This window comes from Diadema setosum, chromosome 4 (genome assembly GCF_964275005.1).
Source record: "Diadema setosum chromosome 4, eeDiaSeto1, whole genome shotgun sequence".
Classification (NCBI taxonomy): Eukaryota; Metazoa; Echinodermata; class Echinoidea; order Diadematoida; family Diadematidae; genus Diadema; species Diadema setosum.
Genome location: NC_092688.1, coordinates 5,876,404 through 6,126,543, shown reverse-complemented (window position 1 = coordinate 6,126,543; position 250,140 = coordinate 5,876,404). Strand labels below are relative to the sequence as shown.

The window sequence follows — 250,140 nt, the reverse complement described above, 5'->3', positions numbered from 1 at the left end:
AAAATTTGAGGATCATAATAATCAGCACAACTCTAGTATCGAGAGGCATAGCAACCGCAGACCTTGCCTAATGGCAAGGGGTTCTCTACCATTACCGTCCCTTTTTGCTCTAGAATAAGCTGGAGAAAAGTGTTCGAATATCGAGATCACAAATGACAATCATTCTGCCAAAATGTTAGCTTTCTTTTAAAAACTGCCTGCTTCTCCCAAGCGAAATTGTTTGAAGTATGATTTCCTAACATATACACCACAACTGCACATTCACTTTACTTGATTTTTGTGAGTTATTTTCTTCTGCGCATAGAGATTTTCGAATCTCCGTCTTGTTCTTCTCCCGGCTTGCTGGCGGTGACGATCATGGGATCAAAGCAGTGGAGCATGCTAAAAATGTCTTTGTGGCGCTTTTGAGATGTACGGGTGCATGAATTAATCAACGATACGATGAATGTCCATGTGTATTAACTATTAGGTCCATGGTCCTAGTTACAATATTTAAATCGTATAAATGATAACTATTGTTTCTGTATGTTTCATTTCGCAGACATTACATGATACTTGAATTATCCTGATACAGCTGCTGGCATTAACAATCATAAACAATATCAATTAAGAAGTTTTTTTTTTTTTTTTTTTTTTTTGGGGGGGGGGGCAATATTGGGCCTATATATAAATTTGTGATAATTAGGTAGCCTATGTCACTGTTGTGGTATAAGCCTGTGTACAGCACCTCACATGACATTGCTGTATTATCGATAATAATGAAAAATAAACCTGTGGCACACATTTTAAGCCTATATATCCCGATGACCAAACACGCAAGTCGGGAAAAGCATCAACATTCAAAAACTAAAACCATGAAATGATATCAACATAAGTTGCCATTTCCACTGCCAGGCCTCAGGATCCACACTGCTTTACGTATAAAATGCACATTGCAAATGCCCTGTGACAAAGCCTGCAAAGTTCATTGACCCAACTTTCCAGGAACTCTGCGCGTCACACGTCTAGACAGCTGATCCTGCGCCGTGCTGCGTACGCCGCACTTTTCCGAATTTCACCAAATTGAAAATTGAAAATTTCGCCATCGGTTTGGTACGTTTGATAAATTTCTATCAGACAAACACTGTCCGATTTCACTCGAAATTGTCCATAAATTTGCTCATGCTGTAGAAAGGTCTACTGAAAATTATAATGTTTTTAGTGCAGACGGATAGGTAATTGTAATGATGAAAAGTCAATCAAGATCAAATGGGAGGATAAGAAAAGAAAATGTTCGTTCAAAATTTTTATGATGCAGAAATACTTGCATCAATAGATTACATAGAGACACTTGCTAAAGTAAACATCTCTCAAAGTGAAATTGATAAGATCGCTGGTAATCTATACGTAATATCTATTTAGATGCTGCAGTTGCGTGTAATATGGTTATTGAGCTAGTCTAAAGCAAAGAATTTCAAGGCACGCCGAAACAAATTTCACGCAAATCCTTGGTTTGATAAGGAATGTTCTGATGAAAGAAAAGATTTTATACAAGCAAGAAATGTCTTCCGTCGAACTAAAAACTGATCATAGTGAGAGTGAAATGAAACGTAAAAGTAAACTGTACAAAAATGTTATCCATTTAAAGAAGCAAAATCATACCTGGCAATTAAATTCAGCGTTAAGGAATTTAAAAGTTCAAATCCGAAAGATTATTGGAAACTGATTAATAGGAAGAATAGATACTGTGAAACATCTCAAGAACTATCATCGCATGATTTTTATGATCATTTTAAAAGTTTGGGTAGTGGTAACGTACGATCTTATGATGCTGGTATTGAAGCACTGCTTAATGGTATGTCAAATGAAGAATTAGACAGAGAGATTGAAATATCGGAAGTTGTCAATCAAATGAAACGACTTAAGAATAACAAGGCACCAGGCCTTGATTTGATTTTGAATGAACTTCTGAAGAATAGTTCAAAAAAATTGGTCAAGTTGATAACCAAATTATTTAATCTTGTATTCAACAGTGGCATTGTCCCAACAGATTGGGTAAACGGTTTAATAAAACCATTGTATAAAGGGAAGGGCTCACGAGATTGTGTTGACAACTACAGAGGTATTACATTATTGAGCTGTGTTGGGAAGCTATTCACGGCATACTTTGTTTGTAGAATCACAATGCCTGTTAGGAGAGGAACAAGCTGGTTTTAGATGCGGATATTCAACTATGGATCATGTATTTTCATTACATGCTATTCTTGATTTTTATTTACAGAGAAGGAAAAGGGTGTATACAGCTTTTGTTGATTACAAAAAGGCATTCGATTTGGTTGATAGATCTTCACTGTGGTTAACGTGAAATAATTGTTTGACCATGGGATTAATGGTAAATTACTCCGGGTCGTTAAGGATATCTATAGAAAGTCAAAATCCTGCGTTTTTTTATAGCAATTCTAAATCAGATTTTTTAAAGAGTAACATAGGTGGAAAAAAGGCGAAAATTTATCACCGATATTATTTTCGTTGTATTTAAACGATTTTTCGTCATTTCTGTCTCAGAGATACCCTGGCCTGGATTCTCTTTCGCCAGGTATCAATGAAACGTGTTCTACCGAAGAAGTGAATATGTTTGTTGATTTATTCACATTACTATATGCAGATGATACGATTGTGTTGGCTGAAAATGCTGAGGAACTCCAGTTAGCTCTTGATGTGTTATTTGATTATTGCCATTTGTGGCATCTGACCGTTAATACTGCTAAGACTAAGATAGTTATTTTTCCCCTGGAAAAGTTAGAACAGCTCCTACCTTTCTTTTCGGAGATGACAAAATTTGTGTCTGCGATGATTATGTTTACTTAGGAACGACGTTCAATTATAATAATAATCTTAAGAAAGCTATAAACAAACAAGTAACCCAAGCCAAAAGAGCGTTGTATTCCATGAAAAGTAAAATTTTACCTCTCCTCCTTCCAATCGACGTAAAACTAGAGCAATTTGAACATTTGATCATGCCTATTTTGCTTTACGGCAGTGAAATTTGGGGTTTTGAAGACCTCGCCCAAATTGAAACTTTCTTTTGTAGATATTGCAAGGAACTTCTTGGATTACATAAGCGAACTCCGAATTGATATGGTTTACGGAGAAATAGGTAAAGATAGATTACAAAAAACAGTGACCCTTCGGATGTTAATGTTTTGGTTTAAACTTGTTAACAGTTTTTTATGTCAAAGATAGCGCACGTTTTGTATAATTTTCAATATGTTTTATCGGCGAGGCAAGAAAATTCGATGACATGGGTAATTAGGATAAAAGAAATATCTAACAACTTAGGTCTAACTGCAATTTGGAACAGCCAAGCATCACATCTCACTTTAGCTGGCTTCAAAAGTTTAGTTAGTACCAGATTAAATTATATAAACAAGAGTGACATAGCAATCTAGACAAAAATTCTCAATGTTTAAATTATCGAATTTTTAAGCAGGATCTTCATTTTGAAAAGTATTTTCGACACCTTAATGATTCACAGGCAAAAAATCTATGTAAATTCCGTTGCGCTAATCATAAACAGCAAACTGTCAATTGTTTCTGGCAGATACAATCAGATTCCAAGAAACGAAAAATTTTGTACCCATTGTAATGAAAAGAAAATTGGTGATGAATTTCACTACCTTTTTCAGTGTAGACTCTTTAATGAACAACGAAAGAAATACTTTAAAAAATATTACTGCGTTTCCTAATTCATTCTTGTTCACTTAGCGTATGAATTCATTTCCATTATGTCTTTACGTTTTTCTTTTTTCTGTTTCTATTTTTTTTCCTGAACCAAAAGTCACTCTTATATCTTTTGTTAATTCACCAGTCTTGTGTCCTTCTCACTCTCCCTCTTCACCTCCATATCCCTTCTCTCTCTCTCCTCTCTCTCTCTCGTCATATTTCCCTTTCTTTGTTTTGTTTTGGGGTTTTTTTTTTCACCATCGTGTATATGAAGGGTTTGTTTGCAAAAACAGATAAGTCCATTTTTGAAGATTTTGAAGTACGAGCTCTGTCATAAAGTACAAAATAATACCTTTTAAATGATATATTGGTCACTACATATAAAGGTATATTTTTGAAGTTATGGTCAAAAGAAGCAAAAAATGTCTTATTATTCTCTTTATTTTTCTTGACCTTTAATCGCAAATATCTCCATTTGGCAAATATGGACTTATCGGTTTTTGCAAACAAACTCTTCATATATTGTATATTTCTGTACATTTTCTTTTCTTTTCATCAATCGCATTTCATTCTTATATTTTTTTATAGTTGTTTTGTACACTTTTCAGAGTTATTTGCAATTATTATTTATTGATATTATAATGTGCTATATGTTTTTCATTGGACTCCGATACCCAGAGTTTGGGTTGTGAGTAAATAAACTTTCAAACTTTCAAACTTTAACCGCGCGCACAAAGGAATTTTCGCGCTGACATTTTCATCTTATTCAGCACGTAAAAAAAAAAAAAAAAAACAACAACAACAACAACAACAACAACAACAAAACCGCATGCACAAAGGGATTATGGACTAGAGCACTCACATTACAAAAATGTCAACAGAAGACCAAGCATATTGAATTTTAAATCAGTTTATCTATGGTTTCATTTTGTAAAAGGAGAAAAATACTTTTTTAAACAGAAAATGGACACGACTCTAAGTACTAGTAATCTGACAGCAAAATAAACTGACCCTCGCAAAGTCGAGAGAGAGAGAGCAGAGAGGGGTTAAGTTCTGAACACAATCTAATCAACAAAACTTTTTGATACGAGTAGATAAATCCCCACATAAAAGGGGTGACGTGGTAATATTCTTTTGATGTCAAATGCATTATTTTTTATATAAATTTTTATCATACATTCCTTCAATATTAATGTTTCGAATTAAAATTTGTTTCTTCCATCATAAGGCCATACTGCCGAGTCTCTCGTGATCATGATTAGAAATGCAACATAAAGGTTCAGTTTAGGGAACCGTGATTTAAAATATGTTCAAGATATCACTTTCGATGCATAATAATATTATGTGTAGGTTTGTTGTATTTTCGCAATAAAGCCAAAGGGGATATCAATATTTTTTCTCAATAAACCATAACTGTATACCGTCTAGGCTATTCTATCCCTAACTCATGTGAGCGCGATAAAGTCTTAGGCTTGTCAGCTGAAGAAACCCGGAAATGGCAGCATAAGTTGCGGGTCTTCCCCCTTTTAAGCTGATGAAACCCGGAGTGCCCCCCCCCCCCCCCCCCACACACACACACTTTTGAAAACGTGGCGCCGGCGGTGCAAGATGATACAAGATACAAGAAAACAGACGCTGAAGTTCCTGGCTGGATCTGGATCTGGATCACTGGATCTGGCAGTGATGAATATGTAGGCCTATGATGACAAAACTCTGAATAGAGATCACTTACTAGTAGCATTGTCACTGTTGACTGTGATGTGATGTGATTATTTGTCATTACATCAAAGAAAGACTGCCGTGAATAGTCCATGTTATATTAGGTCCATGCTAGGACCTTCCAGTGTTGAAGCAGGGAGGTGGGACCACCTCCCTGATTGAAGTGCCTGTTTGTTTGGTGTTTGTTTTTTTCAATCGCAATCTTCGTTTTCTGTTTCTTTCCCCAAAGTATACCAAGAAATGTTTCATCGTCGTCGTTATCATGACCACCACCATCATCATTATCGATTATTACCATCTCAATCACTGCCTGCCAATCTCCCGTCCCGGTCACTGACTTCAACCACCCCCACCACCACCGCGAATACCACCACCACCACCATCACCACATAATCCGTCCAACGTCACTGGTCTTATCCGCCATGTGATCATCGCAGAAAACCAACAACAGGGGGGCAATTATGAAGCATTTTGGTCGGATATTTTTTTTCTGACAAACTGTTTTAAGCTACTGAAGTCCTTGCATCTGATTGGCTGAGGGCAAATTTGTCCGACATAATACTTGTCGGACAAAATGCTTCATGAAATGCCCCCAGGACTGTGTCGAGTAGTATAGTATACACAAGATCCTGTCCTGTGATAAGATGTAGCAACAAACAACGTAGAGGGAGCAATGCCGCTTTACTTTTGGGATGACAGTAATTATAGTGTTTGGCAAAGTGTAATACTCATATATACACTAAGTAATATCTGAGTGTATTATCTCTTTGGGTCCGTATTGCCAAGAGGAGGTATTAATATCTTCTTGGTATAGCAGTGATATTGCCACCATTATAGGAACGCGGTTTGTGACATACATCGCATAGTATTAATAACGCCAGTGTAATAAATTGTGAAATCCCAGTGATTTTTGTCTATGAAGACATCGATATCAAAATGAGGTATACACATCCTGCACTGCGATATCATCTGACGCAATGATAATGTTCAGTGCGTCAGTTTGTAATCAGTGTAACCATTATCATCTCGCTGACGTGTTGTCGGGCTTGCAGGAACAGTTACGACATAATCAATCTGTTACATAATAACTGTGTATTGCGAATCATCATCCCCTAAAAAAGAAGTAAAATAACCGTATATCCCTGTTCTATTCACAATGAGTAATGGAAACTAGGGTATACTGGAAACTAAAAGAAAAGCAGTGGGGGTTTATTTCTGTGTCTCTTGATCTATGATACAATATTACCATATTGGCTTTGTTATACATCAGTCAATGTTCAGTGTTCACTTTAGTAATTTTTCTCATTTATTTATTTATCTTTTATTGTCATTATTTTTTTTTTTTGGGGGGGGGGAGGGGGAAGCATAATCACAAGTTCTGCTTTTAGCTTCCCCTCCATTTCCAACATTGCGCAGTAAATAGCATGTTTATAGGCCTTAACGTTTTTCTATTTCTTCCTCAATTCATGGTGTTTTTTTAAATAATATTTAGACGTATTGACAATATGTATTTTATTTTTAGATTATTGTTTTTCCCCCGTGATAAGTTTGAACACTGTCATACTCTCTTGAAAATTAAATTAACGAAATGAAAAGAATTTCATTTTCAGGCAACTTAAGAGGAGATATCTAATCTTTGTAAAGGAACAGTTGGATCGAATTATATACAATATCATACTCTGGATCCTTTTTTTCTAAGCCCATTGTCAGTGATTGGACGGGTGAATCAGGCATCATTATCAATGGTACGCATCAGGTACAATACCACAATGAGTATCACCGATAAGCTTCTGAGAACAAGGAGGCCACAAACTTGCGTCAAATTCATTTATATCACTCATTGCTCAACTATGGTAGAAGAATTAATAGTGATTTTACTCAGAGGATGTCCCATTGCATTCATTCCCTGCATCACTCACCGTCATTTTTTTCCCAAGATTAAATTGTTTTAAAGTTGTAAATAGGCCATTAAATCTTCGTTTTTTGTTTTGTTTTGTTTTGGTTTTTTTTTTTTTTTTTGGGGGGGGGGGGTTATTCATACTATAGTCCTTCAAAATAAAGGACAAATTTTGTTTAGTTTTGTTTTGCTTGTAACCAGCACTCCAATGATGCAAAAAACTTGGCTTGATGAAAAGCTTCTCAGTCATTCATTTTGATTAAAAACAAGATGTACTGCGAGAGAGTTGTTGTCTCTCATGTGCAAATATCAGAGATCTTTATATACTTTTCACACTTTTTTACTTCACAAGTTCTTTACCTTACTTTCCTTTACTCTGTTTTTGTTGAGAATATTCTTAATAAGCAACTCTTGCCAACAATGGACATTTAGTTGTTTACTACTAAACGATAATTCGACGAAATTATTATTGTTACTTTAAAATCGACTGATTTTTTTGAACTATTTGATGAGCTTTATATGAATTAATTATAATCCCCAACGACAAAGGAGAAGAACAAAGGCAGAATTAAGTAGAAGAAGACGAAGAATTAAGAAGAAAAAGAAGGAGGAAGTGCTGAAGATGAAGAAATGAAAAAGAGGAAGAAGATTTGTGAAGAAGCAGAAGGAGAAGAAGAAGATGAGGAGGAGGAAGAAGAAGGAGAAGGACAAGGATCGAGAAGGGGAAGAGGTCGAAGGAAGAGGAAAAGGATGGGCTCAGATGCACTTTTTGGGTCCTTTGGGATACTGTAGCTCAAGAAAACGAAGCCCTGCTTTTCATCAGTACGTTCGCACGCACATACGCACACCATAGAAATGACGAACGAAGATCGCAGTTCGTAATATTTCAGTACATATAAATTGCGCCGCAGTAACGCAGCACGCGCGCACTTAATCGTATGTATTAACCGCCGCCATATTCAAGGAGGAGGAAGAAGTAGGATTCGAAAATTCTCCAAAGTTAAATCCAGCTCATCCAAGACCATCGTAACATCTTATGCCAGAAATCCAACATCAATACTTATTGGATAGACATATCTAATGGCTGAGGCGGAGAAAGTAAACGTAGACAATATAATAACACGGCTATTGGAAGGTATGTATCGCTAGTCGTTCCCGATTATTTTCGATTTTGTTGCTGGGGAGCCGGTGCTGAGACCGGCCGAATATCCAATCGCATTCAATGGTTGACGAGTTTGTGTTGATTGTTAGAATACTCTACCCATTAAAGTGACAAGTTAGACCGACAAGATTTTAATGTTCATTGCAATTTTCCGTGCCCATATGTGGCAACAAGACTGAGAGGGACACATAAACTGTTTAACTGGTTTGACGTCTGGCATTTAGATTGTTCCCGACGTCATATTCTTTTCGACATTCATTACCCAACAACCGAAGAGGACGTAGAAACTAGAGGCAGAGCCCCATTCATTTTCATTCATTGAGGGAAGTAAGGTTCGGCATAGGCCTACGCACGGCGTTAGATTAATTTGAATAGGGTTGGGTTGTAGGAGAGTGGATCGTATCACCAGACGCTTTTTTTTTTTTTTTTCATGGCTCTGAATTTCGTACTGAGAGGATGAAATTTGGGCCAAAAATTGCCCCAGTTATTCACGAAGTCCTGAAAATTATGAATTCAGCAAAATCACGAAAATTATTCTGATTTTTTTTTTTTTTAAAAATAGAACGTAACATTCATCTTGTTCATAGGGCGCCTACCGATAGCGCGATGCGCTTTGTCATCCCCTTCAAAATTCACGCACAAGTCGCGAATTCACAAGTCATCTTTGTTGACCAAGGTCTCTAGGTTTTCTATGCATTTGCAGAGCATCAAACTAGATCCTACTGCAAATTAAAACATTTTTTTTTTCCCCTAGAGAAATCTAGGCCTACCATATTATTTTCGATACATAGATCTATATCACGAAAGTCACATTTTGGTTGCAAAAGCGCTAGCATTTTCAAATAAACATACGACTACCAGATGCGTTCAGTGCGTGTTGGGCAGTGGGCGTGGGCAAACGTAGGGCGCGTGTTTGGTCGAAAAGTGGACCCACAATTTTGTTTGGCTTAGAATCACCTTTCTGGCATTTTCGCGGGTTCATCCCGGGAACAAATCCCCATAAATTTGGTATCATGTGAAAGCTTGTGGTGGTCTGACTCTCAATTGAGTCTCATTCTTCTCATCCTAGGCCGAGTTCAGATATCAAGACATATTGCTACGTAAATTCAGATTTAAGCCTAAACATTGCTATAACTCAGCTGTTCTGTCCGACTATGAAACTGGCCAGGCTGGTGTAACTGTTAGGAGGATTCAACGGTGCTGAATCCAAAAATAGCATTGGTTTTTCGCTTAGTCAGTAGGAATTATAGGATGAACCTGCGAAATAGCGATTAAGATACCCTGTCAGCGTAGTAACAGCATCAGCGAACTAAGCGAGGCGGGGCCTACAACTTAAAAAATTTTGTACAAGTCTTAGACACGTAGTTACACGCCATGACTTGTGGTTACGGCGCGCACTTACGCGGAGCTCCAGAACAGTCAAGTCGGTTTTGCATGCATGGGTACAATATTTTCCCAGCTAACCGTAAGTGCAGTACGGTAGTTAGCGCGATAGTGCAGTACCATGCAAATATGTATTGCTGGCATGCATGTATTACTGTATGACATCACAGAGAAAACCAGTGCGTGCGAGTGCAAGTACAAGTGCGTGCCGCGGGATTGAAGCAGGCCTCGCACAGCTAGCTGGGTAGGTGTGTGCTAGCTGACAAGGATGCGCGCTTAGCCTTAGAAACACGCGCGCTTTGAATGTGATAAACGCAGTGAATAGCTCCGCCCACTGGAGTGCGCTTGACAGTGAATTTTCATTACGCTCGCGACCCACTTTTTCGCCAAGGTTTTAACAGCATGAGGATGAAAAATACCCTGTTTTTATTTGCTCATAACTTCACCATTATTTATGATTATGGTGAGAAATTTTGCACATGTATTATGTTAACTATGGACATTATGGATATGTATGTTTTTGTGTGAAATGACGTGTATTTCTCCAATTACAAAAAATCTACCAGACGCCCTACTAGGAAGGATTGTAGACCCTATAGATTAGATCTAGCGGACCCAGTTTGCAGCAGGTTAAGGCCTTTTCTTCAAGGGTATGTTCTAGTAGTATTCTGGTAAAACGGGCAACAGAAATTAATTTTTTTTTTTTTTTTTTTTTATTGGAAGAGGTAGGCCTACCGAAAAGGCCTCTTGACACTGCATCACAATTTTGTGTGGTGGACAATTACCCTACTCCCTATCTAGCCATAATAATCAATTTTCTGCAGAAAATTTGCAACCACCAAGAGGACCCAGTTTGCAGCAGGGGGTTCCAGTTTGCAGCACCCCACACAAAAATGTCCCCTGATTTCTTCAAACATTAAAATTTTGCAGAAACCAAATATTTTTTGATGGTCCAACTAGTTTTCAGCTTGTTAGAACACTTTATTTGGATTCATTATCTCGATCCTTCACGATTTCATAGTTTTTCAAGATCGCATGTATTTCATCAATTTCCACCCATTTTGACATGTAAAATAGCACTATGTGTGTAAATCCCAGAGGGGTGCCGCAAACCGAACCCATCCCCGACATTTTGGTCACTGTTGCAATCCTCGAAACTGACAAAGGAAATGAATTTTAGAATATTTAACACAGTTACACACAGAATCCTTATCATGCCAGGCCTCTTTTCGTAGTAAGATTTTGTATAAAGATACAAACAAGGGATGGTTGCCTAGCAACAGAACAAAATCTTAACGTTTTGTTAAGTCATACTATGTCATGCTGTTTTTAAAAACAGCATGACACAGACAGTTTGAATTAGAATTATGAAGGCCATCATCCAAGTTATTTCATGATTCTGGTATCAAAAGAAAGCTCTCCAGTTGCTCTTCAAATAAAACAATTTAAAAGAAAAAATACCCTTATACTTTTGAAGATATGGTTAGATATTCCTAGGGGTGCCGCAAACTGGACCACTGCAGCAAACTGGTGCCCCGACTCTAGACTTCGACGGGTCTCCAAAAACTTGTCTTTTAGTGCGGTGAAATATCGCATTATAATTCCGGACACGATTTTCGTAGTAGAATAATCGATGTCTTAAGCATTGATTCTCGCATTAGAATCACAATTCACACCCACGATTAATCGTACAGCAAAAATGCCATGGTTCGCCCTCCCTCGCCGTGCCAAAATTCAACTGCACACAAACGCATGTAGGTTTTACATGTAGCAGGTGGTCGAATTTTGGACGGCGTCATGGTCGAATCTTGGGCAGCTTGCCGTACACAGTCCACATTTTTACCGAGCGGACAGCACAGAAAATATCAGAAAAGGAGGCTTAAATTTCATATTTTACGGTAAAATGTCTAACATGAATATTCCAAACAGTTCACACATTAAAATCTTATAGATTGACATCTTTTTTTAAATTTGAGGTGAAATGTGAATTTCTTACTAAGAATCTTTGGGTTTTTTCATTTTTGTGTTGCTTTTTTTGTGATTTTGGTCCATACAAAGCTTTGTGAGGATGAGGCTAGTCTACAAAGTCCTGGGCGCATTGAATGTCATTGGTACGCAGAAATGTGCGCATCTGGAATTACCATGCTGTCTGGTAATATAAACTAATACCATACATAACTAGATACATACTGGTGAAGTCTGCATACTGGCAAGTATACCCCAGCGGCTCGGGTAGAAAAGACTTTAGCGACCATGGCGACATAGTCCACTACATACCGGTAGTCATAGTACATCATACGCCCTTCCAACCTTGGCTTTTCCTTGTCACTAAAACTAAAAGGACTTCACATATCTCAAATTGAGGTTCAAAGATTACAAAATTTAGTAATAATCTAGTAAGACCCCTTCATTAAATGTGAAAATCAGTGTACAACTGTACGTTTGCAACTGAAAATCAATGTACGTTGCTAGTGTACATTCGCACCTGTTTGTCAAATGATCTCCAAGCATGCACAAACTCACCCTTGTTATTCAGTAACCGAAAATACTTGCATCAGTCTCCAAGTTGAATAGACGTTGAGTTTTAACACTTACAAGTGTCAGAAAATCATTGGAAAATCTTGATCTCTTGAAATGCTGCTCTGTACACAATCACAGTACGAATACGTTCAGCGCATGCTAAGGGTCGATCATTTGGTCTGAATGTAGCTACACAGCGGCTTTTTAGCTCACTTCGGCTCAGGGGGGCCCAGAGGGGCCCAACCCCCCCCCCCCCCCCAAATTAAGGAATCTTCAAAAATCTTCTTCTCTAGAACCAGAAATGATAGAGCTAAGTTAATACTATGAATTAGTACATTGATGACTGTAGTTTCAAGTTTGTTCATGGCGGAATCAGGGGTGCCCACTTGCGACCCAGGGGAGGGGTCCTAATGGGGCCCAAATTGTCATCTTTTTCTTGAAAATGCCATTATGAATTTCCACCAAAGTTGGCAGGTAGCATCCCTAGGGGGAAAGAATCTCATTCCCATCAAATGGGCACCATGCCCTACCTGGGGGCCCCAGGGGGCCTAAATTTGGACCGAAATTGTAAATTTTCATCTTTTTCTTGAAAACTCTATCACTAATTTTCACCAAACTTGGCAGGTACATTGTAGCATCCCTATAGGGGGATAGAATCTCAATTCCATCAATTGGGCACCGTGCCCCACCTGGGGGCCCCAGGGGCCCAACCTGGGAGGCCCCAGGGCCCCTCCCTCCTGTAAGGAATCTTTACAGATTTTCTCTAGAACTGGAAGTGATTGAGCTAAGTTAATACAATGAGTCAGTATATTGATTACTGTTGTTTCAAGTCTGTTAATGGGAGAATCAGGGGTGCCCTCCCTACCCCCACCCCCTTGGGACCCAAGGAAGCGGGATGGGATGGGGGGGGGGGGGGTCCAAATGCCGGCCTAAATTTTCATCTTTTTGCTGAAAACAACATAATGGATTTTCACCAAACTTGTCAAGTACTGTAGCATTCCCATAGGCATAAGATCTCAAAGTGTTTGAATGGGCACCATACTTTCCTTGGGGGCCCCAGGGGGTCCAAACCTCCTAAATTAATGAATATTAAATAATATTTTTCTCTAGTTCTAATCAAAAGTGATAGGGCTTTAAGTCTTTTTTCCCAAGCTGCATAATCCAACATTCTATAAAGTACAGTGTACTTGGCAGGTATTTTTACCAGTGTGATGGAATATGTAAATGGACACTTATGCCCCCATTCTCAAAGTTACCCCACCATAAGTTTCCAATGTTCTCAGGTAAGAGTCAGCAAGAATGCATGAAAGGTGAACTTGCGATAATCAGGTGAGCGCGTGATCCACGGGTCTCTTGTTTCTATAGTGGTGTTGAAAAGCTAAAATTGTTTTTCTCTTTTCCTCGGCCGTGTCTTGCGTTAGCGGTTGTAGCTTCAAAGCGGTGAGGGCGTGCATGAGTGTGTGCTGCCACTTACAATGTGTATATCTTTCTCTTTCTTTTCTATCTTTTCTTCTTTCATTTTCAGGTAGAATCTACACCTAAATTTCCCTTTCCTCCCTATCAATCATTTCTTTGTGGTTTTCCTCTTGTCTACCTTTCTCAATTTCCTATTTAACTGTACTTTCTACCTAATTGTTCTGTGTTTCCTTCATGGGTTATTTTCTCCCTCCAACTACAAGGGTCTTTCCTTTCTGTCCTCTCCAATATCATTTTGTGTGTATGTGTCGTTCTAATGAATCCTTGTCTTCATTTCCTTTCAACCCGTACAATTCTTTCTTTCCTTCCTGATCATCTTTGCTTTCATCCTGTTTTGGTTCATTTCTAATTCTATTATTCTACCAAGTGCTTTTCTGTTTTCAGTCTGTACTTTTCTCTTCAATGCTTTCCTCTTTTCTTTTCAAGCTTTTCCATCTCTCCCTTGTTCTCCTCTGTAATGCAAGTTTCTCTTCTTTCTTTCCTTCCATTATCTTTAAGTTAACTCTCTATTTTGTAAACCTCTTGTTTCATTTTTCCAGGGTTTTTTTTGTTTTAATATCTTTTCTTTCATTTCCTTTTCCCTCTTTTCCCAGCCATTTTAAAGGCTTTATATTCTTTCACCCTTTTCTTATAACCACATTTTTCATAATCTTCTTTCATGCACACACACACACACACCCTCACTTTTTTGTTCTTAAGAAAAAAGAAATAAATCATTTATTGATGAATTTGTGTTTAAAGGGATCATATAGTTTTGGTTGAGACCTAATTTCAGGTTCTAACTTTTTTCGGTGAGATAATGAGAAACCTCAATGAAACATGAAAGAGCATATGTAATTCTATGAGGAATTCAACGTTTATTTGATGAAGATTGGTTGTGAAATGGATGAGATACCCAAAAAAGAGCGATTCTAATAAAGTGTGGGACCCACACTTCATTACGATCGCTTTGTTTTACTTTGTTTTTGGATGTTTCAGTAATTGTAAACCTGATTTTCATCAAATAAACTTTGAATTCCTCTTAAAATGGTATGCTCTGTACTATATCATAAGTGTTTTCTTGGTATCTCGCAAAAAGTTAAAAGCCCAATTCTCATCTCCACCAATACTGTACCATCCCTTTAAAAAAGAAAGAAATATACAACTGTATATATTGAATAGTTAACTGTTTCACACTTTCATTTAGCCTGTCAATAGTTCATTTACACATTTACCTCCTAACCAATGTGAATTTGGAGGAAAAACTCTAAATTTTGACCATTCCCAGGTCTTGTTTCAGTCCTAGTTTCTTATTTTTCTTGATGATATTGCAATGCACTCCTTTGGGAACTGCCCTTTCCTACAGTACTTTAGAGCCAAATCATCCCTTTTATCTCACCTGAGCCAAAGGCTCAAGTGAGCTATTGTGCTTGCTCGTTGACCCCTGTTACATCGGTACGAAAAAGCAGAGCTGGGGCCGGCTTCAGCTTGGCTTTTTCCTATGTGTAAATGGTCACACAAAAGTGGGGCCCGGCTTCAGCTTGGCTTTTTCTTATGTGTATATGGTCACACAAAAGTGACTAAAGTAAAGTATCAAAGCCAAATTCACAGAGCGAAATATTTGTTTACTTAAAGGGCGCTCGTACGGCAGAGTAGGGGAAGGTGACGTGAGGCCGGCCCATGTGTAAACAGGATCCATGAGGAGGGCCGTCGCTTGAGCCGCCCCCAAAGCCGATGTGTAAATGGTCCACAAAGTGGCCTTGGGCTGGCCTTGGGCTGGCCTTGGGCCGGCCATGAAAAGCAGCCCTCGGGCCGCCTTTCATGTTTAACAAGGGTCCTAGTCCGACGTCTAGCTGGCATCTTCCCTCATGCGTCGTCTGTCGTTCGATGTGCGTCATGCATAAACTTATTACATTTTCATCTTCTTCTTAAAAACTTATGACAGATTTTCACCAAACTTGGCAGGTAGCATCCCTAGGGGGATAGGATATCAATTTGTTCAAATGGGCAGCATGCTTCTGAAAGGGGGGGGGGGGTGGGGCATGGCAGATCCAGGGGTGCTCCCCTTGGGGGTGGGGGTGTCCAAATGGGGGCCTACGTTATAATTTGCACATTTCCATTTTCTTCTTGAAAACCTAATGATCAGTAAGGGGATAGGATCACAATTTGTTCAAATGAGCACCATGTTCTTGATTTCTCCCACGGGTCCCACCCATCCCCCCCCCCCCCCCAAAAAAAAAAGAAGGAGTCTTTTATAATCTTCTCAAGAACCAAAAGTGGTGTAGAGCTACATACAAGTTAATACTATGAGTAAGTACATTGATGACTGTAGTTTGTTCATGGGAGATCCAGAGGTCCCCAGGTGTAATGGACATGCAATGGATGAATGCCATTCCTTTAAAGGGAAGGTAAACCCAAAGAGCAATGTGGATTGAGTGAAAGCAGCAACATTAGTAGAACACATCAGTGAAAGTTTGAAGAAAATCGGACAATCGATGCAAAAGTTATGAATTTTTAAAGTTTTGGTGTTGGAACCGCTGGATGAGGAGACTACTAGAGGATATGACGTATGAGTGGACAACAATACAAAGAAAATATAAAGGATATTCAACAAAAATTCACTTTTCTAGAATTATGAAAGAGCAGTGGACCAACCGCTTTCAGAAAGCAGGGGGAATAATTGCTACCCTTAACATATGTCAATATCAAGTTGATGGAATTTGTAATTTTCATGAAAAATTGATTTTTGTAGTATTTTCTTTATATTTGCTTGATATTGTAGTCCACTCATACGTCATAACCTCTAGTAGTCTCCTCATCCAGCGGTTCCAACACCAAAACTTTAAAAATTCATAACTTTTGCATCGATTGTCCGATTTTCTTCAAACTTTCACTGATGTGTTCTACTAATGTTGCTGCTTTCACTCAATCCACATTGTTCTTGGGGTTTATCTTCCCTTTAAGTTTTACTTGCAGCCTAAAAGTGGCTTTACAGCTCCCAACAGTGTTTTTAAGTATAGGGCAGTTGCAAGGAACAAAAATTGCAGTTAACAGGGTTCGAAATTGGCGGTGGTCCGCTGGCCATTGGCCACCCAAAATCATGTCGGACTAGCTAAAAATCATAAAATTCTGAAGTTACTAGTCCGTCTGGCTAGCCAAAATATTGCTTCAGTATCAAAATTGATTCTAAGTAGTCCGCCTGGCTAGTTAAAAAAAAAGTTAACTGCAACCCCTGCAGTACATGGAGTCAACATGAAGGAGCCACTTCAGTAAATGCGTGTTCATCCAAAATCTGGTCCCCTCTTTTGAGTGACTTTTATAGCAGCAACTCAATTTCCCGCTTCCATCCTGAAAATATTGCAAGGAAGTCTCAACTTCTCTGATTGGCAGTTCTATTTTGAGGGGCAAAATGGGTTGGGCATGCAAGACACATGATGGCAGTGAGGATGACAGTCAAGCTCTTTTCTTGGCCGTAGTCCTGGCTGGTTCATGGCCATGATATGTTGCAAGCAAGTCCCAGTTTATATATGTGACCAATGTTTACACTGTATTACCGTGTGTGACATTTAAGAAATATATAAAAAAAAAATAAAAAAAATAATATTTTGTATGTACACTTGGGGTGGGGGATAGCCAACTGTACAAAATTACAACCTTTAAAGATTTTTTTTTTTTTTTTTTTTGCCATTATCCACCTACAAGTAGGTACCCTAAAGTTCTGTGTATAAGACGCACTATTTTTTCGTCGGAAAACATTGAAAATCGGGGGTGCATCGTATACACGGGTACAGTCGAATCACGGAAAAAAATCTGTCATGTACACCCAATTTTATAAGGCCAACTTGGGGCCATGTATGCCCATCGACGTTTGGAAGGTAAGCAATCACTAAAACTTACGGATAAATGAGCGATCTTTCAATCTGAACTCACACAAAAGCTGCAAATACGAGATAAACTTACATCGGCCTTGTGCAGTAACGATGTATCAATCTGGCCATAGACAACAGCTGTAACAGCAATGCTGTATGCTACCGATGTCAGTCTACCAAGCTACCAACAGCCAACCTACATATTGTAGTACAGTAGCTGGAATACGCGATGTACAGGTATCATTACTAAATTACCGATACCGTAAAACTTATCAATGTACTAGCATCAATATGGCCATATAGACAAAAGCTGTAAAATACGGAGTAGGATGGACACTATGTCACCGTAAATACGAACTATGTGTGAAGCATGCATGCATATCCATGTCGTTCTTTTGCTCTTCATTTCACGAGGCCAGCTAGGATAGCATCTACACTGTATAGCAAGCCTTTTGCAAAGGCAGCAGCTGCAGAGAGGCTCTTGCAATGGACTCGCGTGCACACAGCGATCGGATCGGAGCGTGCTTGCCCATTGCGCGCTGTGTGTGCAAGTCCATTGCTCTCTGTGTGCGTGTGCTAAAATTATAGCGAGCTGCCTTTTGCAAAAGGCTAGCACTGTGCATACAAGCATGTTACAAGAGACACACGTTACTGGTAATCCCTCCGGGCGAAACAACAGTGAGTGTAATTACTGTACGCACCGTACGTCTCGCCGTATGATCCCTCTGCTACACTTGTTGATGTTTTTCTTATTTTTCGTAATGAACCTTCCAGTCTGACATGCATCAATATGCGAGACACCCTCTGCTATGTATGACAGCAAAGATTGTACTGTACACTCATGAGTACGATATGCATGACACATGTACCACGATTGAAAGGCGAAACAATAGCAAGTGAGTACCGAGACAAGTCTCGCATTTTGCGTCTTCCGTATTTTGCCGATGTCCGATGAATACCGTTAAAAGAAAGTATAAAAGGAAACGAAAAATAGAGCAAATACATGCTGCATTCTAGGGAAATTTTGAGCTGAAATAATATGTATGACACACGCAATATTTGCGTGGAAATTTTCACTTTTTTTTTTTTTGAAATTTTACAGTAGGTCCGAAAGTAGTGGTGCGTCTTACATGTATACACGAGTGCGTTTCATACACGGAACTTTACGGTAATAATTGGTTAAGGAAAGAGAATATTCAGTGTACAACCTGTAAACCTCACAGTTACTCAGTGTTTACCAGTGATAAAAGTGTCATGCTGCCTAGCAAAAGTCTACAGACCTTGAGCTACGCTCCTCAAACTTTTAAATTTGGTTATCATCAGTGTCATGAAAGTAGCTTTCTTCTAAACAGAAACTCATATGTTGCATCTAATCCCATGAGTCACTGTACAACACATGTTGGGAAGCAAATAGTGGAAAGCAAAAATACACTGTATTGTCTTATGGCATTGATAGCATTTCCTCTGAGCTGCAGAATGCTTAAAAATGCTGGGTTTTTTTCATCAGCGGGTTTTGGTTGCAATGATATGTTATCTTTACACATCAAGGTTGTACAGTATTGTGTTCAGTGATGATCAAAAGGGCTGAAAACACATCACTGTATGTCACAATTTTACTGTGGGACAGTTTTTTTTCTACTGGATTGTACCACGATACTTATTACACATAGACTAATGTGGATCCTCACCTAGCCCATCCTTTGCAAATGACCGGTATTTCAAGCATAACAATTCAATAATAGACATTTCTTTCTTCATTAATTTTGTAGTTATTGATGTAGAAGGAGGGGACTCCTAAGTAAAGAAGAGCTAAACAGCCATTATAAGCAAACACAAGAATGGTGACTTTCATGTTTGTGCTTGCAAATATTTGTGGACACTTTTTCCGTCTTCTTTTAAGAGTTCTAGCTTACATTTGGTGGCCGTAAAATTATATTGATGCTGTATTTAAAGCCCTGTGTCGTGCTTTGAATGACATAGTTGGCTGAGGGGGTGGTTGTTATCTCAGTGAGTCAGTGTTTGATACAGGAAAAAATGCTGCCTGAGAAGGAGAGCATTGTCAACTGGTTTCCTGGTTACAACTTTATGGCAGAGTTACATGACCAGTGTCCCTGGCTGTGCCATGTAGTGTACATGTAATGTACATCAGTGCTGCCACAAGCTATTGGAGTTAAGTGTGACAAGCAGGCAGAAAGTGAAAGTATACATGGTATATCACAGACCATAAGGAAAAACATTTGACCCCTTGTTCTCTTTTTTTTTTTGGGGGGGGGGGGAGGGGTTGGGAGGGAGGGGGGAGTGGGAACGAGTGCATTATATGTAGAAACAAGGTGATTTTGGTGCCAAATTTACTCCTACTGGGAGTTTTCATCTGTCAAAGTACATTTTACATAACTTACATGTAGGTCTAAACTACATTGTACCCTGTAACTTCAGTTTGTGTCAAATTACTTCTTTGAATAAACACTGACTATATCTGCATGGATTGAGCCACTTGAGTGGGAGTACTGTACTTTACAGTGTACAACACTGTATGTATGTACAGTATTTATCTCAGTTGACTCATCTTGAGCAGTGAGTGTGCACTACTACGTACTGTACACGAGGGTGATATCCTGTGTAAATATGAGTATGTTGTATGCACAAACTATTTCCCACTGTAACTTGTCATGTAAATGTCATGCAAACAAATCTGAAAATGATTAAAGGCGAAATAAACTGTATTTTGCAACACCTAAGAAGAATGTACTTGTATGGATCTGATTGATCAATTGCCCGGCGAGTGACATGCAATTAAAAGTGCCATTGTACTTTGTTGCTGTCTGCCATGCAATTTTGTTTGAGCAAAATGAGATATGCACAGCTGACATCACCAATATCCATTGACTCTGATGTTAAACTTTCGATTGACTCAAAGTTTTTGTTTCATTGCACTGCTCTGATGTCACAGTATTCCGCATTTGCCACGCACACTGAACGATTGCAAGCGCTCTTACAAATGTATGAGCATGTATATTGTGACTCATTTTTGTAAAGAACTTAACTGGTTGGTCTTGCATAATGTAGTACATACACACAGTCTATGGTCTTTACTCTTGCAATGGAACAAGATTTTGCATTTGCTGAAAGATGAGACGCACTATCCAACTCGACTTCGCCTGGTTGAATAGAGCACCTTCATCTTTCACCTTTTGCAAAATCTTGTTCCATCGCTCTCGTGACCATTCACCTCACTATTTGTATCAGTCCCAGTACATGTAGAGTGCTGTATAGTAATCTAAAAAGGGAATTGTCTACCACAGGAGGTGTGAGTTTTGATGTAGTTTTACTCCACACATTTGCATGTTCATGTGGGGTTCTTGAGAATGTCTCTTATGTTGTTTCGTTGTAGCAAGGGGAATGTACCCCAGGGCGTATCTGTATGAAGTGCTATGAATGGCTTTCTTTTCATACTTTGTTGGGAATAGTGCAAGAGCCTCAGGGTATTTGATGTTGATTCTACAAGTTGTATTTTAGATTCCACAGGTGATCAATTGCAGAGCTGCCAAGTCTCCCTTATTCTGCAGGAGTCTCCCTGAAAATGTCAAAATCTATTCATGTCTGAATCTCCCTGATTTGGGAATATTTTTTGCCCATTGAAATGCATGTAACACACAGATACAATGTATCTGCCTGATTGCTGTGTGGAATCTTCCTGATTTGGATGTGTGAATGTTGGCAGAACTGCAATTGGGATTATAATTACTCACCATAATTGTTGTCATTAGTCATTACAGAAGTATTGATTGTGCATGGACTTCATTTGTATCTGCTACACTATTACCTGACTCCCCAACCACGACGGTGATGTGCAGATATTTTCGCGAATGAAGAGGTCACGGACATATTCATGAGATGTTCTTTTCGCAAATACATTATAGACACCAAGTGCACCATTACCCTGGTGCATGGAGACATTTTTGCATGTTTTTAAATTTGCAGTCTGACCATTAATTTGCAAAATTTGTGATCGTTAAACCCTCACAAAAATAACAGTTTATACAGTAACACTTCTGACTCAAGGTACATGTATTTCACTAATTATCTGTGCTCCTTGTTCATTCACTCCTACAGAATGTACTGAGTACATCTTATTTTGAAAGAAAGATTGCTTGAGATCATGTCTTTCTGTAGTGTAAAAAATGTAGTTTTGGCCAGCAAGACTCACAGGAGTCTACCAGTACAGTTTTTCTGTTCTTTGTGGTGCAAATGATGCAGTATGGAACATGATTGGAACTTACAGTACATTAGCTGTCTCACCTTTGAACTGCAAAATAGGAAAATAGAGTGACATGAAAATGAATGTTGCTTCCACAAGAAATGCATAGCAATAAAAATGTAGGTGTTACATCCATACATGCCCTTGTACAGTCTACCGCTGTATATAGACAGCAATGTAGTGATTTTTAGTGTGTTTGAAGTGATCAGCAAATTAAATTGTCCTCACTGTCATGTAAATTACATACATTTGGTATATTTCTAATTGTCAATACTCAAAGAGAGCAAGAAAGCAACACTTTATCAAGCATGTCAGTATGACATTCTATGTTGACAACATAGCATCTGTTTACAACCAGACTATCTAGAGCCTGTATGCAATGTAGTATGTTCACTTATACACTCATTATTCAGTGGTTTTCGTAACTGTCATTATACCAAGATTAAAATTAAAAATATATATATATATATATATTTTAAATTTCTATTTGATAGAGATAACATGTGCACTGATCTCTATGATGAGTTGAATAACATGCATCCAGTGGAATCTGAAAACAGTGGTATTCCTGGCAGTACTACAAATCTATGAAATATTTCATTTACATGTGCCATCAAACTGGGAAGTTATCGTAGTGAAATGTGGAGGAATAAAAAAAAAAAAAAATTGAATCCATGAAGGGATAGCAATATCTGATCATGAGTAGATTTAGAACATATAAAATGTACATGTACCATACACATACAATATACATGTACGGTACTGTACTGCCAAACCAGTTGGAGCAGCTGCTCAGAATAAACACAATCTCTCCCAATAGTCCACTGCATGCACCCAATGCACGAATGTGAATGCTCATCTCTTTATGCGGTGCCCTTGTTACCTTTGGTATTTAAGCGCCTGTTTTGGAGCACCCCTAGCACACGTGCCTCCCCAGAATCAATATGCTTGGCGAGGGTTGTCGAGAGACGGATGGGAGCAGGAGAGAAAGTGGGAGAGGAGAGTAGATTGATACCATCTTCCCCATGCATCCCCTTGACATGGCCGTGGGCAGAGACGCATCAGCGGAAAGCTGAGATGTGATTGCGCACCACTCTTTCTGGAGGCTTTCAGGGGGATGATCAGTGACCATCTCTCCTCATGGATAGATTCATAATGAATTAAGTCTGTCGCCGTCAATCTGGCACATCGAGAGAATGAGCCCCAATAGACTAGTGATCATTCGCTACTGTTCTCATTGTGAAAACATTTGATAAAAATGAAATAGATACATGTAAATTAGCGCACACTTCATCTATGTCATTGCTGAGTGGAGTTGCCCTTTTTAGCAACTGTGATGGAAATATAAATCTTTTAATGATACACCACAATGGTCTACTAGTGCTCTATTGAGCTTGATTGGGACTGATAAATTTATGCCACCAATATGAGTGCCACTGAAGTGGTTACGTACAGTACCATTAGGAGTCTAGCTGATATGTGATCAATCAATTCCTGTATTATAGATAAAGGCAATAAACTATCAGTAATCAAAGCCAGTTTGTACAATTAGCCAATTTGATAAACCAGTGGAAGGAATCATTAGAGGACAAAAGAGATTGTGATTGCAGTCATTTTTAGTATTGTTTGAAGGACATTCCATTCAATTAGTTGACAAAATTTGTGGCAGAAAAGACCAATCGCTGAATTATGCCCTATTATAACGCACAACAAAGACTCACTATATTGATTTTACTATATGTTTCTTTTAAAGAAACATTGTAAAATCAACAATAACTTCACATCTTACGACCTTTCCCAGATATACAGTCAAACCTGCCTTAGCGGCCACCTGTCTATAGCGGGCACTGAAAAATCCCCCCGAGAGAAAAGCCCTGTTAAAGACCCTGTGTATAGCGGCTACCTGTCTAACGCAGCCAGTGGCCTCAAATTTTGTTTTCCACGGAAGATTTTAACCTGTCTGTGGCGGCCACAGACCCACATGGAGCCTTAGCCGAGCCAATAATTCAGCGTGCTTTTCTGCTTTGTAGCCGTGCCAGTCATTCATGGGCAACGTTCCGTGATCGCCCTCGCTACATTCATCACTCATTCAGTCATAATTAATAATGCACTAGTGTAAAGCTTTCTTCGCGTTTTATACACATGCTACTGTGCAACAACTTGTTGATAACACTGACATTGTTCAATGCATGAAGTTCAGTCACTTTCAATTTGTTTGATACAAATTGATTGAAAGTTGTAGAAGGAAAAGAGCTCCATCTACATGTAGGGTAGGGTAGCTTTGTACATGTCCGCTGCCTCTGTCAACTGACCTTACTTGCCTTTCTTTCTCTTTCTTTCTGAATCCAGAATAATCCTAAGTCTTTGTCAGAGCTGTAGTATTCTCCTAATGTCCAGTGTCAGTGTCTTGTCTGCCATGCTCTGATTTGACATTGGGAGTGAAAACAGCCATTACTATGGCTATGCTGGCTTGAAATAATCCAGGATAACATGCTAGAATACAATTTAAGGCCCTCATGATGATATTGATAAGGTTCAAAGGGTAATTGTGTTGTATGGTTCTCATTGTTGGCTTTGTACCATGACTACACAAGCACATTTTGCAGTGACTAACACCATTAATGACAAGTGCTACATACATGTAGTACATGTACAGTAGCACCAGAATAAACATGTCACAATCTCATGCCATGCTCAATGTGGCATTAGCAGTTGTATGTGGTTTATTGTTTGCTTTCTTTATTTACAACCTATATTCTTGAAGATGTTCTTTTTTCCTGTGGTAGAAATTACCCCATTGATAGAATACAAGTAGTAATTCCAATTTGTCTCATTCCTGTCATGGGTAACAAACAGTTATCGTACTGCATGGTCGCCAATTATAGCAAGTTCAGGTTATACCAAGGTTTTCAATCCCTTCCCCCCCCCCCAAAAAAAAAAAGAAAAAGAAAAAAAAAAGAAAACGGATACTGTAAAATGCAGAATGTTCGCGTGCATTTTAATTTCGCAAATTTTGCAAGAGCCAAGATTTGCAAAATTATATAAAATGCACATGAAAGTTCTTTTCTACACTTACGTATTGAATGATAGAGGCAACTCACGAAAATTTCATGCCGTGAAAATATTGTGTTTTACAGTAATTTGTTTTCTCTATCATAGTTGTTTCATTGTTGTATAAAGGTTTTTATGTACTTGTTTTTGTTTTTGAGAAAGCAAGTTGGAAAGGTACCAGAAGATAGAGGTTAAACAAATGTTTGGATATTAGGATTAACCTCCTGTGAAGGATACAATATTTACATGAACAGGTTAAGCCTACATGTACACTGTGCATTTGACGGTAGAGCACCACAGCTGATGCTGTCAGTGTGATGACAATGAACTGATACCCAAGGGAGGGCAAGGCAAAACGGTATTCACAAAGGATGCTTGCATAAATGAGTAATGATGCATATAGAGTGACATTTCAGTACAGGGTTCAGGGCCTTCTTTCGCAGTTCCCTTGTTACACATTTTGCTTGTGTTGAATAAAAACCATATGTGCAAGTGTGCTGAGAAGTCTCCTTGCATTGATATATACTTGTGAAGAAATGATGTACAGACAATAAATCAAATCAGATCAAATCAAATCCGCACAAGATATGTCACTTTCCCAAGTGCAATACATTATCGTACATGTAGGATCAAAATGTGCCATTCTGTCAAGGCCTTGCTTTTTATAGACTCAGATATTGCATAATTCATCTTTCTACTGTATTTTGAATATCTCTTGGAAAGGAATCTTGATCTTGCATGCATTAAAATGCACTGTACATACATGTACAGTACATGTACAGTATGTCTTCCCATTGTGAATTCAATTTGTACATTCTGTGCTTGTGTCACTTCATCTTGTACCCAGGCAGTTGTACAGGTACATTTCTTTAGTGCTTGTATGAATTTCTCAATGAGATGCTGCAACCTGCTGCTCTATAAAACCAGTAGGCCACCATATTTGGGATTATGCTATCTGACAGTAGACATTTACAGTGCTTATGACATTTTTGGAAGTTGCACATGTACATGTAGATCTTTGGAAGTTTATAAGCACCAATTCTTACATGCTAATTGCATAGCAGAATCTGAAGAGTGATGTTGGAATTTGCATACAATGGACAGGTATGCTGTACACTTGTACATGTATGGTTTTATTCGTGTGTGCTGTCTTGCCTGTTTGACACATACAGCTGTACACATTAGGCGTTTTCACATCAGCCTGATGTTTCAAAATAACGCGCTATTTTCTGACTTGGGAAATTAACCCGATCACAAAATAGCGCGCTATTTGATAATGTGAATAGAAATTAGCACGCTAACTGATCGAGAAAATTTCTCAAGTCCAACTCGGGAAATTTCCCAAATAGCAGGACAATCAATGCGAACTAGCGCGCTATTTGATAATGTTCGGGCTGATGTGAATAGGAAATGAAATAGCGTGCTAATTTGCGATCGTGAAAAATATCTCGAGCTTGGATTTTTATCGGGCTGATGTGAAAACGCCTATAGTAGTACTCTACTGTCATACAAATGCGTGTATTTGGTCACTGTACCTTGGGTTTCTAATAAACAAAATAAGGATAAGGACATACAACAAAGAATAACACTGATGGAAAGCAATTTGCACCTGTACTCAATTTTCTTTCAGTTTTGATCATAGTTTAGATGAGCTTTGATAAACATTGTGAGTGAAACTTGTAAAGACTGCTTTGTGACACCTTGACATGATTCTAAAAGAAAATAAACACACACACACACACACACACACACACACATTATGGGAGTAGAATGTACTGTGGTACTTTTCTTGTGTATCAAATATAGTGTACAGTACATGTAGATTGTACATGCAGTTATTGAGTTTATACACTGTCAGTTGAGTTTACATTTATTACATCTTTAAAAATGCAGTTCTAATGATTGTGGAGAGAAAGTTTGTGTTGCAAGGAAGGGGATAGAATACATACATACATACATCATGTATGTGTAGAAATGGAGTCCTGTACCAAGATTGAAAGATTTTAGAAGAGGCTTGGTAATTTGGTAAAAAATTGCCTGACATGGACTAAATGCTTGTGCTTTTCTGCTAGTTTTGTAGATTATGTTGAATAAATTGTTTTCATAATGAACATTGTACATGCAGACTAACACAAATTATACAACCATGTACTTCATGCGTGTGTAAAGTGTCTGCAAAGAGCACTATGGACTTTTTTAGGGTGATGGACATCTTCATAAGGGCATTGCTGCTACAGATTAGTTGTCTACAGCATACAGTAGGGAGTATAATCTCTTGTAAATCAGGACTTCCCGACAATTTTGTGAATGGTTTAATGTGCACTCATAAAGCACTGTAATGAACAGAGAAATGTACACATGCACGTCACATTCTAGTTGAGATCAGAGTTACATGATTTCATACGTTAAATTCGCAAATAGCACCCGACTTGTAAAAATTGCAGTGTATGAAAACCTCACAAAATATATGGCATCCAGGAGGAGAAACCCTAATAAATATTTGATACATCCCACTGTGCCTGCTTGGCTTTTCTCCAGAATAACGGCAGATTGATCGACCGCTGGAATGGAACTCCCATACAAACACAGGCTGCTATATAAAGCAGTGTACATTTCATGGATGACAAACCTAGCAGGAAATGAGAACCACTCTTGGCCACCACAGTGATGACCAAGATAGCAGTCTGGGGATTAGTTCCTCTTCAGCTATTCTGTCTTGTTGCCTCCTCCTCCTCCCCCCTCCCCCCTCCAATCTCTTACTTGTTCCAAGTTGGCTCAAATTTCCATGTATCTTATGTGGACATTGTTTAAAGGCATAATTTACCATTTGCATATGAAACAAAAACCCAGCATTAGTGCTTCAAAATAGTTCTAAAATGTGAGTTAGGAATAGAAACAACCAATGTAAAAATTTGAACCAGTATAATCAATGTTAAAGATAATAAAAAGTTTTGGTACCTCAAAAATTTCCTTGTCTTAGTTTGTGTTTCAGGTTAAAGTACCTTTCATATCACTAACACTGTGAGACTTACTCGCCCCAAAGTGCTCTCATGTCTTAGTAATCATGCAATTAACTGCGACCAGCTCCATACGCGTAGCGACCAGCAGTCCCATACGCGTAGCGACCAGCAGTCCCATACGCATAGCGTAATCGGGCTTCGCATCGTAGTATTCAGGATCATGACAGATTTAGTATCGCTGGATAAATGTTAACTTAAAATCCCAAAAATTCTTCAATTTGAAGACTTACCAATTAAGGTGAATTATTGAAAACAGGCTTTGGGCAACGTTTGGTTCTGCCTACAGTCCCTTTCTGTTCGAATTGATGACTGAATGTGACTCGGCGGAGAGGACCTTGGGAGAGCTACATACACCATGTACACTGAATACTACAGCCAGTGCATGCGAACACATCACATGCGCACAAATTTCAAATCCCATATCAACGGATAAGATGTTTGTGTGCGCATGCGCTGGCCGTAGTAGTCAGTTTAAGCATCGGTCCATGGTGTATGTAGCTCTCCCAGGGTCCTCTCGACTGAGTCACATTCAGTCATCAATTCGAAAAGAAAGGGACTATTGGCAGAACCAAAAGTTAATCGAAGCCTGTTTTCAATACTTCAACTTAATTGGTAAGTCTTCAAATCGAAGAAATTTTGGGATTTTAAATTGACATTTACCCGCGATACTAATTCTGTCATGATCCTGAATTACAATGCGAAGCCCCATTACGCTATGCGTATGGGGCTGCTGGTCGCAGTTAGCTATGCGTACAGTGGGCTGCACGCTGCTGGTCGCAGTCAGTGGTTTCGTACAATATTTATCGACGCTGTACGGCGACGGCTCTGGTACGAAACCATTATTGCATGATTACTAAGACATGAGAGCACTTTGGGCCGAGTAATTCTCACAGACAACGTACTTTAACGTGAAACACAAACCAAGACAAGGAAATTCAGGGAAACTTTTGAGGTACCAAAACTTTTTATTATCTTTTAAGTATTGTTAGATATACAAAATGTGAACAGTAGTTATAATACAAATGTTTCCAGACTAAACTGTCTACACTTATGGTTTAATGAGAAAAACGGTGATATCTCCTTATATTTTAGACTTTATTGCAAAAAATTCATACGATTGGATGTTTTGTGATACAACTGGCCTACACATGCATCAAATGCCATATCTTGAACATTTATTAAATTACTGCTCCCAAAGGTAAACAGGACCACCTGTAATTCGGCATTCACACACAATACCCAGTACAACGCACAATGTATTTTATGTAACTCCTAGCACATTCTCCTGTACAAGCATTGGAAGTCTGATATACATCTGGTGCAACCTCTTGTCAAAGAGTTGAGGCCTTCATTAGATAGAATGACAGGATATGTACATGTATGGATATAATTACAGGATGTAGCTGAAATCATCAGGTAACAGACTGTACCAAATGGTAATACAAGTGAAACCTGCAAGCAAAGTGCATGTATTCATACAAGTGGCACTCCTTGAGTACTGTTTGTGGCTTGGTTTCAAGATGAGTTGATGGGCTTCATACACTGTAGAAGCATTGTAGATATCTTGCATCTATTGTTGACGACCCAACCTTTGTGATGTCAATAGCCATCTTGAGAAGCATGACCTTAAATTCAAGGAACTTTAGGAAGGAACTCAAGTTAGACCTCTTATACATTGTATCATAGGCCTTTATTATTATTTTATCAAGCTGTGTTTCGCTACAAGTTAAACGTAACCTTCATTGCTAGCGTCACAGGGAGGAACAATGCCATGGAGTATGTGCGTCACAAGGATCCATACAAATAATACATTTGTTTGTGTGTGTGTGATAACTCTTTCCTGCACAGACATAGAGTAGAGAAGGGAAGAGAAGGGAAAAAGGCAGACATCACTCACTGTTCCTTTGAGAATAGATTGACATTTTACCAACACTGATGACATCTTAGTACTATTATACCACATTATACATTACTATTATACCACAAATATACCAACTGTAACTTCTTTTTTTTTCCGGATTTTGAATTGTTTTTGTTTTGTTTTCTGTTTGTCTTTGTTTTTGTTTTGCAAAATATCCTGCAGTTTTCATGGCAAATACTGTTTTTTCCCCCTAGATTGTAACCACAAGTGTATATTGCAAGAAAGGTTAAAATACAGACAAAAACTTTGTACATTTTCTCCACCAAAATGCACATTTTCTAGCCCTGAGAATATTGCAGTGACTTTTACAGTACACTCTGCAAGGTGGGGTGTATATCCCTGCATTAACCCAGCCATATGAGGCAGTGATGAGATTTGGGGGATTTTTGTGTTTAAATTCCTTTTTCCAATTATTTCTTTGAAGTCTGATCAGTCCCCTGGGTACCAATTTTTAGATCGACTCTCAAGTTTATTAGGAGATAATGAGAGGGGATGTTTGAATGATTGATAGCATGGACTTGATTTGTAGGAAGCTCTAAACACCTGCATCTTTTGAATAATCATCTGTCACGATGACTGGATTTCTACAGAGGAACTATAATAGGTCTTGGTCATGGTAAACACTGTATGTAGATTGTTCACAGCATTGTCATTCCATTGAAAGCAAAGCCTTATCTTGCTTTACATTATTTGGCCTATAAGATGTAGTTTTATTTCAAGTACATGTATGTACATGGTCATAGGTATACAATCTGTGATATTGTGAGTCATTTTGAAATACCCTGCTCTCCATATATTTTTTGAAGTACATATTACAAAGTTATTTTGTTTTTATTGTGTGTGTGAGTGTGTGTGTGTGTGTGTGTGTGTGTTAGGTTAAACTTATATCCTTAAAAACTAACATGTAGTTATATCTTACAGTGTACCAGATGCTCTTGTCTACTCATCAAGATTTGGCTATGTTGTGAATACATAGGAAGTGTAGCATACACATTGTATGGATAATCATGCATTCATTAGCTATTTTATTAATTAGATAGGAGGCAACATACACTACATGTAGTGTTGGTCCCTTTCTTCAGATGGTGCAAGGTTGGAAGCACTGTACAGTTTGTACATGAAGTGTAGTGTGTACTGTATGAGGCTTGCAACCATTGGCTCTTGTCATGTTTGCATGCATGCAAACCTCTCTCCATAAGAAGAGCATCAGCATAGCAACCAGGGTCTCTCTAACCGGCTCCCATCTGAAATGCATGCATGTGAGGAGGACAGAGTAATGATATGCGTGCATACACTCCTCACACTCACGCACACAACATCGGGAATTGTCGCCACACGGGATCGCTGCTTGTCTTGGACTAGGGAATCGAGACTAGTGTACATGTACATATGTAGCTCGCTCATGTCAGGATGTGCTAGAAGGGGCGTGCTGAAAACACACACCCACTCATGATTACGAGTAGAAAATGCTTGATTTTAGATGTTTTACCATGTATTAAAGCTTACAGGCTTGCACCAAACTTGGTGCCATGTTAATACAGAGTAAAAATGTCATGTGCACACCTCTGATGCCTTTGTGGGTCAGTGTATTACATGTAAATGACTGTCTTTGAGCTAGACTATCTGTGGGTACATGTACTGTACTTCACCATCTCACTTTGCCTGATTAAGTGTGTCAGCTTGGTATATTTATATCCACATCTGTACATGTTCATTCCTTTTTTATTCATCTGTAGTGAAATGCACTCATCTGCCCAAGAGTTTCATTCCAGATGTCATTCAGTTGTTACTTGACATGACTTGGATGGATTTGGAATGTTAACTGATAGCATCCTAACCTCATGATTTTATTGACGTGAAGTCTATTCTGTAGAAATGCTTCATTATGTTCCGTTGAGTACAACGTAGTGATGCATACAATTGTACATGCACTGTGCTCTTCAATAAAAATGTTGAATACAATGGTAGAATGTACATTCATTCATTGTCAGTTTCATACTTCTTGAACACTATAGAAGTACTATTGGTACAGTGTTTACTTCAACATTGCTTGCTTTTTAGCACTTTTGATTAAAGTACATTTTATGTGTACACTGTATAATGTTTTCGTTGAGTAACCCATTTCATCCTTCAATTTATGCATTTTTTTGCCAAGGTAATTTATAAATGTTGCCTTTGCTTTATCTGTGTACAGCTCGCGGCACCAGACCCGGAAAGAATGTTCAATTGACGGAGGCAGATATCCGTGGTCTCTGTCTGAAGTCGAGAGAAATCTTCCTCAGTCAACCCAATCTGCTGGAATTGGAGGCACCTTTGAAGATCTGTGGTAAGTGGGCAAGGTGCAAGATTTCTAGCAGTTCTGTGGGTGGGTTTTTGTTAGGGAGTGTGTTATACAATGCACAGCTACTGTGTAATTTGCTATTTTTGGGTATGAGTCAAGTGTTATTTGTGTTTTAGACTATGCATGTGTAGACTAGCCTTTGATGACCTCTGGATTTTCACAGTGAAGGTATTACAAAATGAAATCAACAGGAAACAAAATCAAATTAAACTAAAAACTAAATGGTAAACAAGTTTTTGTTGGTGTGTGTGGGTGAATAAGGTCTCGGATACTGTTAAAAGTGTCCTTACGCTGGAAAAACAGGATGCTTTGCCTGACTGCTAAATGTGCGCCAGACCAGAAAGAGAAGCGGTCATGTTTTCTTTTTCAAGTTTGCCCTTAAAAGTGGGGGAAAAGGATGTGTACTTGGATCAAAGTTTAGATATCCAAGCAGACTTCCTGTATATTTTGTGGAGCCCTCTTGCATTGCCTGCAGACTGCCTGTCTAAATGTCTATGCTGGCCTGTCTGGTTTCTCCTGTGTGAGTGGTGGTAGAATGGTACAGAGGAAAAAAGCAAATTTTATGAAACTCTTTTGAGATGATGTTTTGGAATGCTCTTGATACTAATGATAGTAGCACATCTTTCCCTGTAACGAAAAAAGAAAAAGAAAAAGAAAAGAAAAAGCAAAACAAATACAAGAACCACCCCAAAAAAAACAAAACACATAAATCCCCTCTTCAACACAAGAAGGCAATGTTCGTGTGGCACTTATTGCCATCGCTGTTAAAACTGATTATCCAGTGTTCATAGATATTATATTCTGTTTACATTAATTACAAGTTATATTAACTTGAAATCCCCCACTTTCCTTGCATATATATCACCTTTTGTGTGCATACTGTAAAGCAAGATGTTTTCACAGCATGAAATTTTCGCAAATTCCACTGGCATTCAATGCATAAAGTGTAGACAAGAACTTTGAGGTGCATTTTAATTTTGCAAATCTGGGCTCATGAAATTTGTGAAATCAAAATGCAAGCGAACATTTCTTGCTTTACAGTAGTTGATGGCAGCCGGCTCCGCACAAAGCTTTCAAAACATGTCGAATAAGGCTACACTTGTTTAGTGAAGAACTCTTTGTTCTGTTCTTGCTCTTTTTTTTTCCTTGTAAAATCCTTGATTCTTCATTATCCATCCAGACATCTTGTAGCTTCCAATCACCACAATGAACCATTCAGTTGCTGGATGTACAAAATGTACGTTAAGGTACATTGAAGTATTAAATTCTATGGACATGGCTTCATCCAAGATGCTAGTGCAATAGACAATTTCCAGAGTTGTGCATGATATCAGTGGGTGTGATGATACAGGTATTTCTTCTTGACATTGTGTTCTGATCAATGATAATTGTAGGGGGGGGGGGGGGGGTTGGGAGGACTGACATGCAGTGAGCCAACATTCATGTTGTTCTTTGTCACCAGGAGCAGCATGTTTATTATCCTCACAAGTTTGAAGTCTGTCAAGGATCACAGCTTTTATGAGAGGTTTTTTTACACTGTCAACATCTACAAGTTTATACATTTTTATTCACATGGAGGCAATAAATTTTATTGCATGGGTTTAGATAAGACAGGTGGATTGTGTATCGGTGAAGATTAGACAGTACGGAGATACATTAGTCCCATTCAGGTTCATACAATGAAAATTAGCCATTTTGAAAATCTGTTTTTGCAATGTGATGTGAAAACAGTTAATTCTTGTGTGATGGCAAAAAGTCAATCGTCTGCTGTGGTGACACACATCACAATGTTCTGTACGGCAAGTGTGGATAGCATGTCACATAATACTGTACACACCCCAAAAATTGTTTCATTAATCTTGTAATGCAGCTTGTCACACAAGGTCTGCACATTCGAGGGCTTTTTACACTTGCAAATTTTTGCGTAGTCCCGTACCAACGGTGGGGCTAAGCCCCCCCCCCCCCCTTAGCCCCACCGTTGGTACCGGACTTTCCTTAGCCCACTTTCTGTTTACACTTGTTTTTGCCAAAGTGGGCTAGCCCCACCGATAATCCCGTACTATCTGGCCCTGCAAAATAGCAGGGTTAGCACCGCAATTGCGGTGCCAAGCAAGCGAGTGTAAACAGAAGACAAAGTCCGACCCCCACTGACCAATCAGAAACGAGGTAATCAAGTGCTGCTGGTGCGTGCGTGTACTTGTACAACGCACAGCGTAATCATGAATATTCATGTGGTTTGGAAAGTACGGGGCTAAGAAATATGAGTGTAAAAAGGTCAGTTTTCTCCTTAGCCCAGGACAAGAGCTTAGTACGGGATTTATTGGCGAGTGTAAAAAGCTGGAAAAATTGGTACGGGACTAACGATAGTCCTGGGTCAGAGAAAGTACAGGGTTAAGAAACACAAGTGTAAAAAGGGCTTCAGTTGCCCAGGGTCACACTCTGGGCATTGTTAAGGCATGCAGTTTGGAGGTTCAATGCACTCCATGTGCAGCTGACTGTTTGTATACATGTACTGTTTGGTTGGTTTTTTGCCAAATGTGAGTGGAAGCAAATCAAATCAATTTTTGAATTGTGATGCAAAAAACAACAACAAAACAACAACACAACAGAAATTCATGTGTGTGAACACAGCAAGGGATTACTTGTATGAACAAAGCAAAGAAAGAAACGCCCAAACACATCAATTTACTGGGTACACATTAGTATCAATGTAATCTGTGTAAGGCCATGTGCACACATACAATATACACAGACAAACACACACTCACACATCTATAGGCTGTGTTTATCTAACTTGAGAGAGAGAATCACGTTTCAAAACACGTTTGGAACGGTGTTTGCAAACATCGTTTGAACGCAATTCTCGGCGTGTTGCGTTTATCTAACCATCATACAATGTACAATCGTGATTAGAGTGGTGTCACTGCGCAGCTGCTTTGCGCAGTTTGACCTTGGAAGTAAAGGTCAACTACATACCACCAAACATGCCTCATCAGTCATACACAAATAATGGGTAGAGAGCACAACCGGAAACAGCTTGGTTTGACCTTTTCAAAATGGCATTGTGTTTATCTACTCAAAGAACAGCGATCGTGGTCTCAAACGTGTTTCAAAACGCCCTTTGAAAGGCGTTTCAAAACAGCGTTTCTAAAAGCGTGTGAAAACGTGGTTGCATTAATTACCTCACTAGATGCCTGGTTGATAAAAGTTGGTGTGTCAGTCACTTGTTAAGACATGCAGTATGAAATACATAGTATTATACACTGTACTGCAAAACCAGAAATTTTCATAAATTTTGCCAGGGGCAAAAGATCCCAGGAATTATATGCAAAACTATACTTAGGCATTTGATGCCAGTGGCCAGTGAAAATTTCATGCCCTCAAAAAGGCTGTCAACTCCCATTTGCGAAAATGTCATTGCCCAAATATTTCTGATTTTACAGTAGACACTGGATGAAGGCTTTGATTCTTTTTCTTCCCTTTAAAATTTACACTTGTTTTTGTAAGTGCATACTACGTATATCTCCAAGGCTAAATGAGTGTGCTTTACTTCCTACTACAGGGGGTACCTGTAGATCCTGCATTTCCTTCCTTCTTTGTAGTTTGTTGTCTTGAGACCCCTCGTTCACACACACATTTTTTTTTTCAAAACCAGATACGATTATGGCTGCGTTCATGCGAAACTAGAATTGCGTTTCTAAATGCGTTTAGTCCCTAAACATGTTTAGTTGCGTTGCGTTCATGCGATTTTTCCACTTAAACACGTTTCAAAACGCCGATCTGAAACGCGGAAAAAAGGGCGTTTTGAATCATGATTCTGCCAGAATCACAATCGCAGAAACCGCATGAACGCAACTGTGATTTCAATCATGATTCTATGACGTCATTGGTTTTCAAAACCAGATACGATTATGGCTGCGTTCATGCGAAACTAGAATTGCGTTTCTAAATGCGTTTAGTCCCTAAACATGTTTAGTTGCGTTGCGTTCATGCGATTTTTCCACTTAAACACGTTTCAAAACGCTGATCTGAAACGCGGAAAAAAGGGCGTTTTGAATCATGATTCTGCCAGAATCACAATCGCAGAATCCGCATGAACGCAACTGTGATTTCAATCATGATTCTATGACGTCATTGTGTGCTGTGCGCATGCATATCTCACGGGGTATCCCACAGCTTCTGGTTCTGTTCGCGCGCTTGTGTATGTCTTTATTGTGCGTTTCGGTACCATATTATACTTGCACAAGTTTGTTTACATCAACGCCATACACCTATTCTATGATAGTATTTGGCTGTTTATTATGATAATACATGTAATTACTGTCCGATCGAGTTGAGTGGCTGCAGCTGTTCTACCAAAGGAACTAATTGGACAGACGAAAGAATTAAGATTATTCCTCGTTCTGTGGGCAGAGCCTGAATGCCACACCAAATTGGACGGTGTTCACCGAAAAAAAAAAAACGTGTACAATAAACTCGCAGATCACTTGGCCAAAGAAGGCTTCAACAGGAGGTCAGGCTCGAGTTGCAGAGACAAGGTCAAACTGCGCAGTGCGCTGCGCAGTGGCAAAGGATGAGCTGAGCCAGAATCAGTGTTGGGCAAGCCTGCATGAACACTCTTCCGCGGAGACCGTGATTTGAACCGCCGTTTTGAATCATGATTCATGTTTGGCTACGAAATTCACGTGAATGCACCCTAAGACCAAAGACCCCTTAAGTCTGAATAACAAGTTATCATCATTGTGATTTTCAGTTTCTCAACTGATTAAATATGCAAATGAGGGATGGGCCAAAATTAGCATATCCCACGTGTTACTTTTTTAGGTCATTATTTCTCATTTGCATAAAAGTTAATGATTTAATTGAGTTGAAACTCTCAAAAGACCAGATTCACAATGGACCTAATCATAAAAAAATCATAAAAAGAGATAAAAAGTTAGTCTGATAAATCTCATACTTGCAATTTTTAATTAAATTTAGTAACGCGTGGGACATTTCAGTAACATGTGGGATGATTTGTGTACAAGTCAGTGGAAGTGTACTAAATCTTAGTCTTCTATGGGAAATGTGTGCATTATTGAGGGATTTTTTTTAATTTTCTGAATTCTGACTTGAAATTTGGTGAAAAGTTCCACTTTGGATAAATAATTCACAAAAGATCATTACACGCTATTTTCAAGGTCACATTCAAAGTCAGATGTCAAAAAATAAAGGATAACACAGGCATTTCATATTTTTTTTATTATATCTATTGTTCTGGTGGATCTAAATCATTGAAATTTGCAAGAATTTATTAGAAATACATCTATTTAGATAATTAGTACCGCATATTTAAGTTTCTTTGAGTAAATGTGCAATTCACATCACAATATTCATAGTGACAAAAATGTCCCACGCATTACTTGTTCCATGCGTTACTATACCTATCTTTCTATAATTGACCTTGAGAGAAAACAGTTTCATGATTTTTTCTGAAATTTCTTTGTTTCAGGTACAGTTATTGTTGTAGAAAAAGATGTTTGTAATGATTTTATAGTATACCAAGTATTTTCACAATAATTGAGATAAAAAGTAAAAGAAGAAAAAAAGGACAATCTTTCTGGTCCCACGCGTTACTGGAGAATAAATTTGCATGAATTAAATACTGAACGCGTGATTCTCATTATTTCTATTGTTTTCAACGAAGATACCTACCGTAAAGTTCCGTGTATAAGACGCACTATTTTTTCGTCAGAAAACATTGAAAATCGGGGGTGCGTCGTATACACGGGTACAGTCGAATCACGGGAAAAAATCCGTCATGTACACCCAATTTTATAAGGCCAACTTGGGGCCATGTATGCCCATCGACGTTTGGAAGGTAAGCAATCACTAAAACTTACGGATAAATGAGCGATCTTTCAATCTGGACACACACAAAAGCTGCAAATACGACATAAACTTACATCGGCCTTGTGCAGTAACGATGTATCAATCTGCCCATAGACAACAGCTGTAACAGGACTGCTGTATGCTACCGTACCGATGTCAGTCTACCAAGCTACTAACAGCCAACCTAGTAGCTGGAATACGCGATGTACAGGTATCATTACTAAATTACCGATACCGTAAAACTTATCGATGTACTAGTATCAATATGGCCATAGACAAAAGCTGTAAAATACGGAGTAGGATCGACACTATGTCACCGTGAATATGAATGATGTGTGAAGCATGCATGCATATCCGTGTCCATTTGCTCACGAGGCCAGCTAGCCTACACTGTAGCCAGCTAGCTAGCTAGCTAGCAAGCCTTTGGCAAGGGCAGCAGCTGCAGCTGCAGAGAGGCTTTTGCAATGGACTCGCGTGCACACAGCGATCGGATCGGAGCGCGCCTGCCCGTTGCGCGCTGTGTGTGCAAGTCCATTGCAGCTCTCTGTGTGCGTGTGCTGAAATTTAGCGAGCTGCCTTCTGCAAAAAGGCTAGCACTGTGCATACAAGCATACAAGAGACACACATGTTACTGGTAATCCCTCCGGGCGAAACAACAGTGAGTGTAATACCGTACGCACCGTACGTCTTGCCGTATGATCCCTCTGCTACACTTGTTGATGTTTTTCTTATTTTTCGTAATGAACCTTCCAGTGTGACATGCGTCAATATGCGAGACACCCTCTGCTATGTATGACAGCAAAGATCGTACTGTACACTCATGAGTACGATATGCATGACACAATCACAGTACTACGATTGAAAGGCGAAACAATAGCAAGTGAATACTGAGACAAGTCTCGCATTTTGCGTCTTCCATATTTTGCTGATGTCCGATGAATACCGTTAAAGGAAAGTATAAAATGAAACGAAAAATAGAGCAAATACATGCTGCATTCTAGGGAAATTTTGAGCTTAAATAATATGTATGACACACGCAATGCGTGGAAATTTTCGTGTTTTTTTTTTTTTTTTTAATTTTAGGTCCAAAAGTAGGGGTGCGTCTTATACACGGGTGCGTCTTATACACGGAACTTTACGGTACTAGCTATCAAAAGCAGCCCAACATATCAAGTTTCGGTCTTAACAGTGCAATATAGGGCTAATTCATCTTCTTGTGATGTCCCACGTGTTACTGGTGCAAAATAGCTTGGACTTGCCCATGACTGCTTTACAAAATATCTTGCGTGTAGCAGTTTTTTTTGTTTTGTTTCTGTTTTACATAGGAATGTGCAGAACTTAGTTAAAAATGAGACATTCACGCATCAAAACATGCAACACCAAGAAGGTAAATAAAATGCATGCATACGATTTGAGCAGGCGAGATGCATCTTTTGCTGGCTATTAAAGCAGTGCAGCACAGTTTTATACTGCCCACTGACCGGAATGAATCGGTGCGTATGGTACGATCAGAGGAAATCTGGGCAGCTTTCTGACTTATTTTCATGGTTTGCTGTCAGGGAAAGGCGGAAATGTCATTTGGCAGGTTCCTGTCCGGAGCAGGATGCTCTCTAATGGAGCGATTTGATGTGCTCTTCAAATAGCCTTACATGTATATCCTGAAGGCAAGTCTCAATGGGATCCCCCTGAGCGCTGTCAAGGGACATGCAGATCTATTCAAATTTCATATTCTTTGGACCACTTCACTGAAAACATTGGGGACTGTACATTTAGGTCTTATTCTCAGTGCATGAAATAATTTCCCTTCTCAACATTCTTGTTTTAAATGTAGTGTCAGTCAGTGAACAAATTATGTTTTTTACAAAATGGTATTCAATTCCACATGTGTACAGTTGTAAGTGACGGATTGTCATACAAATGACATTTTCTATTGCAGTCGTACCAGAAATGCAAATTGCTACTACTGTATGACATACCAGGAAAATTATTATGTGTAATGGGAATACTATAATTGTATTAACACCTGGATGTTCCTTCAGGATGGCACACCTCAAACATTTGGGTCAAGTATTGGAAGTCTTTTAGTTAAGGTGGTAACACTGTACAGCACATTTCTATTCTATTAGTAGACTCCTTGAAAGTCCTTTTTTTTTTTTTTTTGGTCTACTTGCAACAACATGAAATGTGATTCAACGTACCTGCAAACCCGCTCTGAAATGCAAGGCAGCAAATGTCCCATGTACACAAAGACATGGCAAGCACCAAAAAGAATTTTGTGCATTGTGTTTCTAGTGAGTCACATGAAGGGAAATACCCAAAATCCTGATTAGTTTAGGAGAAATGCAATTGTGTCAATGCGTCATCGGGATTAATCTTTCACCAAATTGCTTGCCATTCTCCCACACCACCTTCCCCTAGAAAAAACAGCAACAACAAAACAGCATTGTTGCTGTGCACATGACTGGCTTTGAGAGGCCACCAGTCTTCTGCAGACCTCATTTCATGAATAAACTGCTGGGAGTTTGGCAGTGTAAACAGGAAATGCATTATATTCAGCACTTCTTGAGGAATGTTGATTTTTAGTCAGGCATTGTTTTAAAAACCAGGAAAATCAGATACAGCTGTAGATGCCACCTAATCCTTGCTGTGAGTAATTGATACTTTATTAAAACAAAAAGAAAAATCAATAATATTCTTTTGAAGAGTTTTTTATTGTGTTGTACTCATTGCACGGAACATAGAAATGTACAGAAATGCCTGAATTGTCTTTCCTGTTGCAGTACTTCATGGGAGTATTTGCAAGTAAATAAAAGCTGTAAGTTCAAGTATTTTCTCATTAATTTGAATATTAAACATCATGTCGTACTGTATGAAAGCTTACACAAGCTTCATTTTCCAATTCTCAGATAGATTGTTCAGTCTGCATCGGGCACATGTTGGTGCAAAATGCAGTCCAGTTTCACAGGTGCAAAAATGTGCAGTCAACAAAGCAGCAAGTACAGTAGCATCAAATTTTGACAGAAATGCCATCAGTTCTTATTGATTATGCCTTAATCGTTCATGATACAGCATTTACAATCTCTGGGGTTTTTTATATCATATGCCAGTTTCATCACATTAGATGTTAAAAGCTCATTAGTTCTAATTATTTTTGACAGAAAATTATTGAGAACAAAATTGTGCAATTTATTTTCTTCCCTCATGCTCCATCACATAAATACCAATATGACTGCTTTGTGCAGAGTTACGACTGACGTACACATGGAAAATCACAACTGCTACTCGTGAAGTCTGTTATCACTGCTGGGCCCCGTTGCATAAAAGTTACGATAAAACGCATGTCAGGAAGATCAAACATAAATCCCAAACGCTCCATTCTGATTGGTTGAAAATCAAGTTGCTTATGATTTTATTTGACTTGCGTTTAATCATAACTTTTATGTAACAGTGCCCGGATCATATGTGACCCGCTACATCAAAAGGATCCGAAAGTCGGGGAAGGACAATTTTCTGAAAATGGCATGACATTATTCCCTTACTCTTCTCCTGTAATTTCATATATATAGCACAACTCATGAAAATACTCCGTTGCGGAGATATCGATGATTTTACAATGTATTAGCGCATGTCAAGTGGTTGTGGAAATCAGAGTTTCGAGAAAAACGTCTTCAAAGTTTTCCTTCCGACGCTATCATGGTCAAGGGGAGCGAGACAGTTTTCACTGCTTAACAATAGAAGGTATGCTCCTAGCGACCTCTGCGATGTTCATTCAAGCTTAGCGCCAGCGGTCTACGCACGACTAATCAGTAATCAGGATGCCACGCAATGACCAATAAGATTACCTCCTCGTTGCTAGGGGCGGAGTCTAGCTGCGGCGCTAAATTCAAATTTTCGGACACGCTTCTGTTACACTGAAAGTCAGAAAATCATGGCCGAGAAAAATTCTGATTTCATGCCTTTCCTTTGATCATTTAGCTTCGAAATTTCGGCAGATGATAGACAAAACATTATACTACAAAATTATGCCCAAAACAGAAATTTGATTGCTTTGACCAATTTTGATGATGTGACTTCAAACTCGATTTTCTCAGCTCAGACGTCAGCGACTTTAATAGGATCCTTTCGTTGTAGCGGGTCACATATTGTCAGATGTTGTAAAAAAAGCGTCAACTTAGTCCTTTCAGTGACTCTGTGTAGCTCATTCTGATTGGAATAGGTTGTGTGAGATGTGGTTGACATGGGAAGAGAAGCCCTGCCTGCCATAAAGGGTTATTTGTGTGGTCTGTCCAAAGAGATTATACCTATAGAGTAAGTAGTCGCCATACGCGTGCGTACAAATAGCGCGTCCAAAATTGAACAGGGAGCGCACACTCAGCTCCTGGCACTGGATCTAAGTCTACGTTCAAGTCATATCTTCTCATATCATATCTGGAATGATATGTTATTCTTCATTACACATTTTCATTTTCAGAATCACAATGTGGTTAATTGTTTAAATATTAGTTTCTACGATGAAATCATATCATTTGAACCATCTGGTAGAGTCCAGACCTTTTTGTTGTTCGCAAAATAAACAGTGGGAACTTGGGTGTAGACTAGACAGTACTTGAGCATTATGACGTCTGTTTCGCGTACATTCCCACTCACGCCATAAAATCAAACAACATCAGCACCATTATGACGCTTAAACATGACCATTGTGACGTCACAATAAAACAACGCAAGGTCACTGCGCCGAATATTCAAGTCGAGCGCATTAAACAGTGCGCTGCCATCTACTGATTAATAACTGTACAGGATCCGTGCAATGGCGGCTCCCTCGCGCGGCTGCCTCCCCACTGGACTACGCCCTCTTGTGGTATAATCTCTTTGGGTCTGTCACATTGTCACACAGACTAAAAATACTTTGGATGTCATACGTCGTAGAGCAGTTTGTGGGTTAACCTGAGAGTAGAGACGTCAACGGAAGAGCAGATGCAAGGCTTATTCATGCGTAGAGTCATCAATATGCAGAGAAATGGGAGGCCACCCTGGTCACAAGTGGGCTGACTGAAAGATATGAGAAATAAAAATAAAAGTCTTCAGACTGTAGTCTTGGGTTAGAGATACACAATGTACAATGTACATAAAAAAAAAAAAAATAATAACTCCAAATGCTACCAAGCAAAGATGAGAAAATTTACTGTTTCAGTGGATGTACATGTAAGTCATGTCACTTTGCTCCAAAACACAACTGATATAAGAACTGCACTTTTAGTGTGGAATATTATTATGTACATGTACAGTAGGTGTACAGTAGTCCTCGTAATTGTACTTCTAGTAATTATGTGAAGCATTAAAACATCAAAACAATAAAACATTAATACATTGATCAATATTCAAATAAGAGGAGTCATTAATCATAGGTAGCATGTCCTTCTTACAAGCTGTCACCTTTGTTGCTTGTTTTTAACATGCATGTAGTATTGTACATGCGTGCACGTAGTCCTAGAATATGGTACATAAATGAGTCACACAGGGAGATATTAGCATGAAGCACTATCAGCCAGTTCACTGCAAATGAGGACAGAAATGTAAAAAAAAAAAAATGTTGTACAATAAATGTACAATAAATATAGATTCAAAAGTTATGGTATCGCGAACTTGAATTTGTATGACCTCGTGCCTGTCCCATAATCTGTCGTTATCAGTCTGCACACATAATCAACATCGAGTCTTATCTTTGTGTCACTCCATTGCAGGTGACATCCACGGGCAGTACTACGACCTGCTGAGACTCTTTGAATATGGTGGCTTCCCGCCCGAGGCCAACTACCTGTTCCTGGGCGACTACGTAGACAGGGGCAAGCAGTCCCTGGAGACTATCTGCCTGCTGCTAGCCTACAAGATCAAGTTCCCGGAGAACTTCTTCCTCCTGCGGGGCAACCACGAGTGCGCCAGCATCAACAGAATTTACGGATTTTACGATGAATGTAAGCAGCCTTTGTGGTTGATTCCTGTGTGTGTGTATGTGTGTGTGTGTAGATGTATCTTCGATTCATATTTTGGGGTAGTCTGTAATACTATTTTCCTCGCATTTCCAAGTTTAAGGGCAGATATTTAAGTTAACTTATTGTGATGTTTGTAAATTAACCTCCCCAGAACAAAAACGAAAATAAAACAACACATATATCTAGCATGACAACAACAAAAAGAAAACCCAGCAACAACAAAAATTGCACCTCAGAATATTGTGGTATCTAGGGAAAGTATTAAAAGACCTACATAAAGTCCTCTTTCTCATCATGCATTTTGTCACAGGGTGTTGTGGGTGTTCTGTATGAGTAATTAACTTGAAGCTCTTACTGGCTGGTAGGATGTGCCCTGGGATTTGCATCATTTGGTCTGCGGTATTCACAAGGAGCTGTCAGGGTGACCTCATAGCATACTTTATGGTTCATGCAATAGCACAGAGAGTATTCACTTTGGAATGACTCCTTCTCAGTAACAGCCCCTTTGCATACATGTACCTTGTCTGGGAGAATACAACCAAGGAGATGTTCTACTATTCTGTGAACATAATTGTGTCTTGTGGGGTTCAAGTACCCCCCCCCCCCCCCAAAAAAAAAAAAAAAAAAAAAAATATAGAACTCTGTGAACATTGGACTGGACAATATCATATCAGCCAATAATATTGTAACCAGTTCTTGTTGCATTTGATATTAAGAAAGCTAATTAGGCTTCCTATGTTGTAGGCACAGAAAATAAAGCGAGATGCTGCTGTTTCAGTTACAATTTAGAGACCTCCATTCATGTAGTGGCATTCCAGCTCATGGCTTCTTCAGCCTGTTCCTTACAGTCAGTACAGCTTTGAGTGGAGTGTGCAAGGAAAAGGATAAGGCCTACGCCTATTGAGCGATTCTGTGAGGCGCTATGTGTATTTTTGGCATGGGCAGCGCCATTACGCGGTGTCTCAGCCGACCCCCCCTTCCCACTCCCCACCCCTCTCCCTACATTAGCACGCGCGCAGAATGAAAAACTGATGCATGGTTGCTTTAGCCAATGGGCGTCTCGTACTGAGTGCGCGAATGCTTGCTTAGTGCGCCAACCTTTGTTACAAGTGCGCGATAAACACGTTGCCTGGGGGGTGGGGGAGAGCAGGGGGGGTCGGCTGAGACACCGCAATTTGAGCTCATGGCTGCGCCCAGTGCCATAAAATGTCTGCTGCCCTCAACGGACCCGAATCGGTCAATACCTAGAGTAATGTACATCTTTTGTCATTGCAATTCTGGAATTTTCTGATGCCCCTGGGTCAAAATACTTCCGTACATGTCAACAAGAAAAAAAAAATCTTTCACTTTTACATTCGGGAATGTAACTACTTTTGAGTCAGACTAGGGAGTCCATACTCTGCACTCAATCATTTGAAGTGCTTGATATGTAATCGGTTCACATTGTAATGGTTTGTATAGCTGACTTGTACATCATTCCATTAAAAATGATAAGGTAGACTCTGGCTTCATTCACATTGGAATGAGAGGAATGTTACGTTATTAAAACTTAATGTTTAGAAAGAGACAAAGAGAGAGGATGATACAGAGTGTCCCTGCAGTTAACTTGTCTGTTTTTCCACCAAGCATTTTGGATTCAGTCAAATACAATGTGTACACAAAGAATGCTATTTAAGGTAACACAATCTTTGTCAGTGACAGTGTCCATACATGGATAGACAGGATGTTAGTGATCAGGTGAGATTAAGTGGAATGCAGTCAGTTTTGGTTTATTTTGTTTACTCTTTTGCTTGATTTTATGTAGCAACAGCATACTGTGTGGGGTGGGGGAATAAGGTGTATATTTAACCCGTTGAGGATGAGTCCCGAGTATACTCGGGCAGGGGTCTATGGGAAATGCGTGTTGTAGCAAAATCAAACCGTCCTCAACGGGTTAATCGCCCTTCAAAGCATGTGGCATTTTATCTTATTGAAGTAATGTGCAGGAATTCATTTTCACTGGAAGCTGTAATCACTGCTGAAGAGACTTTGCATAGTTTTTTTTGTTGTTGTTGTTGTTTGGTTTCACCTGTACTGAAAAGTTCTAGCTTTTCTGTATTTGTAGAAACTACAGCAAGCATAAAAAAAAAAAAAAAAATCATTGTGAGAGTAGTGATTGTAATCCAAATTGTTTCATAATGCCCATTACAGACTCCACAGTTTGTTTGACATAAAATCAATGAATTTACATTTTGCGGAAGGCATGTGACAGAACTATTTCTTTACGGAGATTGATTACCCTGTGCAATGTGTATTTACATGTATGTATGTGTGAGTGTGTTTCCATTTGTGTGTGCTTGTTCAGTATGAATAAACTGATGCTTTAGGATGTTTTCAAGTACAAAGTGTACCAGTGTGTTCTGAAAAAAGTGTCAATGTTGCATTTTGGCTAGGTCTAATTACTGTTTTGGCTCGTTGAAGTTTACTGTGTGAGAACGTTGATTGTATGTGAGAACATTGATTGTATGCAAAAGGAAGTAATACTAATGTCCTTTTCCATGGTCAGCTGTCTTTTGGCATCCAGTAGTATAACAGGGAGGAACTTGATGCACAAAAAAAAAATAATAATAAATAAAAAAATAAATAAATAAATATCATACAGCCAAGACATGCTCTGGCTGTTAGTAGAGTTTTCCCCATTGCCATCTACCAAGTACAGTGTACAATGTATGTCACATGAATTGAGAATTTGAGACTAATGTGTTTGTGAAGCAGTTGTGTTTTTATAAGGCTGTAAAAGCTTTAATTCCCCCCCCCCCCCTTGCCTTGCAGGTAAAAGGAGATACAACATCAAACTGTGGAAAACCTTCACAGACTGCTTCAACTGCTTACCCATCACAGCAATCATTGATGAGAAGATCTTCTGCTGTCACGGAGGTTAGTTTCTTCCCTGTGCCTATTTCAGTTGGTACGTTTGTTTCCCCATCTTTCCCACCCACCCCCATGGAGTTGTGTTCCAAAAGGGCAACCAACCGCATCATATTTCATGGATGTAGTCTCACATTGCCATGGCATGCAGTGTCCGCAACAGCCAACAAACTGGCGTGGTGTCAGTGAGTCTGTCTGATGCCAACTGAAGCGAGTTTAGAAATGAAGACTGGTGCCAGTTTGTGGATTTCCCAGTTGATGGTCACATTGTAAGTAGGAAGGGAAATCAAGTGGAAACAAATCCTTGTCAAAAGTGCAAAGCGGGTTGTTATTCACATTGTGGTTGTTGTGGTTGAACGTTTGTGAGATTTCAAGCCATGTAGGAGGTACTGTGCATTTTGCATGCAAGAGCATCAAGAGAGTCTTTAAAGATTTTACTGATGGTGAATTATACTTACTTCCATCTCTACATTACAAGACATCTAGATACATCTTTTGTATGATGATACCTGCTGTGAATGTGTGCTGTTTGTAGAACTGTTAAGTTAACCTGAGCACATGTTAATGGTGTGTCATCAGACTCAAATTCGAATTGGAACTGTATTTCTTTCTTTTTTTTCACAGAATATACATATTTATGTTTAGAGAGAGGGAAATAGGAAAAAAAGTAGAAGAGATCAAAATTATCCTGATTAGAGCATGGCAGGTGTTTTTAATATCAAAAGAAGGTACTGACCACTTTATAGTGACATGTATGTGTTTGCAGTGCATTCAGTACCTTGGCAATGTTTATTATGCACTAACCTGACCCATCCTGTCCTGTTAAAAAGATCATAAGCATATTTTCTGCTGCCATTTCTCCTGTACGCATTAGGTCTGTCTCCCGACCTCCAGTCCATGGAACAAATCCGACGCATCATGCGGCCCACGGATGTTCCCGACCAGGGCCTGCTCTGCGACCTCCTCTGGTCAGATCCAGACAAGGACACGATGGGCTGGGGCGAGAATGACCGCGGTGTGTCCTTCACGTTCGGCAGCGAAATTGTATCCAAATTCCTTCTCAAACACGACTTGGACCTCATATGCAGAGCACATCAGGTAAGCTGCATTTTGTCTTGATGGAACTCGGCCCATCTCCAGCACTTACAACAATGCATGCAGCAAGACGGCTTGCACAATGAAACATGTTGTAATAATCACCCCTGCCCTATTCTTTCTCTCTGGATTTTACTTACTCTCATAATCTCTTCAGGCAAATGTGATTTCGGCATCTGATCTGCATCATTTATACTCTCCTGAATATTGATTTTGTTTTCTTCTGTGACTTCTTGAACAGGAGCTATTATATTTGCATATGATTTTTTCATAGTTGTCCAGATCAACCTTCTCATGTGGGTGTCAGTTTTCAGTCCAGAATTTCAATTATGATTCAATTCTAAAATTTCATATTTGTCAAGCATCAGTGAAGTTTTCATTGATCACTCTTGATTTTTGTTTGTTTTGTTTTGTTTATCCCACTGCTGGAAGAATAAATACTCCATAGAATACTCTCGAAAATCTCAGCTTCTACATTTCACCAAATGATGGAAGCATATTATAGACTCATTGATAATGCCCTTTACATCTTCTTGATGTCACATCCTTGGCAATCACTCTCCCTCGTTTACTTCCCGCCCCACAGGTAGTAGAGGATGGGTATGAATTCTTTGCAAAACGACAGCTAGTAACACTCTTCTCTGCACCAAACTACTGTGGAGAGTTTGACAACGCCGGCGCAATGATGAGTGTGGATGAAACTCTCATGTGTTCCTTCCAGGTAACATACTAAGCCCTAGGAAGATGATGCGGTCTTCCTCATTATTCATCTCTCTGTTAAGATTTGATGATGTTTGGTGATGGTAGAGTTGAGTTTCATCTGTTTTGATATCCTCATGTTCTGTTTTAGTTTGTCACAATATAAAAGTAGTAGCAGTCACTGTACGTTCAGCACTTTCTGACGGGATGCAGGAACAATATTCAATTAAGAGCAGTATAAATAATGGCTATCTGTGTGTGTATCATTTTTCTGTTACGTACAACGAGGTGCCAGTTAACTCTAAAATGTGATACTAGTACCCTCTTGCACTGAAAATCACTGAATACCTATTCTTACATCACCATGTGGGCATCTTAACCTAAACAACAACATGATGTGATGCAAGACGAGAGAAATCTGGATCATCACAGCCATTTGTAACTATGAGGACATGGGACATTTGTGTGTTATGGAAGAATTGCATTCGTTCGTTCGTTCATTCATTCGAGTTTGGGCATTTTCAGTCCAGTTTTGTCATCACTATTGTTGAGATCTAGAGATTGACATGCCAACCTGTTGTGTAAGTCTTTAAAATTAAAGCAGTCCTTTTATTTGCTCAGAGTGTAAAAAAATGAAGAAGGTATTTTCTGCTGTTTTCCAGTCTTGGTACATGATACTTACTCCTCGGTGGTAACTTTTGAAACAAACAAGATGTGTGTACATTACTTACATCTTATTGCAGACTCAATTTACTGGTATTTCCATCATAAAATCCATTGTTTGTTTACAATGGACTAGTGGATCAGTGAAAACCTCTAACTGCACTGTAGCAACAGTTCTGTGTTGATGCTGTCAGAGTGATTGGAACTTTGTATGATCATACCCTTTGTTTTATCCAAATTAATGAGGCACAATTTGCTCACCCGTACCTCATTTGTATGCATTTATCAAGGTGATTGTATTTTCCGTTCTTCCCTGTAATCATAAATCATTTTTCTTTTATCATTGAATTGTTAATCATTATTTATTTCTGTCTCTCATCCATGTTTCAGATCCTCAAACCCACTGACAAGAAGAAGTTCCCCTACAGTGGAATGTCTGGTGGACGTCCAGTTACCCCACCGCGCAGTTCCAACAACAAGGGAGGCAAAAAGAAGTAGAGGATCTCCTGAGCCAGCAACAAAGCATACTTCCTTTACTTCTTTCTTTTTTCTCTCTATCTCTCTTTCTCTCTCTCTCTCTCACACAATCTATCTTTCTCTCTCTCTGTCTTTTTCTTCTCCCCTTAACTTCCGCACCCTCACGACCTCTGTGACCAGTAGCCCAAGTTCCTCTGGCATTTTCTGATATAGTTTAGAGTGCTGCGGACAGTGTGAATGCGTGGCCCCACGCCCTGATGGATTTAGTGTCTGCGACTTACGTGTGTCTGTGGGCCGTGGCCTGGTGCTTGGAACTTGGTTTGATTTTCAGAGTACTGATAATGAAGATAAAGAAAAAAAGATAGTAATAATAAATGATTAAAGATAATTATGATGAATGATTGGATTGGGCTTTAATTAGTAATTACTATCTGCCATCAGTTTGTGTCCTGTTTGTGTTGTGATATTTGGTTCCTTCTGAATATTTATGTTCTCGTGTTTCACCCCTTGTTAGGTGTCGTTCAGAGCAATGTGATTGATTTTTTTTTTTTGAATGTGTGTATTTTTTTGAAAGTGTTAGAATGTTTTTCAAGGTTTGCCCGCCCTCATTCAGTCATTGCTAGGTGTAATCTGTGTCACTTCAAATCACCTGTATTCAACCAATGAGGGTGCTTGTGATTAAGCCCTACCCTGCTGTCGAAGGATTTGATGTAGCAGTGCACCCCTACTTAGTTAGTTTATCCAATAAGCAAATAGACAAGACAGATGCACACAAAAAAAGTGGAACTCTGCTACTGTGAAATAGGGAGAGAGAGAGACCAAAAAGAAAGGAAGAAAGAAAAACGAAAAAAAAAAACCAAGAATTTTTTGAATTCACACCATTTGTGTGTAATCAGTATAGTACATTCAATGGAGCAGTTTCCCCCGACTTGTTCACCCATGTAAGATCCACAGCCAACTATATATATTAAGAGATATATGTTCAATATGTTCATTTTATGTGTTTGTTGATTTTGTTTTCTTTTAATTATGAAGAATATATTTCTGTGTAGCGTTTGTCTGTTGATAGAACAGTACTGTTTATTCAATAAACATAATGGGGAAAAATCCAGCTGTATTCTCAAAATTTCAGTATTTTTTGTTGTTGTTGCTGTTATGCCAAATTTAGAAGTCAACATTGGCTCCCAAAACTGCTGTATGAGGAATGTGTTTGCGCTATCAGGCATATTATATCTTACATAGCTGGACAAATGCAATCACACTATTGATCTCAGTATGTAGCAATTCCATTCTGTCTCACTTGTCCTCTTTCTTTCCTATTTTCCCCTTGTTTTGTTTTTGTTTTTTGTTGTTGTTTTTTTTTTTGGGGGGGGGGGTGGATGTACAATAAGGGAATGTAGCAGAATTATGTGAAAAACTCCCTGGCATGTTTGTCTTGAACAAAAGTGTAAAGACATTTCTGGCTGTTGAGCCCCACATCAGCAAATAGGCAATGTCACATCAGCTGACGTGTGTCACTCGCGAGAAGCAAGAAAAGAAAACAGAACGCTAAAGTGGAAGTCTGAGTGATGTGTTAGTTATACCTTTGCTTCGTATATTCGTATTTGTTGTCAGCAATAATAAAATTTCATTGATGGTGGAGATTGTACCCCCCCCCCCCCCAAGAAAAAGGAGGTACAAAACAAAGAGATAAAGAGATATGTAATCTATTTAGAATCCATAAACTGGGGGAGTGAAAGGTGCCATTCACTTCCTCACACAGGGGTTTCTTCTAAGGTTGAAGAGGTGACAGTCTCAAAGGAGTTTAATGACTTCACAATGCAGTGCAGTGGTAGTTGATCTTGTAGCACCTTGCTGAATATCTTGAAGATGATGCGAGCACTCTTCAAATGTAATTGCAAATTTCAAATGTGCTGGGAGTCTCGTACAGCAGTTGAGAATCAGAAGGGAGTTGATACTGTACAAAAATCTATAGAGCTAATCCCTTCTGCTTCTCAAGGTATGAAACATGAAATGTTGACAGCTTGTGAGGAAGTGGATGGGCCAAATGAATTCTCATTTTTTGTTTTTTAATTTAAGTATTTTTTTTTTTAATTCTTATGTGGGGTGGGGGTGGGTAGAGGGTATGGGAGAGGGACGGGTTGTTACGATAGCAATTCTGTACACAAACCATCCACCACTGCCGGATAGTGTGGGGTGGGACCAAAGCATGACATTATTTATTCATTATCTACAATTGCTCATCATGAATGATTTTTATGTTACTTATTTGTTTTTGTTTTTTCTTTTCTTTTCTGCACTGTTTGTCACCAAATAGAATGTGTGCCATGCTGCACATGGTAATTCTTTTTTTGTTTTGTTTCGTGTTTCACAAGCTTTGTCATTGCTTTATTGCACCCACTTCACATATTAATTAACAGATTAATTGGCATATGTACCAAGCAGTAATGTTTAATCAGTGGAGACATTGATTAGAGTAGAAATCTGACTAAACTAAGCAGTGCTGCTAGGTGCTATCAACAGCGAAGAGTGTTGTGCAAGCGGGATTACAAATGTTCGCAAACCAACCAAAGAGGTGGTTTTAGCAAGCGACATACATGTATTTTCTTTTGTTTCTTTTTAAAAATAAAATATGCCAGCCTGTACATAGGTGAGCTTGGATTACATGTTTCATAAATAGTTTTGTAATTGTTTTCATGAAAGCTCTTGGAACAAGGGCTTTTTAGTGACTGGTGTTATACAAAAGAAGTAAAAAAGAAAAAAAGAAGAAAAAAAAAGCAACAACCACTTGTCTACATTTCTGCTTCTTTTCGTGCTGGATGTGTGAGAAAATTTTATCGGTGAGAATTAATGTGATATCATGTGTATATTGTAAACTCCTTTTTGTTTCCATGCAACCACGTAAGTTTAACTTATTGACACTTTCTTTTTGTTTTTAGTTTTTTTTTTCCTCAAATCACGAATTGAGCTGTTTTGCATAAATATTAATTACATGTGTAGGGAGCTCCTCAGATACGTGCCACATTTGCTGCTGTGTCAAGGGACTTTCTCTTTTCACTGGAGCAAGCATATGATCTATCCCATCAATTTATGAGCATGAAGAGATTATTGTGCCACGAGCATGAAACTCTCTACTGTAGTGTGAATATTTTCTTCCACTGCCATGTCTTACAAAGATTCCAAGCAACGGCAGGTGACAAGTGACTTAACATTTTGTGTGTACTTGCCAGTCCACAACACTTTAAAACGTCCTTTTTATCACCACATATCATGGGGGGGGGGGGGGGGGGGCTGTTGCAGTGTTCCTTTGTAAATTGTGATTTCTCATTGTCACTTCAGATGGGGATGTTGTATTACATTCCAGCGTCACTTTTTTTTTTTCCAATTTCCCTTTCTGTATTATAATCATGAACCTTGCATGCGATTCTTGTAGAGATGTCCATACATGTGTGGGGAAACTGAATCTCCTATCTCGGCATCTTCCATGAGTAGGTACAATACTGACTATTTCAGTCAACCTGTGTCAAATGTATATATACAGGCACAGATATACACCAAACACTCAGGCACACATGCAGGCACAGCTTTTACAAATGTATTTTGCACCATCATGTATTGTTGGGTTTTTTGCTTTGATAAGTTTTTCAAGTAAGAATAAAAAGTTCCAATTATGTTGTGATTCCTGGTGTCACTCTTTGCCTCCAAACACTGCGTTCAGTATGTTTATGCAAAACAGCTCACGTTGCCATGGAAGTCTCACTCTTGTACAAATTTTTCTCGTTAAGTCATGTAGAATTGATGAAATAAACTCCTCACGTTCTGTTTTGTAAATATCTGATAACGGGCTGTTCTCTTTGTGCCTTTCCTTGCATTCCATTGTAGTGTGGCAGTCGCTGGGTCTCCTGGCAAGGTCATGTGGACCCTTTGTTCCTAGGATGACATGAAGGCCTGAATTCACAAAGGTGGTACAAATGAAACCGTGGTTTAAACCATGGACAAAAACCATGGAGTGCCAAGTGTCACACAGAATATTTCGTTACGAAAGTATCATTTCGTGGACGAAATGTTCATTTAGTTGCAAAGTGTTGTCATTTCGTTACAAAATAAACATTTCACCGACAACACTTGGCGCTCCATGGTTTAAACCATGGTTTCATTTGTACCACCTTCATGAATTTAGGCCGAAATGTTTGGTTGTGTGTTGTTCTGGACTTGTTGGCATGATGGACTGTGAACTTAGCTCTATTCAGACAATACTCTTGGCTTTACCTCCAAATTACCGGAGTATAAAGTGATTCGGCGTGTGCATGTGTGTGGAGGTATATGAGTGTAGACAAGTGTTCATTATAGAGTTGACAGTTAACCTTGTTTTGCTCACCAGGGAGTGAATTTCTGAGAAATATTTGGTTAATTTTTAGAAACACTGAAAGGGTGTACAATTGTAGTGAGAAAGTCAAGTTGCCATCAGCTGCAATTCATGGCAGTGAATGTGCCTTATGATTCTTTGTACTGTATCAATCTCAAGTTTTATAAACATAATCGATTATAATTTGTGATTGACTCTTATACATGTATTGCAACTGATTGCAACTTTGTTGCAATGGCCCCTAAACGTGAAATAAGATTTCGTATTACAAATATTCCATCTTTTTAAACATCTGAAATAAGAGTTTCACATGCTATCAAAGAGCAAGATCCAACCACTATAAGACACATCTGGTGGGACATATTCCATTATTTTCGTGTGTGTCTGTGTGTGTGTGTGTAAAACAGTAAATTTTGTATATTTAAAGAAGGAAACACAAATGTATGGATTGAGGGAATGAAGCAATATTTGCGGAACACACCAGGGACAATCTGTTGAAAAGTTATGAATACATGTACTCGATAAAGTTTGGGTGCTGCCATCATTGGATGAGAAGACTACAACATTTTGTGGCACCACATATGGACAACATTATAAGAGAATGAAATGTGACATCATAGCCATTCATTGCCATGGAAACGTTCTTGTTTACAATATGTGCATTTAATGCCAGTGGCAATTCATGAAAATTTAGTGTCGCATAAAAAGCTCTTTGCTCCGATTTGTAAAATGCAAAAATTTCATGCTGCAAATATTTATGGTTTTTATTATGCATGTTTGTTTCTGGGGTTTGATTTGATTTGATTTGATTTTTTTTTTTTTTTTTTTTTTTTTTTTTTGGGGGGGGGGGTCATTTGAGTTCCTTGTCAGGGTCGAAAATGTAAAATACACTTTTGGGGAGTCTCCTGGAAAAGCTAGCTACTAAAACACACCTTTTAAAGGACATACGACTGATGTTGGCCAGGATTTAAAGTGAAGGATTACAGACGTTTCCTAGAAGACCTTATACAGAACATTAAAAGTATCATGGAATCCTTTTCACAGGTGATCAAAACACAGTGATTAAACCTTTTAAATGAATGCTCTAAAGAGTACCACTGATACCCTCACATGCGACCAAAATACTTACCATTTTAATGAACACTAAAAATACCAGTAAAACCATCCTAGGTAACCAAACAATAGTCATTAACTCTACTAATGACCACTGCTTCAAAATGTCACTGTATCTTACAGTGTTATTGCTAGTGGTCAAAACACAGATGATGCCAGTGGATCAATGTTCAAGAACGAATATGTTTTCTCTTTTCTTCCAATATGATGATTGTTATGTGTGACTCGTCTGAAGGCAGCTGTGATAAAACTGAAAACATTAGATGCAAAACTTTACATGTTTATAAAATATGTAAATAAGTTGTTCAGAAATGGAAAGTTATAAGAAACACATACTGGATTTCCCGACTAAATCACTGAAGTTTCAATAATATGCTGCAATGATGACAATTTTCAGCTTTTATGAATATCTTACATCTGAGCTGTGTCTCAAATTTACCTACAGGTTTCATGTGAGTGTCACATCTCCTGCACACTTGAGTGCATCCAACTTCAAATCTTTTTTATGCCTTCGCCACGAAGTGGTGCCGGAGGCATTATGTTTTCGGGTTGTCCGTCCGTCCGTCCGTCCTTCCGTCCGTCCGTAATGAATTTTGTGGACAAGGTAACTATCAAAACCTGTTGAGGTATCCTAATGAAACTTGGCATGTATGTATATTAGGGGGTGAAGTTGTGCCTATCAACTTTTGGGTGCACATGCTCAAGGTCAAAGGTCAAGAGGTCAAGGTCAAATACATAAAATTTCACTATTTCCACCATATCTATTGAATGCCTGAAGATATTTTCTTGCAACTTAGTGTATACATGTATTACCCAATTAAGATTCTCTGGTGAAAGTTTGGTTCATGAGGTCAAAGGTCAAAGGTCAAAAGGTCAGGGTCAAACACATAAAATTTCACTATTTCCACCATATCTATTGAATGCCTGAAGATATTTTCTTGAAACTTAGTGTATACATGTATTACCCAATTAAGATTCTCTGGTGAAAGTTTGGGTCATGAGGTCAAAGGTCAAAGGTCAAAAGGTCACAGTCAAATACATAAAATTTCACTATTTCCACCATATCTATTGAATGCCTGAAGATATTTTCTTGAAACTTAGTATATACATGTATTACCCAATTAAGATTCTCTGGTGAAAGTTTGGGTCATGAGGTCAAAGGTCAAAAGGTCAAGTAAAAATATTGAAACTTCTTTTTTTTTCTCCATACCTTGGAAAATTGTTCAAGGTATCTTCATGGAACATAGTATATACATATACTGACTGGAAGTGATTATCTAGAGATTGTAGGGTTCATGGGGTCAAAGGTCAGGGGTCAAAGGTCAAGTGCAACACTTCAAAATTTTACTATCTCCCTCCTATCATGCAATGCCAGCAGGGTTATTTTTTTTTTTTTTAACACTTGGTGTATGCATACATGTGTAACCTAAAAAAAATTCTCTGGAAAGTTTTTTTTTTTCTTCTTTTTTTTGCCTCAAAGGTCAAAAGGTCAAAGATCAAGTGGAAGTGCTGACCTAACTTTTTCCTCCATATCTCGGAAGTGGCTCAAGTTATCTTGAAACTTAGTACATATTATGCATGTTCTACCTGAAAGTGACTATCTTGTGAATTTTAGGGTCAAGGGCCAGATGAAAATGGTAACAATTTAACTATTCAATTCAGAAATTGCACTTTTTCTCCACACCTGTACCTTGAAAATTACTCAGTGCCTAAATGTATGAACGGGTCAAAGTCAAGTTAAAGTCCTTAAATCCCTAGATACATGCTCTCCTATTCATCCAATTAAACCTAGGTCAAGGAAGGTGAACATTCAACACATTTGTGACAAACTTGTCATTTCAATATTTTGCCAATTTTGTGAAAATGTAATCACACATTGTCCACATGTACTATCTAGACCTATTGGGAAAATCATGCATTATGGCGGAGGCATACCAGTCGCCAAAGCGACATTTCTAGTTCTTTAATATGTATCTAAAACTGTTATCTTGCTGCCAGCTCTATTGCTTTACTTGAAACATTCGAAGTGAAGTGGGACAAATTATAAACTTGTATCATTGGAAAGCGTACAGTCTGGGGAATTTGATACCAATCCACCAAAGTAAGAAAGATGATGGTTGGCGATTTGATCATGCTCTCTATTAGAAAGCACATCATGCTTACAAGCACTTGGTGTGAACTGCTTAGATACATGGAGAGTTACAGCCGATTGGTTTCTGCAAAAGGTGTAAAAAGCAACATAGACACATGAAAACTCAGTGGGAGTCAAGCAGAAAATTTTTCTAGAATATGATTGTTTACAGTTTGTCTGTTTTCATTTTCCACCCGACAAGATGGCTGGACAGCCCATATTCAGCTGCACTAGCTGTCTTCCATTGGGCCCAGTTGTATGTACCTGGGGCAAACCGCTTCACCAGGTTATGCACCCCTATTTGTGATGAATGAATGAAGCAGGACCTTTACAAGCATGGGCTATAACTCTTTCACACATGGGACCTCCATTCTATGTCTCATCTGTGGGACAGTATGGTGTAGCGGCCAAAATGAGTTGGTGTTGGAGTGCAAAAACTGAATAAAGAGTGCCTCAATTACCTTCTGATATTCATTACTGTAAAAGTGGATATTTTTACTCAAGAAATTTTTTCGCGCCTGGCCAGGTAAGATGAATTGCGTGTTTTTAATTCCGCGGAATGAGGACATTAACCAGATACACAGTATTGGACCATATGCGATGCAAAAAAACTCACTTGCTTTTATTTTCATGCTAGATTCTGGTTGCACAAAATGCGCAAAAATTTCCACACCACAAAAAATTTCCACTTTTACAGTATTTCACTGTTTAGATGTCTTTCTCTCAACCTAGAAGCAGTTGCCATGGTGATTGAACAAATGAATGAAACAGTACACCCAATCACTATTCAACAACACCAAAGAGCCTGCCCATTTGTATGTTTTAAGAAAATGTCCTGTTGAGAACTGCTACGTAAATTATCACATACAGGTGTAGGAGAGAAAAGGGAACAAAGCGTAAAACATTCCTCTTCAACCACACCATGAGATATAACACACACTACACACATGCACCACATACGCGCGCGTGCGCACACACACACACACACTACTGTCGAAAGCAGGAGTCATACGAGGAGAGGACTATAAATGTGAAAACATGAAACAATTGCACTGCACTTAACCCGTTCCTTCCGCAATTCTCTAACTACCTTCAATGTCCCCAAAACGAGATTCTTTTTGCCCGTCAACAGAGAACAGACAGGTTGGTAATCCACCTGTGCGAAAGCAGTCAAGCGGTGCATGCAACCCCTCCCCCACGGTCAACTACATGTGCCCTTGAACAATAGAAATATCGATCGGGTGCAATGTATGAATAGAGCATGCGCTGAGGGGCTCACAGACTCTTTTGTTCTGCACAAATCAGGCACCAGAATGCGATGACTGGGGTCAGCGAACTCGGATATCTACTGCGATCAGCTTTAATCGCTAATGTACATGTTCATACGAGTTTTGTAGCAGTGCAAGGGCAAACGAAATCAGAACAAAGGTAAAAATTCTGTGATATATGAATTCTTCCAACAGAAAGAGAACAAGTGCCGATAGAAAAAACTCTGACCTTTTTATCAAACCCATTTTTGGGGACTTTATAACACAAAGAAACATGAATTTAGGTCACGAAAGCAGGCACTCTTGTCTTCATCTTGGGAACCTGGTATACCAGGTTTCCGTATATCAGTTGCTCCCACGGGAACCTGGTATACCAGGTTCCCGTAAGGAACGGGTTAACATATCTCTTTATCCCTTCACACTCTGTATTGCCATATGGTTTCATGACAAAATCTCTTTTTCCTTCTATTTATCTCTGGTTTTCCAGAGAGAGGGTGTGGATAAGCATGAAAAAAAGTAATGTTGCAGGTTGACGCTCCAAAGAATGGTGCTTACACTTTACGAGTGGGCAGTATAGTGACTTCTAGAATCTTAGCAATACATGTATTCCCATCTGGCTAGTACAGCTATACATCAGTGCAGGGGCGCCCGCCTTTATAATAGCACTGCAGTATTCCAAGAGCAACAAAGACATTGTATTTTTGGTTAAAAGAAAACCAAACAAACAAAAACAACAGTATGTTTTCTTTCCTGCAATAGACATGTGTCATTATACAATTTGGGGAAAACAGTATTTTCTATGAAATGTACAATTGTATTTATTTCTCACATGATGTTTCACACTTTTTACAACTTATAAGCTCTTAAAGCAAATATTTGTTGAACACACAACTTTCATGCTTTGGGAAAAGATGAAGGCCTACAATGTGACTTGCTGTAGATGTTCTTTATAAGTCATGGAGATATATTAATTGGTTTAAATTCATACCAACTGCAGTGTCATAAGTTATCATACATGAAAACAAGATTCTGAAGTCACCTGAACAAAACATATTATTATTATTTTTTTTTTTTTGCCAAAAATATCATATCAGCATAACCCCATAGTCTTAGCTTCAGACTGATATCAAGTGAACCTGCTGCCTTTTGCCACCCTTTAAAACCCTTCATTTTTGACACACACGTTGGTGTGCTCTCTCTGCCAACAACTGGCAAATTTGTCTAGAAAGCAATTGTCAAAGAAAAGAAATTACCTTTTTCTCCTAATCTCTATCATGTCACCAAGGCCTTCTTGTCAGACTGAGGCACAATGCTACATCTGAGTGGGCTTGCTAACTTGACAGCTAGGTCAAGTTTATTCAAATTGTCCATCAGTTGCAATAGGTCAAGTTTGGATGGATTACTGATGTGGATGAAAAGGCCTGCCATGTTAACCTGTTAAGGATGAGTCCCGAGTACATACTCGGGCAAGTGTCTATGGGATGCGTGTTGTACAAAATCAGCCCGTCCTCAATGGGTTAAGCTAAGTGCTTGGGCATACAACAGGTAAAAAGATTAAGTTAGGACCGATATCTGGGGCCCATGCTTAGCCTTATGATACAATTTCAGAGCTGTATGAAACCTAAAACCTAAACACTGTGCTGTAGAGGGCAGTCTCTGCATTGACACACTGAGGACTCACTACAACTCACTGTGCAGTGGTGTGATGGGAGTGTCTCATGGTGCTTGTTTCACACCTCTCAATGTTCACAGTCTACACTCCATCACATTTTGCACATTAACGCTGTCGAATCCAGAGTGGAGGACTCTTTCACTCTTCAGTCGTGATGAGGTCTTGCATCTCACTTTTTGATCACCATTATCTCCACCACCATCATCATCAGCATCATCTTCAATCCATGATGATACCAGCCACGCTGTACTACATCATGAGACTAACTTTCCTGTCATCAATCTCCGTGTAACAGGAAGAGGAAGAATTCCAGTGGAAAACAAAATTAAAAATCTGCCTTTCAACTCATTCATGCTGAACCTTCCATCAAACATCATCTGCACCTGAGCCTAGTAGGTATCTCTTATCAAGTGTCTTGGCACAATATATTGTTGTTAAGATACCCAAGTATCTACAGCTGTTGTCAAAGACAAGACACCAAGTCCCCTGGGCATCCATCACCTTCCTCCAATCACAAAGCAGTTCTCTTCGGCATCATCTCCCTGGTCGTCATCCTTCTCGTCCTCGTCCTCGTCACTGTCGCTGCTGGCATCTTCTCCTGCTTCTGCCTTCTTTTTAGCTGTCAGTAGAAGCAAACAAGATATCACCCAGTTCAACAAACAAACATTATGAGGATAATAGAACAGGGCAATAAAATGAGAACAAATTCCAAATATCTTTTTTTTTTTAAATCATGTTTTGTATAATAAATATTAATTTACATTGATTTTACATAGTTGATCGCATTGAGGCCCTTATGTCTTTTTTTCTTTATTAGCTTTTGCTTTTATCGGTTTTTCTATCGATTTCAGAAAGCCACTTGCTCTACTGCACTCTGTTTAAAGCAAGTAATGCCACCATGTGTTATCTCATCGACTCATCAAGCTGATGCAAATTAGGAACAAAGAGAACTTTGTGTTCATTCAGATTTTTCCACTGAGTTTTCTTTTTTTTTTTTTTGAATTGTAACTGATTGACAAATTGTTTGTTTGTTTGTTTGTTTGTTCATTTCCATCTGAGGAGATGGCTGGATAGCCTATATTCAGCTACGTTAAGCTGGTCTTCCATGGGGTCCAGTTGGATGTGAGGTGGGACCACTTCACTGGGTTAAACACCCTGCTCTTTGCGATGAATGAATGAAATGGGATCTTTTACGTGCATGAGTTACTCTCTCATACACGGGACCTCCATTTTATGTCCTATCCGAGGGATAGAGTGTTTTTGCCTCTTGCTAGAGGGGGCGGTATGCTTACAAACAACATTGCTCAGTCCAGACTCGGGTTCGAACCCGGGACCTTAGGATCGTGAGGCAGACGCGTTACCAACTGAGCCAACTCACCGCCCTAATTAAATTACCCTTCATCAATGTAAATAAACACCAATTATTCAGCTTTTCATATGTAGCCATTATCAAAATTGTGGGCATACACCATACTCTGGTTGGACTCAAACCAACAATCTCCTTATTGATAAACAGGCGATATCCACTATTGCTATCAGGTGGAAACTCTATAGTCTAGTAGATATGATGCCCACCTAGAAATCAGGAGAATGTTGGTTTGAGTTCAACCCAAGAACGTATGCCCATGATTTTTCATCATGGCTACTACTAAAACACTGGATAATTGGCATTAATTTACATAGATGAAGGGCAATTTGTCAATCAGTTGCAACTTTTGAGTTTCATATGCCGATTAAAATGTTGCAATATTTATGTTAATTCCAAATCAACATGATAACAGCTATCAGAAATCTACCTCTTGCAATTAATAGCATAGACTGGTAAAGACTCACATAGTTTTACCTCAGTGCACTGATGTGTATATACAACTTGTATACTGGATAATGTCATATTTCTACCAACTTCTTCAAATAAATCATGCAGGGGAGAAGTTTTCTGGCTTATTTTCAATCTCACCCTTTGCTTCTTCCTCCATCTTTTTCTTCTTTGCTTGCATCTTCTGCTTCTGCTTTAATCTGCAAAAGATAAAATATGGTACATAAATGAAATCAGATTGTTCAATGTTGCTCTTCCATTATACAAAGTCACACAGCAAGACATCTTGCACGGCTGTCCAATGGTCTGAGCTTGCATGCAGTTCATGACAGATTTCATGTCATTTTAAAGGCAGTTTGGATTCCGTTTGACCGCAAAACTAACTATGACATTTATGCACAAATGTTCCACTTACCATCTGTGGGAATGAGACAAACATTTGCATATCGTATCTACAAGACAGGTCATGGGGTTCACACAGTCACATTTACTCTCCCTCTCAAAAATGGAACAAATCAAATGTCTAAAAAACATGAAATTAAAATATGTTTTGACCAGAGAAAAATTCACATATCACTTTCCTGACTTTAGAATTCATTTTGTATGTGCAAGTGACTCAATTCACATCACTTATCGAATACATCACTGTAAATTTGGGGCGTCATTTATGTGACTGGTCACCCTGTGAAATGGACTTCAAAGACTTCACAATGCAATGAAGATTTCAACAGTGCATTGTGTTCTCTGTGATGGTAAACATTGATGATGATTTCATTGTAATGTTTAAAAAACGGAAAAACAATCTTATCTTGATGGACACTCATATCAAATTGGTCAATTCACCTTTTTGCTCTCTTCTTTGCTGTTCTTTCTTCTGCTGCTTTTTCATTCTGTTCCAGTTTCTCGTGGTAGGCCACGTCTTTGTCTTCCTGGAATGGAGAGAGGAAAAAGGTCACAAGTCCAGTCTCATTTAAGTCAGTATAGAAAATGTAACCTCTGTTGTCATCAAAGATGACAAATATATCAGTGAAAAATTACATCACAATAATTGCCAGAGTGAATACATGTGGATGAATGAAAAACTTCACAGTCTACTACTCACTGAAATGATGATAAATCAATATTTGGGGTAGCACTTCTTGACTAGACACAAGATATTTCAATCGAGCAGGATACAGCTGAATATGAGTCTATGATTGTTTTTCTCTATGTGGAATCAATCGCTCCCTTTCTCAGATGTCATTTGGAGAAGCACAGCACTCATGTTGTCTACAAGGACAACACCACCATCAGAAACCAGTTGGTTAGTGTCAAAGACCCCAGGCCAACCCTCAGGAGGGATGGAGTGGTCTACCAGATCCCATGCAGAGATTGTGACAAGAGTTACATAGGTGAGACCGGCAGGCCTGTTGCAGAAAGGATATCAGAACACAAATGGGACATTACAAACCATGGAACAGAGCTATCTGCAGTAGCCAAGCATGCATGGGATGCGCAGCACCACCCAGACTGGTGGGAGTGAAGTGCATTGGCACAGCACAGCACTGCTACACCAGGAACTCATTTCATAAAAAGATGATACGATAGCAACTCTTGCTGGAATGGCAATCGCCATGGTAATGCCAAGAATCCAGCTTCCTGATTGGTTGTTGTATTGGAATTTTTCCATTCCAGCAAGAGTTGCCATCCTAACATCTTTTATGAAATGGGGCCACGAAGAGTGAAGGAAGCCATCCAGATATGGCTCAACAAAGGCAACGTCAAAGGGTTGTAGGTTCCCTGAATCCTGGATGTGATGTATTTGCCTTCACCAACAGAAGGGACACCCATCCACCATCACCAACAAAGGGGGAGACATCTCCAATGAGATCCCGCCTCCGACGTCTGCAAAAGAGTTGCTAAACTGGATTGTCAACCATTGGACACATGATGGCGCACTGCCCGACTTGTGCAAGGGGGCAGCATGCTGCCAACTCGGTCCACAAACACGTTATAACTTACGTGTACGCACCACCGTGTTTCATTGTACCTGCCGACACTCAGCAGCAGCAAGCGAAACATTGTACATCTTACCTATGATTTTCTTCGTGAGACAAACAATTACCTTTACCCCAGCATCAATGATATTTCTTGTTTCTTAGGATTAATGTCTAAGGGGTAGTTAACTTGTGTACCAATAGCTATTCAAACAGCTATTCTCCAATTACAAAAAGCATCCTTGTATACAGGTTAGGTCTTGGCTGGTCTGCACACATAAAAACTGGAAGACTGTTATCCATGTTCACTTTGACTTAATGATAACAGCAAAGTCAACAAACAGTAAAAGTATGTGTCACTGAAAATGGATGAGCAAGTTCTACTTGGGAACTTACGGAATTTCAAGTTAAACATGTTTTTATTTAGATATTGACATCATACATACAAATCATGTATGCAAATTAGATGAGATGATTCATTAGCTCACAGCTTCTTCATTAGTTTGCACACAAATTCCCCCAAACCTATACATCTTTCACATCTTTTTCATGAGTTTCAAATCTCCCAAAATTATCAATTACCCCCTACAAAAAGGCGTTCTTGCTTGGTCAATAACTTCCACGATTCTTTGGAAGTTTTATCGTTTCAGTGTAAACCTGTAATAATGATAGTAACAAACACAGCATTTGTAATGCACTATTCATCTAGTGACCTATTCTGAGGTAGGCTCTACTGAGGATCACAATTAGAGCGAGTTATATACGTATCAAGGTATAAAATTAATGAGGCGTGTATAGATAGTTCCGCTGGAAGACACAAGAATAATTTCCACACTTTTGTGAATGGGTACCATGTCTCGATGGATAAAAGGTAACAAGAAGACATGATCAGTAGTCCCACCACTCTCTCACCTTCTCTGCTCGGTTCTGAATGTACGTCACTCTGGCCAGCTCTCGCCGTCTGTAGCCACGATAGACATGGAACTCCCCACTGCCTGCTCCAGCACTAGATCCTGGAGATCATACAGGAAGATAAAAGGCAAAACTCATTGCTTGGCAAGTAAAAGAGAAACCACTGATGCATGGACAGAAGATATCATGAACTCATTGTTATTTCCCAAAGCATGGCTACTCCACATACAACATACCACAGATAACAGAAACTAAGTGGAAATTTGGTGAAGTTGAAATTTTTGCACATTTCGCACAACCAGAAACCAGCATGAAAATAAAAGCATGTGAATATTTTTGCTTGCTTTTAATATATATGCCAGTAGTTCATGTCTGATGTGAAACTCACTTTATGTACCCACCGAGGGGGGAAAAAAATCATGTATGCAAAAATATCCACTTTTACAGTATAAACATAGATTATACAAGGTAGGATTGTTGGGAACATTTCAACATGTATGTATATGATAAACACTTCGCAAAGGATGTAAACAAGGGTTTACAATAAAAGGGTTTAGCCAACCAAAATGTGATGCACATTATACATGTATATATTAATCAAATAACAGATAATGAAATAAAGTTTTACTTTGCAAATTTAATGCACTCAAAAGAACAACAACCATGCTAGCAAGTCTTGTGTTGGTAATTACAGAATCTAGAAATTAAATCATGCCAGTAATAATTATGGCCTCTATAGTAAATTCACATTCAAAAGTCAAAAGTCTAGTTTGCTGTTTATGTGGTGTAGACAATCTCAGAGTCACCTGATTCTAGCATTTCAGTTTATACTGTATCTTTACAGACTTTAGAACCCAGGCATACTCTTGTTACTAAAGTAAAATTTTAAATTTTTACATTATTCATCAAATCATAGTTTGAACTACACATGTATTCATAAATTCTAAGGACTGATGCAAAACTTTTTTCAAACAGTCCATAAATATAGGGTCAAGAATTATGTATAACTAGAACAATGTTTGCTTGGTGAGAGGTCTGAGGTTACATACCCATAACATCTCGCACAAATTCAGCTGGTGCTCTTGGGCTCCACTCTTTCTTTTTCTCTGGTACGTAGACAGGTTTATCCTTGATCAAAAAAACAAAAACAAACAACAACAACAAAATGAAGAAAAACTCCATTTCAATTTCAATAAAATGTACAGACATGAAGCACCTTGAAGTGCCACATCTCCATCTTCATGTTGATAGATTGCAAAGAGTGGCAGGGTTTAGGGGCTTTGTAGCCCATTTAGTATAATGAAACCCAAATTGGATGTCCCACTTTCTGTTTTTTAATGTGAGGAGTGTTGGTAATTGGATGACATCTTCTGGGAGTTTGTTCTACTGTCTACCACTCTCTGCAGGGCTGAAGAAGTGTCTTCTTATGTCCAGTCTAGGGCATGCTTCTGGGAATGTCCTTGAGGACCATGGTATACATGTTGCTTTCTGGAGGATGGCGTTTGGTCTATATTGTCTGGGTTCTCATTGTGCCATGATGCAATAATATGTTTGAATAAAAATCACCCCTCTCCCTTCTGTCTTCCACAGAAGTAGGATTGTGTCTCTCAAGTCCGATTTCTTAGGGTAGGTTTTTCAGGTTGGGGATCACTTTGGTGGCCCCAGCCTGCACTTTCTCAAGGACTTTCTTGTCTATCTTGGACACCAAGCCTGCACACAGTACGTAATCCATGTGTGGTCTGATAAGTGACTTCTTTATACAGAGTTTTAGGATTACATCACTACATCTGTAAAAGTTCTTCTTGATCATTCCCAAGACTCAATTGGCTCTTCTTCAGTTCATGAGAAAAAACAAAAACAAAACTTGTTTCATCATGTTTATAAAATCACCAGATCAATAATGAAAAGAAGGAAAATCGAAGGAAATCTAGCATCAACATGTTAATAATTAATCACATGAATGTACAAAACGAGCAAACCATTCAAGCGAGCGAAACAGTGCGTACGTTGATTGGCTGGCAAAAGGAGTTTGTACGCACATTGGCGCTCTTTTGATTTAGATTCTGACTCATGTTGACGTCAGCCAATCAACGTACGCACTGTTTCGCTCGCTTGAATGGTTTGCTCGTTTTGTATATATATTGTTATGTTTGCGTTTCTTGTTTTATACGTGCGGTTTTACTCCTACGAGATACACGTCGAAAACGTTCAGTAGTATGTATTTGTTTAACGCAATTTTGAAGTTTTGTACCACCAGGCATCTCTTTGTAAATCACATGTTGTATAGAGTTCCAGTCATACTCGCACAAACACTGTAGGTCTACTAGACTATATCGTTAAACTTTAACTTTGTTGCTTAAACATGCCTTGAGGAGCAGAGGTTTGACTTTGAATTTCTGCCACTTCAATATTTATCCAATAATTTTTTTTTTTTAAATTACTGAAGAAACTTTGATCACATAAACTAAAAGTTAAAACATCATCATCATATTAGATCTACTATTGTATTTAAAAGAAGGTCGAGAGTTAACTGCGACCAGCCCCAACGCGGCGCGGCGAAGTATAATACTGTTATGTGAAATAGGTGTTAAGGAGCGCACCTCGGAAGTCAAGAGTTCAACAGATATTCTTTTATCAACACCTTTCTAGACAGAGGCAGTGTAGCCCAACCAGATGCCATGCAGTGTATAAATTTACAGAGACTGGGCTGTTGCCTGTGTACCAGGTATATAATTTGGTGTAGGGCCTACAGGTAATTACCGTTACTCACGGGGCAGTGGTCCACTCAGTGAGTGGACCATGGCCCGCGCCTGGGCCCTGTCTTATAAAGCCTTCAAATCAATCACAAGTCCCCAAATCAATCGCAACTTGCATTGCAGCACAAACAAAACTTGTGATTGATTTCTATCACAAGTCTTTATAAGACAGGCCCCTGGAGGAGCCTACCTATCAATGCCTATTCATTGTATTGTATCGCAGTAAGTTTAACGTTAGTGTGTAGTCTGTAGAGCTAACCGTTAGATTTAGAGTAGGCCCAGGCCTATGTCAGTATGTAGAGTATGCTGAGCAATAAAAATGTCCTTTATTATATACGATAATATTTGCATTATAGCGTGCTATAGGTTCTAACGGCCCTATCCCCAGATTTAAAATCAAATTACTCTGCAACGAAATACTAGTATCAGTGGGTATCATCCGCACGCAAAGCAAAGCGGCTATCATTCCATTTCAACGTACTGTACGTCATATCTATGAACGGTACGAATCATGCATACAACGTTCAGATTCCCACGAAACGTCGCGCCAGGATCACTTACAGGATTTCTCATCAACTTCTCAATTTGAAGACGCTGTTTATCTGCAGTAGACTTTGGAAGGATCAACGGTGCATCTGTTTTCTTACGGAAATGTTTCTTCTTTTCCTCTCCATCGGCCGGCTTTTCCATGTTTCTCTTTGAGTCTTCACGCGTGTTAGTACATGTAGTCCCAAGTCGGTTTAGTTACGCGAAGTGTAGTGATACAATAATAATCCAGCACTAATGCGTCTATAATGTGGGATGTATGTACAGTGTAGTACGTGTTTGGATGGCACATAGAGCTTATAATAGAGCTCTATGGGATGGCATCAACAAGGAACAATGCATGTATTAAAGCGTTCCATACCTGAATCTAAAAAAAAATGGAAGCACACCATCATGACTGAACTCCCCCTCCACAACATTCAGAAGCACAATATTTTAAAGGAAAAAATCCAAAATATGTATTGATTGTTTGGCGTGCTTGAAAGTCTTGATTTATCTGTCAGATTTGGCAAATACTGGAAGAAATTCGATATTCAAGGCAGCGCAGCAACTACAGTAAGCATTCCATACAGCACGTTGATATACCAGTAATAATAGAAGTGATATACACTGTATATTTTATGTTTATACTAGTATTTGGGATTTGGGAAATGTTCTTCGCGCTTTTGCTATAGGCGCCAGCAGGCGCCATTATAGAAATGAGGATTTCATACATTTACAAACTAGCAAGCCTATAGACCTGTTCTGATTGGGAGCTGGTTTTTTTTTTTCTTTTCTTTTTAGTGTTAATATATTTCAGCCATGGGCTTCAGTACAGCTAGTAAATGTGGTCTAACAATAACTGTACTGTAGTTTACTTCCCGAGCATGACACAGCAATGCATCTGACTCATTGAATAATATTTTCTTCTTCTTTTGGACGCCCCCAGATGAAAATGGCTGATATAAGTTAGTGTTTTAAAATCAAATACCAGTATGATAAGGGTCGACCTTCACTACACTGGTACATGTATATTTAAGAGTATCTGGCAATGCATGGAGAAGATATAGCACGTTTGCCAAAGACTCATTATGCATGATATCATTTACACTAATGGTTGTGTATTTTCTAGATGTTGCTATTCAAAAGGACATACGGTATCTCCACCCAAGAATCATTGTCAGCGAAAGTGCTAATTAGATTTAAATACACAAGGAGTTTAGAGAAACAACCCCTTTAATGTGATCGCATCTACTGCATTTAGATGCTGTGTATCACCAACAACCAAAACTGGGATCCATATTTATACATCGTATTTCACCGATCTGAACTGATATTCTGTGGATTGTCCTGTTATTGTGTTTTTTAGTCTTCTTGTATAAATAGCACCAGTGCACTTAGAAACACCAGTGCAAAGCACCATATAAATGCAATTATGATAATGATGATAATAATAATAATAATAATAATAATAATAATAATAATAATGATAGTAATAATGATAATAATAATTATAATAATTATAATTATTATTATTATTATTATTATTATTATTATTATTATCATCATTATCATCATCATCACCACCATCATCATCATTACCATATGTATAGAATTGAACTGAGAATGAGTAGATAGCAACATTGCTACATAGGTGTGCCAAACAGTTTCAGCCCCCTTTCCCTTTATCTCTCTCTTGTGGTGCACCTCTGTGGTGAAACAACTTCATTCCTTTACATCAGGGAGGTGGGCGAGAATCTATTGAAAATTTTTGTACATGTATTTCCATGTCATATATGTCCATATAATCAGCTGAACTTGTTTTTTCATACATTCTCCATTTTTTTTTTTTTTCAGTCATGGTAATACTACCTCATGCAACTTTGTGTTGTAACATGTTAAGTTTGCATGTTCCTGACACATGTATGTCACATTTGTTTATGAATACAATTGTACATAAATGTGTATTACATGTCTGTGATGTTAGTACATGTAGGTTTATTAGTGAGGAATTCACATAAGACACACATATCAAACAAAAGAAAAGAGAAGACTGGAAAAACACAAAACTCATATCATGTACCGGAAAAGGAGTTCAGAGCCATTATCTGCCCTATATAGAGGCCCCATACACGCACAAACACACGAGGGACAAAATCTGGAAAGACATACACCGAGATTCAGCTGTGAAACACAGGAACACACAGCACAACCTTCAATCAAGGCAGGCTACAACTCTCATCCATAATTTCAACCAAAATGCATTAGCTCTCTTGAACACACCATCACACTTCTTAGCCTTATGAACAGTCCCACACATTCCTATCACTGTTTGGTGATCAACTCACTCAGACAACCAAGATTTACTTTTAGCCTTTTTTTTTATTAGATGCTCAAAATAAATGAACTATTTACAGTGTAGCTTATGGTGACTCAAACAATCAGTACCAGCAATTGTCGCATACAAATCATCACTGCATATTAACAATACTGAAGAAGATGTGATATAGATCTCTCTTTGTGAAACGGTCATCTTTTGGATAAATTTGCCAGTAACTTCAATCTGGCATGTAAAAACAGGTTGCATGAATATTCTGTGGACGCATTGATAATTCTGCATATCATAATAATATTTTGCTATGCCTCTGTACATTTATTTCAATTAATGTACAATGCAGTATCATCAGGATAATACTACAACACTGGCATTATTATAGTTTGCTGCAAATTGCTAATTTTTCTGTAGTTATTAACATTTTTGCTGCACATAAATTGTTACACAACCATTTTGCCCAGAATTAGTAGTGCTAAATCAAGGAGTAACCAGAGTCATAAATATAAAATGTAATTTGTATAAAATCAAGCATCTGGAACAGACTGAGTTGGTTTGATTTTCAGTAAAAGTGAAAAGCTACAGACAATCTTAGGCCATTTCCCTTCGGAGGAAGAGATATTTTGCAAAGGTGGTGTAACAACTAACAACCTCCAAGTATACACAATTCATGTGCGAGGAAAACTAGAATACAATAGCAGAACATGAACAGTAACTGTACAGGAACCTGGAATGTGATGGCACTAGTATTGGTACATGTACAATGGAGTTTTCTACGAATCAAGAGCGGGAAACAAGTCCATGAAGGATTCTTCCCACAATCCTTCACTCAAACCGGGTGATCTCAATCCACCCTCATCACTGAAAGGTGACCGCGGGGCATCACTTATGCCAGAATCGGAGCCACTGCCATCTTCACTTTTCCCGCTCAAGCTTCGAGAGTCCACATCCTTTGAACTGACCGTATCCATCAGTTCCTTCAAGTCACATGTGAAGTTGGCATCGGCATTGAGCATTTTTGTGTTCACTAATTTGTTGTAGGATTCAGAGTCTGTGCCCATTGCCAATAACAGATCCAAATCATCATCTTCTTCAGTCTGGAATGATTGCAGAGTGTCCATAGCGCCAATCTCTGAGATGGCTTCACTCTTCAGTTCTGCAGTAGCTGGTCTGTGGCTGTGCTGACTATTCAACACGTCAGGTAGGACAGCCATGCTAGCAGGTTCCTCTACACTGTTGCTGGTTTCACTACTTTGAGCATCCAATGCAGGCTTCAAGTACTCATGATCAAACTGGATCAGTTCTTTGATGGATTCCAGCTCTGCTGCTGTGGGCCCCACCACTCCTGGTCCCCTGAGCTGGCCCGCTTGGACTTCTTGGTCACCAGACAGAGGGGCTGCTCCTGCTCCCAGCTCCCCTGGGGTGTCCGCGAAGAGGCGAATGGCTCCACTCGCGGCTGCTTCGTTGAGCTGGCCGAGCAGGCCAAGTAGCTCATCGTCAGACTCCACGTGAGCATCATTGACAGCAAAGTGAGGAGACGCCTCGCCAACTCCTGCTGCGGAGGAGAGCTGAGCGCTGCGGGCTCGGACGGCTCGGCATCGGCCTCTTTCTTCACAGACAAATGAATGCTGGATGAGGTTGTGGAGTCTACGCAGTAGCCATGGTCGAGGACAACCTGAAAGATGAGATACAAGCCAGGATTTTCCATCAGGTCTTGTTGCATTGTTCAAATGTCATTTAAGTGGTCTCAAAAGATGCAATGTTAAAACAAAGTTCATCATCATAATGAAGGGCTGCTTTTGACTTAATAATTAACAAAATACCCTAGACAGGTTCTCATGAATTCTTGAGCATGTTTCATATCTTTCAAAATCTGTCAATAGCCCTAAATATATCTAAAATGCAAGTTGTACTGAAATGTAACATTTTTTATGTTCAATCACCAGCAGCAACTATAAATATCTTGCATGTACTGCGCAAACTGAAATGAACTGTTAATTCAATACCATGTCTCTAGTAAATTATATACGACTGTCAACACATATATAGACTGATGGTTGGTTTTCATATTTTTTTTTTGGGGGGGGGGGGCAGAAAGTTTGAAAAAAAAAACAAAACAGAACCGCACAAACCATTATTGTTGCAATACTAACTTTAGTTTCAAAATACTCTCACTAAACTATACAACACAACTTCTGTTCTATAAAATGTTACTAGTTTCAGTGAACAAAGTTGTCATTTTTTCCCCCCAGTCAATAAGACATTATTCAACTTACAACTGATGTTTCTTCAGTCTTCCCCTGCAACCTTCTTTTCAGCTGTGCATTCTCATCTGCTAGAGACTGGTTCTCTTTTCTGAGGAGTGTGTTCTCGATCTGAAGCTGCTTGTTCCTAGCCTCCAGAAGGCTGGCTGTGTTCTCAAGACCATCCATCTGGGCCTTCTTCCTGTCTCGTGCAGTCTGTGCTGCTACTCTGTTTTTTAGCTTCCTGTAGCAACATAATAAAGGTGTAAAATGAATGAAATTAGCACCTATAAAATAAAAACAAAAGCAAACATGTGCTAAGTTAACATAAGTTAGGCCTACTTTAAAGGTTCAAAGAAATGTCATAAAAGTAAAAGACTCCTCCGGACACACGGATCTTTCTGTACTCTGAGTGTCTATTGATTTGATATTGGTCAGCGTTTTGGAACTCCCAATAAAATATAAGTAGAGTCTAACGTTAGGCCTTATCATTCAACCACATGATCACAAGTTCATACTCTCTGGTTATGGAATCTCCTGTACAGCTAGGCAAATAAACTTGCCGGCGATTTATTGATTTGTTCGAGTCGACCAACGAACTAACTTCATTGAGGATGACATGCATGCGGTGCGAAGATGCACTCTTTATTTACTTCCTATTCTCTTCCTGCAGATCTAATACTCAAATGGAAAAAATCAATGATCATTGAAACAAAGACATGGGATTTACGAACCTCCTCATCATCTTTTCTTCTGGAGTAAGATGGGTCAGTCTCTGTCTTTTTCTTGGTGGTGGATTTGAGTCCGTCAGAGATACTTTGGCTTTGCTGGGTTGCAATCCCAGCTTCGCGTCAGCAGCCGCCGCCATTTGCTGCAGTATCTCCGCCTTCCTCGAAGTGGGCAACATATTGAACGATTTTACTTGGTCAGATTTCGGGACAGTCGCGATGATAATTTTGGTGGTAGCCATTTCTGGCATCAGAGAATCTTCTCCTCCTTGGATGACTATGTTGGAGAGAGTCGAAAACTCCACCGTTCGCAACAAATTATGATCTGAAGTCGGTCTTCGCTTTCTTCTACATGACGGTTTTTCTGCTGCTTTTCTCCCTATAATGTTAGTACAAAAGCATTACTGTGGAGTTTTACAGTCAACTAGGATGCGAAGATAGGTACTCGTGGTATTTTCCTATTGGTCGATATCACTGTCCGCTACGTCATCTATCAGTGTTGTGATTGGTCAAAATGCGAATCTGTATACGTTGGTCACATGTAATCAGGAATGACGCAAGGGCGTCCACGTGGAAGTTTGTTTATAAATAGGCAAGCACCCACTGTATTGCATCAGAAAACTCACAAATACTAGTACACCACGAGAACTATTTACTCTGGCAACCCCCGTATTGATGGATAACAGCTGACTGCTAACCATCGTAGGCAAATATCACTGTCATATTTGCCCTTGATTCACAAATAGATAACATGACATTATACAAGCGTTTAGAATTATTCCGATTATCCTCGATCATCCTGATTCCTGGGCAGCGTTTCATATCTCGTGACCAGTCACTGACAACTGTTTTCAGCTATTGAAATCCTTACATCTTATTATCTGAGAGCAAAATGAGATCAAAACACTAGATGAAATGTGTCCTTGACTGGAGGGAATTTCAGGGTAGTCATGCAGTGAATTGATAATGCATGTGGAAATGAATGAACGAACTGAAAAAAAGAAGAAGGAAGATTAAGGAATATATGAATATAAATAAACAGAAAAGTAGATAAGTATGGCCCAGATGCCGGACTTGATGGATGATGATTTAGCTTCTTTTTTTTTTCTTTTTTTTTTGCGAGATACTTATAAACTACTTTATGAAATGTTAAAGAGCATACAATTCTAAAAAGAATTCAAAGTTTCTTCGATGAAATTTGGTTTTGAAATGGCTGAGATATATAAAAAAAAACCAAAGAAAACAAGGCCATCCTAACAAAAGATGCACACGGGTCCCGACTTTCATCAGGATGGCTTTGTTTTGTATATTTCAGCCACTTCAAATCCAACTTTCATTAAATAAACTTGAATTCCTCTTAGAATCATATGCTCTTTCATATCTCACAAGAGGTTTCTCGTTATCTTTTTTTATAAAAAAAAAATCATAAAAAAAGGAAAAAAAAAGTTGGAAACCTGAAGCCCCATCTCAACCGAAACTGTATCATTCCTTTATATCCTAACATCAGACGGACTTTTTAAGGGGAAATTATTGTATATTAGGTTCACAAAAACACATTATAAGGCGTACAAAAAGGTGGGTAGATTTTGTGAGTGCATTTGTTTGTTTGTTTGTTTGTTTGTTTGTTTTCCTATAAAATACTTGGACGAACGAAAAAGGAACAGATGATCAGATGTAAGACAGCGAGGTACTGACAAAAAAAAAGAAGGAAATCCAACCTTCTATCCATCCAAGCCAAAGGTTAGATCGCAGCAACTCGACTGAAGTGTATACCAAATAAATATGGTACATAACAAATCAAAGCGTTCATCGTTTAAAATGCAGTCTTCCTACGCAGAAATTATAGATGTACATGCCCACTTGTTCATATGAGACTGACAGGATAATTAGCATAAGGACGCTAATTCTGAACGAATTTCAGACACGGAACTACTCCTGTGACTGATCCGGTCGTGTATAGGATGACGAATGTACTGGTACATGATATCAGATAACTATATACGATGCAGAGCAGTGGTGCGATTCCAAGTTTCATATTGCATTGCCATTGGTTCTGTTTGACGGCGATCAGTTCCATACGAGTTTTTTTTTTATTCGTGTTCATGTAGCGAATTTCTTCCCTGAGCCTTGCTGGATGAGAGATTTATTTTCTTTGCGGTGTTCAGAGTCCGTTAGAGCACAATTTCTTGAATGAAATTACTCTGTAACGTCAATCTTCTTTTCGGAGAAAAGGCATTTAATATGAATATCTATCTAAAAATGTTATTCAAGGCGAAGTAAAGCTTGTGGTTACCGTTTTCTTTTTTTTTTACGTTGAAAGAAGAGAGCATGCATAGTGTGAATGAACGTGTTATTGTGTGAATGTGTGTGTTTGTAAGCGTTGTGCATGTGATTCAGTCACAAATGAGTTTACGGAAGTCAAAAATCAAAACTGTCGTCCACTTCGTACAGACTAATGACTGTATATATATATATATATATATATATATATATATATATATATATATATATATATATATATACATATATATATATCTATGTTGATTAGGTTGTCCACGTGTTGGCAAGATAAAAAGATAAGTAACAAAACTGGAACAAAGTGTCATCATATACATTTCAGGTTAAGTAATAAAGTCAGTGTTTTTTAGAAATGGTTTATTCGACGGACAGTGAATATCATATCATTTCAAATATTTCTTTAAATGATGTTTTATCACAAGCACGCGTGTCGCTATCAAGAATTATTTTAAGGGTGTCAGACGTTCATTTCCTTTCTACGTTTGCGAATAAACATATCTATCTAAAAATGTTATTCAAGGAGAAGTAAAGCTTGTGGTTACCGTTTTCTTTTTTTTTACGTTGAAAGAAGAGAGCATGCATAGTGTGAATGAACGTGTTATTGTGTGAATGTGTGTGTTTGTAAGCGTTGTGCATGTGATTCAGTCACAAATGAGTTTACGGAAGTCAAAAATCAAAACTGTCGTCCACTTCGTACAGACTAATGACTGTATATATATATATATATATATATATATATATATATATATATATATATATACATATATATATATCTATGTTGATTAGGTTGTCCACGTGTTGGCAAGATAAAAAGATAAGTAACAAAACTGGAACAAAGTGTCATCATATACATTTCAGGTTAAGTAATAAAGTCAGTGTTTTTTAGAAATGGTTTATTCGACGGACAGTGAATATCATATCATTTCAAATATTTCTTTAAATGATGTTTTATCACAAGCACGCGTGTCGCTATCAAGAATTATTTTAAGGGTGTCAGACGTTCATTTCCTTTCTACGTTTGCGAATAAACATGGCTGCAAGATATGCACGTTGAAATCTCCTGCACGCCGCGATCTTCCGAGCAGATCATGGGAAATGGTTTAATAGCGTATTGAATAATCCGTATGAGGCTGAACTAATAATTATGCCATAAAAAGGTTATGCACATGCCATATTACTGAAGGATGAATAATTTTGACTGAGCTACCCGAGCCATACTGGAAGCTCTCTGCATACTTTCATACTTCTTTGATACTTCGGGGATATTCATAATATTGTGGTTTACGTATCAACTATAATTGGCATTTTGAAAATTTCAAAGTGACGGGGTGAGTCGAGCTGTATATCAGGCTATATATAATATGACTACTCCTGACGTGGAGTTTATATCATATCCTTGCTTTGTATAAAGTCCCACGTGATGACGTGGAGGTGCGTCCCTGGTCGGTCCCGCCCTCTGCCTCGCTGACTTGCGTCAGCCGAAACTTTTCCAAGGTGACGTGGCCCTATCAGCATCAGTAGAAAAAAAAAAAAAAAAAAAAAAAAAAAAAGGTACTCAAACGAAGTTTACCCGGGTATGCATGACTTACCCGTGATCAATGGATGGTTGGAACTGACTCGTGTTGAAACTGAGAGGAGTGGCGCCTTCTGAAATGTCATGTCCTTTATAAGTTATGCCATATATATATACAAAAAAACAAAAAAAAAAAAAAAACCGACCGCCAAAAACAACAGCAATTGCAACGACAAAGTGGCCATAATTCTGGTTTGTCTAGAAAGGCGAAGTTTTGATGACTATACACAAGGTCATGTACCAAGAGGTAGGCATAAGAGCGTATAAGCTTCACGTTGTCTCTCCCTGAAAAGTATGCCAGAAAGAGAGAGATAGTACTACAAGAAATCTTACTTTATTGCATCACCCCCAAGGTAAACCTGAAAAAAAAAAACACTTTTCACTCTCGTCTTTTGTCAAATCAATATACCCAGGCATAGGATGTCAGTGATATGAAAGCTAACTCTTGGTTCCCTAATGCTCTGATGGCTTATTATTCCCTTTAAGCTTGAGCTTAAATGAGCTTAATGGGACTAGACAAATATGACATATTTACACATTATGCCATGTATTTACCTTACTCTGTGATGCATAATACTACATGGATTGGTGTCATGTACTAATCAATAAAGCATTCATCACGTTGATCTATAAATAGAGGAGTCAAGTTTCGCGATTACAGCGAACATGGTCTGCAGAATAGGGTGCAGTCTCCAAACGCTTTTGTAAACGCAAACAACCAAACACACAACCATATGTACACACACACACACACACACACACACCACACACACACACACACACACACACACACACACACACACACACACACACACACGCACGCACACACACACACACACACACACAAATACATAGATAAATAAATGAATATATATCCAAATAGACAGATGAACGAATAAATAAATGAATTAATTAATCAATAAATAAATGAGGGGGGGGGGGTAGGAAATGCCCATGAACCTAACCATCGCAGGAGCAGTGACAATGTATTGTTGGTCACCCCCCCCCCCCAACACACACAACACTCACACACACAGGCGCGCGCACAGAGGGCTTACTTCCTTCACTCATGTTGAACATAGGATGAAGATTAGAGGGAAAAAATGTTCGGACATGCATAAAACTGCATGCTTGTCATCTATAATTGTTTCATAAATGATCAAAATGGTGAAAGGGAAGCAACAGTGCTAGTTAACCGTAAAACTAATTCTAAATGAATTAATTACCACTGACAATGAAAGAAACAGAAACAAAACACACACACACACACACACAAATTGACTGCAGTTTCTCTAAAAATTGTGATTTTGGAACCGGAAGCCCCTCTTTATAGCACATTTAATTTCACAATGATGATATGGAGTCATAAATTGAGAGTGCAGTTTTCTCTCAAACTTCTACGTTGACGTTATCGCGTCATAATGTTATGTAACTTTCATGGGGTTCGGCAGGTCAGCAACCGAACGTAGTTGGCGCACATCTCAAAGTGTGAAAATTCAGCATTGAACTGAGATCGCGGTTGATTTAGTAGAGGTAGTATTTCTTGATTTATTTGTCTAAATCACAAATGACTTTTTGCTCATATTTGCCCCAACATCATTGAAAGGTTATAAAGCTTGTCAAAGGGTCACTTTTGAAAATGATGCATTGTGGGTTTTTTTTTCTTTAAATAAATCTTGCAGTGTTGATTAGTTCTACATAATCATTATATAAGATGAATATAGGCCTATAGATACAGGCAGTTATCCTCATCATCACCTTATTGTCTACAAAGTACTGTAAAAGACTTTGATTTATCAAACAGACTAACTTTATGTATTTTGAACTACGAGTTCTTTTCACTCAAACAACAACAACAAAAAAAAAACTATTTTCTGTACATGCACCCAATCAACATAGTCCCTTCAAATTCCATAAAAAAAAGCTTTCATCTTCCAACCAAAATGCAGTTTGTAGAGGAATTCATACTCAATATCTGCATCTATTCAGTTTTGTTTTGTTTTTTCCAAACTGCATTTCTGATTTTTAATCATTTTTTCCGTTTATTTTAGTATCTTTGGTACGATTTTGTGAAGCGGTCAGGGACATTTTATTTCAGGTGTGATCCCTAGACAGTGTATAACCCGTCAAACAGTCTAAGAAGACGCCAATGATTTCCCAGATATCTTATTATTTTCTTCGTAACGAGTTCCGAAACGGAAAATCGTCTTATGTAAAGTGTTCATCTATCTTCTCATCACTGTCTCATTAGTCCCTATGTTTATTAGTTTATCTTTAGGTCTGTCTGAATATTTGTATGTGTTTTCACAATCATCCCGTCAATCACTATGTGTGTGCATGGATGGGTGTAGGCCTATTAAGCTTACATCACATTTATGTGTATCCGCATCAACTTATTCATATAACCACATACACTGGATAGCTACAAAATAATGAATTCATAGTTCCATTTTTCATTCAAAATAAAGAACGCCCATTCCGTATACTGGTAATTTTATTTCTTGAAGTAGGACTGATGTACGTTGCAGTTATATGAGGTGAACATGAAGGTTTACAGGAGCCTCAGTTATGCCAGATACCCCCCCCCCCCACCGAAAAAAAAGAAAGAAAAAAAGAAAAAAAAAGGATATATATCTATACATCATATCGTCTGTAAATGGTGATGTAGGCAACCTACATTATATTCTGAAACCATTATTGTGTCAGATTCAGATCTTCATGACTAAATAGTAATGACATGAATGAGGGCATCGTTCTCAATGCAAGTCGCCTAATTCATTTGAATTATTGTCTATTCAGATAAGTTTATGTAGGTCACTATATAAAACATGAGATGAAAAAAAAATGTCATTGATGACGTAGAAATAGCCTCTCAATGCAAGTCGCCTAATTCATTTGAATTATTGTCTATTCAGATAAGTTTATGTAGGTCACTATATAAAACATGAGATGAAAAAAAAATGTCTTTGATGACGTAGAAAAAGCCTCGCGAATATGGATAGAATGATTATGTTAATATTATAAAAAAAAAAACACATCATGTTAGTTCGTCTGTATCATTATCTCAGTTCTTGACAAGGTGGTCTTCTGCAATAAAGAAGATCACTTTAGGGTGCAGATATCTCTTTTCACACTGCACTCTTGATCCATTTCGGAGGTGATTCACAGCAGTAATTGACATATCAGACCAGAACAGTAAAAAACAAAGAAAATAACCAAGCACACAAATAAATAACCAACAAGAACCAAAACAGCATTATGGAAGACTAATTCGAGAAAATGAATAAAAAAATCAAAACAAAACAAAGACGAGACTGAACGCCAAAACATAACAAAGAGAGAAACAAAAACATACAATCCCCAAAATACATGTATATTTTTTTACAAACAACTATTTTAAAAAAAAGACATATAGAGGATGAATTTTCAAAGTGATTTTTTTTTTTTTTTTTTTTTTTTTTATCTTGAGCAATGAAGCTACGTTACTCGCGTGATAACGAGTCCACAGGTGATACAGGTCCACAAGTTAGTGATACAGGTCCACAAGTGACACGAGTCCACAAGTGATACAGGTCTTATCTAAAAACAAATGTGCATTTTCATGTAAAGCTCTCCTGATTAAACGAAACACTTAACAAACCAAAGCAGAAATCACACGTATCAGTGGTTAATATTGTTTGATGGTTTATTTTGTTCCTAATTCCCGCACACAAACTTGTTAAGAACTGTTTTGAAATATTATAAAGGTATAAGCATATACGAGACACATTGCAGCCCTGACGTAATATAGGCCGCAACAGTTTTATTGCTTTTTTCAATTCAATTCAATTCAATTCAGTTCAATTCAATTCAATTCAATTCAATTCAATTCAATTCAATTCAATTCAATTCAATTCAATTCAATTCAATTCAATTCAATTCAATTCAATTCAATAGCTTGTTTATTTCCATCATCAAAAAAGAAAAAGAAAACATGATTCAAAGCAGTTCAAGTTAGATTTGTCTTTCATTCATCTGATAAGGGCCGGTTTTTTTTCAAATGCAATATTGTGTTATTATGCACGAATGATGTCATAAAAGAAGAAACAAGGAACTTTGTCATGGCAACAAAAAAACCCAACTTTTAACGTTATTTTTGTCACTGTGTTGCAACCATCAAACTGAAAACAAAACCCATGCATAATACAAAACAACAAGATAATTTTTGCTGCTATACATGTATCTCCCCTATATACGTCCCCTCATACAAAAAGGTGATGGACTGAGATTAAAGTGGAAAGCGAGGCGTGAAAGGTTGCACTTATCATGGCATGAGTTTCCAAGGAGAAGCCCGACAAACTAGTCAGCTTCATAACGAACCTTGATTCTCAAGTTGCAAACTTTAAGAAGAGAAAACAAATAGGGAAGAAAAGATCAAAATGGCCGCCAAGAGCTAGTAACCTGACACAGTGATGTCAGAGCACGTCCGAAACCTCAGACGAATTAATTTTTTGTCAGTTCTCCTTTAACGGGTTACTCCCAGTCTCTTTCGTCCCCAGTTATTTCATTGTAGTCGGTGTCCCTGCTTTTGTTCTCCTATGTTATAGGTGTTGATGGTGAAGATGCTTTCCCCGCAGTGAAACTTGAAATCGACGGTTTGCGTTTCGTGCTTACCACTATACGATGTTCATGTCGTAGCATCCCACGAAGATTCTTTTTAGCAAAAGGGAACATTTGCGCGAAAACATGCAATTTCTTTGCGCACTCTATACCGTGGATCACACCAATTATCCACGGCATGCATAGGTATGCTTCAGAATACGATGTATTTTCACACTGACCATAACCGTTGCCAGATCAGTTGCACCAATTCCCCTTCAAGTTCCTGCATTCATGTTTGATTGATTTTTACCAATGTTGCGTGAAACATACCCGAGATTGATTTCTCCTTTCGAGAGATCTTTATTAGTAATGTCGGAATCAATTAACACCATCCTTAATTGCTATACAAAATAATCCTGAATGAGCGCCACGCCTGCCACTCTATATAAAATCGTTGCATGGTTATACACAGTATAAGTAAAGTTAGAGTTCAGTGCAGGTTACAACACAGCAAAAAAGCCACCCCACAAAAACAAAACAAAACAAAACAAAACAAAACAAAACAAAACAAAACCTATATTGGGAAGAGCAAAACAATTCAGAATCATTACATCTACTTATTGCGTGATAAAAGGAAGGGGAAAAAGATAAAGCGTATAAGTGGATAGGACGTGTTTTGTCAACAGAATGATAACTGAAAACTAAGCTCGAAAAGATACATTACATTTTTTTTTTTGTACTTTCGATGGCTGAGGTATATACCGACACATTGGAGCATTTAGCTGGTTCATCTGAAACTGGTGTGCTTTCACAGGGTAATTTTGGATACGCGTGGGAAGAGGGATGTGACTTTGGGAAGATATGAGACATCGGAGGCAGGCAGGTTACTAATTGAGGACATAGCAACATGTCCCTTTTATTCCATATGGTATTACATCCTTACATTCAGGATTTCAATCGAAAAGAGGTTCTACACTATAGCCGACATATTCTGTTCTAGTTCGGATTCAGTCTATTCAGTCGGCAATTTGTGTGCGTGTCGGGGGAGGGGAATGGGTGCTTTCTATATTTTATGGAGACCAAAATAAGGCTCTATTTTTGCTATGATTTCAACGAACACGCAACAAACATTTAGGACTGTCTGATTATTCTAAGAAAAAAAAAAGAAGAAACATGTTATAATTCAGAGCATGGGTAATAGGCCCTATATGCACACATGGGCCTACTTTGATCTGTCACAGATTCCCTCGAAACATTGCAAACCTTTTGACTGAAAAAAAAAATAATGTTGAAATAACCGAAATTTCAAATGAAAAGTCATCTTCTTCACTTTAATTGGCTTAAACTGTGTTCATGGTAATTATCCATTACACCCCTCTTACCAGCAGGCATGCGGCTACATTATTATAATAAATTATTATATTTGTGAAGAGTTTGATCACAAAAGGAGTTAGCTCCGTTCTTGTAAATTTTAGATATTTGCGATTAAAGCTGCTAAAATCCCCATTTTTATTTTATGAGGTATTTTAATTATAACTTCAGGAATGTATAGTTTTATGTAACAAGTGAGGTATATAACAGAAGGTTTTATTTTTTGTTCTATCTGATGATTGGACGTGTCAACATGTTTAATAATGGAACTTAACTGCAGTTATGCCTCTAAACTCTTCACATGTCTAAATATAAAGTATAACTATAATATATACGTTATATCCGTATCAATCATCTAGAGGTATTATGCGTGCCTCCATGTGTGTATCGTTGCAATACAGCTGATAAAACCGTGTATGTGAGTAAAATTAACACTGCAGTCAATTTGAAATGTCATTACACGCTCGACGAAATTTCGCAAAAGGATATCACGTATATTCAGCTTTCTTCCCCCCCCCCCCCCCCCGCCCGCCCCCGGGTGCATATACACTTAAAGGCTGAAAGTCGAAAATTTCCACCTTGTGATTGCAATTCATCTCCTATCCAAAATCAGAAACGTTTGATTGGATTAGGCCCTACTGAAATCTAAGTCGACAAACAGTGCGCGAGAGAAAGGCAGCTAGTGAGTGTGGGGGAGAAATACTTTTAAAGTGAAACTCAACCATAGGATACCTTCAAATTGTACTCTGAGTCTCTGATCATTGTGAATTCGGACAAAGTGGTGTTGAAATTATATACAAACTCGGATTCTTTTTTTAAAATCATATGATAAGAATTGCCCGTATTCATAAAGGTATATATATATAAAAAAAAAAGCGTGCTGATACGCTCATGTGAAAGAAACACCACTTTATTTTGAGCTTGCTTCCGCCTGTAAGACTAAATTTTCACCTTGCTCTGTCAAAATCATGTCTAAATAGACCTGCGAACAAAACAGTTTAGTTTTGTTTTGTTTCGTCATTCCTAGTCATCAGTCATCGTCTGGAACGTCACTAACAGTGACGAACATAAAGTTAAATCACTTGACATTAATATCACTAGAAACCTACCCCCTCCTCCCCCCCCCCAAAAAAAAGGAAAATCCCTGAGCCAAAAATCCTCGACTTTTATACGTTATGATACGTTGACAACAAAGTAGATCGTTAACGATGTACGAGGATTTCTACACTCCCAATCTAAACACTCACGAACTCTTTAATGTCGAAAGCAAACGATAATCCTTAACAAAGTCAATCTAGACTACACACCCGTAAAATATCGGGTGCACGTCACGAGACCGACACCCAGGAGCCATCAGTCCACGAGTCAGTCATAGAGCTCACGAGTCATACAGCCCGTCAATTACAGCTCACGAGTCATACAGCCCGTCAATTACAGCTCACGAGTCATACAGCCCATGAGTTCGACACTAAGCTAACAAGGCCCACGAGACCGACACATTAAGTCCCGTGTTGTATCTGTCGAACTCGTGGGCTGTTTTTACCTATATAGTGTCGAACTCATTATGGGCTTTATTTGCCTAGTGTCGAACTCATGGGCTGTATGACTCGTGAGCTGTATGGCATGACTCCTGGACCTCTTTTCAATGTGGAACTCGTGGGGTGTATGACTCGTGGGTGTCGGTCTTGTGAGATGACCCCTAAATATTGTGTACCAATAAAAGTGGAAGACAGTAAATGAAAAATACATGTAAACAACGTACAGAAATCATATGTAGTGATATCTTCACTCACTAAACAAATGTCTTGTAATTCCTGTTCACATGTCATCACACAATAACCATTCATTGAGAAAAAAAAATATTTGTAGTAAGATATAAAAGATCGATGAACAGCAACAAAACATAATAGTGTCTCCAATTTTGTTTTCTAAATTAATAGATAGCTTGGACTGATTTCGCTTAGAAATTATATTCCTCTCGATCCTTTCGTCTACAATGATTCGAACGATTGTAAATGGCAAAAGAGCAAATAAACATAAATTGATGATTATACCCTGGTATGAGGGATCCTACAAAGACAGAATCCAAGGCGAGAAATTATAATCCCATTTCAGCCCGGGGCACTGTTCCCAAGGAAATTGGCGCGCTGGGAGGGCAACACGCAGAAAGAAAACCCTACGTTCATTCCGCCCATAGACGTGAAGGTGGCGGGGTGAGCCGTGCACGTGACATTTTGATTTCTCATCCCCCGAGGGCGAAGCGCTGCACGAGGTCTGGTGAAATGCATGTTCTAGAGTGTGGCGAGAAGCATCACAATTAGAAGCAGGGGAAAACGAATTCGCGGCACCTATAGTCAATTTTCAGAAAAAGGGGTCAACACCAACAAGGCAATTTTAAAACAGTTTTCCCTCTGGTCCTATTCAACCCTACCCTCTTCTCCCTTCAGCTCAAGCGCTCCATACAATTGGCGGCGAGATTGTTGTGTGTTGAGTGTGGGTGTGCAATACGTGTGGTGCTCGAGTATGATAAACGTCGCCTCTTGCGCTCGCACTTTTTAATCAACATTGCTTTTCCACACCAACGGCAACTCAGGAGAAAACACCACCATATTATGGTATATAATAAATTGTACTGACAGTATATATATTATGTATATGTGTTACTAGTATGTATGTATGTATGTATGTATGTATGTATGTATGTATGTATGTATAGGGCCTATACACACACGCACGCACACACACACACACACATATAGAGATTATATATGCGCGCGTATATATCTACAGTGTAGGCCCTCAATAAATATTATATTAAAAAATCTAGTTTTCATTTCAGTAAGTCAAAGGCCTCTAATTGTCCTGTTCCTAAGACTAAAAATGAATAAGAATGATGTTCATTATTAACAAAATGTTGATACAATGCAATAATAATAGTGATATAGGCCTAGTACTGTAATGGTCATACAGCATGCCCCCATGGATGATATATCACGGAGAAGAAGAAGAAAATAAGATATATCATTATATCTGGAGGCCCTTCCAATTCTTTTTATTTCAGCTGCATACCCACCTTTTGGTGAACAATATACACCGGAGCTGGGCTGAAACGATTTTTCCAATTGCCGTGGGGTGGATTTCATAACGAATCTGAATTCAAACTTGGTCCACTTATACATGGGAGATCTGATTTAGCAGCTCTCGATCGCCACTTGGGAAAAGCCGTACTGTATCAAGGAATTTACAATGACGATCATGAACGTGAGCTCGAAAGTAGATTAAGGTGGCAGGCATGGCAGAGTTAGGTTATAAGATGGATATGTGCCTTATAATTCCAAAGGGATTGCCATGAACCAGGTAGGTCTCACCTCCCTGCATGAACGTAAACCTACACCCTCCAGACCAATGCCTCGAAAAACAGTTTCATACGCATACAGTCTCATGATAAGTCTTTCGCTGTCAGAGTATATTAGTCGGAATCGTAGAGACTTATACGTGTTGCATTTCTACATCGTTACAGTAGGCATACGTTGCTTCAAGCGGTACTTTATGCTTATGTCACTAGAATTGGCAAAGTAAAAAAAACAACAACAAACAACAACAACAACAACAAAACCAATTACAAGTGTATAAACAATCATACAAACCCGTAATACCAAACAAAACAAGGCAAATGCCTAGCAATGTCTCGCCCGCATACAGTTACAGTTTTGTGATTCAGTGTTTCAATAGGTTCATTGACCTTTTAACCTTGATCTTGACTGACTTCACCCATATTCGAACTTGACTGGCATCGACATTGAGGTGATGTATACCAGTGGTGTGAGTTTTGTGGTCATATCGCTCAAAGCTGTGGAAAGTTTTTGAGAGTGCATGATGGCACTTGCAGGGAAAGTTGATTTACACTTTGACCAGTCGAAATTCACAAATATTAGAACGTAAATTGCATCTTTAGATGATGTACCTGTGGTGTAATTAAGTTTGGTGGTCATCGCTCAAAGTTGTGGAAAGTTATTGAGTACACGTGTACAGTGCTTATCAGGTAAATTTCATTGACCGTTTGACCTTTGACCTGGTTGGACTTCACCAATATGCAAAGTTGACTGGTATCTTTACGTGATGTACCTGTGGTGCGAGTTTGATGGTCAATGCTCAAATGTGACGAGAGTACCAAGTACTTGAGAGCGCACCAGAATAACGAGAACCCTAATGCTTATCAGGTAAAGTTCATTGACCACTTGACCTCTTAACTCGTCAGGCTTCACCAATATTCAAACTTCACCGGTATCTTTAGGTAATGTACATAATGTACTATGTGCTGGTGTGAGTTTGGTGGTCGTAGCTCATTATCTGTGGAAAGTTGAGAGTGCGCCATAATACTGTATGTAGGTCCTACACTGCTCACCAGGGAAAAGTTCATTGACATTTTGACCTTTGACCTTGTCGGATTTCATCTGTATTCGAACTTGACCTGCATTTTTTAAGGTTATATATCTGTGGTGTGAGTTTGGTCATAGCTCAAAGTTATATTGACAGTACACCAAAATACTGTGAGTACAGTTATCAGATAATGGCAAGTGCATTGACCTTTTGACATTTGCCCTTGTCAGACTTCACCAATATTCGAACTCGACCAGCATTTTGAGGTTATGTACCTGTGTTGTGAGTTTGGTGTCCATAGCTCATAATCTGTGAAAAGTTAGAGTACAATAAACTGTTGACGTTGCCGCCGGCGGAAAAGTGAAGCCTTTACCTCGCTTAGCTTCCGCTATGCGGGCGAAACAACAAAACAACATGAACAACAACAAACACACGCACACACACACACACACACACATACGCAAACAAACACAAACAAAAACAAGAAATCACAGTATGTCATGACCAAACTTTGAACCATATGGGACTGCCCACAGAACAGCTTGCGACAAAACTGTTACATTTCGAGCCGATTCTTGTTCATTTGCAAGATTCTATCATGACATGCAGTACCTGTGATGTTCTGTAAGGATGTTGGGTAGTATGAATTTTCTAATCCTCTTTTACTATATATGGATGACCCAAGAATCAGATTAAAATGTTTAAAATTTTCTAGCAATTTATTTTCCATTCTAGCATAAAAGTCATGATCAATACTATATTTTTTGTTGTTGTTGTGACTATAAATAAATTGTTTATTGCATGGCTGGCGGAACGGGGGGGGGGGGGGGGGGGGGGGCGGCGGAGTTCGGGGCCCCCCACAGAAACCTTTAAGTGTGAGCATGTTAAGGTTATGTTTTTGCGCTGAAGACCTTTTTGCTTGTCAGCTGAAGAAATCCGGAAGTGGCACCAGAGGTCGCGGTGAAGGCCTTATTTCTTTTTATTTTTTTTTTATTTATTTATTTTTTTTTTTTGCTTGAAGACATCCGGAAGTGGAATGAGAAAGATGAGCTGAAGACCTGTTTTTTTCTTTTTTGCTTGTCAGCTGAAGAAACCCAGAAGTGGCACCAGAAGTCGCGCTGAAGGTCTCTTTTTTATTTTTTTATTTTTTTTTTTGCTTGGAGAAACCCAGAAGTGGAATGAGAAAGATGAGCTGAAGACATGTTTTTTTCATTTTTTCTTCTTCTTTTTTTTTTTTTGCTTGTTAGCTCATGAAACCCGGAAGTGGGCCCCCACTTTTGAAAACGTTCCGCCGGCCGTGTATTGTTTTGTTTTCATTCCTGTTTCCCCCTATCAATAGTTGGATGGAGCAATAATTGGTTCCTACCCACAACTGCACTTTTAGGGTCCAATCAAATTTAAAAGATATGCAAATCTACTCTGAAGTTTGTTGCACTGTTCAAACCTTTAACTGCACGTCTTATAGGTCGTAAGGTAAAAACTTTCTTCAATCTGAAAGAAGCACCACTGTGTAAGCTACACAGAACACAATAACATCATGATAGAAGTGAACATCAACAAGACAAAGCACACCTTTCTACCCCAACCACCCCTTCTTGGCTCCTCACATCCACTTCAGCCAAGAACTTCACTTCATTATTTATAGAGTCAGCTTGGGGGCTGATGTCCACAAGTGTCTGGGAACGAGGCGCTCCGTTGGCTTCTTCCGTAGACCTACTTTCCCCCACTCAAGAATCACTCCAACCACAGACAAGAAACTACTCCACATACATATGCCAAAGAAACAACAGATAAACATCCCACATATGAAAAAAAAAAAAAAAAAGCAAGACACTTCTTGTACTTCATCTTCCAGAGTTTATCCCTTTATTGTAAATGCTTCATGAACGACCACCTTAAAGTAAAAACTGAAATAGATTTGTGAACTCATTGAAAACTGAGAGTGAAAGATACACATGGTTATCACATGCCAAAACTGATTCATGTAAACTCTGGCTGTAGATATGGCACAAGAAAAATCAACATCCTGTGCTGAGTGTGTCAGTGGGTGCTTCACTCCCAGTTTCTGATTTCCATGGGGGGGAAAAACCCCCAAGACAAACTACACCCTGTTCTCATACACAACTTATTTAAGACTCTGTTTCATACACATTGTACTACATCCTTTGAAAGGATCCACCCTGGATACTGGACAAACTCATGTGTGAATCTAAAAGACTTTTAGCTACAAGCTGTGAAACTTATTCATAGCAATGTGAACATGAAAGTGACAAACATGTACAAATCATGAATGCTTGTGGTCTGTCTGGCCCTGTAACTACCACATTGAAAAATGAATAACCTTAAATGCACAATGTTGCTTTGGAAAAAAGAAAATATTCAGAAAAACAAAACAAAGTCAGATACACATTCTCTAAAGTTGTCGTCTCTGAAGTTTATTGATCATAATCATAGTGGTACTAATCAGGGAACAAAATATTCTGTGCAAATATTGGCATTTCCAAACTGATTCATCTGCAAAAAACGACAGGCAAAGGAAGTGAGAAATATACACTTGTAAATACAACAACAAAAAAGGTACATTGCACTACATGTAGGCATTTTTTCCAGGTTAAAAGCACTGGTAATCACAACTGTGTTGAGCTGATGGGTAAAAACACAAATTGCCCACAGCAGATATCCAGTGACAGGTTTCCATGGTAACGAGAGAGTCCCTTTGCATTTCCTGGAGGCAAATGCATGAACAATACAAACAAAGGGAAAGCCGGGGGATCACTCGTAAATTGATTCATACATTAGAAGTCCTAACTGTCATTGCAATTCTATATCAATGTCTCATTGCATTCCCCAAGCACTTACTGATCTTCACTGCATCTGTTGAAGGGGGAAAAAATAAAACAATAGTACAAACATGTTTAACTATCTACAAGAACTGCCATGTAAAACGATACACTTTGCACATTACAAACAATCAAGTACAAATAAAGAAGTCCACTATTTCTGCAGTCATAATAGACCAGGAAATGAAACATACACATTGCTGTTCTGGCCAGTCCTCTAACAAAAGATAATTATCATGGCAAAACAATTCTCAAGAAATAGTGCAACTCTCCTTGTATATACAGACAACATATCATATACGATTTCTTGCACAAAGAAATTGTGTTCCATATTTTTGCAAACATGCAAGGACACATTACTAGTGGGGAACCACAGTTAGTCTTATCAATATTTCTGTGCCTCTGTTTTCAAAACAAACATACATACTTCTACGAAATGTATGTGTATGTACAGCTTATGCACCAGTGTTACGCTAATGTTAAACAATTCATTAAGAATGAATGCTAAGCAGAGTGTGTGGTGGATACCAAATGAAAAGGATGATGTCATGATAAACAAATTACATGTATATATATATGATACTGTACCACCACTACCATACATGTATACTAAAATCACTGAAGGCTTGCTCCATCATATAAGATAAAAAGAAGTAAAATGTGGTAGAACTCTGAATTTCTCACAGCTGGTTAGATACAGTCTAATACAGGAAGACAAATTATCTAAAGCACATTTCATTAAAAAAAAATCCAGCATCTGCTGTATCCCCTTGAAAAATGTCAAGCCTTTGGTGTGTTTAGATTCCTTCCAGAATCTTGTCATCATAATATCTTCTAACACATAAACCATACCACATTTCCAGCACTGTTGTGAAGATATACTCTATCAAGTAAATCACTTACCTTATTCTTTGTTTTCTTTTTCTTTTCTTTTTTTAATTTCACAATCTTGGGCAGAATCTCATTGGAGTTAACATCTAATAAAAAAAAACATTTTTTTCTTTCCAATTTTCTCAACAAAACAGTTGATGAACTCCCAAAAATGTGATGTATATGACATCAATATTTTTGTCATAAAAAGAAAGTTTCTGAAGATAGTCTTTAAGAAATGTAATTGACACCTTTCATGAAGCACATTCTAGAAAAAATATCAATAACTTCAATAACGTGTGACATTTCTGTCTGACACCACAGTGCCTGGATAAATTGCCCGAACAGAAACGGACAACCATGGATTGTCTTAATGTCCAAAACAATAGCAATGACAAGAATAAAATTACTAGGTACTCTCAAGACTGAACTACAGTAAGACCAGAAAGTGCACGAAACTTTCACAAACTTTGTGAGGAACAAAGATTTGCGAAAGCAAATTGCACATGAAGGTTTTTCTTTACTTTTTTTTTTCTACACAATGCTTGAACACCAGTGGCAAATTAGCAAAAGTTTCATGCTGCGAAAAAGTCTTGCTTTAATTTATGAAAGCTGCATGCTGCAAATACATTACAAAAAGTGCGGTGACATCCTCCATAGGAAACGAGCGTTTTTAAATGCACCGCGTAGAGCGCACAATCAGGTATAGGACATTTACACGGACTCTCGACTTCACGAACCCATACCTCCCAGAATATGTCTTTTTGCTTAAATGCACATGGTTTTTATGAAAATCTAGATTTCAAGCTTGCTCTACATACTTCATTTGTAGAGTTTTGTGAAAATTTTACATCGGTAGCTTTCGAGTTGAAAATTAGGTGTCATTTCTCACTCAAACGCAATCAGCTCTACGACAACACGCAATTTTACATTGACGGCGCAGTGTGCCAACTGTGAGCCTGAAGGCCATTTTGGGAGGGTTATTTTACTGCCATACCTGTTGTATTTGTACAATGCACCTGCCTAGTAAGTTGCAGCAAATACTCATGTGTATTCATAGTGAGTTTGGAGGAATTTCGTGAAACTTCGCCATCGGTACCTTTTCAATATCAATAAACCATGTCAGTTTAGCCCGGGGTGAATAACCCACCAATATGTTCATACACTACAGCAATTGCGTGCTTCTCACTTGAATATGCTACGCTGATTGGCTAAATGTCATTAATTGGCCTTACGAGGTCGCATCGGGTCAACGCGTGATTGTGACATAGTGCGTATGCAAATTCGTGACGTGACAATAGGTGCGCGCGTCTTTATTACTATTTAGATTTCATTAATACATTAGCTCAACGTAGCATTTGCGGTGCGTGATTGCATCATGAATATGTATTTTTCTTTAACACTCAACGCACTATGATAGGTGGAGTGCAAATGACGGATCTACGTCATAGCTCATTATCTGTTTGTCACCGTTCGCGTGTAGACTTTTTGTAATGATTATTCAGGTTTTACATTATTATCTCTCCCCGCCTATTTAAAGGTGCATGGTCCCGGTCTTTCAGTCAAATGCATACACGGGTGCACGGCGCAAGTTTCCTATAGAGACCTATGCTATTGACTCCTCTTTGGCGCTTACGCTGTGGCCCACTTCCCCGAGTCCGAAGAAGTCCGATCCACTGTAGTCAGTGGTCCGATCACAGTTCGGCTCATGATTCAGCCGAGGGGGATGACAGCCTTAGCAAACTTCTTTTGTGACATCATAATAAGAAGCACATACAGTATATGCACGCACCCTGGCATTACTACAGACTGCGCGATGCGCAGAGAAGACAACGAAGGCAACGTTACTAAGCAACACCTACGTGCTTTACTCTTGATGACAGCTCAACTTCGGCAATCTTTGTATCAATGCTAACGGTGATCGGCAGTATCATCAACAAAATCCCATTCTACTATAGCCTCCTTCTCAACCAACTCTCCTAAATCCTGTAAGCTGATGCAAGCCCTTTTTGTTTGTGTTTAGAACATGTATATCAGATGTACCTAGTTTGAGCAAGAAAGTCCTTAATAGAGGACAATTCGTCTCAAAATGACTACAGTAGTTTAACTATACACATGTACAGCTTGTAGATAGTGCAAGGCTGTACAGACACCATATGAACAAATAGGCAAAATTCCAGTATATTGTGGGTTCCTTCATGCAAAAAAAATATTTCCTATTGTAGTAAAATGTAAAACTGACCTTCATTCCTTTTTTTTTTTTTTTTTTTTGATTTTCAGATAGGGTGCACTCCTGTTTCACAAACATGGTTTAAAACAAAACTCTTATTACAATGAAGTAAGAATTCAGGTTTCCAATATTGATCTATATCTTCCTTGTTTGGCTTTAACAAAATTTTGAAGAATGGAAACTGGTGGTCCCGAGAACTTTGCTATATCAGGAGTCAACTGTATTGAAATTTGAGCTATACAGGGCATTGCTACGATGTAGTGTAGTTAGTATCAAATCAAATCGAAAGTTCCAGTTCTAAAAGCTCCTTGACATAACCTCAACACAAACACCTTAAAGCTTCAATCAGGGAAAGGGAAAGTCTATTTTTGTAAAAATTGTAGTTCATCCTTCAGTGAACACATGACTCTCAAGTATTTACACCAACCTAACTGGTAACATTTATATCAATCATATTTCAAAAGGCACTATTTTTTTCTTTTTACCAGGCTTGTTATAACCGCTGTCGTACATGGATTTTGTTGAGAGTGTTTCTGAAATATGAATGTGATTAATGAATGCCATGCCCTTCCATGATATTCATCATTTGAGATAAAAAAAACAGCACATGGCACTTAGAAAGATACAATGCTTATTGTAATGCAGTAATCTTGTTTGGCTCTCATGGTTTCTTTGGATTCTGTCAACACATAATATAAACACACACGTAATTTATAAACTTGAATTGGTTTTATCTGCTGTATACGCCATATATTTCGCGAGTCTAAATTTTCGCGAATCGGGACTTCCCGACAATTTCGCGAGTGCTTAAATTCGCGATCGTGGAGTCCTGTACTGAACGAAGAAGTGTATACGCATACGTCACATTCATATTGGTATCAGAGTCAATATTTTCGCGTGTTTTTAATTTCGCAAATAGCAGCTGACTCGTGAGATTCGCAAAAATAAAAATCTCGCGAAATATTTGGCGTATACAGTATATCATAAAGGTCACAAACAAACATCCTCTCAGAGTTGTATGAGCATGACAAATAGGCATAAAAAGAAGAAAATATCCAGCCCACTTGGTTTGAAGAAACATCTAAAACACACTACAATCTACATTTATTATTGTAGATTTCTATACATCATAAAAAAGAAAATCTCACAACTGTTTTATTTTGTGATTGAAAGCCACATTGATGAAACGAGAAAAAAAAAAAGCATCATCACTTTTAAAGAGTAAAAATGATTGACTGGGTACCTCGCATACCATACAATGCATTTGTGTTACATAAGGAAATACTTTGTTAATTTCCTGAATATCATTTGTGTCAACACAGCATCATGAACAATACTTCACATCCTGTAGTTATCAAATAGAGTAGAAATCAGCATCTCACGATACCACAAAGAAAAAATTTCAGAAGTAATGCAAAAATAGCTACATGTATTTCAAATGAAAGCTGCAAAAACAGCAGAAGCTCAGTTTGAGAAAATCTAGAGGAATTATGAACAAGCACCCTTTCAAGTAATTGAACATTTGTAAGTTACATCTTTTGGACACCCAGCAGTGGTATTTTTCAATGTTTGCAAATTTCTATTCAGAATGTGTGTTGCACATCCATCAAACTTTCTCTCTTTTAAATGTAGATTAGAATGATATGACTACTTTCATATGATACAGCTAATCTGTTGGGAAAATTCACTGGTAAAGGATTTTAGATACAACCTCCTGCCCACACTACTAAAAGGAAATACAAATAGTTTCAAATGATAAATAAACACTCGAGGGGGCAGTTTCACAAAGAATTTAAGTCGATCTCAAATTTCAATATCAACTTAAAAGTATGGCAGGCTGTGTGTGACTTCAGTAATATTCTGACTTTCATGTATGAATGAAAATTTCAGAGACTTTTTTTTTATACAGGCATTTATCACTTTTAAAAAGTAAACTAAGAGACAAAAGATTTTTTCTGTAAATTTTAATAACAATTTGAAGTGGATCCTGAAGACATTAGATAAAACTGAAAAGAGAAACCAACGGCATACCATAATTTTAAGTCGATCTTTAAGTTCAACTTAAATCTTTGTGAAACACCCCCATCCCCCCCCCCCCCTCCGGATCTGTAAGATAATGTAGGTATGACACTGAAAGGGGGGGGGGGGGGGGGGACCCAAACCACTAAAAACCAAAAAATCTACATTCCACAGGCTAATATGGTGTCAATTCAACAGCTGACAATTTCTTCCATCCGGTTTCATAAGTGATATGACACAGGATATATCGTTATCGAAAAAAACAAAAACAAAAAAGTCACGGCTTTGCATTAAACTTGGACTTAGGCCAGTTTGTGGGACTGTCTCGACAATACTCATTCCAAATCATCTTAAAGAGGATGATGTGAAAGCAGATAATGAGACTGATGAGCACCACCCAGACCAGCATTGGCACCTGAAACCCATGGTGGTCCTCGCCAGTCTTGGCAGGAATCTCATCCAGCCAGCGCAGCTTCTTGAAGTGGATAATGTGCTGGAGATATTCAAGGTGCTTGCGGTCGTGCGACACATACAGGAACGGAGTCTGGGGCTCTGTCCACTTCAAGTCCAGTTTCTGGTCCTTCTCTGTGAGTTGCAACGCCTGAAGACATCCAGATCCACAGGCAAAAAGAGGGCGCACCCGTTCCTCCTGGTTCTGGGAGTGACTCACACGCAAGGTGACCTTCTGGTTCTCAGCTGGGCCGGAGGGATCAATATTTATTTGCAGGTAGGATGAATTGTACAGGATGTTTTGAAAAAAGAATCGGCCCTTGAGTTGAGCTGGGTCAGCGTGAAATGAAAGCTCTTTGTCAGTGAACTGTGCAGAGAAGATGCTGAGAAGCATGGCCTGTGTCACACCAGTCACCCCAGCTGAGAGCAGGGAGCTGCAGCCGTGCTTGTACAGTGTGTGCATCCAGTGGGAGACAAGATCCCGGAGTTCCTGGGCCTTCTCAACTTGCTTCCACAGCTCAGCGTTGTTGAATGTCGGTTGTCCATTGAAGCAGGACTGTGGTCGCTGCAAGGCACTCACTAAGCCCTTCTTTTCCTGTGCACCAAGACCGGGCACTAGGAGTGGGGCCTTTACAGATGACATCATGTAGAAAAATGTCGCTGTGACAAGTTCTGTTGTCAAATGCGGGACATTGGGAGAATCCTCAGAGCTCAGCAAGGGTTCCACAAGCAGCTTGCTATTCCACATGCTATTTGACCATACACTGAGATGCTCATCCAGAATGTCTCTAAAATCTAGATGTAACAAGGAGAAGAGCTCCTCTTCTGTTTTATCTGTGAGGCTTGCCAACACATCAGTGTCAGCATGTATATCTAATACAGGCTCAGAGAAGCGAGTGACAGTGATGGTCTCCTTAGTGTACCTAGAGTTTGGCTGTATCTCAACCCTCTTATCAAAGTCAGTAGCCACAATGACCAATGCCACATAGTGCTGCCCTTGTGTGTCTCGCACGTAGGGTGCTGGAAACTTTCCAGTTGATATGACATAACTGATGGACTTTCCATTGACTTCAAATATTTCATTACTTGTTCCTGAGCCCTTCCAATGGCTGGGCCCATTCCTGGAAACCAACAGAGTAACAGGCACAGATGCTGTGTTCTCCACTTCCACTTCTTGGTACAAGATGGCCTCCCGAGTTCTATGTGCAAGTGTGGTTACTTTGACTTGGACACAAGAATCTTGTACGTAATAGCACTGTATGTGTTCCACCATGCCCTTCCTGTAATTGACTATTGTTGCCCGCTGGTCAGTGTAGCCATCTATTTTGACACGCAGCAGAGGGCGATAGGGGGCATCAGCCACCCACGAGTCTCCTCGTAAGTGAAGGTTGTACGGTTTGGTGTGGTCAACTATGAACTCAAGGTAGCCATTGCCCACAAGTGGCAGCACCTTGGGCTGATCAGGGTCACGTCCTGCATGGAGTATCGTGGCACCCGATGAACCATACTCTTTCTCCAGCTGGGTCACCATGGTGCCCAGGCACTCCATGGTCACCTGTGTGGTCTTGCCATGGTGGATGACCAGGGGCCCAATGTAGCCGAAGACCACTAAGATGAGGATTGCAGCAAGGCAGACCTTCCTCCACTTGAAGGCTGGGAGGGACCCAGTCAGCTGGCTGAAGCGACCCTGGAGCCACATGGGAACACTTTTGATGGTATGTTACCTAAGCATGGCGCCCCAGTTGAAACAAACTTCCTTCTTGCACTGTGGAGAAGATCTGATGTGGAGTTGTGCCCTTGCTGAAGGTGACTTCAGAATACACAGCTAACGCAGAGCTCTCACAAGATATACCTGAGTAGATTGACAAAGAGAAATACAGAAGAAGATCTTTTAAGAATGACCAACAGTACAGGGATTCTTCAACTCTTTGTTTCATACATATTAGATTACAGATTTCTTTTATCATCTTTTCTCCCTTTTCAACACCATATGTGTACATTAAAAGTGCTGGTGAATTGAAGTACCGCATGGTCCTAAAATATCAATTTCCTATCAAAACAATCAAAATGCACTACAAATATTTTCTTGGGTCTTTTCAGGAGCTCTGTGTGAAAGGAAGAGATGGTCTACAAAGCTTCAAACAATTTCTAAAATAAACATGATTGAATTTTAATTTAATATGCATTCCAGTGGTAATTTATACACATGTCAATAGTGCTTGGTGTCCATAGTATCAAACATTAATTACCAAGGTCTATTTATCTCTCTGTTTTGAAAGCCCAAGGTCTGTTTCTTCTCTTATTGCTGGATTTAGTCAAATCTATTCATTTTCTTTCTTGAAATATCACTTTTGTTTAATCTTAAGGATAATTTCTGATGTTACACATAGCCTTGAGTTTGGACGGAGAGTAATGCATGCATGCTACCCTCATGAGAAACCATGTAATAGAAGAACATCTCACGTGGGATCTTTTCAATATTCACTGCAAAGGAAAATAATTTGTATATAAGTATACTTATATGGGTAATAGAAATTTTAGCAGACCTCTGTGCAAAAACTACATACAAAAGTACATGGGTAATTCCGTGAAGTTTGGGCACAAAGTGTGACATTTTAGCATAACTCAATACTAATTATGCTATACATATATTGTTTATAGGCTTTTGTATTGAGACCATACATTTTCCTGGAAATTTTGTGCCATTCAGACTCAATTTTGATGAAGTTATTAAAATGATATGTAACGGTGTCCTGTAGCATCGTGACGTGTCCATGTAGCATCGTGATAGTTAAAATTTGGTCCTAAAAGACAAATTAATGCAATTAGCTTGACCAAAATTTGATATAATATGCATAATTACTAGATTAGTCAGATAGCTAAATATCTTAACTCTCCTTTCCACAGTTTTACTTTTACAAGAAAATTACACAATGTGTCACTATGGTACGCGGTGTCCACCAAATGTCACAAAAAAGGACATCGCATAGCATCGTGATAAATTTTGTAATTTTCTTTTAAAATTAAAACTGTGTACAGGAAATTTGGGATATGTAGCTATCTCATTCATATCTTGTAAATATGCATATTGCATCAAATTTTGGTCAAGCTAATTGCCATAATTTGTCTCTTAGGACGAAATTTTAAAATATCACGATGCTACATGGACACGTCACGATGCTACAGGACACTGTTACATATTGTTTAATAACTTCATCAAAATTGAGTCTGAATGGCACAAAATTTCCAGGAAAATGTGTGGCCTCAAGGCAAATGTAAAGCCTACAAACAATAAATGTATAGCATAATTAATATTAAGTTATGCTAAAATGTATTTTTTAAATATCATAATGCTTCATGGACACTCCCCCAACTTCATGGAATTACCCACATACATCGCTCCTTCCTGTATGCTGTATTGTGCATGTCATACTTTTAGTGTCCGAAAATACATGAAGGCCAGTTTTACTGTGCAAGAAATGTATCAAAGCAAAAAAGAAAAAAAAAAAAAGAATAACATAATAATAATTTGGGTCAAGTTTGACTCAATTTCATTTCTATCATCTCTTCAACATACAGCTCTATCATGTACAGTATATAATATAAAATTATTTCTAAAAAATACTACACCTGAATTTGTAACAACGTTGGATATATTTCATATAAAATTCAAAATTTGCACTAAAATCTCTCTCGTATGGTAAAAATATACATAAACTCTAAAACAGCCAGGTAAAGTACATGTATATGTACTGATACATAACACCTCACTTAAAAGATAATGAACCACACATATGCAATATGGTAACCCATTTTCTGCTTCATGTGTTTTCCAATCATTACTCAAGATAATCTAATCATGTGGAACAGTGTGCTGTGTTGGAACCATTTGCTGATAATTCAGAAGCTTGGGGGCATACCACAAGATATGGGCATTACTATCTGGAGACTGTGCATGGAACAAACAGTGAAGTGGGACTTTATGTTTAAGACACAAGGTGTTCCGAAATCTTTCATGAAGGATGCGTTTGTGTTAAATTCTACCGTTCATGCTTATAATACGCGTAAAAGTAATCTCATTCATCAACCCTTTGCAAGAACTCAAACTGCCCAAAATTCATTTGTATATGTTTGTATTAGAGAGTGGAATAATTTGCCATTGAGAATTAGGTCAGCCTCATCACTATCCAACTTTAAACGTACATGTCGCATCTATCTTGAGGGAAATTTGTAAAACAAGAATTGATCAGGGAAGCTGAATTTAAAAGTATAGTAAAATAGAAAGTATCTTTCTGCAATTTCATGTGAATTATATGTATGTGCATGAGCATTTTTGTGACACGTGTTTGTGTGATTGAATGTGTGTGTGTGCGCGTGTGTGTGTGTGTGTGCTTGTGTTGCATCTGTCCTATGTAAATATGTTACTATTATACTTCTTGTTAATATGTTTAAAACTTTAGTATGTTTTCCTATGTAAATATGTTACTATTATACTTCTTGTTAATATGTTTAAAACTTTAGTATGTTATGCTTTGTTTTATATGTTGATCCGGGACCCCTTTTTTACAAGCTCTGCTTCTTTTGGGGTCCCAAACCATTCATTATTCTTAATGCTGTATCCTTTTGTAAAATGTCAAATGTTTAATGAATTGGTTAAATAAACTTGAACTTGAACAGTGAAGTGGGACCTTTTCACTTCCATGAACACTGACTCTCTCATCATACATGGGATCTCTATTATATTATGACCATCTTATAACCTATCTAATGGACTGAGTGTTTCTACCATAACCTAGAGGAGATGGCAGGTAAACTTAACTTGTACTGCCATACATATTAAACAATAATTCAGCTGGACTCATTGGGCCTTGAACCTTTAGTGAGTTTGCAGGCACAAACCCTTGTTGGTTGTAAAGAAGTCTGCGTGTGCCAAGACTACTACATGCACCACTGGAACTGCAGCCTCCCCCAGAAACTACAACACAGGGCCCGTGGTGCATGTAGCATGTCTTGCTGCAGACTCCTTTACGACCAACAAGGGTTTGTGCCTGCAAACTACTCGAACATAGCCTCTTAATTTTGATGTAGACATGACATCCATCCAACCACCCTTTTGCCCTTTACGAGAGGTGAAGTGGGATTGTAATCATGCACGTCTTGTGACTCTCCTACTCATGGGACCCTCATTGAATGTCTCACCCAAGGAGCTGAGTAATATATTGTCTCCTTGCAAAGTGGCTGACATGCTCGCTCTGATCATTTACCTGATGGGTTTATAAGGAAAGCAAAGCCAGAACATCTCTAGTCTTCAAATAATGATCAGGTGTGCATTGATCTCCTATGCCAAACTCATCTGCCCTTTGATGTGTTTTGGTAGTAATGGTTAACATACAAAGTCATTGGTCAAACCCAAATTCAACACCCTGCTAACACTGTCAATGAAAATGAAATTTTCTTTACTTTACATGTTGAGCTACTCTGTAAGTAGAATGAAGTAATACTATACATCACTCTCCATGAGTAATATTGCATGTGAATAATTAGCAGTTATCACTATAATCAGCAATACAGATAAACAGAATTCATATTGTAAACCACAATGTATACATGTATTTGCGGCATGAATTTTTTGCAAGTTGCCTCTAACATTCAATGCGTATCAATAGTGTAGACAACAACTTTCACGCGCATTTTAATTACGCCAGTCTTGGCTACTGCGAAATTAAAATGCACGCGAACATTCCTTGTTTTACAGTATTATGTCACTCAACATCATCATGATTATGTGTGAAATTCAACAAAGGCAAGCCATTGACTCTAGCATTGCACTCTCTCTCTCTTCTTTTTTTTTTTGCTTTGTTACCTGAATTAGCTAGCAGCATAGGAATAAAGCTGATAACTTGCCAATTACTTGTAGAGTAAAAGACAAGAATATACTCCATGTGTGTACAAAACATTTGTCACTCGGCCTGCAACTGGAAGTCTAATCACAGTTAATTAGAATACATGGGTGTACTATAAAATGAGGAATGTTCGCTTGCATTTTAATTTCATGAATTTCGCGAAATTAAGGCTGCGTTCATGCGAAACTAGAATTGCATTCCTAAACACGTTTAGTCGCTAAACGTGTTTAGTTGCGTTGCGTTCATGCGATTTTTCCATTTAAACGCGTTTCAAAACGGCGATCTGAAATGCGGAAAAAAGGGCGTTTTGAATCATGATTCTGCCAGAATCACGATCGCAGAAACCGCATGAACGCAACCGTGATTTCAATCATGATTCTATGACATCATTGTGCGCTGTGCGCATGCGTGTCTCATGGGATATCCCACAGCTTCTAGTTCTGTTCGCGCGCTTGTGTACGTCTTATGAATCGTGTGTTTTGGTACCATACTTGCACTTGTTTGTTTACATCAACGCCATACACCGATTCTATGCTCGTATCTAACGTTAACTGTTTAATATAATAATACATGTAATTACTCTCCGATTGAGTTGATAAAAGTAATGGCTGCAGCTAGCTGTGTCTACCAAGGAAAACAATTGGAGCGACGAAGAATTAGGATTATTCATCGATATATTCCTCGATCTGTGGGCAGAGCCTGAATGCCACAGCTTATCGGAAAGTATTCACCGAAGTAAAAACGTAACAGCCTGTACAGTTGGAATAAGGAGGTCTGGCTCGAGTTGCAGAGACAAGGTCAAACTGCGCAGTGCGCTGCGCAATGGCAAAGGATGAGCTGAGCCAGAATCAGCGTTGCGAAAGCCCGCATGAACGCTCTTCCTCTGAGACCGTGATTTGAAACGCCGTTTTGAATCATGATTCATGTTTGTGATTCTGGCTACGAAATTCGCATGAACGCGGTCTAAAATGCACATGAAAGTTCTTGTCTACACTGTGTGCACTGAATGTCAGAGGCAACTTGCGAAAATTACATGCCGCAAAGAAGGCCATCGGCTCCAATTCGCCATAATTTCATGCCATGAAAATATTGTATTTTACAGTATTTTGTTACACTGACAGTCAAACAGCACCATAACTGGCCTGATATAAGCTGTAGCAAAGTCTTGAAGTCTTACACATATCAAGAGTATGACAGGATATTACTAGTTTGATGATGTCACCTAGTGATGACCCTTAGTCAACCTTCAGAGTTTGACTCAAACTTGTCATATCACAACAAGACAGAAAACCACAACCAATGTTAGATTAAACAAATTAATGTCTACGATTACTGCCTGTTACAAGTAGATGGTAGGGGTTTGAGTGGGATTTCATGCAGCATTGAACCCACCCACTGAACCCACCAAGAGTCTTTAGGTTTCCAGGGAAACATGCATGTCAGGGAGACAGCAAGGGGCAGGAGCAAATTAGAGAGCCATTTCCCCTGCCTCCCCCCCCCCCTAAAAAAAAGAAAAAAAAAAGAAAAAAAGAAGAAGTTATCCCTGCAAGCAACTAACTCTGTTGGCTGAAAAGCCTGGAAACAAGCACAACTAGCATACAGTGATTCTTTTTTTTTTTTTCCTCAAAGGACTTTCACTTAAAGGGATCATATAGTTTTGGTTGAGACCTAATTTCAGGTTTCTAACATTTTTTTTTTTTGTGAGATAATGAGAAACCTCTTATGAAATATGAAAGAGCGTGTAATTCCATGAGGAATTCAACGTTTATTTGATGAAATTTGGTTTTAAAATGGCTGAGATATCCAAAACAGAGCGATTCTAATACAAAAGTGTGGGACCCACACTTTATTACCATCGCTTTGTTTTACTTTGTTTTTGGATGTTTCAGTCATTTGAAACCCGATTTTCATCAAATAAACTTCGAATTCCTCTTAAAATGGTATGCTCAGTACTATTTCATAAGTGTTTTCTTGTATCTCGCAAAAAATTAAAAGCCCAATTCTCATCTCCACCAATACTGTATCATCCCTTTAAAGGATAAGTGTACATTGTAAGTATCATGTCTAGAGTGGAACACTAACAGGGTAACTCACATCACAACTCTGTGTATATTACAATGGAACAAAGGACATGAGCTTGTACCATCAGGGGTAAGTCCCCCCCCCCCCTGACAATGGTTGACAATGGTTGACAATTTGCCAAACGCTTTAACCAAATGAAAACAATTTTGTCAGTTCTTAGGCAGCAGTTCACTAGCAAAACTGTCACTTTCTATGGTTATTGCTCTGAAGCTAAAACAGGTGTTGAATCATGAGAGCAAGAATTGTGGCTGATCTCCCCACTACACATACTGTAGAATATACAATGTCTGTTTATAATAATGCACACACACACTCACCCACCCACACACACACAAATAATACCTATAAATAGAGAGAGAAAAATTATTTTGTCTAGTAAGTGTACGAGGAAGCAATTCAAATCTAATATTTCAACCATATGCACAAGATCTATTTTTATTGGTATTTTTGGAGGCAAGTATACATGTAAATGCACTTCAACACAATACAGAGTTTGATGAATAACAGCAAATGTACACGTAAAGCAGATAAAGTCAAGCACCTGCAACACACACATACATGTAGCATCTTGGTGTGAATAAAATTAAAAAATGGCAGATTTTTAAAGGAGATAGTCATGGGGATCACAGATTTTCCACCATTTTATGATAACATTACATGTACTTCCGAGCATTTTTTGTTTTTGTTCTTTGGTGGTGTACATCCCTATCGCGATGCATAAGAAACATGAAAAAAAAAATAACAAGAAACTAGAGAAGCACTCTGAGAGTATAGACCTCCGCCAAGCAGCTTACTTCCACAACTGATCTTGTTCTTCCATGAAGGTCAGTGACTTCCACCCATACATATGCATGCTGAAAATTACCAGATTTCCCAATATACCGTAAGCCTTTTGATACGTCATCAACTCCCAGTTGTGTGGCACCTCACCCTAGCAGAAACCAGAGCACACACTTTAGTGAGCGTATGCAAACCTAAAAAATGTGCAGCTTGAACTCCCAAGTTCATTGACCCTACCTGCCAAAATATCAAAAATCCCTCAAAAATATAATTGAAAAAATTCCCGGATCACTACCAAAATTTAATCATCTGTTCCTCATACAACTCACAAAGTTGTGAACCGATTTTAATGCATGCTGAAAAGGGAACAGATAGTGGCAGTGGTAGTGATCCAGAAATTTTAATGGAATTATGAAGGATTTTTTTAATCTTTTGGCATACAAGGTCAACTAACTTGGGAGATTAAGCTGCACATCCTAGAGGTTTACATGCGGATACGCACACTAAAGTGTACACTCTGCTCAGGCAAAGCACCACGCAGCTGGAAACTGATGAGGTACGTGTAAACAACGAGGCTTTTATATCAGAAAATCGCATGCATACATGTATGAGTGGAAATCACTGGTGGTTATGAGTTGCCTGCTTGGCAAGGGTCTGCGGTCTCTGAGTGCTTTTCTAGTTTAACAAGCTTTCCCTTTGTGGTAAAATTTCATTGTGCTTTTATCATACACTCTCCTTATGAAAAAGTCAACCACTGACATCCAGTCCTGTCATAATATTCATGACTTACAGAAAAACTGATGTATCTTGCCAGGTTACAACTCTTAAACTCTTATTATGCTTGAGAGTTCCAAGTGTTATTACCACATCCTAGGTACAGGGACTAAATATCAGATGGTTAAAAAAATCACACAAGAAAATAAGTCGGCACAAATTGTACAACTGAATGGAGTGAAGTGGAACATACACTGTACTATTTCTATTTGCCATCTTTTACGTAATGTACATGCCATGATACAGCAACCGTCATTATCAAATTATAAATCAACCCTTCATTTATTATCAATAAACTTTAATTTCCCCTTCTCTTTTGCCATTCTATTTTCTGTCTCCTTATCAGTGTACAGATAATTTTTTAGAAAATTAGAAATCTGGGGATTTTTTAAAATTACTTTAATGTGATGGATATGTAGTAACATGCTAAACTTAATAATAATAATAATAATAATACATACAATTTCTATAGCGCCGTTCTCCACTTTGATTAAATGCTCAAGGTGCTTTACAATAGGTACATCAAAGCGAACAGATTGAAAATACAAGTACATCACAGTAATAGAAGAAGATGAAGAAGCAGAAAAAAAAAAAAGACATGAAAGTCTGTCTTCAAAAGACACTGGTCTTCACAACGCACTGCTAAACAGATAGGATTTTAAATTACTCCTGAAAGATGTTATAGAGCTTGAGTCTTTCAGCTCACGAGGAAGTGAATTCCACAGTGTTGGTCCATCGTGAGCGAAAGCACGTTCCCCCCAAGATTTCCTAGAAAACGGAATATGTAAAAGACCTGAAGTTGAGGATCGAAGAGTTCGTGAAGGTTGGTATTGACGAAACAAACAAACATTGTAATCAGGAGCTGTTCCCTCAATAACATGATAAACCAAAAGAAGTATCTTAAACCGAATACGCTCCTGTACAGGCAACCAGTGAACCTATTTCTTCGAAATTTGATGGATTTAACTTGTTTTTTTCATGGTTTTAAGCTGTATCAAAATGATGTCATGGTCAAGGCAGATAGCCATTTCTGTTCACTCATAGGTTTGCATAGGTAAATTATGCATGCAATGCACCTTGGTCTGAGACAAAAATCCCAAATTGGCAAATTTTATACCATGCAGTATACCACCACATCAGAAGATGGCCTCATGCTTTCTGATTCTCTTGCATCACGTTGCTAATCAGCGTGTAACTGTAGACTTTTAAATTTTCCAGAAGCTCTATGGCTGATCCAAATAATCCTGATTGGCTATGAAGTTTCACTGAGGTTGGAGGATTTTGCCTACATGCAGAAGCCATATAATCGAGGATAATTCAGCTCACCATCTGATAAAATATCAGAGCTACCAAGTCTCACACATTCTGCGTGAGACTCAGACATTTAGGGTCGATCTCACGCATGGCACCCATTTTCCTCACGCATCAGGACATACACACAGCTCAACGGATTTAAGTGATAGTTGCAAATGAAGGTTTATTTCTCCTTTGTCTTTCAAAATAAGTAAGAAATGGTCATTAAGTATGCACCAGATCGCACCATTACGAGCTAAAAATTGAAAAAGCCCCCTACCGTGGCAGGGGGGACACCCCCTTCCCACACCCTCCCCCTGCTCAGTCGCTTTGCTCCCTCGCTCGCGCGCCAAGTCATGAAAATCTCACTCATAAAAATTTTTTGAACTTGGCATCCCTGAAAATATGTTCCACTGGCGAGTCTCAGTCATGTTTTCTACCAGACTAATGCACTTGTCAATTGTTGTCCCGATCCCTGTTTACCTGGGTATGGCTGAGACTTGCATTGAGCTACGGTTTGCATTCATGCATTTTTAGAATGTTACACTATCTAGCCAAGTCCCTGTCAATTCCCAAACAGAACATCAGTACCTTTGCACAGACTTCCCCAGCCGAGTGTCTGACAGGCTGGGCAATATGAACTTAGAAATCCCAGGGCAAGTCCCGACTCTCGATAGTAGAGCATTTCTTTGCAACCTCGTGAAATCCTTGTCCAGTAAACAGTGAAATATATCCTTTTCAGTTTGTAGAATACATCAAGCATTCTGGAATTTCTACAATCCAAAGTATTTTATGCTTCTGTCACAGTTCTGTCAGTCCACGTACCTCAGATCAAACAGCCTAGGGAAGAAGTACTCAGATAAATTTGGTTCCAGTGGGCGTACGACGTTGCTGCAGCCAGCAAGCCCTTACCTGGCCATTTAAAAGGGTGATTTATCTGTAGAACACTTTTGTAAGTATACATCGAGCTATAAACCATAATGTAGTTGGAGGCATTATGCTTTCAGGTTGTCCATCCTTTCGTCAGCAATCAATTTTGTGGACAGTGTAATTAAACAAACTGTTGGAAATGTCCGCATGAAAGTATGTTGTACTAGTATACCTGGCATACAATGTATGAACGTGTGAGTGAACAAAGTTGTGCCTTTCAACTTTTGGAAGCACAAGCTCAAAGTCAAGACTCGAAGGTAAAATGACAAGGTCACATTTTTACAATTTCACTACTTCTCCCATACCATTCAACTAAATTCTCCTTCTCAAAAACATAGCTGAAATTGACTTGTGACTTACGGCAATGCATGGGCAGCCAGCTGAGAGCCATGGGCATATTCAAAAAGCTGTATTACTACACCAGTTTAATACGCTTTTCATGTCATACACCCCGTTTATACTGCGAGCGTGTTTTCGAGCCGCCTCAAGGAGGTTCGAAAACCCGCTACGAAAAAGCGGGCTCTCGTCTGTTTATACTGCGCGAGCGAAAGCAGGCCCGAGCGGGTCTTAGCAGGGTCACGGCTTCCGTTCCTATGGTAACCGAATTCCCCTCCGAAAACCGGCGCGCGCTTTCGTGGCATCACTTTCGCGCGGAAACGGGACTGCTGAGCGCGAATTTATAACAATGTGGGTTCGCGATCCGGTGCAGTTGCTTGTTTACATCATGAACGCGCGATGACCTCCAGTGATAACTTCCGGGTCGGCAAACAAGCGGCTTTTCGAACCCCCTAGCATTTATACTGCTGTCGAGCCTCCTCGAGCCTGCTATAGCGGGTTCTGAAACCTCCCCCCGTAGGAGGTTTCAGAGCCCGACCGGACCCGACCCGACCGGATCGCCTTTTCTGAATTCTGTCTGTTTATACTGAGCTGAAAGCCTGCTCGAAGCGGCTACAGGGGGTTTCAGAACCCGCTTTTTTCCTTAGTATAAACGGGGTATTACAGTCTCAATCTAGTTTGTGCCATCTTGTTTTTGTTTTCCTTCCCATAAGGCAGTATCACATGACTTGATCTGTGTAGCCATGTAGTGTGACCTAATGTATGCAACTTCCTGATTCACCGCAAATTCCCTTGGCCTCTCATCATCCCACAGCGCTGCCTACAAACATGGATCTATATACTCCGTAGGGGTCATTAGAATTCTCCACTTTGGGGAATGGCAAATGCTGCTAGCTATGCAGGGGACAATCATTTGCGGTGATGCATGGCGAAACATCGGCAGTCACAAACATGTTGCAAACAAGAACACTAGATACATGTACACTCAAGAGCAAGTCAAATCAACTGCAACTACTGATAGCTTCTAATCCTTTCACTGCGCCACCAACACAGCACACAAGCCAAGCAATAAAATGCTATGTACAGAAATCTCCTCCTGTGCACGTGCAAGCTCGCTCTTAAAATTTGACAGCTTGTATGGCTTGCACAGTGTCTGCACTGGATGCCATGCCATGGGATGCTTACATGACAGGCACCTAGATCCTGGTGGACGACAGAATTTACAAAGAAATTGAACCTGTAATACCTTCAAAAGTGTAGCAAACAAAAGCTGCTGAAAATTGCTTATCAAATAGTGGCAAGCCAATGGAGTAAAATGGAGTCAAAAGGGGCCTGAGCTTTTACTGTATACGCTATAATTTTCGCGTACATAAATTTTCGCGAATTGCCGCTGTCACACATTTTCGCGAGTGGTTAAATTCGCGACTGGGGGACCAGAGAAAATATGAAGTGGCAAAGAAAGTGTGAATTTCAACTTACTAGCAAATAAGAATGATACTAGTTATACACTGCATGAAAAAAAAAACTTAACAAACTCTGCGAACTAGTAAGTTAGAATTCAACATTTTTGAAGTGTTAAGTCCATCGCGCTAGATTTCTGACGAGTTGTCCCCTTGCGATAATGGATTGGCTCTCTACAGTATTCGTAAGTAGACGTGGACGTGCTGTCTGTACGTAAACATACTTAGCCAGTATTGTCTGTTCGGTAAGCCGTGACATGGTATATACATGTACTAGTACTGAAATGTTCATATCATCAAGGCAAGGGATTCATTTTGGAAGGTAATATTTTCACGTGTTGTTATTTTCGCGAATAGCTCCCGACTCACGAAATTCACGAAAATAAAACCCTCGCGAAATATATAGCGTATAGAGTATTTGAATTCTTTGCGCTTATTCCTATTGTATACCTTATATGAATTCAGAGTTTATATTTCTGGTGCTATACTTCTTCTTCTTCTTCTAGTTTACTGTGCAACACCCCTTAGTACTCAATAGTAGGGGCCAACCGGACAGGGGGTGCGCTGGTGGTATACTTGAGTTTCAGCTGCTGACAAGCAAAGAACAAAACAAAACAAAACAAAACAAAAATAGGAATTCTGTTAGGGGCCTACAGACTGTAGGCAATTGTGCACTTTATGATCCTTGTTATTGGTACCTCAGTCCCCATACGCCAAAAAAGGTGATATCTCATGAACCACCGCGCACTGAGCAGCTAGCGAGCTTCTCTTGTTGTATAGGATGCCGTTTGACAAGTGATAAGGTTACTAAAAAAGCCCGTCTTGCTCACTACACTTCTAGCTGCATAGCTGACACATCGAACATTACGATCGCGATATCGCACGCGATATCGCGTGCCTTTCCTCTCCACTGCAGGATCATTGAGCTAGATACATTTGTAATGTTACATCACAAAAAACTACCACGATCATGGCACAAAATGTGAGAAAGTTGGCAGTAAGTCTGTGATACGATAGCTTCCATTTCTGAACATCCTATCCTGGCTAGCCACAAGCAGATATGAATATTTTTATGCCTCTGTCATCCATTCCGACCCCATCACAAATCGCGCAAACCACCCATGCGGGTGAGGCTTTTGTGTGTGATACACAGTCCTGTCGCTGTACACAAGTGTGTGCTTTGCACGGCGTCTGGTCGCGGCCGATAAGGCGAGTGGAAAATCGGAAACTGCATAGACGATATACCACAACAAACTGATGAATCGGGATTAGATTTTGGTTTTATTTTCATTATTTCACAGAATAATTTCGCCAAGGCAGTGGACACAATGTCATATGCGATAGGTTAATTATTGATCCCCTGCTTGAGATAATATTAAATGCAGCGTCAATTTATTTGAAATCATGAAGGTCGAAAGTTTACCACTGATTGCGTTACGTTGTGTGCCAATGCAATGCACACCACCCGTCGTCTCTTCTCAATCACGCCGTGCAGGGAAGGGCATTAGAGCAACCACGTGCAATGTGGCGTACTATAACTTGTATACAAGTAAGTGCTTTTTACGCACGCTCATGTTGACACTTGTACACACTGCATCCCAAAGCGAAGTCTCAAACATATCATATGTCACCTAGTGGGTCTTACAATTGATAGGTGCATTATGCACCTATCAATTGTAAGACCCACTAGGTGACTCCCGGGAGATGTCAGTCATGGTCAAAGGAGAGTCCACTTCTTATTACCATGTACACACCCTCCGTTGCCACCTTGGACTCACCATTCAATGAATTACATGCACCCTCCGTCGCAATTTGGACTTATACCTCCACAGAATTTGACTTTCCATCTTACGCACATCGGGTTTTGGAGGTTTCTTGATGTCTGTAACTTGTGTCTTTTTTATTTTCACTTGCTACTAATTAAAATCTATCAACAGAAAATTTTGACCTTAAAATACACTGTATAACAAAATTATAATGTAGTTTTGATATCATGTAAAAATATCCCTCGTAAATATTTATTGTTGAACATTTTCCCCCTCCAAATTCAAATTCGTCGTTCGAGTATACAATACATACGGATCGTGCAGTGCATGCGCGTGAATACAATTGTATGTGCTGCTGCATGGTTACAACTAATGTGCATGCGCATGCATATTGTACGTGGCGCTATAGCGGGACTATTGTCAATGCCAAACCAGCAGCAATCGCAACCGCACGGCACTGCCACACGAAATACATGTACTTTCAAAGATAGCAATCGTGAATAGGTAGGCCTACATGTACATTCATTTTCAATTGGCTTTGAAAAACTAATGTTTCTTTGAAGTGTATTATTGCATTTGTCAAATATTTGAACTGCAATAGTATTTACTTGTTGTTTTGAAGAGTTAATTCTCATTCACATGCATTCACGGATTCTACATTCGTGTACATGCGTTGATCGACGCGTCCACGGTATACGGTACCGGTCCTGTGCGTACGTGCGTATATACAACGTGCGTTTGGTGCTGAAAGTAGTGCCAGGAATGGACTAAATTGGATGCACATCGGGACCCACCCAGTAAGAGACTGACATTGCCCCACCATAACATCTCTGGCGCGACTCATCAAAGCTGTCCTTGACGGTGCCCTATTTATTTGAGTCCATAATTTTATTTGGCGCAAGTACTCACCCATAACGCACTTCTCCCGGGGGTCACATAGGGGTCTTACAATTGACAGGTGCATTACAGGCTGACAAGCCTAATTTTTTTTCTAGAAAACAGTCCCGGTATACGGTACCGGTCCTGTGCGTACGTGCGTATATACAACGAAAACAGTCCTGGTATACGGTACCGGTCCTGTGCGTACGTGCGTATTACGTGCGTTTGGTGCTGAAAGTAGTGCCAGGAGTGGACTAAATTGGATGCACATCGGGACCCACCCAGTAAGAGACTGACATTGCCCCACCATAACATCTCTGGCGCGACTCATCAAAGGTGTCCTTGACGGTGCCCTATTTCAGTTCGGGAAACCCACTCACAAGGGGGGCCCCTCCTTGTAAGTAACCCGTCCCCCTTATAAGTAACCCCGTCCCCCTTATAAGTAACCCCCGGGGCACCCCTTATAAGGAGTCTCCACGCTTTTTTGCAATGCAACGCGAAAATGAAAGGACTGCGGCAATTTGCTTGATTATGTCCATAAAGCTTCACAAGTTTCCTAGTTACTCACGAAATTTGAGCAAAATCGGTTTGAGGCATCATATCTAAAATCATGGATTTAAATGCGATGTCAAACGACCCATGCGAATGCTGAAATGCGAGCGATTACTGGCGTGAGTGTCGCCAGGCGCGGCGGCGCGGCAATGCTTGAGTGCAGACCAAAGAGTATAGAGCGCACGATGCGTGCGCTTCTATACTCCTTGGTGCAGACGTGGTGACTGAGTACTACGTACTCGGTCGCCACGTCTGCACTCAAGCATTGCTGCGCCGCCGCGCCTGGCGACACTCACGCCAGTAATCGCTCGCATTTCAGCATTCGCATGGGTCGTTTGACATCGCATTTAAATCCATGATTTTAGATATGATGCCTCAAACCGATTTTGCTCAAATTTCGTGAGTAACTAGGAAACTTGTGAAGCTTTATGGACATAATCAAGCGAATTGCCGCAGTCCTTTCATTTTCGCGTTGCATTGCAAAAAAGCGTGGAGACTCCTTATAAGGGATGCCCCGGGGGTTACTTATAAGGGGGACGGGGTTACTTATAAGGGGGACGGGTTACTTATAAGGAGGGGCCCCCCTTGTGAGTGGGTTTCCCGAACTGATTTAGACACTATTTGAGTCCATAATTTTATTTGGCGCAAGTACTCACCCACGCCACGACGCACTTCTCCTGGGGGTCACATAGGGGTCTTACAATTGACAGGTGCATTACAGGCTGACAAGCCTAATTTTTTTTTCTAGAAAACAGTCCCGAACCCCCCCCCCCCCCCTTCCCCCCGGTTGCCAGCCGACCCTGTTCCTCTATCTCTAACACGTTAAACAGATGGTTAATGTTACGGTTGGTGTGCATTTCTACATGATCATTGATGATTACCAATGTTACTTGTCTAACTAACCGTTATTTAATCCATGTCTCTAGTTTTCTATAAATTTAGGTCTCCGGACGGACTCTCTCTAGGCCCTAACTAACCACAGTCGCAATAACGTTAGACGTCTGCTAACAGATGAGTTAGTTTAAATTTACATCATTGTATTTGTAGATTCTATAATTTGTAAGCAAATCCTGTCCAGTCTACGTTACCGTTTCTACGTCTACTGTTCATCGTTGATCACTTACCCGTCTCGCTTCTCGTGTTCCCCGCGATTTTATTTTGTGTTGTTTTTAACACACTCACAAGAGGCTTTAGAGGTTGCTCAGCTCAGGAAGGGTTTTGTTGGTGTCGTCAGGAAATCCTCAGCTGATCGGTGGGCGATTGTCGTGCGTGAAACAGTCTAACGAATGAGTTCTCAACATACAGGACTTGACTCGACTGAACGTGTGCCTCACGGCCGCGGCCACACACTGGTACATCACACCTGCTGTCAGCTTACCATTATTGCAAGCAACTCCACTCGTTTACACATGCTTGTTTATGGAATAATTTACTAGCGAGCTCTGTTTCGCGCTATGCGATTATGTGCCGTACGAGCGTGAGTGGCTGAGCCTGTGGCCTGGGCTGAGTTCACCATTGACGAAACCACCAGCAGAGAAAGAGTACGATATCTATGGGGCGCCAAGTGTCACATGGTTTATTTCGTTGCGAAATCAGTCATTTTGTCGATTCGAAATGTTCATTTCGTTACGAAAATCAAATAACTGTACACTATGTATTTCGTTATGATATTGTAATTACAAAATGGCCATTTCGTTACGCATTTTGTTACAGAATAGTCATTTTGCTACGAAATGGTAATTTCGTCAATGAAATGACTTCATTTTGTTACTATAATGAAATATATGGTCATTTCATTATATGATATGGCAATATTATCATCAGTAAAGTGATAGTATTTCGTTACGAAATGAACATTTTAATTTTCAATGAAATATTCAATTTGTGACGAAAAATAACAATTTCGTTCAGAAATGGCCATTTCATCATTGAAATGATATTCTTCTTTATAAGTACAGTCCACCATCGGGTGTATAGTCGTACTATTTGGCAGGTCTGGTCTGGTGTATGTACATGTGACTTTTAAAAAATCCTACATCTTACTCTGTGCAGCTGTAGTAATGCTCCTCTAGCGCAGGGACCTCCCTGTCTAGCGTAAGGAATACATGGATGCTAGCTCTGTACCTCCTGCGTTTAAGAAGAGGTTTGCAGAGGTAGTGGCGACTAGTTCTTCTAGCAGGGTGTTCCATAACTTGATAGCATCTGGGAAGAAAAATCTCTGGTAGACAAGCCAAGAGTCCGTGCAAAGGGTATCTGGAATTGACAGGTGTGTCCACGGAGTGATGTTGTTACTGGGTTCAGTAATGTCTGAGGGATGTCCATTTTTATACAGTCCATCGTCAGCTTCTTGCATTGTGCCCTGCGTTCATGTAGAAGTGGCCATTGCAGTTTGCTCAGCATTGCTGTCACACTGCTTGTGCGATGGATCAAAGTCTCCAATGATAAACCTGGCACAGCGGAGTTGGACTATTTCCAGCCTATGGATGTTTTATCCTGGGTATGAGGTCCCACACTATGCAGGTATCTCTAGGGGCAAACTAAAGTCAGGTATAGCACATAGTGTCTTCGTCTTCCTTGGGCAAGGGCGGATGTTTCGCTGGTGAAATTTACTCAAAGAACTGGCTTTCCTGGTTGTGGATTTGATATGATGAGTCCAGTTGAGGTTGCTCTTGAGATGGATACCTACATATCTTCTGTCACAAGTGGCTGTCCATGGATAAGGTTTCCTTACCAAGAAATTTCCTCTTGTTGGTGACTTGTAGGACCTGACACTTCTGTGGGTTGAAAGTCAGCAGCCAGTCTTTCTCCCATGCCTGCAGAGCATCAAGGTCATGTTGTACTAACTGTATAAGTTGAGTCTGGCGCGAGTGTTGGTTTCCCGGTACAGCATGCAGTCGTCTGCAAACAGACGTCTGCATCCTGGTGACACGTATTCGGGGAGTTCAAGCAACAGCAGGGGGCCAATAACACTACTTTGCAGTAACCCTGATTTTCTGAAGTGACTTGCGCCGTGCCTGAGATAGATCCTTCAAGGACAACTTACTGGCTGTAATTGATAAGAAAATCTGCAATCCACATGTGTGTATATCCTTCCACAGATGCAACAGTGCTGTATAACTTGCGGAGTAGTCTTGCATGGGGCATTTTGCCAAAGGCCTTGCAGAAATAAAGCAGGATGACATTGTAACACTCTTATTTAATTGTTGTTGGTAAAGCGTTGACTTTAGTCGGCCAGTGTTACTAAATAAGCTGCCACCAGAATGTAACACTGTATGTTATGTAGAGATCGAATAGAGGTTTCCGGAGACAAAATGATAATAATGATGTCGAAGAGACACAAAGGAAAGTGCCACACGAATGAAGTCCAGTTCAGCAGGATGTATCTTATTTGTCAAATTTGTCGATGTGAGCACTTGACTCTCGGGACATAGTCTGCTCCCAGTCGGGGCTGGAGTGTATCGAGGATACCTTCTGCCGGATAGCAAGAGGTCTGGCAGATAGTGTTCGGGCTAAACAAGAACTCAGAACACATGTTCACAGGGACATATACTTTGGTTTGTCAATAATAATAATAATCTATTATTACACTTGATACTATGATTAAGTGAAAGGGAAGATTATTAGAACATTTACCAATACATACATATATGCTGGATATTTATGAGAGGGACAATCCAAATTTTGGTAAGGGGGAATGTTCTTAGACCATCATGGTCATAGGAATTCATGAATGAACTCTACTCTGCAGACGTAGTGGTTGTCAACACAATGGAATGGGCTGGGCAAGTTTTGTGCGTTAGCCGGTAGCCTAAAACAAAGGAGCACATAGTCAATGGGTGGAGTGGATCAGTGGTGGCTGACTATTTTCCAAATAACCCAGTGCGTCATAGGGCACTGCAAGGACGTTTAAGGAGGGAAGCGAGGAGTGGGGAGAAAACACATTGGGTCTTACAACATCATGGTAGCCTATTGTTGGGCTACCCTCGGTATGTTTTTTTTTTCTTGTGACCTTTATGTAAAAAAATTCTTCTTACTGTATGGAATATGTTGATATTTAATATACGAAAATAAAACAATGTTATTGTTTCCATCTATTCACTTGGCAAAACCTTGAATTGCAAGGATTAGCTGTGACTTGCAGGGACGGTGTTTGCTGAACCCATGTTGAGCATAATAGTTACAAATGATTATTACGTCGAAGAAATGATCATTTTGAAACGAAATGACCATTTCGTAACAAAATGACATTGTCTCGTAACGAAATGGCCATTGTCAGCGAAATTATTTCGTAACGAAAAAGACCATGCGACACTTGGCGTCCCATAACAACGCGGGGTGTGATGTTGAACCGATGCGCGCGCGATCCTACACCAAAGATAGTAGAGATATCACAGAGAGATATAAGATACGAAGGCGCGCGATAAAGATGGACACAAAATGGCTACCCTACATGACGATACAAAAGAGAGCTAAATACAAACTCAGTACACCTAGGAACATCATTCATTTCCAAAGGTAGTGGTATTCTTATTATCTTAAAAAGATTTAAAAATTATAGTTGTAGCTTTTTTTCGATTAAGGGGATTATTTTGAAGAACGAGATTTTAGAGTAATAAGGGTTATTTCGTGGAGGTAAAAATTTGGCAACAACATGATCTCACAATCAAAAACGATTGATAAACAACAACAACATCTTCAAAGACAGCGCGTCTCAGGCAAAGACACACATCACCTGAGACGCGCTGTCCCTGAAGCCGCTGCTGTTGTTTATCAAGTGTCAGTAATGACAGTAATGACAGTAATGGCAGTAATTTTATTCTCATGTCACCCCATTAGGGTATTGGAGAACGCAATTTCAACATAATTATTAACATGAAACATATTTACACTTTGATGCAGATTTTTCTTTTTAAACACTTTTACACTATTACACATATTTACATTTAATCCAGTTTGAAACTAATTTACACAGTAATACGATGAAACATATTTACACTGAAGTATAAAACATATTTACACATAGAGGAAAAAATTATGTATATCGAAAACCAATTTGTATAACCTTAGATAAGAAATAATGTGAAATTATTTGGCATATCAATACATCTAAAGGTGAACTTTAACAGTAAAACAATGATGCGTAACAGGGCACCAGCAGCAACAGAAAACAAAAAAATAACAATAATTGTAAAATTTTATACAATATATACATGACAAAGTATTACAAAGTATTACAAATTACAATTGCTTGATGATTAGTCAAACTATTTTGATTAATTACATGACTAAAGAAGATTTAAAACGAAGCATTATGGTATTGCAATATTTAGCCAGATTTAAAAGTGTGCCTAAGTTGGTTGTATTAAATAATTTTTCCATTTTGAAAGTATTTGGCCTTTTTGTGAAGTTGCTGTCTAGATACAATTTTCTCTCCGTGGAAAAAGCCGGACAAACAAACAAATAATGGAATTCATCTCCAATTAGTTGTGATTGACAAAGATTGCATACTCTTTTACTTCTCTTAACATTCTCATATCTCCCTGTAACTATAGGAAGACGATGATTTTGGCAGCGGAATCTACAAAAACGTATTCGATATTTTTTAGGAAGATCAATAATAAATTTTTCTAATTGAAGAGACTTTTTAAAGATTCTGTAGTTAATGCATTGAGGATTATTATACATAGCAGAGTACCAGTTTTGAGACAAACAATCTTTCAAACGTTGATCAATTGAACATTTTATCCAAGTACTATTTGTCGTTTCGCATTTAAACCACAAATCTGACATTCCCAACATATCAATGGTAGTTTTTATTTTTTTCAGCCACAAACACTGATATACATTTTCATTATACAAAACTTTCAAAACTCTATATATCATTCCCGAAAGTTTGTTTTCTCCAGAGTGTTCTAAATTATTCCAAAAAATTGATCATTCTATTGATAATATATTTGTCAAGACTGTATCTACCTAGTTCGCCTAACACCATACAATTTGCCGTTGACTTATGTAATTTCAAAATCTGTTTACAAAACTTGACATGAAATATTTCGAGGTCACGTATAACTTCTAACCCCCAGATTTCGCTGCCATAGAGAAGAACTGGAATGACAAGTTGGTCAAATAATTCTAACAGTATATCAATAGGTAGATCCAATGACTGTGATTTTAATAACCAACTATACATAGCTCTTTTGGCTTGATTCAACTGTTTCATCTGCGCTTTTTTAAATGTATTATTATAATTGAATGTTGTGCCTAAATATACGTAATCATCTACTACAGATAATTCGCTATTGTTGAAATGAAAGGAAGGTAGTTTCCTAACTTTACCTCTAGAGAAGATAACAATTTTTGTCTTGTCTGAATTAACATGTAATGACCAGTTGTAACAATATTCAGATAGTGCATTTAACGCATTCTGCAAGTCACCCGGTGATTTAGCTAGAATCAAGGTGTCGTCTGCATAGAGTAACGTGAAAAGTTTAATGTACACTTGGATTTCATTTTGTCTGGCATGTGTGTTGAGCTTTTTTGGCATTAAATCCAAGCCATGACATTTGCATTTTAGAAAGTTACTGAAATCATTGAGAAAGAGGGCAAACAGCATGGGTGAAAGGTTTTCTCCTTGTCTAACCCCGATATTACATTGAAATAGGGAGGACTCTTCGTTATCTTTTATTACACATGATTTTGCCTGGCCATACATGTTATGTATAACTTTAAAAAAATTTCCATTGATATTTGCATTAAAAAGTTTCATCCATAGAGCTGATCTATCTACTAAATCAAATGCTTTTTTATAGTCAATAAACGCACAGTATACTCTTTCACCTTCGGCTAGATACAAATCAATTATGGAATGTAAAACAAAAATATGGTCGAGAGTTGAATGGCCATTTCTAAAGCCAGCTTGTTCTTCTCCAAGTAAATTATTGTCCTCGAGATAAGACGTTAACCTTTTATTCAATATGCTTGTAAAGAGCTTCCCTAAACAACTGAGCAAAGTGATGCCTCGATAGTTATTGGGGTCTTTTGCGTCTCCTTTCTTTTTATACAAAGGTCTAATTAGTCCAATTGTCCAATCAGAAGGAACTACACCACTGGCTAAAACAATATTGAATAGTACGACAATGCAAGATAGCAAACGGCCAGAAGAGTTTTTCAGAAATTCGTTCAGAATTTGATCAACTCCACAAGCTTTACCATTCTTCAAACGTTTAACTTGCGCGATTAATTCGTCAATATCAATAGGTTTGTTCAAATCTTCATTTATTGGACTAACTGGAATAGGAGTGTACAAAGGAGATTCTTCGGTGCCCTTAGTCTGACTAAGATTTCTAAAATGCTCTTCAAGTACGTTAAGGTCAATTTCATTTCTTTTATCATTTAACGAGGTGAGCATATTCCAGTATTCCCTCGGTTGAGTTACTTTAGCATTACGCAATTTTGAATGTAGGATACTATTGTATTGAGTTTTTGCCTTTCTTAACTCCTTCTTATAAATACGTTTTTGCTTTATCAACTCCTCTGAGATCTGTTTCCTGTTTAAAGTTTTCTCAGATTTAAGCAAACGTTTCAGGCGAAAATAATTTGAACATAACTTTTTACACCTACTATCAAACCATGGTTTAGAATGATTATTTTTGTATACTTTCTTCTCCTTATTACAATAAGTTTTAACCATACTACAACTTTCCGCTGCGTCTAGATATAGTTGCTGGATAGACGACACTAAATCGTCTAATTGTTCTTGCGAAATTTCACAAGTAGACATGCTGGTCATTTTTATGTATAGTGAGGTGCCCGCACCTCGTCAGGGGCCCGAATACCGTCACCCCGATTAAAATTGTTGTAAGCGCACTAAACAAAAATTTATGCCCGGGACTGTGTTCAGTACGCTTGAAACTTGGCAGGGCTACCACAACCAAGCAAATTTTGGTGAAAACCGAACAGTTTTTCGCAAAAATCTGAAATTTTAATCGGAATAGGACACTACGTGTAAAGTATCACCACTGTCCCCGCACGCATCTTTTACGTGTATGTCTATGGGAGCATCACGGTCACCCGCACACGTCTTTTACGTGCTTTGTCTATGGGAGCGCAGGTGACGAGTTGCGGGCCCCTTCCCTAGCGCGCAACTTTTTCGCATCGTTCGCGTTTGACGACGATAGCTGCAAATTTTCGATATCGATCAGTGAGCTTGTGATTCCATTGGAAATTTCAGCATTTTTCCTGTATGTGAGATGAATTTCAAAGAATTTCAGTGGCGAAATGTGATTCAAATATGCGCAAACATTAACTATGACGAGGTGCGGGTCACCCAAGTATACAATTTATCAGCGCGTCTCAGGTGATGTGCGTATACGCTTGAGGTCCGCGCGCTGTCCATTTGTTTTGTACAGGAATAGCGCGCACTTTCGTGTCTTATTATAAAGCGTCTTTGTCCTACACCACCAACAACTTGCATCTCCGGATCAGTCACCACTTTTCACATTTAGGAAAACAACAAATGTATTTAAGAATAGACTGCGAGCACTCATGATCACTGATCACTGATCACTTCGTTACAAAATATTGTCATCTTTTTACGAAATTTTCATTTTCTTACTGAAAATCTGTATTTTGTCATATTCATGTTACGGTAAATATATCGGTGGCAGTGTCCAGGATGGGACCAGGGAATCGGAGGGACAGGTGGCCCTCGATGAGGCCCGATCCTGACGAGCTGAACACAGGTGTATATAATCATGTGTGTGTGTGTGGGGGGGGGGGGGGGGGGGGCTCTAAAAGATAGATGTACGCTGGGTATATTATCACTTCTGATGATTCAACTATACACTGCACTCATAGACTGGTCGATCATGTTGAATGCCATCAAAATAAATATTTGGCAGTAGCATTTTCAAATAATGTGATTTCATATTTGTGATAAAACATAAATGAAAAAGAAGAAGAAATCCAGATGAAAGCCGTCGCATTCTCTTCAGCACGTGATATCTTACAGCAGTGGCAGATCCAGGAAGGGGTGCACCGGGCGCACGCCCCGGCCTTTATTATTTAAAAAAAAAAAAATCAAAACAAAAGAAAGAAAAAAGGGGGATGTGCCCCCTTCAATTTTGTAAAGACCCCCCCCCCCCCATTTATGGAATTCCTGGATCCGCCCCTGTACATTAATAAAGTGATTCATTAACAACCATAACGAGTTTCAGCGGGATCGAGTCTTGCACATTATTGATTTGCAGTTGGATATATGCGCGTGTACCTAGTCTAGGCTACCTGATTTTATTAATTGCATAATAGGCCCAGTATGGAAATTTGTACCGTATTCTGCACCACTAGCGGGTTCAATAGCCGTGAACGTTGACATAAAACTTTGGCCTAGATGATACTATAACTTGCTCCAAGTACACTATGATGATCTCAGAAGGGCTCAAAATTCAACGTTCACCATTTGATTGGAATTTGCACGCATTAATTAGGCCTACTAATCGACAGGGTCTGTGACCAAGAAAATTAACTCAGGCCTATAGTTGGCTGATGTCTTGCAGGATAATCTTCATCAGTGACAAATAGGCCTACCGAATTATTATGCAAGTAAAAAGTGTAGGGCCTACACCAAATTAAACAATCTCGATTTCCAAAATGTAACAGCTCAAAACGGACATGGTCCGCTCCCGCCCCCCCCCCCGTTTTTTGGGTGCTTCGCTATATAAATTGCAGTTTTCACTACCGTCCTTTTGGAAAACTTGCCATCTCCAGTGGCAGATCCAGGCGGGGGCACACCGGGCGCGGGCGTGCCCCCCTTATTTTTTCTTAAATCAAAAGAAATAAAAAGTAGGGGGCCACGTCCGGCGCGTGCGCGCGCCCCGCCCCTTTAATAATCAGAGCCTTCTGTCTGCTGGATTTCGTTAATTCGATCAAACGTTCACTCCTGACCATCTCTGCGAATTTACATTAGCATATCATCATCATCATCATGATGCATCATCATCATCATCATCATCATCATCATCTGGTATACGGGAGTGAGGTAGTCCTGTGATCTCCCGGTCGACATCAGGATAATCTCGTCGTTGGTTCGCGACTTAATACAGTGTATGCATAAGTGCGTGGATGTCAGATTACATAAAATTTTTTGTCTAGCCAGAGTTTATCTAATCCAGACTTAAAAATATCAATATTTGGCACAGTCACAAGAGATTCCGGCAATTTGTTCCAAGACTCGATAGTACGTATACTAAAGAAACAACTTCTCACATTAAGTTTCCGGTGGGTATTGAAGAGTTTAAATGAATGACCACGGGTACGCTGATACTCTGGTTTCTTGAAGAAATGTTCTGGGTTTAATCTGTCAATACCATGAAGAATTTTGAAAACTTGAATCATATCGCCCCTCTCGCGCCGGTAGTGAAGTGAAAAAAGATTGAGTCTTTTTAGAGGTAGAGTCATTCTGCTTTGGGACTTCGATACTATCAACTGGAGCAGAGGAACTGGACGCCACCTGGGCGTATGACTTTGCTGCGTATACAGAATCTGCAGCTTTCTGCATACATTTAAGTTCATTTTTGACCTCACTTATCTCCTTTCTAACATCGATTATCATTTTCTCCACCAAGCCAGTTTTAGGTTGTGGAACGTTTCCATTTGCACAACGACTCGCTTCCTTTGCAGCCTCAATAGCTCCATGTTCACATCGTTTACAAAACCAGTGTAGATTGGGGGTATCAGATAGGACGTTATACACATCAACACTAACATCTTGGCAATGTAGACATGCCCATTTCATACATGCTTCACATTCGATCATTAGATCCACAGCCTCTTTTTGACAGTACTCACATGTAAATCTCCCTTTGCTATATGTGTCCTGACCACCAGTTTCCTCCTTAGTGTCCTTCTTTGTCTTTGAAGTACCCTTTCTACCACTCTTACGTTGATTCTCATCTGTTTTCTCAAGTGAGCGTTTGGCTTTCACTGTAGTTGAAGAAGAACGACTACGCGTTGCCGGAGCAGCAGTCGATGGATTCAATCTCAGCTAATCTCACTGCTCACACACCTCATCATCATCATCATCATCATCATCATCATCATCATCATCATCATCATCATCATCATCATCATCATATCATCATCACATCTGCGCATCATCATCATCAATTCGGCATCATTCTGTTTCATCCGTCACAACTGAACACACAATATTCCACACGTTGGTTTCACCAGAGAGGTGTGTGAGCAGTGAGGTGAACAAAGTGGGAAGAGAGACCACAGGTACACTTCCGTGGTGTGAGCATGCATGCCCGGCCGGCCCCGTACTTTCCTGGTTCTCATACATACAGGAAGAACGAGCACTGTAACCAGGGAGGTGCTTTCCTTTCACCTCCCTGCACTAACCAAACAGTGGCAAACTAGGCCACCCAGATCAAAGGGTACGATTAACGTAAGACTTGCTGTACGTATCGACAAACATTTCGGCCGTCATCACAGCCACAGGTTGTCCGCTCATTTTCATAGACATAATGGCTGCGGAGTTGGAGAGCATAGAGAAGATCTTGGAAGAACATCTTCCAGCAGACAAGCTCGAAGCTGTCAACCGAATCCTTTATGGATCGTCTGCCAGGTAAACCTATCCCATGTGATGACTGTAAATGTCAATTTGTGTTTGTACACGTACAAATGTACTTGTAAGTTGTAGCGTCATGGACAAGGACCCTACGGTCCCAAGTGTAAACTGGTAGCTAAGTAGGGTCCATGCTAACCGCATGCAGCGACCCGTACCCCAATACGTACAGCGCCCCGCGCCGGGGTTAGGTCCATGGTCCGTGTGACATGATTCGTTTTACTGCTGCTGGACCAGCCAAAACTAGCTGTGGAACTCACTACCCCTGTACTATGGACTGGCTGTAGTGTAGTACTACCAGTGCCTCATCTAGATTCTAGATAGCTATATCTAGCATAGTTCTAGGCATGTACATTAGATCCATATTATTCTTTTTCTTTTTCTTTTCTTTTGTTTTGATGTCTGTGAACTAGTAGTAGTATGTAGTAGGGCTAGCCTACGTACCTTGCTTATATTTTTTTTTTCTTTTCGATTTCAAATCCTTCTTTTGTGTATTTATGTGCGATGTGACTATAATATGTTCATGATTTTCGTATTAATTGTATTCGAACTGTTGTATTGTATTGGGACAATTCCAAAAGTGGACATATGACCATCAAATTGTCAAAATGGTCAAATGTCAATCATCGTTTTGTCCATCAAATCAAAGTCTGAATTTTTCATATCTAACCATCTTGTTGGTAGATTACATAAACTTTAAATTTCCTAAATATGCACATAAAATCAGCTTATTTAAATTTGAGATGTATAGATTTCTGAAAATATTAATATGTAGCATGAGAAAATGAAAAAGGAGGTGAAAACTGCTTTTGTTTCCAGAGTTTTAGGGATGAACATACTGTATTCATTACATACAAATTGATCGAAGTTAAAGATTTTCTATACTGTTTTGCTTCAGCGAGCAGTTCATTTACCCAGATCAATAATGTCTCGGTGTTACAGGAAAAATTGATGTTTTTAGAATTGTTTGAAAATCACAGACACAGAATTATTTTGATAGTCCAAGTTGGCCACATATAGCTAACATAGGCCCTACTGCATCATACAGGTATTTGTTATGTGAGATATAACTAAATTGATTAAAATGTATCACAGTGTTTACAGTAACTGTTATACACCATGACCGTAATTTGCATTGCAATAGCACAAAACAATGGATTACCAAATGACTAGCTGTTGAAGTGACCATCTGGGTACCGTTTCATGAAAGTTGTCGGCGCTGACAACTTGTCAGTCACTGACAATTACCATGGTAACAGTGACAAGAGCGTCTCAACCAATCAAAACTAAGGATTTTACTGAAATTGTCAGAGACTGACAACTTGTCAGCGCTGACTAAATTGATGAAACACCCCCCTGGGGGGCATTTCATGAAGCATTTTGGTCGGATATTTTTCTGACAAACTGTTACAATTAAAAAGCTACTGAAATCCTTGCATCAGGGGGGCGTTTCATCAACGAGTTCGTCGGAGGTTTTCACCGACAAATTTGCTATCAGCCAATCAGACGCAAGGATTTCAGTAGCTTTTAACAGTTGTCGGTGTAAATCACCGACAAAAAATTTCATGAAACACCCCCCTGATTGACCGAGAGCAAATTTATCCGACAACTTTGTCGGACAAAATGCTTCATAAAATGCTCCCCAGATTTCTCTTGTCACATTTACTTAAGAGACTCTAGGGTGTATCATAAACAGAAGGGTCAATCTGTAATCTACACATAGACTATCAATTGTAGGCCCTACTTGTTGCCATCATCATTCAGTTTTAACCCTTTCTGTGCCCAAAATGTTGAGCTGTGTGTGTACAATGCTGGGGTACTGTGCCAATCAACACTCAAAGCACATGAAGAGTTAAAATGGCAGCAGTCCACTCACCGGCTGCCACCTGTCAATAGGTTCTTTAATAAAATTCTGGTTTGTTATTATTGAGTTCAATGAGCAGTTCCACTTTTAAAAATGTTCACAGAGTTTGGTCAGTATTAATAAAGTGCACAAAAATGTATGTCCATTTTGTGTTGTGGTGTTTATGGTGGTAATTATGCATAACTTATTTACCATGTTTGCCAAGTTTTATTCGTTATTTTCTTTTCAAAGTTACTTCTGATGATAAGCATTGATACACAATCAAAATTTGTACTCAAGTTTTACGTTTTGGTTTCCCTTGCATTTGATGAGTGAAATTATACAACTTATATTTACAAAGAGGTATCTCAGTAATCTTTAAGATACTTCCAAAAACCAACCAGACTGGACTACCGAGGAGGATTCAGATTTGTTTGCACGAGTCTAGACTCTACTACAGTTCTCTCCTAAGTAGTATGCATGACTCCTGGACCATATCCCTTCCATATTATGTTTGTGTTTGTTGAAAACTCTTTTTGAAAATATGTTGCTGGAGCCAAAGACAGTGTAATACAAAGATACTTCTTGGATACTTGAACACACTTTTATGATTTAATAAGTAACTTGAGGAGCAGCACAAATTCCCCTCCAATATTTGTCTTCTCAGAAGAAGCCCACCTCTTACCGGTATTCTTTCCATTCTATTTGAGATCTTTGCCATTTTTGTCATTTGCAATGATGACATGGGGGGTTCATAAAGCTGTTCTTAAAGTTACGAACGACTTAAGAATGACTGGTGACCAGTTCTGATGTGCTATACTTACCAGAATTTCAATAATTCAGCACAAGAACTGATCACCAGTCATTCTTAAGTCGTTCTTAACTTTAAGAATGAAGTTCAGCTTTATGAAACACCCCCCTGGATGCTGCCCAAGAGATGCTGCTCCACAAGTGCTAGCTAGCATGCATGCGATAAGTTGAAGACTACAATGTATAAATACTACTCCTCGACTTTTCTGCTTTTAAAATCAAATGCACAATGTCAATGAAATACTTAATCATGATTGATTGATAGTTGAAATGCGGCCCATGACCACTTGAAAAAAAAAAAATCACATGCCAAAACCTTCCTGTCAGGTCATGTGACCAAGTCCTATAAGACCTAGCCTTTTGTCAAGGCCCTCTCGCTGTAATGGGCGAGGGAAGCGAGCCCAGCCGAGCGCGCCAGCGCGAGGGCCTTTTGAGATCTGCTGCACACATTATTATTCATGACAAGTGAACCCTTCTGAATACTCATTTTAATGGCTTCCGGTCAACCAATGGAATGGCGTGCTCCCCGCATCCTCAGCCTTGGTGGTCATGCCTGTTCGCATGCATCACTGACCACCCGAGGAGGTCTGCCACGGAACTCTACACACTCTGTGTGTGTAGAGTTCTGTGAGAGTGTGTAGAGTTCTGTGAGGTCTGCGGCAGCGGCGTGCATTCGCTCTATTCAAATCGGGTTCGAGCAGACAGACACGCTGATTGGACTCCGACTTTTGCTCCCGAAATCGGGGAGCAAAAGTCGGTAATTCAAAGGGCTAACAAAAGCGAAGCAGATCTCAAAAGGCCCTCGCGCAACCCCACTCAGCTGGGCTCTCTTCACCATACAGCGAGAGGGCCTTGACAAAAGGCAATATAAGACCTGGCACTTGGGTGTTTGATGACGTCAAACTAACGGTTGGAAGGTCGTATGTCCTCAGGTCGTGTAGTGTGGGGCGGGTATTATTTGTATAAAAATATACAGGACTCGATATTAGTAGTGGCCTGCCGCCTGGGACCACCAAAAATTGATGTCAGGCTACCAAATTTCCAAAAAGGCTCTCTTTTCGTTGCCTGATCGGGAATTTAAAATTCAGTGTGAATTTTTATGTTTCCGTTTTAACAGGCCACTTCATTTCTTTTTCAGGCCACTCCATTTCTTTTTAGGGCCATAAAAATTTCAGATTCACAGATTTTAATGGTTTTCAGAGAAAACAAGTTAGTGTCGAACCCTGTCTGTGATATATATATTTTTTTTTTTTTTATTTTTTACGAATTTTGAATCATCAATCATCAGTGTACATGGTCACAAAGTACAATTACCGCCGGTAGTTACTTTAAAATCATATATATCAATGAGATTTTGTGGATCCTGTTTATTTCTAATTTGGCTATTTCCCTTCCAGGGTCCTGGCACTGCCAAGTGAGGCGGCTGCCCTGGGTGAGAAGAAGAACTTTGAGGTGAAAGGCTACCAAATTCTAGCCCAGCCTGAGCAGCTCCGCTCACCACGTCTTGTCCGGATTGGTCTGATCCAGAACCAAATAGTAGTGCCAACAACAGCCCCAGTCAAGGAGCAGGTAGAGTGTGATGTGTATCAAATGTGTGCGTCTGTGTTTCATGTTTGCCCAACAGAGCATTATTTCTTTATTCCATATTTCTTTCAATTTCCAACATTCTCAACTTTTCATAAAATGTTTGAGATGAGCAGTGGCGATCAAGAGAGGGGTGCACCGGGCATGCACCCCCTCTTTATTTCTTGTTAAAACAAAAGAAATAAAATGAAAAAAATGAGGGGGGCATGTGCGCCCCTCTTTAATTTTGTAAAGGCGCGTCCCCTTACGGAATTTCTGGATCCGCCCCTGATGAGTGTTTTGGTTGCTTGATTGATGAGCTTGAGGACAAAGAACCTGTGGTTGTATTGATGTATTTTGTGATTGTCAGTGTGATGTTAAATTGGATACCCATTCAAACAAATCGATGCCTGGAACACCCACTTATCCATGAATGAATGTTGTAGTTATTGAGACTAATGGAAGGATGGTGATTGATGGTGTAAAGCTGATCTATGTGAAGTTCCTCTGAAAGTCTTCATAGAGTTTAAATGTGTCTTGCTCTTGATCTGATCCTCTGTAGAAAGATGCCATCCTCAACCGCATTTCTGAGATAGCTGAGGCTGCTGGTGCAGCGGGTGTCAATATTCTGTGCTTACAGGAGACTTTCGGTTAGTATAAGCACAATGAATGAATAAATAAGTAATAGATATGATTAATATGCAAATAAATTCAATGATACTGTATATGCAGTTGACTCCCATTATAACGAAGTCCTCGAGACCTGCACTTTTCTTTCGTTATGTCGAAATTTCGTTATAACCGAACAGATAAACAGTAAAATACATTGTGTGAATAAAGTTGCGGCCTGAATTTTTACTTCATTGTAACTGAAATTTTGTTATAACCGTGTTCGTTATAACGGGAGTGCACTGTATCATAGAATAAAAAGGAAATGATACTGCATTTCTTTTTCTGTGTCTGTTAAATGTCATCGATCGCTTATGACTCTATGATATTCAAATGTTATTACTTCCTTCACATTTAGTTCCTAAATTTCCTTTTTTTTATGAGATATTATTTGTTTTTATTTCACTTTATTCATGCAATGTACTCGGGTAAGATTCATCTAAATAAAAGTTTTTTTCTATACCTGATACATGTCTGCCACATTTTGCCCATGATGCTTCTGTTTTCACTTGACTGCTTTTGAAAGCATAATGTAGTTATATGCTGTCTTAAATCTAGATTTTCCATGAACTAAAGTGTCAGCACCTTCTGTATGTTCATATCACTGTGCAGCCATGCCTTTCGCCTTCTGCACCAGAGAGAAAATGCCCTGGGCGGAGTTTGCAGAGTCTGCCAGGGACGGCCCCAGCATCTCAGTGTGCCAGGAGGTATGTCTTCTAGTGAAAGAGGGGCTTTGACAGATGATTACTCTAAAACCAGAAGCATCCCCAGCATTACATTTTCCTGAAATGGAGCTTACGTCCTTTTTTTTTTTTTGGTTGCAGCATGGACCTTTTACGAATTGCCACTGGCAATTAATGCACTGTGTGGAAAAACAATGTATGATACATTCTACTTGGGTCTTTGCTCATCTCAAAATTTGCAAAAGTTTCATGTACATGCAAAAATTTCAGATTTTACAGCAGTTTGCTCACTTATTGTCCCCGCCGAACGAGTTCGAGCAGGGGACTATGAAACGGGCTACGTACGTGTGTGTCCGTCCGTCCGTCCGTGTGTGCATCCGTGTGTGATCAAAATTTTCAATTTGCTACTTCTCTTTCATTTATGAGCCAATTTTAATTCTGTTTGCTTTATATGATAGCACTACATGGGAGCTTTGAAACTTCTATGCAAAATTTCAGTTGTGACCTCTGACCTTGACCTTTGACCTATATTGTACATTTTGCTTCAAAATGCTACTCCTTCGCCATTTCTAACCCGATTTCGATTCCGTTTGCTTTATGTGATGGCACTAGGTGAGGGCTTCAAATCTTCTACACAGAATTTTGACCTTTGACTTCTTTGACCTTTGACCTTGATTTTTGACCTGTATTGTACATTGGCTACAAAATGCTTCTCCTTCGCCATTTCTAACCCGATTTCGATTCCGTTTGCTTTACGTGATGGCACTAGGTGAGGGCTTCAAAATTTCTACACAGAATTTTGACCTTTGACTTCTTTGATCTTTGACCTTGATTTTTGACCAGATATTGTACATTTTGCTACAAAATGGTACTCCTTCGCCATTTCTAACCCAATTTCGATTCCGTTTGCTTTATGTGATGGCACTAGGTGAGGGCTTCAAAACTTCTACACAGAATTTTGACCTTTGACTTCTTTGACCTTTGACCTTGATTTTTGACCTGTATTGTACATTTTGCTACAAAATGCTACTCCTTTGCCATTTCTAATTCAATTTCGATTCTGTTTGCTTTATGTGATGGCACTACGCGAGGGCTTCAAAACTTCTACACAGAATTTTGACCTTTGACTTCTTTGCCCTTTGACCTTGATTTTTGACCTGTATTGTACATTGGCTACAAAATGCTACTTCCGGCGGGGACATATATTACGCACCGCGTAATTTCTACTTTTCCTTGTTCCAATTAGGGATACACATTTTATGGGAAGTCCTAGAAAAGATCTAACTTCTGTGCATGAAGGAAATACATACAAACCTCTTTGTGGTCATTTTCTCATCAGATATGCAGCATATTAGAGGAAGGATATTTGTGAGATGGTTCCATTTATGCTAAGGAGTTACCAAATCTAGTACTGTACGCATCAACTAAAGCTGTGGTTTATAAATAGCAAGTTTATGTCTCTTTATTTTTTTTTTTTCAATTATAGGCAAAACTTGCAGTTGATTGACTTCAATCTTGATTTCTCATGGCAGCTCATGTAATGACATGTAATGACATGATTTCTGAATTCCTTTTTTGTTTTTGTGTCTTTGTAAATATGAAGTTTATTGACAGTATGGGACAGTTATATGCCATATATTTAGCGAGTCTAAATTTTCACAAATCAAGACTTCCTGACAATTTCGCAAGTGGTCAAATTTGCGATCATGGACTACAGTACTGAACGGAGAAATGTATATGTGAACGTCACATTCATATTAGGATCAGAGTCAATATTTTTGCATGTCTTTTAATATCGTGAATTGCACCTGACTCCCAAATTCACAAAAATAAAAACCTTGCGAAATATTCGGCGTGTACAGTATATGTCTGCCATGCATTCTTGAGCTAAGAGCTGGAAGGTCATTCTTACATTGCAGTGCTTATTGGGCTGAACTCCCTTGTGGCTCTCAGCAGAGAAAGATATAGATGAGATTAATTTATTTCTTTGTAATTTTCTTTACTTTGCAGCTTGCCAAGCGTTACAACATGGTGATCATATGTCCCATCCTAGAGAGAGATGACATCTACCATGGAACCCTGCACAACACTGCCGGTAAGTAGAAAGCCAACAGTCCTAAAGAAGAGCTGCCAAGTCTCCCTGATGCAGAAGGAGGCTTCATGAACATCTAAATATTTCTGCATTTCCAGATAGCAGAATATAACAATCTTCCTGATTTTGGATTTACTTTTGCCCACTGAGTTGCATGTAACACACACGTTATCTCCCTGGCATTGACAAATGAATGTTGGCAGCTCTGATAATGCACCACAGATATATTTGCTAAATTGAAGTTTAATGTTCATCAAGAATATTTTTGCCATGATTTGAACACAGTCACATGATTTCTTTGATATCAGAAAGCTGATATGCAATTTATCTTTATTCTCTGAGAGTAAGTTCCTTCAGCCACATGATAAAATTCCTGTGAGATATTTGAATTGTGAAAGGTTATGATTTGCTGAAAGGAATCTTACTCTCTCAATCAGAATTTCAGAAAGTGCAAGACAAACAGACTTTGAAAGTTGCAACTGTGATGTTTAAAGGGGCATAGTCCCGATAGTGTAGATGGCGCTGTTGATGCTACTGCCGATCACCGTTAGCATTGATATGAAGATTGCCGAAATTGAGCTGTCATCAAGAGTAAAGCGCGTAGGTGTTGCTAAGTAACGTTGCCTTCGTTGTCTTCTCTGTGCATCACGCAGTCTGTAGTAATGCCAGGGTGCGTGCATATGTGCTTCTTATTATGACATCACAAAAGAAGTTTGCTAAAGCTGTGATCCCCATGAGCCGAATCATGAGCCGAACTGTGATCGGACCACTGACACAGTGGATCGGACTTCTTCGGACTCGGGGAAAGTGGGCCAAAGCGTAAGCGCCCAAGAGAAGTTGATAGCATGGGTCTCTATAGGAAACTTGCGCCGTGCGCCCGCGTACGCATTTGACTAAAACACCGGGACCATGCACCTTTAACCATTTTTTGAAGAAAGACTTCCAGGGCTGAAGATAATGTGAAAATATCAGAGCAAAGCTGTATAGTCCACATGAGTTTTAATTTATCAGAGACAGAGATCTAAAAGTCCTATAATGATAGTAAAACAAATAGTAGGGCTAAAAAGGAGAGAATTCTTTTGGTACGTCATATTTCCTAGTGATGTTCGAAATCACTGTATTATAGGTAGATCTCGAATTGATATTTATGATGCTTAATTGCACACGAGAAACATAAATGAACATTATCAACTAGTCTCTTGTTTCCACCAAAAAGAAAAAAGTCAGGTCCAATTTTTTATGATTCGTTAGCATGCATACTTGTCAAGAGTATAGACATGCCGGGTTCTGTATTTACAAATCAGAGGTATCTTCTATTCATTTTACATATAGTGCATCTCAAAGTACTTGGCCAGTTTCCAAACTGTGACCTGAAAATGTGTATTTGAATTGATATCTCTTTAATTGCAAGTCTATCAATTCCTTGAAATGCTTGCTTTCATGAATGTGTGTATATGTGCCATGGATGTCTTATACATTTACATGTTTATGTGGAGCAAGCATGATCAGTAATATATTGCTTTAAGTGGGGACATAAATAATCGTTGTACCGCTAATATAGGCTCAGTCATGGGAGATTAATTTTGTATGTTTTTATTTTGCTATATAGTTAAAATGTTGATTTGTGACTAGTAATAGTGATACTGGTGCATGCACATACATATACACACACATAGACAGATTTACAAGTATTCTGTATTATGTGTTGATGTGAGTATACATTGTAGTCATACCAACAAATTTGAAAGACATAATAGTTGTATATCTGTATGTTTCCATGTGAATAGGTACTGTAAAAGTGGATGTTTTCGCGCGACTAATTTTTCGCGCTTGGCCAGACGAAGAGTTTCGCGTGTTGTTAATTCCACGGAATCAAGACATCAACCACACTGGAACATATGGCATGCAAAAATATTTGTGTGCTTTTATTTTCGCGCTTGTTTCTTGTTGCGCGAAATGCGCTAAAATTTCAACACCGCGAAAATTTTACAGTATTTTATATACCTCTGAAGAACTTTACTGGTGTCATTGAGAGTCTGTCTGGTGTACACTTAATGTTTGTTATGATTTCATTTTTTTTTTTTTTTCATTGCAGTCGTGATCTCTAATTCGGGGAACATCATTGGAAAGAGTAGGAAGAACCACATCCCAAGAGTTGGAGACTTCAACGAGGTTTGTAAAATATGTGGAAATATCAACATAACAGTGTGGTTGAGATTATCAACATTATGTCGTTTCAAGAAAACTTCGGCAAGCATCATAGAGGTAGAATGCAGATGCGTCAAAATTTACAACAGGCAAATTGTTGTGTAGGAAAGGAGCATTTGTTGGGGCTTGATGGCAATATTGCAAACAAATGATGTTTACATTAGGAACCATGTTTGCCTTCTACGAAAGACAAATATGTGGTAGGCATCTACTATAAAACCAGAAATTCTCTTTTGAAACCTGTATGAAACTTGCAAATTTTGTGAGGAGTCACGATTCGCAAAAGCAAAATGTAAGCAGAAGTATTTTGTATGCAGTACCTGAAGTATACTACTAATTTTTTTTTTTTTCATTGTAGGCAATTCACGAAAATTTCATGCAGCAATAAAGACTGTCAGCTCTTATCTGAGAAAGTTTTATTCTGTGAATGTTTCTGATTTTACTGTAAACATGTCCTGCCTCTAACCGTGTTTCATACCCGGTACTAAGTTTGTATATTTATCCTTTGTTCTGTGATAATTTTTCAGTACGTCCCAGAATGTGATCTCTTGAAAATATATGCAACACACATTCAACTTTTCCATTGTCTAAAGAGTCTACTTTGTCTTTTCACTCATTTTTAGTCAACTTACTACATGGAAGGGAACACTGGACATCGAGTGTTTGAGACACAGTTTGGTGAGTTGGAAAGTTATTATAGCATGCTGTGCATCATGGGCACAGCTCAAAATATAGTTCCTCATCATGCTAAATGTGAGTAGAGTAAAATAGGATCGAATAAATGGTTGAGGTTTAGTGTAAGTAGGACAAAGTTTCTCCTTGCTTTGCTTAATTAATACATACCTCTACCATTCTGTTATCTTATTTTGCCGTGTTAAATTAATGGTGATTTGGAATTACTCTCGGCCATTGTATTTGACTCAGTAGACCTAGAGTTCAGGCAAGAAAAAAAGATCCCATTTGCCAAAGTATTGGTGCTAAATATTTGTCATTTCCTCAAAGACCTCAAGAATTGTTGTCTCAACATTTTCCCCGTTTTGCCTCCTCTATACACAGGCCGCATTGCCATCAACATCTGCTATGGGCGTCATCATCCTCTGAACTGGTTGATGTATGGCCTGAACGGGGCGGAGATTGTCTTCAATCCCTCGGCTACTGTCGGTGCTCTCAGGTTAGTTGCTATGGTGATGGAGACTTGGGACCAGATGGTGCCCCAGCTCTTGTGTATGAAGAGTCTGCTTGCATTTGAGCAGCATATATTTTATGTGTGATTTGTTGCTGTCTCTAGAAGAAAAAAATCAATACTAGATGTAATTACATTTCATTCTGCACTAAGCCAGATATATAGCAGGTAATAAAGCACGGCTGAGTGATGAGATGGCAGTTCAGTGCAAAGTAATGGTGTAATTTCCCCTGTGTCTTTGTAATTTGCAGATATGTTCGCAATCCAATCTTAAAAGTATCCCATTAAGTTTGAAAATTATGACTAGATTAGGAAGGGATTGGTAAAGCATGAAATGGAATATACGGCAATTTCTCAAAGGCTGTGGCCATGTGTGACTGATAGCGATTGTATCTTCCATTCACAGTGAACCCATGTGGTCCATTGAAGCCAGGAATGCTGCCATAGCCCAGACCTACTTCACTGCAGCCATCAACCGGGTTGGCACGGTATGAATACCAGCCTTAACTGGATTGTCAATAGAGGTGTGGAAGTGCATGTAGGAAGGGTTGGCAGGAAAGATGCAGAATGGTGCAAAGTTTCTTGTTGTGATTTGGATAATCTTCAAGCCTTGGCCACAAGGTTTGACGACGGTGTCATTATACGACCTTGACTACAATTAGGGGTACTGCAGCAATGGCCCTCATTTGAGGCAACACTTTCTCGGGGTCTCACACAAACATAACATGTGTAGTTTCAATGTAGAATGCATCGTTCAATATTAATGTGTTCATTACATTTGGTCAAAGCACAGTATGTATCAACATAGAAGTAACAGATTCTCCCCCTTGACTTGAGGATCCCTGAAGAACTAAACATATAAGTGCAAGAAGTTTTGTAAAAAAAGAATTACACCTGTTAACCAAATCATGAGGAGTGTTCACTACGGAAACACAAACAGAGGATAACAACAGTAACATCAAAGAAGCTCTGTTATTGCAGCTGCTTTATTGCATAGAAAAAACAAAGAAAAGGGTATGTGGGGGGGGGGGGGGTAGAAAGAAAAGCCAGTTATTTTTACCGAAAATTGCGACAAGACTTAGGCAGCTGTCATTTGTATGACGCACCTCTTGCCCCCCGGGAAAGGTGCGTCATGGTCGCATCAAGTACCACCAATTTGATGACGCGTGGTACCGTCATGAGAGCGAAATGTCTGTCACAATACTGACCCATATGTGCGTCATAGTCGGTCATTTAACCAGAGTGTGTCAAAAGGTTCGTTAATAGGACCGTCATGTAATTTTTGCGAGGCTTCTTGCATGGTATCCCTCCGTAACAGAATAAAACAAACTCGCGATCGCGAGCCGGCCGAATTCACCGGCTCCTGAAAACGCGAAAATGACACAATTTTCATTCAGTTTTATTATAACATACTGATACTCACTTCATTCTCGTATGTCTTTTTCTATCTGATGTCAGACTAAAGGTCTTTTCAGAAAGTTTGAGCAGAAATTTGCTCCAAAACCACACTACCAAACACGATTTGTGATTAAAATCATCACATACACGCCCGCGGCATCGCGAAGCTCGCTATCCTTCAATCGCCGGGCCAGGGCCGCGGCGGACGCTGCTATGGCATGCACCGCACTGCACAGCAGGCCATACTACAACTGTCAAACGATACACTGTTGCCGTTGTGTATGTGACGGTGAATTTGATGATTTCGTATATTTCATTTATAAAATTGCGGCACACATGTACGACTACGAAGCTAGAATCTGCTTGAAAAGAAGTAGTACTGTGTATATAAATATTAATAAATAATAATAATAATAATAATGAAAATAATAATAATAATAATAATAATAATAATAATAATAATGAATAATAATAATAATAATGAATAATAATAATAATAATAATAATAATAATAATAATAATTTCAATATAATAATAGTTATTATTATACATACAAGCCACTTTTTCGATACAATATATACAATATACAATGTATCAATATTCCTGCAAGGGGTTTGCTTAATGACATACATTGTTAGCATAATACCTGTCCTATGCATTTTACGTTACCCGTATCAATGGAGAAAAAGAGTACAATATTGTTTCCAATATTGTACTCTGCTGTCAATATCGCACTCAAAATGTTTCTTTATACGTGTGCGCAGTATCACTTGCAAAGAAAGCAAAGAGCAGTGGCATTGACCGATGAGGTTGAGAGATGCGCGATGAGGTTGAGAAATGCCATAGGAGTACACGTAAATCGTCTGTGCTGTCTGATCTGTGGCAGTCGCTCGCTGAGATATGCATGTACTGTACTGTACTGTGCGTAGATACACGTCCGTATACAAGTTGAATAGTTAGATTTTGTAAACAATAGTATAATGGTGAGCGAAACCCTTTTTCATTTTTTTTTTTTTTTGGGGGGGGGGGAAATTAAATGTGTTGTCGTGGAAAGTGGTTTTTATGTATAATAATAATAATACTGGAGTTCTTTCGTAGTATATCAGATATATTGCATTCATCAACATGAATATTGCACTCGTCTTCGACTCGTGCAATATTCATGTTGATGAATGCAATTTATCTGATATACCACTCAAGTGCATCCAATATTATATAAATAATAATAACAATAATAGAAATAATAATAATATTAATATAATAATAATAGTTAATAATAATAATAATAGTGGCTACTTGTATAGCGCGCAGGTCCGCCTTTCGGCGCTCATGGTGCAAGAATTAAATTAGAAAAAAAATAGGACCAATGAACAAAGTAAAATCAAGATATTTAATAATTCTGTATGTACGTATAGAATCTGAATTGTCGCTAGTCTGGATAGATCTAGAATTCTATTAAAATTTTTAATAGAGTTCAGGAAATGGAATCGGAATCCCCAGCTGTATTAAATGTATATAATGCTGCATGTAGAAATTCTACAATCTAGTCATATTAATCACAGGCTCAGGCCTCGGCCTTTAATAAAGATCTAATGTAGAATATAGCTAAATTGAATCTCAAATCAGAGGTTCTATTAATCGTTTAGAAAATCAGAACACTGGATGAACTCGATGGCGTTTTATATGATCAAATTTTAATTTGCAAGCCCAAAAGTCAGAAAATCTGGATATAGATTAGAGTTGTATTTTCATAATAAAATCTAGTTACACAGTTTAGTTTTATACACATGATTTAGAATTTTAATATAACCTTTCGAACGTTCAAAAATAATACATCTGGCTATTTGAACGTGTGGTAGAAGATCTACGTGAAATGTCGCGATCGATATAGATATCGCTCAAGAGTGCAATACTGCGTGCAGACATTTACCATCAAAAAGTCATATTGCACTCTCGAGCGATCCCTCGCGAGTGTATATCTGCCCTATGTCTGCATGTCTGCATGTCTGCCCTATTGCTGACGGCACCCAATTTATTGACGGATAATGTGTCGCATTTTGGGCATCGGGACTGGTCAAATTAAGGAACAGAGCAATTTTATAAAAAAAAAAAACAAAAAACAAAAAACAAACAAACAGATAACACACTATACACATCGTGTACTAAATATGGTATTAAATACCGTGCGCTCTCGGTATCTTTAAATGGTGCTCACTACACACTCGCCGCAAGCGGCTCAAGATTCCTCGCAATGCACGTCGTTGAATAACACATTCCACTCTGTGCCGTGTTTAATATTTGTATTTATGTTCATCCTCTCAATGCTTGTGAAAGCGTCGGTTCATCATTTTCTAGTATATTGTTACTTTCTGCTATATTCTGCATAATTTTGTTACATTCTGTGAAAAATTGTGATCAATCCAAAATGAATTTCATTCAATAAACTGAAATTCACTTGTATCTTCCCTTTAAATATCTTCCAGAGCCCGCAGAACGTTTTTCCTTCTGATGTGGTGGTGTTAGTGGGTTGACACAGACACAGAGGCGGAGTCCATGGACTGTCAGTAGGGCCCCTGGATTGGGATCAGAGCCCCCCAAAGCCCTTGGGGCTTTATGGTTTTTGGAAGCCAATGGAAAATGAGCAATTACAATTAAAAATGTTTTGAATTAATCTTCTTTTCTTTCTTTTTTTTTTGGGGGGGGGGGGGGTGCCAAAGTGGAGGGTGGAGCAGCCCCCTCCCCACTTTGATGGTCTTATTTTCCATTTCAAATGATTTTTATCATGTCTTTATGTGGTTATCATAATTATGCCTATTATGGCCATCACCTCTGTCACCTTCATCATCACCTCCATTATCTTCACCATCACCTTCATCATCAATAAATGCCTTGAACATCACTTGTGATTGTCATCATCAGTATCATCTCCATCATCATCATGACCAAAATATCACAATCTTCAATACTGTCCACTGTATGATATTCATAAACTATTAACCAGTTGAAGAATAATGAATTGCTTCTCCTTTCTCTCCATCTCAGATACATTCTGCAAGTCACAGTAAAAGAAGTTTAGCATGCAAGTCCTAGGGTAGATAGAACTGCACATATACCAATACCAATGATAAATCCTGCAAAGAAACTTCTTCCAATACTAAGCATGAAGAATTTATTAGGACTAGATGCACTGATGTGACTGTTTCAGTTGCTTTGATGCTGACATATTGTTGTCTCTCATTTCTTGCAAAGATAAAATGAAATGAGTGAAATGATGCCTTTAAATAATGTGTGGTGTACTTCTTTTATAGTCAAGATTTTTTTTACAAAGGAAAAGAAAAGTGTCATAATTGGAACATATAGGTCCAAGTCAGCTAGTAGTTAATAGTTTTATCAATTGGTTTCTTTGCATCAATGTAAATGCAAATAATTTTTACAACTTCAATATTGACAACTTCTTTGTCTTGTACATTTATATATACAGTACACATACTTTGGGAAAGAACAACAAAAAACTCATTTACAACATTGAGCAAGTTTGGGTGAAAAGGTCACATACTACACATCTTGAAAATTTGAACATTACTTTGATATCTGCTCCATGCAGGCAGCCTTACAAAACCGCTTAATTAGTATATATGTCCTTTAGATGACCAATTTTAATTATATGTTCACCTTCATGTTGAATAGAGGTTTTAAAATTTACGTTTGGATATTTGACCATTAAATTTGAGGTTGAGGGAAAACAGGTTAGTTTCCGGTATGCCTTAAAAATGGTTATTTTATAGCATGTTTTATTTCAATGAGGAAAAAACTGAATGTATGTATATGTACATTGGTACATGTACTTTAGTTCGCTAATTGCCATCTGTATGAATGAGATTTTGATTTCCTTTAATTTCACAGTGTCTTGTTTAAGAATTTTTCTTCAATCTACATGTATCTTATATGTGGTTTATAGCAAGACTGCAAATCAATGTCTTGGAAAAGCTCTGAAGATTAAAGAGAAAAACCTTAAAAATGAAAAGTACATCTGTAAATTAAAGAAGCTCAGTCCAATTTCTTTCCACATTAGAATATCAAGAAATTAGAAAAAATCATCAACATTGTACATTAACCCTAACCCTACAACTTACCTGGGCTATTTTGCAAGCTTAAAGTCCTGGGGCAAGATTCCCCCCCCCCCCCAGGTAAGTTAGGGTTAAGAAAGTTGCAACATTTTGAAGTTGAGCATTTAATAGTTCATGAAAAAGTGATATGCAATTTATACATCTACGTGGGCAATATGTAATTGAGTTGGCTGATGGTGTCACACTCTTTTTTTTTCTCATATATCTTCTCTCTCATTTCAAAATTTCCATTTTTTTGAAAAATCTTTCCCTTTTATCGCAATAAGTTACAATTATAATTTTACATGTTCCACAAGGAGCCAAAGCATGGTTTACATTACTGGATCAAAAGAAACTGACCTATGAGCTATCTGAAATCTTATACAATAAACTTTACAGAAGAATGTGTGACATCATTCAAGCACAGATTCTGTTTTAGATGATTTAACACTGCCATTCTGATCATCAACAGATATGAAATCAACACTTTACATCAGTGCTGCCATCTACATGAGCACTTTGTGTCTCCTCTGACTGCCTTCTGGCCTCTTTTCTCCCACTTCTATTTCTCTTCCTACTTCTTCTCTTTTCTAACTTGGCGTTATGTTGTTGGATCTCTGTCTTCTCCACATGCAGTTTCCAGATTTTCAGGTTCATCTCAGATACCTGCTGATCTAAAGTAGCTGCCTTACAATACAGATTTGAATTTACAGCTTGCTCTTTTCCCTTCTCCAAATAGGAAACCTGTCTTTGGAGGCTACTGATAATTTCTGTTAATTCAGTTAGGCGGTCCTGGCGTACAACTTTACGACTGTGATAAGAAACTTCTTTTGCCTTGTGGCACTCGGTGCCAAATTTCTTACTGCGTGTTTTTTTCCCATGTGCATACTCATAGCCAGACTCGTGAAGAGCCAGTCTTGCTTTTTGGAGAAGATTCCCTCTGTTTTGCAGAAGTGATGGGTCCTCTTTGGCTAAGGAAAGTGCCACTGCATTGATGCTCTCGCAATAACGATTCACATGTTTCCCATCTCTGCCAAATATCTTTGCCCTTTCTTCTAGATCTCTCTCAGACAGCTGGCCACAGTCCGACTGGCTGGATTCCTGCACTAATGGTGGCTCTGGGCTCATCTTGAGGGTGTCATCTTTAGCGATAACCATGGTTGACTGTGATGTTGAAGGCTTCGCATATGAAGGTGCTGCAGTTGTTAAAGGTGCTGCAGTTGTTGAAGATGCTGCAGTTGTTGAAGGCATTGTAGCTGATGCAAAATGGAGGATTATTTTGTCTTTGTCCACTAGGACATGGTTTGGTTCATCAACATATTCCTCAAAGAATTTGTCATACACCAACATTCTGTCCACTGAAAGGTTAGAAATAACTGCACAAGCCTCTTTCAACTCCTTTTCTACTTCAGCCATGGTTGCTGCCATAAGAGATTTTTTGATGACCTCTTTCATCTCAAGAACGGCTGTGGCAAGGACACGTGCTTTTGGTGTATTCACACTGGTCACACCCTGCGGAAAATAAACAAGTGTTATGTGTAATGAGCATTGGTCAATAAGTGAGAAATTTTTTGAAATTAATAGTGTTACCATAACAATGCAGTTTTCAACACATCCATAAAATATGGTTGCGTATATATCTTCCAATCAAGACCAATGTGTGTGCCAAGTCTCGTGAGCAATGGTCAAAAACTGAGGAAGTACTTCACTCCTTAAAATTTTCCCTGATTTTCTGTGATAAATATGCCATTACCATGGCAACAGTTTCCCATTCAACCCAAAAATATGACTTGCACATATTCACATCAAGACCAATGTACATGCCAAGTGTGATGACTACTGTATTTGTCAAAAACTGAGAAAGGACTTCGATCTGCAAGATTTTCAACGGACCGCCCGTACTCTGATTCCTATATACCCCCCTTAAACTTTGTTTGGCGGGGGTATAAAAAACAAGAACACCAATGATGTAATGCTCAACATGCATTGAGCTAAAGCAATTCAGGCAAATTTTGATTTTCAATGAGTTGACACTCAACTGAATAAGTATTAAGATATGTATCATGTACGTTTTGGCAGTTCACAATAAAGATCAGGTTAAATGTCATGTCAAAATGAAACATTGGCCTGCATCAGAGAGGCATGTAAGTACTTTTCTGCAAGTCAGCAAATGGAAGAAAACAAGCATTTAATTGTGATTCTAAATAACTTTACATACATTCATCACTTCAAATGCTTCCCTAAACTTTTCATGGCCTGGGATATTGATAACGGATCACTGATGGATGCTTGTGTTACTCAGAACATGTAATGCAGCATTCCATTTAAGTGTCACCATCAAATTCAACTGAAGTGAAATTTCACTTCATTTATGACATTTAATTTGTCCAGTACTATTGAGTATGGCACATTTTACCCCTCTTTTCAAAATAGCCATCTCTTTAAATTCTAGGAAAAATTTCATTTTGTTTTTAAAAACTATTTTACCTTCTTTTTCTTGCTCTGGCTTCGTTTAGCCACCTCCATTTTCCTTCCTCTGAATGCCTTGACTTGAGTCTGAAAAACACTAGAAAGCAAAAGAGAAATACATTATAAAACTAGACCCTCATATGTTGCGTCAGTCAGTTTGAATACCATACCGGAACACAAGTTCTGCGATTCAGAACATAATACGCCCAAAGATTAATAACCAGTTCTCTTTCAATTTCAATTAAAGTATAGTTATGCCAACTCGGATTTGTTTAATGTTTTCGATAAAATGTGGATACCTTGGCAACGCTTCGTCATATGCAAAGTATATCACCTTTATGCACATCGACACATCCATCTTGTATGTTCTTCTTTTTCTAGCTAGTTTATTAACTTCATACGCTACAGTATCAGGGTTGGCACGATTTAAATCGGTTTGATTTAAATTGTGATTTAAATCACCCTGATTTTTTTTTAATCACTGATTTAAATCACTTCCATAGCTGCCAACCCCCCCCCCCTCCCCCCCCCCCCCCAGAAATATCACTGGAGGTGATCAATAATAGCCCCTCCCCACCACCAAGTCTCGTATTAAGCACTGGTCAAAAAAAGGAGGAAGTAGTTCACTACCCAAGATTTGTCCTGATTTTCTGCAATAAAAATGGCAACAGTTTCTGACACATCCAAAAAATATGTCTGTCTTTAAAACAACCAAGACCAATAAGTGTGCTAAGTCTTGAGACTATTAATAAGTGTGTTTTAATAGTCTTGAGCATTGGTCGAAAACTAAAGCAGTTCTCTCCATAAGATTTTTCCCTGATTTCCTGCAATAAATATGCCGTTACCAAGGCAACATAGTTTCTGACACATCCCCAAAATATGTTTTGCATGTCTTCCTCCCAAGATCAATGTGTGTACTATTAAGTGTCATGAGCATTGGTCAAAAAATAAATTAGTTCACTCTGGAGGGTTTTTCCCTGATTTTTTTTTAATTTTTAGATTGATATGCTATAACCATGGCAACGCAGTTTCTGACACATCCATAATGTTGCATATCTTCCTACCAAGACTAATGTGTGTACCAGGTGTCATGAGCAATGGTCAAAAACTGAGTATCTGACTTTGCGATATTTTTCCCTGATTTTTTTAGATTAATATGTGCCATTACCATGACATAATGGTTTCTGTCACATCCATAAAATGTCTGGCATATCTTCCCACCAAGAACAATGTGTCCGCCCAGTCTCAAGAGCATTGGTAAAAAACCGAGGAAGTAGTTCACTCCGCAAGATTTTCCCCTGATTTTCTGCGATAAATATGCCGTTACCATGACAACACTGTTTCCCACACATCAAAAAAATTCATCTTGCACCTCTTCCCACTGATACCAATGTATGTACCAAGTATCAAAACTTTGGTCAAAAACTGAGGAAGTAGTTCACTTCACAATATTTTTCCATGATTTTTATTTAATAATATGCCATTACCATGGCAAAGGAGTTTCTGACACACCCACAAATATTTCTTACATGTTCCACCACCAAGACCTATGAAGGGACAGTGATTTTCCGTTTACTGGTAGTAAAAAAATCAAAATGGAAAATCCGTTTGGGTTCTGTACTTTTCGGTTGAAAACTCATGGAACTCGCCTTTGTAAAGTGGAATTCATGTTTTTGCTGTGTACATTTTCTATGACAGAACAGAATTTCCAATTTAGATCAAGTTTGAAACAGAATAACATATTTTCAGAAATGGAAAAGACCATTTTTCTAAACAGAAAATCACTGTCCCTACCTATGTGTGTGCCAGGTGTTGTGAGTATTGGTCTAGAACTGAGGAAGTAGTTCACTCCGCAATATTCATCCCTGACTTTCTGCAATAAACATGCCGTTACCATGGCAACAGTTTCCCATACCTTCGACAAATGTGTCTTGCACATCTTCTTACAAGACCAATGTGTGTGCCAAGTTTTATGAACACTGGTCAAACACTGAGGAAGTAAAAACAAACAAAAAAAAAAATACATACCTTCAAAGCTTTGGACAGACAATTCCCCCGGCCTCCAGGCCCAGAGTTGCAGGGAAAGAAGCACAGCTCAGCAGGCGCTCGCTGGTCGGCGCTGGCTTGTCAGTGGCTTTCCGGCCAAGCTCACCGGCAGGTACTGCAGTGTAGACATACGCTAGTCTGAAGCTCGTCAAGACGCGTCAGAAGCTTGGCATTCTTCCAACTAATCTATTAGTATTCAAAACGATAATTTAATAATATCTTATATTTTGTTTTTAATATATAGATGAAACGGAATTACATATTCTCAGAAACGGAAAAGACCATTTCTCTAAACGGAAAATCACTGTCCCTACCTATGTGTGTGCCAGGTGTTGTAAGTATCGGTCTAGAACTGAGGAAGTAGTTCACTCCGAAATATTCATCCCTGACTTTCTGCAATAAACATGCCGTTACCATGGTCAAAAACTGAGGAAGTAAAAACAAAAACAAAATACATACCTTCAAAGCTTTGGACGGACAATTCCCCCGGCCTCCTGGGGGGTGTTTCACAAAGCTGTTCTTAAAGGACAAGTTCACCTTCATTAACATAAGGATTGAGAGAATGTAGCAATATTAGTAGAACACATCATTGAAAGTTTGAGGAAAATTGGACAATCCGTTCAAAAGTTACGATTTTTTGAAGTTTTTGTACAGTCACCGCTGGATGAGAAGACTACTGCAGCGTACGATGTCACATGCGTACAACCATATACGGAAAATATAAAGAGAATTTCACAAAATTTCATCTTTTGAAAAAAGTACACATTCCCTTGACTTGTTACTGACCAGGGGTCGCACTTAACTTTTTTTTTTTTAACTAGCCAGGCGGACTACTTAGAATCAATTTTGACACTGAAGCAATATTTTGGATAGCCAGACGGACTAGTAACTTCATAATTTTACGATTTTTAGCTAGTCCAACGTGATTTCGGGTGGCCAATGGCCAGCGGACCATCGCCATGCAATTTCGAACCCTGCTGACATACGTTATGGGTAATATTATTCCCATTGCCTTTAGAAAGAGACAAGTCAAGTGCTCTTTTATTATGCGAAAAAAGTGAAAATATGTTGAATTTTCTTTACATTTTCTTTATACTGTTGTACTCATATGACATCACGAGCCTTAGCAGTCTCCTCATCCAGCGGTTCCAACACAAAAGATTTAAAAATTCATAACTTTTGCATCGATTGTCCAATTTTCCTCAAACTTTCACTGATGTGTTCTACTAATATTGCTGCATTCTCTCAATCCTTATGTATGTTAATGAAGGTGAACTTGTCCTTTAAGTTAAGAAGGACTTAAGTGTGACTGGTGATCAGTTCTTGTGCTGAATTGTTGAGAATCTAATAGGTATAGCTCACAATAACTGATCACCAGTCGCACTTAAGTCCCTCTTAACTTTAAGAATGGCTTTGTGAAACACCCCCCAGGCCCAAAGTTGCTGGGAAGAAGCGCAGCTCAGCAGGCGCTGGCTTGTCAGTACGTGGCTTTCCAGCCGCGCTTGCCGGCAGGTACTGACTGCAGTGTAGACATACGCTAGTCTGAAGCTCGTCAAGACGCATCGGAAGCTTGGCATTCTTCTAACTATTCTATTTGTATTCAAAACGATAATTTAATAATATTTATATTTTGTTTTCAATATATAGACTTCTATTTATTTTTCTGACTCTATAAAAGAGGTACGGGTAACATGGTTAGTTTGTCTTTCACAGGCCCGTAGCCAGGATTTTTCAAGGGGGGGTGCGGTCACTAAAAAAACGGACCTTCGGTACCAATACCAATGATGACACACACACACACACACACACACACACACGATTATATATATATATATATATATATGTATATATATATATATATATATATTCTTTGGACGACCGAACTACAAAAGTTGTATAAGAATTTGCGCGCAAAGCGCGCCGCAAATTGTGAATTTTGACTGTTTTAATGACGTTTTAAAGTCTCGAGGAAATATGTATTTTTGTCTGTTGCATGCAATCGCTTACGGTATTTCATCTAGGAAATAGTAAAAACTCATTTTGCCAGGAAGTTGCAAAGTTTAATTGTGTTCGAGACTCTGCGCGCGTAGCGCGCCGCAAAATTGAGAATAGTGATTTTCCAGGTGTTGTTTTAACTTTTATTTTTTCTATTGTATACCCGCGTTAGCAGGCCTGAAGCCAGGATTTTTAAAGGAAGGGGGGATTGCGTTAATTAACAAAACGGTCCTTTGATACTGTCTCGGGAGGGGTAGTGACAATTAAAAGGTGGACACCATGCTCATACATGGACTTTCAAAATGGCCCCTAAACGAGTAATGATCATATGATTTTTTCGGGCCTTAAAAACAAGTATTCCTTAAATGTTTCCTGCACCCTAAAGAAGTACTTCATCATGATTGAACAATATACCATTTTCCCAAATTTCGGCCTTTTTGATACCCTTTGATTATATACGCTCGTACATCACACTTTCCATCTAATCCGTGAGAAAAAAAAAACGACCCCTATTACGCGTTTTCTTTAGCGAGTATGGTCACGGTGTCCACCTTTCAGTTGGAGTTTTCCATCCCATTGGATGCTGTTTGGAAGATGAAACATTCACTTTACTATACAGTATATCAGCCGTTGGTATGCGAGTTTGTCAAAAACGAAAATAAATAAGAAAATTTTTAAAACAAAATGAATTGTAAATGTGAACCATTTATATTTTGCCTCTTCTGGTAGGATATTTCCAGCATTTCCGAACTTTCACCCATTTTAGATTTAATAATATTAAAGGTAGTAGATCCGATTCGCAAACATCTCCAATATCAGTCAAATGTCATATTAACCATCATGCTAAGAAGGTTTTCTTTGTGAAATTTGGAGGTCAGTGAAATTCAAAAATTAAACATCCGTTAGCCATTGGAAGAAGTTGAGTGCAAATTCAGACCTCAGGCTTAGTGCTCAGATGTTTTCCTATTTGATTTGATCTGTCTTACTGTGCACACTAAGATACATACTGGAATGGTTATTTCTTATTTATCAAATTATAGTAGCATATTTGGTTACTAGCTGTCTAGGCATTTTCGAATTTGGGCTGCAAAGAGATCCACTACCTTTAAGTTAGAAGAGAGATAAGTAAATAATGATAAGATAAACAAACAAAAAAGAATGAGTTTCTTTTGTAATACTATCTGAAAAACTTTTTACTTTACCATTTTATTTCATAGCTCAGCACTTTCCATTCTCTCTCATACCCTCTTACCCATTACATTTAAATGAAATACAACTAAAATGAGTTTGCGTGCCTGCATAATACTCTTTGGAAATTATAAGTGAAAATGTTCTTAGGTTTTGGCTCACTTTAAAATGAGAACAAATAGAACTGTCACAACATGAGAAAATGTATAAGTAATAATCAACACTACATTTCCGAATTTGGCCTGCAAAGAAATCCGCTACCTGTAAGTTAGAAAAGAGATTAGTAAATAATGATAAAATAAACAACAAAAAAGAATGATTTCTACCGCCGTATCCAGAACAGAGCCTGAAACGGTGCAGGCTCAAGAAATCGTTTGTACTATAATACGTCTTGAAGTACTGTGTGATACTGTTGACTCAGACTTCTACAAAGCTGTAAGTGAGAATTGTAATCCAATCCGACTCATTACCTGAGATATTTATGAAAATATATCAATAAAGAATGTAAATTAAATAACGATGCGTCACAATGCAGTCTAACGCTCTCACAATGCTATCATACATAGGGTTTTTCACTGACTGTTTTTACTCCGGAGCTCTTGCAATATTCAGGCTTTTCCTACTATATCTTTGTACGACGTAGATATAAAATGTCTCAGGTTTTCGATTATAGTAATTTCGAGGAAATTTCTTTAATTTTTATCATATATGTAAACTTGAGGCTATTAGATTTTCATCCACTTACCTCTGTTCCTGTGAAAAAAATGCAAGTGTCAACCTCAATGTCATCCACGAATCGCACGTACTCGGGCGGCCAGTGGAAAAAAAAAACAAACACCGGTCACACGCGCCAAGGGCCATGGCATGCAGTGCCAATATAATAATAGCTCGCACAAATTGATACATAACATTTGTGTTTGTGTGCATGGGGACGATCCGATGGTTCATACAACAAAAGGGTTTCGTACAATTATTTTTAACATTGTTAAACGAACTCTTCCACATTTACGTAGCATATAATGTGTCTTTATATTTATTTGGATTGTTATCTTGAGAATTGCTAAAAACCGTTATTATGAAAAAGTGGACCTTTCAGAATTTGAGGGGGTGCGTACGCACCCGACGCACCCCCCCTGGCTACGGGCCTGTTTCATATGAATGAATTTTCATAAAAAAAAAAAAATAGATCTAGATGGTGTATTTTGATCAAAATGTTAATTGCTAGGCTTGTGTACACATGTTAAATCTACATAGACGTCTAGTACATATCATCAGTCCGGGAAACCCGCTCGTGGTCCCTCCTCATGATCATCTCTGTCCCCCTAGTGAGTACCTCCCGCGGCCCCCCTCAACACAAGAGGAGTTTTTTGTATTGTAATTATCTCCCACATCTAACAGAAATAAAACCGCGAGTTGGCACATTGATTTTTTGGAACATTGACATATATGTCCACTCTTGCTCAAATCAAGAGAAAATTCCGTCCTGTTTTTCCCAAAAAATTAGAGTTTTAAAATAAATCGATGTCGCGCGACCTGTAGAAACATGCACTCAGATAACGTTCCGCGGTACGGCGATGCTGTATCATACTGGGGTGGGTGAGCTCGCATGAAAATTTCGCTCATTTCTACCCACGTTACAGCGGCTTTGACCGTTCTGCAGGCAGACCGGCCGCGCGATGGAATCGCAAATATATCTTTGACTTGTATAGATCTACATACGCTTCAACAAGCAAACGATACGAAAAATACCAACTTACCTTGAACTTTGATTATTTCTACGCACATCTTCCTCTTTTCGAAGTGGATATTTCATTTATGTGTTTTCAAATTTGAAATTCTAGGAGCTGAGTAGGTTTTCGTGAGTATCTTTGATGAGCTCGCGCATTGTTGGGTGTGTCACTACTGTGACGGAGGGTAGGGCACATTGCACCGCGCACGTACCTAACGTTAAAAGGTATGACGCACATTGGTACTTTGACGCACCTATCCGGGCGCGGAGGTCGTAGGTGCGTCATACAAATGACAAAGTTGAAAGTTGAAAGTTGAAAGTTGAAAGTTTATTTACTCACAACCCAAACTCTGGGTATCGGAGTCCAATGAAAAACATATAGCACATTATAATATCAATAAATAATAATTGCAAATAACTCTGAAAAGTGTACAAAACAACTATAACAAAAAAAAAAAAATAAGAATGAAATGCGATTGATGAAAAGAAAAAAAAATGTACAGAAATATACAATATATACACGATATATGGTTAAAAAAAAGAAGAAAAAAACAAAAAACAACAAAAAACAAAACAAAAACAAAGAAAGGGAAATATGACGAAAGAGAGAGAGAGAGAAGGGATATGGAGGTGAAGAGGGAGAGTGAGAAGGACACAAGACTGGTGAATAAACAAAAGATATACGAGTGACTTTTGGTTCAGGAAAAAAAAAAAGAAAAATTGAAACAGAAAAAAGAAAAACGCAAAGACATACGGAAATGAATTCATACGCTAAGTGAACAAGAATGAAGGAAATATGGAGACGGGAACGAGAAGAAGAAGAAGTAGAGAGATGGAAGAAAAAAGGAGGAGAGAGTGAAAAGACAAATAAGTTATATATCAATTGTAAAGAAGGCACAGCCTGTAAAAAAAGGCATGTAGTATTTGCAAAAAGGATAAAAAATACTAATAATCTAAACATGTGTCATTATATGATTACAAAACTTGGTTAAATTGGAAAGGACTGTTTTCTTTTGACAATTAAATAATTGATCCATCTTCATAGTGTTTGGGTATATTTCCAGAAATATTTTTTTAAAGTATTTCTTTCGTTGTTCATTAAAGAGTCTACACTGAAAAAGGTAGTGAAATTCATCGCCAATTTTCTCTTCATTACAATGGGTACAAAATCTTTCGTTTCTTGGAATCTGATTGTATCTTCCAGAAACAATTGGCAGTTTATGATTAGCGCAACGGAATTTACATAAAATTTTTGCCTGTGAATCATTTAGGTGTCGAAAATACTTTTCAAAATGAAGATCCTGTTAAAAAATTCGATAATTTAAACATTGAGAATTTTTGTCTACATTACTATGTCACTCTTGTTTATAAATATCATTTAATCTGGTACTAACTAAACTTTTGAAGCCAGCTAAAGTGAGATGTGATGCTTGGCTGTTCCAAATTGCAGTAAGACCTAAGTTGTTAAATATTTCTTTTATCCTAATTACCCATGTCATCGAATTTTCTTGCCTCGCCGATAAAACATATTGAAAATTATACAAAGCATGCGCTATCTTTGACCATGGACAGGTCCATGCTTTGACATATTACTGTTAACCAGTTTAAACCAAAACATTAACAGCTGCATTAGAATAGGCACATAGGGCTGTTGCCAAGTGTTGGGGTGTAAATATTTATCAAATCTCTTTGGGGTGTATCCATAAGGGTCCGTTTCAGAAACAGTTTTGAACTTCACTATGAAGAGCTATTTCAAACAAAACATGCTGCGAAGTCATACGGTATGTTGATTCGAGATATGAGTGGAAAATGATACAGAAGTACACAGTCAGTAGGAATACTGCCGAGCTGCCTGCTGGTGATAAACGTTAGAAATTAAGTTCTGCAGAGTGTATGTTTGGACCTACTGACTCATCGACCGCCTAATGTTTATTTGCTTGATAAGAATATCTAACACTGAAATTCACGTAAAAAAAACTTCACCAACGTGATTGAGAAAATCCCGCTCTAAATGCCGTTGTTCCCTTTTCGATTCGAAGTATTTTTGCATTCAGACTGCAATGTATTGTGTACAGTTTTGCCATGTGTGGAGAACTTACACGAATCTGTATATGTGGGACTGTAATAGAGATCGCCGCGAGCGATGAAAAGATCGTACACGTGGGTCATTACTCATCTATTTCATCTAAGTCAAAATAGTAAAACATGAAGTGAAAACATTCAGATTAGGGATTTCAACATCTCTGAATTCTGTGAAGGGGTATAGTTTCAGTAATATCGGCCTCATAAATGATCTGAAGAATAGATGAACACTGCACATTCGGTGCAGCAGTTGCAACTGTTTACTCGGCACTAACATCAGTGCAATGGGTCTCTAGTTAGCCGGGGCCAGCGGGGCAGGTGTAAGGAGCAATAGGGTTACAGTAGCTTCCTGCTGGCGGCCTGAAGCTGTACAGTCTTGATGTTGGGGTATGTTTGACTGTTTATTATTACATGTATTACATGATGAAACCGTCACTATGCGAAACTTCAGTTCAATGCAGGTTTTATTATCATAAAGAAAATGACTGCTGTGATAGTTAATTCTGTTTCAATAAGGAAAGTGCAGAAAGTCGTAGACTAGCATATGATGATCAACTGGAATGCATGGACACTCCAACGTCTGAATATTTTCAATAACATTTTTTATCCTTAGATTATCTTATCATTATGGCATTATATTCATAGGACAAGATTAATATAAATTTGAAAGAAAAAAAAAACACAATTCAATGTATATTTTCAGCTTGACAAGATACAAACACGCTTTGTCTACTTTCAGGCCAACATCACTCACAAAATCAGAAATTACACAAAATGTGTGAAATCTAGGTTGTAATTGCCACAGACTTGTTCATAAAATGAAAAGTACCGGTACTGATGCTATTGATGAAAAAAAAATCATACCATCTGAAAGCTTAATAAATTCTCTATTACATCTAGTATGAGACCTTTTTGTGATGCAAGCTCATGTGTGGAAAAATGAGGTGGTAACATGTAGAAATAAGTCTGGCCCTGCATTGATAATTATGTGACATAAGAGTTCATCCTACTTAAAATTGAAGTGCGCCCTCACTCAGATTATTATGGAAAATGAAAGTTTAGACCATAAGCTTTCAAATGAATGATGTGTAACATGACACATTAATGTCAATAATAATAATCAGAAATGGCCATCAACAATCTTGTGTCTGTGCACTGCAAAATGTTGAGCAGTCCGGCTACGGCGTATATGTGACAAACGGGTTAAAAGACGGCGGTTGATATGTAGTATAGTTAGGGCTCTTGAGTCTTGAGTCTTGACGGAGTAATCCCTATAGCAGCTGCAAGCACAGCTAGACTGGGATGGGTTGGTGCAGTGGCAGTATGTGATGGTGCATGTGATTATATCAGGATATGTACAACTAAAATGTGATACATGTGCAAGTAAAAGATGCTCTTGAATTACAGCATCCTGTATTTGTATTTGTAGCTGTCAACTCTAGGGATGGATTTATTGCATACTGTAAAAGTGGAAATTTTCGCAGTGTTGAAATTTTCGCGCATTTCGCGCAACCAGCAACTAGCGCGAAAATAAAAACACGCGAATATTTTTGCTTGCCATACGTTCCTGTGCGTTATGTCTTGATTCGGCGGAATTAAAAACACGCGAAACTCTTAACTGACCCGGCCTAGCGCGAAAAATTAGTCGCGCGAAAATATCCACTTTTACAGTAGTGTATAGTTGTACATGTTGGGTCTACGCTTTCTTGTAGTGGTAAGCACTGCACATTTCTTCACATTGAATGACATAAGCCAGACTTTGGACCAGGTGGATAAGACCTCAAGATCATGTTGAAGGGAGATGTTGTCATCTTCTGAGTGGATGTCCCTATAGATAACACTATCATCAGCAAAAAGGCACATAGTAGATTGGATGTTACTGGTAATGTCGTTGATGTAGAGTAAGAAAAGAGCTGGTCCTATGACGGATCCCTGGGGCACTCCTGATGTCACTGGCAGCCATGATGACCTGAAGCCGTTGACAATTACTGCCTGTTGCCTATCAGATAGCAGTGCCATTGTCCAGCGGAGTGTATCCCCTGTGATTCCATAGAATTTTAGTTTGGTTTCCAAATGGCAGTGGGGGACACGATCAAATGCTTTCTGGAAGTCCAGAAAAGCCACATCTGTCTGTCCCCTGCATTGGAGTGTATGTGCCCAATCGTGTGTTGCTGAGATAAGTTGGGTGTTGGTGGACAGCTTCTGGCGAAATCCATGTTGCTCATTCACGAAGATGTTGTACCTAGAAACATGCTTGGAGATGTGACTAAGCACGACATGCTCCATGACCTTGCAGCAGATGCATGTTAATGATATGGGGCGGTAGTTCCCAGGGATGCACTTATCACCAGATTTATGGACAGGTGTTACAAGGGCGTACTTCCAGTCAGATGGAACCTTTCCAGTGTTGATGCTCTGCTGGAAAAGAAATGCTAGTGCTGGTGCGATCTCTTCAGCAACAAGCTTGAGTAATCTAGGAGAAAGTTGGTCAGGGCCACAAGCTTTGGATGGGTTGAGATTCTGTAGTTGTTTAGCCACACCAGGTCTATGAATGTGAAGATGGCCTATGGCAGGATAGTAGTATCATACTGGTAATCAAAGACGATGGATCTGTTACGGTAATTACGGTAATTCTTCAATATTATGGTAATTCTTCAATATTGCTTTATTTTTCCAGGAGTCCTTTCCTAATGAGTTTACATCTGGAGATGGAAAGAAAGGTAAGATCAGCCAATTCACTAGGTGGTTTAAAAATGGGTATGCATACTTGTCTTGCAACTTGGTCTACACAGGTTCAGAGAAGCACAAAAATGTGTCGTAAGAAAGTGACTTGCTCACAGTTTTCATCTTGGGTGTAGAACCCTATAGAGATGATTGATTGGACACAAAGTATGAGAAAACATTTTATCGGTCAGGAATGTGCAAAGTGACTAGTACATGTATAAATGTTACATTATGCATCATAAAAATCTGCATGCAACTTCATAAATTGCCCTGTGTGTCCAGTTGGCAAAAATATGGTCTGGGACCCTAGATTAGAACAGTCGCGACTGTGCAAACTAACCGCTGATGTATCAACAAGCATCTTAAACTGCATGAACTTCATAAATTGTCTGTCCAGCTGTAAGAAATGTGGCCTTGAAACTGTAATACAGTGTTGACATGTGATTCGTTTTAACCTGGTATATAAGACCCCGTTTACAGTGTGAGGTGAGGCCATGTGCGGCGCAGCCGAGCCCTCCATTTCAGTGTAAACGCACAAAAGGCCAAATGCGAGGCCAAACTTGGCCGCGCATTTGGCCATGCTCTGGAGGTGGTCTCGGCCGCGGCCCCGCAATTGAGGCTGGGCTTGGCCCAGCCCTGCACTGTAAACGGGGTCTAGTTCAGTTCATTTGCTGACGTCATAAATTTCTTTACTGTTGACTCATGTGAGTGCGGCCAGCAGAATTTTAAAAGTGATGGTAAATGTATTGGTATGTGCATCTTTCTCATTACTTCTGATTTTTGTTTATTTGTTTGCTTTTTTTTTTTATAGCTCACCATGACTTTGGACATTTCTATGGTAAGTTGACTTTGAGCTCTTGATTGCTAGCAAAGTGAAGTTAGGGAAATTCTGTCATTTATGTCTTATACATGTACATTTTACATTATTATTGAAACATTATTGAAATATCCATTGGGGAAATCAAAAGTTACTCTTGGTGACAGGGCATTTTTGTACGCTACACCAAAATTATGGAATAATCTCCCTTTGTTTGTAAGACAAGCAGTTACGATTAATGAGTTTAAGGTCAGGTTAAAATGTCATCTCTTGAAGTAATGTATTTTCTGTTTGAATTTCTTGTATGTATGTTATTTCGTAATGCGCAGTGGCGTATATTATTATAGTAGCTGCGCAGCATAAATGTCCTTTATTATTATTATTATTATTATTATCCCCTTGCAGGCTCCCCGAGTTATTGATTTCCGTGTCATTTGTGTAATTTTTAAAAAATTTAGTATTGCTATTTACAGACTTATTTCAAAATGACAATTCTTCACAAAGAAGCTGTATTTTTCATGGAAATATATCCTTTGAGAAATACAATTGTGCCCCGCTACAACAAAAGGATCCTAAAGTCGCTGACGGCTGAGCCGAGAAAATCGAGTTTGTAGTCAGATCATCAAAATCGGACAAAACTATCGGTTTTCTGTTTTTTGCATAATTTTGTAGTCTAATGTATCATCTATCATCTGCCGAAATTTCGAAGCTAAATGGTCAAAGGAAAGGCAAGAAAATAGTGTTTTTCTGGGCCATGGTTTTCTGACTTTCAACATGTTCAACGGAACAAAATGTGTCCGAAGATTTGGATTTAGCGCTGCAGCTAGACTGCGCCCCTAGCAACAAGGGAGTGATCTTATTGGTCAGTGCGTGGCATCTTGGTTATTGATTGGTCGTGCATAGACCGATTGGTCGTGCATAGACCGCTGGCGCTAAGCTTGAATGAACATTGTAGAGGTTGCTAAGATCATACCTTCTTTTATCAAGCGGTGAAGACTGTCTGATCATGATAGCATCGGAAGGAAAACTTTAAAGGCGGTTTTCTCGAAACGCTGATTTCCTAAGCCACTCGATATGCGCAAATAAAATCATCGATATCTCCGCAACAGAGTACTTTCATGAGTCATGTTATATATGAAATTGAAGTGGAAGAGCAAGAGAATAATGTCATGTCGTTTTCAGAAAATTGTCCTCCCGACTTTTGGATCCTTTTGTTGTAGTGGGTCACAATTGTACTCAACATTATATTCTTTCTACAGTTTTCTGTTCAGGATTATCAAATTTCATGGAAAGTTTCATGTATGCAGTGTCTTTGTATGTTTGTTTTCATTCCATTGCCATCAGAGGTGTATGCATGTATTCACTTTGCATTGGAGTCATCCATTCATTCTTGTGTAGTAATTTGATGGAGCTGTGATTACTCTATTAATTCTATCCCATGATGAATCTGTGTGTGTGTGTGGGGGGGGGGGGGGGGGGCAAAGTTGGTTTTGTGTATGTGTGTGTTTGCAGATCTAATGTATCTTCTGACTTGTCTATGTATGTTACCAGTTAGAAAACTTTCTTGGCTTTAATCTGTCTGTCCATAGGAACCAGCTATGTTGCAGCCCCAGATGGAAGCAGAACGCCCGTAAGTCTGTTGGTTTTTGTAACTTATCATCCCATATTTATGTATATTGGAATCTTGTACAGGCATGTTTGTTGGGAGCTATGCATGGACATGTGGCTTTTATAACGTAAATAGATGTGGACATATAGTTCCCCTCAGAAAAAAGAGAAAAAAAATCTTATTTGGCAGTCGAGTCAATCCGGAGAAACTGAGAGAAATTGAAACTCATTTTATAAACAGTGAGGATTTGATGGATGTGACAGTGCTGATGGTGGTGATGATGATACTTTTGATGAGAATGCCTCTTAGGCTCTCATGACGACGACGACGACGATGACTATGATAATAATGACGATGATCCTTGAGCTACATGATATAGGACCTCCTTGCTTCTGTACCATCCAGGGTCTCTCCCGAACCAGAGATGGTCTGCATGTCACTGAGGTGGACCTCAACCTCATCAGACAGATCAAGGACAAGTGGGCCTTTCAGGTACATGTCCTACAAAAGTTGCACTCGACCCATCCCCTCATGATGAACGAAAAAGAAAACGTTTCCCTGATGTCACGTAAAAGTGAACACCAGAGTACCAGAGGTGCTCAAATTCTCCCAAGCTACAGACCTGTAACTAAGGGGGGAGGGGGTTTAGGGGGTTCCACGGAGCCTCCCCCATTTGCCAGAGCAACAAAAAATAAAAAATAAAAAGAAAAAAAATTGTTAAGGAACCACCCCTCCCCCTTTTTCTAATTCTTAAACCTCCCATAAAAATCCTAGTTACAGGTCTGAGATGTTTACCAGTTTATTGCTTGTTGATCCTGTGCACAACACCATATCTGTCTGTAGTTTGAAGAGATCCCTAAATTTGAATAAAACCTGCCACTGATGAATCACTGACAAAAGGCGCGGTCAGACTTGCAAAATATCGCGAAGTTTAAGATCGCGATCTTTAAGATCTCAAAGTTTTGCCAGTGTGACCGCAAACTTCCCGCGAAACTTCTCGCGAAACTTCTCGATCTGTTTGCAGGCATTGTCTCCGAAGCGCGAGGCCATTGTCATGTTCAGATGTGCATTGTTACATCACAATCACTAGCCATCGGACGGCGCACTCTTTCTTGCGCGCGTACGAATGGCCCAAACTTCGCGATCTTAAACTTCTCGATCTTTTGCCAGTCTGACCGCGCCTAAAGACGAAGTATGACTGGCTGCTGTTCACACTTGATTAGGGTACTGTCTGTGATACCAGTGAATTCTTGAAGTTAATCTTGAGCTAAATATGGATGAGGTAAAGAACAAAGGTCAAGGTACTAAAATATTATTATCATCATTCCAGTTGGTCACTGTAGAATCGTACTGAAAGGAAAAAACAAACAAACAAAGAAATCTACGTTATTGTGTGCCTCTTTTTGGATTTTTTTCCTTGACATTGACAGGATTTCAGCACATTTTACAGCTGTTTGGTATGGGTATGCCAATACTTGTTGATTTTGAGGCTTGGTGTAATGTGTGTAATCATTTCTTTCATATCACAAAATGTTTTTTTTTTTTTCTTGGCTCTTTGGTCATTATATGCTTGTACTCTACAGTAGAGGAGGGGTAACTGTGCTGAAATATACACACCACGCACACACACACACACACACACACACACACATATACACAAATCATTGAAAGAATAAAGAAATATGCATCTTTGGAGCGGTCTGAATCCAGCATCACTTTCTTTTGTCAGAGCAAAAATTTGTTGACCTTGAAAGATACCAAGATATACAGCTGTACCAAGATATCAAGATATCAAGATTTTATATCATGTAATACAATTTTCTGTCTGTAATTATGTCCGCTTGTATTGTACATGTATGTTGAATTGCCGAATAATAATAGTGATAATAATAATAATAATCAGAAGATTTGCATTTTTCTGATACCATACTCAGATGACGGGAAGGTACGAGATGTATGCAGAAGAGCTGGCTCGTGTCGTCTCTCCGGACTTCAAGCCAAATGTGATCAAGGAAGCAGATTAAAGAAAAAAAAATTGTCAAGAGAGTATTGAAGCATTCCAGCCAATTTCTTAATTGTGCCTTCCATTCAACTAGGTGTCTGAGCCAAGTTTCATTTTTTTTTATTTTTATTTTTTTTTTTAAGGTATATTTGTCTCACAGAAGCAAAATTTTCTGAACAGATAGATGATTATCATGAACTGGTTATCATAAACAGATTTGATAGTACAAATATTTTGTGGTGTAAAACAAGGTATGAAAGAGTTGCTTCATCTGTATGGAAAGCTGGGAGGAAGGACTTATAGTCTTCTGTTAAAGTAAACTACAGTCAGAGTAGCAGAAGGCAGCATGTAGTATACATCTACAATGTCTCCCCCCCCCCCCCCAAAAGAATACAGCCTTGTGTGACTATTGCATGCATCAGTCTTGGTGATTGTTCTTGTTATTACCGTTGTCATCATTATTAAAGGCTGAAAAAGCATGAAATGAGACATAACGATTATCAATCTGTAGTTCTTAACGTGGAAATGTTCTAAAAAGCTGTTAGTAATCCCTAGTTCTCTGTGGAGAATATCAAAAGCTTATCAGGATGAAGGATGTCGAGATACCAAACTGAACAGACGGTAATTTTTGTTTTAAAAACAAGAAGAAAAAAAAATGCAGTCAGTCCCCCCCCCCCCCAAAAAAAAAAGAAGCAACACACAAGAGTGTTATATGTATATCATATCAATAGATACAAGAAAGTTTTTATCATTATCAGAATATTAAGAAATATTTGAGAGATTGAATAAATGATAAATATGTGATTATGAGGGACATTAATCATCATGAAAACCATACAGGAACATTGTTTGATAATCAATTTCTGATATATCTTTTTGCAGTAGTTCTGAAAATTGAAATGTAAGGCAAATGCTGTTTTGCATTGTGAGGATCATGTGCCTGCAGATTGTGAGGAAAAAAATAGCTTTGTAATAATAATGATGATTATCATGAATGGTCATTAATCACCACAGTGTAGAACAGTGCCATGAATGATATGCCATATTGATGAAATAACATACGAAGTAAACAAGTCCACATAAACTTTTTCCCCCGAGGTGTTGTGTGGATGATTTTGGACAAACATTCTGACAAGTTGGCGATATGTCATGAGCTTCGTTAACGTTTCATTTTGTGAAACTTTCAGGAATACTTGACATTTCCTTTAAGATTTCCTTCCTACCTACCTGTAGTTTTACCGGTATTCATACCAGTCTTTTGTGAACTTTTAGGAAGTTTGCCTTGTCACTCTCAGGTGGAAGATTGCCACAATTGTAAGGGGGAAATCAAACACAGTGAGCTACAACCAAAGAGTTCCAAGCCCATCAAATGACACATATTACAGACAAGAAGTATGGATCTTTCCTCATGTACTTTTAAAATGTTGTCAACCTGATGCAATTTTATTTCCTCTTCTGTAATGGTATCGGGCCAACTCTCTCTGCTAAGTCTTTGAAATATCTTGTTTTGAAGAGAAACATAGTTATCAGTTTAAGTTGCACTGCCCAGTGTTTCCAGTTTTAACCTTTCACATTAAATTAATTTTCATGAAAGTGCCAAAGGATTTCATGTAAAATGTTCCAGCATTTCAGTGAGTGTTTGAGGATGGTATAGTGTACTGCCAAAAAAAGCAAAGTTAAGCCCAAATTACTCTCAAGTGTAAAACTTTTCAGAGAAGCTGTGCAGGTAACCAACAAATTTGAGGGGCCTCTGTATACAGTAGTTTAAATATGATTGGTACGACATGTGATACAGTGCATTATTTTGATAATGTGTTTCATTATAAGAATGAATAGTGTTTAAATAGTGTTTGTTTTTTCAAACAATGCAGATGCAGTAGCAGGAGGCCAATAAATCAGACACCCATTATTTTTTATCCTGCTTTTCAAAGATCGTATTGAATTAGCAATGTCTGTACTTAAAGTACTGTTTTTTATAATTAGAGTGTCATACTTTTGGCACTTCTTTGTTTCTCTAGTGTGAGAGGTCACTGCCTGTTTGTGCTGTGCATTTTGTGGACAAATAAATGGAGAAACTGCTTATTTTTGCCATAATTCAAAATTCACTCATTTTTCTCACAGTGTCTCCCTATAAGGCTCTGCTTTGAGAAGGATGTGAGTGGTTGCTATGGTGATATACAAAGAGTTTGTATGAGCTCGAGATTCATAAGTGTGCTCTGAGGCAGTGTGACTTTGTTTCATTGTCAACACAAGCTTGTGGAAATTTGTACATGATGTAATGCAGGTTGACTGACATGCTGTATCAAAGGTGCTCATCATGAACGTGAAGAAAGACTGTACAACTATGAAGAGTGACGTCATTGGGTGGGAAAAGAAATTTGAAAAAGAAAAATCCTGTGATCTCAGTACAATTGTGATGTTGAATGTAATTGTGATTCCAATGGGCATCATAGATACCTAAGTTAACAATGTACTGAAATATTTTGACATGATTTGCACAATGTCCCAGTGATCAATGAATAAGACAATGGAGTCATTCAAGCACATGAACATCACATTAGAATTCTGCGGCACTTTATTGTCTTCTGTGAGTCATACATTTATCCTAAATGGCACCTTTAAAAATCTTTTACACTTGAAGGACACTGAGCAAATGTTCATACTTGTGATGGATAGTAATCAGGAGTTTCCATGTCTTGGAATAAAATGACAAACTACATTTGGCTATTCTAATCAAACAAGTATGCCCCTGTCTGCAATGTTTACATTTTCCTTGTTTTTCATGTGGCTTCGGGGGGAAAAAAGTCATTCATTTTTGCAATGGTTGAGAATTATCATTTCTATATAAATAAATGTAGTTGCAAAATATACATGTTTACAAATGCTCACGGACATGTATTAATTCACAATGCAAATCATTTGTACACAATAAACAAATTTATCCTCGCAGAGAAGAGATGAATACTGGAGTAGGTTGCAAGATCACATGATGTTCCGACTGCTCTGGTTTGTCTGTAAACTATGCAGATGTCAAAGGTCGTTAAGAGAGGGAGCTTTATGTCTGGCCTTCATGTATCAAGTAACACAAGACCTAACGTTTATATGCATAACATCATCATTTACAGTGCAATGTGGTACTGCATTAGGTTTGAATTAACCATGTAACCTATGAACAGGAGCCATCCCTCTCGAAAATCACTGAATTGATAGCAGCATGTGTACACAACTGTGGATTGGAGTGTGGTTTATATCGTTCACTTATTACCCGAATTAACAACTGAAGATAATTTCCATGGAGAATCCACTGTCCACACCAACACAAACTGGTTCAAGATATATTGCTCCCTCCAGTCAATAGACGCTAACATCTCCAGAATCTTCGAGAGCTACAGGATTTATCTCAAATTACACTACAGGAATTTCTTTTACTGTTTTACTTTAAAAAAAAATCAACAAAACTGATGCATTGTTATCAGCGTATGATTCAGAAAAGATAAGAAGATATCAAAAGTTGTTTTGAGATTTCGGAACACTGATCATGCACAACATTACAAATTGCAAGGTAATTCTTGATATATTCATAATATTTATATTCATTTACAAAATATACAAATTAACCCATGTTTTACATGGAAATTACTAGAAATGTCGCTATGGCGACTGGTATGCCTCCGCCATAATGCATGATTCTCCTAATAGGTCTATAGTACATGTGGACAATGTGTGATTACATTTTCACAAAATTGGCAAAATATTAAAATGACAAGTTTGTCACAAATGTGTTGAATGTTCACCTTCCTTGACCTAGATTTAATTGGATGAATAGGAGAGCATGTATTTGGGGATTTAAGGACTTTAAGTTGACTTTGATCCATTCATAAGTTTATGCATTGGACAATTTTCAAGGTATGGAGAACTAGAAATGTCGCTTTGGCGACTGGTATGCCTCCGCCATAATGCATGATTTTCCCAATAGGTCTAGATAGTACATGTGGACAATGTGTGATTACATTTTCACAAAATTGGCAAAATATTGAAATGACAAGTTTGTCACAAATGTGTTGAATGTTCACCTTCCTTGACCTAGGTTTAATTGAATGAATAGGAGAGCATGTATCTAGGGATTTAAGGACTTTAACTTGACTTTGACCCATTCATACATTTAGGCATTGAGTAATTTTCAAGGTACAGGTGTGGAGAAAAAGTGCAATTTCTGAATTGAATAGTAAATTGTTACCATTTTCATCTGGCCCTTGACCCTAAAATTCATAAGATAATCACTTTCAGGTAGAACATGCATAATATGTACTAAGTTTCAAGATAACTTGAGCCACTTCGAGATATGGAGGAAAAAGTTAGTTCAGCACTTTCACTTGATCTTTGACCTTTTGACCTTTGAGGCAAAAAAAGAAGAAAAAAAAAACTTTCCAAAGAATTTCTATTAGGTTACACATGCATACACCAAGTGTAAAAAAATAATAACCCTGCTGGCATTGCATAAATATGAGGGAAATAGTAAAATTTTGAAGTGTTGCACTTGACCTTTGACCCCTGACCTTTGACCCCATGAACCCTACATTCTCTAGATAATCACTTCCAGTCAGTACATGTATATACTATGTTCCATGAAGATACCTTGAACAATTTTCCAAGGCACGGAGAAAAAAAAAGAAGTTTTGATATTTTTACTTGACCTTTTGACCTTTGACCTTTGACCTCATGACCCAAACTTTCACCAGAGAATCTTGATTGGGTAATACATGTATACACTAAGTTTCAAGAAAATATCTTCAGGCATTCAATAGATATGGCGAAAATAGTGAAATTTCATGTATTTGACCCTGACCTTTTGACCTTTGACCTCATGACCCAAACTTTCACCAGAGAATCTTGATTGGGTAATACATGTATACACTAAGTTTCAAGAAAATATCTTCAGGCATTCAATAGATATGGTGGAAATAGTGAAATTTTATGTATTTGACCTTGACCTTTTGACCTTTGACCTTGAGCATGTGCACCCAAAAGTTGATAGGCACAACTTCACCCCCTAATACACATACATGCCAAGTTTCATTAGGATACCTCAACAGGTTTTGATAGTTACCTTGTCCACAAAATTCATTACGGACGGACGGAAGGACGGACGGACGGACGGACGGAAGGACGGACGGACGGACGGACGGACGGACGGACGGACAACCCGAAAACATAATGCCTCCGGCACCACTTCGTGGCGGAGGCATAAAGACAGGAATAGATACCGGTAATTTATTTTGCATGCAAAAAGAAAAGAAATTAGACAAAAACAAGGACATTGCACCACAAACATCTGTAGATGTCTTTTACATAAATCGCCATATTCCTATATCTTAGCAACAGCATAAAAAATCGGCATACATAAGTCATAAAAAATGAATGTACACATAAACATAAGCTACATAACTGTATTTACAAACATTACCTAGTGTGGGATTTCATGATTGAATTTCAGAGTATCGTATGTGTATCTCTTTATGCAAATTACTAATAGTATCCATACCATACAAAAATGAGACTTATGTGTCCCAGGCTATAGATATTGATAAGTTATACTAAATATCAGTATACTGTACGATAACATAGATTTCAATTGCCTAGCTAAAACAGCATTTAGACAAATGTATTCATTTGTGTATGTGTGTGTTTCATAGTTCCATGCTATCTTGCCATGGGAAAGGAAGAAACTGAGGTGACACATCAAAATTAGCTGCTAATAATTTAACAGTGACTTCAAAAATGCTCCAGGTTTTTAGCACACTTCGCCTTCAAGTTTCCCCTGTTATTGAGTTAAATTTGTTTTGAACTTCTTCACCATTCCACTGATGCATGCAGAAGCTGAAATGCCTGGTGAAATTGCCACATACCAACTTTCCCATTACAGTTGCAGTTATTGATGTCCCTTCTTATTTGTAAGACCAAAAGTTTTTTTTTTTTTTTTATTGTCTCTTAACAGATCTTTTGCAAAAGTGGCAGTCAATGTAATTTAACGTTACAGTGACGGGGCGAGCGTTAACGGCCTGTTAACGATTCCCCCATCACTTTACAGGCATGCTAACCTGGAAACATTAAACTGCACATTACTTGAATATGAGACCATTCTGAAGCAAATAGTTTTCACACAACAATAGATATATAATGTACTCTTAAATGAATACCACAAGGATTGGAACAATCATCCCCAGCATTCCCACTGATTCCCACTGATCAGTTACTAGCCATCCCCTTTAAATATGATCAGAGAAAATGGAATCCAAAACAGCCTCTTGAAATGAGAACAAGGTGTGAAAACTTTGGTAAAATGAACTCCCGAAAATTCACACTCTGTGCCCGCATACTTTGGGAGAATGATGAATTCAGGAAAAAAGTTAACTTACAATCGTGTCCTGTTTTATCCGTCATTATAAATAAAATTGTCACCACTTTTGCAGATGAAAAGTTTCAAAGTTATGCAAACAACTGTGACATTTTGAGCTGCTCTGCAGTGACAGAAAAATGTGACTGGCTGAAGAGGTTCTATAACAACAACACCAGTTATATCTTGTTCATTATTACATTGTTCAGGTGACACTCATAATAACCAAAGGGACCACCTGCATTACCAAAGTAGCGATCATATTGTGAGAACTATAGGGACTACATTCCGTTTGTCAAATCTTGACTTAGTATGAAACTAGTAGAAACCAACAAGAAAAGTTCAAAAAGCCAGGACTACATGCAGAGCAGATCACCACAGTTTGTTCGATTATTGCCATAGGAAACCAGCCTTGCTTTTTTTTTTTTTTTTTTTTTTTAATCAATTATTTGCACATGATAACTAAATCATCCACAGAAGTCTGTGTCATGCTGCTACATGAAATACAATCCTCACATACCGGCCAACTATGTCCAACCTTATACACGTCTGACGTAAATATGATATTCACTAACAAACTGAGAAATGTAATGACGCGACACTGTGAGTCCTAATTGGGCAAGATATACTAGTAATGTTTTCAGTAGGTATTCTTTATGCAACATCCATACATCACTATATTACCTCCCTCTTTCCCTGTCTACATGGTATGATATAATGCCCTCTGGCACTCACTCTTCACAATTTTCTCTCTCCTTCTCTCACTCACTCTCCATTCTCCCACTCATTAGGCGCGGTCAGACTGGCAAAAGATCGAGAAGTTTAAGATCGCGAAGTTTGGGCCATTCGTACGCGCGCAAGAAAGAGTGCGCCGTCTGCTGGCTAGTGATTGTGATGTAACAATGCACATCTGAACATGACAATGGCCTCGCGCTTTGGAGACAACGCCCGCAAACAGATCGAGAAGTTTCGCGAGAAGTTTCGCGGGAAGTTTGCGGTCACACTAGCAAAACTTCGAGATCTTAAAGATCGCGATCTTTTGCCAGTCTGACCACGCCTATTCTCTCTCTCTTCTTTACACACACACTTGAAAATAATCTACCTATCCATCTCTATACCATTCTATATCTAGCAGTGTATCCATCTATATCATCTACCATTCTACCTATCTCTCTATCTAGCAATATATTGCTCTATTGCCCATCCTTTCAATATCTTCATTCTTTTAAATATAAATATAAATAAAATACTGTAACCTCAATGGACAACTGACACATGTCAGCATTTGTAATGTTTCTTTCTCTCCTTCTCTTACATATTGTACTCTCCCTCTCTCTTATTATCTCTCTCTATAATCATCATTCATCAGTGATCAGTCTGCCCCTTTCCAAACAGGCTCCACCTACCAGAGTGCTATCCCTCTCTCTTATTATCTCTCTCTATAATCATCATTCATTAGTGACCAGTCTGCCTCTTTCCAAACAGGCTCCGCCTACCAGAGTACTATCCCTCTCTCTTATTATCTCTCTCTATAATCATCATTCATCAGTGACCAGTCTGCCCCTTTCCAAACAGGCTCCGCCTACCAGAGTGCTATCCCTCTCTCTTATTATCTCTCTCTATAATCATCATTCATCAGTGACCAGTCTACCCCTTTCCAAACAGGCTCCGCCTACCAGAGTGCTATCCCTCTCTCTTATTATCTCATAATCATCATTCATCAGTGACCAGTCTGCCCCTTTCCAAACAGGCTCCGCCTACTAGAGTGCTTCTCTTCAGTAGCCTGAAAGTAAAAAGTGACAGATGCTTCCAAATTATTCCTTGTGACATTCCCACTGCACTCTATATCAAATTATGTACATCTTGAGAATTTGCTTTGATCACACAAGACACTTCCAAGAACTTTGTTATACACTGACTCTGTGATCATTTCATAATAACTGTCACTACACTATTTGGTGTGAAATAGCATTTCAATTAATTTCAACAAATTTCTGATATTCAACAGGTGTAATACATCATCAGACCCAATAGAGATTTAAACAAAAATAGAAAGAACATTAGAAGATGTGATACTACTAAGAGCTGCGCTTTATGTACATACTGTGATATAAAAGTCTCATTTTCTTTTTATTCTAATGCATAAAACAACACATTAACCAAAAAAACAATCAACAAAACCATTATGACAACATTTCATTCCATTAGATCTCTTATGAAGAGATTGTGTACCTGAAAAAAAAAAAAGAGAAGAAGCTGACTGAATCGTGACAAACATGACTTGCAGTAACTCCACCATTACTGAAAATTCTTTGTGAATACTTACAATGTTGGTTGCCTTTTGTCCCATCAAGAGTCTAGCCTTGTCAACATCCTCTCTGTAAACACATTGGAAAAGGGTGTATCATGTCAAGTTTTTTGAATACTCTGCACACTTAACTAAAACATGCAACTCTGAAAACCTGACCATGCATGACTGCTATTAACCAGAGGTCATGGTATTTGGGTCACACTGAATTAAACGAGGAATTTCTCGGGTTGCCATACTCTACAGATCAAAAGACACACTCATGCACAGTAAAAAAAAAGATTAAAAAAAAAAATAAAAAATAAAATAAAGAATAAATAAAAATATATACATAGAGGGCAAATTATTTGGTTGATAAATGGGGAAATTGCTCATACTGAGCATGCTAAATCAGATTTCTATTCATTTTTGTTTTCAATCAAGACACATACATTATTTTGATGAGACACATGCCGTCAATCCCTCGTTTGAGGCGAGACCCCAACTTCCACGAAGAAAGTGGGGTGCTATACCTCGTTAAAGATTTTTCGTTTGGGAGTTGGGAGTCGAAGTATTTGTCCATTGCAAATAAACTTTCTGCTCAGGCGTAACAAACCTGGAGGCCAAGCCAGGGTTTGATGACTCCAGCAGCTGTCGTATTATGTAAGAGCATGATAAGGATATCTGCCTGTGGCACACCATTCAAAGTGAAATCAATTTTCTCTATCCTTTCTAAAGTTTTCAATTTTATATTCTATTGAGAAATTCTATGGTCATCCATTTCACATTTCGAACGAAAAAAATTGACCCGTAAATAACGAAAATACAGGAATAGGAAGGAGAGCATTGCCAGTTTGCCGATGCTGCTCACTGTTGGGGATAAAGTACAAGCTGTGGATGAGTTGGGGAGGTGGGCTGCAGTACAGGCATGCTCTGTCTGCATACGCTGAATGTCTACACTCACACACACACGTACACACACACGCACCATGGAGCTACAGTTTGTACATAGCGCATGCCAAAACCAAAACAATCTCCTCCTCTCGCGATAAACCCCCAAAATGGAATGTACATGATGACAAAAATAAATATAGATCCTAGGCCTATCTCTAAATTCTCTGATATTCCGAATATCGATATGCCCAAGCCCAAAATTCCGAGATTTTCCCGCGCAGGTGTAAAGCTTAACCAATAATAATCGTTTTCGGTTCGCGCGCAAAGACGAGCTATTGGATTACAATCGGTTTCTACCAGAGGTTCTATATGTAAGATAGAACCTCTTTGGTTTCTACCTATACCACGTGAGCGTAGCTTGTACTTTTGGCAAATTACAGTACATGTATGGCTATGACGTGTGGTTTACATCGCTTTACATACACTGACTGTGTACGTAGTACGTACGTATGTACGTAGAGCCGCACAGCAGGCCGCCAGGCGCTAGCCAGGAGGTCGCTTCGCTCCCTCGCAGTGTCTCACGCCAAACTCTCACTCAAGGTTGGCAGCCCTGAAACCGATGACAAACGGATTATGTGACAATCATGATGATGTGATAATGATGAACATACCTCGCATCACTGGCTGGTGTCGGGTCCTCCTTACCGATCTTAAACCACAGCTTCTCCTTGATTGCCTGAAAAGATTGTGGGAAAGATTTGGATTTTGTTGCTCATGGCTTTTGAGAAATTACAGCATTGCTACTTTTTAAAGCTATACTGTCATGATTTATCACCAGTGTCCATCCTTTAACCTGGGCTTTTAAAAGTCTTCGGAAAATAACATGTAAACAATGTTCATGCTAACAAGAAAATATTCACAATATTATTAAAGGACAAGTCCACCTTCAAAGACATGTGGATTGAGTGAATGCAGCAATATTAGTAGAACACATCAGTGAAAGTTTGGGGAAAGTCGGACAATCCGTTCAAAAGTTATGAATTTTTAAAGTATCTGCGTAGTCACTGCTGGATGAGAAGACCACTACAGTGTATGATGTCATATGCGTACAACCACATAAAGAAAATAAAAAGAGAATTTTACAAAACTTTACTTTTTGAATAAAGTGCACATTTCTTCAACTTGTTACTGACATATGTTAAGGGTAATATCATTCCCCCTGCCTTCTGGAAGAGAGAAGTCGAGTGTTCTTTTGTTATGCGAGAAAAGTGAAAATATGTTGAATTTTCTTTATTCTTTCTTTATACCATTGTACTCATGTGACATCACAAGCTACAGTAGTCTTTTCATCCAGCCCTGAGTGAGCAGAAACTTCAAAAATTCATAACTTTTGAACGGATTGTCCGATTTTCCTCAAACTCAATGATGTGCTCTACTAATATTGCTGCATTCACTCAACCCACATGTCTATGAAGGTGAACTTGTCCTTTAATAATCACCCTCCAATCCCCTTTCATCTCTCACTGCCATTGGTGACCTGTTGCACAAAATATTATGGCATTTCCACAGGCTGGTCTTGAATTCTACCTTGGCACAAATTTCATCCTGCACAACTCCATATCTGTTTTTTTTTTTTTTTTTTTTTTTAAAGCTGCACAAACCTCAGTGACCTTTCCCCTCCCTTGACCCTTGACCCCTCACCTGTGACACCAGTGCATTCTTGTACTCCTTCTTCATGGCCATAAGGAAATCTAGCCAAGTCCAGGTCCTGTTGTGGTACTCCAGGGAAGGTAGGATCAGGTGGAAGTTGTGTACGTCCTCAATGTTCTTGTCCTTCTCTCCCTGTAGGGGGGATTCCATCACGGGAAGTGGGATACAAGTTGACCAAATAATAGATCGTTTGTTGTACCTGCTATATTTTTAATCACTTTCACCACACATTGCATCATGTATTGTAAAAATCATCTGCATGTACAAAGCCCTGAAGTATGCATCATATGCAATGCAAAATTGCTGAACATTTTCATAGCATCATGACAAATGCAAGATATTGCTCTTTTATTGAAGTAAAAGGTTTACGATTCAAACCCGGTACCATGGAACTAAGAGGTAGCAAGCTAATTGAGTCTCACCTTGTAGCTGACTAGAAGGGCAACAGCTGGGATCTTGATGTACAAGAACATGGTGTTCTGGGCAGCTCGCTCCTATAGGGTGGGGGAGAAAAGTAGATTTGAGTGGATGAGGTGGGAATAACTGTAGGTCTGTAGGTAATAGATGACATCCAGGCACTCAGAAAGCAGTGACGTTCCCTTGTACTGATCTTCTCCCTTCACAAGAACATGGTCACAGTTTGGGTAAATGAAATGATGACAATCATGCAATTGCTGATAAGTGCTTGGCATTTATTTACAGTAATGCAAGAAAAACTTGTGTCTGGTTAATTTACATCTCATGCTTTCCATCAAATGTTTTGTGAAGAATTTGCAAGGCCTCACCTTCATCTTGTCGATGTCATCTGTTTTCTTCAACTTGGACAGTAACTGTTTCCGTTTGGGCTGTAAAAGAGCAAAATATAACATTGCAGGAGCCAAAATTACATTTACGAGGTAGTATTTCTCACATAAACTACCATAGAAATACAGTGCACTCCCGTTATAACGAAATGCTCGGGACCGGCAGTTTTCTTTCGTTGTAACGAAATTTCGTTATAACCGAACAAATACAATATATAACGAAAACAAGGAAACACGTATATTATGTTTGCTGAATACTCATCATACACTGCAAAGCTATGTGAAATGTGATAGGATAACTGTATTACAATGATAAACGCTAGTTCCCCTCAGAAACTGTGTGTGACACAAGGAGCGAACACACAGTGGTGTGAAGCGTTCACCCATGCAGAGACGCTATAAATGCTTGTTCCGCTACGTATTTTCGAAAGCAATTCGCATTTCGTTATAACGGAGCACATTTCTTTTGTTTTTCTTTGTCTGTGCTGCTCGGAAAAGACTTCGTTATAACGGAAATTTCGCTATAACCGTGTTCGTTATAAGCGAATTTTGTACCATAGACTTTAATGGTGATAATTTTGGGACCAGAAGATTTACTTCGTTATAACGAAATTTCGTTATAACCGTGTTCGTTGTAACGGGAGTGCACTGTATTGTTCAGGTACACCTACTGTATCTTATTAATCAAGTGTGAACGAATGCTCATGAGAGAATTAAACCTAAGAGCAAACTCGAAAAATACTCAAAAAGGGTGAACACAATCACAAATTACCACTGTTGGCTGATTTGCTCATAGGCACGAAAATCTACCAGGTGCATGTATGTGCAAATATCATGCATATCATTCCATGAAGAAGTTCTGTAAATTCCTACAGGCACATTTCTATATCGGGCAAAATAATGAATCTAATGTGCAGCAGTAATTACACCTGTCAGTTGAACATCTAGAAGTACATCACAAAAATTGACAGGTGATTTAACACATTTTTTTGATAAATGCCATCTGCCTCATGGGTAGATAAGTGTCTAATCTACAATGAAGTAGTATGATACCTTTATTGGTTGATCATTTCTTGAAAGTGTGCTGGAAAACTTACCAGAAATCTGATTACAAGTTTAATAGATGGCATGCATGAATTTGGACAAGATGCTTCCTCTACCAATAAGAACGCAATCACACTTTTTGCTGGCGAAATATTTCTTTTACAGTTTGCCATAAAACATCAACTAGAATTGAGATGTGGTTTCATCAACTGCCACTTATGATTACAGCCAAGTGGTCAAATGTAAGAAAAAAGAAGGCACTGATACCTTTGGTGGTTGTACGTCTCTCTGTAGCGTGCCACTCACACTGGACTCATCACTACTGGTAGATCTCATGCTGCCACTCTGTGAGGTAAACAAACACACAGACATACTGAACTAATCTTGATTTAACATCAATTTATGTTTTTCTGTCTCTCTCTGTCTCTTTATCATTGCCATAATCATTAAAGCTACACACAGGCAATGTCATCTTCTGTTATAATCCAATAGTACAGTTTGAACATAAACATCAAAGTTACAATGTAACACATCTTCAATTTTTCTCATGTCTTGGACATCTGTGTCAATTAGAGTATGCATCAGCACATCCCGTTCTAAAATTGACATAAATTCAGCAGGTTTATGCTGGACCACAGAGGCTGTTTACAGGGATAATAAAAACTTGAAACAACGAAATAACAAGAAAGTAGATGTATTACTTGTCACATGACATGTAGCTGCTCAGTATGAGTGCACTTTGTTTCCTTGATGTAGACTTACATGCAAGAAAGTTATAGAGCTCTGGAATACAATATAATCTTACAAACCTTGCTCTCTTGGTAGCTCATTCCAAAAATCCCAATGACATGACATGCAAGCTTTTATGGTTTTACTTGTATGCAACTCACACATGTACATTGTAGTTACATGCCCTATTGCCACTTTCTTCATCACTGAAAGAATTCAATCCATCCATATAATTCTTTCCCTACGAACATGAAAGTACATGGAGAAAAGTCTTACCCTTGTGAATGTGTTTGTATCAGTTTCATCTGAGTCGATTCCTTTGATGCAATAGAAAAAGAATACACCGGAAATTAACACAAACCTCATCTTATATATTGTAGTCACACACAATGATTGTAATCTTTGCAGTAAAGTTAAATTTTACAGCAGTCCAATCTGTTTTCATCCATTTTGTGTGTGTGTGTGTGTGAAAAGATGGAGAATTGAATTTCAAAGGGCATCAAGGGCAATTTCTATGATTATATTTTACTGCATAACAAACACGTTTTAAGCCTGCGCACTGCATTACTTCATAATTTAGGTACCTTTTTATACTACAGTAGATGTGCATGTGTAAGATTTCAAAAGTGCAATATTAACATCACGCAGTGAAACCATTATGCATGATGAAGGAGAGAAGGCAAAAACATTCATTTCACATGTACGGTAGTAATGATATCATTCCTTGATAGAAATTTTAAAGCTCACACTCGACAAGAACATACTCAAATGAGTGATACATTTAATGCATAAGTATCTCAAATGTATGGAAATCAAACCCTCTTCATTCAGCACGTCCACTGTCAAAGTTTTTATATCCATTCATAGGATATCAAAAGTTGCTCTTGTGTAAAACTTGACTGAAGACTTCCAAACGCCACACATTTATCTGACCCTTGACCTATGACTCACTCTTGAGGATGTCTTCGTTGGTGGCAGATGACGAGGCTGAGGGAGCCGACGCCCCGTCCGGCTCCATGTGGCGGCCAGGGAAGAAGAAGGCCATGGTCTTCTTGAAGAAGCGATTGGTCAGCTGGATGGTCAGCGGCACCACATTGACCTCAAAGTTCTCCTGCATAGAGATCCCACCCACTAGGAGAGAAGCAGAACAGTCACTGAAGTCCATTCATTTCCTTCCCTACAACAGAAATACTCATGTCTGGTTCATCCATGGTACAGCATCAATTTGCCGAAGTGCTGACAATTTGCTGACAATTCTTAAGATGTCTGAGAATTAGAAAAAAAAAATTGTAAAAAATCTTATTTTGACATCAAACTGAGCTAGAAGCTGAGGGAATGAGGCTTGGGAGGGTGGGGGTATGAGGTAAGAAGAGGAATAGGTGGAGGAGGAGGATAGAAGGAGGAGGAGAAGGAGACTCGCAGTGGATGAGAGAAAGAAGGGAAGACACTTAAGAAGGCAACAGGACTGTATGGATGAGAACCTGACAGTCATAAGGAAAGAGAAAGATGCTCAGTATAGAGAGGAATAGAGGAGGTGTATCCACACCAGCCATCCACCCTAGTGGGCATAAAACCAGGAGAAGATAACTTGATCAATTCCTGCATTTTCAGGACAAGTCTAGCAGAGAACAGTGATTATAATTGTGCCTGTGATAAAATTCTTGTTATTAATAATGGAGAACCAAAAGACTCTGGCTGCTCAGTCTTAGTTTGCAGGCACAAACCCTTGTTGGTCGTATTAGGAGTCTGCATGTGCCAAGACTAATACACGCACCACTGCACTGCAGCCTCTCTGGGAGAAGCTACAACACAGGGCCTATGGGACAGTGCCGAAGTGGTGCATTCAGTAGTCTTGGCGCAGACTCCTTTACGACCAACAAGGGTTTGTGCCTGCAAACCAGCTCAATCTTGGGATTATTACAAGGTTTTCCTGACTACACAATTAATCTAATTTCAAAAGACTAGACTGACCTGGCGGCTTCCCCCTTGCAATGACCCTGAGAGCCACTTGAGCTGACCGTCCACTGGTGTCTTGTGGTCTGAGCACCTCCTGGACAGTGTAGGAGAACAAGACACTAATGAATATTATGTGTAGCACTTGTCATATGCTAAGCTGTGAAAAATGTGTATACATATACACATATTATACAATTGTGTTAATATTCATGACATAATATTATAGATTACAAAAATGCAATTTTTCTAATAGTCAACAGATATAAGCACTGTTCCTATTCCAGTGGTCTCTGTATATGCAGCCACACAGAAAATGATGATGGGATGGTACCTAGGTTTTAAGGATTCTTATGAACTTAAGGATTACTTCAAATAGTACTTAAGCTGTGACTTTCACAAACTTGTCAGTTTATTAAATTAGCAAGAGACCACTTCAGTAGTCCTTGTTTAGTATCATCCTTACGTCTATTCAATGCTACGATTTACTCTCCCACCATTTTTGTGAATTTTCATTGCATTCTTCAGGAAGTAGAGTGTGACACTGCCTAAAAGTAAAACTTCCTCTTGACAAAGGGTGTAGACATAGTTCCCCTACAAAAGAAGGGAATGGCATGTGAGTGACGTACCTTATAGACGTCATTAGGCAGGAGGTTTGTGATGGTCACATAGCCAAGCTCCATCAGATTCTCGGTGGAGTCATCAGACTTGGTGTTGCGGCTGTACCTGAGAGGGAAAAAGAAGAGTTCCGCAGTATACATTAAATGAAGTGGCCATCAATTTATTTCATTTTTCAACACTGGAAAACGGCAATCACTTTATTTCATTTCCCTCTTTCACAGAATTATCAAAAGATCAAGTTGAATGTCATCTGTGGTAAGTATCATCATCAGGAGTATTTTTGTCACACAGACTAGGAATGTGAGAGAGACAACATTTTACAGTCCGATTAATCAGGCTGTATCCTGAGGAGTTGAATAAATGAATTCTCCTCTTCCTTTATCACTAACACAGCCAATTCTTAGGAATTATGAGAAGACAGTGTAAACATTATGTGAAGTCCCTCTTTCACGACATACGATTTGGAACATTTTGGATGTAATATCACTTGGCACATTGCATTGAAAGAGGCTTTAATAACACAAAAATATGCAAAGCTACTCCTCCCCATTTTCCCACCCCTGCATTCCATCAAAACTTATCCACTTATTTTCCTTGGCATTCCACTAACCTCCTTTCAAACTTAAATCATGATGTACGTTATGCAAATCTAGTAACAATGCAACAGTCCCAGACTACTAGAGACTGTTGGAATGAGATAGGAATTAGAGAAGATTAAAATATATAATTCCTCTTCACTGACAGAGGTTTGAGGGTACACCTAGACCTGAGTGACTAACAGAGCACAGTAAAGGTAAATGAGCAAATTTCTGGGTAAGTTAAAGAGAATGTTTGGGTGGGGGTGGGGTGAGGTGGTGTCCGTACTTGAAATGTCTGAGTTCGAGGTCAGCGATGCCCAGCTGCCCGTCCTCCTCCGTCAACCTCCACTTGGCCAGACTGAAGCAGACCTCCACCCTCCAAGCGATGCGCACACTCTCCGCTGGTAGGGATAGATAGGAGTGAGTGTGAGATGAAAAATGACAGTATGTGTGAGTATATTACACAGTATGTCCCTCCCCCCCCCCCCCCCCACCCAAAAAAAAAAAAAAAAATTACAATCAGACTTCCACATTGATAACTCTCAATATGATTCAACTGTCTAAATGCTACTTCAGGGTCTTAGAATATAACATCTTAGCTCTATTTTGCAGAAAATGCCATTTAATTTGGTTAAGTAGTCACAGAGAAATGTGGATTATTGTAAAGCATGTCATGGGTCAAATTCTTCCAGGTTTAGCACTTGGATGCTCTTGGAACTGCATATTAATGTGTAAAGATAATGGACAGAACATGGAGGGAAGGGATTTCTGACATGCTCTACAAAACTCCTTGGTCCCGTTGCATAAAACTTTTTTAGCAACCTTAAAAAATTCAGGTTGGGATTTGCCCAACCTGAATTTTTTAAGGTTGCTAACATAAGAATGTAAAATCCGTTGCATAAAAACTCTGGTTGGGAGCTTCCAACCAGAATTTTGTGATTTCAACCGGAAAAAAATCCGGTTGGAGTTTTATGAAACGGGCCCTCTTTGACCACTGAAGCAAAACGAATGGGGTTTTCTGTAAGGTATGGGCAATGAGTTATAGTTTCATACCCTGAAATTGTATTTGGATTGATTCACTATTTTTAAAGTTATCATCACGGAGGGTCCTGTTGAATTTTTTTTTTTTTTTTGGACATACGGTATATATCTATATATATTTCTCACTGACACCTGAGGAGCTGTTGTTGATAACTGAGGATTTGAATCTAAATGTGCCATCCAGCCACTTCTGCAGGTTTCTCATCAAATAAAAGGTATGCTCTTTTCATAAGATACAAAACAAAACAAAAATAAAACCCTGCCAATTTGGTAGACCTCAAAATGAAAATACAAATATACCTATCTATTGAGCAAACAAACCTTAACCATCGAAATCTTTACCAAGACAGCTGCTAAATTATCAACACTACTTGTGCTGGTCACTGCTTTTTCTTCTTTTATTGTTGCATTTTGTTTTACATCTAAATAATCTAAGTTCATGAAATCAGTTTGATAAATGGATTGCATAGTATTTACCTTGATGAAGTTTTCTTTTCAAGGCCATCTGTAGCTGAATCTCTTTGTAACAACTAGCAATAGAGACAAAGGGAAGATATGAAAATGAGAAAACATATAAAACGTCATGATGTGCTTGTATCTTATCATCTACTATAAGGACGATTGTCAAATGCATTTACTTCCATTGTCAATATTGCTACTCCACATCTTATTGTACAATTTTTATTGTCTTTTGCTACTGTCAGCTGCATACTAAATATTTAACTGTAAGTGAGACAACAAATACTGTTGTGAAAAAAAAAAAACAAGGAAAATGCACATTGCATCAAGCAACCTTCAATGCAAACAGCAACTATGCAGCCAACTAGTGATGTATATCAAAGACATATTCCATTCATACTCTGCCTTCACATGTTCAAAGATTTACCTTACTCAGCATCCACTGATGCCTACCAGCAGTTTAATGGTTCTATATATTGCCGATCCCTCAAATTGTCATCTTGTTAGTGGTACATCACTTTTCGGAAGATAACTGGCAGTATGATCGTTCTTCTCTCAGCACCTACCTGACCATGATGCGGAGGTCTTCGGCAGCGTTCAGGAGAGATTCCTTGGATTCAAACAGCTGCTTCTTCAAGTCTGATACGCGTCGCACCAACCTAGAAAAGAAACGGTAGCAACCATATCTTCCTTTATTGAGTGATAAAGTTTTGATATTAATTTTCTCAAGCAAAGGTGGGGATGGATTTTGCTAATTACTCTTTTCCATTGAAGAAAAGCTGATTTTACTGTAACACACATTTCACATAGACACCTGCCCAAATATACACAGGACCAGTCATGAACACGTTAAAGGTAATGTTTACCATTGGGAGTACAGATTTTAATAATTGAGTTACCACATTTGATGCATATGCATAGGTCAGTTGTATCACAAACCATCTTACCATATAAAAATTTTGCACTAAAGCCTAAAATATAAGAAGATATAAAGCTATTTTTCTTACTAAGCCATAATTGTAGACGATTTAGTCTAGAAACAATCTTATTATAACTATTGTTCACATTTTGCATATTTAACAATACTTAACATTGACTGCACTCAATTAAAATCTTTACATTTGGTTGTTTCTATCCCTAACTCACATTTTAGAACTATTTTGAAGCACTAGAGCTGGGTTTTTGGTCCATCTGCAAATGGTAAATAACGCCTTATCAAAATGTGAATTACAAGGGGTTGTAAAGATGACAGGATACTAAATCCAAAAATATTATTTATAACTATCCCCCAGCAATAGTATATTCATTTCATAAATGATCATAGTTTGAAATCACTCATGCATCGAGAACTGCACATGTGGTGACTAAAGGTTGCAATTTTTATATGGATATAGCGCCTCTCTCTGATTTTGTTGTCATAGTTTTTATGCCGACAACCCTAACAACCATGGTAATCATGGTGATGAGAATAAACTCACGCCTGGTCATTTGGCGAGTCATCCAGCGCTCTGTGAGCATTGAACAAATCCTTCTCTATCTGGCGATTGTGGGAGATGAAATTTCTGAAAGATATAAATACACATGCACACACAGAAAAATAGTGACTTTATACTGAGCTGGTATTTCACATCAGGCTATGCAACGTGTAGTCAGTTCTCCTTACTATAAAGTAGTACATTCATATTGAGATTGATGACATAACTGACATACTGTATACGCCGAATATTTCGCGAGGTTTTTATTTTCACGAATTTCACGAGTCGGGTGCTATTTGCAAAATTAAAGACGCGCGAAAATATTGAATCTGACCCCGATGTGAATGTGATGAATGCATGTACATTTCTCCGTTCAGTATAGGACTCCACGATCGTGAATTTAACTACTCGCGAAATCGTCGGGAAATCCCGATTCGCGAAAATTTAGACTCGCGAAATATATGGCGTATACAGTATTCAAGTAAACTCGAACAGCATTTTAGGGTGAAATGTAGCGGAGATGGTAACAGATGCACACTGCACTGAATGTCAATTAATTCAATCTCAATTGGTGAACAGATATTTCACAATAGCAAGTTAATTTTTTTTTTCTCGGTTAACATTCAGTACCTGGTACCTTTACTGATTTCTGTTTACAATCAAAATGAATATGTCACCACAATTTGCTTTGCAATGTAGGTGCCTACCGATAATACAGACTTTGAAAATTGTGTTTATTTCAAATGGGCAGAATTCAAGGAATGCCATTTCCCCACTTAGGGGATGAAAGTGGACAGAAATGAGGTACAGGACCAAACAAGGCATGGCCTCCATCACCCCCTCAACCCCCCCCCCCCCCCCCCCCAATATGAGGGAGGGTCATCGCACTGATGGTTCTATGAGTCGAGGTCCCAGAGCCACACCTGAGTGAGTTTTGTAGCTGCATGATTGGTCCCTTCTGGTCCTCCATGGTGTTCAGCTGCAGGGCAAACCTCATGTGCTGCATTCGGGCCATGGCTTCCTGCAGAGCAAACACAAAGCCAGACCAGAATGAAAATTCTCTCTGCAGTCCAGTGTAAACATGGGTCAATCCTCAACACTTAACCAGTGAGGTTTCTAGTGGGTCAAAATCTGATGTGTTCACACTCGTGTCAGATTTTAGTTTACAAAACAATCCCTCTAAGAGTATTAAAAGTGTAGTATGAGCACAGGACAATCTCAAACAATGGAGCTGAAAGAGATCTGCTGATTCCTAAGACCCCCCAAACACTTTGGTCCTACTCAAGTTATTCATGTTGGAATAATTCAGGACATGAGTCTAACACAGAGCAAGAGTACAGAGAGCATGCAGACTTGCAATCATAACAACTGCACACTGCAGGCAAAGGACATAATCATGGCTGCTTACATTCAAGCAATGGCACATCAATCTTTCCTTTTTTTTTTCTTTTTTATTTTAAATATCAAACACACACAAGGTGTACTAAATCTATTTTCTGGAACACAAACATCTATACAACTGCCATTACCCATTGATGACCTCCAGGATCATAAAAGATCTTCACAATAACAATGAAGAAAGAGAAAACTTCAAGATGTTGGACTCGCCTTTCTTTTTGGCTCCACATAGAGCAGCAGGTTGTTGATGATGTCCATGATCATGGAGTACTGGGCCGAGTTGGTGCAGATGTCGAGGTCGTGGTGGACCACAGTGATGGAGTCGATGGCCTCCTCGCGACCCAGTGGGTCATCATCGTCGCCATCGTCCTAGAAAAAAAAAATTGTTACATCATTTTGATGTATGTAATACCATGACTGTAAACTTTGGTGCATGCAGGTGATCATGACCCTCCCTCCCTGTCCACAATCCTGAGTGTGTAATCTGTGTGAATCAGCTGTAATACCTGAATGAGTACACATTTCTCAGGCAGAAGATCCCTTTCAAGAATAATCCACAAACCCACTATCTTCACTTTTATTTCCTTAGAATTTTGAACTCGAGTGTAATTATGCTATATATTTCATTCTTTATCTACGACTAAAATTTTTAGTCTCATTATTGACAAAATATCAAATTTCAATCGCAAGATGTCATAAATGCATACATGTATTTCCAGCTTTACTACTACACAAATGTACTTCATTATTCTCTTGCCTAGCCTCCAAACTAAAATAAATGAATATTTAAAACTTCCTCACATCTCATCTCTGAATCACATTAGGAAACTAATGCATATCATTTGATGCATAAAGTAATGTACTGGTAGTTGTCCTAAAATTAGTCATTTAGTTAATTCATCTGATTGATAGTTTTGAAAGGCAATTTTTTTTTTCGACTAAACTATCAAGAAAAAATATAGATAACAAGTCTTGCAAATTAGTGCCATTATCTGGTTGCACAGTAGCATCACTCCCTGTTCTGAATGCCCCTGGAATCCTAGGTAGTACCTGCCAAAGTTTTCCTCAGAAGTTTCTTTTTGAATATCTTCTCCCATCACTCACCTTGTCTGCATCTCCTCTGGCTAAGACCTGGGCTGCTGCCGAGGGGTTCACATTCCTGCCATACATGGTGTAATAGAAGTGGCAGGAGCAGCGCGAGATGATTCGCTGCAGCTGGACAGTGTCATTCTCTACGTCTTCTGAGGCCCCGCCCACTGTGTCGCTGACCACGCCCCCTACTGACTCTCCGCTGCCCACAAGGGCGGGGACATCATTCATGCTGCGGTGGTGGTTGGGGTTCTTCTCGATGTTGGAGACGGCCAGCCACTTGACGTCGTCTGCCTGGTTGCCGACGGGGTTGCCCGCCCTCTGGGACGGAGAACCCACGGTGGCAAAGTACTGTGGTGTTGGAGGACACAAAACTGAGTATGAATACATGACTTTAGAGTGCAACCAAATCTTGTTCATCTAAAACGGTCATACAACTTCAATAGAATAATTATATACAAACAGATTGGGAGTTTTGTTTTTATGTTAATGATATCTCATATGGCAATTACATCTACAAAGGAGAAAATCATGGTGCACAAAATGAAACACAGAAAATATATTGAGACAAGCTTTGAACATATTGTGCAATGTATGCCGTAGGTTTACTGCCATATTGCAGAAAATAGGAAAGAGACACATAGGATACAGAATTACGAATTTTACAAATCACACAATTTCAGTCTCTCTTATCCCCCAGCCTCCTTGGAGAGGTCAAAGACAGAAAGATAAGGGACTGGTCATCAATTTTACAATGGACTTACCTGCATCCTGTCCAGGTTGCCCATTAAAGTGGTCTTGCTCGTCAGCTTGCCCTCCATGACCTTGGGCCAGTGTGACCTCTGCATGACCTGTGCGTTGGCCGCACACACCAGCACGTAGCCTGAGCTATCTGACCCTCGCAGCATCACCTGACTGTTGACAAGTTCCACTGCAGGTGAAAACATCGTCAAGTGCCAACAAATCTTTTCATTTCCTCATATTCACTCGCAATCATGACTTATAAGGACTCTAATCAGTTACCATGTTAAATGGTAACACACCGATTATGTTTCCAATCACAGAATAAGAACATTTGGGGAAATCACACACATAAACACACAAATACAGCAACATCTCAATTTCCTCATGTGATCACTGTCACTAACAAAATAATACAATCATGGGCAAGTCAAAGAATTTTGCTAGCTTCGCACTGATGAAAGCAATATAATCAACTTCAGAATGAAATGACCAACATTTTGGGGTCTTAAATATTATTTCTGTATCATACAGAATACTGTGTCCTTACAGGTCACCTCGTATCAACAGACCCTAACTTATCTTGAAATAATAACAAGCTAAAATAGACAAATCTGAAATCTAATCATCAAATTTCAGCATGCTTATTGATGGTAATAATTACAGTCCAAAATCTTTCTTATGTAACACTCTCAACATATGAAAAAGCAAACTTGAATCTCATGGAGCAAACTGCATCAGACAGGCAGCAAGATAAACTCACCGTGCCAGTTGTTGGTCATTACATCATCTTTGGTACAAGCCACTACCCCTGAAAGCTGCTCGTTACTGCCTGTGGTCTGAACAAACAAACAGACAGACAGACAGACAAGCAAACAATAAGTAATGCAAAGTGTACATGTTGACTTTATCATTCACAATCAGCTCTACAATCACCCTCTACTCATGGTACTATCCTTCTATTTTCTTCTATCTTTACACTCTCAATCACAGGTGCTTGATGTTCTACAAAGCAGTTGATGAAATCAGTTTCAGGCAAGGGTCAATAATCACCGTCTCAATATTACCACATTCCTTCATCATTCTGATGGTCATCTCATTCCAAGCGATGGACTCACCTCTTCTGTAAAAACCATAAATTTGGTGCTGGTCTCGGCCAGTAGCTGCTGTAACATGTTGGCCCCATGGCCTGTCTGTGTCTTGCTCGCTGGACTTGGGGAGTGACCCGCCGCTCCGGCCGCCGAGCTGGATGCCCCACTGGAAGGAGTGCCCGGTCCACTCTGCTGACCGCCCGCCTGCCTTCGCTGAATGAATACACAAATATACACCACTGCTGAGTCTTTTCACAGAGTGAGAGATATTTCCTGATTGATTACATGAATTAATACAATGCAATACAATACAATGTCTTACGATGTCATGATTGCTACGCAAAAGTTATATCTCGTGTTCTGACTTGGCATCATTCTCAAGCATCAATCAAATCAGGTAAAAAATCAAGCAAAAAAAAAAAAAAAAAAAAAAAAAAACTAGAAATGTCGCTATGGCGACTGATGCCTCCGCCATAATGCATGATTCTCCCAATAGGCGTATAGTACAATGTCTTCACAATGTGTGATCCATGACAGTTTCACATAACTGGCAAAATATTGAAATGACAGGTTTGTCAGAAATGTCTTGAACTGGGTTTGCTATAATTTTCTAAGAGTGCAGGTACACATATTTGGGGAATTTTGGGAAAGTTTATGCAATGAGTAATTTCCAAGGTACGATGAAAGAGTGTGATGACGGTACAAAATAGATTTTTTTTTTTTTTTTTTGGGGGGGGGGGGGGCATTGAAACCTGGCCTTTGACCCTTAAAGCCCAAAGAAAGTTCTGGTACGCCTGCAAAAGTTGTCAAATTTTGCTCCAAAATGTGAACGTATGCCTAGGAAATGTGCGGAATAACGCTGTAATAACAAGATATTCGATGGGTAACGACGAAAATGGGAAATATTAACCAAAAACGTTCAGTCTCAGAACTTACCCGAACGGGGTCAGGCTAGACTCGGACTCGGGGATAAGTCGGCCTCGCTTTGCTTGACGGCAGGATGAGTTGTATTGGTTGTCTCTCTGGATTGTACAGCGTTGTACTATGCATATTGGAGCGGCCTGTATAAACTACATTGTAGCGTTCTGGCTACTCGCAGTAATGGTCCGAGTTGTTACAACGCGCGCATCAAAAACCTCTTTGGCGCGCATGCAAAATTAGTGTGCGCCTCTCAAGCACCTCTAAAAACAATCAAAGACGCTTGATAAACAACAACAAAAACTTCAAAGACCGCGCGTCTCAGCAACTGAGGTGATGTGCGTATACTATATAGGCTAGAGGACCGCGTGCTGTCCATTTGTTTTGTGCAGGATTAGCACGCACTTTCCCGTCTGCTCATCAAGGCCTCGTTTGGTACCCGTAGTATTATAGAGTACTGATGAACATGGCGATCACGAACTGTGTGTAAATTGTCTGAAATAGGGTCGAGTTTTCCCTGAGACCGAGTTAGTCTGGAGCCTTCTGGAATAAAAGTCGGTCTACCGACTTTTATTATTTTTCTCAAAATACTCCAAAACGACTCATCATTCCGGCAAACCGCGTCAGCCAGGTAAGTTTCTTTGTAGACTCTTTCGATATATTGCAGGCAAATATGAAATGGTGCCAGACGGGTTCTCAGGCCCTTACCAGAACTTTGTTTTCACTTTAACCTTTGACCTTCTGGCTGGAAATTTCCCGGAGAATCTCCATTAGGTAATGCATGTACAGTATTAAGTTTTGAAACTAATAATGCAAGCATTGCATATACTAGTATATGAGGGAAATAGTAAAATTTTGAGGAGTTGACCTTGACCTTTGACCCCTAAATTCCCTAGATAATCCCTGCCAAACAGTACATGCATATGTACCAAGTTCCACAAAGATACATTGAAGCATTTGAAAGAAAAGTAATATTGCAACATTTTCACCTAACCTTTGACCTTTTGACCTTTGACTTTATGACATGAAACTCTCTCTGGAGAATCTTTACGCAGTAGTACATGTCCACACCAAGTTTCAAGAAAATACCTTCCGGCATTGCATAGATATGGGGGAAATTGCAACATTTGTAGCATTTGACCTTGACCTTTTGACCTTTGACCTCTTGCCAATGTCATTAAAATCTACTCAACTAATTGTCCCATCATACATCATCCTTGGACCAAGTTTGGTGAAAGCTGCTTCATCCAGTTTTGAGTTATCACGTAAACAGATAAATTTTAGGATTTGACCTTGATCTTTGACCTTTGACCTCTGTCCCATTTCACTGAAAAGCTAATCAAGTAATTGTCCCATCATACATCATCCTCCAACAAAGTTTGGTGAAATTTGCTCCATCCAGTCTTGAGTTATCGCGTAAACGGATACAATTTCATGATTTGACCTTGATCTTTGACCTTTGACCTTCAGCCGATTTCACCCAAAATCTAATCAAATAATTGCTCCATCATACTTCATACTTGGACCAAGTTTGGTAAAATTCCAGTAAATATTACTCAAGTTATCGCGTAAACGAAAGTGGATGGACGTACGTACGGACGTACAGACGTACGGACGGACGGACGGACGGACAACCCGAAAACATAATGCCTCCGGCACCACTTCGTGGCGGAGGCATAAAAAGCTAACTTTGCCAATCTGCCAAACACAATTGCAGTCATCTAACACACTGACTCATCAGAATTTGATATACCACTGTTTCTGTTAACCCTAATCAGGCCGGGCTTTTTTGGCTATGCTAAAACCGGAGGGGGGCGGATTCCACCCCCCCCCCATAATTAGCCTAAAATTAATCAATGAAAGTGATTAATTGCAAGAATAATCAGGTTTTTATGACTTTCATGACAGAGCACTGTTTTCCATAGGAAATGTACACAAAATCACAAAATTGTGCCTGTTTTGGGGTGACATGCTGTTACAAAAATGGGCGTGGCTTCAAAAAGTATGCGCGGACGTTGCAAATTTGGTCTCAAAAGTTGCGCGAGACTTCAACAAAGAAAGTCAAGAAGCCTCGCGACGAGGCCTTCTCACGTTACAGAATTATAGCGCGAAATGTCAAGGGGGAGGGGGCAGATTCTGCCCCCCCCCTGGCCCATTTAGAGTTAATATTAGGGTCATCTCTCAAAAAATTGAGACTCTATAATCATCAGTCCTACTGCTACTTACTGCCTGAGCACTGCTGTCCATCTTCACTCCTTTCAGGGCTTCCGTTGAGAGATTTTGCTTCAGGGTCTAAACGTGGGTGAGAAGGTAGTCAGCGTGAGAAGACATACCGAGTAGGTAAAAATGATGTGTACCTTTTGGCTCATTCACAACATTTTTTCAATTTCCTGCAAAATGTTCAACGACTACTGCATGATTCATTTGTATATCTAGGGATTTTATACTTACTTTCAAAGATCCATTCAAGTGCAATCTAAGTTTCAGGTTCACATTCCTCAATTTTCTTTCTTCTGCGCCATTATTTTCTTTTCTTATGTGGTGAGACATTTTTTTTTTCTTTTTTTCAATCTCGATTGAAAATTGAAAATTCAAAAATTTAAATTCATAGGATAAATACAAACCAAGAAATCTTGTCATTTATGTATAATGACATAATTATACAAATACTACTCAGTTTTGTTTATAAATTTAAAGAAGTTGCAGATAGGCTTTGTTTTGATACTTACTTAGATTAATTATGAATGCAGAAATTTATTTTGTCTTAAACAGGGAACAAGAATATTCTGAATGATCACAAGATAATTGCTTGAATGAAATTCTACCAACAAAAGTTTTCAGTGCCAAAATGCATTACATCCCAATACCTGAGCCTTGCTGTAGGAGTCGTAGAGACCTAACACAACATCTCGATTGAACCTCGTCCATGAGCCTCTGAACTCCTCCACCACCAGCTTGTGGATGAAATCCTTTGGTGAGATTCAGAGTCAACATCAAGACACAGAATACTTTAGGATTCAGATGAAATGAATGAAAGAGTACTCAAAAATATACATTTCATAAGTCATGGTGTATTTTGCATTTCATAATGCAACCGACCATCTATAACATTTCTAAAAACATATCAGTCAAATTTCAGTGTTACATGTTAGTTTTTCTGTTCATATTGTAATTGTAGACTACTGTAGAGATACATTGTACCAGTTCTCCACACCATTTCCCTTGTCTCTCTACAAATTTACATTCTGTAACTTTCCTCTTTATTCCTTTAAATGTTTGAAATATCTTCCTGCTGTCTTAAAGGGACTGTACAGTACTGGTTGAGGTGGGGATTCATGTTCTGAACATTCCTAAGTGAGATAATGAAAAACCTCTTATGAAATATGAAAGAGCATGTAATTTTAAGTAGGATTCAACGTTTATTTGATGAAAATTGGTTTTCAAATGGCTGAGATATCCAAAAAAGTGATAATAATAAAAGGCGACACGCCACAACTTTATTAGGATCTCTTTGTTTCACCTAGTTTTTGGATATCTCAGCCATTTCAAAACCGATTTTCATCGAACAAACCTTTGATACCCCTTAGAACTGCATGCTCTTTGACATCTCATAGAGTGGTTTCTGAATATCTCGCAAAACATTAATAGCTAAATCCTCACTTCGACCAGAACTGCACACACCCTTTAAGAACATACATATTCTTTTCCATTTCTGTCTTTACTTCCTCCTATGATGCAAATGTTAGTCTGTATGTGTACATTAAATTGAGATATGTGCATGATCTCTAAACTGAGCCGTCACTTCTAACTATACAGTTAGTGAATAAGCATATCTGATCACAAATGTGGACAATTGTAAATGAGTTTCATTCCTTGAACAATCATCCCCCCCGTCACTGTACAGTCATGCTAACCTGGAAACATTGAACTGCACATTACTTGAATATGAGACCATTCTGAAGCAAATAATTTTCACACAACAATAGACATATAATGTACTCTTAAATGAATCCCACAAGGATTGGAACAATCATCCCCCAGCATTCCCACTGATCAGGTACTTAATATTGACAATCTTGACACTGGAAAGTACCACCAGTGGGCGTGGCACTTTCTTACCTTCTCTTCATTCTCTGTGTTCATCCTCTTAGCATCCTTCACTTCTTCCTCCTCCTCCTCCAACACTTCCTGCATCTCATCCAGGTCTGGCCCCAAGGTCTTGCACTTCAGCCGGCTGTAGTTGACCCTACAGTGCGGAGCGAGACAATGGTCACAGAGCGAACACACAACACTCCAGGGTTGGGAGTTGGAAAACTCCACAGACTTGTACCATTCAAAATGCTTCAGCTTAAAAAGACATGAAAATGTGCCCTACAAAGACATTCATATGGTTGATATATATATATTTTTGCATTTTACATCTGAACTGCGTTGGAACTTCATGAATCTTGTATGCATACTTTAACCATTGTGTAGTTGCTTGAAACATGTTTCTGATAGAGGTTAAAGTTCATTGTGAGTGATCCTTCCATTTACAACTGACTGATCAATGATCATCAAATAATATTCTGGTAAATTCTAATGAGGCACTTTCAAACTGATGGCAAATCTGCTTTAGATTTCCTTTTCATTCCCTTTGCTTTTAAATCAAAATATCACCTTGCACCCTAGAGATGACAAAATATGGAATATTATGGTCACTGTGACCACAAATCTGAAGTGGGCAATATCGACAGATGGATTGACTCAGTGAGTCAGAGCTAGATTCTTATTTTTTATTCATTTATTCAAATTTTTGTTTATTCATACCTCTATTTCAATTTGTATCTATCTATCTATCTATTCACTTATTCATGTATTGATGTGTGTGTGTGTGTGTGTGTTTTAAATTAAAATGAGGGTCTTAACCCTCCCAAACAAACAATTTTATCATCATCAATCATTAAGTATCAGGGAGAAAATGACAATCAGCTGAGACTCACTTTGAGACACTGGCCAAATGGTGCTTCTCTGCCTCAGCTTTGTTAATGACCAAGTTCTGTCAAGAGAGTTTCAATAACAAAAAAGTGATCTTAGTCAAAAGTATTACACAAATACAGACACAAATTTACATAATGCACACTAAAGATGGTGTACATTAAAAAGATGAATTTCTTGCTCAGCCTCAAATATTTCATAGTGAATACTACAATTACATTGTTATATTGTTCAAATATCACCACTATTTGTACTGCCCATATCAATCATGAATATCATGTACAACGGTTGTTGTTGGTATGAACAGTAATTTGTTCTTGCTACAATATACCATCATGGTAAAACTTCATTATATTGTGAATCGAACTTGATGCTCTTTTCATTATCACCGACCAGACATCATCTGATTTTTATCAACAGCATCATCTTCAGGAGCATCATCGCTTTTATCAACATTATCATACACCACGCAGGTTCCAACTTTCTCTAAACCTTTGTCAAAACAATTTCAAAGACATTTAAAGACTTCTACATAATAATATTTACATTTACAGTGTTATTCCATGTGTATGGATGTATTCAATGCAATGTAAACACTTATTTTCAGATTTGCAAGATTCAAGCTTAAAAGGCTAACACCACTTTCCATATTTTTTTTTCTTTTTTAATGAATGAATGAAAATTTCATTGGGGAAAATCCCAAAGTATCTGAATTGACATTGGTGCAATCGTGAAACAGGTAAGGACTTCAGGCATTTGGGATAACGTAGTTGAGTGCTTTTATTTCTGCGAAGGGATATCCTTGCATGCAATATGTGAGAACTTCTGGCATCATGAAATATTATGTATACTCACTTTAACTTCATCTACATTGGAGGTGTAGAGGTAGACATGACTTTCTCCGACCTCGTATTCAAGCTCCACAACACTCCAGTCAGCCTGAAACAACATTAAAGACTGTTAACATGGAAAATGTACCTTACAGATAGATACAAAAAAAATGGCAAACACACAACAGACATAAGAAAATGAGACTCTGCAATTAAAGTTATTTATGTCACAAAGTTCAGAGCCATCAACTGCACATAACAGGAAACTATATGAAAACACTGTAATAGACGTCTTGAACACACATGTATAGAATTATTAGAAAGTTTTTGTCTTGATTCAGACAGCAAATCAAGAATTATTTTTTCCATTATGGCAGTCTCTCTCCACAGGGTAAAAAGATACAAGATTCTTTAACAAAAATGCATGAAATAGGATGACCTATTTTATGTCCGAATTGCCTTCATCATCATTCTCTTCATAATCATCTTCATCATCATAAACTGCATCATAATCACCAGAATCATCATCATTATCATCATCGTCGTCGTCGTCGTCATCATCATCATCACCGTCACCATCAACATCACCATCACCATCATTATCATTACAATCAATCATCGTCATCATCATCATCATTATCATCATCATCATCAATACCAATACCATCATCTCATCATCACGATTATTCTGAGGAAACCTACCATGGGTCTGTGAATGAGCCCATCGTTCACCTCCACCAGCTGCAGGCTGTTCTGGGAGTGGAACATACCGGGCCCCAGGCACACCTCAATGCCCCTCTGCTTGGCAAAGGAGGCCCAGTAGTTCACCTGGAAGTTGGGAAACTTCGCCTGGAAATCAACAAGTCTGCAAAGATATACAGAAATAACAACACCATTACCAACATCAAACATATTCAGAGGCCGCTTACATATAATGCAATATTTTTAAATCCACTTGAATTATAAGGACTATCAGTAAGAAAGAGTAATGAAATGCAAGGAATGCAGCAGGGTTGAAACAACTCACTTGTAGTGTCTGCTGAGAGCTTTCTTCTTTGGTACAGTGTTGTTGAACACCTTTCCCCGCTTGATTGGCCTTGTCACATTTCCCAGTACACAGGTCTGTTGGATACAAAAAGATCAGTAGCTTGCCAGGTAATGCAAGTCTTTCATAGTCTGATCTTAAACTCCAATGTTACAGCAAAGCGTAATTTGAACATGCACATGTAACTGTGGGATACATTGTATTTCAAGCCTTTCTATAGCATATTCACACACACAAAAAAAAAATAATAATAATTAACAGGATTCTATCAACTGGCAGTATACTATATAATTGGTTCTATTTTTACTTTTGTAAGATGTCAGCTATGCTCACCTAAGATTGTGCTAAGAAGTGTTCATGTAGAAAGTTTTGTGTAAACTCTGAAATTTTCATCTAAAAGATTTTGAGCCATAATACATATGCTATAAACAGTCACAGTACCCAAAAATCATCATCATCATCTTTATCACATCAAAATGGCACCTTGCAATGAAAGCAAATAATCAACAACTCATAAGTGTTTAATCAAGTTTATAAAGAATCTCCAAATGCAGCTGAATAACAATATGAGCACAACCTGGAATCAGCTTTTTTTAAATTTCCTTTGAATTTTTACAGTTCTGGGGATTCATTTTTGGAGAACATGTCAACTACAATCTAAACATACACCAGTCCCTGATTGCATAGAGAGAAAAAAAATATATACATGTATAATGAATATCTCATATAGATTCTTGCCTTTGATATTGTGAACTCCATGAAAAGATTAGTTATCACAAACCTGAAAGTTTTGTAGCCATCTCATGGTGCTGCTGTAGAAGAGACAATTTGGGGTATCCTCTTCCTCCCCCTCCTGGGAAGGTACAGGTAAAATCAAGCAGAAGGAGGGGGGGGGGGGGCAGAACAGAAATAAAAATGACAATTAAAAGAGACTTTGTCCCTCGGGAAGCTTAGAAATTATTGCAAAAAATACCAACAAAAAGAAGTGAATTCTATTATATATCAATTCTGAAGTGTTCATAAGAATTAGCACACACAGACACAAATAACAGCATGAACTGATTTTATGCAATTTGACATAAATTAAGCTCACATTCATAAAAAATAACTGCAGAAGGCAATATTTGAATAGATTACATTTTTCCATTATTATTAGTACTAAAGGGTACGACAAATTTTGCAGCATTTGCTGTGATAAAGCAATCTAAACTGAAGAATTCCTGGCAAGTGAGGTATATCTGTCACTTCTTAAGGCTAAATATTGCAGAAAGGAGAGGAACTAATTAAACGCACTTTCACAGTTTAAAACATGAACACAGTATCTTCAATAGTATATTCTATTTGGTAATGAATAGAGAAATACAAAACACATGGCATTAATGCTCAACAATTCCCTCCTCTGAAAACATAGCTATTCACCTACCTTCGTCCCCCTAATGTCCAACGACATCTTCAGGTTGAGGTTCTGGGAGCGGAAAGCTGCGTAGGAATCGTGAACCTGACATCATGTGTGAGAATGGAGAACAAAAAGAAATGGTCATATGACTTGCATCGCAGCACCTTACATAACTTTGCACTTAATCATCACTTCAAGCTTTTCTGGAAAAAATGCTGAATGATTACATTGTACATCTGGAATTCAACACATGACAGTTTCAGACTAGCATAAGCAAGAGTTGTACAGTTAGCATTTGAAGAAAATTCTCAATTCCAAAGGCAGATAGAACAGGGGTTTATCATTTCTACTAGAGCATGCTGATGTAATATTTTCGTTTTTATTCTATAATATCAAAACAAATGAAATGCTGCTCATACTATTTCTGTTTTTGTGTATCAGTGATCATGATGACCTTTATATGGAGTCATTCTATCTGCTCTCCATTCACTGGTTTCTATTCTGTTTTATGTATCACTTTTCATCTGACAAGTAATATTTCAATTGTAATTACCTGTGAGGGTTTACTGTTATACCTTCCTGTAATATCACATACACAAACACACAATAAAAATAAAGCCAATCAACTAGAAAAATCTGATTATTAACTTCCCATTCTAATAAATGCCAGTACAACTCTGAGAGCATGCTAAGCAATGCTAGGAGAACACCTGAAATTCTGTTATTTTCAATGCAATCAAAAAGTAAATATTTAAATGCAATGAAAACGACTGATCGGTGTCTAATGCTTTTTGCTGAAGGATAGCTTAAATATCGCAGAATAGAAAAGACAGTACTCTTTGCACCAATGTAAAGAATATAACAGCATTCAAGAGGACAGGAGGTTGCCACGACAACAACAAAAAAGAGAGATTGATACCTGGTTGGTGGAATGTGCAGGAACTTTATCAGGAGCACACGGCACAACGCTGTGATGATCATTGCAGTCTCCATTACACACCCAGCCAAGGTCAATACTATCCAGGAGAGTAAGTGGGAAAAGAGAGAAACAGACAGATAGAGATGGATTGATAGATATATAAACAAATATATTGAGAAAGCGAGTGAGAGATAAAGAGGGATATATGGAGATGGACAGGGCGGGAGAGAGAGATAGACAAGAGATGGATTGTTAGACAGATAGAAAGGAAAGAGACAGATGGTAGAAGACAGTTACAGTTATTTACTACTTTGACGAAGTAGGACAACTCATTGTTACAAAACATCAAGCATTTCAGAAGCTGTGTTCACTTGACAGGAGATATATGTGACACCCAATGATGCAATTTAATGGTTTGTGTGATTAATCATCTATGGTTTACATGAAATAAGCACATACAAAAGTAATAGCATCAACCACGATGAAAGTAAACCAGGCAAAAAAAAAAAACTTAAGTGAAACAGATTTGACATGATATACAATACAGCGACCAGTGAGAAAACAGTGTATATTTCTGAAATATAGATTTAAAATTGATTCAGGGTTACATGTACTTTTCTATTGTCTCTCATCATTTGTTTCACTTGTTCCTCTAGCACTGAGTAATTTGAAGACAGCTTGGATTATCTGAGGAGGATGAATTTGGACGAAAAAGAGGATGTTACGGAAGATTTCACTCACTCTAGTCGGAACCTTGGAAGGTGGATCAGTCTCACATCATCGTACTTGGATGCCGTTCTCAGAAAGATGTCCAGATTGCCCTTGATCAAGAAGTGTGCTGCAACAAAAATTAGCAAAAGATGACAATTATGCATCCAAAGCAGCGCAGAACAGCAAGTGCCTTCTAAAATTCTTAAACTTGGCACATGTTTAGCTTGTGTAATCCCTTGCAGAAAAAGTGCAATAAATGCATTGTGTGTGCATGTGTTTGTGTATAAGAGCTATCTTCGGCACAAACTGTTTTCAGACTTTGGCTGTGTACAGAACAGACATATAAAAATCGTTCAAATTGTTCATTTGAACCAATAGAGCGATAAGGTCTATCAAGAGCACTCTTTTTCTCATTTGTTTTCACTTTCCTTTTAACATAATCAACCTTAGACATAACTAAATCTATCACGAAGTCATCTTGCAAAGGCCAAGACTGCCAAAAATGCAGAATGGACTTAAAGTGAAGGATATTTCCATGTTGACTTTCATCAGAGCTTATTGCAATGACTCATATGAGAGTCTTTTTGTTGCACTAACTTCTGGTAGTGATTCTGCACATTGCAAATCTACATAAAAATCATACTGGATGCAATAAGCTTGTAAGCCCACACCCACCATTCGTCCAGTCTAGGTAGATGTCCGTCCACTCCCAGTCCAGCTGTTCAGTGGTGTTGTAGGGGTCCTTGGTGGTCAGCCACAGCATGTTGCACTGCTGCAGCGAGATGGTTAGCCGGCCGTGGAACAGGAGGCGGGACTTGTCCCAGAAGGGGAGGGGCTTGCTGGGGTCCACAGAGGGGCGGTTCAGGAGGTTGGCAGCCAGCCCGATCTGGTTCCAGGCCGACTCGATGCTGGGGCCGTACGCCATACTCATCTCAGTGGCATCTGGAGGTATCCAGGTGTGAAGGGAAAGCAAAGATGACATTAAGCACGTACATGGAAGCAATAATACTACAAGAAAACGAACCATTTTGGCCTGTATTCACAGAGCTGAAGAGACCTTCATTAGTACACACTTCATATTTTCTGTCCAAGTGCTTTTTAACTCACTGCTTCATATGGACTTGTAGAATGTACACAGGTGGTAAGAATGCTACAGCAACAAAAAAAATAAAGCAGGCACACTGAATAATTCCCAAAACAAATTTACACTTTAAATGACTCGCACAGCTCATGTGTTTTCAAACATCTGAGATTGAGCGAAATACAGCTATACATTGCATTTGATTTGGCACTATGAAGTGGTATGTCTTCTTCCCAACAAATACATCACAATGTGAATATGTACCTTCAGCTTTTGTACAGTCTGTTGCAGTAAATGTCTCTATCAACATTATTTTTTCTGGAATATGAGCCAGTTCTCAAGACACAAAACACAGACACAGAAAAATCTATTCTATCTTTGATTCAAATAAACATAATGGAATGCTGTCTCTTTCTCCTAACTCCACTCATCTCAGGACTGCTTACCAGTTGTAAGGTCATGGAAGAACTTGAGAGGTGGCATGTTGCGGGTGACCGTGACATCCTCCCAGGGGTCACCGACCTCAACTAACCCCTCACGTTTTGCTACAGAAGAACACAAAAGAATCAGGAGATATCTACTTATTGGTACCAAAATCAAAAGCGACACTTGACAATTGTTCTCAAATCACTACAGCCCTACGCATATTCTTGCCAGACATGTACATGTACAACATAAACAATGATTATCTTACATTACCAACAAGGCACATTGAGCATTTCATAGGAGTGCATATATATATATCTATGTTCATATAATCTTCTTTGGAAGGACTGTTAATTTCACACTTTAGTAAAGGGAAAAATTACTAAATGAAATGACATCGAGCATTATTTACTGAAAATCACTGGGCACAAATGAAAAAGATAGTAAACTTCCTGCAACACTTTCATCCAAACTGAGCTGAGCACTCTCACTAATTGCTCTTATAGAGCATGGAAAATCAAGAAAAACTTTCACTTTGTTTTTTCATAATTATATCAATTATTTTGTTACTTTGAACAGACCTGATAGCCACACTAGTACCCTAAACACAAGTCATGCCACAGAACTACTGTTTCTTACTCCCATGTGTCTACGAGCCATGTGCTTACCATCTTATAACTCACAGCCCATCAAACCATGCGTTTACCATCTGTACTTCAATGCACATGCTAGAGGTCATTGATATCAAGGGTCAAAGGCAATACTCTCACCTCTAGGCAGCCCTGTCTGCTCAGCTCCCACGAGCTTGCCCCACCAGTGCCAGTCATCAATCTGCCACAGGCTCTGGGGGTAGTCCCGAAGCTTGAGGGAGAACTGCTTACAGTGGCCACGCACCATGCGGCACCAGAGGGTACTGAACTCCACGTCGTCCCCTGGCGGAGGGCTGGGGGCGGGATGGATGGAGGCAAGAGGTATGAGGCATGCTTGTAAATCCCTCAATCCACATGGAGGACACTTGAATACTCGAACGATTCTGCAAATTCTCTACAGACATTTATGTGTTGTATATACACATGATAGAAAGTAGCCAAGGCTACTGGTATTTTCTCTACTACATATTCATCAAGCTTTTGACATTATAATTCATAATATCTAACTTTGAACAAGACTAGTAATACAAACAAGTGTACAAACATTTAATAACTGTGAAGAATGGTTGCTTAGCTAATCCTTACCTCACACACAAACAAAACCCCAAATGGCAATGAAAATGGCAATTTTATATAAAGCAATTATACATTGTGGAATATAATCTTCAGCATACATGGAATTCAAGAGAGATTAAAATCAATCCTTCCCCTCACCTGGCACTATCTATTCCTCTCATATGTCTCAGGATGTTTGTCCGTCCATTCATGGACTCGTCTGCGAGGGCGCTGATCTCCAGTCCAGTGAGGGTAAAGGTCACCAGGGCTTGTCGCATTGGGGTGGAGGCGTAGAGCGACTTGGAGCGAGTCTGGAATATCTCGATGCACTTCTTCTCCAGTGAGATGTACAGTTCCTCGATCTTCTTGGCTGCAAAGAGAATAATAAATTGGAACAAGATTGGTGATAAATTTACTTTGAATGCTGGCAATAAGGAAGACTCAATCTTGACACATGCCATATTGATTTCATTTAGAGCAACATGCAATGACATAGCCAAGATGATGTGCAATGATGTCGCCACTTTCTGAATCTTTTTCCTCCCTTTTCATATCCCTCACACCTTTCAAACCGTCTTACTCCTCTCTTACTACCCAAACAGATCATTTCAAGTCTACTCACACCAGGAAACCTTAAAGGGGCATTCCAGACGATTTTCATAAATTCACACTTTTTTATACTACATAAATCGACAGCTCCATGTATTTATTCGTGGAATTTATTGTGGTCCTTGAGAAACCAATACTCTGAAAATCTTAAAGTAATTACTCTGAACTGTGTTGATGACATAGGAGCCTCACATATTTCAGAAATGTAGCAGTTCAATTCCACTACAATACCACTTGCTTAACAAGTGCACCTGTGTAAAATCTATGCATGCCTTTTTCTTCTGTTCTGCTTCCTTGAAACCCAACTCGTGCATTCTTTTGGTGAGGCTGCCATGTCATCATCCTTATTCATTGCAAATTGTTATAAATGTTGAAAACATTCTTATTTCTCATCCCAATCACAGTAAATTCTGAGACTCTGGGACTCTGTACTCAGTATAATTAATTTATTTATAGTTGTTCAGATGTAAAAGGCTGAAAATCACCCAGAAGTCTCCTCTAAATTCTATACCCTGAACAGACTGATGTTGAAGACAAGGTGCCTTGTTGAAGACAAGGTACCTTGTTGAAGACATGTTGAAGACAAAGGTGCCTTGTTAAAGGCAAGGTACCTTGTTGAAGACAAGGTGCCCTGTTAAAAGACAAGGTGCCTTCCTCACCTGGAAGCAGCTGACCATGGCTCCTCTTCAAGTCTTCTACCTTTTTATCCAGCAGCTCCCTCCTTCTCTCACTCTCTGCATGCTCATCCTTCATCAGCTGCAGAGAAATGAAACCGTGGTAAAACTTTCTCTCATAAATGTTTAAATTTAAGAAACTGCATATGCTGAAAATGTCACAGTGGTTTTATTTTTGCAAATTTCATGAATAGACTCTCGATTGAGAAAATAACAATGTGTGGAAAATGGTATGACCAATTGAAAACAAAAATTTTCTATGCAAGCACTGTCCCAGGCCAGCATACACTGTAACAGCATTGCAATATCAAATGACTTCGAAATGACACTTTGTTTTGAACATTTGTACATTTTTTTTTTTCTTCCAATCATCATAATAAGATTACCAAGCAAAAAAAAAAAATGGAAAAATAAAAAAAAATGTTAAAGCAACTGCAAGTCACAAAAAAAAAAAATCTGTCAGTGAAAATATCAGCGTGTACAGCATGCTGCATTGCACCAGGCAGAAACTGTCAATCACTGCTAGTACTGCCCTATGGTTGTTAGCTAGAGTATGCCAATTATCTGCTGACAAATGTATCATCTTTACATTACCACTCATAGTCATAGACACAATCCAGAAACTAAAACATTGGTCATTACCTCATAGTTGACTCCAAGTTTGACTTCAAAGGGATCGTCATCAATCTGCATCTTGAAGACCTGAAAAGAAACAAAACAAAATTTACATACGATATACAGTGTATTTTGATGAGTTCAGATCACAATTTGTTCATAATTTTGCTTGCTGTTACATGTCCAAAGCACTATTGAAACCAGCCCAATGAAGACACAATGGCAAATAAAAAATTGAGTGTTAGTTTCAATGGTTACATCCAAGAGTTACAAGTAGCAATTTTGATGCCTTGGCATATCCATCAAACTTAGAGCAAATCTGCTTACATTTCAATGCAATTGTTTTATACCCGGTACCTCTCTCTGTATCCTGAAGAGAGTAAACTACACTGTACATAAACTTTTAAAAAGGGACAATATGATACATGGAATCATAAGTTAAAATAATGCCTCCGGCGACACTTAGTCGCAGAGGCATAAAAGCACCTGAAACGAAACAAACAAACAAAAATAAATGAAACCCATCCAAACTTGTGATCTGCTTTCAACATGGCCAAATGTAAGTTCCATAAGTTAGAACTAAATCAGCAGCTTATAGTTTATAGTTATAATATAAGTGATCATTCTTGGGTATGAAAGGGGGCATAGCAGGTCTATCCCGATATCATTGGGTGCGTAACATCTACGTATTCAGAGTGATACATCTCATGTGTGCTCCATAGTGATAAAATGAGCATGAATTCCAGCATGTATCTGGTTGTATGGGATTAAACCTTCTCTGGAGTTGTCTGTGGTGTGTGGTGTGAGGTGTGTTACTCATGTATGCAAAATGGGGGCAGTGGTGCTCACCTGTGCTCTGATGAGGATGTCGGCATAGAGCTTCTCCTCCCCAACCCGCTTCTTCTGGTGCAGCATCTTCAACCACTTCCTGATATTGATGATCTGTGAATAGGAAAGGGGCACTTCACTCTAAGTCTAGTGTGGAGTATGGAAACTCTAGATAGATGCCGATCAAAACAACACGTGATGGCGCAAATAAGTATTTAAAAAAATAATGAGACTGAATGAGAATACAAGAAGGCAGGACAACATCCTTTATCATCTCTACAGATATCATGTAGATCTGCAGACAGCAAAATTGTCTGTCTTTTTTCTCATCTCTGAAGACTTAGAAAAACTTGAGGGTCAACAGAGCGTGTCATTCAGATGCTGATAATTCCTAAACTCTATTTCAATTCTTTATCTTGTGTTTACCAATCCTTTTTCTTGATTATCACTCCTATGAAAGCAGTCTTCATGGTACCTTTTATATTTTTTTTTTTTCACTGACAGAGAACAGTCATTGTTTTTGAACTACAATATATGTGCAGGACATGCAGGAATGGTACTGCACAATTCCTCAAACACACCCATCCCCTGTAAAGATGTTACTCACCTCCGTATAGTTGTCAGCAAAGTCGTATTGATGTGGGAATGTGATGTCCAGTGATCGCATGAAAATTCCCCTGAGAAGAGTGTACGTATGACAGAAGATTGAACATGAATTTGCGGAGGTGAAACACATCACAAACATCTTAGGTGGCAATGTGGAGTTGTCTTAGGGAGTTGCATTTGACAATGTCTGGCAACAGATGCAATTATTTCAGTCAAATACCACGTAGAAGTATTATATAAAGTCAATTTACAGTCATCAGCATAAAATGTTTTATAAAAACTGATCATCATGTGGCTTGCTCCTAAGATTTTCTATTTCTGACAGATAAACTAGATTTCATTAATCCTTGCTCTTCTAGGAATGGCATGCAAGTGACTAACATACTGGAAGCATGAAAAGCTAGGAGGAATATAACAGAAGATATTAGTTGTGATGTTGCTTTCGTGCAAGCTGAAGTCAGCAGCCTTACCATGCTCTATTTTTTGAACTGAGGTCAGCAAAGCTCATCCTGTCGTCCAGAAGCTGTGGACTGTCCACCAGTTTCTCAACACAGGCCGCCTGGTTAGAAAGACACAACGTTTGAATGGAGATATATAGACATACACTAAGCCACCTATGAACAAGTTAATTTCTTTTCATTAAATCTGATACCTGGCCACTGAGGGTATGAATAGTAGAAACAAAAGCACATTGATCTGAGCTCCTTCAAAAAGCACTTGAGATATGGCCAAGTGGGCTTGAACGTATACTCAGTATAATATTTGTGGTATCTGACTGAAATCTAATTCCCTATCACTTGAACTGCCAATGATGATGCCCAGTGAATTAAGACTTGTAGAAGGCCATGCAACAGATCCAATCCTGAGCCTGGAGTGTCCAACATGATGCATCCATGGGGTGGTCGATTTATGCTATCTGGATTAAATCTATCACGCTTTTGTTTCCAGTGATCATTGAGTCTAGACTAATGTTGCCTAGACAGTATCAGCAAAAAGGCTTTTCCAAGAATTCACTGCTCTCTGGCTGAAAGAGTTTAACCTCTTGCATGTGCGGCACCTTCATTATCTTATCTCATTACTACGTATTGTATGTGCACACAAACATGTCTGTAAATGTCTGCATACTGACTGCCTTAGGACCGGAGCAGGTGGGACCACTCTTGAGTGAGGACTCATGAATTTAGAGTATGCATTAACACTTCTTGTCCCATCTCCCAAAAATAATTCTCATTTGTGTTGTAAATGTGGCAATGTGCCATTCATTCATTCATTCTAATGAATACTTCAGTGCACATGTGTATGGTACAGGTAGTTTTCTGTGCAGGTTCTAGATTCAAATGGATCACTTACATGACATTGTATATTGTAATCAAATGTGTGTGCTAGTGTAATGCGTAATCATCATAGAGTGAGGCATGACGCATGCACATTGGTATGCATGTTGTGCAGTAGAGTATGATGAGTACATCTATTTTAATACATGGAAATGTCAAAGCATAGTCGGTCTTTTTTGTGACCTGGATGAAAACCTACAAATGAGCAATTTCGCAGCATAAATTTGTAGACCCACGAATATGCCTTTTGGCTACTCGGTGCAAAAATTTAATTTCACAGAAATAAGGAGGTTTACAGTAGTTGCAACCGAGCTGGGGGAAGAGAGGGAATTGGACATGTGATACCAATACAGATAAATCACATGACTAGTGTCAATTTTGTTTCTGCAGTCCACCAACCTGCACTGTGATGACTGGCCGATCATCAAACCCAAGGATGACCTCAGTAGATGTTGCCTTCAACACTCTGCCGCCCTCTTTGACCAGATACAGCTCTTTGGCCTGTATGTAGTTTCTGGATAAAGTGGGGAGACAAAAATCACATCATATTGCTTGCAAAGTTCCATAAACAATACAGTTACTGAGATTCCTCAAAGCTGACATCACATTACAGGATGCTGCTTCATGAAGCCAAGAGTGAAAATTTATAACATAGTTCTCAAAATTCAAAATACAGAAGATTTTCATATCACACATACTCCACTAATACACACCTTATGAGTCACGCACAAAAATTGTGTCTATTCAAACACAATGAAACATATAGAAAACCACCTACAAACACCTCATTAATAGTGTTGTTGATAATTACTGAGTGTACTTGACTGCTGATTGGAACAGAAAATCCAATAGCATTGGGCAAAATGTCCAAAGTCCCTGGCACGGAAAGATTTAAGTCCAATCAGAACATACATGTGGAGTGGTGTTCCTCTACAAAGATGCCATCTTACTTGTGTTTGGAGGACAACTTGTAGTGGAACTCCATCAGTCGCACCTTGACCACCGCGTTGATGCCATCAGAATGGGCTGGTGATGATGATGATGAGGAGGAGGAGGATGTCGATGATGATGGCGACGAGGAGGACGCTGATGACGATGAAACCGAGTCGCTCAATGCCAAACCGGCATCACCTGCTGGAGACAAGGTTGCTATGGCAACCACAATTTCAAACAAAGCTATCATTTCATCACCAAAGTACAGAAAATGATATTAGCGTCAGTTACCAACAATGACACCTTTGCATGAACTTTGTAATTCTGAAGTATGACATCACAAATTTTAGCATTTATGCAAATTTCTAGACATCCAAAAACAACTTTGGCAAAAATGAAGGAGACACATATCAAGCACTGAAGTAACATTCACAATTTTGAAATGAAACTATTACATTAACAAATAATATCACACTTTATTTCAAGTTTTAAACAGTGACTTGAACTGCTCCTGCCACTAGTCAAGTCTGTATATTTTCACATAATTTCATAGTACATTCTTGAGTGATGAAGTGATGTAATTAAGGTTTCTGAACTCTACACATGTCTCTACTCCAGAATCGTCTACCAAGATACTTCACCTATCTACTTCAGAAGTTCTACTGTTCTCCCACTATGAACATTCAATATTTTTCCTGCACAATCTGCAATGAAATGAATGCTGTACAGTGCACTCCCGTTATAATGAATACTTTCATAACAAAATTCTCTTACAATGAAGTAAAAATTCAGGTCCCAAAATTATCATCAATATTCCTTTACGTACTTCTCTGGTTGGCTATATAACAAAATTTTGGTATAATGAAATGAACTGCCACTCCAAAGGTCTTAGTTATAAAGGGAGTCACCTGTATCTGAATGCTGTTTTCATTTCTACCATTCAGGAACAATAAGCCAGTTCGGAGTTAGCTCATGGGCACATTGGTCCAAATGACCTTTCTTTTTATCTCAGTCGGTTAGGGGCACTTCACTCGCTTTCAGAGTGACATAATGCATTAGCTTTACGTAACGATTTATGGTATTCATCAATCCTGCTCAAACAAAGAATGAACTTGCATAGACCAGATGACCAGAATGATCCATCAATTCCGCATCCATTTCATTACCTTGCACTGAATGTATTAACAACCTCTTTCTATTGATTTGTCAAATACCACTTTTGCTGTCAGGTAGATGTGCCGGCAAGCAGCATCTATAAGGATTACATGAATAATCATTACATCACAGATACTTATCCCACTGAATTAAAAAACCAACATGCTTGTTGGTCCGAATGACCTTTTTTCTGCTCATGCTCAAAGTGGAACTCCGAACTGGTCTATTGAAAGAATCAGAGGTGGAGGAGCATATACTAAATGAATGCAATGACAGTGAATAGAGTCATACTCCAGTGATCATGTGCTTTACCTTTCAATTCAGTGGCAAAGGTCAGCAACTCTTTCACATGGTGAAAGATGGTCATGTGACTAGACGTATCCCATGATGCCCGCACACCTTCTGGAAGCTGAACCATCACTTTCTGCACAACGTTGACATGAAAAAGTACCAATAACTATCTACGTGTATGCCATTTACACTGTACCTAAGCCAATCAACATGCTGATGGCATTTCTTACAGAAGTCGAGCTATCCGTGATCTCCATGATGCAGCATTTCCACCATTGCAATATCAAAGTGTAAAATATAATTTGCTCCCTCTCAAAATGACATTATATCTTATGAACCTTCCTGATCAATTCTAATTAGACTGAGTGCCACTTTTTTTTTTTGTCACAGAAAAAAAAAGGAAGAAATTATGTGGATGACCTAAATGATTTTTTCTTTTGACACACAATATACAACACATATTGGTACATGGTTTCTTAATCGTGTGAAAATGAAATCAGAAATTCTGGAAGCAAAAATGAAAGCCTATCAAATAGATTTTCACCACAGCTTATGATAATTTACAGATTGTGAAAGACTCATGTAATTAAATTCCCACAACTTGTAGTAAGTGGCACATTTCGGACACTACCAAATTCAACTACCTCCAATTTCAACAGTTGATTCAAACCTTAGCTGTTTGAACATGATGAACTGTTCCTGATAGCATTCAATGTTTGGCCCATGATGTGAATAACGACTGCTTTACGTATGAACCACCAGCCTCAGGGCTGTTTTAAACTTGTCAATTGCCAAAATTACACAACGGTTTATTGCCACTTGGTCTACTATCAGACGGTCTACTTCCCAGTTCGTCTAACACCACACACGTACAATGGCTAAACTCATTTGGTCTACCATCAATTTCATCTAATGCTCATTTGGGCAAATCCTCACTTGGTCTTATGCCCAGTTTGGCTACGGGTAATTATAATTTTGTCTAATGACCAGATGGTTTGATTGTCATTCCGTTTACGTGGATTTTTCCCTACATCGGCTAATATCTTTTGGTCTATTGTCAGGTCGTCTAAATTCCATTTAGTCTATTTATCATTTGGTCTATGGACATTTCAGCTAATATTGCTTCGTCCACTGCCTGCCAGTCTACAGTAAATTGGAAGACTCAGGGCTTAAGAACATAACTTACACCCACCTTCTCAGCCTCAGTGTAGTTTGTTGAGATCTCCTTCACTTGTAGCAGGCCTTGGGGAAGTTTGGCATACTTGGGGCAGTTCAGAACCTGACAAAATATCCAATGTAAAACATGACAAGTACATCACAGATAAAAACAAGGACATCAGTGTGAAAGCTACATATTACATGCAATGATTTGACGTTCAAAACAGAGGGACATACGCTTTGCAACATACAGATCACTTATCAAGATAAGAAAGTGAATGCTTACATTGACTAACACAAATGGGCATTCACAAACAGAAAGACATACAAAACAAGTAATATGATTTGGTGAAATCTCATTTGTCTCCTGTGAAGCTTTGATCACTTCTCTGTTTCCTCACCTTGGATTCTCTGTTAATGATAAGGAACTTGAGACCTTCTACCATGGAGGTGGATTGAGTGGTGCCCGAGCTCATCTCAATCATGTCAACATGAAGGAGAAGACTCTCTGAGAGGGAAAGATGTGATTTCAGTCTTTATATTCTTCACAGAGCTAAACTGCACTAAAGGCTAACTAACACATAGTCAATAACCAGTGAAAATATATGTATGGATAAAGTACTGTTGCTTATTGATCCAGTAATGATGACCCTGGGGCCGTTCCATAAGACTTGTCATCAGTGACAAGTTGTCATAGATGTGACAAGCTACTGAAATCCTTGCATCTGATTGGCTGTGAGCAAATTTGTCATAGAAATGTGGCAGTTGTCACTGATAACAAGTTTTATGAAACGGGCCCCAGGTCTCATTCCAGTATTCATTGAAGTGGATTTTTCAGAGATAGCATAACATGTTTTTGCAGGATTGCAACAAAATAATCAAAATTTTGTCTGACACAGCATAACACATGGTGCAGTAGAGGAAGATATGCCATTTCCATTATCAGTATAAGGTGTAGGCAACTGTCATTTGAGACCTAATATTGATCATTGACTGCTAGTTTTACATTATAGGGCCATCATTGTTACAACTTTGTGAGCGCAGGTTGCAAAGAAAAACATCAGCTATTAAAGATATCACTCAACATAATGTAATGTAAAGATGAGAAGATCTAAACTCACACTGTAAGCTCATACATGCATGAAACACTTTCTTGTCACTAATATATTTCCAAAGTTCTTGAAATTCCTAGACTATCTATTGCAAACCTTTCACGGAGCTGCAAAAAAAAGTATTGAAGTCGTCCAGTCGGAGGGCAAAGCCGTGCTTCCTGCGGGCGCGGCCCATGGTGGGGCCCACCCGTACCTTCCGTCTGGCGGCGGCGGGGTGCCGCGGTGGCCCCCTGAGGTCTAGGACAGTCTTGAGGACGTGTTGTATGATGAGGTGGAGGGAAGGGGAGCTCTCCAGGTGCAGGGAATGAAGGGAGCACTCAACGTCCACCAACAGGGGGGATAGATCCATCTGATGTATGGTGAACAATATAGAAAAAAAAAAAATTATTTGCGTGTACACAGACAGACAGACAGATATGTACTATACATATACACATGTATGTGACCCACTACAACAAGAGGATCCAAAGTCGAGGGAGGTCGATTTTCTGGAAATGACATGATACTATTCCCTTACTCTTCCGCTCTACTTTAATATATAACACGACTCATAAAACTACTTGGCTGCAGAGATATTGATGATTTTATGAGACCATGTCAATTACGTAGTCCAGGAAATCCATGTTTTGAGAAAACCGCCTTCAAAGTTTTCTTTCTAACACAATCGTGACCAAGGGGAGGTAAGACAGTTTTTACCTCTTGACAATAGAAGGTCTACTCATAGAAACCTCTGTGATGTTCATTATTGCTTAGAGCCAGCAGTCTACGCACGACCAATCAGTAACCAGGATGCCACACACTGATCAATTAAAGATTACTCCCTCGTTGCTAAGGGCAGAGTCTATCTGCGGCACTAAATCCAAATCTTTGGACATGTTTATGTTCCACTGAAAGTCAGAAAATCATGACCCAGAAAAACATAAATTTCTTGTCTTTCCTTTGCTTCTTTTGCTTAGAACTTTCAGCAAATGATAGACGAAACATTGGACTGCAACATTATGCCAAAAAAAAAAAAATTTAACAGCTTTAACCGATTTTGATGATATGACTTCATACTCGATTTTCTCGGCTCAGCCGTCTGCGACTTTTGGATCCTTTTGTTGTGGCAGGTCACATATACAGACAGATATCATCAGATAGACACATACATGGATAGATAGCTAGATTGATAGATAAAGAGACAGAGAGAGAAAGAGAAGAGAGAGATTGATAGATAGATTGACAGATTTCACTTAATTCATTCGTTTCATCATGGATGAATAAGCCTTTCAGAGTAGAAGCTGGTTTTTAAAGGATTGGTGACACAGTCAACAAGGTACATAAACATTTGATGTGATGTAGCAATGCATAAATAGGAGAGCATAGATAGATAGATAGATATATACATACAAAATAGATTGATACATCTATAGACTGATAACTAGACAGATAACAGAAGCAAGATGGTCCAATATACAGAGAGGCAGGTATTGAAGATGGATAGACTAATAGACCAAAGGGCTTGAAAATAGCATTACAGTGTTCATACAAATCCAACAACATCCATTTCAGAAGTTTTCCTTGACTCTTTTTGACTAAAGGTGCTATATGTTACTGAAGTTAGTTCATACCTTTCATCTTGCACTCTAAATGATGCATGTTCTTGGCTCAGCTTTGCATCATGTTACGTAAAATCAAATGCCATACACAGTTTGATGTGATGCTTTTTCACTTTCTAAAATAAAATTATTTTGACTTGACATGAATAATGGCTAACATATGAGGACATTCACTATGTTTCATTCCAAACTTTGGTAGAATGAGATCCAAAGCTAGAGACTAAATGAGTGAAGAAGTGTCCATACCTTTGCATCCAAGGCTTCTATTGCACAAACAGTCCCCCACACATGTCTGGTGGGTAACATGGCTCCAGAGGGGGTGCGCACTGAGTCACCTACCAGCAGGTACAGCTGCTCACTGTGCATACTCCCTCTGAAATTTACACAGAACATCAAAATAGCGAATCATTTCATGAATGATAACTCTTAATAGCCATGTGCTGCTGTCAATAAAAAGCAAGTGTAGACATCAATTGCCTAGCAATGCTGAAGACTTTTATGTTTCAGTCTGGCATGAAAATACTGATAGCAGTTGGAAATAAGTTAAATCCTATTTTAAAAGATTCATACAAAATCTGTTGGAAATACATATCAACAGAACAATACTTCTCACAAATTATCTCACAAAAGCACTGCTGTAAAACAAGGAATGTTCGCATGCATTTTAATTTCATGAATTTTGCGAGATCCAAGATTCAGAAAATTAAAATGCACGCAAAAGTTCTAGTCTACAATATATACAAGAGGCAACTTGCGAAAATTTTGTGTCCTCAAAAAGGCCGTCGGCTCCAATTCGCAAAAAATTGTACGCTGCGAAAATATTGTGTTTTACAGTATGTCTCTGAAAATGCGATAAATACTGCAGGAATTTTGGTTTGCAAACCAGTAATATGCTGTGATTTTGTATCGTGTTTGCAATATACATGTAGCAAGTGTAAAAATAATTTCATAGTTAACCCAGTGAGGACAGTTTGATTTTCCTACAACACATATTTCTCATAGACGCTTGCCCGAGTATACTCGGGACTCATCCTCAACGGGTTAATAAAAGGGATTATATGTGCATTACCTGAATTTCTACACAGCATTGTAATTGAAAGTGCAGTAGAGACATCTCACCTGATGTAAGCAAACGGCTTCTGGACAGACTTCCCTGCATCAGATGTCACACTCCAGCTGCCGTGGAGGGTGGCGAGTCTCACGGCACACTGGGGCACGTCCTGACACATGACCTGACACGAGAGGTCGGACAGGTTGAGGTCAAGGTCGACCGGGAGACAGAAGTGTTGCCACGATTCCCACTCTGATCTGGAATCCACAATCAAATTAATGATTAAGATCAGCAACAGATTATGTGTTTCCTAGTCTGATTACATTAGACGTAGGTAAGGCAAGGTGATTTCTGGAAATAATGAGTGATGGAAGGAGAAGTGTCTGCCCTGAACAACAAACAGCATACTTTTATAGCGAGTCTCATTTTTTCATGGATCAAAACTACTTGACAATTTTTGCAAGTGGTTAAATTCCTAATCTGGAGTACAGGAATAGATGGAGAAATGTACGCATGCATGTTGCATTCATGTCAGGATCAGAGTTTACAGTTTTGTGTGTCATTCAATTCATGAATATCACCGAAATCGTGAAATTTGTGAACAAAATATATGGCATATACAGTACATTATTCTGAAAATGTTGTAAACCCATGAATATCAAATTAGAGAGAATACACCAAGGCACAGTTGAAGATTTCTTTCTCATCAGGTCGATTCTAGGACTTCTAAAGTTACTTCCTGAAACACTCAGTTTGCCTATGTGTACAGTGTCCTTCAGTGCTAAAATTTGAATTTAAATTGAAACTCACCATCTCTAAATCAGCAATTCAAATATGTGCTGATCAGCTCTTCTTTCACATTACACTCTGTCATTACCAAGCTAAATAACTTTCACAGAAATTAATTGAGGCATAAATGCCATGCAATAAAATGACACTCGGATTGAGTGAACTGATCTATTCTCCGACATGTGACAGCTACAACTGCAATGCCATGTTCAATTCATGGATGCACTTGGTATCAGCAAACTCAGCTGGGAGAGCTCTACCTTGTTCCTGTGAAAGATGGCGGTGACAAGGATGGAGGTGGTGATGGCTTTCGAGGGGGAGGCGGTGAGGATGACCTCGATGATGGAGGCGATGATGACCTGGATGACGACGTCGATGCCGTCGATCCTGTGGACGAGGCTGAGGTTGAGCGGGGCTTGCGCTGGGCGACAGTCTCCATCACCCAGGCGGCCCAGAATATGATCTCCTCTTCATTGTATAGGGAGTGGCCTCGCTGGAGTTCTATGCCGATCTGAACGCACCTCTCGTTGATCTACATCCACCAAAGCAAGAAATGAAAGCGAGAGTAATATCTCGCCTTCAGGTTTCCTCAATATGGCCTTATGAAATGTAATGCCTGGAATTAATTCAGGCATTGTGTAACGAGACTGTACAATGAATGAAACTTTGTGATTGAAATACAGTTCATTCACAAATTTTCTTAAAGTGTGAACACACATTTTTAACTATCTACACACGCAGTATCAATGTTCTGTGACACAGTATATCCAGATTACCTATCTTCATGTATAAAGAGCTAATTAAATGCTTTCCTCCTATTGCACGTTGGCTTGGTACATTTTATGGCTGACATTTAAAGATATCTTTCAAAAGCAGAGTGATCACGATACCAGAATGGCTGGCTATTCTTACCACAAGGTACATCTTGAGACTCGTCATCCTGAGCAACTTTGTTGAAGCTGCATTCACAATTTCGACACCTGCAAAGAATGTTTGAATAGGTATATGATCGTATTTCATATTTTCTGCTTATCAAAACCTATGTCTGAAAATTACACAAGCTTAAAATGAGAGTGCAATTATGCACATGTATGTCATTGTATGTCATACATGTAAAGCCTTCTTCACATGACATATATATTAATCAATGAGAATACAACAAAGCATCAATTGTTTCCATAGCCTATTGTGCACGCTCGACATTACTGGTATTTAAAAGCTCTGACCGTTCCATGAATCTCATTAGGCATCAAATGTGAGGAAATTAACAAAATGAATTTCCAGAGTATAAGTAACATGGTATGCTCAGTGGATGCCACAGGAACAGAGCATACTGTTGATGATTTGGAGCCAGATTGGTGTAAATATAGTCCAAAGCTCTTACCTTTTAACATTCTTCTTCCCCACCCCCCCCTCCCCCGATGCTTTGTTCTTTCATAATCAAACGACACTCACATAGAAGATAATTCCCTTCCAAAATTTTACACCATCAGAGCTATAGCCTTCTTTATCAAGCTCAATGGAGTGATCAATGATAAACTACACATGCCTCACAAACAGGCTAGTTTTCTCACACATGCAAATTTTGTGCACGTCTTTACAACATGGGTTATCTCTTATAACCTTAGTTTGCTGCTGCCAGACATGGCCACAGTCAATAGTGTGACTAGTTCAAAGTAGATTCAAAGTACTGAACAGGTGTATCAACTATTAAATACATAACTTGATCCCTAGACAAGAGACCTGGGGGTCTCGCGCTCACCTGAGTATCGCAAGTTCACCTTTCACGCAGTCACTAATCTAAATTACACATGACTCTACTAAAATTTGACTAGGCACTCTCAAGTAGAATATGAAAATGTACAATTAAGGCCCAAATTTGGATTTTTAAAGATTCCTTAATTTTGGGGGGTTTGGGCCCCCTGGAGGTCCCCTCGGTAGGCCATGGTGCCCATTTTAACTAATTGAGATCCCAACCCCCTAGGGATGCTACCTTCCAAGTTTCGTGAAAATCCATCATGAGGTTTTCAAGAAGAAGATGAAAACGTACAATTTAGACCCTTAGTTGGACTTCCCCAACCCCCCCCCCCACCCCAAGGGGGGCATCCCTGGATCCGCCTTGAACAAACTTGGAACTACAGTCATTATGTACTGACTCATATATAGTATTAACTTAGCTCTATCACTTCTTGTTCTACAGAAGAAGATTTTTAAAGATTCCTTATTTTTTTTTTTTTTTTTTTTTGGGGGGGGGGGGGATTGGGCCCCCCTGGGAGCCCCCTTGGTGGGGCAGGGTGCCCATTTTAACAAATTGAGATCCTAACCCCCTAGGGATGCTATCTGCCAAGTTTAGTGAAAATCGGTCTTGGGATTTTCATGGAGAAGATGAAAATGTAAAAAGTTTACGCACAACGGACGACGCATGAAGGATGCCGGACGAAGAACGATCGCAACAGCTCACTTGAGCCTTTGGCTCAGGTGAGCTAAAAAGCCATATAAATGAATTAAAATACAGTAGCAAACTGGCTTATTGATATCCATTGTGTATCAAATGATCCAAAGTAAGATATTAACATAGCTCACAAATTTCAAGGAATTTCATGGTATAGAATCAATAGACTATAAAAGACGAGCAGTGACAACTCTGTTCTACTCCTGCAGTCCATGACCTCTACCTGAGCATGTTAGATGACAGGTGAGTGGGGGCAGCAAAAGGTCCTCATTCTGTGAGCAGATGATGCCTTCCCGGCTGGCTAACTGACTGGTCAGCGTGATGCTCTGGGTGTTGAACTGCAGTGATCTGAAAAAAAAAAGAAAAAAAAGAAAAGAAAGAGAAATCATGCCACAGCAGAGTTTGGTTTAGTATAACATCAGTAATTCTTATCATCATCATTATCATCATTATCATAATTATCATCATCATCATTACAACCACCATCATTATCATCATCACCACCATCATTATCACCATCATCATCATCATCACAACCACCATCATCATCACCATCACCACCATCATCATCATCATCACCATCATCACCATCATCATCACCATCATCACCATCATCACCATCACCATCACCATCATCACCATCATCATCATCATCATCACCATCATCATCACCATCACCACCATCACCATCACCATCATCACCATCACCATCACCATCACCATCACCATCATCACCACCATCATCATTGTTCATAGCAATGCACTTGGCAGTTGAACAACTGAAGCATACATACCCATCAAGAACTGGAATAAAACTTGCACAGAAAAACATGAACAGAGCAAGTATTATCTTAATTAACACTCTGTTTTTCACTAACATTCACCAGTTCTTCATCATTGAGACCTTACTGTAACACTATGCCGAAAAAGAATGCTGCTGGTTAAGAAAGATAGATTTCCAGTTCTTAGCTCACAAATGTCAACGATTTATCTCTTTGGGAATAAAACTCCTTTGTACCTCCTTCACGAGAAATTTAAACACATTCATTTAGTGTATCCACAAAGGCAAAGTGAATCCTGCTTGGTCTTTCACAAATTGTCATTTGCTTTCACCTTCCAAAGCACACATGAAAATGAATAGAGAGAAAGTGACATTGTAATCACTCCAACAAGAAACATTCAAAGCAATTTTTTGAAACATTGATTGAAAGCACTACAGTACATACCTCTGGCCTCCTTGTAGGACCATCTGCCAAGAAGCTGCCGTGATGTCCAAACATGCCTCCTGCCAAGTACAAAGAGAAGGGAAGTAGGAAGCCACACTCTACCACTGTTCCCTAGTAATACTGTCTCTAGTTAGCAGAGGTAATATTTTTCACAAAATTGTGTTAAACTGGTGCATGTTTAGAATTTTCAGGTAACGTCCACTCTAGAATTATTTGACATTTATCATTGTCAAGCCATTTATTTCCTTTGGCAACTCCAGACAGAATATTCTTTCCCACAGCATGTGGTATCTTGTATTTTTGCAGTTAACAACATTCAAGATCTGTATATTCTATTGCCCCTTCTAATGAAAAACAATGTCATATACTGTTCTATAATGTCAAGTTCTGGAGTCAGCCATGAGGTGGAAATCTTACCTCTGGAAAAGTTCTGGTGATGATTTTTAGTTTCTGGGCCAGAGCATTCTCATGCTGTGCTGTTGATGGTGCATCGACAAATTCCTCTTGCACTGTAATGACATAAAAACCATTACTAAGTATACCAAAGACACCCAAGACGCAATCATTACTAAGTATCCCAAAGACAACCAAGACGCAATCATATTTCTACATGGCATGAATATGGAAGTCATTTAAAAGAAAAACACACACAATAATAACTAGAAAATCTACCTGGATTACATTCAATGAATATGCAGATACAAATCTTTGGCAAGCTGCGGATATGAATGCTTTGATGAATGACAGCAAATCCTTTACTTCTTGTGCTGTACAGCACAGAGCATAACAATATATCCTGTTTTTTCTTCACTTTGCATGAGGAAGGAAATAGAAAAGGAAAAGAACTGGAAGGGGGAGAAAAGCACTTTGAATGAAACAATGGTTTGGACTAATGAAACTCGAACATATTTTGACAAATATTCTTGAAGACATAAGTTTTAGCTATGTTATTCTATAACTTGGTGTTTGTCTTCTTTTCTTTCTTTCTTTTTTTTTGTCACTGACATATCTCTGTACAGAGTATAATTCAATCCTGTTACTGGCAAATAATCATGTTGAATGAACAAAATAAATAGATAGCATACTGAAAAAGTGGACATTTTCGTGCGAGTAATATTTTGCACATGGCCAGATAACACGATATTTTTTATTTTTCTGTAGAATTAAAACATTTGTATTAAATATAAAAAGCAAAAACATTTGTGTGCTTTTATTTTTGCATTCGTTTTTGGTTGCTCAAAATACACAAAAATTCCCACTTTCACAGTAATGGGGATGACCACTGATCCAATGAAAATATGCTAATAAATATATACCTCAGGGTCCTGTATTATCAAGAGATATAATCGATTATGAATTTCTTTACCACACAGGCTGCTACAGACTTATGATAGAAATGAGCTATATAATCAATTATAACTCTTCATAAAACAGGGGCCTGGCCATGTAACTACACACCCTCAACAACTGTCAGCAAAATTTTATTATAGCTGAATGACGATGATGATGATGATCATGATCATAATAGTAGTTACCATCATCATCATCACCACTATCATATCAATAATAATGATGATAGCGATGATGATAATAATAGTCATAACAACAATCATTATTTTCACTACCTAATGTGATTAACAGCAAGAATAGAAAACACACACACAACAACAACAAATCAAAGTGTCTAAAAGGATATTATTGTTGGTTATTTCCCTGAATATTCTGTTATTTCTACCTGGCATCACAGCAGGGGTTGCTTTAGACACTCGTGTGAGACCAGTGGGCAAGAAACCTGAAAAGAGGAACGTGAAAAGTGAGGCTACCAGAAATGTGCAGAGGTGGTGATTACTAATGATAGGTACAGAAAAAAAAAAATAGCTAAAATGAAATGACTGATAGAACACACCCTCTTAACCCTATTCTAACTGGGGGGGGGTCAAATTGACCCCCCCCTCGACGTTTCGCGCCACGATTTCGCAACGCGCAAAGATTTTGCCGCGTCGTTTCACGACTTTTTTCATTGAAGTCTCCCGCATATTTTGAGACCAAACTTGCGACGTCGGGGTACACCGTTTTGAAGTTACGTAATGTTTTGCATATGCATGTCAACCAAAAAACAGTTCAAATTCATGATATCGTGTGCAAATCCAATGCAAATTGTGTTTTTTGGTTAAATTTATATAAATTAGATTATTTCAACTTTTAACCATTGAAATTAATCAATTCTAGTGTAGATAAGCCTGAAAAAGTGCCTACAACAAATTTTGGCAAAAAAACAATAGAAAACAAAAGGTCGAAAAAACAATAAAATACATAAGAAATTAACAAAACAATAAAAAACATAAGAAATTGATTTCGATTGTGCTAATTTTTTTCAAGAAAATTGTTTGATGTGTCTTGAGGAATTCTGACACAAAAATTTAGCAATCCTCCAGTCTTTTTAATGGAGTTATAGGTGAAAATATGATTTCATGCACAAATTTGCATAATTTATTTATTAAAAATAGAAAGGCAATATTCTTCTATTGTATGACCATGTTATCTTGTAGTTTACATCCAGCTCTATCTTCAGGCAAAATTTCACGGCGATCGCACGATCGGCGGCCGAGATCTGAAGGGGGGGTCAAATTGACCCCCCCTCAGTAAAAACTTGGTCTCAAATAGCCCAGTTAGAATAGGGTTAAAACATAGACAAGAATTGCCCACAGAAAACACACACAGAGAAGAAATACATGAAGTGACAGTGTTGAGAATGTATGTCAGTATGCCCTATTCAAGTCTATCATTAAAGGGGATGGCTAGTAACTGATCAGTGGGAATCAGTGGGAATGCTGGAGGATGATTGTTCCAATTCTTGTGGGATTCATTTAAGAGTACATTATATATCTATCGTTGTGTGAAAAGTATTCGCTTCAGAATGGTCTCATATTCAAGTAATGTACAGTTTAATGTTTCCAGGTTAGCGTGCCTGGTCAGTGACGGGGCATTAATCTGCACATTACTTGAATATGAGACTGTTCTGATGCAATGAATCCCACAAGGATTGGAACAATCATCCCTCAGCATTCCCACTGATTCCCACTGATCGGTAACTAGCCATCCCCTTTAAGACAAAGCTTCTGCTAATCACTGTAACAAATATCATAACATACACACTTTAAACACACACCTTAACATTTGGAATTTTCAGCATGCTAAAAATCTGGACTTCCCTTTACTAACAATGATTTCATTTAAAAAAAATAAAAAAATAAAAAAATGAATAAATAAATGAATAAATATATATATATATATATATATATATATATATATATATATATATATATATTATTTGATTTGTGCTACATATTGGTCCCTTTCAAAACTTGGCCAATACACAGCACAATTTACAAGTTATCCCAACACTCCTTACATTCACTTTTCCCTCTTTTTGTGTGTGTGTGTGTGGGGGGGGGGGGGGAACAGAAAATGTCTAGCAGAGTCCTCACCATTTCTTCACACACTTTCATCAATGTTGTGGCAGCAAAGAGGGAAGCTGTGGAGTCTTAAATCATTTACGCAACACGACTCACGATGATGTCACAAATTTGTGTGCATCAACGGAGTGTGGCACAGATCGAGAGAGATTCGTCATGCTATGGACAGTGCATATTTTGTTTCAAGAGAAGAATAAAATTGTGTTTGTCATATGACTCCAATGAGAAAGAGAGAGAGAGAAAGATGGAGGGAAGGGAAATAATGATGAGTACGGAAGGTTGCTATGAATGGAGGCTTTGCAGTGGCTGTGTTTTCTTTTAATTTGGAAATTTGATGATCATGATCAAAATCTTTCGTGGATGTCTTTATCATTACGATACAAATAATTCATAATATTCAGCATCAAATGACTGTAAGCTCTGATACTACCTGTCAGAATCCTTGGTTGGAAGATGGCTTCAAAAGTAAGATAGAACACATAAAAGATAACTTTTACCATGCAGAGTATGATTGTTGCATATTCTCATAAAAAAATTTGCAGCACAATTAAATCCTTGCTTTTCATGTCTTGGTCTCAGATTCAAGTATACAGTCAGGTGGTAGTTTTCAATGCATTGTTCTTAAATCATGCTTATTTCACACTTGACTGGTCTTCACCCAAGAAACTTGCACATTAGTCTGCAGCTGTAAGTGTAATAAATAGTTAGTGATAGAAACTGATGTTGCGAAATCCACACACATTACATACAAAAGCATTGTTACCGACAATTGAAATTGTTATCTGAAAGAGATGAAAAAGAGCTCTCAAAACAAACACAAAGCCAGAAAAATTAATCTATCCTGGTTTTGACATTGAAAAGGTGCATTCACATGTATTAAAAGTCAAAGAAGTCAGATATTGATGAAAATTCAGTCACACTTATAGTAGACGCTAAATTGTGTCCAAACTTACCATCATATATTGTGATATTCGGACTTCCAACTTCCACAAAGAGAGTCTATGACACATCAAAACATGAAAATGATACATAATGCCATGAAACTATAACTTTTTTCTAAATGAAAATCTGTGAAATAAGTCATAGTCCTCTAGTAGCCTACTTGTGCACAGAATCGATATGTTGATACATACAATCGTAGATAATTTGCCAGCAAAATATGTACAATCTAAGTGAACAACTCAATCAAATCAATCCAAACGCTTCATTTCTATCATCACATCTTTCAAAAAGAACACAAATTTATCTTCTCACATAAAATTCCATGTAAGTGTCAATTCCACATTTTTGAACAATTTGATTACAAATTGATTGAACATGAAATTAAACAGTAAGAAAACAAATTAGGGGAAATACATTTTTCTTTGAAAGCAATTGGACTTTTAGGACAAATCCTTGTCATCAGATTAACATAAATGGACTTCACATTTTGTGCATGGATGAAGAATAAAGGTATCTTGTAAACCACATACTTTTAAATTCTTTGTGCTATTTTGCAATCTAGTTGCTCACCTCAATCATCCTTCACAGATATTCATGAAGACATTCTTTCTTTCACAATTACAATGCAACTGTAGTCTTAAAGCAAAAACTATCCATACCATGACACCATGAGTATTACATGTATACAACTTTGTCACACTGAGTAGCAGAGTGCCAAATGAGTTCAGGGACATGGCTTTACATTTCACACAAAACTCAAGTCTTGGGCAGAGGCAACTTTACCACTAGTACTACTTCATCAAAGGTCATTGGCACATATGCCTGTTAGGTTAAAGTTTCTTGAATGGAAGTATGACCTTACCGTAAGCACTCTCTGCATCAAGTCAATCTGTGTGGACACCTTTAAACTGACCGATGCTTGAGCAACATGCGACTGGTCTCCGTCACTCTGCAGCCACCGGTCAGTGGTTGGACAGGGGAGGGTGGTGGGGGGGGGGGGCAGGGGTCAGACAAATATTCACATTTTCATTTATATAGGAATTTGTTGATAAACATATCAGACATTTTCTTGCAATGATGCAAAGCATGTCAATGATACACAATGGGTAAATTCAAATGCCATGGTAACATGCTTCATGAAGCGCAGTAGTTTCCATTCTAATCGATCGTAATCGTAACTTTATACAGGACAATGATGAAACATGAGACATATGTCTTTTCACAAATTTAGAATTGTTACACTTTTCGGCCAAATTACTTACTCTTCAGTCTGCTCTGTTTAAACTTTACCACAAAAAATGGAATTGGCAAATGGTCTATAAATACACATAAAACAATTTTTCAAGATGTTGTCTGTTGTGTGCGAATAAAACACAGAGTGGAATTGGATGAGTATTTGGATGTGATACAGAAAAAAAAAAGAAATTGAACATCAAATCACAAGACATATTTTTTATGTTTATACATGTCATATATCAGCAAAACATGCAGAGTAGTCTGTCTTCACCTAATGAATTTCAAATCAGAATGAATCAGAGGGGAAAAAAATCTCTCCCTCTTCTCTGAGAACAGAAAGTGACATACCGGCTTTGTGCTGCGCAGCATTTTTAGCGACAGCTGCTGGGAGAAAAAGTCTGCAGCGATGACCCTGTGACATCCAATGGAAAGATACTGTATATCAACAATTAGGTGCAAGCAAGTATGATTATTGTATACGACAGCATTTTAAAGGGAGTAATTAGGACACACCAAAAACATTTGGCATCATTTTTTTTTTTTGTTTCTTGTTATTCGTATTGAAGCACTTGACCATGCATACCACGAAACAGTCAGCACTTGTGAATGCTCAGAAAGCTTGAAGGCATAACTTGATCATCCTTTGAAGTTATCAACTGAAGTAAAATGATTAAATTGCTTTAGTTAAGGGAAATCTTGGTGACTGCAAAGGGTTCCAACAAGCATAAGCAAAGGAAGTACTTCTTTCATCTCAGGTTCAAAGGAATTACAGGAAATCATTCACATTCAACGTAAGCATTTTTCTCAAATCATCTGTAGAATTAAACCTGAAATATTACACAGAATCAGATCTACAAGCAGAAGGGAATTCTGTATACGATCAAAGGGTCGGTACAGGATTTCTCACCCATCGCTGGATGACTGTCCAACCAGCGAGACCCCAGAAACCGTGACATGGAGAAGGGAGTCCACCCCCATGGCTCCTAGCAGCATGATGTTCACTGCCTCCATGTGGAATGAAGTCAGCTGAGGCGGATGAGGAAGGGTGGCAATGATTGAGAAAAAAAAATACAAAGATAAACTTGAGCACCATGAAACATAGGAAGGTGTGAACATTTACACCATAAGTGGTATTACTGCAGATAGATATTGGTAGATACTCTTAGATAGATGACAATCTGGCCATATCTCTTTTACAACAAAGTGCAATTTCAGGCATTGGTGTTTTGGGTTTTTTTTGTGTGTGTCTATAAACAAAGAGTAAACTCAGTAAATCAGAATGGTAGATGCTTCTTCATATTATGACCTAAGAAAATTACATGTATAAACTTAGAAACTTTCTCTTGTTTTGGCTGATAGAGATGTTGGTCAAAACCCCATATGCCAATAGTTGAGCTGATGATGTCATCAACTCACAACTCTTCCATGAGTTAGTGTATTAAAATCTTATAATGTGGTCAGTGATTGAGCAAGCATCACCCTTTGCCTGTGAAAGTTATTTTAGCATGGTTACTGCAGCACAACAAAAATGTCAAGTGAAGAATAAAAGTTTTTCGTTTAAAACATCACATTAAAAAAAAAAAAGGGAATTTATCAGCGCTTTCTTAGCAGGTCAAGAGATGAATTGTGCAGTCATACTTGACTGCTACTACTATGACTGCTATGGACAGCACTCTTTTTATAAAAACAGATCAACATTTATGCTTTTAATTTCTTTCAAATTTTACATCCAATTTGGATGAAAGCTCAACAATTTCTTTTGTTTGATTACACTCTTTTCATTAAAGCCAACCAGTACATAGTGAGATTTTTTTTTTTTTTTTTTTTTTTTTTTTTTTTTAAATGCAAATCAATCTTTACCAAACTATTATATAATTCACCCGAGGTGACTACTTTACACAACATACAAGCAATATCTCTACTGGGACAGCAAATTGAGGAAACAAATTCATATCGCACATGACAGCCCTTGTTGAGTTCATCTTGCTTTTTGCAAACTTGCGATGCTCAATATGCCACACACAAGTCAGTAACAACAATATTCAAAAGGGGGTAGAATTTTAATGTTTTGTTATCTATCTCCCTTCTCTCAAATGTATGTAGGATGCAAATGGCAACAGCAAATAACTTCTAGGAAGATATATCTGCCACATGGGATTAAACATAATTACAAGGGCTGAGATGTGTTCTTTCTCAGGAGTTTTAAAGCATACTGATTCCTTATTATCACATAGCAGGCTAACCATTATCATCTGCCTTCTGTGCAAGATAAGGGCAATAATGCTAGGGATAGTTGTATCACACATTAGACATGACACTACAGCATTGACAGGTGGCTAAAAATAGCTCCAGTGCTCAACTTCCTACTCATTTTCTTCAATGCAATTTCAGACAGGATCGGATCACATGGAATGACAGCAGTACCAGTAGTCTAATCCAAAATCATGAAGGTGTCACTATATGCACTATCATATACACTCCAGACAGAACTTCTAGAGCAAATCATCCAAACTAGATGCAAGATTATCTTTCTTATGGGGCAGCATGTTGCCATCATTACATAATGTGTGCAGTCTGTGTCCCTTTTTTTTTCTCTGAGTCCCCCCCCCCCACCCCCCACCCATGTTCAAAGTACAACTTAGTAGCTATTGTGTTTAAATCTTTATGACCCTACCATAAAAGAGCAGACATACCGGTAGTTAACACAGGCCTTCCATTAGCCTTGGACTGGATTATTCATGGTACATGTATTTACAACTATCATACAAAGACCTGATATGTAGTTCTTCATTGGAATTTTTTCTACATAATGCTTTATTTTGTTAAGTTTGGTACAGAAGTGTAGCATGATTAAGATTTTAGGAATAGTTCCTATGTTTCATATTCCAGTTGCAACTGACAGCCTCTTTTCTAATCAAAATGAAATACAAATCTTATCATCTTTTGGCTATAACTCATGTTCCAAATGACTTGTGTGATTTGGTTGTTTGCTAAATCATTTATTTATTGAAATGATAGACATTTTTTGGAAATGACAGAAAATGAGAACCAGAACAACATGTCTCCACTGGACACACTTGCATCATATCACTATGACTGTAAATAACGCCTGAAATGTAAGCATTACCTGTGCAGCATACTGGAGAAGAGTGGGAAAACTACTCATCAAAACCTTGGTCAACCCTGTGTAATAAAAGAGAAAGATGGAAATGAAAACTATACATTATTGGTTAACAGATTAGAATTTGAAAAGCACTCAAGCAGCTCGGAACTTCGCCATACTCCTTTCCACCCAAACACGCATGCACTTTCCCAATATAGCAGTCTTTTGTTTACGTCACCAGCTTCCAGCTGTGATGCGCCTTGCCTGAGCAGAGTATGCACTTAAGTGCGCGTATATTCCCGTAGAACTCCAAAGTTCACTGACCTTACATGTCACAGATGAAAATTTTTCAAAAATCCATAAAAAATATGTAAATCACTACCAAAATTTACTCATGTCATTATCCACTTTTCCTGCAAGTTTAATTCAAATCTGTACACAACTTTTTGTGTTATTTAGCAAACAGACAAACCAACACCATGATGATCACTTTTAAAACCTCCTCCTCCCTTGGCGAAGGTTAATAATGAAATCAGACATCAAGAATGTAAATGAATTACAAATACGTACTCCATTTTTTTCTCAATCTGAAACATGTAAATCCTGTTAATTTGCATTCATAGTATTAAAGACCTACCATGTAAATCATATGTTCAAATTTTGCAATGCATCTCGTTTAAGAACGCTTTTCTTTCATTCATCACCATCATCAGAGGGAGGTCAAGATAAACAATAGCCCCCTGCCCTGCCCCAATCGTCCTAATAAAATTACTGTACGAGCTGAAATTTTCGCGGTGGTTTTATTTTCACGAATTTCGCGAATCGCCTTTGAACCGCGAAAATAACAACACGCGCAAATAAGTAAGTTCAGTTAGACCCTCGCAACCGCGAAATTAACAACACGCGAAAATGTCCTCCAAGTAGCAATTCGCGAAAACATCTGTACGCGAAAATTCAGCTCGTACAGTACCTGATCTTGTTCTGGGTCTGTCTGCTTGAGAGACTGGTCTCAAGGGAGCAGCATCATCTTGGGCGCCCTCTTCTTCACTAAGCTCCGCCCGCACACTCACATCTCCTATGTGCAGGGCCATTGGACATCTGACAGATACAACAATAAAAAAAGAAAACAGTGGAGGGGACATAAATTTCACATCAGTCATACTTGATTAACATCATATGTAAAATGGGCTTCCACATTGCCATTATGAATATGTCTTGATGAAATATTTATTTACTGATGATGAAACATCCACTACAAAACTCTTCCTTCTGGGTTTCAATTCATTCACTGTTTTCCTCAAATATATAAAATGTACTAGTTGAAAACATGAATAAGTTACAAGTCAAGCCGAAGGTTCTCATTTATTGAAAAAAAAAAGAGAGAGAAGAAAAAAAAAAGACACTTGAGGCAGAGTACATGTAGAAACATGCAGTAAATACTGTTGCCCCAATTTTGTGTGATACTCCAACATCAAGAGGCAATTTTGCAATTATTTCTCAGTTTTTTGATTCAGTGATATTCTTAAAATCTGACAGGCTATTTCATTTGTTGCATTATACAATGCCTGTCCTAACTCAAAGAATGAGAAATCAAACTTGCATTATACACTTTGGCAGGGGGCATGGGGTGCTCACTTTATTGACACAATCTGCTTAGAAATGTCATGAAAGATGCCTTCATTTACTCTTGTTACCGTAAAAGCTACTATTTTTGTGTACAGATATTTTCATGAATGAGGTTACAGACATTTTTGTGAGATGTTATCACAATTTGACACTGAAGCTATTGCAATACTAGTACATGTGGCAATATTTTTGAGTGTTGCTAAATTTATGTCTAAATTTGCAAAAATCAAATAACAGCTTTCACAGACTTGTGATGAGACTATGATAAAGTCAACATGAAATTATTAAAGGGATCGTATAGTTTTGGTTGAGACCTAATTCCAGGTTTCTAACATATTTTGGTGAGATAATGAGAAACCTCTTATGAAATATGAAAGAGCATGTCATTCTACGAAGAATTCAATGTTTATTTGATGAAAAATTGGTTTTGAAATGGCTGAGATATCCAAAAAAGAGCGATTCTAATAAAGTGTGGGACCCACACTTATTGACAATTGCTTTGTTTTACTTTGTTTTTCGATGTTTCAGTCATTCCAATTCCGATTTCCATCAAGTAAACTTTGAATTCCTCTTAAAACGGCACGCTCTGTACTATATCATAAGTGTTTTCTTGACATCTTGCAAAAAGTTAAAAGCCAAATTCTCATCTCCACCAATACTGTACCTTCCCTTTAAGAATTGTATGGTATGGTGTGGGGAATACATCTCATACAAATAGGAATTGTACGTGTTTGACTTCAAATTGATTATTTCAAGACAATGTCCAGAAATTTGATTTTGTTTTCAACATTTTGATGGAGTACTTACTGCTGCTGTGAGTTGAAGAGTCTCCATGATATCCAAATGCAATCTACAACCTGGTTGGGGGAGAATTGTACTTGACATTTTCATCATTGATATTTGGATAGTTAATTTCCATCATTAATTTCCATCATCTGCAATGAGACATTTATGAAGAACTGTACAATCTGTGTTTGTACTGTGGATTTGGTTCAAACACTCAAACAAGCTGATTTCTTGACATGACCAGCACTAAAACTGCACAAAAAATTAATGCGTGTGGAAAAAGCAAATACAAGACATTGCATATAATTCTTTAACAAGTCTGGAATTTGGTCATTCTCTCATGTCTTTATTGTCTTTTTTTCAATAAGGTGCTACAATTTTACATGCCTGCTGAACTGAGATAATGAAAACTCTGTGCCAGGTCATAAAATGTACTGGACACTCCAATAATAGTTCTTAGTAAGGACAGTGAAATATAAATTCATGTACAAGGTTGCTTTGATTTATATTCTTGACATAGTTCTCAGTCAATAATTAAACACAAGTTCAATGTTGGCATTATTGCATCATTTTTCTTTTAACTCCTATCCCCTATTTTCTACTGTGTCTTCATTCCTGGAATCTGAAATAAAAACAAAAGAAAATTATAAACTTACCACACTGCAATTTGGCAACTGCACAGAAATGTTTTTCCAGGAGAAGAATCCAATGTACTCGATGGAAATGCTCTTTCTGAAAAGCTTACTCAGAACTTTGGAGAGGACTATGGCACTCAATCTACATGTAGGCAAATGATGAAGGTCAAAAGTCATTTAGGAGTACAGGAGATCAATGACAAGGCTACTGCAACAATCATCAGTGCTGCCAGTGGATAACACTGAGACTTACTTAAATGTTATGTACAGAGCACTCTGTTCATCAAAATGGTAGTAAATCATTAATGCCTGGTGCTATAAACACATTTTCTGAGGTGCAAAATATATAAAATCTAATGTAATTTTACAATACAACATTACAAGTTCAGTAAAAACAACACAAAATAGATTATATATAGCGGGAAATCAAGGGAACTGTAAAAGCTGGCCATAATAGACAGCTGCAGGGTACATTTGTAGGCTGCCATAGCTAAACAGAAACGAAAAAAAAAAAAAAAAAATCTACTTGCCCAAATGGGTAATTGGGTAAGTGCCCACTCATTTACTCATTTTGCCAGCCTGAGCTGACAGGGAAGTCTGTACAATGGTGGCCGCATGACTCGGGACCCAGCCGGCCCCAACCCACTCAGGTGGCGGTGGTGCATGATGGTGGTCTTGTCATGTCAATATTGACAATCTAAACAGTAACGTAATTTACAGTTACAACACTGAACTGATCATACATTTGCGAATCATGTTAACTGGGTGAGGAAATTCCTGCATTCAGCTGTTTATAAAATCACTAAATTGACCGGCATACTCGTGAAATAGGCCCCACCACTGCGTGTCCATACTAACTGCGGCGTCTTGCCTGTTTATACTCGTGAATTCAGCCCCACCATGTGGTATTCATAAGTACATCAGCACGGCGGTGGGGCTTTCTTCCAAAGTACAGACCTCTATTCAATACTTGTGAATGCGGCACCACCAAATGGCGCGGCATTTACACGAGATTGATACAGACAGCAGCGCGCGGGGCCGATTTCCACGGCATAGGCATCTTTTGTCCTCCCTTTCTCCCATTTTTTCCTTTGGTCTTCAACCTCTTATTCTCGGAAAGACTTCCTACTGTCCCTTGACTAATTTAACAGCCAATTCAACCACTAATAGTACAACGCTAACCACTAACCCAACAGTAACATCAAACCTAACCTAACAGTAACATAAAGTTGTTTACTTGCTTGCTAATACGCACGGGTGCATGTGCACGCGTACTGCAGTGGGGCCGATTTCACTATTTAGCAAATAGACCCGTAAGATGGCTAGTCTACCAATAATATTATTAGTTCTAACGTTAGAGGTAGATTGGAGTATTGTACTATTAGACCTATTTGAATCAAGGTTTGTTTGTTTGTTTGTTAAAAGTTCTGCAGCATACTACACTCCTCTGCTTACGCAGTCTTTAATATATGGGACTGCTATGTGGGTCATGTTGACATTTGACCAAGATTCATGTGAAGAATACAACGCACAGACAAATAACTCATTTATGACCCTTACCTCGATAGCAATGTCACTGATACAACGAATACAAAAACGTAGAATAAGAATGAATACAGATCCATGGTTCAAGCGGAGCAACATTTCATAGTCAGAACTGGAAGTAGGTCCTAACTAACTTCAACTCTCGGAGTAGGCCTAACGTCAACATCTACTCCACTTCTATTGTATACTGTGTATGTATTGTTTTCGCCCATCCATTACTGTCGCTCGCTGTACGCACTCACTCGTCATACTAGTACTCGATCGTACGCGCGCTACATTACCGTACTGTGTTGGGGTGCCGCTGGGTTGGGGGAGGGTGGGGGATAGCTGCACCCAGGGCCCAGGGGATAGGAGAGTGGTTGAGCGGTTTGAGACTGGGAAGAGGAAGGGCAAAACAGGGAGGCGCGAGAGATCAGGGGCGGATCCAGGATTTTTCTGTAAAAAAAAAGGGGGGGGGGGCGCAACTAATATTTCTGGTGCCACTTCCGGGTATCATTTCATTTTTTCTTTTCATTTCCTTTGTTTTTAACGATAAATAAGGGGGCGTGCGCCTCTTGCACCCCCGGATCCACCACTGCAGATATCTCAGTTTCTTCTACTTTACCTCTCTCAAGCTGCAAAATAAGCTTGCAGTGATTTAGTTTTAGTTTGGTTCGAAGAGAGTTCCCTTCGTACCCCCGCCCGCCCCCATAATGTACTACTATACTAGGTTGTAGGAACAGCAACCCCTGGAAAACCACCCTCCGGATAACTACCACCCGGATAATTACCCCCCAGGAAAATTCCCCACTAGGGCAACTACCCCCCGGACAGCTACCCTCCAAGGGCAATTACCCTCCAGGGTAATTACCCCCTAGGACAACTACCCCCCGGACAACTACCCTCCTAGGGCAATCACCCCCCAGGGCTATTCCCCCTTAGGAAAACTACCCCCTGGATAACTACCCCTCGGATAACTACCCCTGGATAACTACCCCCTCGGATAACTACCCCCTGGATAAATACCCCCCGGAGAACTACCCCCTGGGTAACTACCCCTCGGAGAACTACCCTCTGGATAACTACCCCCCGGAGTACTACCCCCTGGGTAACTACCCCCCGGAGAACTACCCCCTGGGTAACTACCCCCCGGATAACTACCCCCCGGATAACTACCCCCCCCCCCCCCGATAACTACCCCCGGATAATTACCCCCCGGATAATTACCCTCCGGATAACTACCCCCCAGATGATTACCACCAGTATAATTATCCCCAGGTTAACTACCCCTTCCTCCGATAACTAGACCCCATAACTTCCACCCGATAACTACCCCCTCCGATAACTTCCCGTGAATGATTACCCCGGATAAGTAGGCCTATAACTCCCCCTCCCCTATAACTATCAAAAGGAAAATTACCCCCAGGACAGTGCACCAATCAATTACCCCCTGGATAACTACCTCCCGGGTCATTGCCCCCCCCCCCCCCAACTTTTACTTTTAATAAAAAGAACATTATTACTACAGGAAACGAAGTTCTTTGTATCATTTACCAGGAATCACGGAGATGCCATACTGATACTTCATCTTATGAAAACAACATCTTAAGGATTTACGATATGTATCGTTTGCATTTAGGACGATTTATGTACAAGCGTAATTCCTCCCTTCTGTATTTTGACTCTATGTTCATCAAAAACGAAACTGTCCCTGCATATCCTACCCGGTAATCCAGTAAATGTCAATGCCTTTAACCAAAACTATTTTCGCTAAATCTGTATTTTCTTTTACTGTTCCGAAATTTCGGATTTCTCTTGATAGTACAAGTAGTATAAAAGAAGTTTTAAGTTTGAATGCCTTTACCATTGAACTAAAGACATTTTGAAGAAATGTTACACTTCACTTTTAGCATTTTTTTTAACCACAATCGTCTATCGTTTGCCACAACTCCATGTAACACTTCTTTATTTTGAGGAGCTTATATCTCATGCCTCACGTGCCCTGGTTTTGACCCATCATCTTCCTCTTCCCTCTGGCTTTTCTCTGTCCATGTACCGTGAAGGTAGTCTATTCCTGTCATTCATTACTCACCTTTCCTCTTTCTCTCATTACAAGGGATTTATCTCGTGTGTGTTCATGTGCAGTGCACTCCCGTTAGGACGAAATGCCCAGGACCGACAGTTGTTTGTTTGTTTGTTTGTTGTTGGTTTTTTTTTTCGTTTAAGCGAAATATTGTTATAATAATATGCAATGTATAACGAAAAGAAGGAAACCACGCATAAAAATAAATTTCTATTTGTTGAATCCTCATCATACGCTGGAAAGCTATGTGAAATGGGAGAGTACCTTTTTAATTTCGTTTAAATATTACATTTTAAAAAGAGCATAAAGTTGTTTGTGTTGTCACACATGTGTAGAAAATGACGGTGTAGGATTTGGTTACAGTTCGATATTCCAAAGGTTATTTTTTTTATTATTATTATTTTTTTGTTTTTACTTAACTACGTTACTCCGAAGGCTCCTTATTCCGAAGTTTTGCCATTCCCGGGATTCCGATGGTTTGTTTATCTGAAGGTTCGCATTTCCGAAGAATCATTATTCCGAAAGTTCATAATATATTGTTCGTTTTCCGAAGGTTCGTTGATCTGAAAATGAAATGAGGTTCGTCATTCTGAAGGTTAACTATGAATTAAAAAAACAATGAGAAAGGTTCACTATTCAGAAAGTTCGTTGTTCCGAAGGCTTTTTCATCCGAAATGAAATAAGGTTCGTTATTCCGAAGAAAGTTTGTTAATGAAAAAAAAAAAAATAGACAGGTTAATTATTTCGAAGATTTATTTATCTTAAGACGATTATAAGGATAGCAATTCTTAAGTTTTGTTAGTGTACTCACCTTTTTTCCACCATGGATTAACGATTCTTTTTGTAATGTTTTGTAACGTTTTGAATTCCTATCATTTTCGGACTAACGAACCGTATAAGAATAAGAACCATATTTTATCATGGGATTAACGAACCTTTGGAATAACGCCAAAATGTGCTTAATATTTCATTTCCGAACTATTACGGACATTTAGTTGTATCAAAATCTGTGTGTTTTGTATCAAAGGACTTCGGAACAATGAAACAAACCTTATCTGAATTCAGATTATTGTATTACAATAACGCAAGTTCCCCTCGGAAACTGTGCGTGATACACGGAGTGAACATACAATGATATGAAGCGTTCGCTTATGCATGCAGAGACGCTATAAAAATGCTTGTTCCGCTACGCATTTTCGAATGCGATCCGCATTTCGTTGTAAAGGAGCACATTTCTTTTGTTTTTCTTTGTCAGTGGCGCTCAGAAAAGACTGCGTGGTAACGAAAATTTTGTTATAACCGTCTTCGTTATAAGCGAATTTTGTACCATAGACTTTAATGGCGATAATTTTGGGACCAGAAGTTTTGCTTCGTTATAACGAAATTTCGTTATAACCGTGTTCGTTGTAACGGGAGTTCACTGTATCTTTATTTGTGTACTTCGTCTCTGTCTTAATTTGCTTTCTTTGCATTGTTTCATCAATTTTGTAACTATTTTACTGTTATACCGTTAATACTCATTTCAGAATTGCCCTACTGCATCATTGGGCATTAACAACTAGTACTTATCAAGGATGTGGGAAGAGATTGTCACCTCCTTGGTATGATCACCGCGGAGTATTACCTCCCTTGACAATTACTCCTTATTAAAATTAGGCTCCAACCAATCACCCCTCTTACAGTAACTCTCCCCCAGAAAATTACGTCTCTCATTTTTATTTTCGAACAACGTTTGCTATTTGAATGGGAAAAAAAAACCAACATTTTTTCATATCGTCTGGTTTTAGTCGAGACCTAACTTCAGGTTTTAAACATCTTTTGGGTGAGATAATAAGAAACCCCTTACGAAATATCAAAGAGCATGTTATTCCAAGAAGGTTTCAAATTTTTGTGAAAAAAAAATACTCTTGAAATGGCCGGGATAAAACAGAGAAGCCCTATAATGCAAAAAGGATTCTGTCAACTACAACTCTCTATAGATCTATTCAAAAAGAGGGTGCAGGACAAAAGACTTCGTTAACAACTAGGGGTGTTTTGTAAAAAAAGAAAGAAAGAAAAGAAATACCGTTAAACTCGTAATATTTTACTCTTTCTAATCAGACTATAACTTATATTTGAACTTGATTTCAGTGTCGAGAACATTTAATTTGAAAACTAGCACAATTCTACTTGTATGTAAAACAAGCTGTAATTTTACTCTTATGACAGATTAGGGCACCGTTTGATAAAAGTTGCCAGTTATGACATCTTGTTAGTCTCTAATAATTTCAATAAAACCATGGGTTCTGCTTGATTGATAAGCTCGAGTCACTGACTTGTTACCATGGACCTGCTTTGATCGACCTACAACGATTGGTAATTGTGTGGAACTGACAGCTTATCAGGACTGATAACTTTTATAAAACTGTGCCCGGATCCTATCAGAAATTATGGCTTTAATCGAAGGGTCCCTGAATTGCAGTGCAATCAACTCTCCTTTTCTTTTATGTTTATCGTCTAATGTGTTACAACGGTAGAAAATGGCAAGCCAAAAGAGTAAATGATGACAGTGTAAGAGAAAGGTGCATCTTCTGATATGGTGTTATGAACTTATGGAAAAATTACAACGGGTGGTAACTTTCGGGGCGGGGGGGGGGGGGGGGGTTCGGGGTATGGTTAAGGGGGGGGGGTAGTAATCCGGGTGGTAGTTATCCTGGGGGTAGTTATCCGGGGAGTAATTATCCGGGTGGTAGTTATCCGGGGGGTAGTTATCCGGGGGTAGTTATCCGGGGAGTTGTTATCCGGGTGGTAGTTATCCAGGGGGTAGTTATCCGGGGGGTAGTTACCCAGGGGGTAGTTATCTGGGGGGTAGTTATCCAGGGGGTAGTTATCCGGGGGGTAGTTATCCAGGGGGTAGCTATCCGGGTGGTAGTTATCTGGGGGGTAGTTATCCGGGGGGTAGTCATCCAGGGGGTAGTTACCAAGGGGGTAATTATCTGGGGGGTAGATGTCCTAGGGGTAATTGCCATTGGGGGTAGTTGCCCTAGGTGGGTAGATGACCGGGTGGTAGTTGTCCTAGGGGGTAATGGTCCTGGAGGGTGATTGCCCTAGGAGGGTAGTTGTCCGGGGGGTAGTTGCCCTAAGGGGGAATAGACCTGGTGGGTAATTATCCGGGTGGTAGTTATCCGGAGGGTGGTTGCCCAGGGGGTAAGTGCCCGGATACGACTATACTATAGTAAACCCTATAACCGAACGGACTCCGCAAGCCTGCACAGACCCTCTGTTGCTCTCACCCTGATACGCATGGTTTGAAAACATCATTTCCAGTCGTATATGTTTGTTTGTTTGTTTGTTTGTTTGCTTCTGGGGGGGGGGGGGTAGCTGGGGTAGGTTTATACTCGCATACAAAAAAAAAAAGGGAACTCAAACAGCATTAAAATTTTCTCTCACAGTGCTTTCTTTTGTCACTCTCTCCCTCCATCGAGTGTATCTCTCCCCCCTCTCTCTCTCTCTCTCCCTCTCAGTTAGTCTGGGCCCTGTTGCATAAAACCCTTACCGCTGGACTTACCGCTCCTTTCTAGCGGTAAGTCTTCAAATTAGCGGTAAATTTTATAATCCTTGATGCTGATTGGCTGTGACGCCTAATGCGGTAGTTACCATTGAAATTCAACGGTAAGTTTTATGCAACGGGCCCCTGATGTCAAGGTCTCACAGCTCTCTTTCCATGATTCACAAAGTAGGCTTTCGGTGTGCAGTGCTCTTTGAAGGACATTTGAGTTATGATTTAATCGATCATGAACTTTGGACTTCCTGGCATGTGCAAACACACTTAGTTGTCATATCACGCTATTGTTACATTACTCATGCAGTCTGTGCATAAAGATCCAATAGGCATATGTGATACAGCAATGTGACTAAATATGCATTAATACCACGTGCTCCCATACAAACACCATTACGCAGCCCCCTGCCTTTGCAGAGGAGACATACACTGCCTGGAATATAAGTGGTGTACGGAAGATGTCCCGACTTCAGGTGTGGGAAGACAGGTGGACAGACGGCAGGACTGAGTTCCATCAGACGGAGGTTCACGAGTGAGTCACACCCACCATATAGGTATCCTCAAATACACTGCTCTTCTGCGTACTGAATGATATGGACTTTCAAGACGAAAGACAAGTTTTCGATCCTTCGTATAACATGGCTGTATTTTATCTTAAGCAAGATCACTGACAATTATGTTAAATATTGAGAAGGATGATGGGAATGTATGGGAGACGAGTATGTACCCTCCAACATGAGGGAGTTTTTGCATTTTAAGGAACTGAAATTCAATGACGGTCTGGTGCACTCCTTTGATGGAATATTTGGAAAAGAAGGCGAGAAGGCAAGATGAAAGAAGCCGAAGAAAGTGAGAAGATAATGAGATCAGAGGGCACCGTTATATGAAAGTTGTCAGTCCTGACAAGTTCGGTCAGTCCGTCAGGCAATCGCCACAGTAACAGTCAATGATCAGAGTTTCTCAGCCGTTCAATAAGCCGAAGATTTTGCTGAAATTGTCACGAGACTGACAATTTACTTCAGGGCTGTCAGCTTTCATGAAAAGTGTGAAACGGTGCCCGATAATTTATATCGACTTTTCGCCTTCTCGAATATATGAGAAGCGGAAAAGACGAGATCTCACAACTCTGTTCTCGAACCCGACAAATGCCCGAGAAGTTTAGAGGACGACTTACTGTATCTCGTCTTTTTGCGTACTTGGACCCGTGAAGTCCCCAGAGGACGAGATGCTACAACTTGCTTTCTCGTCTTTTCGGATCGAGAAGTCGAGAACACGAGGAATATTATCTCGACTTCTCTTCAGTAATATAACGCATGTGCACAAGCGATGACATAAAATATAAACGGAAGTGGATGGTGGTGACAGATATCACGATAATGATATTATGTGTATTCATAGACTTTGCTTTGGATATTGAGAATGGTAAATAGCAAACACAATGGAAGTTAGGAACAAACTGTCCATTTTTATTGTTGTAAGATTTTCTCATCTGCTGATCAAATGATATCGTATAAGGTGATTTCCTTGTTGAATACAGCTGATTACATGTGTATTAGATATAAATTTCAACTGAATTTCATAAGCTCGTATAGATATTATCATAATACTCCCATTAATCCAAAGATCCTCGAGTAAACCCACTAATCAAAGAACTAGCTTCAATTTGTGAATCTCAATTAAAAGAATAAGTTATCATAAATCTCTTTGACTTCTAAGATTAAAAATGTAACCCTATTATTACCCTTATTCTCCTCTATGCTTACAGGTCATTGCTGCAGTTCAAAGATAAGCTCTTGATAAAAGACAAGAGTCGTGTCTTCGTACCTCTTTGTGGAAAAACAGTTGACTTGAAATGGTATATAAGTAGTGTGAGCTATAAGGGATGTACAAATCAGAATCGTTATCATTTAATGTTATAGTTAACAAAAATTATGCATAATGGTGATGGTAATGATGTGGTCCTACATAAATCAGGAAATCATGATAAATAGAAACTGAACCTTCTCCAGGAGCAAATGTTATTATTCATTAATGGTAGACACTAAGTGGAAACTGCATGCCTTTCATATTCTCAAAGGAATTTGTTTCATATTGAGTGTGATAAACGAACAAACTATTGACAATTCAGTCAATATTTACATACAGAGGTAGGGTAGAACCAGGAGAAAATGAAGAGAGAAATGAATGAAGCAGTAATAAGAGAGCAAATGAGACAAAATACAAACTATTCCAGAAGGAGCTGACAAAATCAATGCGATGGGTCTAGCCTAAATTCATTATTCTCTTCATTATGCTTTACCAGTGAAGTGAGCAAACAGGAAATATCACAACACTTGCTATATACATATATAATAATTGTGTTAATCCATTTGCGTCAAATCATATCAAAACTTTAAAAATCATGTTCAACCCTTGCGGAATCTCTTTCTCATATATGATAACAACTGTACCCTGATTGTCATTGCAAATGACAGTATAATTGGACTACGTGGTGCTTGATTAAATCAACCCTTCCGTCTTTCTGTTCCTGATTGAGATGTAAATTTTGGCCAATGATCGATGATAGGTTTGCCGATCTGGGTCACGAGGTGGTTGGCGTTGAAGGTATTGACCAGCCGGTGAAGGAGTTCTTCCAAGAACAGAAGCTTGCCTACAGAACAAGTGATATACACGGAGTGGAAGGAGGGAAGCTGTATGAAGTAAGTAAATCAAAAAGAGGACCGCAAATGGTAAAGCTTTTGTCCGTGTTTACGCTTGCACTCGTCCACAAAACCTTTATATCTTCATTACTTTTGCCACTTGATTAGTGTCACTTTATCGTTGGGCATGCAGTTTAAGTTATCATGGTATGTTTTGCAAAGCAATTATTGATAGCCATGGGTCATAGGCCTTGGCTAGCACCTCATATGATTAATTGGAAATATACCACTACTTTTAATAATCCCACAGTCACAAAACAACATCAACTCATGCAAATCATACAAGTAGAAGGAGTTCAGGAACTGATATGATAATCTGCATCAGAAAAGCGTGTCTAATTGATGTGCTCTCGTACCTCTTTGTTTTTGGTATTTGCAGGCGGTACTCTTGCTTTTTAGTTTTGAATGTACAACAGAACACGTCAATCACAATATTTTGAACAAATTCGGTCTTACGCAATGTTATTAGCTTTTTAAAGTTTGAAATGCATTGAGTCGCATGAAGAAGAATACTATTCAAAATCAAGTTTTAGTTTAACATCACATTTCCCCGACCGGGGTAACCAAAGAGCAAGATAAATTCTCTGAGGAGCATGTGCAGCAGACAAAAACCTTTGTTTTCATGCGATATGATATTTCGTGCCGTGCGTTTGCTTACCGGTATCTTCTTTTCATTTGGAACAGAGTGAAGATGGCAGAATCAAAATATTCATGTCTGATTTGTTCAACCTTTCAAGGTAATTGTAATCCTGTCTCTGTTTCAAGTTCCCTATATTACAGAATGTTTATAAAAAAAATTTCAACTCTGTTTGTTGTTCATATTAATCTCAGGCTTCATAATTTCATTTATCTGTATGTCCAAGTTGTTCTATTTTATCTCCAACAAAGTGAGGATGTGATTAAATGTTCGGATATACAAATAATGTCACTTTATGAACTTTATGAACTTTATTGAGAATAACACCTTTTGGCCCCGTGGGGGCATATTGAACGGCTTAAACGTATATACATAACATAAACATAATATAATACTATAACGATATAGAACATATTTACAAATAGTATACAAAATATATACATGTATATACAGTTAATTGTCAGCCGTCACTCAATCTGTGAATCAAGGTCTACTTGGCAGTAAGCAAAATTAATTACTTAATTACTTAAAGGGAAGGTTCAGCAGTGGGGTAGAGGGAGGTCTAAAATTAAAAACAGAAATGATTTATGATATCAAACAAAGACAATTATCAATTATTAATACTTTGTATTAAATTTTAGCTGTTTTCAACAATTATTTGAATAGAATTAATTCTGATACGACATAAATAACCAAAATGTGAAGCTTAAAATATTGTATGTGGCCGCTGCATTTTGTTCAAATTCAAAAAATAACTGTTCATACAACAATGTAATTAACATAACATGTAATAAAGACACAGGTAATTGTTAACAGAGGTAGAAATAAATGCTATCTTTATGGTAAACTCCGAAACAAAGTTGTTGGAAATGGAGGGAACTGCTAAAAAGCACATAGTTAGAGAGATATTTTGTTCTTCCCTTTAAAAGATTTATGAGGTGAAGAGATATTTCATTTTTTTGTGTAATAGCTTTGACATTCCAGAATACTGTTTGCTGGGTGGATTTATGAAGACAATGTTACCCTCTGCGATCTGCAACAATTTGCCAAGACTGAAGTGGAAAGTGTTCCATGCAAGATTTGTTTTTTGTTTTTCTTTTCGTGATTGTGTATGTTTTTGCTGAAATAATTTTCAAAGGAATTCATGAAATTTAGAACTTCAAAAAGTGAGAGGAATTGGGGAATTTAAAAATGGGAGTCACCTGGCAATAAACTAGATCACGTTACCTACGTTACAGCTTTCCCTGTCTTGTATACACTCGATGCTCATGAGGATTACTAGGATTTGGTATGTTGTTTGCTCTCTACAGGGATATTTTAGGACAGTTTGATGCCGTATGGGATCGGGGTTCAGTGGTGGCTGTTGATGAATGTGACAGAAAAGAGTGAGTATCTTAATATTTTTAGATCATAATCATGCTAAATTTTAATAAGATTTAGCTGTCATTGATGAAAAGAGCAGGATAGTTTGAAACATTTGAAGACAATGTGGATATGTTACTGGCAATATTTTGTTTGTTGCCCATAAAGTAAAATGACATATTGTTTGTGTGTTTGTTTGTTTTTTTTTTCATCGGATAGCTACATTTTATAGCAAAAACACTCGCATATTTATCAGCAGATGTCAAAGGGAAACTTGCAAAAAGATGAGGTCTTGTGTCAGCTGTTCATCAAGTGACCAGGAAACATCATCTTTTAGCCACTAATCACTCATGCCCTAAATTAGCCTACAAACACATAAAATATATTCGCTGAATGGCATGCTTTCCTGTCCTGAGGATGAAATATTTCAATAACTCTTCCATCCAGTCTTCATGATGCTTTTGCCTATGATGAATGCTACAGTGGTTATTGTTCTCCAATTGAGGGCTCGTTCCCATGTCAAATTCCATGTCCAAGGAATTTCATTTCTTATATATATGCGATATCTACAGGGAAAACAGATAAACAATATTCACGTGTTTATAGTGAGCCATTCGCAATTATCACTACTCTGCAGGTTGCTTAGTGCCTATACATAATAGAAACAGGTGGTGTTTATAGTGAGCCATTCGCAATTATCACTACTCTGCAGGTTGCTTAGTGCCTATACATAATGTTGTTTATAGACTCACAGAGATACGGCTAAACATTGTTGTGACACATGCGGTGACAGAAGTTGTCGAACTTGGCTAAGCGTCTATATTCAGAGAATGAACAAAACAGTTTACAAAAGGTGGACTGTGTTCGCTTGTCTATCATAGGATAATGTACTAGTATGTGAACAAAATATCACCATGCTATAGTAAAATGTATATACGAAATTGTTTGATTCTTATAACACCAGTGTCTATGGAAAATTGTTAGTGATTTCAGTCACTCACAGATTTTCACTTTTTCAGCCACATTTTCAGCCACATTTTTTCCCTTCATATAAGCAGCTTCATATTGTTATTGTAACTTTAAAGAGGAGATGGTGTATTAAGTAACCAACAGCACAATCATTCTTTTCCGGACCCGGCTGCGATTTGAGGAATTGACAACAGCTAACTTTATTTCTATATACGGCCCATGTGATCTCTCTTCTTTCCGCAAACTGTTCATCCACATGGGATCAAATTCTAACATGAATTTGCATATATTACGCATATTCACCCCGACATTTACAAAAAAAAAATATAAAAAATAAAAATAATCAGTGATTCGGGTTGCTTATATTACACTGCAGTTCGTTTTTGTTTTCTCTTCTTCTTCTTTAAGTGGAAGCAATGTCAAGCAGTGCCTTGAAGTTTGGGAGCATTTATGTAAATTTTTACACAATTTTCTATAAGATAAGTGTGAGGCATCTTTTTCTCTCTCTTATATAGATATGCAAAGGTCATATATTCCCTGCTCTCACCTGGTGCAAGAATGCTTCTAGTGACTGTAAACTGTGATCCAGCAGAGAAAGTCGAAGATCACAAAGGTTTGTTACGAACACAAATATAACGTAAATAAAATTGAGGCCAAAACAAGACAATACGTCATAGTCACTGTTCTTGATATCTTGCTTTCGCTCTTTCTCAACCACCAGCAACAATATTGTATGCAGTATGGCACTTTGAGTTCATAGATCGAGAGATCGTATAGTCAGACTATTACTGCAGGGTGTATAGATACCATGTTATGGTTACCGTTTATAAAGTAAATAATATAGAGCAGGAAGAGACTTGACTCTTGCAGGCTAAATATGAAAATGTTTGATTTTATGATGTCAGCACAAAACTCACCTGCTCAGTTTTGAAAAAAAAAAGAACGGATTATATTTTCCATCTTTTGTAAAAGATTCCTATGCACAATTGCCTAAGGCCAATTAAAGGCTTTTCATTAGGCCAAATAACACACAAAATTATATCACATTGGCGTTTACAATATCAGCCAGGCCATGCAGCTTTGAAAGCATCTTGGGAATGCTTATGTATGAATATACTGTACTTTACAATCGCAACATATCTTATAGCAAATAATTCTGTGTGAAGTCATGTAAATGAACTAGACATCATCGCATGAACACACAACCAACACACAACATGCACACAAATGCAGTACATTAGGATTAAGAAGGGACAGAGAAAGAGAACATGTATACTATAAGTCGTGACTAACTTTTCAACAAAAAAAAAAAAAAGGTGCTTCAACAAGCATTCGAATCTGAAAAGAGTTGGGCTGCATTTAAAGGGATCGTATAGTTTTGCTTGAGACCTAATTTCCAGTTTCTAACATTTTTTGGTGAGATAATGAGAAACCTCTTATGAAATATGAGAGAGCATGTAATTCTATGAGGAATTCAATGTTTATTTGATAAAAATTGGTTTTGAAATGGCTGAGATATCCAAAAAGAGCGATTCTAACAAAGTGCGGGACCCACACTTTATTACGATCGCTTTGTTTTACTTTGTTTTTGGATGTTTCAGTCATTCCAAACCCGATTTTCATCAAATAAACTTTAAATTCCTCTTATAATGGTATGATCTTTAAGATATCATAAGTGTTTTCTTGGTATCTCGCAAAAAGTTAAAAGCCCAATTCTCCTCTCCACCAATACTGTATTATCCCTTTAAAAGTTTATTGAATTACATTCATTTACCGCAGTGAACATGGCGTTAATGACTGCACATAAAAAGGCCTATACAGTGTATATTGAACATGTACTTTGCTGGCAGTACATGATTAGAATGTAATGAATGTTAGGTTGCCATTAACTGGAAGTCCTATAGGCCTATACAGTGGACTTCTGCTATAACGAAGTCCTCGGGACCGGCAGTTTTCTTTCGTTGTATCGAAATTTCGTCATAATCATGCATTAACCAAAGAAATTAAAAATAAAAAACAAAGAGCGGATAATGTTGCTATTTTTACTTACATTAATTTTATTTTTCAAACAGAAATTTGTTCTTTATAACGGGAATGCACTCTAGAAATATGTTCGTTTATTTGTTTGTTTTATAGCAGATAAAACGATTAGAGACAGCTAGATTCATCCATAATAGCACATAATATAATAATGACGCCCTTTGATTAATTTTCACCTCCTAATGATAGGAGCTCCCCATGCTGTGACAACTGAAGATCTAAGGAGGCTCTTTGGTGAGTATAAAAAGGATCAAAGTAAACGAAACTCAGTCAATCATTGAATGGTTACAACGGTTCTTACTTATAAAGGTTCAAAATTGCCTTTACATCAATTATATACATCTGATTGATATAGGGTCTAGACAGTTGTCATGTGTAAGATTGACTAAGATGAGCAGAAAGAAAAATAACTATTATTTTACACATTATACAAACATCTGCAACAGAGTCTATACCAAAGCAAGGTGGTGCATTATAATGTAATGAAACATTAAAGAAATAATAGTGATTCGGTTTCACTTTCTTTATCATTTGTTAACTAGCATTTTTTCTCCCGCAGTCAAATGTATGCCGAAGAATAAGATCATTTGTAATTACTTTATGTTATGTTTTGTTTGAAATAATAAATGAAAACAAAATGAATTGAATAGAATTGAGTTGAATTGAGTTAAAGTGAATTTACTCTGGCACTGACCTAAATATTTGTATAATAGCCTGCGGCAGACGAACACAAAATGTAGCAAGTGAATGGAGTTACCACACGGTATGATAATGTCCGATTTTACTTCGGTTTATTCTCTAATGTGTGGTATCATTTTATTGACTCTAACTTTTCCAAAACCCGTCTTATCAAAATTTTTCGAAACCTTGTGTCCCGACAACGTTCGGACAACCTCCGGAGAACAAAATTCCTCGCTTTGTGTAATGTATATTTCGCAGATGAGAACAGAGGTATACGTAAGTTACCGCGACGACGTCCGAGCAACATGCGGCGTGGAGAGTCGACAGGTGGGATACAAAAATATTGTCTGGACGTTGTCGGGGTAAATGGTTCGAAAGCTCTTCGAAGACTTGGTGCAAAGTGTGTCTATGCTTGTCTTTCTGTTCTTCAGGTGAAAACTTTACTATAGAACTGCTGTCTGGAAAAGAATCCGAGATTCCGACGGCGTGGGTTCACTTGGATGCGAGAACTTGTCCATGTTATGACTCTGAAATAGCGGACATTGAAAATGAAAGAAAATGAAAAAGTCATCAGAACAATGTAGTTAATTATGTGGGTGTGTGTGTGTGTGTGTGTGTGTGTGTGTGTGTGTGTGTGGTGTGAGTGTGTGCAGGGAGGTGAGACGTCACCTCCCTGGTGTGTGTATGTGGGGGGGGGGGGAGGGGGACTGCGCTCTGTGTGTGTAGAATTCAAATGTCACATAAGTCCTTTTAGCTTGTTTTGGACTTTTTTGTATGTAAGTCACACGTGATCATTCATTGTTCTTTACAGTTTTCTTTTAAGTCCACCTCTTCATCTACTTTCTTGTCCTTTCCCTCAATCCTCTTCTTTTCATTCATGCTTTTCCTCATCCTCTTATTTCTTTTCCTTCTTTCCTCTCACTTATCTCCTTCTCATTCTCTTCTTTCTACATTGTGCAAAAATACTCAACAGTGACGGATCCAGAGAGGGCGCGCCCGCTCTTTATTTTTCGCTCAAACAAAAGAAATAAAAGACAAAATGAGGTGGGGCGCGTGCGCGAGCGCCCCCTATAATCTTGTAAAGGCGCCTCCCCTTCACTGCCCTTTACGGAATTCCTGGATCCGCCCCTGCTCAATGTCTTTTGAGAGAGGTTGGGGTCAACCTAGCTTTTAGAATTATGGATAGTCAAGTTTTTTTTTTTTTTTTTTTTTTTTTTTTTTTAATGGATGTCCGTATGTTGTGGGAATTGAAAAAGGCAATCCATGTATTATTTTGCAGTTCAGCTCGCATACTTTGTGTCTCAATATTCAAAGTCTGTTAAGACCATGAGAAACTAACGATAAGTTTAGAAACTATCCTAGAATAACTTTATCTGACGACAGTTAAATTTATTGCACTTGGAATGTACATAATATACCACTCTTTCAACTGTACTTGGCACTTGAGCTGAAAGATTATGTTATTGTAACATGTATTCTGCATATTTTGTAGCTGTCACTTAAGACCTACTATATAGTAAAACATCTCTCGTTTCAACGCCACATTCTTGTTATAATGAAACAATAGACCAAGTAAAATAGGCCTCTTCACTGATTCCTCATTAAAAAGTACTGATACAGGTGTTTCTTCCCAAATAATTGTTTCCGAATTTCTAATTTACAAGTTCCAGTTGAATCCTTGGAGTCAAGTTTGCGTGTATTATTGTTATCATTGTATACTGTGGTGCTGGGCAAGCATGCCACTGGCAAGCATTTTGAATGTCAGAAATGGCTTATATAATACCACATTTCTATGTATAAAGTGTTATTGACTTTGCGCAGTAGGCTTACAATATGTTTATTTGTTTGTTTGTTTGTGTGTGTGAGTGTGTGTGTGTGTGTGTGTGTGTGTTTATGTGTGTGTGCAATATATTGTAGGCCTACAGAAGCGGTAGTTACATGTTTGTTTGTTTTTTTGGTTGCAACAATGTCTTTTCAGTACAATGTACTTCTTAAAATAATCGTTTGTTACAGCTTTTGAAAGTATTTTGATTTAGTTGGTCAAATAACGTTGGGGAAAATCTATGGGAGAGCTCTTTGTAACTGTAGTAATAGAGTACAAGATGTATAATGGTCCAACTGATTATAAGGCTTTATTGTATGTAGCCTTTTTCAAGGCCCTCTTGCTGTAACGGGCGAGCGAAGCAAGCCCAGCCGAGCGCGACGACATCCCACTGGGCTGGGCTCTCTTCACCATACAGTGAGAGGGCCTTGACAACATGCTGTCATAGTGTATCGGGCAAAGTCTAGTGGCTGTAGAGTGGATCCACCAAAAAACAATGAACGGGGCTGAATTCAATTTATAAATGTCAAATAACTTTCATTCAAATCATTCAAAATCCATGTCCACAAGGCTCCAAGCAGGTATTGTTATACAGCTGTATTAATACCACGTGACTTCCATAAAGGCAGACAGGATAACTGTCCCAGGGTATGTTAGGCTCCTATCTCGTATACGATTAGGTATACACTGTACTATGATAATATTATCCAAGATATTTTTATATGACTGATATCACATGATTATGCCAGCACTTGAAAGTGTAGTACTTTTACTAAAAAGACAATCAGATTTAACACTCATCTGCTCATAAAGCATTCTTCCACTTATTGTCTACTATATATATACTCATCGATTATCATAGGCCTACTACTCACAATGTGTGCTTATTCATATCACCATTATTCATACCGTCAGATATAGGTTGGTATTTTACTAACAATAAATTCTCAAGTTCTGTCATACATTTTTTGTGTGTTGGTCTTAAAAGTTGTCCTGTTGGTTTTCAATTTTTCGATTTTTAGTGAGGGTTGTATTGAATTTGTATCTAATAATGCTCTGTTTCTCGTATATACGTGAGAGCTGCAGCAATATTCTTTCTAAGAATTGAAATGTTTCTTTGACTACTGACTTGCTTGCGCGGATGTGCATAGAGATGTGAACCCTAATCATAATAATGATCCTTTATCAAAGGAGGATTTATATGATTATTATTCGCACGCTATATTCACGGTGTTTACTCAATTTACGCCCTAAGGGGGAAAGATCTATAGTATTGCGAACAAAAGACAGACGAGCGACAAGGGAATGTGTGAAACAGCATCAACAACAACAACAACAACAACGACAACGACGACGACGACGACGACAACAACAACAACAACAACAACAAAATAATGATCACACTTGCTTCTAGCCTCAATCGAAATTTCTCACATCGCCAATTTTGATATCATCAACCTTATTTTATCGTCCCTCGCCAGAAAATGAGTTCTCCATGACATCTTAAAAATGAATTTCTCTGTATCCATGCCATGATAGGCCTTGGGTCAAATTCGTTGATTTTTTTTTTTTTTTTTTTTGAGTAAGAGTCGATTACCACTGTGAGATATTATACTTCTTTTACGTGCAAAACAGATAAGACAGACGAAAATCACAACAACCACCACACAAATTTGAACAGACTCAGAAAACATAATTCTAGTGATAGAACCTTAAAGGTACTAGCCCACATTTGCAAACCCACGAAAATCAAATCTGCATAAAACAGGTCCAATATGACTTCAAGTACAAGTTATAACAGTAACATACCTTACCTGTTGCTCTTTGTCTATACCATTCGATAAAAGAGAGAAAATCATCGTTTTAAAATCAATTTTCAAACAGGGTCAACCCGACCCAAAATCGAATTGCAAGCGCGGGCTAGCTACGTACATTAAGGGTATTGCATGCATGTAGCGTGGACCGGAGCTAGCGAGCGTTTTTATACGCATGCATACGGTGCATTTTCACTTATTTTTATGAAAGTAATGGACTAATTGGAACGAAATTTTGCACAGGTGTTACTGCAATCATACCCAAACTCCATGCTAACTATGAGACCAATTGCTGCAGGTTTACAAATGTGGGCTAATACCTTTAAAACAGACACTGCCACAAGCACTGACAAGTCTGCACTGGTCGACTACTGAGTTGTTCTGAATCTCACATCCATGTTTGCAGAACTGATAATCTGCATTTTAAATGTGTTAAAATGATGTTTACGACCCTACTTTGGCTTGTTTAAGAATCCAAAGATTGCACGGTGATTTTATTTGCAGCGACTACAATTTAGCTTCCTAGCATGGGGACGGCGTTTGTATTCAAAATGGTTATATACATTGTAATTACAGTGTACTACATTGTATATGATAATACATTGCAATGATCACTTGCTTTGCTACCCCTCAGACATTCACTGTTGAGTGCAATACAAAACAATATGAAATTCATTACATTTTTGTACAATACCCAAGGCCTGTTTGTTATCATAGCCTCTTTGATTAAAAAAAACAAATGCTATTACTTTGACACATTTTATCAAATTCGCACACGGATTCGGGAAACGAAGTATGAAAAAAAAATATATATACGGTCAACTTTTCGCTCTTTTTAAAAGATATCACTGCACTTCTTAGTTCTTGGATACGTAACTGCACTCATTCACATTGTGGGTGATATTCAGCAGAATGAATGAAAAAAAAAATTAAAAAAAAGGTCATAAAAAACAATCCTACGGACAAGCTTTCTGATCTAAAGACGTTGAGGGCGGTAGTACAAAGGGAAAGCAAGATGGCCGCTTCCAGTGGATCACACGGGGAAACCGCGTCGATGTTGCCGACACAAAATGAAGGTCAAGTCAGCGAACTTGGACTGCTGCAAGTTATGGAGGCGTTAGTTGGGGAAAACAAGAAAAGATACAACTCAGAAATGCGACAGTATGGTATTCCCTTTCCTCCGAAAACCCCCGAAGAACAAACGGTAGAGCGAGTCATGGACAGCTGCACCTTCAAGACAGTCATCAGCGGTGTGCTAGGTGAGTACCGAAGGGGAACGTGGCCTGGCCGTGGCCCGCGCCCGTGGACATCGATGTGGCGTGGGCGAAGGGAAGATGAAGCCATCCATCGGGTCGTCATGCTGGTCGTTGCTGCTCATCATCGCAGTGCCAATAATGCCCTGTCACCAATGGATGTTCGCTGGCGCCGCCTATTTTAATGTCTACTTTATCTTGGTGTCCGAGCTTTCCTTTCTCACGCAGTCACGGTCTTAAGTCGATAATAAACGACGATAAAATTATTAATGATTGATAATCATAATTAACGGTTAGAACTCTACCTCCGCCAAGCCAGGTCAAGGAAGGAGGAGGTTTGAATTAGTGATCATCGCCAATCGGCATTGGTTTGTCTGTTTGCAAAATAACTCCAAAAGTTTTGAATGGATTTGAATGAAACTGAGGCACTGGAAATGAAGCAGGAACAGTTGATAATCCTGATAATGACACGAGGAACAGATGATTAGATTTTTTTTAGTGATAGATCTAAATCCTTTTACAGGAAATTTTTAATAAGGACATTAAGGTCAGTGAATTTGAGAGTTCTGGCCTGGCTATGCGTCCTGAATAGTGAAGGATTACATACGCGCACTATATATCTAAAGGCAAAGTGCGTGCTCTGCTGATGACAAAAACAAAGGCTTCTATTGGGAAATTGCAGCATATTTTATGCCAGTTATGGAAATGAGTTGCTGACTTGGAGGAGGTCTGCACTCTGAGTGCTTTTCTATTTTTGATATACACAACAGAGGTCAAGCTGCCCATAATTTGACCAGAACAACATCCAAAATTAGACCGCCAGCTATTCTGCTATACCAGCTACTACTACTGGGGTCCAACTGTACATTGATTTACATACTTAGAAACACAAATGCTTTTTTGCGGAGAGCCAAAAATTTCGAGTCAGGTCATGCCGATAGGTGCAGCAGCCCTGCATTTAACCGCACCATCGACCCCAACCCATACCGAGTTGGGGTTGCATTGCAGCCCTATGGCTATTGATGTACCATCTGATACTGTAAACGTCAATATTTTCGCGCGATTAATTTTTCACGCTGAGCGGCTCGAAAACGTATTCGCGGGTTCTTAAATTCGCGCTCCGCATCAGGTTACTTTACTGTAGTACACATTCACTGCTTTCATCCAAAGCCTCTGCTACATAGCTTGCTATGCCAGCGTACGACAAGCGACGTAGCGAGCGGCTCGACTGCGAGTACAAGCACTCAAATACGTAGTACAGCTGTGACTGTAGTACCGTAGTTACGGGGGAATGTAGCATCGGTGCGTGCGGTGCACACATGCATGCTACAGTACACAGCAATCTATCGTCTCTTCGCACAGTACTAGCAGCGTAAACATGCCTGTACATTGCGTAGCAGTACATGTATCATCGATGAAGCGCACACATTCATCCCGTTCAAAATGTGCATAGAAAATTGTGAAGATATATTCGCGCGTTTTTGAATTCGCGCTAGCCGAACGTAGCGCGAAATCCGCGAAAATTAATGTACCGCGAAAATTTCCACGTTTACAGTATGTCGTAGTATGTTGGTTACCAGAGACCAAAATACAGGGTTTTACACTGAAATTCGTAGCCATACTGTTAGATAAGATACTTACAATCAGAGGCACGGAAATCGATTTACAATATGATCTGTTTTAAGAGCCCAGTGAAAGAATTTATCCGAGGTTTTACTCCTTCCGCACTTCGTATCATAGTACAACTTACACAGGGCATGCGCTAACAGCCTTGCAGTCGATCGGGTGTGGATAGAACGTAGCACATATTATAATACATAATGTATGCGTGTGGAAAAAAATTTAAAAAGACGGCAAGCTGAGAACTAAAATGAATATTGATTCGCGCATGCGCAGATCATTTTATTTACGTGATATGTTCAAAATAGTGAACCACATCTTTCAGAGATGGTCTCAATGATAATGACAATTAATCTTGTTTTCAGAGGTAATGGTGAGGGATACATATTTAAGTTGCCTATAATATTCAACAATATGGTATTACAACATGTGGCTTTTTGTTGCAAATCCCAAGTGTCGTTTTGAACGATGAGTTGTTTACTGAATTGCAAGCATCGCAGTGCTCTTGTACTTCACTAAATTGCATACAAGTCGTTGGGGCGCTGTTACTGGTTACAGCGCCCCGCGCCAGGGTTACCCTGCATTGAACATACCTGATAGCACCCATGTTTCAGTGGGCTGCTGCACATTGCTTGATTAAAACTCCATTTTTGTCAACAAAAAAAAAGCAGACAGATATTTCTTTTCATCATAGAGAGTGGACGTGTGTGTTACAAAAAATCACTGTGGGAACTAGCAACAAAGTTATAGGATGTCAGATGTGAGATGGATGAGAGATGAACAGGGGGCCTCATGAACATCTTGCCCCGAGGGCCCCATGAGCATGGCCAGGATGCTCATGAGGAGGAATTCTTATGAGCAGGAGCCCCCCTCATGAAAATCAGCTAGTGTACTCGGAATACTAGTAGAAATCAAGTTTTGTTTACCCAATAATTATTTGCTGAAGGAGATTTCTGCATAGTGCATTGCAGAAGACAAAACTTTTGGTTGCGACCTACCCACTATTTGCACTTGGTAAGTCAGTTAACAAAGAAACAGCCTGTATTTAGATTATGAAGAATTTATCATTGTTATGAGAAAGGTATGCTGTTTGGAAAATAAAAAGATTCTGCATCTTTCAAAGGTGAAAATATGTTTGTGTTCATTATGTCACAGGCTTTGGACTTGGTGGGGCTATTGGACTGTTTGCAGCTAGCGTCAATCCCATCGACCCCGAGCTCGCCGCAAAGCAGAGGGCACGGGATGTCATCAAGGATATGGGCAAGCAGTGTTTCTTCCACGCCAAGAACTTTGCCCTGATTGGTGCTATGTTTGCTGGCACAGAGTGCATAGTGGAATCAGTGAGTACCGGCAGCAATTCACAAGCAATACAGTGGAACCTTCTTTTAAAGATGTTTGATATAACCAGACTCTCTTCTAACAAGTTGACTTTGCAGGTCGTAACTTCATATACATTGTATCTTTGTTTTTATACCCTGACGTAGTGAGAAACATACATATTATAATAAGATAATTGCCATGACTTTTAGGTCCTTGCTATTATGAGACGTGTTCCCCTTTAGCAGCAAAGAAAATGAGGGCTTGCATAAACAACAGTGCTCTCAGCACTAGGCACTGTAATTAACCTGATGACTGATGAATAGTGCAGTGAAGTGACAACTTGCTTGTTGATAAACTGGCATCTCATCAGTCAGATATTGCAATGTTCTGTTATCTTCTCTTATCTACAGTGTAGTTATTTTTATGTTCTTATCTATCACGTGGAGTGTAAAATTAAACTCCTTTTGAAATGTTTCACAACAAAACTCCTGCTTTACTCTGAAATAGGTGTGTGTACCGTATTGCATGTTTATATGCATTTCCGTAAAGATGTAAAATTTGATGAGTTCACAGTGGCTTTCTCTTTTTTTTTTCTTGTCTGTCTGTCTGTCTTTTCTGTCTGTACATTTGGTAGTATCGAGGACAGAGTGATTGGAAGAATAGCCCTATGGCTGGATG

General features: G+C 38.7%; 8 protein-coding genes and 1 pseudogene across 11 annotated transcripts in view; 4 read left to right on the top strand and 5 right to left on the bottom strand.

Annotated features, from left to right (window-relative positions):
- Positions 1 to 8,268: 8,268 nt before the first annotated feature.
- Positions 8,269 to 53,841, top strand: LOC140227533 (serine/threonine-protein phosphatase PP1-gamma catalytic subunit B). The gene is made up of 7 exons (XM_072307934.1): positions 8,269 to 8,453; positions 32,152 to 32,283; positions 43,911 to 44,141; positions 46,971 to 47,075; positions 47,941 to 48,164; positions 48,748 to 48,882; positions 49,914 to 53,841. Exons 1-7 carry the CDS (start codon positions 8,399 to 8,401, stop codon positions 50,019 to 50,021), a joined length of 990 nt encoding a protein of 329 aa, XP_072164035.1. The 5' UTR covers positions 8,269 to 8,398; the 3' UTR covers positions 50,022 to 53,841.
- Positions 53,842 to 58,941: 5,100 nt separating this feature from the next.
- LOC140227532 (PRKR-interacting protein 1 homolog) lies at positions 58,942 to 68,776 on the bottom strand. 2 transcript variants are annotated; one of them, XR_011901058.1, is made up of 7 exons: positions 68,572 to 68,776; positions 66,304 to 66,382; positions 65,255 to 65,355; positions 63,210 to 63,295; positions 62,508 to 62,566; positions 59,271 to 61,169; positions 58,942 to 59,200 (listed from the first exon to the last, which is right to left on the bottom strand). XR_011901058.1 is itself a non-coding variant. In XM_072307933.1 (6 exons), exons 1-6 carry the CDS (start codon positions 68,698 to 68,700, stop codon positions 61,048 to 61,050), a joined length of 576 nt encoding a protein of 191 aa, XP_072164034.1. In that variant the 5' UTR covers positions 68,701 to 68,776; the 3' UTR covers positions 58,942 to 61,047. The 2 variants fall into 2 exon arrangements, 1 of the variants encoding a protein (XP_072164034.1); XM_072307933.1 differs by having other exon boundaries at positions 58,942 to 61,169.
- Positions 68,777 to 70,897: 2,121 nt separating this feature from the next.
- LOC140227529 (uncharacterized) lies at positions 70,898 to 74,264 on the bottom strand. The gene is made up of 3 exons (XM_072307931.1): positions 73,845 to 74,264; positions 73,144 to 73,354; positions 70,898 to 72,542 (listed from the first exon to the last, which is right to left on the bottom strand). The coding sequence occupies exons 1-3, from the start codon at positions 74,087 to 74,089 to the stop codon at positions 72,165 to 72,167; spliced, it is 834 nt and encodes a 277-aa protein (XP_072164032.1). The 5' UTR covers positions 74,090 to 74,264; the 3' UTR covers positions 70,898 to 72,164.
- Positions 74,265 to 96,270: 22,006 nt separating this feature from the next.
- LOC140226799 (uncharacterized protein KIAA2013 homolog) lies at positions 96,271 to 98,297 on the bottom strand. Its single transcript, XM_072307223.1, has one exon. The coding sequence runs from the start codon at positions 98,147 to 98,149 to the stop codon at positions 96,278 to 96,280; it is 1,872 nt and encodes a 623-aa protein (XP_072163324.1). The 5' UTR covers positions 98,150 to 98,297; the 3' UTR covers positions 96,271 to 96,277.
- A 26,211-nt stretch (positions 98,298 to 124,508) lies between these two features.
- Positions 124,509 to 162,129, top strand: LOC140227531 (beta-ureidopropionase-like). Its single transcript, XM_072307932.1, has 14 exons — positions 124,509 to 124,831; positions 128,882 to 129,053; positions 129,610 to 129,697; positions 130,329 to 130,423; positions 132,410 to 132,494; positions 134,587 to 134,663; positions 135,323 to 135,377; positions 135,756 to 135,870; positions 136,289 to 136,370; positions 155,573 to 155,615; positions 156,431 to 156,457; positions 158,026 to 158,066; positions 158,451 to 158,537; positions 159,980 to 162,129. Exons 1-14 carry the CDS (start codon positions 124,731 to 124,733, stop codon positions 160,067 to 160,069), a joined length of 1,158 nt encoding a protein of 385 aa, XP_072164033.1. The 5' UTR covers positions 124,509 to 124,730; the 3' UTR covers positions 160,070 to 162,129.
- Positions 140,119 to 150,961, bottom strand: LOC140227528 (uncharacterized). 3 transcript variants are annotated; one of them, XM_072307928.1, is made up of 4 exons: positions 150,842 to 150,961; positions 145,884 to 146,087; positions 143,874 to 143,952; positions 140,119 to 142,898 (listed from the first exon to the last, which is right to left on the bottom strand). In XM_072307928.1, exons 3-4 carry the CDS (start codon positions 143,910 to 143,912, stop codon positions 141,867 to 141,869), a joined length of 1,071 nt encoding a protein of 356 aa, XP_072164029.1. In that variant the 5' UTR covers positions 143,913 to 143,952; positions 145,884 to 146,087; positions 150,842 to 150,961; the 3' UTR covers positions 140,119 to 141,866. The 3 variants fall into 3 exon arrangements, with proteins under 3 accessions (XP_072164029.1, XP_072164030.1, XP_072164031.1); XM_072307929.1 differs by having other exon boundaries at positions 143,874 to 143,942; XM_072307930.1 differs by lacking the exons at positions 145,884 to 146,087; positions 150,842 to 150,961 and having other exon boundaries at positions 143,874 to 144,295.
- A 6,001-nt stretch (positions 162,130 to 168,130) lies between the features above and the next one.
- LOC140226798 (bridge-like lipid transfer protein family member 2) lies at positions 168,131 to 227,763 on the bottom strand. Its single transcript, XM_072307222.1, has 64 exons — positions 227,658 to 227,763; positions 226,119 to 226,239; positions 225,484 to 225,533; positions 224,021 to 224,148; positions 223,075 to 223,130; positions 220,855 to 220,973; positions 220,296 to 220,359; positions 219,574 to 219,660; positions 218,723 to 218,768; positions 216,029 to 216,085; positions 214,711 to 214,802; positions 214,294 to 214,352; positions 213,291 to 213,415; positions 211,528 to 211,595; positions 210,876 to 211,147; positions 209,895 to 210,083; positions 209,022 to 209,148; positions 207,274 to 207,526; positions 206,467 to 206,573; positions 206,100 to 206,186; positions 204,929 to 205,040; positions 203,479 to 203,677; positions 202,928 to 203,042; positions 201,665 to 201,753; positions 201,196 to 201,265; positions 200,610 to 200,702; positions 199,788 to 199,847; positions 199,131 to 199,227; positions 198,022 to 198,232; positions 197,428 to 197,600; positions 196,678 to 196,776; positions 195,826 to 196,092; positions 195,181 to 195,277; positions 194,440 to 194,536; positions 193,548 to 193,622; positions 192,906 to 192,977; positions 192,107 to 192,201; positions 191,782 to 191,944; positions 191,105 to 191,188; positions 190,255 to 190,310; positions 189,392 to 189,518; positions 188,140 to 188,241; positions 187,499 to 187,564; positions 184,382 to 184,567; positions 184,027 to 184,102; positions 183,287 to 183,453; positions 182,538 to 182,873; positions 181,644 to 181,802; positions 180,959 to 181,056; positions 180,039 to 180,122; positions 179,127 to 179,219; positions 178,579 to 178,631; positions 177,347 to 177,461; positions 176,491 to 176,587; positions 175,880 to 175,958; positions 174,860 to 175,039; positions 174,185 to 174,225; positions 173,447 to 173,524; positions 172,118 to 172,177; positions 171,755 to 171,826; positions 171,324 to 171,464; positions 170,294 to 170,358; positions 168,768 to 168,819; positions 168,131 to 168,224 (listed from the first exon to the last, which is right to left on the bottom strand). The coding sequence occupies exons 1-64, from the start codon at positions 227,720 to 227,722 to the stop codon at positions 168,162 to 168,164; spliced, it is 7,086 nt and encodes a 2,361-aa protein (XP_072163323.1). The 5' UTR covers positions 227,723 to 227,763; the 3' UTR covers positions 168,131 to 168,161.
- Positions 227,764 to 233,703: 5,940 nt separating this feature from the next.
- Positions 233,704 to 242,169, top strand: LOC140227094 (probable thiopurine S-methyltransferase; annotated as a pseudogene).
- Positions 242,170 to 246,284: 4,115 nt separating this feature from the next.
- The window catches only part of LOC140226797 (mitochondrial import inner membrane translocase subunit Tim22-like), a 6,170-nt gene continuing 2,314 nt past the window's right edge, over positions 246,285 to 250,140 (top strand). Inside the window, exons 1-3 of the mRNA XM_072307221.1 lie at positions 246,285 to 246,528; positions 249,298 to 249,482; positions 250,097 to 250,140. The exon at positions 250,097 to 250,140 is cut by the window's right edge and continues 29 nt beyond it. Of these exons, the coding sequence (XP_072163322.1) occupies positions 246,285 to 246,528; positions 249,298 to 249,482; positions 250,097 to 250,140 (473 nt within the window). The remainder of the gene's footprint in view (positions 246,529 to 249,297; positions 249,483 to 250,096) is intronic.

What these genes read in the sequence shown, in the direction of transcription:
- LOC140227533 (XM_072307934.1), top strand. Translation starts at nt 8,399, where the DNA reads ATGGCTGAGGCGGAGAAAGTAAACGTAGACAATATAATAACACGGCTA. An exon ending in AATAACACGGCTATTGGAAG is followed by an intron (nt 8,454 to 32,151) that starts GTATGTATCGCT and finishes ATCTGTGTACAG; the next exon opens with CTCGCGGCACCAGACCCGGA. An exon ending in GGCACCTTTGAAGATCTGTG is followed by an intron (nt 32,284 to 43,910) that starts GTAAGTGGGCAA and finishes ACTCCATTGCAG; the next exon opens with GTGACATCCACGGGCAGTAC.
- LOC140226799 (XM_072307223.1), bottom strand. Translation starts at nt 98,149, where the DNA reads ATGTGGCTCCAGGGTCGCTTCAGCCAGCTGACTGGGTCCCTCCCAGCC.
- LOC140227532 (XM_072307933.1), bottom strand. Translation starts at nt 68,700, where the DNA reads ATGGAAAAGCCGGCCGATGGAGAGGAAAAGAAGAAACATTTCCGTAAG. An exon ending in AGAAGTTGATGAGAAATCCT is followed by an intron (nt 66,383 to 68,571) that starts GTAAGTGATCCT and finishes TTTTTGATCAAG; the next exon opens with GATAAACCTGTCTACGTACC. An exon ending in GATGGAGGAAGAAGCAAAGG is followed by an intron (nt 61,170 to 62,507) that starts GTGAGATTGAAA and finishes TTCTACTGACAG; the next exon opens with CTAAAAAGAAGGCAGAAGCA.
- LOC140227531 (XM_072307932.1), top strand. Translation starts at nt 124,731, where the DNA reads ATGGCTGCGGAGTTGGAGAGCATAGAGAAGATCTTGGAAGAACATCTT. An exon ending in CAGCCCCAGTCAAGGAGCAG is followed by an intron (nt 129,054 to 129,609) that starts GTAGAGTGTGAT and finishes GATCCTCTGTAG; the next exon opens with AAAGATGCCATCCTCAACCG. An exon ending in GAGTTGGAGACTTCAACGAG is followed by an intron (nt 134,664 to 135,322) that starts GTTTGTAAAATA and finishes ACTCATTTTTAG; the next exon opens with TCAACTTACTACATGGAAGG.
- LOC140227529 (XM_072307931.1), bottom strand. Translation starts at nt 74,089, where the DNA reads ATGCCAGAAATGGCTACCACCAAAATTATCATCGCGACTGTCCCGAAA. An exon ending in GAAGAAAAGATGATGAGGAG is followed by an intron (nt 73,355 to 73,844) that starts GTTCGTAAATCC and finishes ATGTTGCTACAG; the next exon opens with GAAGCTAAAAAACAGAGTAG. An exon ending in AGACTGAAGAAACATCAGTT is followed by an intron (nt 72,543 to 73,143) that starts GTAAGTTGAATA and finishes CTCATCTTTCAG; the next exon opens with GTTGTCCTCGACCATGGCTA.
- LOC140227528 (XM_072307928.1), bottom strand. Translation starts at nt 143,912, where the DNA reads ATGGAGGTGGCTAAACGAAGCCAGAGCAAGAAAAAGAAG. An exon ending in GCCAGAGCAAGAAAAAGAAG is followed by an intron (nt 142,899 to 143,873) that starts GTAAAATAGTTT and finishes TATTTTCCGCAG; the next exon opens with GGTGTGACCAGTGTGAATAC.
- LOC140226798 (XM_072307222.1), bottom strand. Translation starts at nt 227,722, where the DNA reads ATGGATCTGTATTCATTCTTATTCTACGTTTTTGTATTCGTTGTATCA. An exon ending in GACTCGCCAAATGACCAGGC is followed by an intron (nt 179,220 to 180,038) that starts GTGAGTTTATTC and finishes TTTCTTTTCTAG; the next exon opens with GTTGGTGCGACGCGTATCAG. An exon ending in CAACGAAGACATCCTCAAGA is followed by an intron (nt 174,226 to 174,859) that starts GTGAGTCATAGG and finishes ATTGCATCAAAG; the next exon opens with GAATCGACTCAGATGAAACT.